At 41.4% G+C, this 288358-nt stretch overlaps 1 protein-coding gene across 1 annotated transcript; it reads left to right on the forward strand.

Annotated features, from left to right (window-relative positions):
- The first annotated feature begins 76353 nt into the window (after nucleotides 1-76353).
- Nucleotides 76354-223323, forward strand: LOC136875109 (uncharacterized). The gene is made up of 7 exons (XM_068227903.1): nucleotides 76354-76634; nucleotides 95138-95250; nucleotides 133037-133161; nucleotides 170707-170787; nucleotides 189144-192784; nucleotides 192927-194699; nucleotides 223111-223323. The coding sequence occupies exons 5-7, from the start codon at nucleotides 192650-192652 to the stop codon at nucleotides 223321-223323; spliced, it is 2121 nt and encodes a 706-aa protein (XP_068084004.1). The 5' UTR covers nucleotides 76354-76634; nucleotides 95138-95250; nucleotides 133037-133161; nucleotides 170707-170787; nucleotides 189144-192649.
- Nucleotides 223324-288358: the final 65035 nt, after the last annotated feature.

Consider the following 288358-nt stretch of genomic DNA (forward strand, 5'->3'; position numbering starts at 1 on the left):
GTGCAGTTTTGAGACCGCTTACACCACTATAGTTTCGCTCCCAAATGTGCAGCACATCACCGTATCAGTCTACACCATGGCTAACGCCAACTTGCACTAATAACGAAGCTGCTGCCCTCTGTAATTATGGATTCCACTGGAGGATCATATCTCTCCCTAAAGGCTCAACCGCTCGAAGCCGTTGGCCTTTTAGGGTGGTCAGGTTATTTCCTGCCGCCGAACATTCGGCGTTGAGACTCTGGCTATACGGTATACTCCATATATCATATCAGATTCTCTGGTCTAGGAAACACCTGATACGTAGTGTAGTATTCCTATATGAATCGTGGTTTCTATGGCAATCACGTCAAAATCCGACAAGATGGCTGACACTTCCGGAAAGAATCTATAGTCAGATATGATAAATTGCTGTTCTTTCTAGTGTTATCTATGGAATGATTGTAGGAAATCCAATATGGCTCTCACTTAGAGCGTAAAACTTTCATAAATATAACCCTAGCAATAGCAAATAAAGTTCGTAAAACTACTAGACAACATCAACACTAGATCAAAATAAGCCACAAACATCCACCAGAAACCACAACAGACACGTACTACTTGCATATCATTGGCGTGCATTGTTCGAATATGAGACGGGTGATATAGATGATATTCGGGAAATATAATTCAGATTCCCTATGGGAATCAACATCTATATCATGTGATAGCCAAGCAGGCATCAATTTTTGGTAAAGAGACAAAGTCTCTCATAGTACATTGGCACTGCTGGTGGCTCTACGTAGCCTACGCAGTGGCCTCCGCGGTGTGCCCTGGCCAGCGTCTTGGTAGGTGTGCTAAGTACCAACTGATGAGCTCAACATAGCACACGAGGGCGAAACGCTGGCAATCAGGAATGAGTTAGCTGGAAAATTTATAATGTCCAATAACGGACCATTTATATTGATATTATTGAGACGGGTAGCCAGGACAGAATATCATGTGCCTTGCTGCATATGCAACCAGTATCGCGCATGAGCGGAGCGTGTGAGCTAAATGCCCGAGTTTGTTCCAATTCGTTCGACAGAGCATGTTCGAAGCGAAGCTTGCTGACTGGGGAAGATGGCCTTGATTGCTTTACTAACGTTGCAAGCAATGCGGTCCCTCCAGATATAGGGAAGGTCTTGTTCACATAGAGCAAAGCCTGGGGATTCGGAGGTACAAAAGGGTGAAAGAATGGTTGAATTACCCGTTAGTTTTGAGCTGAAGTTCACTATGCCACGTGAATGGACGGACAGTGTTGTGACTAAAATTCAAAGCAGTGAATATAAACTAATCAAGAGAGATGGGCTCAGTTCTGGTATTTGGAAGAAGTTTCTACTTGTTGTCACTGCAGATAGTCAGCAGACAGGGTATGTTTCCTGTGAAGCGTGCAAAACATTGCCCCAATGTAAGTAGTCAGCAGCCGGAGAGCAGGGGTGCTCAGTTCGCAAATAGGACGCACAAGGATGTGGCATGCATAGGGAAATGATCTTAAATTGTGGCATATAATAAAGAAAATACGGAATAAAATTCACATATGGCATGGCTTATTAACAAAATAAATTAATCTCAAATCGTCATCCTTCAGAACTGTGATAGTGGAAATGATCGCTAACGACACGATCGCTACAAACGAATGGGGTGGTACATAATTTCTCGCCCTAACAAATCACAATTACATCTTAATTTCAATAATTTTGTTCATGTTAACAGATTTCTTTCAGTTCACTGAAAGCTCTGGATTCAGGTGATCCACTCTGAAATATTTGAAAGAGAAAAAATTAAACTTTGTACTATAATCACATTAAGTTTACAATTATCTACCCAAAATTTACGTTTTATCATTACATAATTTGATGCTACACTTTCTCTTTAAAACTGAATCGACTCAATGAAATAATAATCTGTTCAATTACCAGTCGCTTACTGGACTAGCGAAATTAAATAAATAACTAAAGTCTAGAAATGTCGTAATATACATTTGAAATGGTCTGCCTAACTCAAAATTTAACTTCTGAAATGCCATATCACAAATCCGGGATGCGAATATTAAAAAAATCAACACTGTCCACATCGTGTAACAACATCTGAGACAAAATATGAAAAAGTAAATTCAACAATACCATAACCATATTATAATACTAAATCACATCAATATTTACACAATATTTTACACTATCTACACATTTGGCTACTCAAAAGATGATCATAACGTCAGGATATCATCGAATAATTCTAGGATAGCTGAGTGTACCTTAAAGTTTCTAATATTCAGTCAGATGAGCTGAATGAAACTCCTCGAACATTCGGGAAAATCTCTAATCCGGGCAAAGTCTCGAATATTGTTCCAGAACCACCGTGAGTTAACGTGAACATTACATTTATAAATTACAGAAGACTCGGGATAAAACTAATTAAGCATAACTCCTCGAAGACGTATTCAAATCCAAACATACGTAGGTTCATCATCCTAAATCACGCAAATATACACCATATTACACTACCACATTATCACTTGCCTCAATAACCACCTTCTATAATCATGGCGTGACTCTATTCTGGAAGAACTATATCAGTTATCCACTACAATTTAATTTCTCTAGAAGACAAAATTATTACATTAATAATAATGAAACCTCTAATAATGACCAATATTATACAACGATACATTTGTGGTCCACCCCGGGATCTCACAAATTCATTCCAATAACATCACGCGTATATAATTCTCGAAGATTCAATCCACCTACCGGTTCTCAAGTCTTGACTTAACTATCTCTGTTCCGCACTTACATACACGTGTTCTGATTCAAAATGACGGAATCATTTTTTTAAGACTTAAGTTCAAATATCACACAATTATATTCCAACGGATACCATATACGAGTATATATTGCTTCTGTGCGACGACTCTACATCCAGTAAAATCTAATCTACGTACACGAATGTTCTAATATCATTCTCCACCTATCGTAGCTATAATAAATTTGTAAGATGAAACCCTGAAAATTATTACTGCCTGATAAACGCAGCATAATTCATAAATCATGTACACCATACAATATCACATTACGCCTACCTGACGGAGATAAATATGTGAGGATCATCTATTGTCACTATAATATGGCAAAGTACTACGACAACACAACTGAAACAGACCGCAAGACCATTTACCAACTACAACTACATAACTATCCACTACTGAACAGATTGTATTATACAATTGCGTCGACTTAGCTTTAGGATGTCTTCCTGATGGTGAACGGCTGGTCGTCCTCAATAATACAATCATAGGTGCGTTTCTCTTAACTCATCGCCGTCAGCTATGGTCACATAGTTTTAGGCCTCCATTTCAGCACCCACACACATAGCGGTATGTGACATCACCATGATGATGTTCATAACTATCCTCTTCTTGAATTTCAGGCTGAAACTGGTACAATACAGATCAATAAATTTGTTACACAACACTTCCTGGAAATATTGTTCGAATACTAAACACTGTAGGCAGCTCAACTTAACTTGACGTCTGTTGTGTTACGTGTGTTGGGATATCCGACTATGTTAAAACACAGTTCAACTTCCTCAAGTATAGCCGTCCGCTATCGAACCAAGTACTTGTTTAAATGGCGCGTCGAAAATGACTCACATACGGCGATTCACACACTGACACAGTAACCTACTTCTCCCTTCTCAGCTGGCAAGCTGGAGTCCTTGAAGCTCAGCGCACGCGCGCTCTGACCGGAAATCTCGTCAAAGTAACAACTGTAATAATTTCCCACTTTGGTTTTAGTCGTAAGATAATGTTCAGAAATGTTGTCATTAATTTCATTATTATAATTGTTATTATTGGAGCACACATTGCCTTTCTAGCACGGTGTTTGATAGTATCACGTCGTTCACATGGTTGGTTACAACCGGTGTTGGTCTACAGGCTTATTGTACGCTAGCGAGGCGCACTCTCTTTCTTTCTTTCTTTCTTTCTTTCTTTCTTTCTTTCTTTCTTTCTTTCTTTCTTCTTTCTTTCTTCTTTCTTCCTTCTTAGACGGCTTCAGTCCTAATCGCCGACACCCGGATAAAGTCTTATGGCTTAAACAATTAATTCGAAGAGTATTACATCCACAGGTGAAGTCAATGTGAATCCAAAGAGTGCGAATCCAACATATACCACTCAGTTCATATATTCGAGCCATCGGGCCTATCGAAACTGTCACAACGTATAAAACCGGTACAACTCATTAAAACAAGTTTGCAAATTTAATGCTGCCTTTTCTCTCCAAGTATTGCCCGGCATTAGAAAGCAAACCATAACTAGCGCGTGTGTTTTCATGTGTGCCAAATATTTCTTCTTCTTTATCTGTCGATCTTCCAGGTTCGGTTTATCCCTCGAACTCAGCGAAGGATCCCACCTCTACTGGAGCTTCAGATTCCGGGTCGGGGATACAATTGGAGAGGGCAAGCAGTGCTTCGCCCAGGCGGCCTCACCTGCTATGCTGAACAAAAGCCTTGCGGAGCGACGGGAAGATTGGAATGGATAGACGAGGAAGAGGGAAGGACGCGGCCATGGCCTTAAGTTATGTACCATCCCGTCATTTGCCTGGAGGAAAAGTGGGAATCACATAAAACCACTTGCAGAATTGCTGAAGTGGGAATCGAACCCACCTCTACTCATTTGACTTTCCGAGGCTGAGTGGACCCCGTTCCAGCCCTCGTACCACTTTTCAAAATTCGTTGCAGAGCCGGGAATCGAACCCGGGCCTTCGTGTGTGGCAGCTAATCCCACTAAAGACTACATCACAGAGGCGGACATGCCAAAGATTTCCGACCGTTCAGCACTGTTGCCGGAGAAAGCTTTAAAGAATTAGGGCAAACCTGATTAATATCGGTACTAATTTTGGAAAAATAGATATTGATGATGTGTTACGGCATCCTTCCGCCGTCAGCAGAAACGTCCAAGCAAAGGCGAAGCGAAATAACGCCACCGATTATTTGTGTTATGCTCGGCTACCGTTGCCATGTGGAGTGACCAATACAGCGTATAGACAGAGAGTGGAAGTTGGTCGGTAATGTGCTTTCTGCTACAAACTTTCCAAATGCAAAGAAAACAAGTTCACATTCCTCAGTGTAATAAGAAAGACAGGATTTTTTTTTGTAACAGATCAGGGTTCAAACGTAAAGAAAGCTTTCGAAAGTCATAGACTTCTGCCTTGTGCTGCTCACTGCATAAACACACCACTTGTGCACGTATTTCGTGTGTTCCGGGTTCTCTGTAGAACGCAGAGGTGGAACACTGTGCTGGGTCAAAGACGACTTTCAAATAAACAAACAAGAAGATCTCAGGTACAGAGCTAGAATAGGTAAGTTACGATTACAAAGGTTCCAACATCTCAAATGTTGCGTTTAGGTACATAGTCAAGGAGACGAATCTCCCAATTTCTTTCACAAAAAGTTCTAAATCACAATTTACAAGAGCACTTTGCTCTGAAGGTTACAAGTTATTGTCTTCCAAAGGCGCCACACAAATATGTGCTCTATAATTGAACGAAGGAGACTGCGTCTTACACTTTGTGGGCCGCCCCTACAATTTACAAGACCGTATTGGTAGTCTTTTAAATTTACGTGCAAGAAATATTACTAGGGTGTTGAGTACCCATTCTACCGGGTCTTTGTGAAAAAAACTGGTTAAAGTTAATGGCCCAAAAATCAAAATATATGGAGGCTGAAACTTGCGCTCCTTGATATCAAAGATTAAAACCCTACTTGGGCTAGTGGCCCGACGATGCAGAGGCTAATCCCACACTACTTAGGTGACTAGATGGATAAGTTAAGTTGCAATTTACAAGCGAAAACTGTTACAAAGTCATAGTCACCTCAAGATTAATTGAAGCGGAACAGTTCAAGTACTTGAAATTTTACATGGGAAGAAACCGATTTTTACATGTTAGGAAATTGACTGTTACATAGTCAAAGATAGGAACCTTCCCCTCGAGGCGGCTTGCGGAGATAACTACTGAGTTAGAAACTGGTGGCCATTACCTTATCTGATGTTCTGCCTGCCGTGGAATGAGGCTCGCACACTCAGTAACACGACGATCAATAAGAGAATTTAGCTTGAAAAGGTGTCAGCTTTTATACTCGAGAGGAAGGTTCGAGAAGGCTCTGGACTAAAACCAGACACACCTTCTCATTATCTTGGGCAGTCGAAACGTTACAGGAAGCCGATGATTGGCAGGAAAATACACAAAATTTTCTATTGGTTGAGATCCCAAGTTGGCGGAATAAGTAAGAAGTGTTGCAAACATTGAAGTATCAAAACATGGAAGGTCAATTCAGTTCAGAAAATCTATGAACACAAAATTTCTTTAAATTTCTAGTTATTCCACTTTGCGTGACATAAGTTCTTTAATAGAGACATCTATGGAGAAAAGTCCAAACTTCTTGAAATAGCTGTTTTAAACTTTAATACACTAAAAACAATAACAAAAGGAATCCCTTCAGTTTAGGAAACCTTAAAGTAACACATTACTCTATCACTTTATTAGCGACATCTTTTGGTCAACATCCCAACTTCTTCTTATGTGATGAATAGCGTTCTTGAAGGCAAAGTGCACGGGGTTGACGTGTACCTCGCGGTACACGATGAAACGAGATGCTCCATTATCTGCTCAGCTTCAAACAACGGTACGATGTTACAGTCTGCTTTTAAGCAGTATGATCAAATTGTTGCGCTGTTGCCAAAATCATAATGCCTTCCAAAAGTTAGATGTATTCAGTTATGAGGTTGCAGAAGAGATGGTAGCTTTCCTTAAAGCAGTAGCGTAGCCAGGATTCCAGTTTTGGAGGGAGGGGCATTCATCGATAATTTTATTTTGATGGGTGTCCAAACTTCCAGAATTTAGGTGGTGTAGAATACCTAACAAGGAAATGAGTGGCAGTAAGAGTGGTGGATCCCGGAAGCTAATAGTAATCTTCTTCTTCTTCTTCTTCTTCCCCGGCATTCCCACATCTGTGGGGTCGCTGTGCGAACTGTGTCGCACTTGTGGATTTGGCCCTGTTTTACTCCCGGATGTCCTTCCCGACGCCAGCCCTATATGGAGGGATGTAATCACTGTTGTGTGTGTGTCTGGTGGTTGGTAGTGTAGTATGTCTGAATATGAAGAGGAAATTGTTGGGACAAACACCCAGTCCCCGAGCCATAAGAATTAATCAAACGCGATTGAAATCCCCGACCCGGTGGTGAATCGAACCCGGGACCCTCTGAACTGAATGCCTCCACACTGATCATTCAGCCAATGAGTCGGACTCCGGAAGCTAATATGAATATTCATTATATATAAAATGCTTAATAAATGTAAACTCGTTAAAACTCATGGGGTGTCTGGACTCCTTGGACGACAATCCACTCCCCCCGCGCTACCTCTGTTACTCCCATCCCAACATAATTGCAGCATTTCATATATTCCGAGTACAAGTGAAATGAATGCAAGAATAAACAGTTTGAGTAAAGTAGCAATATTCTGGTTTGGAATAAATACGGTAATTTTATTATAATAATGGTCATGTGATAAGCAATAAAAAGTGACATTTTAAACAAATAATGCGGCAAAGAGCACACACACAACACGTCAAATAAAGGTTTCTCGCCCTTCTTCTCCATGGCTAGATGATGAAACCAAGAGAATGATGGCCCACCGTGACTCGTTATTTCGACATTATAAACAAACCCTAGATGACACAGACTTCGAATCTTACCACATCTTAAGAAATCGCACAAAGCAGTTAATCGGAAATAACAATTGTATATATTTCTGAAATTTAGCTGACAACTAATCGCGCATGGGACCAACTTAGAGCTCTGGGAAACAACAGAGACATATTCAACCTACCCCAATTAACTGCACCGACTCACCGCCCTCCCGTCCAGCCAATCCACCATTCACATTTCAGTGTCACAGAAAATCAGATTAAAATAGCTTTGTACTCGATTAAATCAAAGATTACAGGTGTAGATGATATTCCTATTACTTTTATACATAACATTATGGGTGCTGTCCTGCTTATGCTGACGCACATACTGAACTACTGCTTACTACACGGAACTTTCCCTACTGTCTGAAAAACAGCTAATATTATACCGGCACCTAAGAGTTTAGGCCCATAAGCACCCTGTATCGTCCTATGTCCATACTCCCTGCACTTTCTAAAGCCTTTGAACGTTTAGTATACGAGAAAGTTCTGGAGTACCGAAACAAAAATGCTCTTTTGGACCCTTTGAAATCTGTATTTTAGAAGGATCACAGTACAGCGACAGCACTTTTGAAGGTTACTGAAGAAAATTGAAACGCTATGGACAAACGGCTGCTCACTATACTTATCCTTCTTGACTTCAGTAGCGCCTTTGACACTATAGTAATTCCGGCTATGATGAAAAATGGAACTGCTAAATTTCGATCTGGCTGCGCATAAAGATTTTAGTTCTTATTTCAGTAACCATCAACAGCGTGTAACCGTAAATGACAAGGCCTCTAAATGGAAAATGAAACCAAGTGTTGCCTCACAGGGAGTATTCCAGGGCCCCTAATTTTCCGTATTGATATCAATGACATACCATTTGTGGAAGGAAATAACACACACCACCTCCATGTTGACGATCTTCAAATATATCGACACTGCAAGACAAGATATTAACAATGACCTCCGACGACTCAATATATATGCACAACGAAAATCTCTTATACTAAACTGCACAAAATCTCAGGCAATCATAATTGGATCACCAAAATTACTGAGCTGCTCAAACAATTTCGCAATCCCGCCTATCCGACTGAATGGTAACATTATTCCCAACAGTAAAACTGTTAAAAATCTGGACGTAATGATTATTATTATTTAGCGCATGGCATACAATTACATTATTACAAATGAACAACAATAACCAATGAACAAAACTACAAACAAATATCTAGACCTTGTATGTACTCAATACATTTTGGTGTAGCCATCAAGAAGTCTTCATATGGCCCTCCATATGCTCTGATGCTGCATTCCTCCCTGATGTGTTTAATAGTTTGTCGCGGTGCACCACAGTCGCATAGCGGTGAGGAGAGCATTCGCCATTTAAAAAGTGAATCCCCACATCTTCCGTGTCCCGTCCTGAGTCCGTTGAGCATTGACCATACCTTGCGAGGTTGATCAAACCCTGGAACTGTCTTATCGATGCCATGGCATTTTCAGGCATGTAGCTGGAGCATTTTGCATCCATTCTTCCCTCCAGGAATCGGTGATGTTGAACCCGATGTGATTGATCTCGGCTGCAAGAGGTGGATGTCTTGAACGAAGCTGTTTGATTTTGAGGTCTGAGATATCAGAGTGTACCGGTAGTCCAGGGTTTGCTAGGATCTTGTTGTATTCTCTGATCAAAGCTACTTTCCTTCGCAGGTTAGGAGGTGGTATGTTACTTAGGACAGGCAGCCAGATGGTGGGAGTAGACCTGATTGCTCCTGTAATAATGCGCATAGTACTATTAAGTTGGACATCAACTTTGTTAGTATGGGCGCTGTTCAACCATACTGGTGCGCAGTACTCCGCCGCAGAATATACCAAACTCAACGCAGACGTCCGCAGAGTTGTGGCGGATGATTTTGTATGATGTTGTTTCTTGTTCTCAGTTTCGCAGCAGTTTTTGTGAGATGTGATTTAAACGACAAGGTCCTGTCTAGCGTGACTCCCAAATATGTTGGTTCCTTATAGTGGGTAAGTTGTGTACCATCAAAGTAGACGTCCAGAGTCCTATTGCATTGTCTGTTGTTGAGATGGAAGCAAGTCACCTCTGTTTGGATGCATTAGGTCGAAGCCTCCATTTACGAATATACTCTGCAAGTACAGTCATATCAGATGTTAGAGTTTCATCCATGGGTTCGAAGTGAGTGGGCCTAGTTGCAATGGCCCAATCATCAGCATATCCATATATTTTGCTGACAGTTTCTGGCATATCAGCAATGTACAGTCTAAAGAGCAGTGGGGCTAGAACAGAACCTTGAGGGAGACCATTTTGGAGGAATTTCTGTCTACTGGTTTTGTTTCCCATAATAACTTGAAATCTTCTGTTTCCAATCATGTTATCAATAAGCTTCGTAATTTGTTGGCATGGAATGATCTTCATCAGCTTGTAGAGTAGGCCTTGCCGCCAGACGGTATCATAGGCTCCTGATAAATCAATGAAAGCCACAGATGTTTTCATCTTCTTCTGAAAGCCTGCTTCAATATGTGACGTGAGTGCCAAAACTTGATCTGCGCAATTTCGGTTGGGACGAAAGCTAGCTTGTTCTACAGAGATCGCCGAAAGTATTGTTTGGCCAATCCTATTAATCAGTACTCGTTCCAAGAGTTTATGTATAACACTAAGTAATGCAATTTGACGGTAGCTTTGCACAAGATCTGCACGTTTTCCTGGTTTAAGGAGAGCAATTATCTTGGCACGTTTAAGCTCTTGAGGTATATATCCTGTTTTTAGCATTGAGGTGAAGAATTTTGCTAGCCATGTCCTCATATATTTTCCAGATTTGATTAGAAACTCGGGGAGTATGCCACCAAAGCCAGGAGCTTTACCGGGTTTTACATCCTTTATTGCAGCTGCAACCTCTTCGGGGGTGATGTCATGTGAGTATTCTGTCGTAGAGCCAGCTCTAGCTTTTAGTTTTTTTAGTTCCTGTTTAATATTGGTTGTGGTCGCATGATGAGCGAAACAGTTGGTGTGATCACATGAAAGAAATACGTAAAAAGATTTCCGGAGTTCTTCACACTATTAAACAGCAGAGGGATGTATTTCCATTTGAGCTACTGTAAATGACAAACTAACACAGACACTCATTCTCCCTACTCTTGATTATTGTGACGTTGTTTTAGTTGACATGACGAGAGAAGAAACACTTAAACTTCAACGAGCGCTGAATTCCTGCCTGCGATTTATTTACAATATCGGGTATGATGTTCATATCACCCCATACTATCAGGCTGTCTCATGGCTGATGTCTGATAAACGTCGGCAGCTACACACTTTAACGATGGTGTTTAGACTATTATCTGAACGTTAGCCACTGTATATTTCTTCTAAATTCATCTTCTTATCATCATTTCACAACTTAAATACACGTTCTAGATTCATTCTTTCTATTTCACTGCACCGCACAAATAAAATTAATAGACAATTTGTGGTGACTGTCGCCAGATTATGGAATTCCCTGCCAGCTCAGGTCAGAGAAACCAGCTTTTTTTTAAATCACCATTTAAGGTCACCTGCCGAGACTACCAGCTGAGGACAGCTGACTGAATAGTTGAAGTATGAATGTGTGCGTGCCTGGGGATTAGTCATTTTTAAGAGTTTTTAATATGAATTAGTTTTAATATTAATTTAGTAATTTATTTAAATTTGTTTTCAATTTTATTAATTTATGTAGTTTTAAACTATTTTAAGTTTCCCTGTATTTTATTTAAGATTCTGATTAGTATGTGGATAAGTGTACGAGAGAGCCTGGAGCCCTAACTTCGCCACTGTACAGAAGCCACTAATAAATAAATAAATAAATAAATATATAAATAAATAAATAAATAAATAAATAAAGAATATAAAGCGTTTTGTGGCGCTAATATTCGTATGTATAATTTTTATTAACATGCCAGAAACCAAAGACACGGAGCTGTTGCCATTTCAACACCGTTTTAAGGGCCACCGACCCAAGCCGGGATTTGAACCTGCGAACTCGGACTCAAAAGGACAGCGACTCAACCAACTGAGGCACATGAAAAGGAGGCGCTTGTGGTTATTGTTATAAATAGATGCAGTTAGGATTTTTACAAAAGTTTTATGAGGAGCATTTATTATGGCGTATGTTTTCCAACTGTCCTAGGTGCACGAGGCCGGGCAGAAGAACTAGCTAGAAGCTAAGGAGCCTTGCAGGGGTGTCGCTTCCTTCTCTGTTCACTTTTCCAATCCAAATTCCATGGCGTAACCGCCCCGAAGGGCAATCGCCTACCAGGCGACGGCTGTTCAGCCCGGAGGCCTGCAGATTATGAGGTGTCGTGTGGTCAGAACGACGAATACTCTCCGCAGTTATTCTCGGCTTTCTAGACCGGGGCCGCCATCTCACCGTCAGATAGCTCCTCAATTATGAACACGTGGGCTGAGTGTACCTCGAACCAGCCCTCAGATCCAGGTAAGAATCCCTGACCTGGCCGGGAATCGAAACCGAGTGCCTCCGATAAGAGGCAGGCACGCTACCCCTACACCACGGGGCTGGCGGTTTACTTTTAGGTCTCCTTATTTTAGAATTTGATTGAATTCATCTTGCATTCAATTCCCAGCTCTGCCAGAGTTAAGAAAGGCTTGGGATGGGGAAGATACAGCCTTGCTTTTGGGTGCAGTGGAGTTGGCCTTGAGTCTCCCGTGATCGAAATATCTACGACCTGGGAGGTAGTCACCTTCACGGGGTGTAGTACCAAAGTGGTTCCTTTTTTTAAGAAGACAAATGAAGATTCTACTTCCTCTCAAACGAAGAACGATGTTATCAATTATGCGAACAGTTTCAATAATGCTGCCGTTTTATGTTAAGAGTACAGAAGGTTTGATTGTACATGGTAACAATCAATATCAACTGAACATGAAGACCGTCACCGCACTCGGTAAGACCGGCTTTTTTCATATCCCGCGGGTGAGTTGGCCGTGCAGTTAGGGGCGCACAGCTGTGTGCTTGCATGCGGGAGATAGTGGGTTAAAACCCTACTGTCGGCAGCCCTAAAGATGGTTTTTCGTGGTTCCAATTTTCATATCAGGCTGTACCTTAATAAAGGCCAGGCCACTTCCTTCCCACTCTTAGCCCTTTCCTTTCTCATCGTCGACATAAGACCTACGGTGCCGTGTAAAGCAAATTCTAAATTTAAAAAAGTAAAATATTTTCACAACCCCTTCCAAGGAAAGTTGTATACACACTACTGGCCTAGACGTACTGCATCCAATCTCCATTTAAGGTACAAGGTAAGCCCGAAGAATTGTTGGATACTCAAAATACACCACAATAAATGACGCGGTTATGGCTCAATATATCAAGAAAGGTAAGGGACGAGATCTAGTGTTCTAAGCAGAATCCGTATCAATAGAACGTGAATTCCCATTTTAAAAATGTTTCATGCATCGACTGCGATTGAAGCCTGTTCCGTCATGATGAGAAGATAGAGCCATTGGAACTGAGTTATCACACCCGCTAATTACAAAATACCCGCACTTTTGATGGTGTCATTTGAGTTTCCAGTCAGTCCCCGGGCATTTGACAAAATATACAGTCCTACCTATCGAACTTAGACACGTATCCGCGATTGTCTTGCTACTGTTAGAATTTAAAGATCTGTTCCATAACTTACCGAGGATGCACATAGTTTTGGCTTCTCAGTGACAAAACCGTCCCTCTTCAAAGAAAGTTACTTATATGACACGAAATGAGGAACTAACCTGCAGCACACAATCCTGTCAGTCTTCCCAACGCTGCAACATAAACACTGCACATCTCCCAACCACGGTACAACCCGAGGATCCCTAGGACATTGTTGTTTCCGGGAACCGATGTGGAAAAGCTGACACTATGCTGTAAGCTTGAAACTGTTTCTGGTCGAGGACCCCGTTATCTCGATGGTCACGTTCCGGCCCCCTACTGAGTAATCCCTTGCTAATTGCCCCTTTCCTCATGTCCTGACATTTGTCAACACACGGTTATATTCCCAATACTGAGGACTCTACAGGGAAATACCCCGCGCACCACAATCCTAAGTGTTTTCCTTTCATTCAAGGAGTACAAATATGGAGAATTATGTATGGTCCTATTGAGGCTTGCTAGTCGATACCTTGTCGCTACGTTAATTTAAAATTTCGGCGTAAGTTTGAAATTGTTCGTACCGTACGTAAAACAACGGCTGATTCTCGCTTTAGTTTCAGGAAATATTTTTGGGGGTCCCGGCCCCCTTGGGCCACCCCCTTGGCTACGCCAGTGCCTTAAAGCATTCAAGGAAGCAACCGATGATCTGGAACATGGCACAGCATCAACCGAGTCACCACTTCACTGTCAGACAGTGAGGTATTTGTTAATGATTGACTTCTTCATTTTCTGTCACTTAAGTAGTATACATATACAGTAGTCATTACATTAATATTATGTTGAACCTTGTTTTTACTGTTAGGAAATCCGTAAAATAAATATCAGTGCTCACAAGCTCAACTGGTTTCAATTGTACACAAAATCGCCACATTTCCATGGCCTCCGTTTCGCCACCTGAAAATGTTAGAAGAAGATGAAAGGAAGGACGTCATGGACGAAATCAGACGTATCTGTATAATATCTGTCGTATCAGGTTCGTAACGTAATTTGCTGTGCGTAGTTACTTAAGTGATTATATTACGACTTCCATCAAATATATTGTTAAGTTTCTTTATTTTTAATTTTGTTTTTCTCTCTGTAGATCCTTCACGTCGCACTGTGCAAGCATCGGGCAGTCTAGAACAGCCTCCGAAGAAAAAGAAAAAAATTCAGTGAGTGGATAAACGACAGCTCAACTGCTGGCGACGAAGTAGGGATGTTTTGCAATATGAATGCTGGTGAAGATTATGACGACCTATTGCGATGGTCGAAGGGACACGAAATCCGTGTGCCTACTTTTTTAGTAATTGCCAGACGTAGGTTGTGCACCAAGCAAACAGTGTAAGTGGCGGAAGGAATTTTAGTAAAGCTGGAATGCTTTTAACAAGTCGGATGAGTCAAGTAAACCCAGACCAAGTCAATGACTTGTTATTAATTTATAGCAATCAGAACAAGAAATAATTAATGTGCAATTAAATCCCAGTTCGGAGCTAGAGTTTGGACAATAGCCTTATAAAACCTTGAACAAAAAGGAATTTTTAAATTACTTTAGAGTTTTATGTTTCACTTTGTGTTATAATGACTTAACTTGAACAGTTTGTATAAATTAGTAGTGAAATATATAGCTTATACGTTAATAAGGTGTATTTAGTTTCCGTATAAAAGCAGTAAGGTATGGTAGCTAGGAGGAATACACGAGGGAGCACGTGAAATTCATTCACCATTACTTCGACAGGAGTGATATTTACTACATTATTTTCAGTATTGCCGCCCGAGCTCAGTATATTGTAGAATCACAGTCTAAAAATACGAGTTTAACTATTGACAGTTGCGTGCCCAGTCGTAAGTCCACCATTGAGGCAAAAGCGAATGTTTCGATAGATAAAGGTGCGCGAGACAAGAACAAGAACGAGAGGAGGCGAGGACTTCTACCTGTGCCTGAGACAGCCCGTGAGAAACGAGGTTCGGTCGTAGCCATACTCGCCAAATATGAACCGAGCATACAGCGCGTTGTGCACGGCACTAATTGATATCGATATATTAAACAGCCCTAATCACAGAGTCCGTATATATGATGTGTTTGGTAAACTGAAAAGGCTCTCGGTTGAAGACGATTCCGAAAGGTGAAAGCAGCTGTGTCCGCTCGAGGTGAACTCACATTGTATGTTGTCATGGCCGATGTGTAGGTGCTTACTTTTTGATTCGCCCTCGTACAATTCAAGACAAAGTAGTGAAATAAAACGAGGCGTGAAAGTCAGGAGGTCGTCGTGATGTACCAATGTAACTTGAAATTATGCTCGCCATCTGATATGAGCCCTGTACGACTAGGAGTGCCGAACTGTGGCCCCTCAAAATGCCACACCACCTTGCTACACGTCTTGGGCAATGTGTCCGAGGCGTGAAGCCTGACGAGATTGCCTCCAGACACGTTACTAACGATCGTCAGAAACAAGGCTTGTGCGACAGTCATCGCTGAAGCGGACTTTATGCCAGATCTGAAGAGACCATTCAGCCTGTCTGTTCTGCGACCACGAGAGTGTACCTGTGCAACTTGCTGAGTTGAAACGCGGTGAAGATCACTATCGTCAGTGTTCAGGGCTCCTCTGAGCTGACATTCGACAGTAACTGTGATCGACACCTGTGCGAGGCAAATCATCAACAGTAGAAGCTTGCCCTCAAAGACCGCTGTATATCAATATTTGGATAAGTTGAGATTTTCATGGAATAAAGTTGTGTGTCATCCAAATGTGGCCATACAGGAGTGGTGTTTCCCCAAGTGTCGGCTTGAAAACACTCCAACGTGTGTGGCGGCTCTTTGAGGTCGCGGTGTGGAAGACCACAAAATCCCGAATGAAAATCAGTATCCGTCTTCCGCTTTCAGGCCAGATTTTTTAACTCTCTTTCTGCGGGTTATGAAACCAATATTCACAGTGTTCTATTGAATCTTTCGTGTGGGGAACGGCTCATAACGGTCCCTTCTGTGGCGATAAACCAGATGACCAGTGCTTATGTGTCGCGGTCCCGTTCAGTAATTAGATATATGAAGGAACACTCCTTGCACAGAACTGGTGTGTTAACATGGAGTTGAACCTGGAAAAATCATCAACTCCTTTTCCTTGAGGAAAATCCTCTCCTTGTGTCGGCAAGGGTTGGTAGAGGAAATCCCGAGGGAAATTCCAGAAGCTTTTCCTTTGATGTTTTCCTGTACGTGCATGGCACTAGAAGATTACTCTATATTCAAAATATGGGAGAGAATTTCTTGGTAAAACATTTGCTTCCTTGCAAGAATGTTGTACATCAAGAAGCATGGCCGACGTCATTAGGGTGAGCGTGTCAACTCGATCGGTGATAACACTGAATATGAGCAGGAGGAGAAGGATTAAACAACTAAACTGGGAGCGGAAGGTGCTACACATGAAGATCAGAGCGTGTACTGGAAGAAAAGCAACGTCCAGCGCAGGTACGTAGCCTGTTGTTTAAGTACTATATTCGCTTTTCAGTACAACATGTCAGATAATACTATTTAACAAACTAGTTTATTAACGAACTGTTTGTTTCTTTTAGGCCAGGGTGTTCAATCCCAAAAGTTGTTTTAAAAGAGTATTACGAATGTACAATCTCTGACACTGAAGTTCGGTGAAAGAGGTCAGCACCGTCGATCCGGCAACACTGGCGAAATAGAACGCTGCACTTGCGTAACAGCAGGTTTTGACCACCTGCTCCCAACGTTGTTCAGTTGAGCAGCGTGTGCGGGCCGAATAAGACCTGTGTGACATAGTGCGTGTTCAGTGCGTTGGTTCTGAACTGCGAACTGAACATGAACGACCAAGAGATCAATGTACAGATTTGTTTCAATCTTGGCAAGAAACCGAAAGAAACGCATGCGGTGCTGGTGCGTGTTTATGAAGACCAAGCACTGTCCCTGAAGTGGGAGTACGAGTTCGCCCGATTTCGTGGAGGCCGGGAAAGTGTTTCTGAAAACCCCCGTAATGGAAGACTGGCGACAGTCGTCAGTGACGAAAACATTGAGAAGGTGAGGACACTAATCACGAACGATCGGCGATTAACTGTGCGCATGTTAGCGGATGAACTGCAGATTAACCGTGAATCCGTGCGACAAATCGTTACCCAGAAGTTAGGGAACAGGAAAACGTGTTCTCGTCACTTGAGTGACGATCAGAAGCTGACATGTTTAGAGGCTTCACAGGATTTTGCCGAAAATGCGTATGCGACACCCAATTCCTTGAACTGTGTTGTCACTGAGGATGAAACCTGGTGTCTCAGGTACGACCCTGAAACGAAACGGCAAAGCATGGAATGGCGTTCTCCGGGATCCCCTTGTCGGAAAAAGGTCAGAGCAGAAAGTCATGCATTAAAACGATTCAAACTCGCTTTCAAAGGAAAGAGATTTGACGATACTCCTGACATCCAACGAAACGTGACGAGGCTTTTGAACACCATCGCAAAGGAAGCCTTCCTGCAAATTTTCCAGGACATGTATCGCCGATCTCAGCAGTGCATAGTTATGGGAGGGGTAAGGTCACTGTCGTGCATCACAGGTTGTATTTCAATCACAACAGTACACACGTTCCTTTCTTGATACTGTATTGTTTCACAGTACAATGTATATTTCGAGCCATCGTGTATTTAAAACATAAAAGTACTACAGAAATTATAATGTGATCTACAACGTCTTACCAATCTGGTAATATAGAATTTTCTTCCAAGGAGTTTGCCGTTTCCTCGCTGTAGTCCTTTTCTAATACCATTCACATGCAAATATATTATTTAAGTTAGAAGGAGAAAGTGTTAGTTTTGTTTATAGAAAGAATTAAACCCAGATCTCCATTACATTACGGGCGGTCAAACAACAACTGAACACCCGCCATGTTACTGCCATCGCTGTGGTAGCAGAACTCACCGCACTTGTTGGTGCGCGGACTGGCCAACAACGAAGAGCAGAGAAGTTGCCTGAGGGTGCTGGGGCTCGCTGTCTGCTGTGTATGAGTTCCGCATCAGCTCACGGAGGGACAAAAGACTCACAGAATGGCGTCATGTCTCATTCATCTGTAGCGGTACTACGAGGAAGAGTATGCGTTTCTATCCCGTATCGTAACAGGGGACGAGACGTCATGCCAGCATCCCGAGCCCGAGAGCAAACGGCAAAGCCAAAATTGGGAACATCGCAATTCCCCCTTGAGAAAAATCCAGAGCTGTTCACACAATTTCCGGTAAAGTCACGATGACTAGGGGCCATCTGCTTGTCGCTTTCCTCGAGAGTGGAACCACAATCACTGCGCAGCGCTACCAAGACACTTTGCAGAAGCTGCGACGTGCCGTAAAGGCACCTCTGTAGCAGGCGATTGTTTGAGAATCACTTCAACCTCCTCCGTACATCCCTGATCTATCGCCTAGTGATTTAATATTTTTGGCAACACATATTCGTATACGCTGGCTTCATTGTGTATTCCTGAACCATATACGTGTTTCCACAAAACTGGAATTGATTGGCTCGTCCCTTATTGGGATAAACGTATTAAACCATTCCCTGGTCACGTTGTAGCAGGTGTTCGGTTTCCATTTGACTGAATCGTACATGAAGAACTATATAATTTTTCATTCCTGTGAAGTTGCCATATGCGATATACAACCTTTCTGAGGGCAGGCTGTAGTCCCTGTGTCCCCGTACCCCGTCCATCCGTGTTTGAACTATATCACTTTGATCACGGTTCACAAATCGAGCAGGTGTCATAATGGCGTCCAGATGTTGCCCACTACACTGCTTTGAACACACCTCTAATTCTTCCACTCTAGTACTACAACTTCAACTCCCATTTGAGCGTGCTGTTCTGCCTGTATGTTCACTATGACCACATGCTCCTCTGCCACAGATCGAAAGTAAGAAACAAGACATTATTGCTAATTGACGTTTGAAAATCCTGACCCCCAAACCAAACCACATACTGATACACGTATAAGTTAACACAATGGAATTTTCTTCTCAGTAATGTAACTGCATAACACGTAGTTTTGAAGCAATGAATAATTTATTGTTAACATTAAAACACAAAGAATCACAAAACCACAAACTTAAATATTGATTCTACAAGTCACTGGAGAGATAGCATGGGAGGACATCAGGAGACGAATAAGTCTGAGTGGTGTCTTTGAAAGTAGGAAAGATCACAATATGAAGATAAAGTTGGAAATCAAGAGGACAAATTGGGGCAAATATTCGTTTATAGGAAGGGGAGTTAAGGGTTGGAATGACTTACCAAGGGAGATGTTCAATAATATCCCAGTTTCTTTGCGATCATTTAAGAAATGGGTAGGAAAACAACAGATAGGGAATCTGCCACCTGGGCGACTGCCCTAAATGCAGATCAGTAGTGAGTGATTGATTGATTGAATGAAGTACCAATAGCTGTACTGAGTTGTAATAGCTGAAAATTAGCATTTAGCAAAATAATATCATATAAAGTCTTCATTTTTTGTTAGACAAAGTGAATCTAAAGTGTAACTTATCTTTTTTCACAGATTTCATAAATACCTTGAAGACATTTGGCTGCCCTTACTGCACACTGATTTGATCTCTGAATTTCCAGTCCTGAAGGTTCTTGAAAACGAAACCTTTCCTCACCATTTAATGCCTTTTCATGAATGCAAAGTGCTGCATAACTTCTAAGAATAATCTGAATTGTACATTTAGTCAGCAAACCAGTGGTCTGCACAACTGTAAAAGTTATACCTACCAATTTTGGGTAGTGAGGTCCTTCTTTCTGGTAAAAGAATAAATGACAAAATGCTAGTATCGCTCGGGAATTCCATCTTGAATTACGCAAATTAGGTAATAAAATGACTTCTTCAGTTTGTCAAGTGTCTTGCTACATTACTAATTCACTCAGAAAACCACAAGCTTACATAGTTGTGTACTTTTGAAATTAGTTATTGTTCTAGGCGTTTGTGGAGAATTCTAATAAACTATAGAAAGTTCAATACTAAAATAAATAAAAAGTATGAAAACTGAATTAAAGCCACTTATATTTATTTAACAAACCCGAGCTTTACGCCAAATTACATTGGCCTTCATCAGAACATGTGAAGATCTGCCTCTACAAAGGAACGTGGAAGTCTCGGCCCTCCCACTGTTAACTGAACTCAGGGAACGTCGCGCTGTGCCCCTGTGTCTCCAGGAATTTGATAACAGAGAACTAAGTCCTGCTCTTAAGAAAACTTTTCTGAGATATGCCCAAAGATACGGTATGTAGATCCTTAAAAATCAACTAGAAACTAAAAATTGATACCGGTAAGTAGGTACTTTCTTTAAAAAATGCAACATACAAGAGTGAATCTGGTTTTATGACAAGTGCAGCTTTAAGTCTGTCAAACACACAAGTATAAATATTACACTACAACATACTTGTACAGTAAAATCACACACTATTAAACACGTTCCTTAAAATGAGCTTAAAATAGCAGGGTGGTCAGCGTGGTAATAATAGCGTAGGAAAACGACAATAGATTATTTTCGAAGGTACAACTGAACTGATCACGCTTCTCCACTGTGAAGGTCCTTCGTTTTTTTCTATGGCAATGAACACTTTCATTGCAAAATTTGACTATGTGTTATAATCTTTAACAGTGATGGCAAAGTACTTTCACAGAATTAATGTGGGTATTAACAGTGATGTGAGCATCTCGTTCAACGTACAGGAAACTCTTCTCTCAATGCTTCTTGACATGTGTTGATTAACTTCAACTCTGAAATAATCTGGGGAGGTTTGTTTAAAATGGAAAGAAAAAAGGACAGAAGTGAGACGAAAGAAAGCTGTGAAGTAATGAAGACAGCAAGAAAGTACTCAATAATGCACGGAAATGATAGCAGTTGGCCACTTTACGCGTCTTACGTTTGCCAAAGCCCAGAAGAAATATATAGGTGGGATATAATTCAATACATCTGCAGTGGAACGGCGTGCATGACTCCCGACAAGGCCTTGTAAAATGTAGTAGGTACACTATAACGTACTTCCTCCCTCATCTACCAAGGAGCGGCGAGGGGGGGGGGGGGGGGACATTACATTTTTATTCCATTTTAGCCGGCTGAAACAAGGAATTATAATGGTTATTTTTAAAAAATTGAACGAGCTCCGTTATCTTATCAGCTAGCTCATTAGTTCATTTTCTTTAATTATTAGCGGAAATACGTACAAAATGTCGTTCTTCGCGGCCAACCGATTTGCATAGCGCCTCAATAAGTCGTGGAGACGTTGTATGTGTATTTTGCCGAGATCAAGGACACTGAGGTATGAATCACCGATTGTCGCGCCCATTCAGTCTCTTCATTGTCTGTTAGCGTGTTGTCAAATACTAAATGATTTTAATTGTATAATCACGCTGTACTTCTATTTAATTGTAATATATATATGTATATTATTCCTTTGGTGAAAATTTTATTCTGTAGTCTATCAATATCTTAAAAACTGTTATTACCGCACTCAGATTGGTAAAACCTTCACTTCTCTTTGGAAATTCGCCCAGAGAGCATAACAAATGTACAACTTTGTAGCTTTTCTTCCAGTTTACATGCATATACCCTACTTGCACCCTCCCCCCTGCCAGCTATATCCCACTAACCCGGGTAGTTTTTGCTGTCCGTAATTTTGTTTCGCCCCCCCCCCTAATTTTTGTTCCCAATCGCCGCTACTGGCCTCTCGGTGTCTGAGTGTGTGGTTGGTGGGGGTACGAAGCAATCGTTTACACTTTGCTAAGGTAAGCGTAGCTCCACTTTTAATATATGGCGAGTGATAGCGGGGGCCTCTAGAGTTGGCAATCAAACACAGCAGAATTCTGATGAATCAGAACAATCGAGTTCTAACACTCGTACCATGAACATGTTATATAAGACCGTATGTAGTATGTGTAGGGGTGGTGGATGCGAGCTCTGACGCACGCTCTTCGTATCTCTCCAGAACACTTCACTGCCCCGAAGCAACGTATCTTTTTTTTCCGGCAGGGTGACTGCTCATCTTTAATTTAGCACCCCGCCGAGACAATAAAGCTAATAGCCTGGCACCAAGTTGGAGGTCGGCCTTCCCATCATGCTGTTCACCTGTGTTCTTCGCGACGTTCCCCTTGTACTTTCTGAAGATGACCTCCTTACACCGGCGCCTATTCTGTCTCCAGGCTCTACGAAGGGACTCAACCAGCACCAGATATACTTGTGTATTTTCACTCTCCAGCAGACCTCTCCACCATCTACAAGACTGGAGCCCGTATTCGTGGTCATCTTTATTCAGCAGAACCCACTCCAGAGGATATTCAAGTCCAGCTCCAGCTACAGGACGACGAACCCTCTCAGCCTGCAACAGCCGCTCTGATCGCCGTAACCACGCTATCTTCCTCCACCTCATCACCACAACCTTCGTCTTCCATTTACACCACCCCTGCCACTATCACCACCATTACCACTTCAGCCCACCTGCCTATTACTACTACTGTCATGTCTCATTCCTTCCCTCTTATGACGTCTACTCTTCCCTTCCCTCCCAACCCTGATCTAACACATCCGCAGAGCGCATCTCTTCAGTCACCTGCCGAGGGAAATTCTACTACAGATGCTCCTGGAAACATGGTACAACCTCCACCGACACCACCGCCTTCTGCCTATTCTAACACCTATAGCTGCGTGGTTTGCGGTGTAGAGCCTAGCATACCATCTGCAATCATCGCTCAGGAACTCCGCCAGGCAGGACTACCCGTGCGAAGAGCTTTCCGCATTTACAACGCCGATGGTCAGACTTCTCCTTCCAACTTCTGACGACGCCGCACGACTCATCGCCACCGGGATACACCTCAACGGCCGCCACCATCGGATCGAACCCTCTCGTTCACCTCCCCAAACTTCTCCTCGTCCCACGACACCTCGTAGCCGTCCCCGGCCTGCCCCACCTCCTCAACCACCTAGTCCATATCTTTGCTCTTATCCACCCCCACCTCCACCCGGTTATTTTTCACCACCACCACCTTCCTTTGACATCATTCGACTTCTCCTCACTTCTCTTGTTAACTTCTCCTCCTTCTATCATAGCTTTGCACTTCACCTATTTCCCTCCCACCTTGTCTAATCCTTCGCTACATAGCATCGCTGTCCTGTCTATTCATGTCTTGTATCCAATCTCAATCAAACACAGTATAATTACCTCCACTTCGCCACCTCCAGTCTTTAATTACATCACCTATTACCCATCTCCTTCTTCTAATACCTCTCCTCAACCCCGTCAACTCTCCTGGCCAGAGAGAGGGCGACACCCTCTAGGTGGCCCGCCCCACCCCTTCAGGGTGGGGAATGAAAACTTTGATAGCATAGCATAGTGGTGGATGCAGAGTGGGTTTCGGCCCTTAAGAGGCCATGGCTTGTCCGTGGCCCAAGAGCTCTGCACTCTGACCGACCAACCGAGCAGAGGAAAGTTGGTCACGGCTGTACCGTGGCTCTACGCCTCTGCATTCGGGAGACGGGTCTGGGGCACAGTGCCGGACTTCACGCCTGGCCCCACCTGTCGGCTGTCCTGAGAATGGTTCTCCGTGGGTTTCCATTCTCCTGCACTAAGGCGAATGCCGGGACATTTCGTAGTTTAGGCCCTCTCACCTTCTCCGCACATCTCCTTCACTGTAACAAATCTCCCGGCCTAGAGACGGCGTCACCGTCTTAGAGGCCCGCGTCCCCTTCAGGGAAGTAATGAAAACGTTTAGTAGTAGTAGTATGCGTAGAACTTTACTTCGCGATTCCCCTTCGCCCCCCTCTCCCACTAACCTTCTCTCTCTAGCTGCTAAAATCGAACATTCCTCGCCACTCTTATACCCCATTCAAACCCCCTATCCCACCCAAAGCACTACAATTTCTTCGACTCGCCCATGACTTATACCGTGAATATGTTCGTACCCGTGGCCTAGACACAGACGCACACTTCTATAAAAAAGCTATCCACCGTAAACAATGGACTATCGCCTGTACTCATCTTTTTGACACCCCTGACCCGTGTAAATTCTGGAAAACACTTAAACGCCTCACTCAGGCCCGTAAACCCCTTCCTACGTACTCACTCCGCCACCATAACTGTGTCCCCGCCACTGACAAAGAGAAAGCTGACACCTTTGCCCAACATTTCCCCACTGTGTACTCCCAGTTTTCACCATCCCGCAGAACCACTCATTAACGAATTCGCCCATCCTTCTCGTACTACACTCATCCTCTTAACACTCCCATTACTCCTGCCGATATTCCTTCTTTCCTTCAAAATCGTCGCAACACCACTCCTGGCTCCGATCAAATCACGTATCGCCATTTCCATTCTCTTTGACTTGCTCAGTAAACTCTGTACTACCATGCTTCTGCTTCTTAAACCTGGTAAGCTCACTTCCTATCGCCCCATCAGTCTATTAAGTGTTCTTTCCAATATCTTAGAAGGGATACTTGCGCGCAACTACACAGTAATATTCTATTGAGCATTTGGGAAATTACATAATGTAAATATTACTTTGTAGTTGCCCCGTCAATCAACGGCAGTAATTATTGTTATGAGCATTGGTGCCAGACACTTTATAACCTTTATATCTCTGTGGATCAGTGGTAGAGTGTTGGCCTCCGGATCCCAAGAAAGCGGGTTCAAACCCGGCAGAGGTAGTCGGATTTTCGAAGGGCGGAAAAAAGTCCATTCGACACTCCATGTCGCACAATGCGGCATGTAAAAGATCTATGGTGACACATTTGGTGTTTACCCGACAAAATTCATTAAATCTCAGCCATAGACGCCCAAGAGAGATCCGGTTTACTCCCTCTGCCATCTAGTAGGCCTAGAGTAAAACGGAACGTCGAAATTGACGAGCAGACAGCCAGATGGCGTCAAATTGAAATGTCTGCACAAGGTAGCTTAGGCCATACGATTATTATTATTATTTATCCCCAAACTGCTTCCATATATACATAAACTTTATAATTTCCTAAGATTATCTAATTAAGTAGCGTCAATTATTCTTCGGACCAGCACTGCTGGACACTGCTAAAATACCCTGTGCTGACTACAGTTAATATAACCCATTTGAACTCCATTTATTGAAGAACATTGTTTTCTCGTGTTTGGTGACAGTTACTTGGACTACTGCTGCTGTGCCCTAGCAATCTGACGCTCTTGTCCCTCACAACTGATAGTTTGCAGCCAACGGCTGATATATCATCACTGAACATTGTTTTTCTCTTGACTTTCCCACTGTAATATGTCAATTTTGTATCTTAGTATTTGCAATTTAATTACAAATCAGGTACCTGATCTATGCCTTGAGGTGGTACTATGACTAATGATGCCCTCAAGGAAGAGCGAAACAAGTCTCATATGGAAGTAATAATAAATTCCTAAATGTTTGAAATTTCTAATGTATTGAATAGGTGACGTAATAAACTTTTTAGCATCCTACATATAGTATCTTCAATACGGATCAATAATGATATTTATCACTTGATAGTGTGTTGTAGGAATTAAAAAATCGTACAATTAAGTAGTATTGTAGTGTAGTAGTAGCCTATATTAATTAATTTATTGTCGTGTGATATTTTTTAACTAACCTAGACAAAGTTTCTTTCCTTTCATTTTTATTTTGCACAGAATAACTTATCTTATTTTTCTCTTCTTTTGATTATTTCGTAAAGAATGGCTAGGGAGAGCGAGTGTAGGAACTGTGTGTGTGGCTACGCATTAAGGAGTATGAGGGAGGAGTTGGAGAGCTTGAGGCAGATAATTAGGATTCTCTCAGAGGACAGGAAGGAAAGTATGCCTCCCTAAAACAATGTACAGGATACAGTAGGTGTAATGGAGGGATGGGCAGGAAACGGGGAATTGTAGAAGACAGGTGGTCTAATGTTTTAAGGGGAAGGAGATTGCAGGCTAATGGCTCCATTCAGGACAGGGGTCGGTGAGAAATCGGTATGAGTCATTGCAGGTAGTACAATCGAGGAAAGATGAGGAACAGGGAACTGTTGTAGAGAAGTGTGGAAGTAGGAGAAAGGGATGAGGTAGGAAAGGGAAATGTGGAGTAGTAGATAGAAAAAGACAGGTGGAACAGGGTCATGCGATGGAGAAAAGAGAGGAGGAAGTAGTTTCTGAAGCTGTCAGAGAAGACAGGACTGACCAGGAGGGGAGGGGATCAAATGAGGTGGGTAGGATTGATGCTCTGGTCAGGGGGGATTCCATCGTTAGACATGTCGGGAAAGGGTATGGAGAAAAGGGTACCATGGTGGAATGTTATCCAGGAATTAGGTTAAGGCAGATGTTGAGGAAAGTAGAAGAGAAGGATGAGGGAAAGGAGAAGTTGGTAGTGTTTCACGTTGGTACTAACAACGTAAAGCAAGCAGGTATAAGTACCAACATTGTTGGGGATGTGTGGGGCCTGGTAAATGAAGCACGGGTGAAGTTTAAGGAAAAGGAGATTGTTATCAGCGGAATATTGTCTAGGAGGGATACTGACTGGAAGGTGATTGGGGATTTAAATAAGACTGTGGAGTGGGTATGTGAGAAACTGGGAGTGATATATCCAGATTCTAATGGGTGGGTAGGAGATAGGGATCTGCACTCAGATGGCCTTCACTTAAACCGTAGTGGTACATATAAGTTAGGAAATTTGTTTAGAAGGGCTATAGGGAGATACATTCAGGGAAACAGGGTGGCCTAGGGAGCGGTGTTAAGGGAACAGGGAACTGGAAATCAAGTAGGGATGACATAAAACTGTTAGGGCTCAACTGTAGAAGTATTGTAAAGAAAGGAATAGAATAAAGTAATTTAATAGATATATACTTACCAGATATTGTAAGAGGAGATGAATCATGAATGAGAAAAGATATAATGGACGCAGAAATTTTCTTACGGAACTGGAGAGTGTATCGTAGAGATAGGATAGGAATGGTAGGATGGGGAGTATTCATTCTGGTAAAGAAGAATTTGTAAGCTACGACAAAGTTAAAGATGACAAACACGAAATTCTAGGGGTAAGGCTCATCCATAAGGATAATAGGCAACTTGATGTCTTTGGAGTTAACAGACCAGGAAAGGGTAGCGCAGATGCTGATTCAGAATTATTTGATAAGATAATCAGCTATGTGGGAAACGATAAGGAAAGGAACGTGATCGTAGCGGGTGATCTCAATTTACCAAATGTCAATCGAGAAGGTAATGCGAATGACAGGAAGCATGACCAACAAATGGCAAATAAGTTAATATGGTAAGGGCACCTGATTCAGATAGTGATGGAACCAACCAGAGGGAAGAATATTCTGGATGTGGTGCAGGTTAAACCAGATGAGCTCTACATAGAAACCTCAGTAATAGATGGTATTAGTGATCACGAAGCTGTTTTCGTGGTAATTAAAAATAAATGTGAAAGAAAGAAAGGAATATATCAAAATTAGATCTATTAGACAGTACCATATGGCTGATACAACAGGCATGAGGGAGTTTTTATATGTAACTATGATCGCTGGAAAATGGTAAATAAAATGTAAACAGACTCTGGGATGGGTTTAAAGCAATTGTTGAGGAATGTGAAAATGGGTTTGTACCGTCAAAGGTGGTTAGGAAAGGTAAAGACCCACTATCTGATAACAGAGAAGTAAAGAGTCTAAGAAGGAGGTGGAGGTTGGAAAGAAAAAGAGTTAGAAATGGCTGTGGAAGTAAGGAAAAATTGAAGCAATTACTAGGAAATTGAATCTAGCAAGGAAGTCAGCTAAGGATAACATGGTGGCAAACATAATTGGCGACCATGCACATTTTAGTGAAAAATGGAAGAGTATGTACAGGTACTTTAAGGCAGAAACAGTTTCCAAGAAGGACATTCTATGAATCATTGATGAACAAGCGGAGTGTGTATGCGAGGATCTTCAAAAAGCGGAAATATTCAGTCAGCAGTATGTAAAGATTGTTGGTTATAAGGATAATATACAGATAGAGGAGGTGACTAATACTAAAGAAGTATTAAAATTTATCTACGACAGCAATGACATTTACAGTATGATACAAAAGTTGAGAACTAGAAAAGCATCTGGAATTTATTAGGTTTTGTGGGATATAATAAAGACAATGGGTTGGGATATAGTACCATATCTGAAGTACTGGTTTCATTGTTGTTTTCATGAAGGAACTTTACCAGATTAATTGAGAATTGCTATAGTAGCCCCTGCATATAAAGGAAAGGGTTATAGACATAAAGAGGAATATTACAGGCCAGTAAGTTTGACATGCATTCTTTCTGATTATATAAGACATATTTGCGACATTAATAACTGGTTTGAGAGAAGGCAGTTTGGGTTTAGGAAAGGTTATTCCACTGAAGCCCAACTTGGAGGATTCCAGCAAGATATAGCAGATATCCTAAATTCGGGAGGTCAATTGGACTGTATCGCGATTGACCTGTGTAAGGCACATGATAGGGTAGATCATGGGAGACTATTGGAAAAAATGAGTGCAATTGGACTTGACAAAAGAGTGACTGAATGGGTGGCTATATTTCTAGAAAATAGAACTCAGAGAATTAGAGTAGGTAAAGCTTTATCTGTCCCTGTAATAATTAAGGGGGGAATTTCTCAAGGCAGTATTATCGGACCTTTATGTTATCTTATATATATATATATATATATATATATATAAATGATATGAGTAAAGGAGTGGAATCAGAGATAAGGCTTTTTGCAGATGATGTTATTCCGTACAGAGTAATAAATAAGTTACAAGATTGTTAGCAACTGTATAATGACCTTGATAATGTTGTGAGATGGACAGTAGGCAATGGTATCATGATAATCGGGGATAAAAGTCAGGTTGTGAGTGTCACAAATAGGAAAAGTGCTCTCAGTTTTAATTACTGCCTTGATGGGGTGAAAGTTCCTTTTGGGGATAATTGTAAGTAACTATGTGTTAATATAAGGAAGGATCTTCATTTGGGTAATACATAAATATGATTGTTAAATAAAGAGTGCAGATCTCTGCACATGGTTATGAGGGTATTTAGGGGTTGTAGTAAGGATGTAGAGGAGAGAGCATATTTGTCTCTGGTGAGACCCCAAATTGCTGCATCGTGGTAGGGGCAGCGTGTCTGCCTCTCGCCCGGAGGCCCTGGGTTCGATTTACGGCCAGGTCAGGAAATTTTTCTCGACCTGAGGGCTGGTTCGAGGTCCACTCAGCTTACGTGATTAGAATTGAGGAACTATCTGACGGTGAGTTTGCGGCCCCGGTCTAGAAAGCCAAGAATAACGACCGAGAGGATGCGTCGTGCTGACCACACGCTCCCTCGTATTCTGCAGGCCTCCAGGCTGATCAGCGATCACTGGGCAGGCCAAAGCCCTTTCAAGGGCGTAAGTGCCGTGTGGTTTTGTTTGGTTTGCAGACCCCAATTAGACTATGGTTCCAGTGTGTGGGACCCTTACCAGGATTACCTGATTCAGAAACTGGAAAAATCCAAAGAAAAGCAGCTCGATTTGTTCTGGACGATTTCCGACAAAAGAGTAGCGTTACAAAAATGTTGCAAAGTTTGGGCTGGGAAGACTTGGGTGAAAGGAGACGAGCTGCTCGACTAAGTGGTATGTTCCGAGCTATCGGTGGAGAGATGGCGTGGGAGGACATCTGTAGACGGATAAGTTTGGATGGTGTCTTTAAAAGTAGGAAAGATCACAATATGAAGATAAAGTTGGAATTCAAGGGGACAAATTGGGGAAAATATTCGTTTATAGGAAGGGGAGTTAGGGATTGGAATAACTTACCAAGGGAGATGTTCAATAAATTTCCAGTTTCTTTTAAATCATTTAAGAAAAGGGTAGGAAAACAACAGATAGGGAATCTGCCACCTGGGCGACTGCCCTAAATTCAGGTCAGTAGTGATTGATTGATTGATTGATTGATTGATTGATTGATTGATTGATTGATTGATTGATTGATTGATTGATTGATTGATTGATTGATTGATTGATTGATTGATTGATTGATTGATTGATTGATTGATTGATTGATTGATTGATTGATTGATTGATTGATTGATTGATTGTCTGTACCCACAATCACACAGTGACCTATAATATGACACTGGAGCATCATCAATTTAAGGCTTCCTGAACACGAAATGATTCATTAATTCCAAATTTGAAATATTTATATTTGTCTTATGGTCCGAAACAAGATCCTGAAACTCGTGTCATGCAGGGAGATGAAATTCATTCGTACTGGATGGAGCCCCAGGCACTGCTGTCACACCAATGTCGTGCTTATGTACGCCTGTAACCTGCAAAGAAAAGAAAAATACGGTACCGTATTGGGAGTGTTTTCAAAATGCGATTTGTTCTTAAAGAATTCAATCTTAACTAAAACACTAAAAGAAGGATTTGCTGCATTTAGTCCTCACCTTTCAATCAACTCTCGCTTTTTCCCGGATATTTTTCCGCCTCTTTCCTTCAATTCTGATTTCAAATCCGCAATCGTCATTGCACCTCTACCATTTCCCGTCTTGTTAAAAAATTAACAGAATATGGTAACTCCATGTTCATGCGTTTAAAGCAAAAGTTTCGTTTCAATGATCACAAATGTAAAACAATCGAGCAGCGGATAGCGCCAAATACAGCAGAGACGCATAACGGGTGCCGGTACTGCTACCTAGCGGATAAGTTTTGCGTGATACACCCCTATTGCCCTTGAATTTCTCTTGCCTATTATATAGCCCTCTATTTCAACTGGCAGAATCACTAGTCCATTTCCTTGAGGAAAGCAAACTCACAGTATAATATTACTAATGTGACTAACACCCTCCTATATATGTGATTCGGTCTTGCCTACTTGGTAGTTCTTGTCTTGTCTTGACTTGATAATTTGATGGGCTTCGCGTGATAGCGGTGTACCCAGTCACAGACTCTATAAGAAACCTCAAAGTATGGAGGAGGCTAAAATTCAAGAGATAAAGTTAAAAGGGAGGTTATGAATTCTACAACACACAGGAGTAGCACACGCTCCACGCCGGAGTGACCTATCTCGGCGACTTTCTACCTCACGAACATGACCGGGACAAAGGGACAGAAATTACAGGAAAGTGTTGGTGTCGTAGTGGGCGTGGGATTGAGTATCCAACATGACAATGGAGTGGGTAACGCGAATTGTTTCTGAAAAAAGGCTGTAACGATTTTTGTCTACTAACTTCGAGACACTGAAACAAGAAATGGTTAATTGTTCCAACCGAAGTATGACATTTAAAGAGGTCAGACTCAACCAACTTCATACGAAATAACTGATCAGGCGTGCACATCTGATGTAGCCGCAAAGCGATAATATTAGTAATGTGACGTCTAGTATGTTTAGTAAACCACGGAGAGGGCGGAATGTTCGGAAGGATCGTAAACAAACTCCGTGCTGTGACTCCACTCATCCTGCCATAATTGTCTTATCTCGACAACCGCTCCAATAGTCAGTGAAGGGTAACGCCAAATGGTACCCACCTCCCTGACCTTGAGCTGCCGCCTGAGCCAAGGCATCAGCCTGTTCATTACGTCTGATATTTGAATGGCCCGGAATCCAAAGTATGGTAATCCTTTTACCTAATTGGTGTAAATCGAAACAGATTTTACGAACAATTTGAATATACCAATTTGACCTTAAACTGGGAATCAGATGCAATGTAGGAACTATCTAGAGGCTTGAGCCTCCGCCGTCTCCGACGGGAGTGAACATTGTTTTGAAATGTGTAAATGGGGTGAAAAAAGGCAGCCCCTACTCCTGGAGGGGTGTGGACATCCTGGGACAAAGCTAGACGAACATACTTCTTAGCACCGTGTATCCGGACCGGGCTAAAGGGTTGAGAACCACCGACTGACTGTAAAATAAGGGAAGTGACTTAATAGTTTGCTTAAAAGGGAAGAATGTAATTAGCTGTGGACGGGGTACGAATAATAGAAGTGCGAAGGGAACTAAATTAATTATATGCCCAGGCAAGAGCTGGGTAACGGCGTAAGGGGGTACTCTTTCTTGATAGTGACGTACTAGTAATGATAATTTAGGGAGGATTAGGTGTGAGGTAAGAGAGAGAGAGAGAGAGAGAGAGAGAGAGAGAGAGAGAGAGTCCTGAGAATAAAGTTGAAGGCAAGCAATTTTGTCCTCAGATTTAATGGGAATTCCGCAGCGTCGACCAAAGTTGCATTATTGGGGGAAGATTGCAAAGCCCCAATACACGTTGTACAAACTGTATCTGAAGTGAGTCCAATTTAGTAAGCTTTTGATTGGCCGCTGTGTCTATGAAACCCGAGCCATGATCCAAGGTCGAACGAGTGTTGTTTCGATATAACAGGAGCATAGTACTGGGATCCGACCCCTACATCTCTGTCGTTAGGCAAAACATAAATTTTTCTTGCAAGAGACCTCCCCACAAGGTATTGAACGTGAGTGTGCCATAATATTAACCTGTCGAGGTAAATACCTAGATATTTAGTCGACTGGACAATCGGGATCGAAAAACTTGAACGAGTACAGGCAGGTGATTAGTACGCTGGGACCAGGAGAAAATAACCGCTCTACATTTATCGTAGGCCACTTCTAATTGATGATCGTGAAGCCAAGTATCAAAATCCAAAAAGAGTCGTATGGAAGGACTTGTAAATAGCTTCTAGTGACGGGAGACTAAGATATATCATTAGATCATCAGCAAATTGTATCATATGAGCACTGCGTGTTATAATTTTCTCTAGGGACATCGAATATAGTGTAAATAAAATAGGACTGAAAATGTCCCCTTGAGGAAGGCCCGTAGACGTCATACGTGTATGGATATGAGGAAAATGTTTTAATTGAAGCGTTCTGTGCGAAAGCATGTTCAAGAGAAGATTAACGAAGAGGGGCGAGAGCAATTTTTGGAGTAACACTTGGAGGTCAACATGATCATAACCTCCACGTAAGTCAAAAAAAGATAGCCAGCAAGGGTTCTTTCAGACAGCGTGCTGGATTGATATAAGTTACCAAAAGGTCGATGGCATCAGGTGTAGAACGACCCGGTAGAAAGGCAAATTGATATTAGGGCAGTAAATTGTAAAAGTCAAGAAGATTTATTTGGAGAATTTTTCGAAGGCATTGTCCAAGGTACATGGCCCTATAACTGTCGGGAAGTACAGAGTTTTCCCCTGGTTTCAACAGGGGACCGAATAAAATTCGTTCCACGCGGAAGGAATCTGAGCAGACTCGAGGCAACGATTCTTCAAGGGGGGAAGTTGCTTTAATGCTGAATGCGAGATATCATGCCGCCCAGGAGTCGAAGTATGGGATGTATTGATGGCCAGATTTAATTCGTTGATATTAACTGGGGTAATGAACGAAGAAAATTTATTGGAGATATGAGGAATATGAAACTATGATGTGGGGCTACAAATTCCGGGGTAAGTTGCTGACAGAAGCTTAAAAGAGCCGCCATTTTGAAGAGTACAGTATTAATCGCACTCCTTTTAGTGATAGATTTTTGTACGGGTTTGAGGCGTAAGGAGGGAGAACTGCCGGTTCCGGTAATACTGCCAACTGAATGGAAATGAAATCTGAATTGAATCGATAATATGATCGATCGATATGAATTTTCTAAACCTTTATTATCTTACGCAACAACTGTTATATAACATTTCTCGATGCGAAACTTGTCCCTAGCATGAATTCTATAGTTTGGCTTTGCTGTGTAAACAACAACAGTACGAGTACGTAAAGTGTACGCCAGATGTCGCTCAGCGATCATAAGCGACTCTTAGCTTGTGTTTCAAAGGTTGCCAATACAAATCTCGAAGATAACCGAGGTCGACCGATTCAGCACTAGGTTGTAAATCTATCACTAAAAAGTGCGCGTAGAGTAGATGGAGTACTAATTAGACGCTTGAACAGGCCGGCAATTGCTCGCCATGTATGTTTGGACGACGACTGGCTATTAAGAGATGAAGTGAAGGCTTTCCAAGCCAGGCGGCGTTTGTCGTTAAATATTTTTTTGTTTGAGTGACCAGTACTTTATAATGTAAGTAAGCTTGGAACGTCCCAAAACGTCGAAAGGAGCGGAGTGCTGCCTTCCGTTGTGATATAAAAGCCGCACACTCAGCATCCCACCAGCGTGGGTTGGAAATATGGCTGTTTCGGATGGTACAGATCTAAATATTCAGTGAATATTGATGTGAAGGTATCATAGGGCATCTGTTGACCGTCCAAATCAGATAACTTTTGAACCAAAAACTGTTGAAACAGGGGTGTATTGAAGGGAAACATGCGCCTACTCACTTTAAGCGGGGGTATAGTGGCAGGGTGATTGTCAGCAAACACAATAATGATGGCGAAATGACCACTCGCATTCGATTCTGTGTGCCAGATCGCTAGTACATATGGTTAAATCGACAGCACTCTTCTTTACAAGAGGTGACGTCACTCGAGTAGGTGAGCCGTCATTAAGTGATATAAGGCCGCTATTTTAGCTCTTTTATTCCCTCTACGACTAGAGACCTCGCATCCCCAGCTCTGATGCTACCCCCGAGGATAAAGGGGTGTGGAAGTTGCGAGAAAAATTCGTCCAATTAGAATATGTGCCTTGGATTTTCGGTGGACAACAGACAGAAATACAATGTATGTTTGCGACCGCAATGGCGACCACCTGTGTACGAGGTATTCTATAATGGAAAGGTGTCGAAGAGAATTGTAGTTTGTTAGATACCAAAATGCAAGCCTCATCATAACCACAGTCGTCATGGCGAATGGTATTTGAAATTGTTTGGCTGGAGCCAGCGAAGTTTCATGTGAGGGTGGTGTGAATCAATCAGTCTCTTATGTACGACATTACATGCATTCCACTGTAGAATTATCATGAGAGGAGACAGATAGTGCTAATGAATTGAGAACTGCCAGGACTTCTTCCTGCATGGTTAGGAGCATCTTTGACCATTTAGAATCTTTTCCGGTGCCCGAGCATAAGCAGATATGTTATCTGGAATAGCTGTAATTATGGCAGTTACCGGGGTCGAGTCCCGGAATCGTTCTTGGGACGAGGTATCATAAGAATCAACCCGCCTGGGAGGAACCACTATGCTCTTCCCAGATACAGAAGGCATGCGAGAGAGTGCAATCGTGGAGGAGGAAGGCATTTGTAGAATTGCACGATGTTCCTGTATAACGTAACCTGGGGAACGAGGCGATGTAACAACCGACGTGACATTTCTTTTCCTGGACGGCCGAGGTTGAAGAACTTGAGAAGTTCGCGGGAGAGGAGGAAACTCTTGGAGGGACACGAGTGAGCCGAATCTATTTTCTACAGAAGGGAAAAGAGACTCAGAATTTAAAGTAGTAACTTCCATAGCCTGCATTTTCTTCAATTCCTGTAGGTGTTCATGCTCGGAGCAGTGAAGTGATCCCACTGAATGATCCCCAGAGCAGTTGATGCATTGTCTACGAAAATACATACACTGTTGTGTCTCGTGATTTTGGGCGCAATTGGCACACCTAGGGCTTTGAGCTCTACAATTTTTCTAGTATGTCCGTAGCGTTGACACTTACGACAAATAATAGGTTGAAACATAAAAGGTTCAACCGGGGTTCGAAGCCTATAAAATGAAATGAAGGAAGGTACTGTCTGGCTACGAAAATTATCTTACTGGTTCCTGTGGGAATATATGTGACCTTGCCGTCCTGCATGGAATGTCTGTTCATCCGCTGAGCTCCGGCTATACGTACGGACGTTTCAGCGAATTTGCAAATTTCCTCTTCGGTCAAATCCCTATCTACCCCTCTGATCACTCCAACCTTATAAAGAGAAGCTGAAGGATAAAAGCTTTAAGATGCTTTTCCTTTAACATAGGATTTGTTACGACAAGATTGGCATTGGTTCGGGTTTGAAATTCATTTCGAATCCGATGTCTGCCTCTACGAGAGATTTGCGTAACACCCTCAAAGTTTTGGTCATACAATTTTTTCCAAGAGCCGTTCGATGTATACTATCCATTTCTCTACTTTCGTCAAAGGCTTCCACCAAATCTATATATGGGCCAGTATGACGGGCATCGTATGTCTCAGCTTCAGGTTTTAGAACAGAAGGACCGGTATTAGTAGGGAGAGCAAAATTACGTTCAGATAGGATTTTATCATTAAGCCCAATAGTTTTCTCCATAGGTATTTCTCGACTGTCAACTATAACAGACTCCTCCTCCATACTATTTCTCCCACTTGACTTCGCCATGAGGCCAGGAGTGAGGTAGAAAATCAACACATATAACAATTACTCGACTCTCTCACCACTCTCAATTAAGAGAGAGAAGGAATTAAACACAACACCAAATCCGAAAACGACTTGCATAACAGGCATAGTAAACCGCTAGCGCCACCGGTAACCAGCGCGAACTGTACGTGGTAGTTAGCTGTTGTCACATCGACCAGATGTTACTTGTTCGTTCCCTACTAATTGAATAATTTATTGCGTAAATCCTTTAATTTAAGCATTGTATTCAAGCACGAGGGTCACTGGCTGGATGGAGTCCAATAATGAACAAGAAGTGCAGAACGTGATCGAGTACTTAAACAGAACTTGAGATACTGACCTAGAAGTGTCTCTTCACTCTTGTCGAAAGGTAGGCTAAAATTAAATATAATCGGTTATTATATGGAACGCCAGGAGCACCCTCAGATTGTAGCTTTACAAGAAACGTGGTTTTTGCCGAGTCATTTTCTTCCTGTCGCAGGTTATAATATTGAACGTTATGATGGGCGGGATTTGGTAGCGTGGCACCCCCCGTTCAAAATAATATGTCATATCAACCATTACACATTACTACTCAACTTCCTTCCACCTTAAGTACCGGCATACTTTATCGTGATATATACATTATCAATATCTATTGCCCCCCGGATATTTATCTTTCAGAAGAACAATGGTCGAACTATTTCGCTCAATTTTATCATGCCTGAAAGATCCTCATCCCGGAGATATGAATTGTCACCATACAGTATGGGGTAGTGACTTTGACTCGTCAAATCAAAATCAAAATCTCTTTATTTGCAAATGAGGTGTCTACCTCGGTGGCAAATGGTACACTAAAATACATTATTGTCAAGCACTAAATTTTAGATTAACAAGAGAAGAAAATTTTCCTAGAATACAATATTATACAATTTACGATAATATTTTTTTATATTAAACACAGCTCATCCTTAATAAATTTATATTGTTTACAAAATTCTACTTATAATATATAATGTACTTACAAACATAGTCAACTTATATACAGTATGTGGAATTACTTCAAATAATACTACACAACTGGTATAAGATTAAAATTTACATTGCATTTATTTATTTATTTATTTATTTTTTACCCATTCTGGAACCTAAGTAACATAATGACCTGCTGCGTCTTAGCCAGAGCCCCCTCTTGCCACCACTTTTCAGAGTTCCTGAAGGGCCTTAACAGCTACCGTAGCGGTCTCAGGGCCCTCGAAGTCCGCACTGTACTTCACCCCTACAGGCAGTCCCCTACTTGGGCTGTTCAAACTCCTTAGACCAGGGGATGGAATTAATTTATTCACACAAAATTTTTATTTACAATAACCTGCACTGGTCGAATGCCCTCTAACATTTCATTTATTTTCTCTGTTGCTGTTGCATCTTTTAGATGCGTCATATCAACATAATCTCATAATACTTAACGATGGCTCTCCTACAAGATTGCCTCCTCCAGGCTCCCCACCCAGCGCGGTAGATCTTACTCTATGTCGTAGTTCTATGGCACCACTCACAACCTGGCATACATTGGTGGATACCATACAAGCGATCACTTTCGCATCATTATTACGTACGGCCTCAGTAGACCGAACCCGTCTTTGCTTGACAACAGGCAGATTCCTACGGTACGATCGCCTAAGAACACTTCCGACACTTTATTATCGCGATTCAACTTTCTCTTATGCTAACATATGACCTACTCCTGCATATCGTTTATCGCTACATCAGTATCTATCGCCCTCATTCACGGCAACCTTGTCGTTTGCGTGGTGGGATGATGAGTGCCACAATTTTGTACAAAAACGTAAAAGATTATTTCGCTTTTATCGAAAAAGCTTATCGCCTCACAACTATTTCCCTTTAAAACATCTTATTGCTTACTCCCGCCGAGGTTTTAATGCCAAGCGCCGGGAAGTGTGGAAGAGCTTACAAGATCCACACATGTTACGCAACTCTGGAATGCTGTTCGAACCCCGACTCGTGTTCGTCAACATGCCGCAGGTGCGATAATCCCCACTGATGTGCTTGAACAGTTTCTTCATTCTCTCACTCCGGACTATGTCGTCCCTGCTAGTACCATTACACAAGCCGATTCCAATCGTTATTCTTCCGTTTTACTACAACCTATTGTGTTGTTTGAGTCATCACTCCATAGACTGGTTTGATGCAGCTCTCCATGCCACTCTATCCTGCGCTAACCTTTTCATTTCTACGTAACTATTGCATCCTACATCTGCTCTAATCTGCTTGTCATATTCATACCTTGGTCTACCGCTACCGTTCTTACCACCTACACTTCCTTCAAAAACTAACTGAACAAGTCCTGGGTGTCTTAAGATGTGTCCTATCATTCTATCTCTTCTTCTCGTCAAATTTAGCCAAATCGATCTCCTCTCACCAATTCGATTCAGTATCTCTTCATTCGTGATTCGATCTATCCATCTCACCTTCAGCATTCTTCTGTAACACCACATTTCAAAAGCTTCTATTCTCTTTCTTTCTGAGCTAGTTATCGTCCATGTTTCACTTCCATACAATGCCACGCTCCACACGAAAGTCTTCAAAAACATCTTTCTAATTCCGATATCAATGTTTGAAGTGAGCAAATTTCTTTTCTTAAGAAAGCTTTTCCTTGCTTGTCCTAGTCTGCATTTTATGTCCTCCTTACTTCTGCCATCGTTAGTTATTTTACTACCCAAGTAACAATATTCATCTACTTCCTTTAAGACTTAATTTCCTAATCTAATATTTCCTACATCATCTGCCTTCGTTCGACTGCACTCCATTACTTTTGTTTTCGACTTATTTATTTTCATCTTGTACTCCTTACCCAAAACTTCATCCATACCATTCAGCAACTTCTCGAGATCTTCTGCAGTCTCAGATAAAATAACAATATCATCGGCAAATCTCAAGGTTTTGATTTCCTCTCCTTGGACTGTGATTCCATTTCCAAATTTCTCTTTGATTTCCTTTACTGCCTGTTCTATGTCAACATTGAAAAGGAGAGGGGACAAACTGCAGCTTTGCCTCACTCCTTTCTGGATTGCTGCTTCCTTTTCAAAGCCCTAGATTCTTATCGCTGCAGACTGATTTTTATACAGATTGTAGATAATTCTTCGTTCTCGGTATCTGATCCCTATCATCTTGAGAATCATAAATAGCTAGGTCCAATCAACATTATCGAATGCTTTTTCTAGATCTACGAATGCCATGTACGTGGGCTTGTCCTTCTTGATTCGATTCTCTAAGATCAGACGTAAAGTCAGGATTGCTTCACCTGTGTCTACATTTCTTCTGAAGCCAAATTGATCTTCTCCCAACTCAGCTTCTACTTGTTTTTCCATTCTTCTGTAAATAATACGTGTTAAAATTTTGCAGGCATGAGATACTAAACTAATGGTGCGGTAGTTTTCACACCTGTCAGCACCGGCTTTCTTGGGAATAGGTATAACAACATTCTTCCGAAAATCGGATGGGACTTCTCCTGTCTCATACATCTTGCACACGAAATGAAATAACCATGACATGCTGGTTTCTCCTAAGGCAGTCAGTAATTCAGAGGGAATGTCATCAATTCCAGGTGCCTTGTTTCTATTGAGGTCACTCACAGCTCTGTAAAACTCTGACCTCAAAATTCGGTCTCCCATTTCATCAGCATCAACAGCCTCTTCATGTTCCAGAACCAAATTATTTACATCTTTAGCTTGATACAACTGTTGGATATGCTCCTGCCATCTTTCTGCTTTGTCTTCTTTCCCTGGAAGTGGCTTTCCATCTGAGCTCTTAATATTCATACACCTAGATTTCCTTTCTCCAAATTTTTCCTTGATTTTCCTGTATGCAGCATCTACCTTACCCAGGAACATACAGCCTTCGACATCCTTGCACTTCTCTTTCAGCCATTCCTCCTTACCTACCTTGCACTTTCTATCCACTTGATTCTTTAATCGCCTGTATTCTTTCTTGCCCTCTTCATTTCTAGCATTCTTGTATTTTCGTCGTTCATCAATCAGGTCTAGTATCTCCTGAGTTATCCACTGATACTTAGTTGATCTTTTCTTCCTTCCTTACATTTCTTCAGCAACCCTACTGACTTCATTTTTCATGACTATCCACTCTTCCTCTATTGTGTTTCCTTCGGCCTTTTCATTTAGTCCTTGTGCAACATGTTCCTTGAAACAATCCCTCACACTTTTTTCTTTCAACTTGTCTAGATCCCATCTTTTTGCATTCTTCCCTTTCTTCAATTTCTTCAACTTCAGATGGTATTTCATGACCAACAAGTTATGGTCAGAGTCCACGTCTGCTCCTGGGAAAGTTTTATAATCCAACACCTGGTTTCTGAATCTCTGCCTAATCATAATGAAGTCTATTTGATACCTTCCGGTGTCTCCAGGTCTCGTCCACGTATACAGCCGTCGTTTGTGGTGTTTGAACCAAGTATTGGCAAAGACTAAATTATGATCAGTGCAGAATTCAACCAGCCGACTTCCTCTTTCGTTCCTTTGTCCCAATCCAAATTCTCCTACTGTATTACCTTCTCTTCCTTGGCCTACCACTGCATTCCAGTCTCCCATCACAATTAGATTCTCGTCACCTTTTACATATTGTATTAAATCTTCTATCTCCTCATATATTCTTTCGATTTCCTCATCATCTGCTGAACTAGTAGGCATATAGACCTGCACTATTGTGGTGGGCATTGGTTTGGTGTCTATCTTGACGACAATAATTCTTTCACTATGCTGGTTGTAGTAGCTTACCGGCTGCCCTATTTTCTTATTCATTATTAAACTAACTCCTGCATTTCCCCTGTTTGATTTTGTGTTGATAATTCGGTAGTTGCCTGACCAAAAATCTTGTTCTTCCTGCCAACGTACTTCACTTATACCAACTACATCTAACTTTAGCCTATCCATCTCCCTTTTCAGGTTCTCTAACCTACCACAACGATTCAAACTTCTAACATTCCACGCTCCGACTCGCAGAATGTCAGTATCCATCTTCCTGATGATCGCCCCCTCTCGTGTAGTCCCCACCCGGAGATCCGAATGGGGGACTAGTTTACCTCCGGAATATTTTACCCGGGAGGAAGCCATCATCAGTACATCATTCATACAGAGAGAGGTGCATGTCCTCGGGAGTTAGTTACGGCTGTAGTTTTCCGTTGCTTTCAGCCGTGTAGCAGTATCAACACAGCTAAGCCATGTTGAGTATTGTTACAAGGCCGTATCAGTCAATCATCTAGACTGCCGCCCTTGCAACTATCGAAAGGCTGCTACCCCCCTTTCGATGAACCATTTGTTTGTCTGGTCTCTCAACAAATACTCATCCGATATGGTTGCACCTGCGGCTCGGCTATCTGCATCATTGGGACACACAAGCCTCCCCACCGCGGCAAGGTCACATGGTTCGCAGGTACAACCTATTACACTATATGAATTCGAAGCAGTTCTCCCTACAACCTCTCAGCCAGCGCCTGGCCCTGACTACATTACCTACAGTATGCTGCACTTGTTGCCTCCCACAGCTAAGCAAGTCATTCTTAAATACTATAACACTATATTATCTACACTTAAAGCGCCATCTCAATGGAATGACTTCTTTCTTGTGCCAATCCTTAAACCGAATAAGATCGCCTCTGATTTTCACAGCTATCGTGGAACTGTTCTCAGTTCGTGTATGAGGAAAATATTTCTTAAAATACTACTCCAGAGATGTCTTTGGTTCATGAATATTATAACCTAGTCCCAAAAAACCAATATGCGTTTCTTAAGGGTCGTAACACTCAAGGTGCTATAAACACCTTTGTACTCGACCTAATATTGGCCAAGGCATGTCGTCACAGTACCATAGCTCCGTTTCTTGATATTCAAGGCACATATGATTCTATTCCGTTACATATGTTATGGGATTGTCTTTCAGCTAAGAATTTTCCACCTGGTTTTATTTCCCTTTGACAGCAATTATTTACATACCGTAATCTTGCCTAAAATCGTCTCAAAATCCTATTTCTAGCCCGCAGATGTCCAATGGCTTACCGCACGGGGATATTTTCAGCGGGATACGTTTTGCTCTTTGTATGAGCGATTTTGACCGGCTAATAACGCACTTCGCCCGCATAATAGCGTACGCCGACGATATAGTTCTTTACTTGTCTCACATCAACATAGATACATACATACATGAGTGAGGCTACCTCGTGGTTGGATTCCCATGGCTTTCAGCCAGCAATATCCAAATGCTCAACAATGATCTTCACCCATCGCCGTAAATATGACCGGAACCCTCTTCTATTCGGCACGTATTCAATCCTTCAATCCCTCTCTGTACCTATTACAAATACCTTGGACTACATCTAGACCATAAGCTAACCTCATATTAAACATTACGTACTAAAGCTACTTCTAATTTAAATGTCCGAACTGTTACACACAGAAACTGGGGAGCAGACCCGGTTACCGCTCTTTCTTTATAAGGCCACCCTCCGTTCCTATACGGACTATGGAGCCCATGTCCTAGACATGGCTTCTAACACTACTTTAGCACATGTAAATACGATACAATTCAGCGCTCTCCGCATTTTTCTCGGTGCTCTTCACACAACGCCTACTAATGCATTACTTGTGGAAGCTACCGATCCCCCTCTAAAAATACAGCGTCCTATGTTAACAACAAAATACTTCTTCAAGAAATTTGCCATCATTGCTACTCCCCTCATTCCAAAATTACAACTATTGTTCGAACTTTTTCGAAATTTCTGCCCCTCCCCGTCACCGTCTTCCAAAAATGCCGGCACTATATCATGCATATAATTATTTACATGGATACCGCTATACACTTTTGCGCATGCCTACACTGCCGCATTACTCTTTTTCTTATGAATGTTTCATTCATCGCTCTTATATTATTCTCCCTACTGCTTCTAACTATTGCCGCGATGCCAATCAGCACTGTACAAGGCACAGCTTCACAGAATATTACGTGTCTCCTCCTTTCCAAGTACTGTCGATATATACACAGATGGCTCTAAGTCATCGACTGGCGTTGGAGCGGCTTTTTTTTGGCTGTTCAACCTCAGTTTGTCCAACAATTTGGATTACCTAATCACTTCTCCATTTATTCTGCTGAACGTTTTGCCGTACGCCAAGCTCTCCTTTATGTTACAAAACGTAATTATGCAAAAGCAAGTAGTATAATGGGAGAGTTCGGCGGCCTCCTCCTCCGCCCGCGGCGCGGGAAATTTGTGGAGGTTGTGGAGGGATGGAGGAAGTGAGGAGTGAAGAGGTCGTTAGCGATGGTGGGTGGCATGTGACAACTGTTGTGACAGCGATCTGTGAAGTAGTGAGGGTAGATGTCGGAGTGGTCGATGTGACGGTGGTGGTAATGGGAGTGGTGTAGAAATTTGACGAAGTCCGTAGTTGTGGTGATCCCTGTGATGGCGTAGTTGTATGCTAGGCTTTGGTATAGGCAATTGGCTGGGCTGATGTAGTTGTTACCGGAACTTCTTCGACTCGATGGAGCCTGCCATTATCAACACCGTTCCAGAAGTCATCGGCAGATGGAGTATAGGGTAGTATATCAGCTGATTGTCCTGGGCCGGCCGAAGATCATATGGCATGGTGGATGCCAATCGTACGGAGTTCTGCTTCAATTTCTTCTTCGGTGATAGTTGGATTGATAGTCCGGCGAGACGGACATATAGAGTGGGGAGGCCGTCTTCCATCTTGGTGTCAGTCTGATATGCTTTTATGGGTTCGGCGAGGCAGCAAAATTAGAGTTGGTGAGCCACCAGGCCGAATAAAAATTAATTGGAGATGCGCAGAGAATAGAACAGTCGAGTTTCGAGTTGCAGTGTTGTGATGTGTGTATAAATAACACGTTTTACGTTATAAAGGTACCAATTGTATGAGAAGGGGATGGAGGAGTGTGATTGTAATACACTCATAGAATCAGTGTAGATGGTTGCTTTAGTAGTATAATGGGAGAGTTCGGCGGCCTCCTCCTCCGCCCGCGGCGCGGGAAATTTGAATTCTGGCGGGAAATTTGAATTTTGGCGGGAGATTTGAATTTTGGCGGGAGATTTGAATTTGTAAACAAAGCCACGTGCTTTTTGACAGCTGTCATCGACAACAACGCATCGCTAACCTCACTGCTGCCATCTTGACGGGCCTAAACCTCAGTGGTACCAACTTAACCTAACTAGCATGAGGTAAATAAAGCCACGTGTTTTTGGACAGCCACGTGCTTTTTGACAGACAACAACGCATCGCTAACCTCAGTACTGCCATCTTGACGGGCCTAAACCTCAGTAGTGCCAACTTAACCTAACTAGCGCGTGGTAAACAAAGCCACGTGCTTTTTGACAGCCACGTGCTTTTTTGCCAGCTGTCATCCGCCATCTTTAAACCACAAAGCACTGTGCTGCCCTCTATATCGCAGTAGCTGCAAAATTCGTCACCTGTCATCGGCAGTGCTGCCATCTTGACGGGTCTAAACCTTAGTGCTACCAACTTAACCTAACTAGCGCGAGGTAAACAAAGCCACGTGTTTTTTGACAGCTGGCATCCGCCATCTTTAATCTATAGAGCACAGTGTTGCCCTCTTTAGCTACTTACCTTTGAAATGTGGTGGCGGATAATTTGAAAAATGCTTTTTGACAGCAGCCATCTTTGTGCACCGTGCTGCCCTCTTTAGCTAGATACCTGTGGTGGCAGGCAATTCCACATGACAGCAGCCATCTTTAATCAAGAGAGCACTGTGCTGCCATTTTAGCTAGATACCTTTGAAATGTGGTGGCGGCAAATTGAAAAATTTCACGTGCTCTTGTTTGGGAAACAAACTCACGTGCTTTTTTTCTGACAGCTACCATCCGCCATCTTTAATCAACAGAGCATAGTGCTGCCCTCTTTAGTTTGAAATATGGTGGCGGCAAATTCCACGTCCTCTTGTTTGGAAACAAAGCCATGTGCTTTTTTGACAGCTGTCATCCGCCATCTTTAATCAACAGAGCACCGTGCTGCTATCATGCGGGCAATTTCGTCAGCTGTCATCCGCCATCTTTAATCCACAGAACACCGTGCTGCCCTCTTTATGGCTACTACCTTAAGCACGTAGTAGCGGGCAATTTGAAAAGTTCTGTTAGCTATCATCCGCCATCTTTAGTCAAGAGAGCACCGTGCTGCCATCTTTAGCTAGATACCTTTGAAATGTAGTGGCGGCAAATTGAAAATTTTCACGTGCTCTTGTTTGGAAACAAACCCACGTGCTTTTTTGACAGCTACCATCCGCCATCTTAAATCAACAGAGCATAGTGCTGCCCTCTTTAGTTTGAAATGTGATGGCGGTAAATTCCACGTGCTTTACAAACCCATGTGCTTTTCTGACAGCTGTCATCCACCATCTTTAATCCAGAGAGAACAGTGCTGCACTCTTTAGTTGAAATGTGGTGGTGGCAAATTCCACGTGCTCTTGTTTGGAAACAAACCCATGTGCTTTTTTGTCATCCACCATCTTTAATCCAGAGAGAACAGTGCCGCACTCTTTAGTTGAAATGTGGTGGCGGTAAATTCCACGTGCTCTTGTTTGGAAACAAACCCATGTGCTTTTCTGACAGCTGTCATCCACCATCTTTAATCCAGAGAGAACAGTGCTGCACTCTATGTGGTGGTGGCAAATTCCACGTGCTCTTGTTTGGAAACAAACCTATGCGCTTTTCTGTCATCCACCATCTTTAATCCAGAGAGAACAGTGCCGCACTCTATGTGGTGGTGGCAAATTCTACGTGCTCTTGTTTGGAAACAAATTCTACGCGCTCTTCAGCTGTCATCCACCATCCTTAATCAAGAGAGCACCGTGCTGCCCTCTTTGTGGTGGCGGATAATTTGAAAAATTATTTTCGACAAGCAGCCATCTTTAATCCAGAGAGAACAGTGGTGCCCTCTTTAGCTAGTTACCTTTGAGGCGGCTAATTTGAAAAATTCTTTTCGACAAGCAGCCATCTTTAATCCAGAGAGAACAGTGCTGCCCTCTTTAGCTACTTACCTTCGAGGCGGTTAATTTGAAAAATTCTATTTAACAAGCTGCCATCTCTAATGAAGAGAGCATCGTGGTGCTATCTTGCGAGTAATATTTTACGTCACAGCTGTCATCCACCATCTTGCAAAGCTAACCTTAGTGCTGCCCTCTTTAGCTACTTACCTTTGAAAAAAAATCTATTTGACAAGCTGTCACCCGCCATCCTGCATCGCAAACCTCAGTGCTGCACTCTATGTAGTGGCGGATAATTTGAAAAAATCTTTTTGACAGGCAGCCATCTTTAATCCAGAGAGAACAGTGCTGCCATCTTTAGCTACTGCCATTTAACATCGCTTACCTCGCTGCTGTACTCTATGTGGTGGCGGTTAATTCGAACAAGTTTAATCACGCATCGGGCAAGCTAGAGTAAGCACGTGCTGTTGTGATGACGTCATTGTGCATGTTTAAACCCGTTCGTTGAATAAATCTTTAGTCTTCGAGGAACAGTGATAGAGTGTGGAGTGCAAACATGACGAAAACATTAATAGTTGATGTGCAAGGCTTTAAAGTAAACGGAAACAAATTTGTGTTTAAAGAGGTGGCTGTGTTAGATTGCAGTGTGTTGTGGGCTCCAAAACTTGTTAGTTTAGTATTTAGTCCACCGTTCCCTTACTGTTTGCAAACAGATGAAGATAAAAAGCAGACTCAGTGGATTGAAAACAATTTAGGTTTGAAGTGGGAAGAAAAAGGAATACCTTATCGTTTTATACCTTTAATGATGAATGCACATTTGTCAAGAGCAGATCTGGTTCTTTTAAAGGGTTGTGAAAAGAAAGAATGGTTGCATGATTTTCTACCATCATCATGTGAAGTTATCGACATGCATGAATTGGGGTGCCCATCATTTAAAACTCTTCCGAAAGAGCATAGTAGAGAAACAAGTAAACAGTCTTTACAACATGTAGGTATGCTCTTTGATTGGTTGTGTCGCAGTGCATGCCGGGAAGTGAACAACATATGCAAACTGCAGTGTCGAAATAACCTTAGTGTAAAAGAAACATTTCTAGAGTAAAGACATCATGTCATTTCTAACAGATACTAAGTGTAACGCAGTTGAAAAGGCGATCGTAAAGTTTTATGCATGCAAAAAGAAACTAAACACTTTTACAGAAGAAGAGTTAAATGCATTACCAAAGGCATTTTTGGTTAATGTAACTGCGAATGCTGTAAAGAAGATTTGGGATAAGGTGCCTCGTGAGTGGACTCAAGATCCTGTTTTGTCAGAGCTTCAAACGTGTAGTTTACATCATGAACACGTGAGTTTAGGTAGACGACCTTCTGTGAGACAGTGCCGTACATGTCAACTAATTAAACTGTATCACGGACCTAAAACTAACGAGTTGTCTTCGCTTATAAACACTTATCATGGCTGTGGAGAGAGTAAACAAGGAAAGGGTGAAGAAACGTGCTGGGAGAAAGATGAGGAAGCATGTTGGGCGTGGACTCATCAATAGAGTGAATGATCTTCTTTTCTTCGTGCTTCATCTCCCCTGCAGCCCTAGAACACGTTCGCCTGACACGTAGTTACATGCTGCCTGCATAGAGTATGTCGTGTAGCTGTTAAAATCTGCTTCGTAGAGTTATGCTGTGTGTGTGTGTGTTATTACCTAGTGCTTTAGCTGCTCAGAAGAATATAGCAGCACTTGTCGTTGTTGGTGTAATAAAACGAAAACTGAGTGACAAAGACCGCAAAATAAACAAACGATAAAAATGTATATATATTCTAAAATAAATATGAATTGTTAAAATATACTACAGGTGTTGTTTAATCTTACAGCATGTCCTAGTGACTTAGAAGAAAGGAAACGTAGAGGATTAAAAGAAAACACACATAAGATTTAAAGTACATCCTCTTTATTAATCCATGAATTAAAGCTGTTATTAAAACCAAGCCATTTAACATACAGTTTATTGCCACGACGTCGAATAACACGTTCAACTGAATAGTGATCAGGATATTTTGTTTTCTGCAGTTCTTCGATGTAGAATCCTCCTTCAATAGGCTGTCCTCTGAGATCGCGAAGTAAATACGTAACTGGATTAGTAAGCTTAAAACTTCTGATTTGAAAAATTTCAGTGCTCCAGTTAGGTGTGTATCCTTTTGCAAAGATAGACTTGTGTTTGCTGATGCGAACAAAATCACCTTCTTTAAAGCGATGACGAAATGGATCAGCTGTTTTAATTACAACATGAATAGCATTTATACGAGGTGTATTCTTTGTAACAAGACGTGGCTTTGTTCCGATAGTGCGATGAGGTGTATCGTTGTAGGTAGATAAAAGTCTAGGTAGCAGATCAATCCAACGATATGAACCTTGCGCTGTAAATTCTCGCCACATCATTGTTTTGAGTGTACGATTAAAGCGTTCTACAACACTTGCCTTAAAATTGCTGAACGTAGAGTAGTGTTGAATGCCAAGTAACTTGAGGTAAGAAGAAAAATCCTTGTTGTAAAACTCTTTACCTTGATCAGTTTGAAGAAGCCTTGGGCAGCGTTTCGATTCTTCAACAATATGTTTAAATGCTTCTTTAACTTGAGCTGCTGTTTTAGAACGCACGGGTTGTGCAAAAGCAAACTTCGAGTACACATCGATAACAGTAAGTAGATACTTATACCCCTTATTACTAGAAGCATATGGAATCATTTCTACTAAGTCTGCTTGTCAGAGATCATCTTTTCCTCGTGTAATAACGCGTCTGCGGCAGTAGGTGCGGCGTGCTGGTTTATGTAACTCATGTGCGATATTTACCTTTACAGGTGAGATTTTCTCTTGACGAGCCATTACAAAATAATACCGGCATAACGTAGTTCTCTTTCTATTCCTAGAATTTCTGATCCGTGACCAGAGTGACCAGCCTCTTGCGATGCTCTTAAAAGTTGTAATCGTTCAACGAGTAAGTTTGGGTCATTCCAGTATCTTACATCCACATACGGCAACAAAGGCTTGTAGATAACATCTAGACTACGTGCAGTCGGAAACAGCTTAGAAATAAACTCACGATACTTGTAACTCTTATTCGCATTTACAGCTTCTGTTCTCTTGTAATTACGTCGTGTTGCATCAGTAGCAAAAAGTATTGCTTTATATTTTTTAAGATCATTTGTAAAATTATATCCTTGTCAGGTATTCGTGAGAAAAGAAGTTCTAAGAGTCCTTTCGTAGGTTTATAGGTAACACCTTTTACAATGAGTTTATTTCTATTAATCTTAACATTTGAATTTCCTATCCGGAAACAGTCATCTTCGTAGCGAATACCGTAGGTAGTGTCAGTTTGTCCTGTAAAAAGTTTTTCTATATAAGGTGCAAAGAGAGATCCATAGGTATCTTGAATAAAAGTTCTAAACTGATTGCGATACTCTGGTGTAATCATAACCTCAGACAAAGATGGTAGATTTTGCGTCGATGTAGTAGGTGTTTCAGCAATAACATCTGTAGTTAAAAACTCAACACGCTTAGATGGTGATGTATCATTAAGTTCTTCTTCTTCTTCCTTATCTTCCTCTTCTTGATCTACATCCTGCTTCTTCTCTTCCGTATCTTCTTCATGCTTCTCTTTATGATATGATGTTTGCATAGAAGCAAAACTTGAAGTAGACTGCGGTAATGAAGTAAAATTAAAAATTTCTTTGAGTGGTGTACTTAGTTGTGTTTTTAAAAATAAATCCGTGTCTGCTTGAATACGTTTAAGCTCTTTAAATTTCCGTCGAATATTGTTTCGAGCTTGGATGATATGTTTTGTGATCTCCTTGCTAGATGTTAACATGATGGTGGTTTTTAATCAAGTAGTTACTCTAATTCTGTGTTAATGCATATAAAATGATCGAAACCCATGCGATATCGTCCATGCTGTACATCACTTTCTTTATCAATAACTAAAAAGCTGTAACGTTGTAATGACCAACATTTAGCACACATACGTTTAAAGTCATCGAATGTCATATCAGTGTTAACATGATCGTTATACACATGTCGCATGTTGCGCTCATCTTGCCGAAAAAGCACAATAACATTTGCGTTGTCGCGTATCAACTGCTTAGGCACACGAGAATAGGTTTGGCACAAATAGATGCAATCAACATATTTATGCCGACCCATACTAAAGAATGCACGAATAACGTTTTGCTGTTCTGTTGCGACATCATCAAAGATCATAAGAGAATTAGGAAGCACATCGTCTGGTGATGGTACTTGCTCATGTGAATTAAATTTAAAATATCTTATTCCATCTTTAACTAGATCGTGCATTACAGTTTGTAGAATAGTATATAGCGGCTGATAGAGTGACTTTGCGAAAACGTAAATATTCTCGAAGCGTACACCATTTACAGAAGTAATAAGTGTAAGTGTAAGATTTGTTTTCCCGCATCCTGATGGACCTGATATTATACATCGAACAGTAAAAGGAAACAACGTTCCATGACGTTTTCTTGTAGTTGTACTAGAACTAGGTAAGAGATGTGGTACAATGTCGGTAACAGGTAGCGTGTCTTGCTGCTTTATAATCTTCATGATAACTGAATCATAAAGTACGTAATAGTAATATATATATTAAACGAAACAAGAGGCAACGGTTAGTTTATGATTTGCTCTTGACTAGTAAAGTCGTGTCCAGCATGGTGAAACAACGATATCCAAACGACATGAAGAAGAAGAAGAAAGTAAAAACTGTTGGATGGAAAGATGTTATAAAGGCTGCGCAAAAAGCTATTCGAGGGGAATACAATCCTCGTGTAGCTATTACTACGGCGTTACGCGCAGCAAGAGCGAGAATTTCTCCAAAGTGCAGAGCAATATTTAGTAAACGTGCGCGAATTATTCCTGTACCAAAACGAGGAGGATTTCTTCCTGCGCTGTTTGCTGGCTTAGAAGTTTTAGGGTCATTGCTAGGTGGTGCTAGTGCTGTAGCGAGAACTGTTAAAGCTGTAGAAGAAGCGAAACAACAGTTGAAAGATAGTGAACGTCATAACAAGATGATGAAGGCAATTGCGTTACGAGGCAAAGGTGTGAACATGAAGCTAGCGCCATACAAGAAAGGGCTTGGTATCTACATTTCTCCAAAAAAAGTCTACTGAATGCACTGCCATATCGAGCTCTAACGCATGGTGAAGTTTTTACGTTTGCTAAACAACTAGGAATTCATTATTTTCGAGGAGTGTATATGCGCGATCAACTACCAGTACGCCCACGTGAACGTGAAAGTCCCGTAATTAACTTGGACGACAGTCGTGGACCAGGAACTCATTACGTTGCTTATGTAAAACGTAAATCTAAAGTATGGTATTTTGATAGCTATGGAGATTTACCTCCTCCTTTTGAGCTCATGCGTTATTTCGGAAGCAGTGCAGACATTGTTTACAATAAAAACCGTGTGCAAAACTTTAATACACGCATGTGCGGACGATTATGTCTTATGTTCTTATATCAAACCCAGACAGTAGAGAAAGTGCATTAGTGTCTACGTGATGACGAACAGTGAAAGAACGTTTGCTGTACGTGGAGAAGGACCTGAAACAACCGTCTATTTTAATCCACCAATCGAACTTGGTTATCAGCCGCATAGTCTTGGACTAGTATCGTTTGAAAGCTACAATAAAATCTACAATGTGCGTGATGGTTTAAACAAGTTCTATTACGATGAGTATGTGCTAAGACTACCCTCAGGTAGTTATACAGTAGATGATATTCACGACTATATTGAAAGTACGTTAATTGATCAGTTTGGGGAAGATAGTTTTAGTAATCATAATTACAAGTTCTCAATCACTATAAGGAACATTACACATAAATGTGTTATTGAATCATCATTTAAGATTGACTTCAAATCACAACCTGATTCGATTGGACCACTGCTTGGATTTTCATCGAGGGAGCTCCTACCGAACGTACGTTACGAGTCTGATCAACCTATAAAACTCTTCGATGATTGTTTGGTGACGAATTGAATGCTGTAGCACACATGTTGTATTACTAAACAGCGATGATTATTCTGGTAGTGGACTGTAGTTTGGTTAAGCACGTGATAAGACCATAGGGCCAAGTCATTCACCAATATTACACGTAATGAAACTTTTATTACAATTGTACATGATTAACAAAATACATAGAAACTATTTACACGTTAAACAATAAACTGAAATGCCTGGATGGCTATTGATTAAGTTGGAGGCCATGTGGCCGTGAATGCATGTCTCGCCGACATGTTGTCTAGTTCTAGCCTGTCTCTTTTTCTTTCCGGAAACCAGATGCATTCTGGACACTCAATAGAGACGCGGACAAGAGCGCGCTCTGTATAAATTTTCTAAGAGGACGGAACATTCTCCCCTCTGTTGATTGCATTCAATCAAGACAAAATACAGTTTCAATGAAAATAACACTAACATAAAACAAAATGTCATCAGAATACAAATACATAATAATAAATGTTGCACTTAAATGAACATCAATCACTAATTAACATAGATAAAATGAAACAGAACTGTACACTGGTGTGCAGGCTGATGCATTGTTTGTTTTGTTCACAGCTGCACAATGAGAGTTTTTGAATTGTTCATTTTGTTAAGTTAAATGACTGTACAATATAACTACAAATACAACTTTATACACCAATCAACTAACTGACACTGTAAGGAATCATATTGTCATTTAAAAGAAAACACTACTCGATGGGAAGGGGACACAACTTCACTATTGGTCTCTTGAAAATTCCATGAGCAGTTTTTATGGTGACTGCTCGCACAAGTCCATCGAGACCTGGGTGAAGTTCCTCAACCACACCTAGTCTCCACTGAAGCGGGGGTAAATTGTCCTCCTTGATAACCACCACTGCTCCAAGTTGTATACAAGGTTGCTGGGAGGCCCACTTTGGCCTGTTTTGTAGTTGGGTTAAGTATTCCTTATGCCATCTGGTCCAAAAGTGTTGCACCATTTGCTGCAACAGTTTCCATGCTGAAAGTTTATTGCTGGGTACAAGTGTCAGATTGGATTCAGGAATGGAATTCAAACTGCTTCCAGTAAGAAAATGACCTGGAGTCAACGGTTGAGGGTCAGTCGGATCTGAGGATAGGACTGTAAGTGGACGTGAATTTAAACAGGCTTCAATTTGTGTGAGCACAGTACTAAGCTCTTCAAATGTTAATGATGAGTTTCCAACAACTCGATGCAAATGATATTTAACTGACTTGATGCCAGCTTCCCATAATCCTCCAAAATGGGGTGAACGAGGTGGAATGTAATGCCAGTTGATACCCTTGTTTGCCAGATTGCTTACAACTTCCTCTTGATGCTGCGGTGATGCTATGAATTGGTGAAGATCTTTTAATTCTCTATCGGCTCCAATAAACGTAGTAGCATTGTCACTGTAGATATCTGCGGGCTTTCCTCTTCTGGCTATGAAACGGCGAAGTGCGGCTAAGAAGGCATCTGTAGTAAGACTGCTGACTACTTCCAAATGTACAGCCTTTGTCGTGAAGCAAACAAATAGTGCGATGTATGCCTGGATACGGACATTGCTCCTCTTGTTAATTGGGCGAAGTAGAATAGGACCTCCATAATCAATGCCACAAACACTGAATGGACGTGCTGGTTGAACTCTATGCTCAGGATAGTCAGCCATGAGTTGATGAGTAGTTACGCCTTTCAATTTGTAACATGTTACGCATTTGTGCACTTGCTGTCTGGCTACATTTCTGCCATTCAGAATCCAATAACGTTGACGAAGGGTTGCTAACAACAATTCTGGTCCTGCATGAGCTTGTTGTAAGTGTTCATGTTTGACAATTAGAGTTGTCAGGTGATGTTTTGATGGTAACAGTATTGGATGTTTGGATGAAAACGGAATCGATGCATTCTTCAACCTGCCTCCGACCCTTAGAATATTGTTGTGTAAGAAGGGACATAGGTTCCTTATCTGGCTCTTCTTAGAGACTACGCCTCCGTTTTTCAGGTCTCCAATCTCTTCTGAGAAGGCTGCATTTTGTGCAATACGAATGCAGACTTCTAATGAATGTTCCAATTCTTCAACATTTAAAGGCCCAATTTTCTTGTCCCTGGCATGCTTAGTGTTATGCTAAAATCTGTAACAATAAGCTATTACTCGTTGCAGTCTTATTAATGATGAGAATTTCTCAATAATAGTTTCAGCTTGTGTCACTACTAATAGTGTGGATGATTGTCGCTGCTCTGCTATGGCGAGCGAATCCTCAACATTGTTGTTCTGCGGCCAATTTAACTCAGAAGTGGACAACCAGGCGGGTCCTGACCACCAAATGGTTGAGTTTTGCAGATCTGCTGGTCTGACGCCTCGAGAAATCAAGTCCGCTGGATTATCTTGTGATGGTACATGATGCCAGTCACTAGTGTTCGTTGACTGTTGAATGTGAGCTACCCTATTTGCTACAAAGGTCTTCCAACGTGATGCTGGTGATGCTAACCATGACAGTACGATAGTGGAGTCTGTCCATAAATGTGTTTCATTAATGGCCAAGTTTAAGACTGGCATGGTTTTGTGTACCAACTGAGCTAATAATGCTGCACCGAGAAGTTCTAGACGAGGAAGAGTGACTCGTTTAACCGGAGCTACGCGCGATTTAGAGCATAGCAGTTTGACTGATACTTCACCCTCCTGATTCACTGACCGAAGATAGATGCATGCGCCATAAGCTCGCTCGGAAGCGTCTGAAAATCCATGAACTTGAATATTTGCCAAGTCACCCTCAATTAATACGTGGCGTTCTACTTGTATATTGTCAATGTGTGCTAGCTGCATTTGTAATTTTGCCCAGTCTGATGCTAATGGATCTGGCAGTGGGTCGTCCCAGTGAAGTTGATGTAACCATAAGTCCTGCAAAAATATCTTGTATAGTATCACTAATGGACTGATCAATCCTAATGGGTCAAATATAGATGCTACAACTGACGTAGTGGTGCGTTTAGTAATGTTACTGTTCCCTGGAATGTGTTTGATTCTGTTTGCCACTAAGAATTTGTCTGACGTAGGATGCCATGATAATCCTAAAGCTTGTATGGTGTCATCATTATCAAACTGGAAAGGTAAGTTAATTTCTCTGTCTTCAGGTGGAACAGCGGCAAGTATAGCTTGATGATTTGAGCACCATTTCCTGATGGGAAAACCACCTTTATTGAGTAAGGCTATGAGTTCACTTTGCAATTTTAATGCTTCAGCGATGTTGGACGCACCACACAGGGCATCGTCAACATAAAAATCCCTTTGTAAAACCGTTGATGCCAGTGGAAATGAGGTTGCTTCATCTTCTGCCAATTGTTTGAGGCACTGTGTTGCCAAATATGGAGCGGAAGCTGTACCATACGTGACAGTCAATAGTTCGTAAGTCTTGATAGCTGTTTGTGGCGATTCCCTCCAAATAATTCTTTGCAACTGCGTGTCATTTTCATGAACCCGAACTTGTCTGTACATTTTCGTGATGTCTCCCGTAAATGCAATGTTGTGTGTCCTGAATCTCAACACAATGGAATAAAGGTCTTGTTGTATAGTAGGCCCTACTAACAATGTATCATTAAGCGACACTCCAGTAGTAGTTTTGGCTGATGCGTCAAAAACTACTCTGACTGATGTAGTTGTGCTTTGTTTAAATACTGCGTGGTGTGGCAAGTAATAATGTTCAGAATCATTTGTTGCATGTAGGCCTACCTCCCTCATGTGAGATAACTGTTCATACTCGGACATGAAGTTTGCATACTGTTCATGCAATACTGGATTTTTCTTGAATTTTGCTTCCAGTTGTTGAAATCGCTGTGTTGCCATATCACGAGAATTGCCCAAGGGTGATCGAGTTTCCTTACGAGGTAACCTGACAACGAATCTTCCTTCAGGAGTGCGTGTGGTGTTTTCCTTGAAGTGCTGTAAACACTGTTGTTCATCCTGAGTTTTAGGTTTAGTGTGCAATTCTTCTATTTCCCAAAATTTACGAAGTTGCGTGTCGAGTTGATCTTCCTTTTTGACAAAGAGAGAAGTGACTGTGTTGCATGCAGGATGGCTGTTTGACTGAGGGCATTTACCAGAAATTATCCAACCCAGATGAGTGTCCTGCAATACCGGGTAATCACCTGCACGTTTTTTCCCATCTGTCTTTAAAATGTTAAAGAACATCTCTGCACCAATGATTAAATCTACCTTGCCTGGACTGTAGAATTTAGGATCTGCTAGTGTGATGTCATTAGGTAGGTTCCACGATTTGTAGTCTAACTCCATGGAAGGCATTTCTCCTGTGATGGCAGGAACCACTAAACAATTTATGTTAGTGTTAAAATCTGATGTTGTGGACTGGAGGTGAATGTCCACACTGTGTTTCAGAGTTGATGAAGAATTGTTAATGCCTACAATAGAAGTGGTGTCTTCTTTACATTTTAAATTTAGTCTGCTGACAGTGTCTGTAGTAATGAGATGAGTCTGACTGCCGCTGTCCAAGAGTCCTCGAACCTTGCGAAATTTACCACTGTGAGCCTTGATTTTGACAATAACTGTGGATAACAACACATATGGTTTGTTTCGAGTACATGGATGTTCATTTTTGGTGGTTGTGTGAACGCTGGCAAATACCACCTTGTTGTTCGAAGTAGTTTCGTTAGTTGTACTAGACTTGGGATTTTCAAGATGGAGTAATGTGTTGTGGGCCTTGTTGCATTTGCGACAGTGACTGGATGTACACTCTGATGTTTTATGTGATGCTCTAAGACAATTTAAACAGAGTTTGTTGTCACGAGCATATTGAATGCGATTTGACACTGTTAACTTGAGAAATGCTTCACATGCAAAAAGTCCTGGTGTATGACCTTGTTTACAATAAGAGCACTGATTGTTAATGCATGCAACATGTGTATAGGACGACGGTTTTTTCTTGTGTGAGCTTTCTTTACTACCGCGCACCTTGCCTTGACTGACAGATGTTTGCATGCTTTCAAGGACTTGGCAGCGATGTTCAATGTAAGATGTTAATTGTTTGAGGGAGGAATTTTTGTTGGCGTTTGCTTCTAGTTCCCAGCCCCTCCTGGTTTCATAATCAAGATGATCAACAATATGTTGTGATAATATTACTTCTTCGAGAGGAGTATCTAATTTCAATGCTTTAAGTGCTTGTAAGTTGCTTGAGAATGTGCCGATGAACTGCCTGAGGTCTTCAGCGGTTTCATTCTCCACTGTTGCAATGTTTAAGATTTCTCTAACATGCCTTGCTGCTATTAGTCTCTTGTTTTGAAACCGATCACATAATAGGTTCCAAGCTACCGTATAGTTTGTTTCAGTAGTTGGAAGGTTCTGAATTAATGCTTTAGCTGAACCTTGAACTGCTCCTAGTAAGTAGTGAAATTTCTGAATGGTTGCTAGACTGGAATTTTCATGCACCAATAGTTTGAAATTATCTTCAAACGACATCCAATCTTCATAGTTACCACTAAACGTGGGTAGTTTAATCGCGGGTAATTTGATGTTGATATTTTCATGCGACGAATTGGAAGTGTTACTTCTGGTACTACCGGCATTTTCGTGTTGGTCTGGCGACAATAATACCTGCATTTTTGCCTTCAAACTGTACACAATGTCATCTACTTCATCTCTATCTACCCCATGATCTCGTTTACTATCCTCCACCTCAAGCTGCGATTGAACTAAATCGTATTTGCTTTCTAAATCAACAAGTGCATCATATCTAACCCTAATGTCTGCTAGGTTTTGAGTAGTGTCGTACTTTTCGACGAAAGTTTTGATTTTTGTGATTCTACCTTTCAGATAACCCCGTTGCTTGATCAGCTTTGCGATTTCGTTCTCGTCCATCGTAAAGCACTGGCTCACACAAATGTAAATAATGCAAGGAAAAGGTAATTAAAGGGAATCTGACCTTGTAAACTGAAGAGTCCCACGTTGCATTGTATGTTTCCAATCCTGCGGATATTTCACACGCGTTTCACTTTTACCGTGTAATATCGGGCCCGGAAATGGACCAAAATGTTTGGTGACGAATTGAATGCTGTAGCACACATGTTGTATTACTAAACAGCGATGATTATTCTGGTAGTGGACTGTAGTTTGGTTAAGCACGTGATAAGACCATAGGGCCAAGTCATTTATCAATATTACACGTAAATAAAACATTTATTACAATTGTACATGATTAACAAAATACATAGAAACTATTTACACGTTAAACAATAAACTGAAATGCCTGGATGGCTATTGATTAAGTTGGAGGCCATGTGGCCGTGAATGCATGTCTCGCCGACATGTTGTCTAGTTCTAGCCTGTCTCTTTTTCTTTCCGGAAACCAGATGCATTCTGGACACTCAATAGAGACGCGGACAAGAGCGCGCTCTGTATAAATTTTCTAAGAGGACGGAACAATGATTATAATGTGAACATTACTTGTAATATTATTACAGACTTGAATAGTAATCTACAACCTTCGCACGTCCTGCACGACTTTATTGTTACAGAGGAACGTGGATATACTATTTGTGAGAAACCAGCAGTAGTTCTTTATCATCCTGTGTCTGTAAAACACATTAGCAACATTACTCTTAGACTTGTAAATAAACATAATCAGCTTATTTATTTAGATCAGCGCGCGTACGTAGCATACAAACTACATCTTAAACCAGTATGAAAACCATCTATAAAACACGGTGTACATTCCGAAACCATACTACATGTGTGCCGAGACTCATCGAGTTAACAGATACCCATAAGCAGATACTCCAAGATTTAGGATATACACTACTACAACAGAATGGAAGAAATGCTAGACATTACGAATACAGTAGAAAGTCGTGAAGGTGTAGTACGAAGTGAGCTTCATTCCTATCAACCTTTTACGTTTGGATTAAATAACAATGATGAAATTCATTTTATTATTAATCAACAAGATGTTTACACCTTACCACACGAAAGCTACCTCTATATTGAAGGACGATTAGAAAAGTCTGATGGAAGTGGACCAAGCACTTCACAACTAAACAACCATGCTCTAGCTTTTCTCTTTTCTGAAGCGCGATATGAAGTAAATAATGTTGAAATAGATCGAACGAAGAATGTTGGTATTACAAGCGCAATGAAACTCTACCCTTCTTTCTGTGATGAAGAAAGTAATCTTTTGCGGATGGCTGGATGGTGTCCAAAAGCTACTAACAACTGGATGATTAATGAGGATGGAACTTTTACGGGTATGTTATCACTGAAACATATTTTTGGATTCGCAGAAGACTTTACACGTATTATAATCAACGCAAAACAAGAGCTTATTCTAATCCGTGATCGAAGTGATTACAATTCTCTTAAAGCAGTAGAAACACCTGTAGAATCGGAAATAACACTGCATCGTATACTGTGGCGGATTCCACATGTAACCTTATCTGATCGTGAAAAACTTCGATTGCTCAAGATTGTAGAAAATGATACACCATTACCTATACGTTTTAGAAGTTGGGAGCTGCATGAATATCCTGTGTTACCACCTACAAACAAGCATAGCTGTTAAAACATCACGTTTTACTGAGAAGCCCTTGTACATTATTTTTGGATTTCAAACTAATCGTAAATTCAATTCAATTCAATCACGAAAAAGATAGCTCACTGTTTGATCACTGCAAATTAAGACACGTTAGACTATATCTCAACGGAATTACGTATCCCTACGAAAACATCGACATTAACTTTGAGAAAAATAAGTTTGGGATGCTCTATGACATGTTTTGTAAATTTCAATCATCGTATTATCAGAAAGAAGATCGTCCGCTATTAACACCTCAAGAATTTAAAAATAAAGCACCGATTGTAGTTATAGACTGCTCTTATCATGAAGAATCTATAAAAGAATCTCCAGTTGATATTCGTTTAGAATTTGAAACATCTGAAAACATTCCTGCTAACACAGCAGCCTATTGTCTTATTATTCATATGAGTGATGTTACTTACCATCCGCTAACGAATATTGTTACGAGACTATAAATAAGAATAGATCTTTATAATTTTCATTAGTGTGTGCTTCGACATCGTACGCTATGGAACAAAACTGTAAATGTGCATGCTGTTTGCATGCTCATACGCAACATCTTATTTATGTTTCACGAGTGAGTGAGGCTATTAAGATGTTCTATAAACGTAGATCGTCGATGCCGAAATATCTTATTCAATACTTACCACCAGGATTTTAATATACGTACGCTGCCTCTTACGTACATAATTTTTGGGACATCCTTCCTCTACACAGTAAGATGTCAATCGAAGTAGCTTTATGCAGAACTTGTGAACGACATTACAAGCATCGAGGAGAAAATGGTGATGATGATTGGGATGGACCAAATCCGAGGATTGAACACTGTACACAATGTATGAATGAACTTTCTCTACTACCTCATGATGATGATGATGATTCCGAAAAGGAATAACAGCAAGGTAAGTAGTATATGATCTTCTCTGTAAAGCATAACATACTTAGTATAATATATTTCTAAATGCTTTGTTTAATTTGAATGTTGCAGGAGGCATTTCAGAAGCATACGTTGTTAAGAAGCACACCAACCTTGTCAGCAGCAAAAAACGAACACTGTTGTAGTACATTTGTAAATAAATATTTGATCGCATTCAAAAATGTTGTACTTATTGCATTGCTTTACTCCGACTTACTCTTAAGAAAAATGATCAGGTCTAAACATGCACAATGACGTCATCACAACAGCACGTGCTTACTCTAGCTTTCCCGATGCATGTTTAAACTTGTTCGAATTTACCGCTACCACATTCCTTTACATCGACTTACTCTTAAGAAAACGGATAAGTCTAAACATGCATGATGACGTCATCACTGCAGCACGTCCTTACTCTAGCTTGCCCGATGCGTGATTAAACTTGTTCGAATTAACCGCCACCACATAGAGTACAGCAGCGAGGTAAGCGATGTAAGATGGCAGTAGCTAAAGATGGCAGCACTGTTCTCTCTGGATTAAAGATGGCTGCCTGTCAAAAAGATTTTTTCAAATTATCCGCCACTACATAGAGTGCAGCACTGAGGTTTGCGATGCAAGATGGCGGGTGACAGCTTGTCAAATAGATTTTTTTTCAAAGGTAAGTAGCTAAAGAGGGCAGCACTAAGGTTAGCATTGCAAGATGGTGGATGACAGCTGTGACGTAAAATATTACTCGCAAGATAGCACCACGATGCTCTTTTCATTAAAGATGGCAGCTTGTTAAATAGAATTTTTCAAATTAACCGCCTCGAAGGTAAGTAGCTAAAGAGGGCAGCACTGTTCTCTCTGGATTAAAGATGGCTGCTTGTCGAAAAGAATTTTTCAAATTAGCCGCCTCAAAGGTAACTAGCTAAAGAGGGCACCACTGTTCTCTCTGGATTAAAGATGGCTGCTTGTCGAAAATAATTTTTCAAATTATCCGCCACCACAAAGAGGGCAGCACGGTGCTCTCTTGATTAAGGATGGTGGATGACAGCTGAAGAGCGCGTAGAATTTGTTTCCAAACAAGAGCACGTAGAATTTGCCACCACCACATAGAGTGCGGCACTGTTCTCTCTGGATTAAAGATGGTGGATGACAGAAAAGCGCATAGGTTTGTTTCCAAACAAGAGCACGTGGAATTTGCCACCACTACATAGAGTGCAGCACTGTTCTCTCTGGATTAAAGATGGTGGATGACAGCTGTCAGAAAAGCACATGGGTTTGTTTCCAAACAAGAGCACGTGGAATTTACCGCCACCACATTTCAACTAAAGAGTGCGGCACTGTTCTCTCTGGATTAAAGATGGTGGATGACAGAAAAGCACATGGGTTTGTTTCCAAACAAGAGCACGTGGAATTTGCCACCACCACATTTCAACTAAAGAGTGCAGCACTGTTCTCTCTGGATTAAAGATGGTGGATGACAGCTGTCAGAAAAGCACATGGGTTTGTAAAGCACGTGGAATTTACCGCCATCACATTTCAAACTAAAGAGGGCAGCACTATGCTCTGTTGATTAAAGATGGCGGATGGTAGCTGTCAAAAAAGCACATGAGTTTGTTTCCAAACAAGAGCACGTGAAATTTTTCAATTTGCCGCCACTACATTTCAAAGGTATCTAGCTAAAGATGGCAGCACGGTGCTCTCTTGATTAAAGATGGCGGATGATGGCTAACAGAACTTTTCAAATTGCCCGCTACTACGTGCTTAAGGTAGTAGCCATAAAGAGGGCAGCACGGTGTTCTGTGGATTAAAGATGGCGGATGACAGCTGACGAAATTGCCCGCATGATAGGAGCACGGTGCTCTGTTGATTAAAGATGGCGGATGACAGCTGTCAAAAAAGCACATGGCTTTGTTTCCAAACAAGAGAACGTGGAATTTGCCGCCACCATATTTCAAACTAAAGAGGGCAGCACTATGCTCTGTTGATTAAAGATGGCGGATGGTAGCTGTCAGAAAAAAAGCACGTGAGTTTGTTTCCCAAACAAGAGCACGTGAAATTTTTCAATTTGCCGCCACCACATTTCAAAGGTATCTGGCTAAAGATGGCAGCACAGTGCTCTCTTGATTAAAGATGGCTGCTGTCATGTGGAATTGCCTGCCACCACAGGTATCTAGCTAAAGAGGGCAGCACGGTGCACAAAGATGGCTGCTGTCAAAAAGCATTTTTCAAATTATCCGCCACCTCATTTCACAGGTAAGTAGCTAAAGAGGGCAGCACTGTGCTCTATAGATTAAAGATGGCGGATGCCAGCTGTCAAAAAACACGTGGCTTTGTTTACCTCGCGCTAGTTAGGTTAAGTTGGTAGCACTAAGGTTTAGACCCGTCAAGATGGCAGCACTGCCGATGACAGGTGACGAATTTTGCAGCTACTGCGATATAGAGGGCAGCACAGTGCTTTGTGGTTTAGAGATTTCGGATGACAGCTGTCAAAAAAGCACGTGGCTGTCAAAAAGCACGTTGCTTTGTTCACCACGCGCTAGTTAGGTTAAGTTGGCACTACTGAGGTTTAGGCCCGTCAAGATGGCAGTACTGAGGTTAGCGATGCGTTGTTGTCCGTCAAAAAGCACGTGGCTGTCAAAAAACACGTGGCTTTGTTTACCTCATGCTAATTAGGTTAAGTTGGTACCACTGAGGTTTAGGCCCGTCAAGATGGCAGCAGTGAGGTTAGCGATGCGTTGTTGTCGATGACAGCTGTCAAAAAGCACGTGGCTTTGTTTACAAATTCAAATCTCCCGCCAAAATTCAAATCTCCCGCCAGAATTCAAATTTCCCGCCAGAATTCAAATTTCCCGCGCCGCGGGTGGAGGAGGAGGCCGCCGAACTCTCCCATTATACTACTAAAGCAACCATCTACACTGATTCTATGAGTGTATTACAATCACACTCCTCCATCCCCTTCTCATACAATTGGTACCTTTATAACGTAAAACGTGTTATTTATACACACATCACAACACTGCAACTCGAAACTCGACTGTTCTATTCTCTGCTCATCTCCAATTAATTTTTATTCGGCCTGGTGGCTCACCAACTCTAATTTTGCTGCCTCGCCGAACCCAAAAAAGCATATCAGACTGACACCAAGATGGAAGTCGGCCTCCCCACTCTATATGTCCGTCTCGCCGGACTATCAATCCAACTATCACCGAAGAAGAAATTGAAGCAGAACTCCGTACGATTGGCATCCACCATGCCATATGATCTTCGGCCGGCCCAGGACAATCAGCTGATATGCTACCCTATACTCCATCTGCCGATGACTTCTGGAACGGTGTTGATAATGGCAGGCTCCATCGAGTCGAAGAAGTTCCGGTAACAACTACATCAGCCCAGCCAATTGCCTATACCAAAGCCTAGCATACAACTACGCCATCACAGGGATCACCACAACTACGGACTTCGTCAAATTTCTACACCACTCCCATTACCACCACCGTCACATCGACCACTCCGACATCTACCCTCACTACTTCACAGATCGCTGTCACAACAGTTGTCACATGCCACCCACCATCGCTAACGACCTCTTCACTCCTCACTTCCTCCATCCCTCCACAACCTCTACATCACTATGTATTTCCTGGAACAACGAAGACCACAGTGGACGCACCGTATTCGCCAGCTTCACCCAGAACAGCAGCCTCCGCAATATCATCGACCTCGCAGCCGTCACCAACTTCTCACAGTCCCGAGCACCACAGATGTTCAACACCTCGTCGAGCACGGAGCTTACATATATGGCCAACGTCATGGAGTAGAACTGTCCATCTCCCCCCCCCCCCAGATTCTATAAGACATCCCACCAACAATCCTCACCGCCGCCCACAGGCAGCCAACTTCTCACCTCGTCCACCTCCTCACCCATATAGTTTCTTTCCTTACCCAGCTCCGCCACTCTATATCATCCAGTACCCAATATCTTCCCTTCATAATCTCACTACGTCCTTGCATCTCCTCACCTAGTACTCCACCCTAAACTTCAATCCTAGCGAAAATTCGAATCTCCGTATTCCATTTGTCACATCGCCCTTCCCATCTCACTCACTCATTGTTTCACACAGTTCTATGTGCTTCCCTTGTGTTACGCTCTAAGGGGCCCGCCTCGCCCTCCGTGCGGGGAATGTCGTCGTCGTTATGTGTACCCTCGAACACTCTAACGTATACCTCACTTTCATTTGGGTGCCAGCGCATGTTGGAATTTATGGAAATGGACGAGCCGATACCTATGCAAAGCAAGCAGCACGTCTTCCGCTTCCCGCCTTTACTATGGCCACCCCCCCCCCACTGATTATTTTATACATGTCAAAAACAAGGCTCACTCTGAATGGCATGATACTGCCAACTGCAACCTCTTATTCCCCTACAACCGTGGTTCACAACATGCCATTACTATAGACGACATATTACTAGTATCATCCGTCTAAGGTTCAATCATGTCCTTACTCCGCTCTATAAATATCGATTTCGTCTGACAACTCACACACCCCCTTTGTGAATGTGGTTACCCCGACGGAGATGCTAACCATATATTTTTCCAATCTCCTTCATATCGTTCAGCCCGTCGACGTATTTTACACCGCCTTGTCCAGCACAAATTTTCATTGCCTACCAGTATTTCTTGTTTACTCTGTAATCTGACACCCACTGCAATTTCACTAATTACCACTTTCCTTGATGACACCAACCTCACGTTATAACTTGATATCATATTACTCTATCGTTTGTTTTTTGTATGCTCCTGGCTTCCTTTGTGTATATAACCTGGTCGTTTGTTTTCGTGGGGACTATTTCTTCATTCTCAGTTTTCTCTTCTACACTGTTACTGAAGCTGCTTACTACCATCTCTATGAAGCTTACCTGTTGCATGCGATACCGTTACCGCTCTATGAGTTAATCAAGACTATAATAATAATAAGAAGAAGAAGGTGCGCTCAGTTGAGCATCTTAGTTCTTACTGTAGTTTGTGATCGATTTCGTTCTTTTCGTGCACTTTAGTATGTGGTAGGGGCTGCCTGGCCGAGGCGGTAAAGGCGTGCTCTATTCGTCCAGAAGGACGTGGGTTCGAATCCTCGTCAGGATGTCGTAAAATTTAAGACACCAGATTTCCACTTCCGGAGGTGCATATGGCCCTGAGGTTTACTCAGCCTACACCAAAAATGAGTACCAGGTTAATTCCGGGGGGCAAAGGAGGCCTTGTGTAGAGCTAACCACTCCACCCCATCACGTGTCGAGGTTAACAATCGTGGAAGCCTTTACTTTCCACTCCTCCATGGGCCTTCATGGCCTGTACGGAGGTGACTTTGCTTTGCTTTAGTATGTGGTATGTGTGACAATTTTTGCCGCACAGCACACACACGCAATCTACGTCTGGTTTGTGAAATCGCTTGTTTTTAAACAGCTTGTACTGAAAGTCTGGCTATCACATGTCTTTGCTTCTGGTCCAGGACTTCTCCACCATAGCAGGCGAGCTGTAGAATTCCAGCTGTATTTCTTCTCTCTTCTTATTTCTGTTCTTTAGTAGCTCTTGATAAGGCCCTGTTGATGGTAGGTGGTGTTGAATCCTGATGTCTTCTGTGAAGTAGGTTTCTCCCATCATCTCGTATGGAAGTCGTGAGGGGGCTGTCTTCCCTACTCCCTTTGCTCTTTCCATGTACATCGCCTTCACCTTTTCAATTTTGGTTAATTCAGCTATTTTTAACTCTTCGCAGATGAACTGTATGCCGTAGGCGATGATCGGAGCTATTGCACTTCTAAATAGTGACATCGTCGTGCTGAGATACAGGTTCCTGATTGCTACCGCTGTCCTTTCTTCTACATGAAGATTGTTGTTTGCAGTGTAACTCCCTCTAAAAGAATATAATTAGCGGTCCAAGCAACACCGACGTGAAATATTCATAGGGAATAATTTTTGAGGCCTGGATCTCGTCGACTAGGCAAGGCATAGATACGGCCCCAAGCTGGAAATACTCCATATAATTAGTTAACAAGGGCAAGACTATAGCTACAAGCAATAAAAGAAATGGCTTAAAACAGGGGATTTATAAAATAAACACGAGCGAAACATTTAAACCAAAAGAAGAGAAAATAACACACGAAATTAACAGGCACAGATAATCATAATGAACATGGACATACCTTATTCATATTCACATCGTTGTAACATGGCGTGAGCTCAAGGCTAATTCTGATCAAATGCAATAACACGCACTTTAAAATGCTCACTGCCTCTCATACACACCACCATTACATCGTCGGCAGCATCATTACATTATTAAAAATTCAATCAGGTCGCCCGTTTTACCAAAACTCACGTATCTGAGACACTGCTTTACATATTTCATGAGGCAACTAACAATGTGAAACGTTAGCACAACAATCTCCCGTGCCGGAAAACAAAAGGGCAGATAAGAAGAGTGGGAGATGAGGTTGAGCACAGGCCCCATGGACCAATCAAAGCCAAGACAGGTCCAAAGAATACAACAGGTACGCCCATGCACAAATACACAACCAACATGGCGGCTACTCAAACTGAGCACCAGCCACGGATAAGAATAAAATATACAGTTTCATGCTGAGAACATAACAGTGCACAGAATTTAAAAGACAATTAAAACAGGTCGATCGACATACCATCTTTTTCTCCCTCACACATCCCAACTCACATGCATTCAACATTCACACGCACACATTGAGGGTATCGGGAAATAAACACGAACGGCCGTTCGGATTTCGTAGTCAAATACAAACCATAAATTTATGACCCCACGGTCATCACCAGCAGGTCTCACATGCTCCAAGTATCTGCGTGCGGCGTGCAATTACATATAAGGTCAGAATCGAACACAACTTTATTTACATCAATAACATTTTGCGCCTCGTACGACCTGGATGTACCTCCTATGGCCGAGACGAGGGGCACATCGTAGAGATCACGTAGTATTTAAGCACGCAGTGTACCAAGTCATAGCCTCAGAGACCCCTCTTTTTATCACCACAAGATTACAAACACATTCATTCGAAACACATCATACGACGGAGCGGAAAGATGTATGCCAATCCACCGCAACAGTTGGGAATGAATCGTCACCAAAACTAAATAATGAACAGAACTACAACGTACCTGTGATTATCAATGGCAAAATTAAAAGGCAATTACCGTGAAAGGTCCAACCTTGAAAACGTTAAATGAATATCTAAGGCATAAAAATGCCACACCAAACGTAGCAGCAGCCATTGTTAATATCCGCCACACATATACACAGAAGATGAGCTTCAAAGAGTAAAAGTTATCGCTCTAGCAAAACGAACGACCATAGTGTGTGCTGCTCCCTATTGGACGTCCTTAGACATACACAGGTAAACACTGAAAGACGAGGCTGAAGGAAGCCACTTGCATAATGAAGTGTCAATTAACGAAACATGCGACAAGCATGGTTCAAACTCTCTCTAGTGGATTGCCTGAAAGCACAGTTTTGTCAGTCGCTGCTGCTTTTTCACCCTTCCTAAAAGTCAACTGCACAGTTTTCTCTTGGTTTATAGTGACATTGTTTTCCCTTTCCCAATTCTCCAGCTTGCTAATTGCGTCTTGTATTTCTGTCCTTATAGGAGACCCGATCACCATGTCATCTGCATATAGAATTAGAGTTGTATTCGACTTCTCCTTAACGATTTTCGTTATGTCTGCTGTATAGATGTTAAATAGTTTAGGACTGATAGGGTCCCCCTGTAATACTCCATTTGTTTGAATAATCCGTTTCGATGTTTCCACGTTGTTATTTATACATATGTAGTTATACTTTAAGAGATCTTCTGTTATCCTTGCAATTGCAATTCCCTTAAGTTTCTCGATAAGCTTCTTCCTGTTTACTAGGTCGAACGGTTTCCTGTAGTTTACAAATACAGCATAATACTTCCCCCGGGGTGTCTGAGGGAGTCTTCCATTTGCTCTAATAGGTAGGAAATCGCTTGTAATGTACTCCTGCCTTTCCTGAATCCAAATTGACATTCAGGTATTTGATTGTCGATAATTTCCAGTAGTCTTTCATTTAGAACTTTCGTAAACATCTTGAACGTAGCACTTTCCAATACTACTCCCCTGTATGAGTCCTTTCCCTTTATAGAGAATCTTCATTGTTGCTGTTCTCCAGCTTTCGGGTATCTGTCCTAATTCATTGCATTTGTTCATTAGATCTACCCAGAGATCTTGCATAATATCCATAGATTCCTTCAGGTGTTCGATGTAGATATCGTCTGGTCCCGCTGCCTGTTTACTTTTTCCCTCCTTTATCGCCCGCCTTACTTCCTCCTTCGTTATTGGATCATATGTCTGACCTTTCAGTTGCTGGTTTAGAATTTTGCTGAAGTGGTTTTTCGATGCATCTATTGGTACTTCTCCTGTAGTGGGTGGGTTCCTCTTCCTTAGAGCTATGAAAGGGTTAGCCCTCGGATCCTCTGCCTGTTTCCTTCCTTCTCTCTCCATATGGTCAGCTCTTTCCTGTTTTAGTATTCTCTTCTTCTCTCAGCGTAGAATGTTAGGTCCGCTAGCTGTTTAGATGTTTTGGCTCTGAATAGTGTTCTTAGTGTTTCCTTGCTCTTTCTGTAGCAGTCCTGGTCGAACCATCTTTGTGCTCGCCTTGTCCTCCTTTCCACGGTGGCTGTTTGCGTTGTTTTTGTGGATATTTCTAAAGCCTCATCTAATTTAAGGTCCCTTGCATTCTCTATTTCTCCCGTACTATTCTTCAGGATTTCGAGATCCAGTTGATTCCCTTCAACACACTTGTCTTTGTTTAGTTTCCATTTGAAACAGCGTTATAATTGGGATATGCTTCCTTATGGGTGCTTCTGAGGAGGTCCACAGTCCTTCCTGCTTCTTGTTCCCTCTGTAGGAGACAAGGTCGATTGTGCTAGTTCCATTTGGGGCTATGTATGTAGGTACATGTTTGTTGTTTGCGATTTTAATACTTTGCTCTTATAAAGCTTCCATAAGCAAGTCCGTCTTAGTGCAGGGTTTGTCAGTTCGGCAGTTGAAATCCCCGGCGATAATTACATTTTCCTCGTTTCTTGTTTCTTCTTTTACCTTGGATACCGTTTCTATGATGTTTTCCATTGGTTCGCTCGGTGGGATGTATAAACCTATGAGAGTGGCCATTGTAGTCCTAATTTTTATCATATTATCTTCTTTACAAGTACCCGCGAGGTTTCCCAAATTGCCTTTATAGTAGTTGCCAATGCGTGCACTGCGTACAATGACTGCAGATTCAGTGGTTCTGTAAGAAATGTCACTCCGTCAATGCCCTTTAATGTAGTTTCCTGTGTGTATGGCAATGCATTTCTTAATTCTTCGATGTTCCATAGAAGTATTTTTATGGGTTTATTCAAGTGATCCTCCCTCTTCCTCATCTCCTCGTGGGTGTCCCCTCCGAAACAGCAATCTCCTCACAAATACTCCCTTCGGCCAGAAACCCTGATTCTCCACGTCACCATGATTCTTGAATGGTATTCTACTGCTTGTAGGTCTTCGTCATCTTTCGTCCCTACTATTATTGGTGGTCGCGGCGAGATCTGTTCTTTTCCCTTCCTTTTCATATTTGCGTCGATTGGCTGGTGTTTCCTTCTCCCTCTGAATCTTCTGCCTGCATCCGGTTGTCTGCTACTCGTTCTTCTGTGCTGTTCTCGTATGGATTCGGTTTAGTCATCCTATTACCTTCTGTTCCTCCTCCGTTGTTGTCCTTTGTTTCTACTGATTTAGCTTTTGAGATTCCTTGCGTCACTTGCGGTCTCTGCTTATTCAGTGATTTTCCTATTTCTTCTATCGATGTTTCTAGCTAGTTTTGCAGGAAATCCATAATTGAGTTCACTTTCTGAGACAGCTTATCCATCTTCTTTTCTTCTTTGTCCCTTTTCTTGATTAGCTGGTGCTTGCATGTCTCGCATATCCACAACAGTTTGCTGTTTTTTCGTCTCAATATGTCAGACTCCCCTAAAGTCTTGCCTGTGCACTCCTTGTGGTGCCATTTATCACATATACTGTCACATTGTACCGATATATCGTCATCTCTGACCTTCTTATCGCATGTTCCACATAGAGCCTGCTTCTCTTTTACGCCTGTCATTTCTTTTTTGCAGTCCTGTTCAGTCAATTGAAGTTCTAACTTCTTTGTAGTTTCGTAATGGCGGTTTGTTATCTAGAAAGCCGTGATTTCAAATTTTCAAATTTTGACAGTCACTATCGACTGTTCACCCTGTTCGCATCAACAGTGGCTCGCAACGGCTCATGGACCGCGCAACGCTACTGAGATGCTGTTTGGCTGGACACTGAACATTAAACTAATCTCTGAATAACTGATCGAAAACTTTCATTGAGATAAAACTCACTAGCGCAGTAATGCTAACACTCTCTAGGCACATTGACCAGTTACGTTCAGCAAGTACTTCTGAATTAACGACAGAGAAAGTATGAACGTTCGAAAATAATTTATAACACTTTACCGAATACGACAATAACCAGACTATTTGTCTATTGCTACCGGCAACAGATCGTTTCCATGTCCATTAGTAATATCTCGTGAAATTTTCAAACTCAACGTCGAGTGGGGAGGAATTTTTTATTCGACTGAATTTCATTACTCATGTGCACAAATTATCCTTCAAACACATTCACATATAACCAATAAAACCAAGTCGATGCATTACATATATAGCTCCATTTACCTATCAGTACATTTCAATCTTGGTAAAACAAGTAACACAACGAATCAAAGAATCAATTTCCATGACATAAAATGATAGGTATTTAGTTCATGAAACAAAATGCGCACCTTTTCTGTCGTGTGTATAATACAGTGCTCGCATTTGTTTCCTTAGGTCTATTTATATTTATACACATATCTATACGATGTTTTATAACACTCATAAGAATATTGACTTGGCGAAAATCACAAGAAGCCCAACCAACGACATGTCATTGAGCCCAACACAACCATTTTGAACTAAGTGCAAGATTTTTTTTTCGTTTGTGAACCTAGACTGATTTCAAGGACATCAGTTTTAAAACCCTCCATTAATATGTGAAAATTCTATTTATTTATCTTATGCTTTCTAGACTCTATCTTGCGTGTGATTTATTTTATTATTAGCATAGTGGCAGGGCAACAATAAAAGAGCCCAAAAAACATCAAGAAATAAAAAGAAAGAAAGTAGAGACGGCTAAAAGTAGTTCACCAGAAGGACTAGTGTCAGAACTGCTCAGTCCCTGAAGTGACCAGTTCTTTGGGAGCAGTTCTTTTAGTTCCTACTCTTCTCCCTCAGTAACTTCGCTCGCTAGAGGTCCAGGCGGCTGGGCGGCCAACAAATGGTCCGTGACCAGCACGTGGGTATGTTACGGTATATCTGTTCGCACTTCGCACCACAGCAACCGAATGTACCTTTAAAAATTAACGATCATGATTGTTTTAAAGGGCATAGCAATTAGGTTACTGAGAATAAAATTATTAATGATCGGATTTTCAGTGCATTCTTTAAATATCTACAGGAACAATGTTACAATACCTCTGAAATGTGTCCATCAGTCACAATATACGATCCCGAACCGTGGTATTAATTTCACGTGCAAGTGGGGGTTTGGAAGGAATCAGCCATGGTTTTTGAAGAAGGTACTGTTCTAGCATGTTCCTCGAGGGAAAACACTTAGAGAACAGCTGATGGAGAGATTCAAACCCACAGCAAGCAGTGTTTACAGTCATGGTACACCGGTCGGCGATTTGGTGATTCCACATTATTAATATTTTGATTATGAAACTTGGGCTACGATTTCAAACTCTCTAAATATCATATTACGTGCGTTTGATTTAGGCCTATTTTAGCTCTGAGTACTTCACATCACGAACACAAAAATGTAAAAAATTATGTCGATACTTACATAAATTTAGGCCAAGTTTTATGGTTTCCCTACTGGTGTTTCGTATTGCAATCAATCTACACAAGTAAATTTTCGTTTCATTAGAAAGTTTCCTCAGCGCACTCCTATAGAAGAGTCTCAGGCCAACCTTCTGGTTAGTCTTACTCCAACTCCTACTCCTAGTCCCATCACGTCCCGCTCAAATCGCATACAAGCCTCTCATTGGTCGTTTGCGACTAAAGGAACTACAGCTCTGTAGTTAATCTTTTATATTTTCGTGTCGGAAGACTATGTCGACACTTACAAAAATATAAGCCAAGTTTTATGTTTTCGCCACTGGTATCACATAATACAATCAATCTACACAAGTAAATTTACATTTCATTAGAAAGTTATCTCCGTGCACTCCTATAGAAGAGTCCCGGGCCAAACTTCTGGTTAGTCTTAGTCCAACTCCTATTCCTAGTCCCATCACGTCCCGCTCAAAATGCATACAAGCCTCTCATTGGTCGGTTGGGACTAAAAGAACTACAACTCCGTAGCTAGTCCTTCCTTGAATAATTACTCATCGCGCCTCTCATTGGTCGGTTGGGACTAAAAGAACTACAGCTCTGTAGCTGGCCTCCCGACACGAAAATGTAAAATATTATGCCGACACTAACATAAATAAACGCCAAGTTTTATTCTTTCGTAACTGGTATCACATAATACAATCAATCTACACAAATAAAATTTACATTTCACTCTTCATTGGCCAACCTTCTGTTCTGATTAGTCTTACTCCTCACGGCCGACTGGATCCCTCGCTGCGCTGAGCTAGCTAGAGCGACGCATCAAGTCGGCCGCGTACTCCTACTCTTAGTTCCATCATGTCCCGCTCATATCTCATGCAAGCGTCTCATTGGTCGGTTGGGACTTAAAGAACTACAACTCCGTTGCTAGTCCTTCCTTGAAGACTTACTCATCTCGAGGAGCAGTTCTTTAGGAGCAGTTCAGTCAGGAACGACACATCTCTAAAAGAAAGAAGCCCAACACAACTTTTCAAGAAGATAGAAAGATACTGCTATAAATGTTCGAAATCTGTTAGCAGTGCTATGGCATTCGGTGTTCGGCTGTTGTGCAGTGCACACGTCTCGCTCCGGTCACTGGTGCAGCGGCTTTTTCCCGACTGTAGATAAGTAGAGTGTTTTATGTTTGTGTTTGTTTCCTAGTAATTTTTCTTTTGTGTTTGTACCGGTGCTAGTATAGTGTAATCCCCTTTTGGAATACTATGTCTGTAGATAGTGGCGGTGGCCCTTTAGGACGACCTCCTGATACTGGTAAAGATGCCGTGCGTGAGGACTTACACATGGACGCTAGTAATACCGATACCCAACGAGACAGTTCTCAAGATACAATACGTGACATGGATCAGCGTCCGCCCGTTCCTGTACCTACCTATTCTAACACTCATCTTGGCCCATACATAGTATTTGTCGAATCGACTGCATCTCAAAATAAAATAGGACATATTCACCCTATGACTCTGGGTCGGATTTTCTATGAGAGGCAAATTGGTGACGTCAAGGCCATCCATAGGAAGGGTAGAAATAGAATTCAAGTTACTTTCATGTCTAGCAAGGCTGCCAATGCCTTTCTTTCTCATCCCATTCTTACAGAAAAGAAATTGACAGCTTTTATTCCGTCTTCGAATATTCAGCGAGTAGGGGGTAATACGGGGAGTAGACACTACTATTTCCGAATCCGACATTCTCACCTATTTAGACTCACCATATCCTGTAGTGAAAGTACAACGTCTAAACAGACGTTCCTCCAAAGACGGACAAACTGAATATATCCCTACAGGTACTGTGAAGGTTGTATTCGAAAGTCAACAACTTCCGAAAAGTGTGTCCATTTTTAGAGTCATTTTAGAGGTTCAGGCCTTTATATTCTCTCCTTTATTATGCAAACGATGTCAGCGGTATGGACATACCGCTACTAATTGTCGTTCCAGGGAGCCGAGATGTGGAAAATGCTCCCTTACTCATTCTACTGAAGATTGCACTCACCAAGTCGTTAAATGCGCTAACTGTGGCGGAAATCATCCTGCGGGAGCAGAACATTGTGAAATCCACAAACAACAAAAAGAAATTAAACGCATTATGAGTGTTGAAAACAAATCATATTTAGAAGTGAAAAACTATTTTGCCCCATTACAGTCCCTATCCAACCCCCTTCTGATGCCCCAACATTTTCCTCCTTTACCCAATAGACCTTCTCAATCGGACGAAACTCTCCCTCGAAAGCGTAAATTTACTATGGTGGTTAGTAACCCTTCCCGCCCACCCGTTAAACCAGGTTATGACAGGGCATCATATCTCAATTTGATAAGTAATCCGAAGACGGTTCCAGCACATTCTGGTACTCCAGTCGTGCGTTTGATACCTGCTACTTCTAACGAGCCTGCATCTACATCACGGCAGTCAAGTCCCCACGGGCAACCTTCGGATTCCCACGCACCACTTTCAGCATCTCCCTCTGTCCCGGCTGTACACGGTACTTCCAATGTTCATTTTATCGACCAATGTCGCACCTTATCTAAGGCAATTGACGATTTAATAGCCCACACGGGACAAAATGTCCGCTTGAAGCAGTTGTTAAAGTCATTACAGGAAGATGTTCTTTCATATGTACCCTCTCCTCCTTCCAAGTAAAACATACGGCTATTGTAATAGAATTGTAGGAGCACTTTCCACACATCCGCCTCCGCCTCAATCGTGTCTGTAAGCTTACACATCTCTCTTGCCTTACTTTTTTTTGACAGTACCTTCTGTCCATGTGGCCGAGTAGTCAGTACTGTAACTCTCTTTTTTTTTTTTTTTTTTTTTCACTGTCCGACGTATGAACATCACCGTCGCGAATGCCTAGGTAAGCTTTTTCATGAGGGTTACCAACTGTCGTTAAATGTTTCGTGTTTCGTGTCCTAACCGACTTTTCACGTTGTGGACTTAATCATCAATGTTTTTTGTTGTATGTAACATCCCTTTGTAACCTTTTCCTTTCATCTGGGTACGGACTTGCACATACTCACCCTTATATGTGGTCCGGTTTTTGTTTGTTTGTAGTAAGACGTCGTGGCAGACCACACAGACGTGAAGAATTAGAACCTTGTGTCCCAGTGTTTTTGTGTTCTTCCCTGATCGTTTAGCCTATATATCATTGGTATTTTCCTAAGTTTCATCATTAACCGTTGCAATTCGCTTTTTTTACATAGCTCTCCCTCCTCTTTCGTAGTGTACTACTTTCTTTTACTGTTGGCATCTCTCCCCGACATTCATTAACCCGCAAACCAGTGACTGGACGTAGCGTCTTACGACGATGTCCAACAACTAACCAAGAAGAAGAAGCAGTGCTATGATTAAGAGGCTTCATTGGTGTTACAAATTCAAGACTTTTCCGGACAAATTCACGCTACAGTTCTTCATATATCAAGTAAAATAGTGCATGCATTACTCTCAGTCTTTTTCTCATTGTGTAGAATATTTATCTCCATTAGTTAACTGGTCGTTACACATTGTTTTTTCTGTGATTTATACTCCAGTGATGTTTTTACTTTTGGTACTCAGATGTCTGTTTTCTTTAGCGTAACCCAACCTCATACTGGGTATTAATATGTTAAGCGATCAGTACCGAGGGTATATATTATATGGCCAAAGCATAGCGTAATAGTCATAAATTTCCAAATAAAACAATTACAGTACCCACTAAATAACGGGTTCGGTTTCGAAGTGGTAGGTTTGTTGTTTAAAGGTTGTTGGTTACAAGGATAATGTCCAGGTAGAGGAGGAGACTATTGCTAAAGAAGTATTAAAATTTACATATGATAACAATTACATTTCAGATAAGATACAAAAGTTGAAAACTAAAAAAAGCGGCTGGAATTGATAGCTTGATAGATACTAAAGAAAATGGGTTGGGATATAGTATCATATCTGAAATACTTATTTGATTATTGTGTGGTTGAAGGACCCATGCCTCTGTGGTGTAGTGGTTAGCGTGATTAGCTGCCACCCCCGGAGGCCCGGGTTCGATTCCCGGCTCTGCCACAAAATTTGAAAAGTGGTATGAGGGCTGGAACGGGGTCCACTCAGCCTCGGGAGGTCAACTGAGTAGAGGTGAGTTCGATTCCCACCTCAGCCATCCTGGAAGTGGTTTTCCGTGGTTTCCCACTTCTCCTCCAGGCGAATGCCGGGATGGTACCTAACTTAAGGCCACGGCCGCTTCCTTCCCTCTTCCTTGCCTATCCCTTCCACTCTTCCCATCCCTCCACTAGGCCCTGTTCAGCGAAGTACTGGTCATACTCCCCAGTTGTATCCCCCGACCAAGAGTCTGAAGCTCCAGGACACTGCCCTTGAGGCGGTAGAGGTGGGATCCCTCGCTAAGTCCGAGGGAAAAACCGAACCTGGAGGGTAAACAGATGATGATGATGATGATGAAGGACCCATATAAACTGAATGGCGAGTTGCTATAGTAGCCCCTGTGTATAAAGGAAAGGATGATAGATGTAAAGCTGAAAATTAAAGTCCAGTAAGTTTGACATGTGTAAGCTTTGGGAAAGCATTCTTGACATATTTGTGAAATTAATAAGTGGTTCGATAGAAGACACTTCCGTTTTAGGAAAGGTTATTCCACAGAAGCTCAACTTGTAGGATTCCCGCAAGATATAGCAGATATCTTGGATTCAGGTGGTCAAATGGACTGTATCACGATTGACCTGTCTAAGGCATTTGATAGGGTGGATCATAGGAGACTACTGGCAAAAATGAGTGCAATTGGACTAGACAAAAGAGTGACTGAAAATGGATCTCAGAGAATTAGAGTAAGCGAAGCTTTATCTGACCCTGTAATAATTAAGATGGGAATTCCTCAGGGCAGTATTCTTGGACCTTTATGTTTTCTTATATATATATATATATATATATATATATAAATGATATGAGTAAAGAAGTAGAATCAGAGGTAAGGCTTTTTGCAGGTGATGTTATTCTGTGTAGAGTAATAAATAAGTCACAAGATTGTGAGCAACTGCAACGTGACCTCAATAATGTTGTGAGATGTTGATAAATGGGATTAAAAGTCAGGTTGTGAGTTTCACAAATAAGAGTCCTCTCTGTTTTAATTACTGCCTTGATGGGGAGAAAGTTCCTTTTTGGATGATTGTAAGTTTCCAGGTGTTAATATAAGGAAAGATCTTAATTGGGGTAATCACATAAATGGGATTGTAAATAAAGGGTACAGATCTCTGCACATGGTTGTGAGGGTGTTTGGGGGTTGTAGTAAGGATGTAAAGGAGAGGGCATATAAGTCTCTGGTAAGACCCCAACTAGAGTATGGTTCCAGTGTATGGGACCCTCACGAGGATTACCTGATTCAAGAACTGTTTAAAAATCCAAAGAAAAGCAGCTCGATTTTTTCTGGGTGATTTCCGACAAAAGAGTAGCGTTACAAAAATGTTGCAAAGTTTGGGCTGGGAAGAATTGGGAGAAAGAAGACGAGCTGCTCGACTATGTAGTATGTAAACTGTATATAGGATAATATCTTTTGTTTATTTCCACCTATTCAATACATTACAAGAAGTTGGCATTTACTTTAAAACATTATTCAGATGAGACATGTTTCGCCTCTCACTGTGAGGCATCTTCAGTCATTATCAAAAACCTTATTATTTTACCAGGCATCTGGTTAAAGATATTCAAAAATGTGTTTGATGATTATAAGAGAGGTAAGATTTACATTAGTTATAAACATGTTCATGAAGTAACTAAAAATCTAATATATTGATAAAAACATAAGTAGTTCTTTGTTGAATAGGACTTGTTTGATTGTACTATATAGTAAGAGAAGGTGGTTTGAAGCCGTAGTCATTAATAGATGTCTAATACATAGTGGAAGGCACAAAATATCAGTTCTATGAGAATATATATTACATTCAAATGATACTAAAAACTAGTGGATTCAAAGGTAGTACATATAAAATGTTCAATGAAATAACTATAGATCTAATAAAATGATAAACACATATGTAGTTCTTTGTTAATTAGGACGTCGTAAGATTGTACGGCTTAAAGCCGTAGTCATTAATAGATGTCTAATACATAGTGGAAGGCATATGAAATCAGTTCAATGAGAATATATAATACAAACAATTGGTACATAAAAACTGGTAGATTCATAAGAGGTACATTTAAAAATGAAGGCGTCATGTGACTATAAAAGACAGTTGATGGCTTAAAGCCGTAGTCAAAGTTTGAAATGTAGGTCAGATAACTGCTAAATATATGGTAAAAAGATATAATTCAAAATATACAGCTTAGTATAAAAAATATATGAAGGAAAATCATTCCAATTGCTTGACAAAAGTTACTTGACGTTGGCATGCGTTTGTCCGTGATATTTATTGGTCAACATTTCGTAGGTTATTTTAGATTTATTCGGCAAGATTGCGTAGACAAGAAGTTCACCAGATGTTTATAGTTGGCCTAATTTGTAAAAAGAAAGTTGCAGAGATGATGATGGGTGGAAATTCTCAACGTTGATATGGTTTTCTGACGTGAAGGTTGGAGAGCTGTTGTGTTCTTCTTCGATGACAGACAATATATTTATAAAACGTTGATTGTAAATAATTTATACTATTGAAGAGTATTATGGAAGTTTGATGAAGCTGTTGAATTATTGTTGTTATAGAATGGTTCTGAAATGAAGAAAAAACTGTAGTTAATTTTGACGAGAATGAAAGAAAACATGGGAAGGTTTTGTTTAAGTGTTGTTAGTGAGAAAATGTTGGTGCTTACCTATGGCGTTGTAGGCCCATTTAACAAGCTGTGTGAGGCGCTATTAGGATACTAATGGTCACTAACGGTTTTTACTCCTTGTGTTGTACGTATGTCGTCTGGCTAGTGGGGGGTGGGTAGGAGGGGACGGAGTTGTAGGCTTGTGATTCGTGAACGGGAGGGAGTTGTGAATGGTAGGGGAAGCGGAGGGGCATGTATCTTTTATTGGTTTCAGAATGGCGCGTGGAGGGGAATTACGTAAGATGGGAGGGGAAGGGGGGTATGAGGTATTTGTTGACGTAGGGGTGTTTGTTGATACTGTTTTGAAAATATTAAAAAACTTTTTGTCCTGAAGGTTTACATTATTGAATAATGAACAACTCCGCCCCCTTCTACCCACCCCCCTCTAGCCAGACGACATACGTACAACACAAGTAGTAAAAACCGTTAGTAACCATTAGTATCCTAATAGCGCCTCACACAGCTTGTTAAATGGGCCTACAACGCCATAGGTAAGCACCAACATTTTCTCACTAACAACACTTAAACAAAACCTTCCCATGTTTTCTTTCATTCTCGTCAAAATTAACTACAGTTTTTTCTTCATTTCAGAACCATTCTATAACAACAATAATTCAACAGCTTCATCAAACTTCCATTATACTCTTCAATAGTATAAATTATTTACAATCAACGTTTTATAAATATATTGTCATCGAAGAAGAACACAACAGCTCTCCAACCTTCACGTCAGAAAACCATATCAACGTTGAGAATTTCCACCCATCATCATCTCTGCAACTTTCTTTTTACAAATTAGGCCAACTATAAACATCTGGTGAACTTCTTGTCTACGCAATCTTGCCGAATAAATCTAAAATAACCTACGAAATGTTGACCAATAAATATCACGGACAAACGCATGCCAACGTCAAGTAACTTTTGTCAAGCAATTGGAATGTTTTTCCTTCATATATTTTTTATACTAAGCTGTATATTTTGAATTATATCTTTTTACCATATATTTAGCAGTTATTTGACCTACATTTCAAACTTTGACTACGGCTTTAAGCCATCAACTGTCTTTTATAGTCACATGACGCCTTCATTTTTAAATGTACCTCTTATGAATCTACCAGTTTTTTATGTACCAATTGTTTGTATTATATATTCTCATTGAACTGATTTCATATGCCTTCCACTATGTATTAGACATCTATTAATGACTACGGCTTTAAGCCGTACAATCTTACGACGTCCTAATTAACAAAGAACTACATATGTGTTTATCATTTTATTAGATCTATAGTTATTTCATTGAACATTTTATATGTACTACTTTTGAATCCACTAGTTTTTAGTATCATTTGAATGTAATATATATTCTCATAGAACTGATATTTTGTGCCTTCCACTATGTATTAGACATCTATTAATGACTACGGCTTCAAACCACCTTCTCTTACTATATAGTACAATCAAACAAGTCCTATTCAACAAAGAACTACTTACGTTTTTATCAATATATTAGATTTTTAGTTACTTCATGAACATGTTTATAACTAATGTAAATCTTACCTCTCTTATAATCATCAAACACATTTTTGAATATCTTTAACCAGATGCCTGGTAAAATAATAAGGTTTTTGATAATGACTGAAGATGCCTCACAGTGAGAGGCGAAACATGTCTCATCTGAATAATGTTTTAAAGTAAATGCCAACTTCTTGTAATGTATTGAATAGGTGGAAATAAACAAAAGATATTATCCTATATACAGTTTATGAAACTTTTAATACGGACGAAAAATGATTTTCATCACTTGTAATATGTAGTATGTTCCAAGCAGTCAGCGGAGAGATGGCGTCGAATGACATTAGTAGATGAATAAGTTTGAGTGGTGTCTTTAAAGGTAGGAAGGATCACAATATGAAGATAAAGTTGGAATTCAAGAGGACAAATTGGGGCAAATATTCATTTATAGGAAGGGGAGTTAGGGATTGGAATAACTTACCAAGGGAGATGTTCAATAAATTTCCAGTTTCTTTGAAATCATTTAAGAAAAGGGTAGGAAAACAACAGATAGGGAATCTGCCACCTGGGCGACTGCCCTATATGCAGATCAGTATTGATTGATTGATTGATTGATTGATTGATTGATTGATTGATTGATTGATTGATTGATTGATTGTTTACTATTAAGTTTTAGGCATGTATCACCTACTTTGTGCAGTTTTACATCCTTCATTATATTATTGATATATGTATCGTTTCATTTAGTAAGTGTTGTGCATTTGTTGTGCAACATTTTATTGAGAACATAACCTCTATAGTGCCAAATCACCTCGGCTACCATGTGCAGGAATTTCAATTTAACTTTATTTTGAACGTCTGAATGCCAGCTTCTAAATGTCAACGTTGTGTTACATGAGGTAGTGCGTTACTTCCCCACGGTTGTGTAGTTGACTTTACTTTACTGCAATTTATATAGCCTAAGCTAGATGTCCTCAGTGCAACCTAATAACCTGAATGTCTATTTCAGATGTATTAAATATTATTTAGAAAATCATTTGTTAGGGTGTAACACTTATTGATGGTGTTTAAATTATTGTTTTCTTGGAGGTATTCATTTTTTTTAATTTATTTGTGTCATCAGTCCATGTACTAGTTTACCATGCCTCCGTATCCACTGTAACTCATTCATTTCTGTATAAGTACAAAATTTAACATCTATACTAATTAATTTTTACACTCATGTTTTGGTCTACCCCTACCAGTACCATTCTTACCACCTACACTTCACTCTACCATTCTACCCCTTCTTTTCATTGAATTTGTTTTCCTCTCACCAGTTTGGTTCATAACCTCATCATTTGGATGATATATACCAAATCTCTAATTCAGCATTCTTCTGCAAGACCGCAAAATGTGATTGTATAACTTAGATAGTTAATATTCTTTTTTGTGGGTGCCCATTTTTTATTCTTGTGTATACACATATGAAATCTGAATATTTATTTCTTCCTTTAGTCATGTACATTCCTCTGTATGTGGTAGATAAACTATGTATTGTGCTCGGTTTTGCCATAGTCAAGGAAGTCTTAACAGTTTTCTCAGCAAATGTGCACTAACTGAACCAGTAATCCACTACATAATTCACCACCAAGGTCCCAGTTCAATCCATTGGGTGATGTGAGCAAAAATCAGATTTATCTCTTGAAGCATAGGCTATCTCAAAGAAGGATTGAAGTCACTTGTGAGACAGATCTCACTACATGGATGAATAAATTTGTCCACTAACAAGATGTGTCTCTTTCAGCTTTACAGGTATCTCACACACTGTCATCTGACTCCACAGTTGTGTAAACATCTCATAATCCTCCTTGGTCTTTTATAATTCTTCTAATTCAGAACATTGGCAATGGAGGAGAAATTGTGGTGGTTCCAGTTCATTTTGTGAAGATTATACAAATGTGTTATCTGAACTTTCTGAAATGTACTTCACGGAAATACACTGCACTGGGTCGTATGTGCCACAAATATTGTAATCATTTTAAATACTGAGGTGGCAGTGGGATGAATCTAAAAACTTAATAAATACAAAATTTGTGTGAATACAACAGTAATTTTGTTCTTTGAGAAATATCGTTGCATCCTGTGACAATTGAATCAAACTGTTTTGTGCTGTGGCCCTGTTGGGTTTGGCCTATCAAGTGACTGCAGCCCAGCCCAAAACCTTCAGGTTACGAGGAGATGCATGTACCTGTCATTATTGCTTAGACCAGGGCATTGTCTTACCTTTAGATAGCTCTTCAGTTCTCATGTAGGCTGAGTGGACCTGGAACCAGCCCCTATATTGAGTTAAAAATCCCTGACTTAACTGGTAATTGAACCCAAGTCGCCAGTTAAGTGGCAGACTCACTACACCTAATACGCACTTGAAACGATCATAAAGGTTAGTTGCATTTGTAAGTTGGAAACTGATGGGGTAAAGTAGAGTTTCAGAATTGATGTAGAGGCAGCCTACATGGCACTCAATTAATATATCTTCAAACGGTAGCCGAATTATTATCATCATTATTAACTTCTGCTGATGTAACAGGTAGTTAAATGGTGGGGGGTTGCTACCATGAAGTCCTTAGCTGAGTCTGGTATTACTTCTACGTAGATGTGCCAGACTTTTCATGTTCTACTTTGCTAGCTGACCTCCTTTGGTTAACTCTTGTTCTTTTCTGACCCCAATAGTACTAGTTTTCCTAGTCCTCCATTTTCACATTCTTACTGTTCTGTCACGTCATTCTTCTAAGGATGGACCTCGTCCTTCCTTTCTTTCTTTCTTTCTTTCTTTCTTTCTTTCTTTCTTTCTTTCTTTCTCTTCTCTCTCTTCTAAATAGAGTCCAGAGAGGATGGTTGCCAAGTTGCATTTCTTCTCCCAACAATAATTGCCACCACCACCACCAGAATGAAGGCATCAGCAAAAGAAAAGTAAGGAACAAGAAGGTTGTGAAAATACTCCCCAGTTCTGAAACGGAACAAGAATTGGTTGAATGAGATTGGATAGGATAGATGAAAGTGTGGAGCCTGGGTAACATTTGAGAATGGATTGTAGACAATGAAGTATATCTGGAAAATGATAGCTAAACTTAGAAAATGAACAAAAAATATAAGATAGTTACATACCCCTAAACGCTCTTCTGCCTTACTCCATCCCCCTCTATGCCCCTCCTCATCATCCCATGGTCCAGCTCTACCCTGGATTTCCAGTGTGTGTTTTACAGCAGCACATTTCAACTAGAGGTGATGATCATAATCATTGTTTTCATTCCATTCTGAACTGCAAATTTTATCATAGACATATCCGGCATATAGGAGTAGTCTGATTTAAGCTTCATGTGTGTAACATTTATGCTCCAGCCATCAAGTTGCTGCTTCTATTTTCCTTTAACCACATGAAGCTCCATTTCTAACAGAGGAACCTTACAAGGACTATACTTAAAATGAAATGTATCTTATTTCCAAGACATTTGGTTGATCCATTTGAGAATACATATAACCTCATACAACTTTAGCATGTTGTTATATGGAAAATATTTTTGGGCAAGTTCTTGAACTCGCACAAGAAACATTTCAGTTTAAGTTTTAATATACTTCAATTATAATACTGCTACATGAATTTGGATCATGTACCATCGCATTGTTTGTACATTATTATCACTGTCGATATGATGCACTTTTACAATGTCAGTCTGTGCCTATGCACTTATTTGAGTGGTTGTAATATGTGTTTTCTAATTATTGTCTCCCGGCTGATGATGTACATGTGACCAAAACTAGTACCACCAAGACAAATGTAATGCAATATTTACACAATAAAAATGTATTGAATAGGTGGATCATTATATTAATGCTTTTCTTTTAGTTGCAATTCAATACAGAACAACATGAAGATGATAGCTTACAATTACAGCCCTGTAAGTACCTTCAGCAAAGAACTCATTTGACCATCAAATATCACTGCAGGTCAACTGTCAACATAAAGGCCTTTGATTGCTTTTAATAATAATGTACTGTTAATCACGTAGTTCCCAGTACAGCAAACAGCTTTTCCCTTGGTAGTCTCTCATCTGGCTTCTCTAGATCTACAAAACATAAACATTACTGTGTATTATTCTTGTAGCTTTTTTCAAAATTGTGCACACTTAAAATCTGATCCTCATAGGCCCTCTGTGGTCTGAAACATACTGATTTTCATCCAGCTTACTCTCAACCACTGAACGCACCATTCGTTCCAAAATGCTAGTGAAGACCATGCCTGGTATACTGATTATTGAGGTCCCTCGATAGTTGTTGCTAGTCTTCCTATTCCCTTATAGATGGGCACATTTACTGATTTTTTATGCAATCAGAAGATACCTTAGTAACATACTATGCTAATCTTATTATACTATGGAGCCATTTAATCCCTGTCTTACCGGGCGAGTTGGCCGTGCGCGTAGAGGCGCGCGGCTGTGAGCTTGCATCCGGGAGATAGTAGGTTCGAATCCCACTATCGGCAGCCCTGAAGATGGTTTTCCGTGGTTTCCCATTTTCACACCAGGCAAATGCTGGGGCTGTACCTTAAGTAAGGCCACGGCCGCTTCCTTCCAACTCCTAGCCCTTTCCCATCCCATCGTCGCCATAAGACCTATCTGTGTCGGTGCGACGTAAAGCCCCTAGCAAAAAAAAAAAAAAATCCCTGTCTTCCCTCTATATTTCACCATTTCACACTGATTTCATCTACTCCTGCAGCATTATGACAATGGAGTTTATTTACCATCCTTTCCACTTCCTGAAGTGTAATTTTAACACCATTTTCCTCTCCTCAGAAGCTTGGTTGTTTACGAAGTCACAAGGAAGATTTCCTGCTACATTGAGAGGATTTAAAAATATATATACCTTCCACCTCTCCAGTGATTCCTCGGGTTCTCTTATGAGTTCTTCTGATTTACTCAAAACACCACTCATTTCCTTTTGCCCTCACTTTCTAAGTTTCTTTATTACTGTCCAAATAGGTTTTCCTGCTGCTTGACCATGCCTTTCCAGTTTATTGCCAAATTCTTCACGGAGCCAGCAACTATTTGTATCATTTAGTTTCGTTAATCAGTCCTCAATGTGAACCATTTCTGATACTCCTTCTTTTTAAGTTTACAAGCTGCCCTCACTTCATCACTCCTCCACCATGTTTCTGATACTCCTTCTTTTTAAGTTTACAAGCTGCCCTCACTTCATCACTCCCTTCATTACATTCAGTTGTTCCTAGGCATTCCCTTCCTACTTGTACTACAGCATTCCTATATGCTACCCATCCTCTTTCTATATCCTTAACTTGCTTACTGTCCGCTGTTTGGAACTTTTTGCTAAACATATCCATGTACAGTACTTCTGTGTAATTTCCTCATCATGGAGATTTTCTACACTTACTCATCTGTAGACAGGTTTTGCTATCTACACCCAAGGCCTGGAGATACTTAGATCACTACAAATCAGACAGTGGTCCGTATTATTGAAAAATCCCCAGTAAACCCGCACATTCCGAATGGATTTCCTGAATTCATAGTTGGTTATAATATGTTATATTATGGATGTGGTCCTCTACCCTCCTGTGTGCACCGATGAATAGCATTATCATTAAGAAAAATATCTGTAACTGCTAATCCCAACTCGCACAGATATCCAGCGGATGCTTCCCATTCCTATTAGCTTTAACATCTTCACCAAATTGAAGAGTTTTAGTGTAATAATTGTAGATAACCAGTGCTCATCCTATGAAAACACACAAGTTATCAAGGTGAATAATGATGACTGGAAACTGCTGATTGTGATGTTACCCAAGATGGATAGTTCAGGTCACAAATAACAAGATTGTGAACAGGGTTGATAAGAGAAGAAAAGTTTGGCAAAAGTTGCCCTAAGGTTTAGATTCATGGGATGAATGTTGAGAAATCCAGAACTTACTAATTTCAAAGGTAAGTATATATGGTAAAAATTTGGAAATCAGTAAGGAAATGGAACAGATCTGAATAGATGGAGAATGTAATAGTTCAGCAGAAAACCGGGCGAGTTGGCTGTGGGCGTAGAGGTGCGTGGCTGTAAGCTTGCATCTGGGAGATCGTGGGTTTGAATCCCACTGTCGGCAGCCCTGAAGATGGATTTCCGTGGTTTCCCATTTTCACACCAGGCAAATGCCTAATTAAGGCCATGGCCGATTTCTTCTTATTCCTAGGCCTTTCGTATCCCATTGTCGCCATAAGACCTACCTGAGTCAGTGCAACGTAAAGCCCGTAGCAAAAAAGCATAGTTCTGTAGAAAAGGGTAGGTAGGCACAGGATAATGCATAGTAGATATCTGTATCAAACTAGTCTACAGACCTGCAGGATATGGAGACTTGGATATCTGAATCAAACTAGTCTACAGACCTGCAGGGTAGTGCAGGATATGGAGACTTGGATATCTGTATCAAACTAGTCTACAGACCTACAGGGTAGTGCAGGATATGGTGACATGGAGATCTGTATTAAACTAATCCACAGACCTTCAGGATATGGTGACTTGGATATCTGTATCAAACTAGTCTACAGACCTACAGGGTAGCAGAGGATGTGGAGGCATGGAGATCTGTGTCAAACTAGTCTACAGACCTTCAGGATATGGTGACTTGGATATCTTTATCAAAGTAGTCTACAGACCTGCAGGGTAGTGCATTATATGGTGACATGGAGATCTGTATTAAACTAGACTGCAGACTTGCAGGGTAGCAGGGATATGGTGACATGGGGATCTGTAACAAACTAGTCTACAGACCTGCAGGATATGGTGACAAGGAGATCTGTATTAAACTAGTCTACAGAACTACAGTGCAGGATATGGTGACAAGGAGATCTGTATTAAACTAGTATACAGACCTACAGGGTAGTGAGGAAATGGTGACTTGGATATCTGTATCAAACTTGTCTACATACCTGCAGGGTAGTGCAGGATATGGTGACTTGGATATCTGTATCAAACTTGTCAACAGATGTTTACGCTACGTAAACAATACTGTACATATATAAGTTTATTTTAAGTGATTTGATAGAATCTGAGGATGTTCTTGTAGAACAAAACATGTCATTCTTTGTATGTTAGTGTGTGTTTTACAGATATGCTTTTAGTGTTTTAATTTACATTGTATTTGCTATGTGTTTGACAGACTGAAAAGCCTTTGCTACATTTAACTAAGTCAACACTGGAAAACATGGCTTCATTTTTAACAAAATAACAAACAGAGGATGTGGAGGCATAGAGATCTGTGTCAAACTAGTCTACAGACCTGCAGGGTAGTGCAGGATATGGAGATCTGTATTAAACTAATCCACAGAACTTCAGGATATGGTGACATGGATATCTGTATCAAATTAGTCTACAGACCTACAGGCTAGCTGAGGATGTGGAGGCATGGAGATCTGTGTCAAAGTAGTCTACAGACCTGCAGGGTAGTGCAGGATATGGTGACATGGAGATCTGTATTAAACTAATCCACAGACCTCCAGGATATGGCGACTTGGATATCTGTATCAAACTAGTCTGCAGACCTGCAGGGTAGCAGAGGATGTGAAGGGATGGAGATCTGTGTCAAACTAGTCTACAGACTAGCAGGGTAGTGCAGGATATGGAGACATGGAGATCTGTATTAAACTAATCCACAGACCTTCAGGATATGGTGAATGGAGATCTGTTTTAAACTAGTCGACAGACCTACAGGGTAGTGCAGGATATGGTGACATGGAGATCTGTATTAAACTAGATTGCAGACTTGCAGGGTAGCGAGGATATGGTGACATGGAGATCTGTATCAAACTAGTCTACAGATCTGCAGGATATGGTGACAAGGAGATCTGTATTAAACTAGTCTACAGAACTACAGTGCAGGATATGGTGAGATGGAGATCTGTATTAAACTAGTCTACAGACCTACAGGGTAGTGAGGATATGGTGACATGGAGATCTGTATTAAACTAGTCTACAGACTTGCAGGGTAGCGAGGGTATGGTGACATGGAGATCTGTATGAAAGTAGTCTACAGACCTACAGGATAGTGCAGGATATGGTGACATGGATATCTGTATCAAACTAGTCTGCAGACCTGCAGGGTAGTGCAGGATGTGGTGACATGGAGATCTGTACCAAACTAGTCTGCAGGGTAGTGCAGGATATGGTGACATGGAGATCTGTATCAGACAAGTCTACAGACCTGCAGGGTAGTGCAGGATATGGTGACACGGAGATCTGTATTAAACTAATCTACAAACGTGCAGGGTAGCAAGGATATGGTGACATGGAGATCTGTATCTAACTAGTCTACAGACTTGTAGGGTAGCGAGTATACGGTGTCATGGAGATCTGTATCAAACTAGTCTACATACTTGCACGGTAGTGCAGGATATGGTGACATTGAGATCTATAACAAACTAGTCTACAGACTTGCAGGGTAGTGAGGATATGGTGACATGGAGATCTGTATCAAACTAGTCTACAGACCTACAGGGTAGCGAGGATATGGTGACATGGAGATCTGTATGAAACTAGTCTACAGACTTGCAGGGTAGCGAGGATATGGTGACATGGAGATCTGTATCAAACTAGTCTACAGACCTACAGGGTAGTGAGGATATGGTGACTTGGATATCTGTATTAAACTAGTTTACAGACCTGCAGGGTATGGTGACTTGGATATCAGCATCAAACTAGTCTACAGGCCTGCAGGGTAGTGCAGGATATGGGGACATGGAGATCTGTATTAAACTAATCCACAGACCTCCAGGATATGGTGACTTGGATATCTGTATCAAACTAGTCTACAGACCTGCAGGGTAGCAGAGGATGTGGAGGCATGGAGATCTGTGTCAAACTAGTCTACAGACCTGCAGGGTAGTACAGGATATGGAGATCTGTATTAAACTAGACTACAGACTTGCAGGGTAGCGAGGATATGGTGACATGGAGATCTGTATCAAACTAGTCTAGAGACCTGCAGGATATGGTGACAAGGAGATCCGTACTAAACTAGTCTACAGACCTACAGTGCAGGATATGGTGACATGGAGATCTGTATTAAACTAGTCTACAGACCTACAGGGTAGTGAGGATATGCTGACATGGAGATCTGTATTAAACTAGTCTACAGACTTGCAGGGTAGCGAGGGTATGGTGACATGGAGATCTGTATGAAACTAGTCTACAGACCTACAGGATAGTGCAGGATATGGTAACATGGAGATCTGTATCAAACTAGTCTGCAGACCTGCAGGGTAGTGCAGGATGTGGTGACATGGAGATCTGTACCAAACTAGTCTGCAGGGTAGTGCAGGATATGCTGACATGGAGATCTGTATCAGACAAGTCTACAGACCTGCAGGGTAGTGCAGGATATGGTGACATGGAGATCTGTATTAAACTAGTCTACAAACGTGCAGGGTAGCAAGGATATGGTGACATGGAGATCTGTATCTAAGCAGTCTACAGACTTGCAGGGTAGCGAGTATATGGTGACATGGAGGTCTGTATCAAACTAGTCTACATACTTGCAGGGTAGTGCAGGATATGGTGACATTGAGATCTATAACAAAGTAGTCTACAGACCTACAGGGTAGCGAGGATATGGTGACATGGAGATCTGTATCAAACTAGTCTATAGACTTGCAGGGTATCGAGGATATGGTGACATGGAGATCTGTATCAAACTAGTCTAGAGACCTACAGGGTAGCGAGGATACGGTGACATGGAGATCTGTATCAAACTAATCTACGGACCTACAGTGTAGCGAGGATATGGTGACATGGAGATCTGTATCAAACTACTCTACAGACCTGCAGGGTAGCAAGTATATGGTGACATGGAGATCTGTATCAAACTAGTCTACATACTTGCAGGGTAGTGCAGGATATGGTGACGTTCAGATCTATAACAAACTAGTCTACAGACTTGCAGGGTAGTGAGGATATTGTGACATGGAGATCTGTATCAAACTAGTCTACAGACCTACAGGGTAGCGAGGATATGGTGACATGGAGATCTGTGTCAAACTAGTCTACAGACTTGCAGGGTAGCGAGGATATGGTGACATGGAGATCTGTATCAAACTAGTCTACATACTTGCAGGGTAGTGCAGGATATGGTGACATTCAGATCTATAACAAACTAGTCTACAGACTTGCAGGGTAGCAAGAATATGGTGACATGGAGATCTATAACAAACTAGTCTACAGACTTGCAGGATGGTGAGGATATGGTGACATGGAGATCTGTATCAAACTACTCTACAGACTTGCAGGGTAGCAAGTATATGGTGACATGGAGATCTGTATCAAACTAGTCTACATACTTGCAGGGTAGTGCAGGATATGGTGACATTCAGATCTATAACAAACTAGTCTGCAGACTTGCAGGGTAGTGAGGATATTGTGACATGGAGATCTGTATCAAACTAGTCTACAGACCTACAGGGTAGTGAGGATATGGTGACATGGAGATCTGTATTAAACTAGTCTACAGACTTGCAGGGTAGCGAGGATATGGTGACATGGAGATCTGTATCAAACTAGTCTACAGACCTACAGGGTAGCGTGGATATGGTGACATGGAGATCTGTATCAATCTAGTCTACAGACCTACAGTGTAGCGAGGATATGGTGACACGGAGATCTGTATTAAACTAGTCTACAGACCTGCAGGGTAGTGCAGGATATGATGACATGGAGATCTGTATCAAACTAGTCTACAGACCTACAGGGTAGTACAGGATATGGTTACATGGAGATCTGTACTAAACTAGTCTACAGACCTGCAGGGTAGTGCAGGATATGGTGACACGGAGATCTGTATTAAACTAGTCTACAGACTTGTAGGGTAGCGAGGATATGGTGACATGGAGATCTGTATCAAACTAGTCTACAGACCTACAGGGTAGCGTGGATATGGTGACATGGAGATCTGTATCAATCTAGTCTACAGACCTACAGGGTAGTGCAGGATATGGTTACATGGAGATCTGTACTAAACTAGTCTACAGACCTGCAGGGTAGTGCAGGATATGGTGACACGGAGATCTGTATTAAACTAGTCTACAGACTTGCAGGGTAGCGAGGATATGGTGACATGGAGATCTGTATCAAACTAGTCTACAGACCTACAGGGTGGCATGGATATGGTGACATGGAGATCTGTATCAATCTAGTCTACAGACCTACGGTGTAGCGAGGATATGGTGACACGGAGATCTGTATTAAACTAGTCTACAGACCTGCAGGGTAGTGCAGGATATGATGACATGGAGATCTGTATCAAACTAGTCTACAGACCTACAGGGTAGTGCAGGATATGGTGACACGGAGATCTGTATCAAACTAGTCTACAGACCTACAGGGTAGTGAGGATATGGTGATATGGATATCTGTATTAAACTAGTCTACAGACTTGCAGGGTAGCGAGGATATGGTGACATGGAGATCTGTATCAAACTAGTCTACAGACCTACAGGGTAGCGTGGATATGGTGACATGGAGATCTGTATCAATCTAGTCTACAGACCTACAGTGTAGCGAGGATATGGTGACACGGAGATCTGTATTAAACTAGTCTACAGACCTGCAGGGTAGTGCAGGATATGATGACATGGAGATCTGTATCAAACTAGTCTACAGACCTACAGGGTAGTGCAGGATATGGTGACACGGAGATCTGTATTAAACTAGTCTACAGACCTGCAGGGTAGTGCAGGATATGATGACATGGAGATCTGTATTAAACTAGTCTACAGACCTACAGGGTAATGCAGGATATGGTGACATGGAGATCTGTATTAAACTAGTCTACAGACCTACAGAGTAGTGCAGGATATGGTTACATGGAGATCTGTACTAAACTAGTCTACAAACTTTGCAGGGTAGCGAGGATATTGTGACATGGAGGTGTGTATTAAACTAGTCTACAGATCTACAGAGTAGTGCAGGATATGGTTACATGGAGATCTGTACTAAACTAGTCTACAGACCTACAGAGTAGTGCAGGATATGGTGACATGGAGATCTGTATTAAACTAGTCTCCAGACCTGCAGGGTAGTGCAGGATATGGTGACATTGAGATCTATATCAAACTAGTCTACAGACTTGCAGGTTAGTGAGGATATGGTGACATGGAAATCTGTATCAAACTAGGCTACAGACCTACAGGGTAGTGAGGATATGGTGACATGGACATGTGTATTAAACTAGTCCACACACCTGCAGGGTAGTGCAGGATATGATGACATGGAGATCTGTATCAAACTAGTCTACAGACCTACAGGATATGGTGACATGGGGATCTGTATTAAACTAGTCTACAAACTTGCAGGGTAGCAAGGATATTGTGACATGGAGGTGTGTATTAAACTAGTCTACAGACCTATAGGGTAGCGTGGATATGGTGACATGGAGATTTGTACCAAACTAGTCTACAGACTTGCAGGGTAGTGCAGGATATGGTGACATGGAGATCTGTATCAAGCTAGTCTAAAGACCTACAGAGTAGTGCAGGATATGGTTACATGGAGATCTGTACTAAACTAGTCTACAAACTTTGCAGGGTAGCGAGGATATTGTGACATGGAGGTGTGTATTAAACTAGTCTACAGACCTACAGAGTAGTGCAGGATATGGTTACATGGAGATCGGTATTAAACTAGTCTACAGACCTACAGGGTAGTGCAGGATATGGTGACATGGAGATCTGTATTAAACTAGTCTACAGACCTACAGAGTAGTGCAGGATATGGTTACATGGAGATCTGTATTAAACTAGTCTACAGACCTACAGGGTAGTGCAGGATATGGTGACATGGAGATCTGTATTAAACTAGTCTACAGACCTACAGGGTAGTGCAGGATATGGTGACATGGAGATCTGTATTAAACTAGTCTACAGACCTACAGAGTAGTGCAGGATATGGTTACATGGAGATCTGTACTAAACTAGTCTACAGACCTACAGAGTAGTGCAGGATATGGTTACATGGAGATCTGTATTAAACTAGTCTACAGACCTACAGGGTAGTGCAGGATATGGTGACATGGATATCTGTACTAAACTAGTCTACAGACCTACAGAGTAGTGCAGGATATGGTTACATGGAGATCTGTATTAAACTAGTCTACAGACCTACAGGGTAGTGCAGGATATGGTGACATGGAGATCTGTACTAAACTAGTCTACAGACCTACAGAGTAGTGCAGGATATGGTTACATGGAGGTCTGTATTAAACTAGTCTACAGACTTGCAGGGTAGCGAGGATATGGTGACATGGAGATCTGTACTAAACTAGTCTACAAACTTTGCAGGGTAGTGAGGATATTGTGACATGGAGGTGTGTATTAAACTAGTCTACAGATCTAGGTGGGCCACTGTTAGTGTAGTGGCCTTGTCACTGTCTTTTCCCAGTGTGCCAATGTTTCAGTCCAGGTCAGTGCATGTGGCATGTTGTCTCTGTGGCTGTATTGACAATAACGGAGAACTACAGACTTCTTGATTGGTCTCTAAATTATGGCCCTTATAATAATAATAATAATAATATTAATAATTACAACATATTTTCTCTACCTTTCTTTTCAGTAAAAAGTCAGTAGAAGTAATTTTTGGCTCATTCTGTTGCCGTGTGAATTGGACCAGAAATTAGAGATCAAGCAGGAACGTGTCTGGCAGAAGGTACCTCAAGTGCATTGTTCGTAAGTATCATTGCTGATTACAATAGCGATTGGAATTTAATTGATATTCATAAGATTTTCAGATCCAAGAGTCTCTCCTTCAAAACTAAAATCAGGGATTACAAGATGATAATAAAGCAGAGTGTGCATTCCTCCATGAAAATAGCATAAGTAGAAGAACTGGAGAAAAAGGTAAGAAAGATTCTTTAAAAAATGTTGGGCCCATTGGAGACTGAAATATGGGGGTTGAGACACAGGAAGAATGAAGCAGCTCTAGAAAAATAAAGGAACTGAAGGAATGTCTGATAGGATCCAGAAGAGGAGAGATAACACATAATGAGGACAGATATGCCAAGCTGAAGAAACAAATTCTTGATCATGTTTTTAAGAGTAAGGATGGCAATTAGTGGATGTAAAGTGAAAACAGACCAGTTATAACAGAGGCAGTAACCGGGCTGAAATACAGTTACCTGAGATTGTTGTACTCAGTTACAATTGCTTTACAGGATGCACCTGATACAATGCCAAAGTTTGCACAGAGAATATATTATTCTTAGCATAGAGATCATCACCTTGTGAGACGAAACGTGATTGACTGCAACATTCGAAATTGTCTTTAGCTACCATAATTTTCAATGTCCGGTTGGCTGAATGGTCCGGCGGTTTGGACATTTTAAACTTTGAACGGTTAATTTCCTTGTCTCAGGGACAATGTGACTCACGCCGTTTCCCGTACATTACATTATTATTTGTAACCTTTTGGCCAGTTACTTTACAGACAAAATAACTGCTTCATAAAATTCTCATCATCATTTATTTTCCCCACGTTTCTCTTTCCATGCGATGTATAATGAATTACTAGGAAGTATCGATTCATCGCCAGACGGCAGTAAGGGCGTGACGAATAGAAATATTATCAGCACACTTTTTCTGGATATATTTGTGTACGGGGGTTAGGAGTAAGGAGGGAGCTCTCCCGGTTCCGGTAGTGCTGCCAGCTAAATGGAAATAAAATCCGAATTGAATCGATAATATGATCGATCGATATGAAGTTTCTAAACCATTATTATCTTAAGCCAACAACTGCGTCACACACACATTATATAACATTTCTTGATGTGAATCTTGTTCCTAGCATGAATTCTATAGTTTGGCTTTGCTATGTAAACAACAACAGTACTAGTACGTAAAGTGTACGTCAGATGTCGCACAGCAATGCATAAGCGATTCATAGTTTGTGTTTCAAATGTTGCCAGTACGAATCTCGAAGATTGCAGAGGTTGACCGATTCAGCATTAGGGTGTAAATCTATCCAGAAGTGTGCCGATAATACCTAGTGTGACGATTCTTTAACAGGCATGGCGTGATGTCCACCGCCACCTGCAGCACTGCTGTGTAAACATTTTCCGATCTATTTCGGTAGTCGTTACTGCGCGGAGTATCTGGAATTAACATTTCGTGAACTGAAATTGAAAATATTAAGTGTTCGAGGAGTAGGACGTATACCTCGCCTTATTCGCATGTGGATATGCCTACAACTTACCATAAACATTCAAATGAAATATGACCCTTCTTTTCAGTCCCATAAATCGCAGTCATTTGTACAAAATCACTGGTACTGGTACAACCCAGAAAAATATTCACAGCAAGCCAACCTTTGATCATCCACCATTATCCAGTTGGAAAGATAAACCAATAGCTTCTTTGTGCAATTCGGAAATGACTGTAATTCATCACTTTGGTGGATATATTATCATACATGCAAGCAAAGTTACCGACTGTGCAGCATGAGACAGTGATTTTACTGTATACCTTCTAAGTTGGCCAAAGTACAGAAAATAATTTTATTATTATTATTATTATTATTATTATTATTATTAATATTATTAATTTTATATTCATTCGGCCTAAGCAAGTAGTCACCCTGTTGATTATGAAACTGTATATATATATATATATATATATATATATATATATATATATATACTTACATAGGGTACAATAAATGTGCACACATGATGATCCTAAACAACTTTTCATTTATCTCCCCATTTTGGGGAACTGCGGCCTGGATCTTCATGCTGTTTAGTGTTACTCAGAGGAAATATCTTTCCCAGAAACTTTCTGACAATGTGGCAGATGCTCAGGAGGGTGGCTTTTTGTAGTTTTGTTCAGAATGGTTATAGAGTGGTACAACCAGGGAAACGGGGAGGTCTAGGGAGCGGTGATAAGTGTGCAGGGATCTGGAAGTCAAATAGGGATGACATATTTGTGTTGAACTGTAGAAGAAATGTAAAGAAAGAAATAGAATTAATTTAATATATACCTTCGTATATACTTACCAGATATTTTAATATGAGTTAAATCATGGCTGAGAAGTAATATAAAGAATGCAGAATATTCTCGCAGAACTGGAGTGTTTATAGTAGAGATAAGATATGAATGGTAGGAGGGTGAGTATTCATTCTGGTTAAAGAAGAATTTGTAAACTACAAAAAAATTAAAGCTGACAAACATGAAATTCTAGGTGTACGACTCATCTCTAAAGAGAATAGCCAACTTGATGTCTTTGGAGTGTACAGACCAGAAAAGGGTAGCACTGACCCTGAGTTAGAATTATTTGATAAGATAATCAGCTATCTGGGAAATGATATGGAAAATAACGTGATACTAGTGGTTCATCTCAATTTACCACATGTCAGTTGGGAAGCTAAAGCGAGCAACAGGAAGCATGGCAAACAAATGGCTAATAACTTAATATAGGAAGGGCATCTGATTCAGAAAGTGATGGAACCAACTTGAGAGAAGAATATTCTGGATGTGGTGCTGGTAAAACCATATGAGCTCTATAGAGAAATGGAAATAAAAATGGTATTAGTGATCACGAATCTGTTTTTGTCATAGTTAAAAGTGAATGTGATATAAAGGGAGGTATTAAAACTAGGACTATTAGGCAGTACCATACGGCTGACAAGAGACGCATGAGGAAGTTTTTAAAAAGTACCTGTAAGTATGATTGGTGGAAAACGGTAAATAAGAATGTAAACAGACTTTGGGATGGGTTTAAAGCAATTGTTGAGGAATGTGAAAACAGGTGTGTGTACTTTTAAAGGTGGTAAGGAATGGTAAAGACCCACTATATTGTAATAGAGAAATAAAGAGGCTAAGAAGGAGGTGCAGGTTGGAAAGAAATAGAGTTTCAAAGGGCTGTGGAAGTAAGGAGAAATTGAAGGAAGTTAATAGGAAATGGAATCTATCAAAGAAGCCAGGTAAGGATAACATCCTATCTGTGTCGGTGCGACGTAAATCCCTAGCAAAAAAAAAGGATAACATGACCAGCCGAGTTGGTCATGTGGTTACAGGCGCGCGGCTGTGATTTTGCATTCGGCATATTGTGGCTTCGAGCTCACTGTTGGCAGCCCTGAAGATGGTTTTCCGTGGTTTCCTATTTTCTCACCAGGCAAATGCTGGGACTGTATCTTAATTAAGGCCTCAGCCGCTTCCTTCCAACTCCTAGCTATTTCCTCTCAAATCGTAGCCATAAGACATATCTGTCGGTGCAACGTAAAATCAATAGCAAAAAAGGATGACATGAGTGCAAGCTTAATTGGGACTCATACAAAATTGAATGAAAAATGGTAGGGTGTATATAAATACTTTAACGCAGAAACAGATTCCCAGAGGGACATTCCAGGAATCATTAATGAACAAGGGGAGTGTGCATGCAAGGATCTTCAAAAGAAAGAATTATTCAGTCGGCATTATATAAAGATTGTTGGTTACAAGGGTAATGTCCAGATAGGGGAGGTGACTAACACTAAATTAGTATTAAAATTCTTCTATGATAACAGTGACATTTACAGTAAGATAGAAAACTGAAAACTATAAGAGCAGCTGGAATAGATAATGTTTTGGGGGATATACTGCGCCCTGGTGGGGGTGTGATAAGTGTCATGCAATTGTAATTATTTATGGAGGAATATACATTTCATTTTCAGAAGCGAGAAGATCGTACTTTATATATTATAAATACAGACCAGGTCGAGAGGATGTTGTGAAACCTACCCCAGACTGTTGCCTCCACTGAGATTAACAAACACAATGAACAGCAGAATTAGAATTCTCAGAAATTGTGACGGAGGGGAATGGGCGAGGCTAAAAGTGTTGACAAAGTTTCGTAGCCCCGGGCAGAATTGGTAGCGGCAACAACGCATCGGGTCCTGCGGAAAATTCTGAGAAATGACGTAGGGGTATCTCCATGTACTAGCGGGAGTTGACCGCGAGGTTGGCACTTGAAGAAAACAAATATGAGCCTTCCCGGTCTCGTGGTTTATGTGGACCAATAGAAAAATTCATCGACCAGTCGCAGGTACGCCAACTTCGTATTGTAAGAAGCACGAGAAACCTGAACTCCACCGATTAAATTTTTAAACGGAAGTGAGTTATAAATTCGGAATAAGGTGGAATTTAGAAGCCTAACCAAGTAATAAAAGTTATTAAGTCACTAACTGAGGGAGATTGATTGGCGTAATTCTAAGAATTCATGGACGCTATTCGTTGATTGGCTACAGGCAAGGGACGCCACAATATAGCGCGAAATCCCAGGCCGGGATACGGCAGCTAAATTCGCAAATATATCAATTACCAGCGAACGATATTAGTTGAGAATTGGCATGGAGCCTTTGAGAACATAATTACATCATTGAATCCCATATTTAAGCCACGGGCCGAACCGCAAATTGTCGTATGAAGATATCGGGGCTGCGCGTCCTAAGATGACCTCCCGTGAACTCGGAAGGGAGGGGATACAAGTATAAATATGAGGTCGTGGACAAGGACTGACTACTACTTTTGACAAAGTGTTCGGGCTGATACCACTCCTGGGGTGCGAGACAACTTCTGATATTTTGTTCGAGCCGTGATTACGCCAGGTGTGCGTGTGTGTACTTACTCGTGGAGTAGGGCTTGATGTATTATATTGTTACATAGTACAGTGATTCATGACGTGATGTAGCTCATATTACAGTCTTGAGCAGTATACTAGTATGTAGTGTTTCAAACAGTTACAGGACTCAGTAAAGCATAACTTACGGAGTTTGAGAATCTACCAACAGATTAGGAAGTACGTTACGTGAGAACGGTCACGAGTGTTCGATGTATTTCACCTAGTAATAGTCGATTATAAACTGATACCTGGTCAGCTACGCGAATGTGAGACGGGAAAATAAAGTGCGCGCCGGGCCGTTTGAATGTGATATCGAGGTGTCACAAGTTCCTTAGTGCCGGGGAAGGAATGAAGAATATGTGTATGAATTAGGCGGGCCAGATAAAGGCCAGAAGTGTAAAGTTTCAGTTCAATATTAGTGTGTGTAAATTTATTAAAATGTTAAAATTTTAAAACTTGAAAATTAATATGTGTAAATCTGAAAAGTGCATTGGATTACTTCTTCAAGCTGGCATGAGAACCAGTAGGATGCAGGGCTAAGACTGGACGGGGCCTGTGCTCCTCGTCCGGTTTAGCAGACTACAAAAAGAGATGAGTAACCTTTTCAGATATTTGTAGATTGCTATCGTTAGGGGGATGAAATCACATTAATTTATCATGTAACTTAATTGTGAAACGAGCCGTTTCCGGCTCGTATAAATTCAAAGATAGATAGACAAAGGGATAAATTAATATGTACATAATTAGATCAAGCACTCATCATAATTTTGATTATTAAATAGAGTAGAGTATGGTTATTTGTTCATTCAAGTGCTTGAGTTGTTTGATATGATATGGAGCACGTTTCACTTAAAGATAATGTTAATATTCATTTAGAAGTGCTTCCAAAGTGTTTTTACGTTATCGGAAATTTTATAGATATTAAGGCATGTTGTTAAGATAATCCAGAGGTAGGGTTGCCAAGTGATTTAAATTGTTGTGGGACGGACTGAAGTCCATTGATTTGCTTGTAAATATCGTGAAGTTCGCCAGTGGACATAATAATAATCTGTACAAGTGTCGAAGTATTACATTAATATTGGATAATGTGTAAAGGCGTGTTTAATAATAATCTTTGAGAATAAAGGCACGGGCCTAGTTAGATAGAATGATTGCAAATTAAAGTAATTTAAATGTGGAGATAATATGTGGCATGAATATTTTATTTGGGCAGTGAATCCGATTTTAACACTAATTGTTGATTTAACGTTTTTGGACTCCATAATAATCATAAATAATGTTGGTAGAAACGAGATAGGCATTTTGATAATATGGTCACGCTATGTTTGAGGCCCAGAGTGATTTGAGCCAAAAGTTGAGATTTGGAGTTTTGTGTGACAGAAATCCGGCCCGAAATGAAAGCGAATTGTACTGATGTTGATGAAGAAATAGATGGATCTTAAGGCCTACATAGAGGTTGTATTTCTATACCGGTGATATGAGTGGCAGAAGAGAGTCCACGCACCGAGGGTTAATTAATGAAAATGTTTTGAAGAGTTCCGATGAATAAATGGACTTCAAAATGGAAAAGGAAGGAATAATTTAACACTTGCAGAGATTGGAGGTATTTGCTCAACTGCGAGGTGTTACGGGATTTGAGAATCGTCTTAGGAGCATATGGTCTCCATGAATTAACGACAGTACGAAAATAAGGTTGCGGGTTCGAACACTATTATGTCCCGACCGATGTGAATTCAGATCTTGGCGATTTCTGTTTGGGAGAGAACGTATGTGACTAAATAATAAAGATGGGGAATAAAAATAAAAATTCTCGAAAGAATAATAATATTAATAATAATAATATTCTAAGTAAATCATGTCTGGATTGATTAGTGCCAAAATAAATCGGAATTGTAAAAGGGGTTATGCGGTAAACATATATAGAGTGGACTACCGTGTAACAAGCGAAATTAATTTTTAAAATTAAAAAAAATAATAATAATAATAATAATAATAATAATAATAATAATAATAATAAATATTTGAAGAAGAAGAAGAATTTACTGTTTATATTTTGGACATAATAATGATGGTGGGAATTAATTGAAAATATTGAAATTTTCAAACCACTTTAATAATAATAATATTTGAAGTATAGAAAAAGGAAGCTACTTTTTCATTTCAGATGAGAATAATAAGAGCAAGAAGTTGAAGTATTATAGCGAGGATGATTACGGGTTGCGATAATCACGATCTCCACTATTAATAATAATGTTGATAATAATAATAATATTTTTATTTTATTTTATTATTTTGGATGCTGATGATGAATGATACTAGGGAAGTCAGCTGGCGAATTAACGTAATAATGTCAAGTTGTTGTGAATAGTAAGTTAAGTTAATAGTTGTAAAATGAAGGCAAATCCCTACATCTGGACCATTAGGTTAGAGTCGCTTTGTCGTTTCCTTCAACTAACGATTAGCATATCTTAGTTAGGAACCCGGGGAGAGTTTGTAGTTTCTCGGGTTGGTCTCATCTCAATCAAAGTGGGGGCGATAACATGGTCCATGTGATCGCGCCCACTTAGCCAACAGGTAATTGGTCCATGACCAAATATGGTGTTAACGAAGGTAAATCTGATACCTTCAGATATCAACGGTTCCACCACCCAAATTGCAGGGTGGTCAAAAGTGATAAATATTATGTAATCATTTTCAGGAATAATTTGCCAAATTACCGGCAAATCAAGGGTCAACAGATTTTGTTGTGTGTAAAAATTATTTTGTTTACTTAAATAAAATGCTCCTTTAGCATTTGCAAGGAAACAGTTCCAGGTTCTTGTTCTTGTAGAATAGTAAACCCTTGGTGACCGTTTAAATATCCGTCCCCATTCTTAGGACGGAGCCTTCATAAATTTCCTTTGATATGAATATACATAATTTGTATGTTTGATGATAAGCCCTAAAGTTTTTGAGATCTTATATCTCAAAATATTTCTTTATTGTGTATTAGTTGCGATAGATTCGGACCGTAACACTCCATGAGATAAATGCTGGTTGGGACTCAGGCTTTGAGCGGGTACAATACTAAAGACAATGGGTTGGGATATATTACCATATCTGAAGTACGGTACTGGTATTTATTTAATTATTGTTTGCATGTAAGAGCTAAACCAGACGAATGAAGAATTGTTATAGTAGTCCCTATGTATAAAAGAAAGAGTGATAGACATAAAGCTGAAAATTACAGGCCAGTCAGTTTGACACGCATTATATGTAAGCTTTAGGAAAGCATTCTATCTGATTTCATAGATACATTTGCAAAATTAATAACTGGTATGATAGAAGGCAGTCCAGGTTTAGGAAAGTTATTCTACTGAAGCTCAGCATGTAGGATTCCAGCAAGGTATAGTAGATATCCTGGATTCAGGAGGTCAGATTGACGGTATCGAGGTAAACCTACCTGAGGCATTTGATAGGGTAGATCATGGGAGACTACTGGCAGAAATAAGTGCAGTTGGACTAGACAAAAGTGTGACTGAATGAGTGGCTGTATTTCTAGAAAATAGAACTCAGAGAATGAGAGTAGGCAAAGCTTTATCTGACCCTGTAATTTATAAGAGGGGAATTCCTCAAGGCAGTATTATTAAATATGTTTTCTTATATATATAAATGATATGAGTAAAGAAGTGTAATACAAGATAAGGATTTTTGCAGATGGTGTTATTCTGTATAGGGTAATATAATTTGTTACAAGATTCTGAGTAACTGCAAAATGACCCCGATAATGTTGTGAGATGGATAGTACACATTGGTATGATGATAGACGGGATTATAATTCATATTGCGAGTTTCACCAATAGGAAAAGTCCTCTCAGTTTTAATTACTGCGTTGATGGGGTGAAAGTTCCTTTTGGGGATCATTGAAAGTACCTAGGAGTTCATATAAGGAAAGATCTTCATTGGGGTAATGATATAAATATTACTGTAAATAAAGGGTGCAGATCTCTGCACATGGTTATGAGGGTATTTAGGGGTTGTAGTAAGGATATAAAGGATAGGGCATATAAGCCTCTGGTAAAACCCCAGCTAGAGTATGGTTCCAGTGTATGGGACCCTCACCAGGGTTACTTGATTCACGAACTGGAGAAAATCCAAAGAAAAGCAGCTCGATTTGTTTCAGGTGATTTCCAACAAAAGAGTAGCGTTACAAAAATGATGCAAGGGCGGGGTTGGGAAGAATTGGGTGAAAGAAGATAAGCTGCTCGACTAAGTGGTATGTTCCATGCTGTCAAGCAGAGAAATGGCATGGAATGACGTCAGTAGACAAATAACTTTGAGTGGTGTCCTTAAAAAGGAAAGATGACAATATGAAGATAAAGCTGAAATTCAAAGAGGACAAAGTGGGCAAATATTAATTTATAGGAAGGGGAGTTACAGATTGCAATAACTTACCAAGATTGATGTTCAATAATTTTCTTCTTCCTTTGCAATCATTTAAGAAAAGGCTAGGAAAACAACACATAGGGAACCTGTCCTAAATGCAGATCAGTAGTGATTGATTGATTGATTGATTGATTGTGCAGGTTTAATGCTATCCAAGAGTTGTGATTATTATTATTATTATTATTATTATTATTATTATTATTATTATTATTATTATTATTATTATTATTATTATTATTATTATTATTATGGGGATTTCCTGGTTTGGCAGAGGTGAAAGAAGGTGAGGGCATGAATGGGCCTATCTACTGCGACAAAAAGATTAATTAAAAGCTTTAAAATGAAATTTTTGTCTTCCTTTTATTCAAAAGCAAAACATAAACAACCAAGTCGCTCATCCCCCTGTGGGTGGGGGTGGTAGAATAACACCCACGGTATCTTCTGCCTGTCGTAAAAGGCAACTAAAAGAAGCCGCAGGGGCTTTGAAGTTTGGAGCGTGGGTTGGCGACCACGGGGCCCTTAGCTGAGTCCTGGCATTGCTTCCACTTACTTGTGCTAGGCTCCTCACTTTCATCTATCCTATCCGACCTCCCTTGGTCAACTCTTGTTCTTTTCAGACCCCGACGGTATTACGTATGGAGGCCTAGGGAGTCTTTCATTTTCATGCCCTTCGTGGCCCTTGTCTTCCTTTGGCCGATATCTTCATTTTTTGAAGTGTCGGACCCCTTCCATATTTTCCCTCTGATTAGTGTTATATAGAGTATGGTTGCCTAGTTGTACTTCCTCTTAAAACAATAATCACCACCACCACCACCACCAAGTCGCTCAGCGACGGAGCAAGATTTCAGGTGCAGTAGTTTAAGTACAAGATAGGAGAAATCAGAAAACCAACAAAATTTATTGATTGAACCTCTGAGCTTGATGCTCCCATGGTTGTGTACACTGAGTGAGGTCTCTGTTACAGAATTTAAGTAACACTTGTACAATATCTAGGAGGCTCATACTGTACCTTTACTACCAGAGCTACACTTTCAGGGCTCTTGGGGCATAACCTACATTTTAATAGTACAAAAAGACAGTTTAACCACTTAACAGAGAAGTTTTTACAGGTGTATATAATACTCATTTTGGCAGGCCATGGTGGGAAGAGAGAGAGAAAAAAAAGGGGTTAAAGTTACTGGCCCAAAAATCAAAATCATGCGGAGGCAGACACTTGCACTCCCAAGTAGGGCTCACTGCTGGAGAAACAATCTACAGATAGAAAGCAGTCATTTCCAATACAAGTTGAGAGGTGTCACTCTCTCTATTCCCGAATTTCAGCTAAGTGCTTTTAGGCTGGTTTCGAAATTTACATGGGAAGATGAAGTTTACATTATTGAAGCTTATTGCGCTGGACTGCTCGATGAAGTGCGAAACGCCCCTGCCTCCACTATTAACACACACTCAGTACACTCGACGGTCAAGAAGACAAGGTAGCTCGAAAAATTGCCAGCTTTTATACCGAAGAGAAAGGTTCGAGAGAGATCTGGACTATTACCGGACACACCCCCAGTTTTTTATTGGCTAATTAAATATATGCAAGAAAACACTGATTGGTTAAACGTTAAATAACTTACCCAAAATTTCTAATTGGTTACTTTTAAAGTTGGCGGAAAGAAATCGAAGTGTTAACAACTGTGATACACAAAAAACAAAAGAAATCCAGTCAGTTTAGGAAACCTTAAAATAACACATTACTTTATCTTTTTAGTAGTGACATCTGTTGACAAACTTCTTGCACTAGTTGTTTCAAGTTTAGGAGTAAGATGTCAGATCATAAGGCATTTGATTTGAATGCACGGGGCAGGTGTACCTTCGCAGTACAATTATTATTATTATTATTATTATTATTATTATTATTATTATTATTATTATTATTATTATTATTATTGTACCGGGCGGTACACCTCCACGCCGCTAATTCAAACTTTGCGCCTGTTGAAACTCCTCTGCTGGAGGAAGTCTGAACTGTATCTACTGTATTAATTTTCAAGTTTCTCAGAAGATGTCACTACTTGGAAATTTTGAAGTTTCTGAACTGGGTCGTTTTCGACGTATTTTTGTTTTACCTGTAGTAAGAAGTGTGAACTTTCTCTTCTAGAGGACACTACTGAAGAACTACAAAAGTGCACCCTAGTGCGAAGTGAAAGAACTGTTTTTTGGAGAAATTTTTATTTCAAAAGTTTGTTTCTTGTTAAATATCTTTCGGTTATTGTTTAAGTTGGCTGTATAACCCTTTCTTTCCCCTTGTTTTGAATTTAGCCAATCCCGAATTTCTTTAATTAATTTATGACCAATCAGATGTATCTTCCTCAACGGGGATATGCTCCTTAACCCTAGCCAATAAAGTTTTTGTGGGAGGGTGTTCTCATTCCTCAAACGCCTCGAACTTTCCGCGAGAGTATATAAACTGCTGATTTTAGGGGCTCCGGGCCACTTCTGTACTATCTTTCAGTGTGTAAAGTACATAGCAGGGGGCGGGAAGCGCCTCTTTCTTCGGGCAGCAGTTCAACAACAAGGTAATGGCCGTTTAAGAACTTCTTTTCTTGCTAGCTCAGCAGTTTAACTCTCGGGGCGGGTCCGAAACCTTTCACCATGTAACTTTCCTCTAAAATGTAAAGACACTTAGTTTCAATTCTATCTTTTTAAACTAAAAATTTGGGATAGAGAGTGCTTAACCCTCTTGAACTCCCACGCATATTGTTTTGAGGTGAACTTATTTTTCACAACCGATTCTTCCTTAACGTAATGTAAATTGTTTCTTTCTAAAGTCACCTCATTAGTATGGGATTAGCCCTTGCATTAGTGGCCTAGAGCCAGTTTAGGTTTTAAACAAATATATTATGAGTGCTGATTGCCTCCTCTCAAATTGGTATTTTTGAGGCCATGTAATTAACCTTTTCTCTCTTAATAGGCCTCAGTAGGTTGGGTATTTTACCCCTGTTTTCGTGTCCGTGGAGGACAACTTGAAAGTGGAGTTTGGTGTGGCCTTTGATAGGCTTAAGGTTTGAGAGCGAGTGGCTCTTTCTTGAAAATTGAGGGTTGTATGCCTCGAGGAGGCTTTACTGTGTAATTTTGGAGCAAGTGCTCCTGGGCATGAATGGGGTTTTCTGCCCCTCTGTGAAAACTTATTTTGGAGTAAAGTTGGGCTAATTGCCCAAGAATTGTGAGTTCGGGGCTCGAAGCCCAAATCCTGTAAATACTGTAATTGCACTTTTGTTGCCTTGCTACTCTGTACCTGCCATGTTTGTTATTTCTTAATTTTGAAAAGAAAATATAACCTTGTTAAATTTTATCTTAACTTTAATTTCGTATTTTGAGGCCCGTTCACCCCCGCACCTTCTTTCACCTCTGCTAATCCACCAAACCACGGTAACAAGTGGTAGCAGAGCGTGGTTGAATGGGTCTCAATTTAGCCCATTTTGACGGCTAAACATTGCTTTGATTACAACTCTAACTATTTTCTCACTTGCTGGAATTTTTACTTTTTCCTTTTTCAAAATTGTTCTGTCATCATGCCCGGCCCTCGCGATGTTCTCCATCTTAACTATTTGCGTAAGGAGGAGTTGATCTATGAATTGACTATTAGAAATGTGCAATCTGGAGGCACGGTTGCGGTAGACACAAACAAGCTTAGAGAGTCCCTTGATTTGCCAATTTCCATCCCCACCTTGGGAGAGAAAGAAATTGACGACTCTCTTTCCACGATCACTGATAATACTACTGAGCTAGCATCTGTAGTTAGTTTTTTTGAAGAAAATGATCCTTCGCCTAATCAAATTAAACGTGTGCAAGCCAGGCTATTTCATTTTTCAAATAGAGTTAACGATCTGTTGTCTCTAAAGTTGAATGACGTTCAGAGGAAGGAAGCTAGTATGGTTCGTGAAAATCTTTCTGAATTATCTAGTAAGGTGACCCAATTGTTAACTGGGGAAGTTCCTCCCAAAATCGATCAACCCACCACGGTGAATGTAGGTAGCGAGGAAGAGCTTCCTAAGGGAGATGTCAGTGGGAAAACCGTTGCAGCTCAAACAACCGCTGCCCCATTGGACAACGAGTCTGAACGCCGTAACTCTTTGAATAATGTACGTTCTGAATTAACGTCTTTGCCACTTAAACCTTTACCTACTATGTCACCTGGGTTCAGCAGCTTGCCTCATCCATTGGCAATGTTGCTCAGAGGTATCTCGAAGTTTTCTGTTAATACTACCAGTGAAGTTATTTCTTTTTTAAGGTTTTTAGTTGAATTTCAGGATCATGCCCTTGTTTTTTCTCTTTCTCCATGTCAGATTTTGCAAATCATCTATCCCTATGCAATTGGTATTCTCTCAGACAAAATAGTAAGAGCCATTGCCGAGCAATCATCGATTGAGGACTTCCACGCCCACTTGCTAGCTAACTTCATCCCGGCTAGGGCAAGGTCCTCCCTTATTCAGAAGTACTATTATCGTGTACAGCGCTTGGATGAAAACTTGGCAGACTTCATCCAAGATATTAAGTTCTATACTCGGGTGTTTGCTCTTCACTTTCCTGAGGATCAGATTGTACAAGCTATTGTGGAAGGTATTTCACCATCGTATAGCTCGTACTTGTGTTTCGCGGCGTGCCCGCAAACCTTCTCCGAACTTGAAGCATTGGCTGTCTCAGCGGAAGGAGTTAGATACGCCGATTCCTTGCGGGTCGCGAAAGAACCCCCTCCTTCTTTTAGTAATCCTCGGCCTCCACCTCGCCGACCAGTCACGCCCCGTAAATGTTATGCTTGCGGGTCGCCTGACCACCTTCGCAATAAGTGTCCATCAATCAAGTCTGGTGGGACAAGGAATGGAGCTGGTTCATCACAAGGCTGTTTTAAATGTGGGGCTTTCTCACCTATAGCCAAGAATTGCCCAAATTCAAATAGCACCCCCTCCTGCTCAACTTCTGGTGCAAATTCCACCAATGCCAATAATAAAATGTGACTAGTGGCTTCGGCTGAGTCGACTAATACCTCTTCCCGAGGCTCAGCCCCTGGTAAACAGGTCGAAAATTCAGGGAACGTTCAGTCTTCAAATTCTTCTTTTGAATGCCCCAAAGAGTGTCTTAGGATTGCGGCGGATACCCCCGCACCTGTTCCTTTTAAGATTGAGTTAAATAATGAACATGTAACAGCTCTATTAGATTCAGGCAGTGTGTGTTCGATTATTTCGGCTGAATGGTATTCAAAATTGAAATCTGTTTGTAAGCTTCCTGACTATTGTTTGTCTGCGATCCAATATGTTTCGGCTAATTCATCTCCATTAGAAATTCTAGGTTCTTTACATGTCAAAATTCGTATTTTTAAATTTACATGGAAAATTAAATTGTTTGTGGCCAAGCACTTGTCTTGCCCCATTATATTGGGTGCTGACTTCATTTCTCACACTGGTCTTGTGCTCGATCTTCAGAGTAGGTCGTGCACTTTCAAATTTGCGTCTAATTGTAAAATCCCATTATTGAAATGTAATTCTGCATCATGTTCATCTATTTCGCCTAGCCAGGATGAGATGTTGTTAGACCTTAGACATCTACCTGAGGAGCAGGCTGATAGTATTCGTAAGCTGTGTCAGTCGTTTCCAGAGGTGTTCTCGGATACTCTTGGTGTTACTGACCTTATTGAATACAAAATTGAGGTCACGGATTCGATTCCTGTCCGTTTTCTGCCATATAGGCTATCTCCACCTAAAATGAAGGCTCTGAAAGAAATCATCGATCAGATGTTGAAGGATGGTATTATTAAGCCCTCTAAGTCGGCGTATTCTTCACCTATTTTTCTAGTCCCGAAACCCCAAGGGGGCTTCAGGCCTGTCATTGATTATAGGGCTCTCAATCGGAAGGTGGTGTTACAATCTGTGCCCCTTCCTGACCTTCATTCTTGTTTTTCATGGTTTCGTAAGGCCAAGTTCTTTACTATCTTGGACTTGAATCAGGCCTATAATCAAATTCCCCTTGCCGAAGAGTCTAAACATCTTACAGCGTTTGCCACGGATTGGAATTTGTATGAATACAACCGCGTGCCTTTCGGGCTCCCTACGGAAGCAGCTGTACTCACTAGATTGCTAGATAGGGTCTTCTCCGACATCAAATTTGAGTACTTGTATCACTACCTGGATGATGTCGTCGTATTTTCGGAAACCTTTGAAGAACATCTAGATCATCTGCGAGAAGTTCTCAATCGCCTTCGTAAGGCTGGGTTAACGGTGAAGTTGTCCAAGGTTGCCTTTGCTAAGCCCTCCATGTCATTCCTAGGGCATATTGTCTCACCTGATGGTGTTGCAGTCGATCATTCTAGAACACAGGCCATCCGTGATTTTAAACCTCCCAAGGACATCAAAGGTATCGCCAGGTTCATTGGTATGGTGAATTTCTTCAGGAAGTTTATTCCTAACTTCGCTAATAGAGCGGCGCCCTTGAACCTTCTTCGTAGGAAAGGCATCAAATTCGAGTGGGGACCTTCTCAACAAGCCGCTTTTGAAGATCTTAAATTAGCTCTCTGTAATGCCCCTGTCCTTGCTATGCCTGATTTCTCAAAGAAATTCATCGTCCAAACCGACGCGTCGTCGTCGGCGGTAGCTGCAGTCCTTCTTCAAGAGAGTGAACTAGGGAGGCGACCCATCGCCTATGCATCTAGGACTTTGTCGGCTCAAGAAGCAAAGTATTCCATATATGAGCTCGAAGGTTTGGCAGTTTTATTTGCCTTAGAAAAGTTCCGTCTCTATCTGGAACATGTCAAATTCGACCTGGAGACAGATAATCAAGCCTTAAGCTGGGTCTTAGGTAGGCCGCGTCGTACTGGTCGTATAGCCCGTTGGGCCATCCGTATTTCTGCCTTCCAATTCGATGTCAGGCATATCTGAGGTACCGAAAATGTTGTTGCTGATGGACTCAGCCGTATGTTTTCCAACGATGTTGAGACCCATGAACCGGTTGACAGTTCATAACCTCCCGAGTCCATACTATTTGATGTTAATGCCATCTTAACAGATGCTCCCATGCTCTTTAGGGATATCGAGAAATACCAACGTGAAGATCCGACGCTGGCTCCGATAATGGAAACCCTTTCTTCTGGGAAACATGTCGTCCCTGATGTTCTGAGGAATGGTGTTTTATGTTGCCCATCGAGGCATGATAAGATGATGAAGGTTGTCGTTCCAGCTGTTCTTGTACCTATGATCTTCAAGTACTATCATGAGAGCCCATTGGGGGGGGGGGGGCATCTTGGAATCTTTAAAACGCGTGAAAAGATTCGTGAAAGGTTCATCTGGAAAGGTATGGACGGCGAAATCCGTGAACTAGTAAAGGCTTGTAAATCCTGTTTGCTTAGTAAACCAACCATGTCCACCAAGGTAGGCCTGTTGTCTTCTCATCAAGCGTCGCGCCCCATGGAACGCCTGTATATTGATTATGTAGGACCCTTCCCCCAGTCAAAGGGAAACGCCAACAAGTTCATCTTTGTATGCGTAGACGGTTTTACAAGATTTTCCTGGTTATTTCCGACTAAGCTGGCTACCGCTCAGTCCACCATCACTTGTCTAAATTCTATCTTTGCTTCTTTTGGCCCGTGTCAATATATTGTGTCTGATAATGCCAAGGCTTTCACATCAAATCTTTTTCGTAAATTCTGTTTTGACCTGTCCATCTCTCATGTGACGACTTCTGCTTATTACCCTCAACCATCTTTGGCTGAACGGGTTAATCGTAATCTCAGGTCCGCGCTTATTGCCTATCATCATGAAGATCATTCCAGGTGGGACACGTCCCTGCATTGGTTAGCTTTTGCTTTGAATTCGGCGGTTCATGAATCTCACAAGTTTACTCTAGCTTCTTTGATGTTCAAGTTCGTTCCCAACACGCCGCTCTCTAACCTCTGGTCTCTGAGTGACATTCTACCTGAGACAATAGACCCGGACAACATTAAAGATCTTTGGAAGAAGGCTAAAGCCAATCTTAAGGTGTCTCATGAAAAGGTTAGGGAAAGATATGATCGTGGACGGAGACCCACCAATTTGAAGGTAGGCGACCAGGTGATGGTCAAGAATTTTGTTCCCGCGAGCAAGCTTGCCCCCAGATTTCATGGGCCGTGTGTCATTCTCGATTTCCTTACTCCCGTTACCTTATTGTTAAGCAATCCAGCCACCGAGAGGATATTTAGGGTTCACCTGTCACAGGTGAAACCTGTATAATTTCTGTGTTAACTTGCTTCATATAATTTTAAAAGAAATAGGAAGGTTATATTTTTTTGAGGGGTTTCACTTTTAAGGCCTTCTGCCTTTGGGAGCTGTTTCCTTTATGTGTAATTATTTTTTTGTAATCCTCCCCCGATTAGTTAAACTGCCACCCTGTCCTTGCCACGGCCATTACCACGCTCCCGTCTCCTGCTCCACAACACACAGTGGCTTATAAATGCCATGAATATCTTCACGCCGCTGGCCCCTCAACCTCTCCACAAAGCCTGTGCCCTCAAAAGATGATGGTCCAACAAAATTCTGCCGTCGAGCTTTAATGTTTCAGTGCCCCCGCAGCCGCGCGGCGCCGTGCCGCGACTGGGATAGAGGAAGGGCCCGTCTACTCCAGCGAGGTCGACCTGTGCACGGCGAGCCGGAGCCCTCCTCTCGGCCAAGGCTGATGTGCGGCGCACAACCTGCTACTGGCCCGCAGCCTGTATATGTTCGCCTGGGCGTGGCGTGCTTCAACACCTCTACTCCTCTCATAGTGCGGGCGAGCGGTATCTCAGGGTACTTGAGGGGTCCGAGCGGCCTCCCCTGAACTCAAGCAGCGGCGGCTGGTCTGGCCGTCAAATTCATCAACGTTTAAAGTACATATTCATCTACATGGACATTCCAGTTCAACATTACTACCTTTTCTTGGATTTTACTGCAATACCTGGTGGACTTAGAAAATTTTTCCTCAACTTTAAAAACTAATTTTCCTTCTGAATTCAACTTCTACAAACATAAAGACATTACTTCAACAGTTACTACAAGAATTTTGAAACTGGATCAAACCAACTTTAGTAAATTTTTATAAATGCTTCTGCAATTAATCTCCATATCAACATCATAACTTGGACCTTGTTTTCAAACAAATTTCATGGGTCACCCCTGGAGGGACTTTTTTTTGGGGGGGGGGGGAGGTCTGTACCGGGCGGTACACCTCCACGCCGCTAATTCAAACTTTGCGCCTGTTGAAACTCCTCTGCTGGAGGAAGTCTGAACTGTATCTACTGTATTAATTTTCAAGTTTCTCAGAAGATGTCACTACTTGGAAATTTTGAAGTTTCTGAACTGGGTCGTTTTCGACGTATTTTTGTTTTACCTGTAGTAAGAAGTGTGAACTTTCTCTTCTAGAGGACACTACTGAAGAACTACAAAAGTGCACCCTAGTGCGAAGTGAAAGAACTGTTTTTTGGAGAAATTTTTATTTCAGAAGTTTGTTTCTTGTTAAATTTCTTTCGGTTATTGTTTAAGTTGGCTGTATAACCCTTTCTTTCCCCTTGTTTTGAATTTAGCCAATCCCGAATTTCTTTAATTAATTTATGACCAATCAGATGTATCTTCCTCAACGGGGATATGCTCCTTAACCCTAGCCAATAAAGTTTTTGTGGGAGGGTGTTCTCATTCCTCAAACGCCTCGAACTTTCCGCGAGAGTATATAAACTGCTGATTTTAGGGGCTCCGGGCCACTTCTGTACTATCTTTCAGTGTGTAAAGTACATAGCAGGGGGCGGGAAGCGCCTCTTTCTTCGGGCAGCAGTTCAACAACAAGGTAATGGCCGTTTAAGAACTTCTTTTCTTGCTAGCTCAGCAGTTTAACTCTCGGGGCGGGTCCGAAACATTTCACCATGTAACTTTCCTCTAAAATGTAAAGACACTTAGTTTCAATTCTATCTTTTTAAACTAAAAATTTGGGATAGAGAGTGCTTAACCCTCTTGAACTCCCACGCATATTGTTTTGAGGTGAACTTATTTTTCACAACCGATTCTTCCTTAACGTAACGTAAATTGTTTCTTTCTAAAGTCACCTCTTTAGTATGGGATTAGCCCTTGCATTAGTGGCCTAGAGCCAGTTTAGGTTTTAAACCAATGTATTATGAGTGCTGATTGCCTCCTCTCAAATTGGTATTTTTGAGGCCATGTAATTAACCTTTTCTCTCTTAATAGGCCTCAGTAGGTTGGGTATTTTACCCCTGTTTTCGTGTCCGTGGAGGACAACTTGAAAGTGGAGTTTGGTGTGGCCTTTGATAGGCTTAAGGTTTGATAGCGAGTGGCTCTTTCTTGAAAATTGAGGGTTGTATGCCTCGAGGAGGCTTTACTGTGTAATTTTGGAGCAAGTGCTCCTGGGCATGAATGGGGTTTTCTGCCCCTCTGTGAAAACTTATTTTGGAGTAAAGTTGGGCTAATTGCCCAAGAATTGTGAGTTCGGGGCTCGAAGCCCAAATCCTGTAAATACTGTAATTGCTCTTTTGTTGCCTTGCTACTCTGTACCTGCCATGCTTGTTATTTCTTAATTTTGAAAAGAAAATATAACCTTGTTAAATTTTATCTTAACTTTAATTTCGTATTTTGAGGCCCGTTCACCCCCGCACCTTCTTTCACCTCTGCTAATCCACCAAACCACGGTAACAATTATTATTATTATTATTATTATTATTTGTGATGTCCGTAAATCTTGACCAAGTGGGAAATAATTCAGTACATCTGCAGTGAAACGGCATTAATGACAGAACACGACTGCGATTTCAGCGACGAGTGTGGGGTTGTTTCTATCTGGCCCTTGTAATGCCTTTATGTAGTGTAGTACGTTCATCCGTGAACCTAGGACTTAGCGAAGGCGACCATCATAAACAGTTGTTAATTAGAACTTCAGGTACCGTATCCTAGAACACATTGGTAGTATTTTTTTCACACTTGTCAATCGGTGAACGGAAAATAAATGCACTTCTGGTAATTATAGTGCAATAAATAATCAAACACTGTTAGCAGGGCGATGTTTTAGAGGCTTCATTTGTGTAAAAAATTCAACGCACCCCTCCCCTCCCAAACTAACAGCACAGATCTTGTATCTCAAGTGAAATGGTACATGTACCTTCAGCCTGTTCCCATTTTGTAGAATATTTATTTCCATTAGTTTACTGGTTGTTACACATGGTTTGTGCTCCAGTGATGCTTTATTATGGTACTGTACTGAAATGTTTTCTTTAGCATTGCCCAACTTCATACTGGGTATTATTACTACTTTAAGCGACTGGTACCGAGGGTGTACATATTGTATGGCTCAAGCGTTTAAATTTCCAAATAAGGCAATTACCTATTTCCGGTTCGGTTTTGAAATGGTAGCTTTGTTGTTTAATATTGAGCTTTTGGAACGTATCGCACTACCTCATGCAGTTTTACTCCCATCATACTGTTTTTATATATGGTTCGTTTCATTACGGAATTGTGTCTTTTAAAATTTTTCTGCAACCTTTCATCGTGAACCTCAAACCTTCTCCGATACCATTTGTAGGAATTTTGATTTAACTCTATTTTGGCTTACATAAAATCAGCTTCATGGTCCGTATCGCACTTCAGTAGATTCACTACTAAGTATTTATTTATTTTCCACTTAGTCGATACAATGATTGCTTAAGGCAATTTAGTTAAAAGTGGTACATGTTTCGTATATTATCAACATCTTCAGCCACATAACACTGTTTAGATGAAAAATGCATAAATTGACAAAGTAATGCTTTAGAGGAAGTGTCCTTAAAATTAACATAAGATTGACAACATTAAAACAAACAAAAAAACTCAAGAGAAAATATATAAATTATTTCTGCAATTGAAAGCAGTCAGCAAGAAAACACTTGTACAATATTCCATAGAGAATATGTCCTAATGAATATTCTTTTTTTAATAATTCATGAAAAAAGCTCTATTTATAAATTAAAAATTATACAGTTTATAAGTGAAATCCAGATATCACAATGTGGCTCTTATTATTAATACAGATGAACAAATTACTAATTCCTAGTTGTCAATACTTGTTAAGCCTGCTTTCCTTTGGAACAGTAACTCCTGTCATTCATTCACAGTCTTGAGTCTGGTGTAATATTGATGATGCGTTCTTCCTTGCTCTTGCAACTGAGGAGGTGGAGGAGCAGGGGATATAGGTGTGTCAAGAACACCTATAGCTTCAACTGAGGAGGAATATGTTGTAGGGCTATCTGTAGGTTGAGAAATTCCAATTCTTTTTTTGTGATCCTTCTCAAGCATTTTCATATATACAAGAATTTGATAATATAATGGATTCTTATATTACACAGCCACATTAATGTTATCATTTTTCTTTACAAGTTGCTCTAGATGAATGTATAGATCTTCATATGTGTTCATTAAGCTGCCCGTTTTTAATTTTTTTATGATGGTTAGGGCTTGTTCTATGTTGGTAAATTTATGACCTGTGGCAGTCATGTGTGATCCCATAGCTGAGAATCTTCTGTGTTTTTCAGCATTCACATGTTCTAAATATCTTACTTTAAAATTGCAGTCAGATTGTCCTATGTATGTATTCTTGCACTCAAAGCATGTGAGTTTATATATTCCCAAAACAAAAAATTATCTTTTTGGGAGAGATTTAGTGTATCATGGTTGAAAATACTATGTTTCATGTTGTTCTTGTTGGAAAATGCGATTTTCAAATTTATTCTCTTAAATAAATTTGTAATTACGAATATGTATGAATTATTATATGTGAACTTGATGTATTTCTCAGTTTTACTAGGTTCGATTACTAATTTAGATTGTTGCTTCTCTGAAAATTTATTAATTATTTTATTAATCATGTTATTGTTGAAACCATTAAAGAGGGCTTGTTGTCGGATAAACAACAGTTCTTTATTCCTTTCAGATTTGGATAAAGGAATACTAAACGCTCTGTTAACGTAACTATAATATGCTGATCTCTTCTGTGCCTCAGGGTGTAACGAGTTGTTTTTGATAGTGGTCAGTGTGAAAGTAGATTTTCTGTGTATTTTGAAAGAAAATCCTTTTTCTTCTCTCATTGTGACCATGTTCAGAAAATTCAGTGATCTTTCTACTTCTGCTTCTAAAGTGAATTTTATATTGGAATCCAAATTATTCAATATATGTAAAACGTTTTTGCTACTGGTGAGTCTGTTATCTATTATAGCGTAAACATCGTCCACATATCGTGTCCAAAAATCCAAACCCTCTATTTGATTAATAATTTTCGTGTGTTCCAGATAGTCTACGTATATATTAGCCAATATTCCTGATGCTGGGGCTCCCATCGAACCTAGTAAAACTGAGAAATACATCAAGTTCATGTATAATAATTCATACATATACATAATTACAAATTTATTTAAGAGAATAAATTTGAAAATCGCATTTTCCAACAAGAACAACATGAAACATAGTATTTTCAACCATGATACACTAAATCTCTCCCAAAAAGATAATTTTTTGTTTTGGGAATATATAAACTCACATGCTTTGAGTGCAAGAATACATACATAGGACAATCTGACTGCAATTTTAAAGTAAAATATTTAGAACATGTGAATGCTGAAAAACACAGAAGATTCTCAGCTATGGGATCACACATGACTGCCACAGGTCATAAATTTACCAACATAGAACAAGCCCTAACCATCATAAAAAAATTAAAAACGGGCAGCTTAATGAACACATATGAAGATCTATACATTCATCTAGACCAACTTGTAAAGAAAAATGATAACATTAATGTGGCTGTGTAATATAAGAATCCATTATATTATCAAATTCTTGTATATATGAAAATGCTTGAGAAGGATCACAAAAAAAGAATTGGAATTTCTCAACCTACAGATAGCCCTACAACATATTCCTCCTCAGTTGAAGCTATAGGTGTTCTTGACACACCTATATCCCCTGCTCCTCCACCTCCTCAGTTGCAAGAGCAAGGAAGAACGCATCATCAATATTACACCAGACTCAAGACTGTGAATGAATGACAGGAGTTACTGTTCCAAAGGAAAGCAGGCTTAACAAGTATTGACAACTAGGAATTAGTAATTTGTTCATCTGTATTAATAATAAGAGCCACATTGTGATATCTTAATTTCTTCATTTCGACAATTACTTATAAACTGTATAATTTTACATTTATAAATCGAGCTTTTTTCATGAATTATTAAGAAAAGAATATTCATTAGGACATATTCTGTATGGAATATTGTACAAGTGTTTTCTTGCTGACTGCTTTCAATTGTAGAAATAATTTATATATTTTCTCTTGAGTTTTTTTGTTTGTTTTAATGTTGTCAATCTTATGTTAATTTTAAGGACACTTCCTCTAAAGCATTACTTTGTCAATTTATGCATTTTTCATCTAAACAGTGTTATGTGGCTGAAGATGTTGATAATATACGAAACATGTACCACTTTTAACCATTAAATTGCCTTAAGCAATCATTGTATCGACTAGGTGGAAAATAAATAAATACATAGTTGTGAATCTATTTTGGCTGCCTGAATGCCAGTTTCTTGCAGATGCCGACATCGTACTACATGAGGTAGTGCATTACATTGTCACTTTGTATATTATCAGCACACTTTTTCTGGATATATTAGTGTACGGGGGTGAGGAGTAAGAAGGGAGCTCTCCCGGTTCCGGTAGTGCTGTCAACTGAATGAAAATTAAATCTGAATTGAATCGAGAATATGATCTATCGGTATGAAGTTTCTAAACCACTATTATCTTACACCAATAACTGTGTCACACACACATTATATAACATTTCTTCATGCGAACCTTGTTCCTAGCATGAATTCTATAGTTTGGCTTTGCTGTGTAAACAACAACAGTACTAGTACGTAAAATGTACGCCAGATGTCGCTAGCAATACATAGTTTGTGTTTCAAATGTTGCCAGTATGAATCTCGAAGATTGCCGAGGTCGACCAATTCAGCACTAGGGTGTAAATATGTCCAGAAAATGTGTGCCGATAATAGTTGACTGTGTATCGCAGTGTATAGCGACCGTGCGTATAGCGAGTCCTGCCATCTGGTGGCTTAATCTGAAGTAATTGGTAAGAGCGGTAGTAACATCTTTCATAATCTATCATAATCTATAGAGCGGTAGTAACATCTTTCATAATCTATCATCTATCATTTATATTGTAGGTAGATCTTTCACCATCAAGTTAGTAAATAGTGTTTTTTATTTTACTATTCTTTGACTGTTCACATTACTTACTGAAGTAGCCTACATTTTGATTATGTTTTTCAGCATATTCTCGAAGCATGAACGAAACTCATAGAAGAAGTAAAACCAGTAGATGTCACATGAACTGTTCTGTGTACGGTTGTAATTACACCTATGAAAACAGCCCACCACGAACAAAATTTTTTCGCTTTCCAGCCACAGCTGTCCATAAGATCAGAAGAGACGCATGGATAACATCTTTAAAACGTTCAACACCTGATGGAAAACCGTGGGATCCTGCCAGTAATTCCAGAATCTGCAGCCGACACTTCATTGATGGAACACCTACCAGAGACCCTGATAGCTCTGGATATAAACCTAGTTTGCATATGTTACCAGGAAGATCTAATGAGGATGAAATACAGAGGAAACTGACGGTCAGGTACAAGAGGAGGAAAGGAAGACAAAGCGAAATGCAAGAAATCATGAATTCTGTTCCTGAATCACAATCTCCCCAAACTGTTTGTAGTATAGGTATTCAGACGGATAATGTACCATTTTCATATGACCAGGGAAATGTAAATGTACTATTTTGTAATTTATATTTGCCCAGTGATAATTCAAAATATGATTCAGAAACTCTGACAATTTTAACAGTACCGGTATCTAACATTAATAAGAATGTAATGACTGATACTTGCTTCAAGAGAGACTGTGGTGTTGGAGTGGACCTCATACAAGTGAAAAATTCATTTTGTGGATACAAGTCTGTAGAGGGCAATGAAGATAATTTGCTTGACATAGCTGGTGTAAAAATAACAGTCTTCCAGCTTTTGTTGTCCCTGTTACCTACAATAAGTCACAAATGCACGGAACATGTTACTACTCTTTCTAATGAAAATGAAACTTGGTTTGATTTTCTCTGCTATTGCAGTTATTTTTAGGTGTCACAGAACCACAGCTTCAGGTAATTTTAAGTTTGTTTTGCACTGCACCTATCATAAAACAATAGGTTGGAATTTTTACTACAAAGGTTCAGTATCAGAAAGACTATGCCTAATTCTTTCAAGGCCCATTGTGAGGATTGTACTTGCATTGCACTGAAATACATTGTGAGAGGTCAATGAGTGTTCGACAGAGAATTCTAATGTTTTCACACTGCAAAAATGGTTTAACTGTGAAATTTCTTGTGGCAGTTACACCTCGTTTTATTTCTTTTCTTTCTAGATGCTATGGAGGTAGAGCCACTGATAGCTATATTACAGTTAATTCTGGTCTGCTTGATCATATAGAGCCTGGTGATGTTATGTCTCATAAAGGTTTCTGTCAGATAAAGATATGTGTAGAAAGCATAAATACAATAATGGTGATGCCACCATTTGCGTTTAACCCTCAGTTTTTTCCTGAAGAAATAGACACAACTTATAACATAGCATCAGTGCATATTCATGTGGAGTGAGCTATTGAGGGACTGATAATATACAAAATACTTTGTAATAAATTTACTATAGATTTATTGCCCCATGTGGACAAAATTGTTCATGTTGCTGGAATATTAGCAAATTTAAACTCTCCCATAATAAAATTACAAACATAGACTCAAAGAAAACTACACAAAACATTATGTTACATTATTGGTAGCCTTTTCTGTACATGCAGCCCATACAGTAGTGTTATATAGTGTTCCAATGTTGGAATGAGTTCTGCAAGAAAATGTTCATTTCTCTCTTCCTAGGGGACTATACACAAAGAAGTCACTTCAAAACATATAATGACACTTGAATCTGTGATATCTCCCAATGGAGACAACAAACATTGCATATAATTTCTGCACATGAAAATGGGCACTTAGTTAGTCCATCAGGTCCCTCCACAATGCCATCAGGACTACAGCAGAGCATGTTTTACACTGCACTTATACTCATCAGGTCCCTCCACAATGCCATCAGGACTACAGCAGAGCATGTTTTACACTGCACTTATACTCATCAGGTCCCTCCACAATGCCATCAGGACTACAGCAGAGCATGTTTTACACTGCTCTTATACACATCACAATATTCTGCAATAGCAGTTTCTTCCTTAGGTCTTTAATCATCACAAATGATTTTGCAAGCTGTTCATACATTCTGGTTTATAGTGTCATGATTTTGCGTGGTTTTATACTAGCAGATATTCTCAGGTTTCTCTACTCGTGCCAATGTTTACATTGTGATTGAGATTTTGTAAACATTGCATTATGAATTTTCTGTGTTCTGATTACTTTAATGTTCATCTCATAGAACTGTTGCACTCCCTTTGGTAAATTATGCACTTAATTAACTGGAAATAGTTTTTCTTTTAAATCTGATAGTCTTTGAATAAAATAACAATTGTGTATATTTTGATATTTCTGGGTTTGTGATCATTAATAATAACCTTTAATCCTTCATTTTCACTGAAATAAACTGCATTATTTACAATAATATTTACCACTGACTCACATATTGCAATATTTTCTCCTTCACACTCAGACTTTAATGTAGCTGAGAAGGCACAGTCAATATTTTTAATTTTATTATGATGTTCTGTTTTATTCCTTTCAGTGTTGGGCCTACTTTTATTTTGATCAGAATGGGTAAGATCTTGTGCTGTATGGAATATTTCTGCAATGCATTCTCCCTTTGAATATAATTCCTTTTGTATGCTGGTTTTGGGTGCATCACTGTTAATATAAGCACATAATGCAGCTATGTGTTTACATCTTCCAGACATGTATCATGTCCATCTCGATCCATTAGGGGCCGATGACCTTCGATGTTAAGCCCCTTAAAACAACAAGCATCATCATCGTCATCATCATCAGCAGCATCCTCCTGCCTTGCAAGTGCAGACAGCTTCCACTAGGTTTCTGTTGCAGTCAATCTATAACAGTAAATAAATAAATGAATGAATCAATGAATGAATAAATAAATAAATAAATAAATAAATAAATAAATAAATAAATAAATAAATAAGCTAGCTATTGAACAGGAAAAATTAACGTGAATGTGAAGGTTATATGTTCAGGCTAATAATGTTAAAACTAAGATTATTACAAATTTATAAAATATTAAAAGTATCTAAATTATGAAAATTCTTTATTCATACGTTGATGTTAATATTATATGGGGTTTGACTACCATTTGTCTCTCTCAAACATAAACCAGATACTTCTTCTTCCACCTGATATATGTGATGGCTATCATTAAGCTCTCTTTCATTTCTCAAAGTAGAATTCCTAAAATACTGTGAACTACACGTAATTTTCTGAAAACCCACAAGAATAACAGCATTCGACATAGTTGATAGTGGACAGCTTGCAATAGTTGATTAATTCAAATTATATGTATTCACAAGACATTTCAATAAGAAAATGACGACAGCTGTTCTGGTGTTTCTCCTACCGATGTATAATCGTCTCTTCCACTAGGAGCGCTGCGGTTGAAAATCTGTCATTATGCACGGTCCTTATACAGCCTAAACAAGAGGTTCTTGACACAACCTAATAACCAGAATGTCTCTTTCAGATATTTTAAATATTATTTAGAAAAAATTGTAGGAATGTAATACTTATTGAATGTATTTAAAGGATTGTTTTCTTGAAGGTATTAATTGTTGTTGTCTGTGTCTTCAGTCCGTGGACTGGTTTGATGCAGCCTTCCATGCCATCCTATCCTCTGATAACATTTCCATGTATGTACTACATACTAAATCTACTCCAATCTATTTTTGATATTCATGTTTCGGTCTACACCTACCATTCTTACCATCTACACTTCCCTTGAAAACTAACTGAAGAAATTCCAGGTGTCGTAATGTGTGTCCCTTCTTCTCATCAAATTGTTTTCCTCTCACCACTTCTATTCATGATCTCATCATTTGTGATAATATCTACCCTTCAGCATTCTTCTGTAACACTGCAGTAGGCAGTTAATATCCATTATGTGAATTGTCCATTTTTCTTATCGTGTGTGAAACACATATAAAATTTGCATAATTATTTCCTTTAGCCGTGTGCAGTCATCTGTATGTAGTAGATAAACGAAGTATTGTGCATGGTTTTGCCAGAGTGAAGGAATTCTTTTCATCATTTTACTCAGCAAATGCACAATAACTGAATTAGTAATCTGTCAGGTAACACACCACCACCGTTCCAGTTCGATCTATTGGGTTTTATGAATACAACTGAGATGCATCTCATGAGACACAGGCTAGAGACTGAGATAGATCTCGCTGTGTTGATATATATCTCACACACGACACCACATCTCGCGATCTTTTACAGCACTTCTTTTTCACTACTGTGGAAGTTCCGTTTCGTTTAAGTATAATACAAATGTAAGTTCTGAACTTCCCAAAATGTACTCTAAAAATGGTAATAAATATCAAAATCATGTGAATAGAGCAGTAATTGTGTGTTTTGAAAAATACTCTTGCATCCTTAACAAAGTGTGACTATTGAAATAAACTCTATGGTGCTAAGGCCCTGTTGGGTCTTGGTCTATCAAGTGACTGCTGCTCATCCTTAAACCTTCAGGTTACAAGGAGATGCGTGTTCAGTGCAACAAATTCCTCGGTCAATCAATCAATACTGACCTGCATTTAGGGCAGTCGCCCAGGTGGCAGATTCCCTATCTGTTGCTTTCCTAGCCTTTTCCGAAATGATTTCAAAGAAATTGGAAATTTATTGAACATCTCCCTTGGTAAGTTATTCCAATCCCTAACTCCCCTTCCTATAAATGAATATTTGCCCCAGTTTGTCCTCTTGAATTCCAACTTTATCTTCATATTGTGATCTTTCCTACTTTTATAAACGCCATTCAAACCTATTCGTCTACTAATGTCATTCCACTCCATCTCTCCGCTGACAGCTCGGAACATACCACTTAATAATACCAATATAAATGGTCCGTTATTGGACATTATAAATTTTCCAGCTAGCTCATTCTTGGTTGCCAGCGTTTCGCCCTCGTGTGCTAGGGTGGGCTCATCAGTTGGTACCTAGCACACCTACCAATACGCTGGCTAGTGCATACCGTGGAGGCCACTGCGTAGGCTAACTGGAGCCACCGGCAGTGCCAATGCACTAAGAGACTTTGTCTCATCACTAAAAATTGATGCCTGCTTGGTCATCAGATGATATAGATGTTGATTCCCATAGGGAATCTGAAATATTTGTCCTGAATGAGCAAATTTATAATACCAATATAAATGGTCCGTTATTGGACATTATAAATTTTCCAGCTAGCTCATTCTTGGTTGCCAGCGTTTCGCCCTCGTGTGCTAGGGTGGGCTCATCAGTTGGTACCTAGCACACCTACCAATATGCTGGCTAGTGCATACCGTGGAGGCCACTGCGTAGGCTAACTGGAGCCACCGGCAGTGCCAATGCACTAAGAGACTTTGTCTCATCACTAAAAATTGATGCCTGCTTGGTCATCAGATGATATAGATGTTGATTCCCATAGGGAATCTGAAATATTTGTCCTGAATGAGCAAATTTATAATACCAATATAAATGGTCCGTTATTGGACATTATAAATTTTCCAGCTAGCTCATTCTTGGTTGCCAGCGTTTTGCCCTCGTGTGCTGAGGTGGGCTCATCAGTTGGTACCTAGCACACCTACCAATACGCTGGCTAGTGCATACCGTGGAGGCCACTGAGTAGGCTAACTGGAGCCACCGGCAGTGCCAATGCACTAAGAGACTTTGTCTCATCACTAAAAATTGATGCCTGCTTGGTCATCAGATGATATAGATGTTGATTCCCATAGGGAATCTGAAATATTTGTCCTGAATGAGCAAATTTATAATACCAATATAAATGGTCCGTTATTGGACATTATAAATTTTCCAGCTAGCTCATTCTTGGTTGCCAGCGTTTCGCCCTCGTGTGCTAGGGTGGGCTCATCAGTTGGTACCTAGCTCATTCAGGACAAATATTTCAGATTCCCTATGGGAATCAACATCTATATCATCTGATGACCAAGCAGGCATCAATTTTTAGTGATGAGACAAAGTCTCTTAGTGCATTGGCACTGCCGGTGGCTCAAGTTAGCCTACGCAGTGGCCTCCACGGTATGCACTAGCCAGCGTATTGGTAGGTGTGCTAGGTACCAACTGATGAGCCCACCCTAGCACACGAGGGCGAAACGCTGGCAACCAAGAATGAGCTAGCTGGAAAATTTATAATGTCCAATAACGGACCATTTATATTGGTATTATAAATTTGCTCATTCAGGACAAATATTTCAGATTCCCTATGGGAATCAACATCTATATCATCAACATACCACTTAGTCGAGCAGCTCTTCTTCTTTCTCTCAATTCTTCCCAACTCAAACATTGCAACATTTTTGTAATGCTACTCTTTTGTCGGAAATCACCCAGAACAAATCGAGCTGCTTTTCTTTGGATTTTTTCCAGTTCTTGAATCAGGTAATCCTGGTGAGGGTCCCATACACTGGAACCATACTCTAGTTGGGGTCTTACCAGAGACTTATATGCACTCTCCTTTACATCCTTACTACAACCCCTAAACACCCTCATAACCATGTGCAGAGATCGGTACCCTTTATTTACAATCCCATTTATGTGATTACCCCAGTGAAGATCTTTCCTTATATTAACACCTAGATGCTTACAATGATCCCCTAAAGGAACTTTCACCCCATCAACGCAGTAATTAAAACTGAGAGGACTTTTCCTATTTGTGAAACTCACAACCTGACTTTTAGCCCCGTTTATCAACATACCATTGCCTACTGTCCATCTCACAATATTTTCGAGGTCACGTTGCAGTTGCTCACAATCTTGTAACTTATTTATCACTCTATAGAGAATAACATCATCCGCAAAAAGCCTTACCTCCGATTCCACTCCTTTACTCATATCATTTATATTTATAAGAAAACATAAAGGTCCGATAACACTGCCCTGAGGAACTTCCCTCTCAACTATTACAGGGTCAGACAAAGCTTCACCTACTCTAACTCTCTGAGATCTATTTTCTAGAAATATAGCAACCCATTCAGTCACTCTTTTGTCTAGTCCAATTGCACTCATTTTTGCCAGTAGTCTCCCAAGATCCACCCTATCAAATGCTTTAGACAGGTCAATCGCAATACAGTCCATTTGACCTCCAGAATCCAAGATATCTGCTATATCTTGCTGGAATCCTACAAGTTGAGCTTCAGTGGAATAACCTTTCCTAAAACCGAATTGCCTTCTATCGAACCAGTTATTAATTTCACAAACATGTCTAATATAATCAGAAAGAATGCCTTCCCAAAGCTTACATACAATGCATGTCAAACTTACTGGCCTGTAATTTTCAGCTTTATGTCTATCACCCTTTCCTTTATACACAGGGGCTACTATAGCAACTCTCCATTCATCTGGTATAGCTCCTCTGACCAAACAATAATCAAATAAGTACTTCAAATATGGTACTATATCCCAACCCATTGTCTTTAGTATATCCCCAGAAATCTGATCAATTCCAGCCGCTTTTCTATTTTTCAACTTTTGTATCTTATTGTAAATGTCATTGTTATCATACGTAAATTTTATTACTTCTTTGGCCTTAGTCTCTTCCTCTATCTCGACATTATCCTTGTAACCAACAATCTTTACATACTGCTGACTGAATACTTCTGCCTTTTGAAGATCCTCACATACACACTCCCCTTGTTCATTAATTATTCCTGGAATGTCCTTCTTGGAACCTGTTTCTGCCTTAAAATACCTATACATACCCTTCCATTTTTCACTAAAATTTGTATGACTGCCAATTATGCTTGCCATCATGTTATCCTTAGCTGCCTTCTTTGCTAGATTCAATTTTCTAGTAAGTTCCTTCAATTTCTCCTTACTTCCACAGCCGTTTCTAACTCTATTTCTTTCCAGTCTGCACCTCCTTCTTAGTCTCTTTATTTCTCTATTATAATAAGGTGGGTCTTTACCATTCCTTACAAACCTTAAAGGTACAAACCTGTTTTCGCATTCCTCAACAATTTCTTTAAACCCATCCCAGAGTCTGTTTACATTTTTATTTACCGTTTTCCACCGATCATAGTTACCTTTTAGAAACTGCCTCATACCTGCTTTATCAGCCATATGGTACTGACTAACAGTCCTACTTTTAAGACCTTCCTTTCTATCACATTTATTTTTAACTACCACAAAAATAGCTTCATGATCACTAATACCATCTATTACTTCAGTTTCCCTATAGAGCTCATCTGGTTTTATCAGCAGCACATCCAAAATATTTTTCCCTCTGGTTGGTTCCATCACTTTCTGAATCAGCTGTCCTTCCCATATTAACTTATTTGCCATTTGTTGGTCATGCTTCCTGTGGTTCGCATTTCCTTCCCAATTGACATCTGGCAAATTCAGATCTACCGCTACAATCACATTTCTTTTCATGTCGTTTCCCACATAGCTGAGTATCCTATCAAATAATTCCGAATCCACATCAGTGCTACCCTTTCCCGATCTGTACACTCTGTACACTCCAAATATATTCCTCCAAATATTATTCCTTGGACCGTGGTAATATCTCACCTTTAGGTAGCTCTTCAGTTGTTCTCCTGTAGGCCGAGTGGACTTCGAGCCAGCCGTTATATTCATATCCCTGACCTGAGCCGTAATCAAAGCCAAGTTTCCAGTTAAGTGGCAGACTCGCTACCGCTAGACTTGAAACCATGAAGAAGGATAGCAGCATTTTGTAAGCAGGAAACTGGTGGAGTAGGCAGCCTACATCGGTAGCTGAATTATCTCATGCCTGATGTAACAGGTAGTTAAAGCGGAACCCAGGGTCTCTCATGGTGCGGTTGATACCATGAGGTCCATAGCTGAGTCTGGGAGTCCTTTTACCTAGTTGTGCCGTGCTGTTCATTTTCATCTTTGCTAACAGATGTCCTTGTTTCACTCTTGTTCTTTTCCGACCCGAACAGTATTAGTTTTCCTAGTCCTTCATTTTCACTTTCCTACTGTCCCATCTCTTCATTCTTCCAAGGGTTGGACCTCTTAATTTCATTCTTTCTTTTCTCTTTCTTCTGAATAGAGTTAAGAGAGGACGGTTGCCCAGTTGCATTTCCTCTTCGAACAAGAACTGCTACCACCACCAGAATGAAGGCATCGGCAAAAGAAAAAAAGTAAGAGCCAAGAAAGGCGTGAAAATACTCCCCAGGTCTCAACGGGACAAGAATTGGCTTAGGGATCGGATAGGATAAATGAAAGTGTGGAGCCTGGAAACATTTTAAAATGGATTGTAGACTATGAAGTATATCTGGAAATTGATAGCCAAAATTAGAAAATTAATGGAAACAAAATAAGACAGAGAGACCCTCTTTCCCCTCTCCTTCCTTACTCTATCCCAATCCCCCATCCCCTCCTCGGGTCCCCGTCATCCGGCTCTACTCTGTCTTGCCAGTGTGAGTTTTAGAGTAGCACTTTTCAACTGGAGGTGAGCCTCATAATTATTGTCTTCATTCCGTTTTGACTGCAGTATTTATCATAGACACGTCCGGCATATAGGGATGGCATCATGTGTGTGACGTTTATGCTGCAGGCATCAAGATATATCATTCGTGTGCTGCTTCTATTTTACTTTCACCACATGAAGCTCCATTTCTAGCAGAGGAACCTTACAAGGACTATACATACAATCTGATGTATCTAATTTCCAAGACATTTAGTTGATCCATTTGAGCGCCATATAACCTCATGCTTGGAAACTATAAGATAAGATGTCTTTAGCATGGTGTTATATGGAAAATATTTTTAGACAATTTCTTGAACTCACACAAGAAACATTGTAAATTTTAATAGTCTTCAATTTTTGTACTGCTACATGAATTTGTATCATGTACTATTGGAGTGTTTGTACAGCATTATCATCATCAAAACAATATTGTGTGGAAGCTAACTGGAACATCTTGAGGAGCACAACCAGACACAGTGAGGACATCTGCCCTTTCACTCTACTATTCCGCAGTTGAATACACATCCCCGTTGTGGTACAATTCTTGCCATGCCATGCCAAAGTTGATGTAGCACTCAATGAGACCTGCCGCATTATTACTGAATGTTTGAGAACTACACCTTTGGAAAAAGTGTATTTCCTTGCAGGGATAGCACCTCCCCATATCTGCCATGAAGTGGCAGCCAAGAAAGAAAAGAGAAATACTTTGACATCTGAAGCTGACCGTTTGTTTGGATATGAGCAACCATGCCAGTGCCTTAAGTCTAGGAAAAGCTTCTCGAAAGTAACCGAAACACTTGCAGGAACACCGCAGCAAGCAAGAATTCAAGAATGGCACACCATGAGTCAACATACGAGTATCAGTCAATGGCTGACCCCATAAGAGGAACTCCCTCCTGGCAATGTTAGAGATTGGGCTAATTGGAGAGCACTGAATAGACTGCGCTCTGTTGTTACATGGTGCAGGGTCAAACTGAAGAAATGGGGTTTTGAAGTGGACAGTACCTTGTGTGCACGTGGAGAATAGCAGACCACAGCCCGTTCAGTTGCACAACCGAAGACCTGGTTAAAGTGAAGCCAAATGCAGTTGATATTGCAAGGTTTTGGGCTCACTTAGTTTAATGTGGCACTTCATCACTGAAGAATTCGTATTATGTTTTATGTTCTTTCCTCATACTTAATTTAAAACTTATTCTGACATTATATAAATACCATTGATCTGGTAATGCACTTTAAAATATCAAACTGTGCCTATATATCTAGTGTCTGTACACTCATTTTACTAGTTCATATATGTCTTGTCTCTCGACCGAAACTAGTATCACCAAGACAGATGTAATGTATTCAAAAGGTAGACCATTATAATTCATTCTTTTCTTGTAATTGCAATTCAGTACAGAACAACATGAAGTTTATAGCTTATGATTACAGCCTTGTCTTACTCCTGTAAGAACTTTCAACCAGGAATTCATTTGACGATCACTTCTCACTGCAGCCTAACTCTTAACATAAATACCATTGATTGCTTTTAATAATCTACCTTGATCACAGTCTTCCAGTATGCTGAACATCTTTTCCGATGGTACTCTGTTACTTGCCTTCTTATGAATCAAACATTTTACTGTCTGGTCTTCTCATGGCATTTTTCATACTGACACATACTATAACAACACTGGTTTTCATCCAACTTACTCTCAACTACTGATTCATTCTAAAATGACAGTGAAGACCTTGCCTGGTGTACTGATTAGCTAGATACCTCAATAGATCTTACAAGGCTTCCTGTTCCTTTACTTATAGATAGGCACAATTACTGTTTTTGTCCAATCAGAACGTAATTTATTTACACTCCGTGCTAATCTTACTACTCTATGAAGACATTTTATCTCTGGCTTCTCACAATATTCACCATTGCAGGTCTGATTTCATATATTCCTGGAGCTTTATGACAAGGTGTTTATTTTCTATCCTTTCCACATCCTCAAGTTTAGTGTCACCAATAGGAATGTCCTCTTCCTAGAAGCTTGGTTGTTTGCGAAGTCACCAGGATGATATTCTTTTACACTGAGGGAATTTTTAAAATTTTTCTTCCACCTCTCCTGTGATTCCCTGGGATCTATTATTATTTCAGCTGATTTACTCAAAACACCATTCATTTCCTTTTCCCCTCATCTTATAATGTTCTTTGTTACTGCCAAGATAGGTTTTCCTGCTGTTTGACCTATCTTTCCACAACATCTTCTTTGACCCAGCAACTGTTTGTATCACTTAGTTTCATTCATCTATGTACAGAACCCTGTCTGCTCTAGTCCTTGTTTGGATCCATTTCTGATTTAAACCTAAGAATTTCATTTTTGTCCGTATTGAACTGAGAATGGAAGATAGGAAAACTTAAAAGGGTCCACCTTTTCAATACAAAAATGTTATAGTTTATTTATAACATGTATTTGCACTTGGAACTAGTTTCAACGCTGATACAGTTTACAAGCTGCTCTCACTTCATCACTCCACCACCATGTTCACTTTTTCACATCTTTACATTCACTTTTTCCTAGGCACTCTCTTCCTATTTCTACTACAACATCCTTGTATGCCACACATCATTTTTCTATATCCTTAACCTGCTTACCATCCATTGTTTGGAACTTTTTGCTAATCATATCCACGTACTTCTGTCTAATTTCCTAATCATGGAGATTCTCTACCCTTATTCATCTGCACACAGATTTCAATTTCTTCATCCTAGGCATAGAGATAGTTCACTGCAAATCAGATAATGGTCTGTATCATCAAAAATTTCTGGTAAACCTGCACATTCCAAATGGATTTCCTGAATTTTAAGTGTGTTATGATATATTCTGTTAAGGATCTGGTGCCTCTACCCACCAATGTGCACCAGTGAAAGACATTATCATTGAAGAATATATTTGTAACTGCTAATCCCAACTAGCACAGATTTCCAGCAGATGCTTCCCATTCCTGTTAGCTTCAATAAGAGCTGACACAAAAAGAAAGAATAAAAACCTCGGAATTGTCATGTTTCCCAAATATGTTAAAAGTCTGATGGATAGTTCAAGCAACAAATGAGGAGATTGTGAGAAGAAGGGTTTGGCAAAAGTTGACCTTAGGTTTAGATTCATGTTGAGAAACCCAGAACTCGTTTGGCTAATTTCAAAGGTAAGTGTATATGGGAGGAATTTTGTATCAGTTAGGAAATAGTACAGATGTGAATTGATGGAGGATGTAATAATACTGTGGAAATGGGTCGGTAAACACAGGATAGCGTATAGTGGAGATGTGTATTAAACTGTTCTACAGACCTGCAGGCTAGTGCAGGATATGGTGACATGGAGATCTGTATCAAACTAGTCTACAGACCTAGCTGGGCCACTGATAGTGTAGTGGCATTGTTGCTGTTTTCTCACCACGTTGCCCATAGTTCAGTCCCGGCCAGTGCATGCGGTATGTTGGGAATAAAATCCTTGTCCCTGTGATTTGATTTCTGTTGAAAACTGAACCATGTGGCTGTGATAAAAACATTGACAATAATGGAGAACTACAGGCCTGCTTGGTTACTTGGTTGGTCTACAAATTATGGCCCTAATAATAATAATAATAATAATAATAATAATAATAATAATAATAATAATAATAATAAATTTTCTGTACCTTTTTTCAGTAAAGGTCAGTGGAAGTAATTTTGGGCTCATTGTGATATAAAGACATCTGGTGCTGTGTGAAATGGAAGTGGACCAGAAAATAAAGATCAAGGAGGAACCTGTCTGGATTGAAGGCACATCGTTTGTAAGTATCATTCCTGATTACATTATAGTGATCGGAATATAATAGGTATTCCAAAAGATTTTCAGATGTATAAGTTATGAAATATTTCATATGGAATAATGTTTATTGCATAACAACAGGCATAGACTCTCCAAATTTTAAAAGCTCCTTTGTCAGATGTTTCATTGCATGACACATCTAGGTGGTAGTCTGGTAGGTATGCAGTATGTTGCAGATGTAAATGGTCATGAGATATGTGATGATGGCATGCTGGATGTCATTCATTGTTTTTGGAAATGGTGGGTAGTTTTTGGCATTAGAACCTTGGATTTATGATTTTTCCCCATGGATAGTTTAAAGATTAATTACTTAACACTAATTGTTTTCAGTGTAAATTTTCTAAGCAGGCCCTATGCTTTAGAGAATGTGTGCCCTCATCTTACCTACAGGGCTCCAGTAAGATTCCCAGCGACTTTGAGATATCATCACCTGAAACTAAGTGCTGATTCTGGATCCATTCATTGCCATGGCGTTTTCTTCATTTGGTAAAACTACTGACAGCAACATTGCAAAGTATTTGATGGTAACTGGTCACACCCTTTTCACCTAAAATTATGAGACAGGAGGAATGAATCCACTATTGTGTTTTGATCATTCTATATTATCTTCTTTGGTACCAACAGATGTATCGCTACTTTTCTCGCCGGCTGCTGGTTATATTGCTGTGTATATGGGGAGTTTTCTAATTATTGATTTTTGCTCACCTTTAAGTCTTGATTGACTAAATTTTTTGACATTGACAGTCAACTTGAATAATTGGTTTTTCCAATTAGTTATATAATGGGCCTGGTTCAACATGGAGGGAAAGTTTGTTGTGATGTTTTCAAGTTTTTAGTTGTTTTTGGATGATGTGACGTGATGTATTCCCTCTACTACTTCCACTTAATTTCTTTTCTCCTGTTTTTGATATCTATATTTTCTTTATGAATTTGTTTACTTCATGATTCGAAAGTTTGTACTGGCAGGTGGAAGATGTACAGCCATCTCCAAGGTCAGTGCCACATTAACCTAACTTTGAACAATTCTGTTGAGTTTTAATGATTTATTCTAATAAAAAACAACCAGAACGTCCAGCAGTTTTGGAAACAAGTGAAATACAAAGTTAAGGGAGACCTATGTGAGGGGTATGATGATTATTTATACTCTTCTTGTTGATCGAATTATGGCTTGCTCACGAAGATCATAGCTTGTTGGCAACACTGACGGCACCCTTGGATGGAGCAGTTGGAGCAATTTTTTAAAGTAGTGCCTTTACAGTTGTAAGTACCCAATCGTGTTTCTTTAAAAAATGCTTTAAATATGGCCCCACAATACAAAAAGTTATGCAACCTAGAAGGATAAGCAAGCACCACCAGGTTGTCCTCAGTACTCAGTCCAATACAGCGTCCTGAGGGTTACTCATCCAGGTAGCAATACAACTTCTGTCACTGGCAAGATGGAGTCCCAACTTGTTGGAACTTTGAAATTATGAGCATGCTCCTTGGAAAACTCTTGACGGAGTACAGGAAGAGGAATGTTGTCCCAAACCTCCTTGCACACTTTTCAAAGACCCTCAACAGTAGCGGATCATTTAGAAGTAAGCCCTCTTTGCAGAAGACCAAAGGCACAGAAATTCATCGGTGAGGCATCCAGAGATTTGACAGGGATGTCACTAAATGGTATGACATGGGACACCCATCTCTGCTTCTTTTCTCTCATAGGTGACTGATGGTCTGACAGTATTATGCTTTATCGTTGTGGCATTTGAAGCATCGTCATTGTACAGCTGAGGGATATCTTCGTTGAAATAGGGGTCCATGACATGCTTCTGGAGGAAGGTATCATTAAACTTCATGTTTTTTGGCACTCTGAGGAATCTGACTTTACCCTGGGCACAATATTCTTCCATTACCATGAACTGCTAGCAATCTTTTCTTTGTTTTCCTTCACGAAGAGCGTGGCCCGTTTTGGCCTTTTTGGTGATAGTAAATTGCCCAGGGCTTGTTGGTGTCATACAAATAAACCAAAGCTTCATCCAGGGTAACAACTGACTGCCACTTACCCCTGCTAGGTTGTTTTTGTATAATTTTCTGGCATTAGGGAGCTGCTCTTAAACATGCCTTGCTTTCAAAGCATGTCCATATGCCGTATGCCACTTACCAGGTTCAGATCTTCTTGAATTGTATGGTAGATGTGTTTGTGTGGTAGGCAAGGTGTTGTTAAGTTGATGGATTTTCCTTCAAGATAGCAGCCTTTACCTTGTTAATGATGTCCAGAGCCCTGGAGGGTTGAACTCTTGTCCACAAGAGTTTTTTCGATGTTGTTTCTGGCGGGAGATAATTCTGGTGCAATTTTATCACATTACCTGCAGAGGACTTACTATTGTTGAGACCTTCCATTTTAAAACATACAGTCCTCGATAATGAGAAATTGGTATCAGAAAAGCCAACAATGTACCCTTGCCCTCCATCTACAATTCAGGAGGCTACGAGGAAACATTGGTATGATATGACTGTACGCAGGATTTCTCTAAATCACACTCACCAGACATGTGGTGTGGTTAACTGGGGCAGTGAGGCTTGTGGTAGAACTGCCTGAGTCAGGGGAGAAAACGAGGAAGGGGTAGAAGATTACAAAGTATACTCGACAGGTTTCGCCACTCTCATTCTGTCGGTTGCACTCCACCGGTAAGGTTGTTTTACATTGTGCGCAAGGTTCCTACTTGAATTGGGAGTTTTCCTTATAGCACAGCAAGATTTTATTATATTACAAGAATGTCAAACAGTTCTATCAACATTTAACCTCTGTTGTGGATTTTTGGACATCATGCAAGAAAGATCCCCTCTGCGCCAATGTTGAACTTTATATCTTCTAGAACTCAATTCATTTTAAAACCGGCATATTACGATTTTAAGTGAGCAATTTTAGAATTTTCTTCAACAGAGCTCATTTTGTTCAATTTTACAATACTTGTATGAAATATTCATACAGTTTAATTATACGTAGCGTAATTCCCAAGATTTTATTCGTCACTGATAAACATAACATTGTTACATCTATAACAGTTCATAGATTCACCATTTTATGTGCATCATTCCATAACATATTCAATTCATTCTTTTATATTTCATTCTACCATGTAATTCTGTTTTTTGACTTTCACATATACATAAGTATTTTGGCTAGGCTGATGATGACCCATACAGGGTCGAAACTAGTACCTCGTAACTTATTGTAATGTTTTTGCAAACATCATAATTTATGTAAAGTATTGAGTAGGTGGATTAAACTTTGTATTAATTTTATATACTTGACGGATGTTAAAAAGGGAAAGGCAGAGTGTGGGGTGGGACTGCCTATCAGAAATACTATTTCACACAAAATAGTTTCTTTTGGGCACGTAAATGAGCGAATGATGGGGGCAGATTTGGCGATTGCAGGAATTAGAATAAGAATTGTCTCGGTGTACTCAGCATGTGAGAATGAAGTTGACAAGTTATTTGAAGCATTGAGCAACATTGTAGTCAGGGTCAACAGCAAGGATGGGATAGTTCTAATGGGTGATTTCAATGTGAAAGTTGGAAATTGAACTGAAGGATATGATAGGCTGATTGGTAAGTGTGGGGAAGATATGGAAGTTAATAGGAATGCAAGCATCATAAGGCAATTTTCTGCTCAAAATGAAAATGTAGGGGCCCTGGATCCATAATAGACTAAATCATAACCAACCTTGAATTCAGGAAATCCATTTGGAATGTGCAGATTTACCGGGGAACTTTTTATGATCCATACCACTATCTGATTCGCAGTGAACTAAGTATCTCTAGGTGGATTGATAAAGTGAGACGGTTTGTATGCATAAAAGAATGCATAAGAAATGGCTCCAAATACGGAATGATAGAGACAGGGAATTGTACATTGGTGAAAGAAATGGAACAAAACAAATAATTGTTGAATCCAAAAGAATTTGTGGGAAGACTTTGGAAAAAATATGGAATGGCTAGGTAAAAGCAGCAGGGAAGTATTTCTGAACAGTAATAAAGAATCATAGAAAGGGAGGGAGAAAGGAAATGAGCAGTGTGAACTCATAACAGATCCCCGGGAATCACTGGACTGGTAGAAGGAATATTTTGAGGGGTCTTCCTGTTGATGTCGCGAGCAACTGAGCACACAGGGTGGAGAATAATGATGCTGGTGAAATTATGCTTAAGGAAGCGGAAAGGATGGTAAATAAAGTCCATTTTCATAGAACAGCAGGAATATATGAAATTAGATCCGAAATGGTGAAGTATAGTGAGATGGTACGGATGAAATGGCTTCATATTGTAATAAGATTATCATAGAATTGTTAGTGAGGTTCCTTCAGATTGGACAAAAGCTGTAATTGCACATATCTACAGTATATGCAAGGGACAGGAAGAATTGCAACAAGTTTTGAGGTGTTCCCTGGCATTTTGAAAGCGAGGGTGAGATCAGTGGTTGAGAGGAAGTTGGATGAAACTCAGTGTGGTTTCAGACCACAAAGGGGCTGTTAGGGTCAGATTTTCAGTATTCTCCAGGTAATTAAATAAAGCTACAGGGAAATAGACAGTTACGCTTATGCTCCGTAGATCTAGAGAAGCCATATGGCATACTACCAAGCAAAAAGATGTTCCCCATACTGGGGCACTATTTGATAAGTTTCCACTTATGCAGTGGTTCACGTGTAAGATTATTTGTACAATCGCATGGCCTCAGCTACCATATGCAGACATTTCAATCTGACGATATCTATCTTTCTGCTTATCAGTTTCAACGTTCTGTTTTACTCTAGGCCTACTACATGGCAGACTGAGTAAACCGAAACTCTAATGGGTGTCTATGGCTGAGATTAATTGAATTTCGTCAGGTAAACACCAAATGTGTCACCAGAGATCCTTTACATGCCAACATAATACGACATGGAGTGCTGAATTGACTTTTTTCCACTTTTCAAAAATCCCACTACCTCTACCGGGTTTGAACCCGATATCTTGAGATCCGGAGGCCGACACTCAACCACTGATCCACAGAGGCAGCTAAGTGTAAGATTAAGGGTAGATTATTAAAAGCAAACAAAGACCTTTATGTAGGTAATAGGCCTGCAGTAAGAATTGATCATTGAAAGATTTCTTGTTTCATTGTATTTATTAGTTTTAGACAAATCTGTAATCCTTCACCTTTGTTGTTCATAGTTTACATGGTTCATCTGCTGAAAGGTATAAAGTGCCAGAGAGGGATTTAGTTGGGTGGAAATGTAGAAAGTTTTCTGGCCTATGCTGACAACTTTGCCTTAATGGCAGATTATGCCAAAGGCCTGCAGTCTGTTGTCTTGGAACTTGAAAGTAGGTGCAGTGAGTATGCTATATAAATTACCCTTTCTAAGACTAAATTGATGTCAGTAGGTAAAAAAATCTAAGTGAATTCAATGTTAGATTGGTGATGCAAAGTTAGAACAGGTAAATAATTTCAAATATTTAGGATGTGTGTTTTTCCAGGCTGGTAGTGAACTTGAATCAATCTGCAGTAAAGCTAATGCAATGAGCTTGCGGTTACAATCAACAGTGTTTTGTAGGAAGGAAGCCTACTCGCGTACAAAGCTATCTTCACATGGGTCTGTGTTCAGACCAACTTTGCTTTACGGAGTGAAAGTTGGGTGGACACAATACATCTTATTCATAAGTTAGAAGTAACAGACATGAAACAAGTGAAAATAATTTCTGGTACAGACAGGTGGAAACAGTGGCAGGAGGATATATTGAATGAGAAAATAAAAGCTATATTAGGTTTGAACTTGACACATGGTGCTGTAAGAAAGAAGCAGCTTTGTTGATTGGGTCATGTGAGTCGAATGGATGTGGATAGGGTACCTGGTAGTATAATGGACTCTGTTGTGGAGGGTAAGAGGAGTGTAGACAGACCAAGGCGTCGATGGTTAGACTCAGTTTCTAGTAATTCATAGATAAGAGATATAGAACTAAAAATGGCCACAGAACTGCTGGTGATTACTAAATATGGAGAGGCTTGCAGACTGAGCACCGAAAGGAATATCAGCCTATAATGTCAATGTATGTATGTATTTCTTAACGTGCTCATAGATAACAACTGCATAAACACAGTGTCCATGTGTGCCACTACACAGTGAGATACTTTGCATTTATTGCATGATATATATCTTGTTTGTTGGTTCACTACTAGATCACTTCCCTGATGGTGATTTTTGATCAAGCAAAGCCCATTAAGAACGTGTCTTGCTATTAGGTAATGTTCCTTCTCATATAAATTGAACAGTTTAGGATCTGATGACCCGAGAAAAGATGACAGGCTGAAGTTTTATCGACACCTCACAAGAATGAACGAGAGTAAACTAAAAACTACAACATCAGATCAATGCAGTTGAAAGACATATCATATGCATGAGGTTTGTGCTCGCTGAAGTCTCAAAGCTTGTTCAGCATTTAGACTGACTAGTACCGTATCACAGTGCTTGGGTTAATTTTAGTTTTTGAGGAAAATGATTCTTGTGACGTTTCAGGGGATATAGTGCTGCATGGACCTTTCTACTTACATTTGTAACGTGTTCATTCAAGATCAGATTCTCATTGATGGAAATTCCGAGATTAGTTACATTTTTAAGGTACGGTACAGCAATGTCATTGATTATGATTGGATGAGGATTAATATTACTTATTACATGTAATAATTTAGAGTTTCCTATGATAATACTTTGTGTTTCACGAGGATTTAGGAGTAAGTAGTTGTTTTAGCATAGGCGGTGAGCCTTTCAGTATCCGAATTAATGTGCTGAACTGTTTCATGTAAATTGTTTGTAGTGGTGTGTTTGTATATCTGCAGATCATCAGCATATAAGTGGTAGTTGCAATACTGAAGTGTGGAAGATATGTCATTAATATGCAAGACGAACAGTAAGGGTCCTAGAACAGACCCTTGAGGGACACCGGATGATTTTACAGCCCATTGGGATCTTTGATTGTTTACCACAACGCACTGGCGACGATTTGTAAGGTACGACTCTTAAAAATAGGGCTATCGCGCCCGTATGCAGATAGCGTAGCTTGGATAATAGTATGTCTGTATTTACCATGTTGAACGCACTACTAAAATCAAGGAGTGTCAGTATCGTCACCTGCCGCTTGTCCATTGCTAGTCTTATGTCATCTGTTACCCGAAGAAGTGCTGTCGTAGTACTGTGTCCCTTTCTGAAGCCAGATTGCAATGGGTCAAATAGTGAATGTCTGGTTAATAATTCTACTAGCTGCTTGTGTACAACTCATTCAATAACTTTCGAGAGAGGAGGAAGAATGGAAATATGCCAGTAGTCAGATGGCGCATTTGCTGTGGTACCGGTATGCTTTAATGTTGGGGTTACTAGAGCATCCTTCCATGCAGGTGAAAACATCCCTGTGGTGAGACAGTGGTTTACAATGTGGGTAATAATTGGTAGGAGCACCCCAATAATGTTTGGGATGTTATCTGCTCTTTTAGTTTGTGACTTAACTAAATTCAAAATACGCTTTACATTATTTATACGGACAGGGTGAAGAGAGAAATTATGTTCGTTTTCTGTAGGGTCACTGGTTCTTTTATTTAGATTGATATGATATGATAAGGTGGGATGAGACGTCACATGTTCCACGTCGCACTCTGCCTGCTGCTGCAGCCAGCTGTGAGCTAGCGCATGGCGCACAGTAGTCTGAACACAGATTCTAGATGATAAAAATAGATAAAATCGAAGTCAAGCAATCGCTGAAAAAAGTTTCGGAACTCGTTCTAGACACCCCAGATACCTCATATCTGTGTTAAGTGGTGGGGAATGATGCACAAACATGACAATTTTAAAACTTGGGAAAAATTAAACATTTAGGCCTATATCTTATTGGAACCAACTAGGATATTGAGGAACCTCTTCTTGGAGGGTATTTGTTGAGTAAATTCACAAGGATAAGTCCTTCTGCACACGCTAAAATGACCGTATCAACCAGTTAAGTTCTCCATATTGTAGACTTCACTGTACTCTGATTTTACGGCGCTTTCAGGGCCAGAAACCGGTTATATGTAGTTATGTGTAACTGATTGATTTAATCGATATTATACTAAAGATTTTCCACCAAAAATCAACTACCACTTAATGCAACTTTTTATTGCTGGCGGTATTTGCTTATAAGCAACCCGAAAAAAAATCACCACACTACTTTTCCTTATCTTTGTCACCTCCCTCCCATCTTTTACCCACAACGCAACACCCACTGTCTGTGACTCATGGTCTACCACTCTCCGAGCCTTTCTATACCATTTAATGACTATTCCTTTACATTGGAATGTGTTGTTTAAGGGAACCAGATACTGTGGAATGAGCGAAAATATATTTTTAATGTTAAAAAATTCTCCATTATTTCCTGCTTGTACCAGTATGTAACACATAGGTATAGAAAACATTTTTGAGGTCTTTTTTGATAATTGAATGTAACCATGCATACGTCAATTACATGAAACGACACGCCGCGTTTTGTATTCCGGCAATATTTCTTGTTCTGCTTCTTGTAACTGAAAGCGGGAAAGTTTGTTATCTTGGGAGATTCTTCTGTTTGTCATGTTGGCTAGCCTGTGTATGCATTTATGACTTTCATTTGTTTCCCGCCTCTCAGTGTTTTTCATTTATAGTGAAGTTGTCGACGATTAGGCAACAGGTTGCGAAAGTTGAAGAGGGACAGAAGCTTACTGATGTTAAGGCATTAGGAGGTCCTGGCCGACTGACAGACTGTGAAATAGACTTACTGTAGGCTTACTTTGGTTTAGCCATAAGAAGAAACACCATGCATGAGGCTGTGTGGGCGTCATTTCTACACAAGTGCTCCACTGATGAAAGGCCACAGCAAGCTCTCTGTCCTTAAGGTCCAGACTCCTGGTGTAAGTACCAGCGATCCCAAATTACTGGGGAACTGTACAGTCATAAACACTCTCCCCTATGCAATAACGGAAGTCATGAAACATATTTACAGGGACCTAAGCAAACCTGAACTCCTGAAGAAACACTTGCACAGAAAGATTCAAAACCCCAATGAAAGTCTCAATAACTGCATCTGGGAGAGAGTTCCAAAATCTGCTTTTGTGGATCAGCAGGTACTGAATACCGGAGTAAAGGAAGCTGTGACGGAGCTTGGGCTAGGACACTGGTGTTATGGGAAATGGGGAAGAAACTGCCAGGCGAGTCTTCAACGCACTGACAAGGAGCAAATAAAGCAGCTGAAGAAATGAGGATCAGACGAGGACAATAAAATGTGGAAAAGAAGTGGAGGATGACGAATATGGCCCTGGAAAGTTATAGAGTGCTAGGTAAACATTTATAAATTTTGGCTGAATCTTTAACCTTAAATTTGTCGAGATTTAACATTTTTGATATTTTGGACCTTTTTGCTCAGAATCCACATGCCTGATCAAGTTAAAATTGTCCGATGTTATACTGTAGATGCTTACAACCGAAAGCTGCAAAGCAAAATAGAAAAAAAGAGTTCAAATAAATTTTAAAAGTTATTGACGAAATCAAAAATTCATAAAATCAAAACCAAATGCCTGACAACAATAACTTTGCTTCACATGCTGTATCAATAACATTACATTTAGAATTATATATTCCACACAATTATCTATTTTAACACCGGAGAAAAGGTACCAAAATACAAGTACTCTTCTAAAATTTTCAGAATTTTCAAATGCTAATTTTTTCAAATATGTTTTCAATTTCTGTAATTCTCTGTTAAAATACTGCCATGGATGTTGTTGATAACTTGTAAAAATCTCAAGTTTCTAGTTGTCATGGTTATCTAATAACAAAGCTTTCATTAAACAGTTGCCTTGTTGGCTAATCTACACTAGCCGGTTCCCTTAAAGATAGTTTACGAAATATCATGGATGAACAAAAGCAAGTTGTCAAAGATCGGAAATCCACTATTCAGGAGGCTTTGTGGAAAGAGCTGGGCCTGAAAGTTGACAGGGTTGTTCAAGGTACTGAGACCTCAGAACGCCGGCAACATCTCAAGAATATTCTATTGCAATCCGAAAATGGCAGCGGTAGGAACCGGAATCAGCGAAGAATTAATCATGAGATTTGCTGTTATATTGCAAGTATAACAACGAAACCCAATTCAACTACATCAGGGTTTAGTTTGTTCGCTTCACGATATCTATAGTCTTCTCTGAACGATGAGCCTTCAGCGCGTACGCTCTAGACTCTGCCAAGTTGTACGTGTCCTTATATTATTCGTATCCTATGCCTCCGACCGTCCACGAAGTCTTAATTCATGGTGCTCTGGCTATCACGTACGCCCTACTTCCAAACGGAAAGTGTCCGAGGAGGCCCAAGAACCCTGAAACAGCGATACAGGTTCTTCCGGGAGCACCAAACCCGGAAGACCTCCAGAAAAGACACAACAACTGATTTGAATACACAGTCTCCGGTTTTCGTCGGACCCAGTAGGTACAAGGCACTTATCAAAGCAGAAATTCACTGGAATGAACTGCCCCCTGAAGTACACGCTTTGCTCGTGTTCGATGAGGATACAGATGAAGAGGAGGCTTCGGATGAAGAGACTTCCAAAGCAGAAGACGTTGAAATGTCAAATACAGATAGTGAACGTAGTGTTACTAATAAGTAACATGGCGCTAAAAATGGAAGCATTTCAAATATAACGTAATATATTCTTATTCCTTTTCAGTTCACCTTCTCGCCAAACTGGCCTAATTTTTACAATCGCTGATATGTTTTACGTCATGGATTTAGATGACCAATTGTTATGAAAATAAAATCACGACATTTGTCAAGGATTCCATATGTTTTTCTTTCCAAAACCTGCTCATAATTTCATTTAAGAGTTAACGGGAGCGTAGCGTGCCATTTACCATGAATCCATTCGCGGAATACTATTTTTTCCGGCTACCATAAATTTTGCGAGTTAGCGGACCAGTAGTGGATCCGCTCCTCCGTTAATCAAAAATCCGTTAAGGAGTTCATGATTAGCGACCTCGACAACCCCCGAGTATGAATTTTCGTCGGCTTTTGTGAACCCGGAAGATGAGACGATTTATTGCCGGCTGGAATCGGTGTTTAGACCACTGTGCGTTGTGGGGACTCTGACTGGACCAGCGTTCCCCCTTCCCTAGGGGAAAGATCTTTAGGTTCAATGTTCTCTCCTGAATTAACTTTTTAAGTTAGCCGCACTGTAGATACATTCGACGTTACTATCGAGATTATTTACTTCGCATGCTACATTATTGAGAACCTCCGCGATCTTTATGGTCCTATGCAAAGAGGAGAGAACTTAGCGTAGGTGCGGAGTTCTGTATGCGAGACTGCTAAGACTAGGTCGTCTGTTCGAAGTGGTTGTCCAGCATTGTGAAGGTTTTCCCTCGTCTGGTATGTGACTGCAGTGTCTCGAGGTGATGGTGACACCTGATCCCATGGTCTATCAGTTGTGATATCCTTGTGAATCTTCATAGGGATGTCTTGAATTGATGTGTGGCCTTGAATTTACTATTCGCTGCATTATGGGTAAAACCTCGACCCACTTCCAGTTCTGTGTTCCACAGTACAACCGACAAAATCTTGCAATTTCTCGCATGATTCTTTCAACGGGGTTAGCCTCAGGGTGTCGAATTGAGCTCATAATATGTCTAATATCAAGATCCTATAACGCCGTTTGGAATGTGAATTGGGTACCGCGATCAGTGAGTAAGAACTCGGGTTTACCCATTTCTGGAATGACGTTCCCACCATTGGGCTTCTGAATAGGTTGCAACATCGTGTAATATTTCCACAGTGACGATGATGTACTGGTGGTCCGTACAAATCCAGAGCCTGTTACTGGTTTGGTCCGCTGGCGAATATCGCAAGTGCGGATCACGCCGCATGTGTTCCCATACAAATTTTCTTTAGTGAGCATTGTCACCTTGTCTGTACCGGCACGTCCAGATATGGAATGACAATGTCATATGATGTCGTAATTTACCCTGGGAGAAGCGTAAATTCTACGCTTAGTCTTAGCAGGATATAGATATTTGTACACGAGTCCATCATGGTAACAAAAAGATTGTGTTACCCGTGAGATGCGAATGTAGTCATCGCCATCAACGGGAACTGAACCCTTGAAAAATCGGAGAAATTCGCGCGTCTTCCTATCTCGCGCTTGCGCCTAAGGTAGATATCGGATTTCCTTGAGAAACTCATATTCCTCATTCATGACCTCAATTGGATTAATCGTGACAATATCCACTGGATTACGGCTCAAAGCGTCGGCTTGGCTGTTCCGCTTTCCAGGCCTATGGACGGCCGTTATTTGATGTCATTATAAATGTAGGGACTCTGTGATCACTGTAAATAATCACAGGATAGCCATAAATAATTTTCTTCCAGTTGAGTAAAGACTGTACAACGGCAAGTGCTTCAAGTTCGGTGATGGTATACGTTTTTCGTGTGGCCTCAGTTTCCTACTCATGAATGAGATAAATATCCTATTATCGGGCTCTTGGTGATTGAGAGCCGTACTGATGCCAATGATAGGCTAACTGCACGCTATCTTGGAGTATTTGCTTGGTTTCAATGAATGCCTTGCAACATTCTTCCGACCACTTCCAGCGGTTGTCCTTTCGGAGTAGCATCTGCAAAGGTGCCACTCTTTCCGTATAGTTAGGGCAGTGCTGCAAAAAGAATTGACGTAACCCTACGAACTACCGTACATGCTTGATCCTTGTGGGTTTTGGGAAGTCTAATATGTTGTGAATTTTAGCCGGATTAGCCTTAATCCCGTCTCCAGTAATGAGGTGGTTGGTCGTATTCCAACACTAAACTCTCATTTAATACTCGCTCGTCGAGACATAAGCGCAAATTGCCATTCGCTTTTCTGATAATAGGTAGAGGATTTAAATATGGAGTGACACACTTAGAAATAATACCGTCACTTTCTATTTGACTGATCACAGTCCTGGCCTCTTCTTGGTACCTTTCAGGAACTGGATAGGGTCGCTTCTCATAAGGTGAGATGTCCTTGACATTCAAGTGATATTGGAAATTCTTGAAAACGCCTGGCTTATCATTGAACACATCGGAAAATTCCTTAAATAATGTTCGGGTTGCCTCTGCCACATTGGTGTCAAACTCTGAGCTTTCAGTCACACTGGTGGAAAACATGAAGTTATCGAGATCCATGTCGAATTCATGTCTGAGGATGGGCGCTTCCTGGCCTTGAACTGATCCCTCTTGATCGGGTCTACCCTCTTCAGAGCACATTGCATCGATAGGCGGAGCATCGCTCATCTTGCTTTCAGCTTTAATTATAGAGGCATTAAAACCCTGACACTTCATGTCCTCAGTATTTATCACCTGTAACTCTACAGAGTTGACATTAGAACATTTCATAACGTTGGCTGAATAATCCGTAATACATCCATATTTGAGTAGAAAATCAGACCCTATGATTACATTAAATTTCATTTGTGCAATCACCAGGAATTCGTATTCAAACTGGTCAACTTCAGTCTCCGACATCAAGAAAGCTTGGACTTTACATTTGATAAATCTATCCGATACAGTTCCTTTGACTTTGATTAGTGCAGCCCGTAATAAAAGTACATCCCCTTTCCTCTTTAAGCTATCGATCCATCTTTCGGAAACTAACGAAGCTTGGGCGCCGGAATCAGTCAAGGCATTTCTGGCCTATCCTGATATTAATGACCGGGAGACTCCGTTCAGTCTTAGATGTTGTAGGTCCTGCAGTAATTCTGTGTCGTCTATGTGCCAATAGTTTATGTCAGTGACAAAACATTCCTCCACAACTCCGGTTGTCAGGCAATCTTACTGTGGTGAAATCGAAATTTTTTATCGCGCCCTCTGATTCAGGCTTTGGTTCGGACGTCTCATTTTGTCTTCTAACATTTTACTGATATTCTAATGACGCAGCGCCAGGTAGCGCTCCTGTAGGATATATTCGCGGGTATCTCTCCATCTTTCGATTTCGGCTCTTTGTGAATTTGGGTCTTGATTATGTAATTCAGTGGGTTTGTTCCATGTTTGGTGATGCTCATAGGGTGTTCTACCCTCATATGGGCGTCTTCTGAACCTTCGAAAACAAGACGGTGGATCTCATCTTCGGTCCCTTTCTTCATGAGGTTTAGGATTTGATCTCGGTTGAGATTTGACTTCCACATGATTTTTCGCAACCTCCTTCGGTTGACCGGCCTTGACAGATTGTGTGTGGGCAGTGTCAAGTTTCCTTAGAATATCGTCTAGGTGCTCTAAGTCTTGAACGTTGGCTGCCACAAGAATCTCCTGGACATGTGCTGGGAATTGGAGTGTCACTGCATGTATCAGCTGTTGTTCAGGTAGAGGAGGGTCGAAAATTTGCATCTTTCTTAATTGCGAGATTAGGAAGTCTGAGTAGCATGGAGAATTAATTGCAGTATTATATTTTGTTGAGTATAATTGAAACTTGATTAGAAACTGAATTTCGGAATTCCAAAATCTTTTCATCAAGGCTTCCTTAAATTCCTCGTAAGTCTTGATATTAAATTTAAATACAGAGTACCAAGTGAGCATTCTCCCATTCAATAATCTGGAGGCTATCCGTAATTGACTGCCAGGTTTCACGCGATTTTCGTAGAAGTATTCTTCAACATTGAAGAGGAACCAGTTCGCTGTGCACTCTTCCAGGCTTGTTATCTGGCAGTCTTAAGATGTTAGAATTTTCTCCGCTTGTCCGTAGAGGATACCTTATCACTCAGTGTCTCGAACTTTACCCGCAGTTCGACTTTAATGGTTTTAACCTGTTTCTACGTCCTGAGTTCGTGTTTGACTTGGGCAACATCGCGGCATATGCGCACTATCTAGTTGGCTTGTCAGCCTCTTCATGTCGAGTTGCGAGTAAGTTAACTTTGCTACTCAGCTTATGAAAGTTACTCTTAAAAGATTCACGGATATTATCCTGTATATAGGTAATTTTAGCTTGTTTCTACGGTAATTTACCTTGTGATTCCTTGAAATCTGCCTTCAAACTCCCGACTTCCCCAGTTAACTATTTTGAAGTAGGAAAAGCAGTTTATAACTCTTCAACTGCTTGAAGTTTCATATCATCCTTCACGGCTTCTAAATTCCGTGAGGCGTTCGTTTAATTCTGTAAATGTGGAATTTATTTTTGCATTAGTTTAGGAAAATCTCTTCTCGATTTCCGAAACGGCTGTAGCAGGTCTACGCTCTAAGTTACTCTTTACTTCAGTACACTTGGTGTCAATATTTTCTGTCATCGGAGTAAAACGAACTTCGAGATTATTATTGGATTCATTAATGCAAGCCTCCAACTTAGCGTTAGACTCCTGAATACTTCGTCCTAAGTTAGTGTTAGACTCGGTGATCAATCAATCAGTCAATCAATCAATCAATCAATCAATCAATCAATCAATCAATCAATCAATCACTACTGATCTGCATTTAGGGCAGTCGCTCAGGTGGCAGATTCCCTGTCTGTTGTTTTCCTACCCTTTTCTTAAATTATTTCAAAGAAATTGGAAATTTGTTGAACATCTCCCTTGATAAGTTATTCCAATCCCTAACTCCCCTTCCTATAAAGGAATATTTGCCCCAATTTGTCCTCTTGAATTCCAACTTTATCTTCACATTGTGTTCTTTCCTACTTTTAAAGACGCCATTCAAACTTATTCGTCTACTAATGTCATTCCACGCCATCTCTCCGCTGACAGTTCGGAACATATCACTCCAATAATAAAGTTTTATTATGAATCCACCTGTTCAATACATTATAATGTTGTTACATTAAAATAACTTCATTAGTTAAAAAGTTACATATGGGACATGTTTCGCTCTCTTATAGAGCATCATCAGCCAAATCCGAATCTCAAACAATTATTATTTACGTAACAAAGACTTAAGAACCATTAGAACACTTTTGACAAACTTAAAACTTATTCTATTCAAAATTCATAAAATATAAAATCCTTGTATACATGGCTCAATTACATGTGCTTAATAGGAACATACATTAAAATTATGGAAAAGAGAGTACTAAAATATAAAATAAATAATATATATATCATGTCCAATCTTAGAAGGATGTGAAGATCAATCTTAGGAGCCAATTTGTGGATCTTCTTAGTAATGAGATCTGGTAAAAAAGTTATTTATCCCTTGTGGATAAGAGTCTATAAAGATTCAAAATTTATCGTCAAATTTGATGATTGAACTTATAACAGGATAAATGTTGGTCTTCAAGAAATTTAAATGCTTGTCATGTGACCTCGGCGAATGCTGTTGGAAAGATATGTTCTTATAGTTGTCAATGACCGTTCGTTGAACTAATGGATTTTATACAGATGATTGAAAGGGACGTAAATCAACGTTTGTATTGAAAGCTGCTGCTTGGTTTATCTTGTTGAATGTCTGTAACAAGAAAAGGAATCTTGTAAGTAATCGGAATTTGTGTTGCTAGTTAAGAGTGTGTTTCTAGAAACTTCACTTACCCCTCCAATTGCTGTTTGTCGGTTTGGTGTTGTCCGAGGTTATGTGGTGACTGTCTGTTCTGTGTCTACTCCTTGTGTTGTAAGAGTGAGGTGGTGGGGGTTGAGGGGAGGGAGTAGGGGTAGGAGGAGAAATGTTTGTGGGTGTGGTTTTGGAAGGGGAATGTCTAGTAGGAGCGCAGGGAGGGGTTGAGTTTTTTAATGTTGGATGATTATTAGTTATTTTGGGAATGAAAACTTTGGCAAAATTACTTTTTTCTAGATTAAGCGTCTTTAAGAGTTTCGGTAATTGTTCGTGCAACGGATTTCTTATTTCAATTTCGTCATTTAAATTTTTTTCCTTATTGAAATACTGGTCTAAGTGGATATAAATATTTTCTAATTCTGTCATTAGTTTACCTTTTTCTATCTTCTTTATGATTTTTAGGTCTTTCTCTATGGTTGTAAATTGGTGGCCTGACTCTCTCATGTGAGCACTCATCGCAGAATGTTTGTTGTGCTTTGTAGCATTAACGTGTTCTAAGTATCTTGTGAGAAAGTTACGGCCAGTTTGGCCAACATATGAACATTTACATTTTACACATGTTAATCTATAGATGCCAGAGCTTAGATAAGGGTTCTTGTTGGAATTTATACTATTGTGGTTGAAAAAAATGTTTCTGTTTGTATTTTGTGTTTTGAATGCTACATTTACATCTCGTTTTTTGATAGGATTAGTTATTTGAAAAATGGCTGGATTGGTGAATGTAAATGTTGCGAATTTGGACTGCTTAGTTTTTTCGGGAGTAAGATTAGTTACTAACTTTTGTTTTACTTTATTGATGATCCGATTGACTGTATTTATTTTATATCCATTAATTGAGGCCAGATCTTTTATAAAATTGAGTTCCTTTTTTAAGTTACTCTCTGAAAGGGGGATTTTGAAAGCTCTATAAACTAAACTGTAAAAAGCCGCCTGTTTATGTGATTTTGGGTGAAGAGAATCATTTTTTATCGTTAGAGGGGCATATGATGGTTTTCTAAATATTTGAAATTCAAAACTATCTCTTATTCGTGTTACATTAATATCCAGGAAGTTTATTGAGTTGTTAGTTTCATCTTCTTTCGTGAATTTTATATTTGGGTCAATATTATTTAAGAAACTTAGGATTTTTTCACTATCATTTTTTTGGCTATCTATTATGACAAAGGTGTCGTCTACATACCTGATCCAAAGGCAAAGTCCATTTATTTTTGTGTTTATTTTGTTTTGCTCCAAATGATCCATATATATGTCTGCCAGTATGCCCGACGTGGGGTCTCCCATTGCTAGGCATGTTTGGTGGTAAATCTTTTTATTAAATGTGAAGTAATTATTGTTTAATACAAATTTCAGTAGGTTTACGAATTCGTCTATTTCACTTCTACTTAATTTGCTGTATGTAAGAAGATTGTGTTTGATGATATTGATGGTTTCTTTAACCGGTATATTTGGATACATGTTGGTTACGTCGAATGAAACCATTTTATGTTGTGGTTGTAAATTGAATTTTCTTAGTTTATTACAAAATTCTATTGAATTTTTGATTGTTGATTCGTTGTTAAATTTGTAATGTCTTTTGAGGAAATAGTGTATAAATTTGGATGTTTTATACGTGGGACTATTTCTACTGTTTATTATAGGACGTATGGGTACGTTGGGTTTATGTAATTTGGGCAATGCCCTAGCTGTTGGTAACTTTGGATTCATATTTATCATTTTTTGGTGTTCTTGTTCATTAAACAAAAAAGTAGAATTCTTGAGGATAATTTTTAGATTCCGTTGAATCTTATTTATGGGATCCTGGTTTACGAGAGTGTAGGTTTTGTCTGAAAAGAATTCTTCTGTTTTTTCAATGTAGTCATTTTTATTTAAGAGGACTGTGGTTTCACCTTTGTCTGCTTTGGTAACAATTACATTATTTTTGTTTAGTTTTGTTTTTAGTGTCATTATTTCTGTTATGAGAGTGGAATTAGAACTTTTGTTTATTTCCCTTACGAAAGCCGGTAGCTTCTTTTTAACTTCAAATCTGATGTCGTTTTGTATATCTGGTGTTAATTTATTCAAGTTTGATTCAACTTCTGCTACTACATTGATTACGTCTTCTACTTTTTGAGAGTTAGGCCAAGCAGTCCAAATTCGCAACATTTACATTCACCAATCCAGCCATTTTTCAAATAACTAATCCTATCAAAAAACGAGATGTAAATGTAGCATTCAAAACACAAAATACAAACAGAAACATTTTTTTCAACCACAATAGTATAAATTCCAACAAGAACCCTTATCTAAGCTCTGGCATCTATAGATTAACATGTGTAAAATGTAAATGTTCATATGTTGGCCAAACTGGCCGTAACTTTCTCACAAGATACTTAGAACACGTTAATGCTACAAAGCACAACAAACATTCTGCGATGAGTGCTCACATGAGAGAGTCAGGCCACCAATTTACAACCATAGAGAAAGACCTAAAAATCATAAAGAAGATAGAAAAAGGTAAACTAATGACAGAATTAGAAAATATTTATATCCACTTAGACCAGTATTTCAATAAGGAAAAAAATTTAAATGACGAAATTGAAATAAGAAATCCGTTGCACGAACAATTACCGAAACTCTTAAAGACGCTTAATCTAGAAAAAAGTAATTTTGCCAAAGTTTTCATTCCCAAAATAACTAATAATCATCCAACATTAAAAAACTCAACCCATCCCTGCGCTCCTACTAGACATTCCCCTTCCAAAACCACACCCACAAACATTTCTCCTCCTACCCCTACTCCCTCCCCTCAACCCCCACCACCTCACTCTTACAACACAAGGAGTAGACACAGAACAGACAGTCACCACATAACCTCGGACAACACCAAACCGACAAACAGCAATTGGAGGGGTAAGTGAAGTTTCTAGAAACACACTCTTAACTAGCAACACAAATTCCGATTACTTACAAGATTCCTTTTCTTGTTACAGACATTCAACAAGATAAACCAAGCAGCAGCTTTCAATACAAACGTTGATTTACGTCCCTTTCAATCATCTGTATAAAATCCATTAGTTCAACGAACGGTCATTGACAACTATAAGAACATATCTTTCCAACAGCATTCGCCGAGGTCACATGACAAGCATTTAAATTTCTTGAAGACCAACATTTATCCTGTTATAAGTTCAATCATCAAATTTGACGATAAATTTTGAATCTTTATAGACTCTTATCCACAAGGGATAAATAACTTTTTTACCAGATCTCATTACTAAGAAGATCCACAAATTGGCTCCTAAGATTGATCTTCACATCTTTCTAAGATTGGACATGATATATATATTATTTATTTTATATTTTAGTACTCTCTTTTCCATAATTTTAATGTATGTTCCTATTAAGCACATGTAATTGAGCCATGTATACAAGGATTTTATATTTTATGAATTTTGAATAGAATAAGTTTTAAGTTTGTCAAAAGTGTTCTAATGGTTCTTAAGTCTTTGTTACGTAAATAACAATTGTTTGAGATTCGGATTTGGCTGATGATGCTCTATAAGAGAGCGAAACATGTCCCATATGTAACTTTTTAACTAATGAAGTTATTTTAATGTAACAACATTATAATGTATTGAACAGGTGGATTCATAATAAAACTTTATTATTGTATACTAACAGATTTCAATACGGATTAAAACATGAGATTAGTCACTTGCAACATATCACTCCGTCGAGCAGCTCGTCTTCTTTCTCCCAGTTCTTCCCAGCCCAAACTTTGCAACATTTTTGTAATGCTACTCTTTTATCGGAAATTATCCAGAACAAATCGAGCTGCTTTTCTTTGGATTTTTTTCCAGTTCTTGAATCAGGTAATCCTGGTGAGGGAACCATACTCTAGTTGGGGTCTTACCACAGACTTATATGCCCTCTCCTTTACATCCTTACTACAACCCCTAAACACCCTCATAATCATCTGTAGTGATCTGTACACTTTATTTACAATCCCATTTATGTGATTACCCCAATGAAGGTCTTTCCTTATATTAACACCTAGATAATTTCTATGATCCCCAATAGGAACTTTCACCCCATCAATGCAGTAATTAAAACTGAGAGGGCTTTTCCTATTTGTCAAACTCACAACCTGACTTTTAACCCCGTTCATCATCATACCATTGCCCGCTGTCCATCACACAACATTATCGAGGTCACATTGCAGTTGCTCACAATCTTGTAACTTATTTATTACTTTATACAGAATAACATCATCTGCAAAAAGCCTTACCTCTGATTCCACTCCTTTGCTCATATCATTTTTATACACTGACTGACAGAGCAAATGCAACACCAAGAAGGAGTGGTCAGAACTTTATGCCAATTGCAGGGTAGACTGACGTCACTGAGGTATGCTCATGATGTGAAATGCGCCGCTGTGCTGCGCACGTAGCGAACGATAAATGGGACACGGCGTTGGCGAATGGCCCACTTCGTACCGTGATTTTTCAGCCGACAGTCATTGTAGAACGTGTTGTCGTGTGCCACAGGACACGTGTATAGCTAAGAATGCCGGGCCGCCGTCAACGGAGGCATTTCCAGCAGACAGACGACTTTACGAGGGGTATGGTGATCGGGCTGAGAAGGGCAGGTTGGTCGCTTCGTCAAATCGCAGCCGATACCCATAGGGATGTGTCCACGGTGCAGCGCCTGTGGCGAAGATGGTTGGCGCAGGGACATGTGGCACGTGCGAGGGGTCCAGGCGCAGCCCGAGTGACGTCAGCACGCGAGGATCGGTGCATCCGCCGCCAAGCGGTGGCAGCCCCGCACGGCACGTCAACCGCCATTCTTCAGCATGTGCAAGACACCCTGGCTGTTCCAATATCGACCAGAACAATTTCCCGTCGATTGGTTGAAGGAGGCTTGCACTCCCGGCGTCTGCTCAGAAGACTACCATTGACTCCACAGCATAGACGTGCACGCCTGGCATGGTGCCGGGCTAGAGCGACTTGGATGAGGGAATGGCGGAACGTCGTGTTCTCCGATGAGTCACGCTTCTGTTCTGTCAGTGATAGTCACCGCAGACGAGTGTGGCGTCGGCGTGGAGAAAGGTCAAATCCGGCAGTAATTGTGGAGCGCCCTACCGCTAGACAACGCGACATTATGGTTTGGGGCGCTATTGCGTATGATTCCACGTCACCTCTAGTGCGTATTCAAGGCACGTTAAATGCCCACCGCTACGTGCAGCATGTGCTGCGGCCGGTGGCACTCCCGTACCTTCAGGGGCTGCCCAATGCTCTGTTTCAGCGGGATAATGCCCGCCCACACACTGCTCGCATCTCCCAACAGGCTCTACGACGTGTACATATGCTTCCGAGGCCAGCGTACTCTCCGGATCTCTCACCAATCGAACACGTGTGGGATCTCATTGGACGCCGTTTGCAAACTCTGCCCCAGCCTCGTACGGACGACCAACTGTAGAAAATGGTTGACAGAGAATGGAGAACCATCCCTCAGGACACCATCCGCACTCTTATTGACTCTGTACCTCGACGTGTTTCTCTGCGTGCATCGCCGCTCGCAGTGGTCCTACATCCTACTGAGTCGATGCCGTGCGCATTGTGTAACCTGCATATCGGTTTGAAATAAACATCAATTATTCGTCCGTGCCGTCTCTGTTTTTCCCCCAACTTTCATCCCTTTCGAACCACTCCTTCTTGGTGTTGCATTTGCTCTGTCAGTCAGTGTATATAAGAAAACATAAAGGTCCGATAATACTGCCTTGAAGAGTTCCCCTCTTAATTATTACAGGGTCAGATAAAGCTTTGCCTACTCTAATTCTCTGAGATCTATTTTCTAGAAATATAGTAACCCATTCAGTCACTCTTTTGTCTAGTCCAATTGCACTCATTTGTGGCAGTAGTCTCGCATGATCCACCCTGTCAATTGTTTCGTTGAAGCTGATTTTCAATGCTTCTATAGTGGCTAAGGTATTTACCATTTTAAAGGAATTGTATGTGACCAATAATACAATAAGAAAAGTATCAATGACTTTAGAGAATCTGTGAATATCACCATTAGGGTTCAAATGGTATAATGTTTGTCTGGAATACCACTTGAATATCTTCATACAAAATATCAGAGTTCAAAATTGTTTCACATCCTAGAAAAGTGTTTCTTAGATCAGATGTTCATTAGAATGTTAATTACTCTTTAATTATGCCAAGTAAATCAAGATTTTAAATGTATTTGACTGAGTTCAAAATATGTCAGTGGCTTTATTTTGAAAATGAATTTAATTGACTGACACACGGTTTGTGGTGTTACCTTGATTACTGAACTCCAGTCAAGTCAACATGCGTTGGGGTAATTCGAAGCCTAGCATGTCACTACTCCAGATCGAGCCCATGACGTATACTTATTTCCTCTCTTCTCTGCAACCTTACATTTTGCACTTTGTGGCTGGACGCGCGTAAGACCAACGTGGGGCGTGTGCGTATCTGGTTTGCCTGAAATAAGTATAATGGAGTTCAAAGAGTTTATTAACAACAAAAAGTCCAAATTTCATATCACCTCTGAACTGAAGGTTATTATTATTATTATTATTATTATTATTATTATTATTATTATTATTATTATTATTATAACGTTTTGGCGGGGTAGATAAGTAAATAAATGAGTACAGAGCCTCGTGGCGTCCTATTTCTAAGATTTATTAACTAAGCACTATAATTACAGATTTACACACATACAGACGATAGCCGAGCTTACAACTTACACAAGCACACGGTTCGTGCTCTCTCTCTTAGTTTCTCATGTCCCATCTACAGTAAAACACACACACACACACAGTACACTCTCTCATCACAGCCTACACGTCAGTCTCGCAGGTCGGGACAGTATCCGCTGTTCTCTCAATCCGTCGAACCCCGTTCGCGGTCTGCACACGTCGGCTGCCAGTGCTACCTTCTTCGCCGCTCCAGAACACCCAAGGTTCTTCTCCAGCAGCCGGCCCCAAGGGATTCACACACACGACATCAGTGAAACAGGAACGAGTCCTCGGCTCCAACAGGCAGATACTCGATCAGGCTGCACTCTCCCAGGCCATCACTGACTGCGCTCCACTCTCACTCACTCTTACTCACTAACTCCGTCCCTCACTGACTGACACTCGAAGTTACTCCTCTCCTTATATACCTGCCCTGGGCCTTCCAGAACAGTCCAGATGTTCGATGGATCCAGGAACATTATGAGATGGAACACTCCAGGTTAATCGTCAAGTAATTTCCATTGTCCCATGCGGCGCGACCACGGATAGAAGAGAGAAGGGCTGGCCCAGCACTTAAATGTTGCTCGCGATTGGTGCGATCGAGCGTAAGTGGGGTGGGGCGATTGGTGACCAGCTCGGCCCACTGCCAGTTAGCATGGCGGACGCTATTACCATTACATTATTATTATTGTTATTGTTGTTATTATTATTATTATTATTATTATTATTATTATTATTATTATTATTATTATTGAATATCCAAGGCAGTTTGGAAGCCTTTTCACATCGTATACTAGGGTTGTAGTTAAAATACATATTCACTTTTACAGTGAAAATGAATTCATGTATCTAATCGACAGAAAATGAAGTGGATGAAGTTAATAAAATATTTGTAACAGCACGGCTTCTTAAACAAATGATACAGGGGTGTTGATAATGCAATGTTGCAATAATTAAAATGAGAGTTCAAGTCATGCCTTCTTCTTTCAAATGCAGCACATTCAAACAGCAGGTGTTCCACTGTTTGTGAGGATCCACAGACATACATATAGCCATCAGGACGATTGATTCTGAATCGATGAAAATAATGACCAGATTTGCCATGACCAGTCAAAAATTGAGTAATTTCTAAGCTTGGCACCAACACGTTACTTTTCAGGCGGTTGAAAACCTCAGGGATGAATATTTCTCTGGTGACTTGGCCTCTAGTGGAAGAAGTCCAAATGTTGTTCCATTGATGGATTACGTACTTCTTTATGATTTTTTACAGCGTAGCTAGGTGAGGTTTTGTCATAAGAAATTAGATGTAGCCGCTGCTTTCGCCAGAAGATCAGCTTTCTCGTTTCCATATATTCCACAATGACCATGAATCCAGTCAAAACAGATGTGCTGGATATGCCTTCTCTTTGCCCAGGGCTGGCAAAGTTTGTTGTGGTCCAGCTGCTGTTCTCATTCGACCCTGGGACACCTTTCGGTTGAGGTCTAGACATTCTAGAAATTCTGGATGGTCTGGAAGTTCACGTGGCGTAAGTGTTTGTCGAGCACTCGCGCCCCGTACCGGTTTGAATTAATACAAACAGCTTCTGCACAGATGAAAATGATTATAGGAATGTTCTCAGAATGATTTGCAACACTTATAAATCATGCACCCAAAGAATTAATTACTACATTTCACTCATGTTCTGATATTAACCACTGAAAGGAATTGAATGTCACTAAAATTGAACACGCAGCTCGACATTGCTTCTGGAAGTGTTAGTAGACTGAGTCGAATGTTAAATAGAATCAAACTCGTAACATAGAATAGCCGCTCAGAAAATCGTATAATTGTATAACTTTGCACTGTCGAATGTCACTGGAATTGAATTGGGAAATAATACAAATAATGCAATACTTGACAAAATAAAGTTTCATCACACGGTGATTGTTCATAAGTTCACACGATATCGTATAAATTTGAAGATAATCACTTCTATTAATTAGCAATGAAAATATTCACCCTGTGAAATTAGTCTCGTTCACTTTAGTTAATCACAAATAATATCGTAACACAAATGGAGTTGAGTCTGTGCTTGGTTCGACTGCATGAAAATTGGATACTATTTACAGAAGCACAAGTTCAAATATACTGTTCGTAGTCAAGAACCTACAGAATGTTTAGGAAGTATGTGAGACATAATCTCCTCTTCACAAAAATACAAGTTCAGTGAAGCATTCAAAGTACTATCTCTATCGCCTATCACTCAAGGAATCCTAAGTTCAACTATGATGTTATACTTGGTCAAAATGTTTCAATCAATCGATGAAAAGTTAGGTTTTAATGCACTGTTCGAAGTCTATCTGTCGAAGAAATATTATGATCAATTTGAAAAGTAAGCATTTGGTATAGATTAATACAAGTCACAGAAAATTGAATTAAAGAAATGATTAGTCACTGCGAAATGAGCCAAAGTTAACTTACACATTGAAAAGTTTTATCACTCACGAATGGAAAACACCGAAAATGTATAAGTCCGGTTTATATTACTGTGGAGTTAAAAGTACGATGAACTGGTACTTGACTGACTTTGACCTGTTAACTGGCCCTCCTTTTATACAAGATCATGGGAATTTAAGTTATTGCATTCTGTTGAATATCTCCCTCAATTCTGGTCGGATCCTCTTCAAACTTGGTGAAAATGGGGACATAAAATTTTTTAATACGGTGATGTTATGCTCTTAATTTTATCAACCAAAATAGTTATTATCAATAGAACGTTTCGAATGTTCTACTGGCTGACGTAATCCAGCTTCGACAATATAAGGTGGGATGTGACGTCACACGTTCCACGTCGCACTCTGCCTGCTGTGAACTAGCGCGGCGGGGACCCTGTTTTGGACCAGCGTTCCTGGTGCAGTATGAAGTACTGATTGAACATTACCAGCTTTAACCTTGTTGGAACTTTGGGATCCCATAGGAGTGTTCGTAGTCGCTGGATAAAGTGAATGCTCTTCTGCACTCCATTTGCCACCTCATTCGTGGCTAGTGCATCTCAAGGTATTACACAGTTCCTAGTAGGAATGTGACAAACGGACTTTCCTGTATCATGTTCCACTGTATCCGTTACAGTGTAGTATTAGGATATAAATGTAACCTAATACAAGGTACAGGGCATCTTTTGGGAGGGACAGTCGTTAATCCCCTGCTGCCTCTTCAGTCCCTAACCAGTACTTAAATAGAGGTACTCCACTACCTACATCCCTTTCACCTGTTCGTCATTTACTCTTCCTAGAACTACTGCTACATAGTCCAGTGACTTATACGGCATAGTGATGGACTAGCAAGGAATACCTGAGTAATTTATATTTATTCATAATTATTATTTCCTTTATTATACAAATTAAAACCCAACATGAGTGACAAAACCTTAGGAGAATATTAATCTATACTCTACACAATAGGTAGGAACTCTTGTTTAAAAACGAAATCCTGTCCAAGTTTTATGAGCGATCATTCATCACTTGTCCGGCTTTAGAGAATAATCTTTCGCAGGTCACAGAGGTAACAAAAATGTTGAAGTTCAGCCGGACCAAGTTCCACCATTGTAGTGGGTCCCGACTTCTGTGCAGGAAATCGTCATCCACGTAGCGGTTGTCTTCAACGGCAGTAGCAGACAATGCTGTACCTAATAAAGAAAAGAACGATTATAATAATGTCTCATAGGTGTTCATTATTATTATTATTATTATTTATCACTATCGTATAAACCTACCTGTGGGTTTTCTCGAAGATGTCATGTTATCAGAATCAGTCCAAATACCTGCCTCTGTCGATCAGTGGTAGATATCGGCCTGCGGATTCCAAGATAGCGGGTTCAAACCCGGCAGGGGTAGTTGGATTTTTGAAGGGCGGAAAAAAATCCATTCGACACTCCATGTCGTACGATGTCGGCATGCAAAAGATCTCTGGTGACAATTTTGGTGTTTACCCGACAAAATTCATTAAATCTCAGACGTAGACGCCCAAGAGAGTTTCGGTTTACTCAGTCTGCCATTTAGTAGGCCTAGAGTAAAACGGAACGTCGAAATTGACGAGCAGACAGCCAGATGGCGTCGAATTGAAATGTCTGCACAGGGTAGCTGAGGCCATACGATTGTTGTTATTATTATTATTATTATTATTATTATTATTATTATTATTATTATTATTATTATTATTAGTCCAAATAGAGAATTCACTCCTGTTGCCATCTGTTTCCAGAACTTGTTCACCATCATCTGCGTCAGCTATAACCTGCTCTTGTTTGTTTAATTTTGATAGCAGATCGATTCTATGCTTCTTTGCTAGTTTTCCTGCAGTCATGTCTGTGAATGCCAGTAACTTGAACCTTGGATCCAGAAACGTACATAAGGCAATCACCTCGTTGTACTCCAGATTTTTTTATCTAGTAGTGAGTCCCTGATATTTGTTTACATCGTTGATTACTGTTTCACTGAAGGGCTCAATTAACAGTTTTCAGCAAACATTTGCGAGACCATTTGCCAAAATAAGTACTTGGCTGCCTGTTACATGCTTATGGCCACTAATTGTGAGTGTAACCTCTTCAACTCCCTTGAGAACAGTACAAAGTTCCTTACAAAATGTCCATTCCTCTTGCCAAAAGACCGGGATGCCTCTATTTATGAGACCTACTGAAGTTTTCACTGCGTCATCCAATTCACAAAACCTTTGTAACATATGCTAGGTGGAATTTCACCTCGTTGGGGACTTCCTGAATAAAAACCCATGTTCTTTTGTGCTGTCAGTAGCTTCTCCATGCCCGTCGTGCTTATCTTAAAATAGGCCACTACATGTTTTACTCTCTCCAGTAATAATTGTATCTGTCTCAATGCATCCTGGACGATGAAATTTAAAGTGTGCACATAACGGGGAAAGTGCTTCCATTGAAGTTCATTTACAAAAGCATTTTTCATATTAGATGCATTATCCGTTACAAAAGCTACAATTATTTTTTGGACAAATGAATTACACCTAATTTCAGCAGCTATATTAACACTTATGTGGCTATGAGGCAAAATTGTACATTCCAACAAAACTGACTCCAGTTCAAAATCTTCATTTATGAAGTGTGCAGCGACAGCTAGGTCCAGGAGTCTGTGGTTAATCAGACGCTGGAAGCCGACATAAAATGTTGACGAACAACTGTCATACAGTATTCATATGCTGCTGGACCAAGTGACGATGAAATACTCTTCCTGTCAAGCAAAACGTAGACAGGGTTTAAACCTTCATCTTCCACAATGGAAAAGGGATAAAGATCCATGGTAAACTTCTGTAATAGTAGCTTGTCCAGCTTCTTTTCCTGTACATCACTCATTTTTCTTTGCACTCGTAAAAATGATGACAGCGACTGTTGATTCACTGCCTCACGGGATGATGAAGATTCGGGAGGACTGATAGGTACACGAGGCGGCACTTGCGATGGCTGTCCAGGACCTCCTATTTGGGTACTATGAACATTATCAGACCCACATGCACTGGTAGAATTTTGAGAGTTTAACATGGAAATATTTATTGTTGGGTGCCTTCTTTCAATATCTTTCTTCAAGTTAGAAACCGTTCCCCTTGTTACTAAATTTTTGCCAACATAAATCACATTGGGCAGATTTATTTATATCGTCTGTGGCAATGAAATAGAAGCACAGAGGACTTGTCTCGCACAGCACAGTGTAAAACACGAAATATGAACTGTTTCGAGAAACTACACAACTGTATTACCGCTTGTAAACCTAATACAGCTCTTGAGAAAACTAATGAATATCTTTAACCGGCTGACAAGTAGGAGTGTCACTACTGCCTTTAAGCTGCCGTGGTTGCTTGCAGTCTAACGTCCATTAACCAATCAGGAGCTCCCTTGGTTTCACTGAGACTGTTCATGGAACTTAATACTTCTGGAACAGCTTACTGCCATGGAACAGGATACAGTATCATGATACGATATGTAACTCCCATCTTTACTTCCTAGCCTGATATTTGCTGGTCGTCCCTCTCCGTTTATTGTCATCACTACTGTATTGGTATCGCTTATCTCGAGCTTGAACTCCTGGAACTTAACTGTCCATTCATTGAGTCTCAACTGTACTTGTTCGTCAGTTTTCTTCCCAGATCATGACATCATCAGCTAAAGCCATCACATTTATTTCACCAGATGCTTTCTTGATGTTCTTCATTATGTAATCCATGAAGGTAATAAACAATAATGGGGATAGTGCACTGCCTTGCTGGACTTCTCCTTTGGTCTCGAATTTGGATGAATGTCCGTCGCGCAATCAGGCACAGCTGGTACAGTTCTTATACAGCATCTGGACTTTCCTCACCAGTACCTCTGGCATATTCCTTTTTCTGAGGCATTCACAGATCTTCTCTCTCATAATGCTGTCATATGCCATCTCAGTATCAACGAAATCCATAAACTGATCTTTGCCTTTTTCCCAACATTTGTCCATTAACATATGAAGATTAGGTCGTTTGTGGACCTGTTAGGCCTGAAGCCAAATTGTTCCTCTTGAAACTATGGCTTTAACCCTCCGTTAAATGCGTGCTCTGTTGTAACACCACTACACGCGCGCGGACTGACAGTCCGCGATTGTTTGTGAGCTTCCATTCCTTTCGTTTCAATCATTTTCCAAGAATTCCTTATTTCTCTATTTTTTCAATCTGTCTTACATCGTAATTACTTTATTTCGATTTTATTTGTATTGATAAATGTATATATAATCTAAATTTACAAGAACATTTCAGTGCTTTCGGATAAATTAGAAGTTATCAATTGCAAATCACAGGACTTGGCAAAACTAAGTATAAACTAACAATAATTTGTTATTAATTTACTTCTTGGAATGAAATTGTAATCGTTACATTTTATTAATTGATGTATATCGCACGGAAAAGTCACGACTTTGTGATGTTCTTTCCATGGAGTAAGTGCATTTCATTTCATCCACCTTATCAACGCTCGACTTCGTGTCATTATAGAAAGTACTCATTGAGGGTTTTGATCCATCTGAATCGTCATCAATAGAATGGTCCTCATGGAAAGTAGATGGAACCAATACAACTTTGTCTTTTCTTGACTTGTATGACACAAGGGTATATATAGCGATTCGTGCATCTTACGATTTCTTGTAGCATTTCGTCGCTAAGGAACAATTCCAGAGCTTTAACTGGCGTCTCAGTATTCATGGCAGCTCCTACTACTCCAGGCAAGTGTTTTATAATATTATGTTCAGGTTGCCTGACCCTTATATTGCAGGGCGATGATTCCACTCGGTCCCGTCCATTCCAATGTACATTTCATGCTGCTCACATTCAGTCACGTCCTCTTCGCACGTGGACTGTTTGCTCTCAGAATTATGATCACTAAAGTTTAAGATGTCCCGATCACTACTATCATCACTTGCACCAACTTCGTCGTCCAACCACTGCTCGATTGGATCCATAACTCTCGGAATAAATCGCACCAACTCCCCAGAAAGAGTACGCAAAATAATTATTCATAGCTCATTTTGTAATATCGGGTTTATCCCACTGTAAATAATCACAAGTAGAAAATATATGAAAATGAGGCTACTACTACACTTGTAAGTAATAAAAGTATATAATTTTATAATAAATAGCAACGGAAGAATGGATGACTTACCAAAAGAGTGAGTAAGATTAACAACTCACCAATACGTGCCTGCGGACTCAGACTCCGCAAGTCTGCAGTTGACAATATAAACTTCTGTAATCAACAGCTTGGCGATTACTCAGACATTCTCACGCCGTCACGGCCTTTGTATTGTTGCAGAAGGAAGCTACAAGAAGGCAGCCTGTTCTGCCTTGCATTTTCGGCCTATGATACCAAAGAATAATAAAGTGCGGACTCTCACTCCACGGCGCGTGTAACGGAGGGTTAAAATGACTTGAAAAATGCTCTCTAAAATTTTCTCAAGAATCATAATCCCATGACAAAAGAGCGTTATTCCGCGGTAGTTGGAGCATTTTCGTCGATTTCCTTTCTTAAACAGAGGAATACTGACACCCTTCCTCCAATCAGTAGGTATCTTATTATCTTTCCAAACTGTATTGAGGACTCTGTGTAGCCACTGTAAACCCTGGACTCCTGCTGCATTAATAATGCCCATGATGACTTCATTGATTCCTGGGGATTTCCCTTGCTTCATCTTAAGGGCTCCTTCTGTTTCTGCCCATGTAATGGGAGGTTTCTCTGTACAAGTTTAAAAATCTTGTTCTTTTGTTCTCTGATGTGCTTCTGTCCTTTTCAATAGGTGATCAGTATACTTCATCAGAACTTCTCTGACATCCTCTTATTTCCTGGCCAGGTCTCCACGAGGATCCTCAATTGCTTGGATGGTTTCAACTGAATACCTTCTGTTCATGATCACTCTGAACAATCATTTGATATTGTCTCTGCTGTCTTCTCCCAGGACTTTACCATCTCCTCTTCTACTACTCTCTTTACTCTCAAACTTGCTCTCAAGGTCTCTTACCTTTTCTGTCTTGGATATCATTCTCTCTCGTTTTTTTGTGCTATGCTGCTTTCCTTTATTGAAGATCTTACTCTTTCGATCCAACAGGGCGACTCTCGCTCTTGTCTTTCCTGCAAACCTCTACCGTCTTGCTCTTTCCATCCCAGCTATAACGGGTAATCTTGTGACTGATTCTTTTGTTGAACCAACGTTTTTTTTACCACCAAACAGTTTCTTATGCAGAAATCTAGATGATGTTGCTCTTTTGAACTCCTTCTCCCATAGCCATGTGGTCCCATCACCTTCTCATAGCCTTTCCTGTCTGTCCCGAGCTGTTCGATGAGGTCCTTATGGTCTCTTCTAGGTCTTTGACAATTTGTTCCTATCATCTTGACTGCAACCCGGCTGAGGGACATACTTGTGCACCAGTATCAGCTTCTCTTTCCCAAGATGAACTGTTGCCTTTATAGGCCTAATCCTACTCCATTTCTCATCTCTCTGTTAATATTCCAGTAGAGGGTAAAGTTTTTCTCAACTCTTTCTTCCCTTTACCTTTCCATTTAGTTTCACTCAGTCCAGGGTTTGCTAATTTCCTTCTCTCCATGATGTCCACTAAATCTCCTAATTTCCCAGTCAAACTCAGTACATCGATAGTTCTTGTTTGAGTGTGTTGTCTTGCTGGGGTCGTTGCACAGTCACGAAGCCTGGCCTATCCTCAGGCTGTAAGCCATCATACCTGGTGTGGGTCTGCGGCCGCTGTTGTCTACTCTGAGTTCTCTGGTTCCATTTGGGGCTCATATAAGTGTGGAGAATGATTGCAGTTACTCTCCAATTAACTTGCTATGCCTGACATTAGAGAATACTTTCTGTCAGAGTTATCTCCCTTACCCTTTAGCAGTCCCCTGCCACATCTGCAAGGCAGCAGCTTTCAGTTGAATAGACATGTTATTTCCTACACAGTGGTTTCAACAAGCCCTCTAAAGGTGAACTCCTCTGCCCATAGCCATTGGTTCTCCCTTAGTTTGTCAGGTTTGGTAATGACCACACATTCCTCTACTGTTGCATATGGTAGCAGGATGTATCTGACCTGACCTCAAATAAAACTTAAAATGTGCTTCATTGGAAACAGGAATTAAAAAAGCAATGTCAGTTATAATTCAGTAATATTTACTTAAAACAGAATGTATCCATGGTCTAGTTTCACTGATTAGTGCAGCCTTATGCTGAACATTGGGTTGGCATTCTTGAAGGCAACAATCAAACTTTTCACTTGTTAAAGAAATGAAGTCCAGTCACCATGCACAGTCTCCCTGTCAGCTGATCATAATTATGTTCTCATGCCTCCATGAGGAGCGCTGTCAGGCACACAGCCCCTCTGTGTTATTGTACCTCGGTGTGATTCAGATAACCTATAGGAATAATTGTTTGTTTGGTTTGTGTGGTTTAGGGCTTATGTCCTTGATGACTTCAATCAATCAATCAATCAATCAATCAATCAATCAATCAGTACTGATCTGCATTTAGGGCAGTCGCCCAGGTGGCAGATTCCCTATTTGTTGTTTTCCTAGCCTTTTCCTAAATGATTTCAAAGAAATTGGAAATTTATTGAACATCCCTCTTGGTTATTCCAATCCCTAACTCCCCTTCCTATAAATGAATATTTGCCCCAGTTTGTCCTCTTGAATTCCAACTTTATCTTCATATTGTGATCTTTCCTACTTTTATAAACGCCATTCAAACTTATTCGTCTACTAATGTCATTCCACGCCATCTCTCCGTGACAGCCTGGAACATACCACTTAGTCGAGCAGCTCTTCTTCTTTCTCTCAATTCTTCCCAACCCAAACATTGCAACATTTTTGTAACGCTACTCTTTTGTCGGTAATCGCCCAGAACAAATCGAGCTGCTTTTCTTTGGATTTTTTCCAGTTCTTGAATCAGGTAATCCTGGTGAGGGTCCCATACACTGGAACCATACTCTAGTTGGGGTCTTACCAGAGACTTATATGCCCTCTCCTTTACATCCTTACTACAACCCCTAAACACCCTCATAACCATGTGCAGAGATCTGTACCCTTTATTTACAATCCCATTTATGTGATTACCCCAATGAAGATCTTTCCTTATATTAACACCTAGATACTTACAATGATCCCAAAAGGAACTTTCACCCCATCAACGCAGTAATTAAAACTGAGAGGACTTTTCCTACTTGTAAAACTCACAACCTGACTTTTAACCCCGTTTATCAACATACCATTGCCTGCTGTCCATCTCACAACATTTTCGAGGTCATGTTGCAGTTGCTCACAATCTTGTAACTTATTTATCACCCTATAGAGAATAACATCATCCGCAAAAAGCCTTACCTCCGATTCCACTCCTTTACTCATATCATTTATATATATAAGAAAACATAAAGGTCCGATAATACTGCCTTGAGGAATTCCCCTCTTAATTATTACAGGGTCAGATAAAGCTTCACCTACTCTAATTCTCTGAGATCTATTTTCTAGAAATAAAGCAACCCATTCAGTCACCCTTTTGTCTAGTCCAATTGCACTCATTTTTGCCAGTAGTCTCCCATGATCCACCCTATCAAATGCTTTAGACAGGTCAATTGCGATACAGTCCATTTGACCTCCTGAATCCAAGATATCTGCTATATCTTGCTGGAATCCTACAAGTTGAGCTTCAGTGGAATAACCGTTCCTAAAACCGAATTGCCTTCTATCGAACCAGTTATTAATTTCACAAACATGTCTAATATAATCAGAAAGAATGCCTTCCCAAAGCTTACATACAATGCATGTCAAACTTACTGGCCTGTAATTTTCAGCTTTATGTCTATCACCCTTTTCTTTATACACAGGAGCTACTATAGCAACTCTCCATTCATCCGGTATAGCTCCTCCGACCAAACAATAATCAAATAAGTACTTCAGATATGGTACTATATCGCAACCCATTGTCTTTAGTATATCCCCAGAAATCTGATCAATTCCAGTCGCTTTTCTAGTTTTTAACTTTTGTATCTTATTGTAAATGTCATTGTTATCATATGTAAATTTTATTTCTTCTTTGGCCTTAGTCTCCTCCTCTATCTCAACATTATCCTTGTAACCAACAATCTTTACATACTGCTGACTGAATACTTCTGCCTTTTGAAGATCCTCACATACACACTCCCCTTGTTCATTAATTATTCCTGGAATGTCCTTCTTGGAACCTGTTTCTGCCTTAAAATACCTATACATACCCTTCCATTTTTCACTAAAATTCGTATGACTGCCAATTATGCTTGCCATCATATTATCCTTAGCTGCCTTCTTTGCTTGATTCAATTTTCTAGTAAGTTCCTTCAATTTCTCCTTACTTCCACAGCCATTTCTAACTCTATTTCTTTCCAGTCTGCACCTCCTTCTTAGTCTCTTTACTTCTCTATTATAATAAGGTGGGTCTTTACGATTCCTTACCACCCTTAATGGTACAAACCTGTTTTCGCATTCCTCAACAATTTCTTTAAACCCATCCCAGAGTCTGTTTACATTTATATTTACCGTTTTCCACCGATCATAGCTACTTTTTAGAAACTGCCTCATGCCTGCTTTATCAGCCATGTGGTACTGCCTAACAGTCCTACTTTTAAGACCTTCCTTTCTATCACATTTATTTTTAACTACCACAAAAACAGCTTCATGATCACTAATACCATCTATTACTTCAGTTTCCCTATAGAGCTCATCTGGTTTTATCAGCACGACATCCAGGATATTTTTCCCTCTGGTTGGTTCCATCACTTTCTGAATCAGCTGTCCTTCCCATATTAACTTATTTGCCATTTGTTGGTCATGCTTTCTGTCGTTCGCATTTCCTTCCCAATTGACATCTGGCAAATTCAGATCTCCCGCTACAATCACATTTCTTTCCATGTCGTTTCCCACATAGCTGACTATCCTATCAAATAATTCTGAATCCGCGTCAGTGCTACCCTTTCCCGATCTGTACACTCCAAATATATCAAGTTGCCTATTATCTTTAGAAATGAGCCTTACACCTAGAATTTCATGTGTCTCATCTTTAACTTTTTCGTAGCTTACAAATTCTTCTTTCACCAGAATGAACACTCCGCCTCCCACCCTTCCTATCCTATCTCTACGATACACACTCCAGTGCCGTGGGAAAATTTCTGCATCCATTATATCATTTCTCAGCCATGATTCAACACCTATTACAATATCTGGTGAATATATATCTATTAAATTACTTAATTCTATTCCTTTCCTTACAATACTTCTACAGTTCAACACTAACAATTTTATGTCATCCCTACTTGATTTCCAGTTCCCTGTTCCCTTATCACCGCTCCCTAGGCCATCCCGTTTCCCTGAATGTACCTCCCTATTACCCTTCCAAACAAATTTCCTAACTTATACGTACCACTGCGGTTTAAATGAAGGCCATCTGAGCGCAGATCCCTATCTCCTACCCACCCATTTGGATCTAGAAATTTCACTCCCACTTTCCCACATACCCACTCCATAGTCTCATTTAAATCCCCAATCACCCTCCAGTCAGTATCCCTTCTACACAGTATTCCACTAATAATAATCTCCACTTTCTTAAACTTCACCCGTGCTGCATTTACCAGATCCCACACATCTCCAACTATGTTGGTACTTATATCAGCTTGCCTTACGTTGTTGGTACCAACGTGAAACACTACCACCTTCTCCTTCCCCTCCTCCCTCTCTTCTACTTTCCTCAACATCTGCCTCAACCTAATTCCTGGATAACACTCTACCCTGGTACCCTTTCCTCCACACACTTTCCCCACGTGACTTCCATATGATGTGACCTGCCCTAATCCATCTCTGGTGAGATACTGAGTGCTTAATGCCTAATGTCTTCTGGATTGGCCCAGAACAAGTTTGCCTCTCTTATTTTGTGTCTCAGTCTTATCCTTGACTCTGACAATATAAAAATGACTGAGATATGAGCTGTGCTGGTAAGACCATTCCTAATACAGCCACATCCTGTAGGAAAGAGAGTGAAATTGATGTTCATATGGTTGGTCTGTGTGTATATTTCAGTGAACATGAGAGACTGGTATGTAACAGCACTGTCTGGCTAGGAGAGGAAAGCAATGGAAAACAACCTCACTCTTCATTTTCTTAGTTTGCACCCTCTGTCACACCTATCTCTCTATGGCAGAGCTGTTGAGGATCCTCCCTACCTTCAGGCTGAGCACTTTGCAGACAACAGGAGATATGTACAATGCATATTTCATGCTGAGCTGTATTTGCTGGAACAACCGGTGAAAGGTGACAGTGATAAACTTCGAAGTTCTGAATATATCAGATTAGTTTCTTTATGATGAGCAGAATAGTTTTCAGTATATCTGTACATTTCCAGATTTTTCACTATTGTTCTAGACGTTCTTATATAATTGCTCCACACTTCAAAAATATCTCTGAGTGTTCAAACAGACATTTTTCCATTTCTGGAGGTCTTTTTGTAGTCATGTTTTTAAGGATCCTCAACATGGAAATTTTCTGAAAAACGATAGTGAAGAATTGAAACTGAAACTGACTCACTTACTAGGAAATGTTCAATTGTTAAGCCCACTCATATCTAAAGAAATTTCCCAATATATATGAAGAATGTGCCTAATATATTAACTCTTCCACAGGACAACTGTGTACTTACATCAGATGAGATGTATTTGAAAGAAGAAACCAAGTCGGAGCTGCCAGACCCAGGACAGACACAGGTGAACACATTTAAAATAATCTAATATTTTGATGAACTTTTTTCTGATTATGCAAATTGTGAGCAATCTACTGAATAGACTTCAATAAACGACTCCTCATTTTAAGGGGGAAGTATGATATTTATAGCGAGATTGCCTATTTTTGAAATAATATTTACATATCTTCATATAGTTCAAAATGTTATGTTACTGCCTGTGGGTGTGGGGCGCAGGAGAAGAATACACCCCACGGTATCTCCTGACTGTCGTAAAATGTGACTAAAATTGGTCCCAGGAGCTTTCAACTTGTGAACATGGGTTGATGACCGTGGGGCTCTTACCTGAATCCTTGCGTTGCTTCCACGTACTTGTGTCAGCCCCTCCCTTCACCTATCCTGTCCAACCTCCCTTGGTCAACCCATGTTGTTTTCCCAACCACGACGGTAATAGAGGATTTGATGCCTAGGAGTCTTTTATGTTCACACTCTTTATGGCCCTTGTCCTTCTTTGTCCAGTACTTAATTTTTCTTACCATCGGAACCATTCTTTTTTCTTTCTTCTCTCTCTTCTACCCTCTGTGGTTGGGGGACATCGAAGAAGACTATACCCACATTACTTGCCTGTCCTAGGAGGTGATTAAAAGGGGTGATGAGGGGATGATAAAATTAGAACCGTGAGATTACTTGTTATTAGTACCATTACCATGTCAGCATTCCTTGTGACTAGTATAAATTTTATAGGAAAACAATGGATCTGCATTATTATTATTATTATTATTATTATTATTATTATTATTATTATTATTATTATTACAATTATGTGAGGAACATAACGATTCTGGGCATTGTTTGTAGTAAGTGTAATTGTGTAGATTCAACTGGTTGGTTCCACGGTGTTACCTGTGAGTGGACCACTGTGTGACAAACACCATGGGTCTACATTTTCTGTTGTTAGTAGCACTATGTGAGAATCACCACAGCTTTGGCTGCCGCCTCTGATTTGTACCATTATGTTATGAAAACCGTGAATCTGCATTACATGAGAGTAATATCATTATGTGAGGAACACCATGAATTTGTGTTGCATGTGGGCACTAGCGTAATGTGTGGTGAACCACTGTTGTGATTAGTACCACAATGTCAGAAACACCACAAGTTTTGCTGGCACCCTTGTTTAATCCCACGAGGTGAGGAACACACGTGTTGGGTTTGTGTTGCCCATGAGTGGTGTGACATACCATGAGTCTACGATTATGAAGAGCCAGTGATTGTTTTTGTTTCACCATCATTTGTTTTAGATTCCAGTCAGTGGATACATTTTGAAATTATAATTTCCATGTCATTCACCCTTTACTATTAGTGGCTGATCACCTAGCTGTTAGGCCCCCTTAAACAATAGAGATCTTCAAATTTAATGCTAGGTAATATATAGCAGCTATTTTTGTTCAAAACCCTTCCACTGCATGGCAGCTGGTTTCATCACTGCGTTTGCTACCTTATCCTAGCCACATTTAGGCTACGAGCATAGCTGTCTTCTCTTGTCATGTGCCAAAGGGCTCCATACTATTTCTTTGAAATGTCAAGCCTTCATGTTCATCTTCTGCCAGGTCTTCTTTTGCCTAACCTTTTTTCCTTGAAATATTGCTTGTAGCAGACCATTCTTTTTCTTAGTCCTCATAATGTGACCCACATATTCCAGCCACCTCATGTTAGTTGTCTTGATGAGTTCAGGTCAACAGTTCTTTGTGCTGAGTACTTTGCTATATTTAATATGCTCCATCCAGAAAATTAGTGGGATTTTACCCCATTGTCAGCTGCCCTAAGGAAAGTTTTTCATGGTTTTCCTTTTACACCTCACAGTTGTACCTTAATTGAGGCCAAGGCTGCTTCTTTTCCGCTCCTAGCCCTTTTCTATCCTGTCATCGCCATAAGAACTATCAGTGTAAAACAACTTGTAAAAGGGATGTTCTCGGATCTATACTGGGTTTGGAATTTTATGAATTTAATCTATTTCATTGCAACTCATACAAAGGAGATACATGTTATACCAAAATTTTCTGTCCGTCAGGCTATCACAAGCATTGTGTACTCCCTGTTGTCCATGATGTGGGAGTTGTTGGGTACCTATAGCAGCCTTTTATGTTCATATTTATCTACTGCTGTGGAATCTCTGGAACAGTCCTGAAGCGAAGACCTCAAAGTGGTTCCTTCATCTTATCATAGGAATCATGTGAGTGTCACAGGGGCTTAAGTCAGTGGATTATGGTGGATGGTACAGCTATTCACAGCTCCATTCACAAATCAAATGAGCCACAGTTTGCGCTGCGAGCCTCTGCAAAATGATGCATGGATCCTGCAGAATGTGTTGCTGCTACTTTCTGAAACTGGGTTGCAGGATGTGTTCCTAAAATGAAGAGTAATGCTGTGGAGGAGCACACAATCGTACCCAAGAATAAAAAGATGTGTAAACATTTGCCACTATGGGTGATACGAATAAAAATGAGATGTAACTCGGAGACAAGTCTCGAAGGAGGAAGTCACTTGCGAGACAGAACCCGTCATGTATATGAATAAAGTTTGTTTCTCGCTAACGAGACTTGTCTCCTTCCGTTTGAGATGAGTCTCGCACACTGGCTCTGGTATCTGTCAGCTGACGAGTGAATTAACAATCAGAGGGCTACGAAGAGAGGTTTTGTTGGAACAGATGAAAGTGTTAGATTTAAAAGTGAAAAAGATTGAAAAGCGACATTGTGTTCTCGAAAAAAACAGAAGAACTCATTTCAGATTTTGCAACTGCAAATGGAAAATATTTTACATGAAAGGGAGAAAAGAGCAGAACAAACAAGTACAACCAAAATGGAACACCCACCGATATTTTTTTCATTTAGAATAGTTCTTGACAGACTTCTTCAGTTATGTTTCACTTGGGAGCCTATTCTACCTATCAATATTCAGTAATCACTAGTTCTTATTTCAATTCTTTCTAGGCTTACATAAACGTAGTGGCTTGTAAACTTAGTATACTTGAACCCCAGCTTGGGAACGACTGTTCTTTTTTATTCTTTTTTTTTTTTTGCTATTTGCTTTACGTCGCACCGACACAAATATGTCTTACGGCGACGATGGAATAAGAAAGGCCTAGGAATTGGAGGGAAGCGGCCGTGGCCTTAATTAAGGTACAGCCCCGGCATTTGCCTGGTGTGAAAATGGGAAACCACGGAAAACCATTTTCAGGGCTGCCGACAGTGGGGCTCGAACCCACTATCTCCCGATTACTGGATACTGGCCGCACTTAAGCGACTACAGCTATCGAGCTCGGTATTGGGAACGACTGATTTAAGGTTTCTTTTCTTGTAAGTTTCCTTCAAGATATTGTGTAAGAAGTTACATTGTATTTATCATCACATTTAGGATCCACATACAAATGCATAATTTTCTGCGGTCATTGAAAGTCATTCAAACACTTTTTTAAACACGCTTTGTACTTCATTCTTCACGAACAGGAGGAGTTTATTGATCACACCTGTGCATAGCTAGGGGTGTTTCTGCATATAATGTACTTTTTCTACAATTTGTTTTACCTACATAGATAGGTCTTATGGCGACGATGGGACAGGTTTAGGGGTGGGATGGAAGTCCCAGCATTTGCCTGGTGTGAAAATGGGAAACCACGGAAAACGATATTCAGGGGCTTGACCCACTACCTACAGGATGTAAGCTCACAGCGCCCCTAACTACACGCCCAACTCACCTGGTATGTAATATACAACCAGTACCTATATACTGTTGCATAAACTGTATAAATTTCAAAGTTTTAAAACATAGAAATAATACAAAATGCTATCCATATTCATTAACGAATAAAACTAACAAGGGAGTTGTTTGATTTGGACCGACAAATTGCAATGAAACTTAGTAACATTATGAGCTATAGACATCCAGAACTCAATGGTGATAACCGTGAAATAACATTTTCGTACCGGTATTTATTGACAGTAAATTTTTGCTCCAGTTGTACATGGAACGTGGTGTGTAGATGGCAGCAATTTCAATGAAACATGCTAGGATGATCAATTAAGACATCAGAACATCGCTGCATGATTGACGTTGTTATATAGGTTACCCGCAGTGTGACAAAATGAATCACTCTCAACAAGAATCCGAAAGTTTAAGGCTATTTATAGCATGCAAGTTTATATACAAATGACGAGGATTTCATATTACATATTTTAGCTTCAATTGTAAACGACAAAGAAGTATTAAAAGTCTAATATTTTGAAATATTCATATCCTGTGCATGTTAGTAAAATGGGTTTGACGAGCAAGACATTCTGTTCATGTTGTCAAAATCTAATTTTCACTCTATAGCGCACTGTTTAATGTAACTTTAAAATAGAACTATCAGTGCATTTCTACAGTGCATACGCGAGGTCAATACAGCTGCAAACCACCCAGCTTTTCTTTAGCAATTAATTATAACAATGTCGTTGATTTTATGACAAAGTGAATATCAGCAATAAATTTAAGACAGGTAGATTGACAATTCATCGAAGTTTCGTCGAAATCTGTCTGATTAAAACCAAATGCTTCCCTCATAATATTTGGCGTGAGTGAGATTTTGGTGCGATGGTTGAGAAACAGCAGCACTCATAGAGGCAGCAAATCGCTGGCCGAATAACGTCATTATGCGAATCTGTTAAATGTTGTGAAACCAGTTACAGCACATTTTTTCAAGGGCACGAGCCGCTGGTTGAAACTTTTAAATAAACTTAGAAACAGTGCAATCGAAGAAGGCATGGGCAGGGAATTTTACGGCACTTAAACATAAATGGGATAGCTTACACCAGGACCAAAGATACTCGCACATTCGTTCAATACCATTTGGCCAAGATGTGATAGAGAGCAATAATTTTCAGACTTGAAAAAAATATCCTTCCAGATATCAAAATATGAATAATAATAATTATAATAATAATAATAATAATAATAATAATAATAATAATAATAATAATAATTTCGTGTGGCTATTTCTAGCCTGGTACTGCCCTCGTAAGGCAGACCCTCCGACGAGGATGGGTGTCATCTGCCGTGTTATTGTAGTGGAGGATAGTGTTGTGTGTGAGTTGCAGGAATGTTGAGGATTTAAGGTTAAAATCTCTGACCCGACAGCGAATCGAACCCGCGGGCCCCCTGAACCGAAAAGTACCACGCTGACCATTCAGCTAAGGAGCAGGACAAAGTGAATAATGAAAGCCTTGAATAATTGTAGATCATATCTTAAACATAGCTATGTTTTGTTTCGGCCTTTTCCGTGATTGTGAATTAATTTCATTTATAAAATGTTAGTCGTATTTTTTGAATAGAATAAATGTTAACGTACAGAAAAAATCACAAATGCAGAATAGATTAAGAATAATTAAATTAATTTAATAATTACTAAGAAAATTATCAGAATTGTATGTTGCACGGTTTTGCATATTTCTGGTTTGATTTTGAACATCTTAGACTTTATGATGCATGTAAATCCTATCGCAAATGGCTATCATTGTCATCATCTTTATCATTATTCTTATATGAATGTCTCGTGTATTGGTTCCACAAAATGTGTTAACCATTCCACATATTCTTTCCGGTAACGGTAGAGATCTTTATAATCATGTTCGAGAGAATTTCTTTGTGGTTTATAAATTTTTCTTCTCCATTGTAAAACCATCATAAACTCCGCCATCACGTTTTCAGCCTGATTCTATCAGCTTGAGTCACCTTCTGGGCTGTCTCAAGAAATTCTGAGACCAGTCTCCATTCAGAGAGACTAAACTCCAGTTTATTCATATACATTTGGAGATGTGTCTCCGGGAGAATCCGCTAACGAGCTGTGTCTCAAGGAGCAAAGGTTACTGCTGAGACATCGCTTTTTTATTCATATACATTTGAGACATGTCTTAATATTTATGAGACAAGAGATACGTCTCCGGTTTATTCATATCACCCTATAATTGGGATTAGAAATCCTGTAGTGCGCAGTAAATAAATAAATAAATAAATAGAAATATATGTCAAATCATACTGAACCCAGCATGATGCAATATTTCTCATGCCCAGGTGTTCCTTCAGATATGAAGTACAGTCGCATTTCCTAACCCGGTGTCTTGGGCTACCTCACAAAGTAGTGGGATTTTACCCCACTGTCAGCTGCTCTTCTTCACTGGCACTAATATGACCTGGCTGACAAATTTTGGCATTACACGTTGACGGCTTTTACTACTATCCTGCTGTCATGTAAGGCAATGTAGAATCTCTGCAAGCTTCTTGAAGACCTTGAAGACTTTGTCATGGTGTATGACATCATTCACATTCGATCTTTGTCCAACTCCATTGTTCCTGTTTCCACAACATCATGACAACACTACCTCAGATCTTGAACTAACACGAGGCTCTGTTCCTTTTGCCAGTTCACAAGTGCATGTTGTTGCAAGGGAGAGTGTATTTGAGATTCCATTTGCCTATTTTCATCCTCAAAACATATTGTTGATTTAATTCCTTGTTGTTTAAAGGAAATCAGAAACATAATCAAATAATTACCATGACTCCCAGTACTTTCTCAGTGTAAACATTAAAATGGGTTTAATTACAAAAACAAACCTCCATTGTAATTCAGTAATACTAATTTAAAAAGAATGTACCCTTGCTTTAGTTAAACTGATGAGTACAGTTATATGCTGAACAAAGCACTGGCAATCTTGAAGGTGGCAAGTTAACTTTTCATTTCTTAAAACAAATGAAGTCCAGTCACCTTGCACAATTTCCCTCTCAGTTGATCGTATGTTCATGTCAACTCGAAACATGACTGCCTTCACAAGGAGCGTTGATGTCAGGCTTACAGCCCCTCTATTTTATTCTAGCTCATTTTGGTCCCGATAACCTGTAGGAATAGTAATTAGTATGGTTCATGAGGTTTAGGGCTTATGTCCTTGATGACTTCCTTTTAAAATTTCATATGAGACAGCCTGCCCTAATCCATCTCTGGTGAGATACTGCGTGCTTAATGCCTGATGTCTTCTGGATTAGCCCAGAACAAGTTTGTCACTTGTATTTTGTGTCTCAGTGTCATCCTTGACTCTGACGATATGAAAGTGACTGAGAAATGAGCGGTGTAACACCATTCCTTTGTACAGCCACATCCTGTAAGAAACGGTGTGGAATTGATGTTCATATGGTTGGTCTGTGTGTACATTTCAGTGAACATGAGAGACTGATATGTAACAGCACTGTCTGGCTAGGAGAGGAAAGCAATGGAAAACAACCTCAATCTTCATTTCCTTAGTTTGCCTGCCCAGTGACACCTAGCTCTCTATGCCACCTGATGGTAAAGCTGTTGAGGATCCTCCCTGCCTTCAGGCTGAGCACTTAACAGGCAACAGGTGATATGGAGGATACATATTTCAAGCTGAGCTGTATTTTCCAGTACAGCATATGAAAGATTTTAAGTTCTGAATATTTAAGAATGGGATTGTTTGCGATAAGCAGAATAGTTTTCAGTATATCTACATTTTTCTGACCATTCAGTGTTATTTTATATGGTTTTATGTTATATAATTGCTCCTAACATCAGAAATATCCCTGAGCATTTGAACAGGACACTTTCCACTGCTGAAGTTCTCTTTGTTTTCATGATTTTAACGATCCTTGACCTGGATATTTTCTGAAAAACAATTATTAACATTTGAAGCTAACTCATTTACTAGGAAATATTTAATTGTTAAGCCCATTCTTATCAAAGTAAATTGCCAGATGAGTCTGAAGAATGTGGCTAACATATTAACTTTTCCACAGGACAATTATGAACTTACATTAGACATTTGGAACAAAAAACCAAATCAGAGTTGGCATTGTCAGGACAATCACAAGTGAACAAGTTTTAAGTAATCTAATATTTTGATGACCATCTTTCATTTTCTTCGTGTAGTTCAAAATTTAATGCTAGGTAATGTATAGCAGATAGTATTGTTCAAAGCCCCTCCACTCCATTGTAGCTGGCAGCTGGTTTAATCACTGCTACTGCTTCTTTATCCTAACTGGATTTAGGCTACAAGCATGGTTATCTTCCTTTTGTCATGTGTCGAAGAGCTCTAACCCATTTCTTTAAAATGTTAATTCGAGAAGTACATCATCTGCCACGTCCTTTTGCCTAAACTTCTTCCTTGAAATATTACTTGTCGCAGTCTGTTCTTTTCAGGATTCCTCATAATGTGACCCATATATTCCGGCCTTATCACTTTGTGCTAATGAGCTTTTCTCTTTAAAAATTATGCTGCCACCACAAGATCAGCAGGTTTGAGCCCCACTGGCAACAGCTCTGAATATGGTTTTCTGTGGTTTTCCATTCTTAATTAAGGTCACCCCTGTTTCCTTCTACTCGTAGTCCCTTCCTATCCCATTGACATAAGGCATCTTAAAAAAATAACAAAATTATTTTTACTTTTGTATCCACATCTTGAAAGTTTAGATTCTCTTTTCTCTGGGTAATGAAATATAGGGCTTAACAGTATTTAGTCCAACAAGTGACAATTTGTTAACGAAATTTGGACATGGTAGGCAAGAGGTTGATGTCTCTTTGACAGTCAGTCATCTGTGGGAACAGAAGGCATAAACAAGTGACAAATCATTTAAGAGACTAAATAGGATGCCCCTCTGTTACAAGATGGCGACTACTGTGTGTGAATTTGTGATATCCGTAGTGGATAATGGTGTAAGATGCAGTCAAAAATGTGGCAAATGCAGAAGAGTAGTTAAAAATGAGATTCTGTGTCATAAATGTGATGAATGGTACCATTTTCGTTGTGCAAATATTGTAAATAGGTCTGATATTGAAGAAAGTGTGAGGCTGTGTCCCGAGTGTAAACAAACTAGGCAGAACAACCAGAAAGAGATACTTACGAAACTATAATTAAGATTTTAGGAGTGCTACAAGAAGATTTATGTGCTCTGAAACTTGAAAATAAAAGCTTAAAGGATAGAATAAAGAAACTGGAAGATAAAAAAGACATTGGAAAAGAAAGATCGCCATGGACGGAAGTGACCATAGCCATTTTAGGCCTAATGTTAAACATATGGGAGAAACTATGTACAACTTAAAACCGGGAAAAAACTCTTTGCAGTGCCAAGATAGATTTCAGTCATTGCATCAAGTTCCAGAAGAAGACACATCAAGTTTTCTGAATAATTTTAAATCCAGTGGAGGTAACCTACAGAAGAAGAAAACCAACCGAAAGTGAAGATTGCCAAAAATTCATCTCTACACGGACAGTCAAGGGCAGGGTATGGAAGTAGGCATCGAGGATGAGCTGCAGAATCCAGAAACTGAGGTTTTATGACTAATAAAACCAGATGCCAAAACTGAAGACGTCCTTTCAAGTTGTGATCCTTTCTTAGAGAAGGACAATTATGTGGTGATTGTGAGTGGTACAAATGACATTGCTGCAAACGAAGGTGAGGAACTAATTATGACCCTCAGAGGTAAGATTTCCAAACTACCTGACTCAAAAGTAATTGTAGTTAATGTGCCACCCAGGTATGACTTTTTAGAGGACTGGTGTGTGAACAAAGCTTTACATGATACAAATATAAAAATCAAGAGATTATGTAAGAGTTTTAGAAATGTCTATGTTGTAGATACTTTAGGTCTTGGCATGCAAATGTTCACTAGGCATGGGTTACATCTGAATGGTAATGGAAAAGCAACTCTCTGTAGACAAATTGCTACAATTATCAACAGAGATTTGCAGACTAATCTGCACTTAAGAAAATCTATACCACTAAACTGGCACATGCAGCAAAACATGCCAGAAAACCCAGATCCTTAAATCAAGATCTATGTACAAGGATCTGGGTTCCAGGGAAGTTCTCAACTCATGAGTCAAATGTTACCCAATTGCAAAAGTCAAGTTATAGGGAGGAACAGGGTCTGAGACTGCTTTTGGTAAACTGTCAGAGTGCAGTAAATAAACAATTAAAATTCAGTACATTGATGGAATCTTATGAGACTGATGTGGTGATAGGACTGGAATTGTGGTTGAGAGAAGGGGTGGCTAATAGAGAAGTATTTCCAGAAGGGTATACAGTCTATCATAGAGACCAAGGAGATAAGATGGGAGGGGGGGGGTGTTTATTCTGGTGAAGGAAACTTATTGTTCACTTGAATGGTTTGCTGATGAAAGGGATGAAATATGAGGGATAAAATTAGCTTGTTATAATAAGAAGGAGGTAGGAGTCATAGGAACATATAGGCCTGGAAGAGAGGAAAGAGACATGGTATTATTTGAAAGAATAATAGATTATACTCATAAAATCAATAATAATGATATGGTAATAATTGGGGGAGATCTAAACTTGCCTGAAGTTGAATGGAATGGAGCTTCAAGTGAAGCCCATGAACACAAACTGGCAAATAAGTTAATTTGGGAGGGAGGATTTACACAAGTAATACAAGAACCGACTCGTCTCAATAACTTGGTAGATGTATTGTTGGTTAAACCATGGGAAATTAATGATAAAGCTGAGGTAATTGAAGGAATAAGTGACCATAAGGCTGTAATAATGGATGTAGGACTCATACCAAAAATGCTTAATAAGAGGGTCACACATGACAAGAAATTATACAGAAAAACTAAAGTTGATGAATTTGGGACTTATCTTAAATGACAAGGAGGGTAGGGAGAATAAAGAAGCTAGAAAACAGCTAATGAGGGAACTGAATAGAGTGAAAAAGGGAGCAAAAGAGAATTACATGAATGGCATACTTCAAGAGGGTAATGACCACAAAGGGAAATGGAAAAAGCTGTATTCATATATTAACAATCAAAAAGGAAACGGAATCCAAATTCCTACAATGGTGGGAGAAGGAGGTGAACACTATTTAACAGATATGGAGAAAGCAAATCTATTTAGTAGGGAATTCAGAGATTCAGTAGAAGATTGTCAGGAGTTGGAAACCGTAACAGAAGACAGAGAGGGAGAGTCACATAGGGAAACAAAAAGCTTCTCATTCACAAATGAAGATATTTTCAGAGAAATCCAACTGCTTCAGCAAGGAAAAGCAGCAGGAAGTGATCAAATTACTGGGGAGGTATTAAAGAGAATGGGGTGGTACATAGTGCCTTATTTAAAATTCCTCTTTGCCTATGTCGTAAATATTAGTGTAATACCAAAGCAATGCAAGGAATCTATAATAATACCAATTTATAAAGGAAAGGGTGATAACAGGAAACCAGAGAACTACAGACCAATCAGCCAGACCAGTATAGTTTGTAAAATACTAGAGAGTTTAGTTGCAAAGTACATCAAAGTGATATGTGATGATAAAAATTGGTTCATGAGGAGCCGGTATGGACTTAGAAAGAAATTTTCTTGAATATGAAGGTTAATGGAGGCAAATCAACTGTTACAACATTCACAAACAGGAGCTTCGAAACTGAATTTGAATATACTTTGGATGAGGTAGTTATCCCAAAAGATGGCAAGTGCAAATACTTAGGTGTGAGATTTGGAAGTAATTTGCACTGGAAGGTTCATGTGGATGACACTGTTGGGAAAGCATACAGATTGTTACATGTCATTATGAGGCTACTTAAAGGATGCAACAATGAATTAAAAGAAAAAAGTTGCTTAAGTATTGTTCATCCATTATTGGAATATGCAAACAGTGTTTGGGATCCTCACCAAGGATACCTAATTAATGAAATAGATAGTGTGCAAAAGAAAGCAGCAAGATATGCAACAGGGGATTTCAGGAGAAAATGTAGTGTATCAGAAATGTTAGAGGAACTTGGGTGGGAAACTTTAAGTAAGAGAAGGGAGAAAACTAGACTAGGATTAGAGCCTATACAGGAGAAGAAGAATGGGGAGAAATCCGTGAGAGGCTTCAGTTGGAAAATAATTGTATCGCCAGAACTGATCACAAGTATAAAATTAGAAGGAATTTTAGCAGAAGCAATTGGGGTAAATTTTCATTCATTGTGAGGGGAGTGAAGGAGTGGAACAGTTTACCAGGGGTAGTGGTTGATCTTTTTCCATAATCTGTACAGATATTCCAGAAGAGAATAAACAGCAACAGAGAAAATAAATGATATGTTAGAGGGCATTCAACCAGTGCAGGATATTGTAAATTAAAAAAATGTCTATGGAGTTTGGACAACCCAAGTAGGACTGCCTGTAGGGGTGAAGTACAGTGGGGACTTCGAGGGCCCTGGGACCGCTACGGTAGCTGTGAAGGCCCTTCAGGAACTCTGAAAAGTGGTGGAAAAAGGGGCTCTGGTTAAGACTCAGCAGGTCGCTATGCTACTTAGGTTGCAAAATTGGTAAAAAATAAATAAGTGAATAAATGCAATGTTAATTTTAATCTTATACCTGTTGTATAGTATTATTAGAAGTAATTTCATACTGTATATGAGTTGACTATGTTTGTAAGTACAGGAGATATTATAAGTAGAATTTTGTATACAATAGAAATTTATTAAGGATGAGGTGTGTGTTTAATAGAAAAATTATTAGCGTAAATTGTATAATATTGTATTCTAGGAAAATTTTTTCCTTCTCTTGTTAATTTAAAATTTAGTGCTTGACAATAATGTATTTTAGTGTACCATTTGCCACCGAGGTAGACATCTCATTTGCAAATAAAGAGATTTTGATTTGATTTCATTTTGATTTGATGGTGACAGGATGTTGTAGGAAGAGAGAAAAAGAGATGTGGGGATTATACTTATCCTCCTAGTTTGTTTTCTTCTATTGCTCCCACTTCCAGAACTGCCCTATTATGAGTTCCTATTTTTGCTCCTGTTCTTCATATAATAATCACATGACACATGTTCATTTCTTTTTTACATCAGGACTCTATATTGATGTTTTTGTTGTGCAACTGTGAAATTTATATTGTCATCTAGGTCATGTTGATTTATAAACTTCTACTCTACATTTCTTACTTGGCATATCATTCTTGTCCCTTACAGCCTTTTACAGATATTAAGGGGGAAATAATCGTAGATGAACCCACAGTTCGTCAGCTGGTTGCCTCTATCAAGGAAGAAGACAAGTAAGTACAGTTTAGGTTAATTTGATTTTACACCCGTAAATCTCGACAGTATGGTATTTGCTGTTTATGTGTTCAGTAGCTGCCTTTGAATATGTGGGTGAGTCAAGACCTCGAAAACACCAAATCAAGCCTTCAAATCCAGCACAGCTCCATCCACATCGTTTTTAAATTCTGTTATGTGTAGTTCATACACAGTCCTAACTTGTTCGTTTAATCATGGTGTGATAGTTAATCCCACAAAATTAAAGTAACTCTACCCACAATATCTAGTGATTTGCAGGCTGTCTAGATATCACCACTTGGTAGCTGACTCATTAAAAATATGATTAATATTACCGTATCAGTTCAGTTCTCCATATTGTAATAAGTGTTCCTGGGTGGGGGTTATATCTGGTTGACCATGACCCTGCTTCTGGCCATTCTTGCAACATGGCCAGTCCAGAGAATCAGTCTGCCATGATTTAGACACATGATTCTGTCCCCTTTCATAACTTTATACATCTCTGCATTATTCTATTGGGGCCGATGAACTTCGGTGTTAGGCCCCTTTAAACAACAAGCATCATCATCATCATCATTCTTCTATCGGACCACTTGTTTTATTAGTGACACTTAACAAATATCTTCTTTCAATGATATCGATTTATTTTGTTAATGGTTCTTGGAAAGCTACTGGATTTTCTCCCAAGAATTATTCCTGCTAATGAATCTTGTTTTATGCATTATGAAATTCGTAGTTTTCTTAACACTGATATCTGGGGTGATGGAAACCTTATCTGGAGTGATGAAAATCCTCCTCATATTGTTCAGTCACATTCAGCATAAGTTCTCATTGAAGGTATAGGTAAAAAGCAGGGACAGAATCATTGGGCATTCATACTCCCACTGTATTTGACAGGCCAACATTACTTGCAGTTCTTAATTGGAACTATGCCAGGGGCTCTCAAAGAGGTATCTTGTTCCGTCATGGTCGTGCAGGAGTAATTCGACACAACTTTTTTCGGCTATTGAATTGGTTTAAATCGTCTGTTTCAGTGGCTGGCATCAAGCCTTGAAATAAATCCCTTTGATTTTTATTTCCTGGGGCCCGCTTAGTGGCTCAGACAGTTAAGGTGTATAGTTCTAACACCCTCTTGGCAACTCGATCCTGGCTGAGTTTGGTGATGTTAGAATGTGCTCAAATACATCAGCCTCATATTGGTAGTTTTACTGGCGTGTAAAAGACATCCTGCAGGACTAAATTCTGGTACCTCTACATCTCAGAAGACTGTAGAAGTACTTAGAGGGATGTAGAGCAAATCACATTTAAGTGTACCAGGTGTTCGCCCTATCCGTTAATTCAAACTGTAGCTTTTCTTGAGTATTCTGTCATCTAATTAAAAATCATTGAACTATGTGTTATACTAAATGTTGAACCTTTCGGGATGAGATGTTCCTAGCATCAATTTTTTTGTGATTCCTGGTGTTCGGACACTCTATCATCAAGAATATTTGTGGTTTGAAGTTGGGTTACTCAATCAACATTCAGTTCTTTACTGATAATTCTGGAGTTTTCAACACTGATGAAATTGACCAGCCAATGATATGGTGTGATATCAAAAGTTTATCAACCTGTCAAATTTAAGTTCAAATTACTGTTTACGTTACTTTTTTGTTGACTGCCCACTTTTGCAGTCAATGAAGGAAAGGCTATGAAAACAACAGATAGGGAATCTGCAACGTGGGTAACTGCTCTAAATGGACGGATGGATGGATGGACGGACGGACGGACGGACGGACGGATGGATGGATGGAATGAAAATTATTTAGAAGAAAATAAATTAGTGAGGCCTTCAATGGATATTTATAATGACAGTCACATCAGAGGACTTGCTGTGAAAATTCAGTGGGACTGTAGTGTCATTGCAATTCAAGGTCGTGTATATCCTGAGGCTAGTACTTCTCTGGTAATGGCGAGTATGTATGGTAAGTATTAAACATCTGAAATCAACTCTGTCCCTCCTATGTTCAACAAATTTCTTAGTTATGACATTATGCCATAGGTGTGATCTTCCAGAATGGTCTTGCATGAGTAAGGAAAAGAGCAAATCTCACAAATTTCTTATTAGTATCTGTAAGCACTTTAATAAGATTAAGGCATGGTATGCACATCTATAACTGGGGTCGATATTTTTGGTGAGGGAATTATGTGCAAGTATTAAAGACTTTATGGTACCACAGAAAGAATTGCACTTCCATACTCTTAAAACTATTTTAACACGTTCCGTGCGGTTCGGGTCACCATGTGCTCCGAAACATGTTACTCTTATCCGTCGGTGCGAACTTCCCAGAATTGCGAAGTAAGTAACTACGTCCTAGTTACGAATTTCCGTTAACTAATGGCAACATAGCGTTCCAATTGAAGCAAAAGATCGAGGCATACTGCTAGTTTTGATCGGCCCACTGGTGACCCGAAGGAAGTTTTTTTCATCTTCCATTCATATCGCTTCGGGTCACCCTGAGTCCCGATTGTTGTCTGACTTATATTTTTACGCGGGAATCGCTTAGCGCGGTTACGGGGAATGAAGCCTAGAGTGTTGCTGCCCGCAGATCGTAGACTGTTGTTTAAGGAGTACCACCCTTCTGATATCTGCTTTCTACATTGCTCTTAGGAAAGCCAATAGAGGTTATTGGAGTTATTGGAATAGTTATTGACATATTTACTATCTTCCGTATATAATATTTACAAGCAATTTCACGTCCTTTTTTAGGTATGGAGCTTTAACATTCTGACACACCGCCGGCACGGAAAAGAAAGAGGGTTAGGACAGCACTGGGGTGGGCCTATATTACGTTCCGTGCGGTTCGGGTCACCATGTGCCCCAAAACATGTTACTCTTATCCATCGGTGCGAACTTCCCAGAATTGCGAAGTAAGTAACTACGTCCTAGTTACGAATTTCTATTAACTAATGGCAACATAGTGTTCCAATTGAAGTAAAGGATCGAGGCATACTGCTAGTTTTGATCGGCCCACCGGTGACCCAATTATTTCCGGGGTCATTTCTGTTTCACGCAGTTGTTGAATCGGAACACTGTCGCACAGGTAAATACGCTGGAATGTCTCCTCAACAATAACGCACACAACAAGTGCACTTGCATTGTTTAGGATTTCATACTAGGGAGTAAAGAAAGTCAAATTCGTCAGGTCACCGGTGACCCGAACCGATAATAACTAAAGGCAGCATCGGGTCACCGGTGACCCGATACGACGTAACATTAAGTCATCAAAATTCACTGCCGCAGGGAACGTGTTAAGGCACAGAAAGAACAGAAGAACAGAGCCATGGAATTCAAGAAACAAAACAGAAAAGTAAGCAATTTAATGGCACCCAAATGCAACAGTCTATTTTTAGAGAGGAAGGGGTTCTGAGTTCGCTTATGGTAAACTGACGAGTAGTAAGTAAGCAAGCAATTAAAATTCGGTATATTGATGGAATCTGATGAGATTGATGTGGTAGGAGTGGAATTGTAGATCATGGTTAAAAGAAGGTGTGGTAATGGGAAGTATTTCCAGAATATTATACTGTCTATCACAGAGACTGAGGATAAGAGATATTGGGGAGCAGATGTTTATTCTGGAGAAGGAAACTTAATGCTGACATGAATGGTTTACTGATGAAAGGGATGACATTTTAAGCATAATATTTGTTTGTGAGAATATGAAGGAGGTGGGAATTATAGGAATATATAGGCCTGGAAGAGAAGAAACAGACATGGAGAAACTGAGAGATTATACTCATTAGAACAAATAAGAGTGATATGGTAATAATTGGAAGAGATCTCAACTTGCTTCATGTTGAATGGAATTGCACTGCAGGCAAAGTTACATATATATGGTTTGTCCATTATTGCAATATGCAAACAGTGATTTGGATTCTCAGCAGGAATGCCTAATAAGAGAAATCGATTGAGTGCAGAGGAAAGCACCAAGATTTGTGACAGGGGATTTCCAGAGGAAAAGTAACGTATCAGAAAGATTAGATAAACGTTGTGGGAAGCCTTAAGTAAGAGAAGAGAGAGAACTAGTCTAAAAGAATTATATAGACCCTATGCATGGGGGGAGTAGGTGATGGGGATATCCCAGAGAGTCTTCATTTGGAAAATAATGATGTAGGCATTGCTGACCACAAGTATAAAACTTTGTAGGGTTTCAGCTCAAGTATTGAGGTAAATTTTCATTGCTTGGGCAAAGTGTGAATGTGTAGAACACTTTAGCAGGACAAGTGTTCAATTGTTTTCCAAAATCTGTTCAGATATTCAAGAAAAGAATAAACTGCACCACAGAAATGAAATGATATAATTGAGGGTATCTGACCTGTGCAAATTTTTTATATCACGAATTTTGTGAATAAATTAATTCCATTTCTTGTCTACGGAGATTAAACTGCTGCAGTAGGAGACGGCCCATAGGAGTGAAGTACAGTGATGTCCTTGAGGGCTCTGGGACCTGTACAATAGCTGTAAATGGCCTTCAGGAAGTCTGCAAGGGGGTGGAGGAACTTGCTCTGGTTATACATGATAGGTATGGAAATGGGAAAAATGTAAGGAAATTTAAATCTTATAGCCATTGTAGAGTATTACTTCTGCAGTAGGTATTATGAGGAGAATGTGCTGTGTGTTTAATAGAAAAATTATTACTGTAAATTGTATACTACTATATATTAAGGTATACACCTCATTTGCAAATGCACTAATGTTGATTTGATCTGTTTGGACCACCCTGCATGCGCATGTAATTCTGTGTTTTGACGTGTGGTCACTGTAAGGTGTGCGGCCACTACCTTGAATAGATTGTAGAGAGGACATATAGAAAGAGGGAGCCCTAGCAATTGTAGCTGTGTAAATTTGCATCCTGTTCTCCGCGTGTGCTCTTGGTAAGCCTGTCTTATTGCGAAGAATTAGCAACTAGATAATAAATCTTCAATAGAAGGTACAAGACGATTATTTATTTACCTACCTCCCTCCCATCTTGTTACTGCATGAAGTATCAGTTTTTCCATTGGGTGTATCCTTCTGTACCATATTTTACTGTGGGTAAATGTTGTAGCTTTTTACCATTTCTGAAGGTATGCTTTCAAGACAACCTCATGTATGTGCATCTGTGTAACAATGATGGTGTCAAGCTGCCTAAATTCTCTGTGACAGAGTTGCCGTTTTGAATCTGTATTGAGTTTGCTCTTGGATTCTTTATTTGATCTTGTTTTCTTACTCATAAAAGGTATTAGTTTTTACTTTTCTTGATTCTAGAGTTCCAATGGATACATGTGGTAGTACCTGCAGGATATTGAAAAAAGGAAGTGATCTGATTTGCGATTTGGGATCTCATTATGTACGTGAAACACTGCTCTTGCCCGGGTCTGGGCAAAGGGCAATTCATCCTATTGCAGAGTTGGTACACTGTTGTAAGGAATGTGGTAGAAAGTTTTCACAGAAATGTAATCTTCGAAGACACATGCTCACTCATACAGATGAGCGTCCACATGCCTGTCGGGAATGTAGTAAGACGTTTTCTACAAAGATGAATTTAAGTAATCACCTATTAAGTCATACTGGGGAGCGCCGGTATGTTTGTGACAAATGTGGTAAAAGGTTTATTCTGAAGTCCACGCTAGCCAACCACCTTGTTACTCATACGGATGATCGTCAGCACGTTTGTAGGCATTGTGGTAAGACGTTTCGTTTAAAGGGCACGCTTAACGATCACGTTCTCATTCATAATGCTGATCGTCCACTCTCTTGTAAGCAATGTGGTAAGGGGTTCACTGGAAGGAAGACCTTGAATAAACACTTCAACACACATACTGCGTTGCGGCCTTTCCAATGTAAGGAATGTCATAAAAATTTTCGTGCCAATGCTACACTTAAGAATCATATCTTAATCCATAGTGGAGAACGTCCGTATGAATGTAAGAAATGTGATAAAAAGTTCCGTGTAAAGTCCACGCTTCAAGATCACATGTATACCCATAGTGTAGGACGTCATTTCGAATGTTAGGAATGTCATAAAACGTTCCGGTCGGACGACAGGTTTAAAATACACATGCTCACACATAGTGGATTATATCCGTACTTGTGTCATGATTGTGGTAAAGGATTTTGTAAAAGGGGCACCCTTATAAGACACATCTCCTCTCATAGTGGTAAAGGACTGCTTGGGGGAAATCATTGAAAGGTTTCGTGTGAAGTATACGCTTATTAAGAATCTGTGTGCACATAGCGAAAAGCGGCCGAACTGGTGTGATGAATATGTTAATACTTTTTCTCTTATGTGTTATCTTGAAGGACAACATATCACACATACTTGGACTGTAGTTACATTATTGTAATCATTTAGGTAAAATGTTTCGCAATTAGATAACGAATAGGAAACAGTTTTGTATACATACTGGACGGGCACTCACACGCTTGTCATGAAAGGTGAGTTGCACTTTCCATTAACTATATAATATTCGAACAATCAGGTTTATCCGTACTCAATAACACCCACACGTGTAAAAGAAATGTGTTAGTAACTTTTAATTAGAAATCTAATCTCACTAATACTGGAAAACGCCCACAGTTGATACGAGCTTTAGTGAATATCCTAGTCTGGTGTGTCATTCCCCGCTACGGCTAAGCTGTTGATATCATTGTAAGGCTAAATTTGCTCAAGCATATTTTCCAGACAGGTACACAGTCTATCGTAGAGACCGAGAAGATAAAATTGGAGGGGGTGTTTTTTCTGGTGAAGGAAACTTATTGTTAACATGAATGGTTTACCGATGAAAGGGATGAAATATTAGGGATAAAATTAGTTGGTGATAATATGAAGGAGGTGGGAATTATAGGAACATACAGGCCTGGAAGGGAGAAAAGAGACAGGAAATATTTGAGAAAATAATAGATCATACACATAAAAACAATAATGATGATATGGTAATAATTGAGGGAGATCTAAACTTGCCTGAAGTTGAATGGAATGGAGCTTCAAGTGAAGCCCATGAACAGAAATTGGCAAATAAGTTAATTTGGGAGGGAAGATTTACCCAAGTACTGTAGTACAAGAACCGACTCATCTCAATAACTTGGTAGATGTATTCTTGGTAAACCATGGGAAATTGTTGATAAAACTGAGGTAATTGAAGGAATAGGTGACCATAAGTCTGTAATAATGGATATAGGACTCGTACCAAAAAGGATTAATAGGAGGGTCACACAAGACAAGAAATTGTACAGAAAAACTAAAGTTGGTGAATTTGGGACTTACCTTAAATCACAATTCAGTTGTTGGATAAGTGAAGGGAGTAATGTGGATACACTTTGGGCTAAATTTAAAGGAATCATTTGGGAAGGAGAGAAGAGATTTGTACCTGTTAAGAAGGGTAAAATGTCCTCAGACCCTGTTTATTATACAAGGGAAATACGAGAATTAAAAAGAAAATGTAGAATAGTAGACAGGAAAATCAAAGAGGGTAGGGAGAGTAGAGAAACTACAAAACAGCTAATGAGGGAACTGAATAGAGTGAAGAAGGAAGCAAAAGAGAATTATATGAATGGCATACTTCAAGAGGGTAATGACCACAAAGGGAAATGGAAAAAGCTGTATTAATATATTGTAACAGTAAATGTGGTACTTCGGTAGACATGAGACGCAGGGCGTGTACCATTCGTTGAAGTGCGTACAGAGGGAGAGGGTTTGTTTAGAAATAAATCTTAAAATTTTTCCTCTGAGTTTATTAATAAATTCAAAGTCATGTCACCTCTGTACAGCCGATACAGTAGTAAATGTTCCTCGTCCTAGGGCTGGCGATGTCCTTGGATTCCGGCAGATCCTCCTTTTCCCATACCAGTGAACCACCATTCCTCCCCCGATGGAAGTTCTAGAAGATCCATTCGACGTCTTGAAGATCCATACGGTGCTGATGAAGGGCGTTGAGGTAGTCCTCGTGAACGATGAACGTGAATGAACATCGTTAAGCCTTGGGGCGAGTTAATGCAAAGACTGATTCTGCACAGATGAGAGGAAAGTTTATCAATGGTTTTAACAAGGTTCAAACACGAAACAAAATATGGACTGTGTTATGCATCACTTGACCAAGCGCCAATTCTCAATTTTCGAGATATCTACACCACCTGGTAGCCGAGGCTTCAAACTACATGGAAAAAAATAATCGTACTCTCGAACATCATTTATATCGAAAATAAATCGATTAGGACCATGCGCCAATCTAAATATCGCCTGAAGATATTTCTGCATCAACTGACCAAAGAAACTCTCATGCAGTTGAATTTTGCATCACCTGACTAAACGACATTTGGCGGTCGCTTGGTCATGTTATGCGTATTGTTCTTTCCCGCCTTTTTATTCCTGTGACAACAGTGAAGTTTCTCCGTGATTGTCTACCGTCTTCATATCAACAAAATTATTTAGTGAGTGCCTATTAACACTATTCACTTCTGTTTTGGCATGGATCACTTTAGGTCTTCCTCAAGAGCCCATCGAATCGTCGAGTTAGCAAGGAAGGAAATCTACTTGCAAACATAATTACAGGTTAGTTGTTCAGTCTATATCTCAGTACCACTAGCATACATGACAAATACATGTTACTTATGGATTGTTTTTCAAACAGTTTCACCATTCTATATTATCTTCTCATTACGCAGGAAGATGAGCCGGATTTACATCCACAGACACCAGCTATTGCGACACCCGTTTACGAATCTCCAAAAGATGTCATTTTCTCCAGCAGTCTGACTGAGCTGAGTCCAATGAAATGCTGTTATGCTACCCAAAGTACTGTACAGCCACGACTAGCAATCTTCAGGATGATTATTCAGATTTAAAACTGAGATGCTCTAGTGATTTAAACTTTGTTGAGGGAAGAATGGATGCAACAACATTGTTGAAGGTAAGTACGATTTAGTTAATGGAAAAGAAACACCATCATATCCTATAGCATTGCCAGGCAGATACTGTAGATTAGAGTCGGGTAAGATTTTTCTAGGAAGAAATACATTCTTACTCCACAATATAGTGTTTCTGTTTTACAGGTAAATACACGGTCTGAAGATCAACAGCAGTCCGTTCCTGTATTACTGGACGAACATCACTTCTCTCATTCCCATACAGACGTTAGTTTAGATGATAGTAATGCTACTAATGAACATGTTGTTTTAGACTCCAGCATCTCTAATTATGCGGCTAGCCAGACCCATTATTCAACTCCTCAGCCGATGAATGAATCATCTCAGATATTGGAAGCTCAAAATATTGATTCTCTGGGAGAAGGGAGACCAAGAAAAGGTCGGAAAAGAAAATATCCATTTCAGAATCGAAGAATTAGGAAGATGAAATGTGTTCAAAATGAAACCTATATCACACAGCGGGGATATCTTAAAGAACCCAAAGAATTTAGAGAATACATTTGTTCGTGTAAATGTCTGAACAAGATAGGAATTGATGCAGTCAAAGAAGAGTTTAAAAACTTCTATAGTACTACATCACACGATGCACAAACAGCTCTTATTTGTGCCATGGTAACAACAAAAGATGTCAAAAGGAAGAGAGTGAAGGACTCCAACAAAAGAACAGCCACAAGAACTTACACCATCCGCGGTGTCAAAGTATGCAAAAGTTTCTTCTTGCAAACATTTAGGATCTCCAGTGGAAAGGTTCATCTGGCAATTAAGAAGATACAGTCACCAAGGGGCGTTGTAGATCGTCGTGGATTGGCTGGTGGAAGAAATAAACTTCCTGAAAATAAACTGAGAGAAGTCATAGACCACATAAAGAAGTTTCCACGTTACAAATCTCACTATAGGAGAAGCGATACACAAGCAGAATTTCTTGCCCCAGAAATAACGGTCAATGTCATGTATGATATGTACAAGGACGAGGTTTCAAATTCTGTATCAAAAGCAAGTTATAAGAAGATATTCCTCACGAAGTTCAACATCAAAAGGAAACCACTGAAAAAGGACACATGCAATGTTTGTGACACATTGGAAGTTCAGATCCAAAACACAACTGGATGCGAAGCCGAGAATTTTAAATCAAAAAAAGAAAATCATCTTGAACAAGCCAGAATTGCGCAGGATATGAGATCATCCGACATGTCGAAGGCAAAACAAGATGGCGCCCTGGAAGTTCTTTGTTTTGACCTAGAGAAAACCTTGCCATTGCCTAGAATTCCTACAAATACAGTCTTTTATAAAAGGCAGTTATGGCTTTATAACTTAGGAATACGCAGCGGTAAGGATGAAAGAGGACACTGCTATGTCTGGTTAGAGGGTGAGGCAGGCGGAGGGTCACAGGAGGAATCCTCATGCCTGATGAAATATTTAATAGAAGAGCTACCAGCTGTTGAAGAAGTAATCTTGTGGTCAGATTCCTGTGGAGGACAGAACCGAAATATAAAAATGGTATTGATGTTAAAAGCTATCTTAGAACAGCATCCCACAGTGAAAAAAATCACTCAACGTTTCCTTGTTCCAGGACACATCTTTCTCCCCAATGACAGTGATTTCGGGGACATAGAATGTGCACTGAAACTTCAGCAAAGGTTGTATACAGCAGAGGACTACATCAATGTGATGAAATTTTGTAGGAAGAGGAATCCCTTAGTAGTTCACAGAATGAAGTCTGAGGATTTTAAAAGTACAGATTTACTTGAGAAACAAATCGTGAACCGGAAGACAAATAATTTGAGAGAGAAGATAAACTGGCTGAAAGTAAAAGAGATAGAGTTACATAAAGACAAACCATTTAGCATTTTTTTCAAGCAGGAATATAAAGTTGAAATAAACATTCAGAAGAAGAAAGCTGTTGGTCGTCCTTCACAAAATGGCGTGACCCACTATTTTAGCAATGTGTTAACACCTCTGTGGCCGAATGGAAAACCCATTTCAGAAGCGAAGCTCAGCGACATACGCTCTTTGATGTCACTTATTCCAAAAGATGCCACTGATTTTTATCGTAAACTCTGCAGTCATCCGGGTATTGAAGACGATATTGATGGATTCGATTGCCAGGAACTTGATTTCATTGTTGAAGAGGAAACTTAGATGAAGCTGATGATACTTCCCATTCCTGTGACAGATTGAACATTCTGAAGTTTATTTCAGTTTCTGTTGTTAGTGATATCAAGTAGATAGACCGGCATAAGTGAAACCCATCTGTAAAATGTCAGTATGTAATAGTGTGGATAATATGTTTCTTTGTATGTATGCTAACGGTATTGTAGAATAATAAACAAAAGTTTTGTTCAACATTACTCATAAAACTATTTATACGTCTGTTTACCTACATTATTACTCTTCCGTAGTAACAATCCCCAATATAAAACATAAGTAAAAGCATAACATTAATATGCATCAAATGACCAACCGACAAAATTGTCACTTGGTCAGTTGATGCGAAACAGAAATAATTAATTACTTCAGAAATTTAAAATTGACTAAGCGACATTTTATGGAAAATCAGACACTTAATGACTTGCTATGCATTTGGTGATTGGTCTGTAAATAGAACTGACCTTAGCCCTTCTTACGGTGAAAGAAATCTGCCAATGCATTCACGACTCGAATTTATATGCTAACAAACGCGTTCACGTCAATATCTCGAAATGACAATTTGGCGCTTAAACTTACATGCTCATTCGAGTTTAGTGGCCTTCTTTTCATTTAACACGGGACAAAATTTAGTGACATTTCACCGTGTGATATACTCTCAAAGTTATATTTTGTTTCGTGTTTGAACCTTGTTAAAACCATTGATAAACTTTCCTCTCATCTGTGCAGAATCAGTCTTTGCATTAACTCGCCCCAAGGCTTAACGATGTTCATTCACGTTCATCGTTCACGAGGACTAACTCAACGCCCTTCATCAGCACCGTATGGATCTTCAAGACGTCGAATGGATCTTCTAGACGTCGAATGGATCTTCTAGACGTCGAATGGATCTTCTAGAACTTCCATCGGGGGAGGAATGGTGGTTCACTGGTATGGGAAAAGGAGGACCTGCCGGAATCCAAGGACATCGCCAGCCCTAGGACGAGGAACATTTACTACTGTATCGGCTGTACAGAGGTGACATGACTTTGAATTTATTAATAAACTCAGAGGAAAAATTTTAAGATTTATTTCTAAACAAACCCTCTCCCTCTGTACGCACTTCAACGAATGGTACACGCCCTGTGTCTCATGTCTACCGAAGTACCACATTTACTGTTACAATATATTAATACAGCTTTTTCCATTTCCCTTTGTGGTCATAACCCTCTTGAAGTATGCCATTCATGTAATTCTCTTTTGCTTCCTTCTTCACTCTATTCAGTTCCGAACATCGTTAAGCCTTGGGGCGAGTTAATGCAAAGACTGATTCTGCAGAGATGAGAGGAAAGTTTATCAATGGTTTTAACAAGGTTCAAACACGAAACAAAATATAACTTTGAGAGTATATCACACGGTGAAATGTCACTAAATTTTGTCCCGTGTTAAATGAAAAGAAGGCCACTAAACTCGAATGAGCATGTAAGTTTAATACTCATAAAATAAAAGTCCACTCGAAACTTATCGTCGAATTTTAACAGTCACTTGAAGTTTGTGGCACTTGGCATAATGTTAAGTAATACCGCACGACTTAGTACTTAGTTTGAAGCACTGTTCAACGTAATTAGAAAATAAAGATGTTTCACTCGTGAATTCGAACTCATTCACGTATTGATAATAACATGAAATTACAAGACGAAATTAATCATGTATTGACAGTCCTCGGTTCGACTGTTCGTAAAATCGAAACGCACAACTGAATGTTCGTAGAATTGAAACGTGCTGTGTAGTATAATTGAAATGCACAGTTCACACATGCACAGTTTACAGTTCGGAGCTTCAAGTGAAGCCCATGAACAGGAATTGGCAAATAAGTTAATTTGGGAGGGAAGATTTACACAAGTACTGTAGTACAAGAACCGACTCATCTCAATAACTTGGTAGATGTATTCTTGGTAAGCCATGGGAAATTGTTGATAAAACTGAGGTAATTGAAGGAATAGGTGACCATAAGTCTGTAATAATGGATGTAGGACTCGTACCAAAAAGGCTTAATAGGAGGGTCACACAAGACAAGAAATTGTACAGAAAAACTAAAGTTGGTGAATTTGGGACTTACCTTAAATCACAATTCAGTTGTTGGATAAGTGAAGGGAGTAATGTGGATACACTTTGGGCTAAATTTAAAGGAATCATTTGGGAAGGAGAGAAGAGATTTGTACCTGTTAAGAAGGGTAAAATGTCCTCAGACCCTGTTTATTATACAAGGGAAATACGAGAATTAAAAAGAAAATGTAGAATAGTAGACAGGAAAATCAAAGAGGGTAGGGAGAGTAGAGAAACTACAAAACAGCTAATGAGGGAACTGAATAGAGTGAAGAAGGAAGCAAAAGAGAATTATATGAATGGCATACTTCAAGAGGGTAATGACCACAAAGGGAAATGGAAAAAGCTGTATTAATATATTGTAACAGTAAATGTGGTACTTCGGTAGACATGAGACGCAGGGCGTGTACCATTCGTTGAAGTGCGTACAGAGGGAGAGGGTTTGTTTAGAAATAAATCTTAAAATTTTTCCTCTGAGTTTATTAATAAATTCAAAGTCATGTCACCTCTGTACAGCCGATACAGTAGTAAATGTTCCTCGTCCTAGGGCTGGCGATGTCCTTGGATTCCGGCAGGTCCTCCTTTTCCCATACCAGTGAACCACCATTCCTCCCCCGATGGAAGTTCTAGAAGATCCATTCGACGTCTAGAAGATCCATTCGACGTCTTGAAGATCCATACGGTGCTGATGAAGGGCGTTGAGTTAGTCCTCGTGAACGATGAACGTGAATGAACATCGTTAAGCCTTATGGCGAGTTAATGCAAAGACTGATTCTGCACAGATGAGAGGAAAGTTTATCAATGGTTTTAACAAGGTTCAAACACGAAACAAAATATAACTTTGAGAGTATATCACACGGTGAAATGTCACTAAATTTTGTCCCGTGTTAAATGAAAAGAAGGCCACTAAACTCGAATGAGCATGTAAGTTTAATACTCATAAAATAAAAGTCCACTCGACACTTATCGTCGAATTTTAACAGTCACTTGAAGTTTGTGGCACTTGGCATAATGTTAAGTAATACCGCACGACTTAGTTCTTAGTTTGAAGCACTGTTCAACGTAATTAGAAAATAAAGATGTTTCACTCGTGAATTCGAACTCATTCACGTATTGAAAATAACATGAAATTACAAGACGAAATTAATCATGTATCGACAGTCCTCGGTTCGACTGTTCGTAAAATCGAAACGCACAACTGAATGTTCGTAGAATTGAAACGTGCTGTGTAGTATAATTGAAATGCACAGTTCACACATGCACAGTTTACAGTTCGGAGCTTCAAGTGAAGCCCATGAACAGGAATTGGCAAATAAGTTAATTTGGGAGGGAAGATTTACACAAGTACTGTAGTACAAGAACCGACTCATCTCAATAACTTGGTAGATGTATTCTTGGTAAACCATGGGAAATTGTTGATAAAACTGAGGTAATTGAAGGAATAGGTGACCATAAGTCTGTAATAATGGATGTAGGACTCGTACCAAAAAGGCTTAATAGGAGGGTCACACAAGACAAGAAATTGTACAGAAAAACTAAAGTTGATGAATTTGGGACTTACCTTAAATCACAATTCAGTTGTTGGATAAGTGAAGGGAGTAATGTGGATACACTTTGGGCTAAATTTAAAGGAATCATTTGGGAAGGAGAGAAGAGATTTGTACCTGTTAAGAAGGGTAAAATGTCCTCAGACCCTGTTTATTATACAAGGGAAATACGAGAATTAAAAAGAAAATGTAGAATAGTAGACAGGAAAATCAAAGAGGGTAGGGAGAGTAGAGAAACTACAAAGCAGCTAATGAGGGAACTGAATAGAGTGAAGAAGGAAGCAAAAGAGAATTATATGAATGGCATACTTCAAGAGGGTAATGACCACAAAGGGAAATGGAAAAAGCTGTATTAATATATTGTAACAGTAAATGTGGTACTTCGGTAGACATGAGACGCAGGGCGTGTACCATTCGTTGAAGTGCGTACAGAGGGAGAGGGTTTGTTTAGAAATAAATCTTAAAATTTTTCCTCTGAGTTTATTAATAAATTCAAAGTCATGTCACCTCTGTACAGCCGATACAGTAGTAAATGTTCCTCGTCCTAGGGCTGGCGATGTCCTTGGATTCCGGCAGGTCCTCCTTTTCCCATACCAGTGAACCACCATTCCTCCCCCGATGGAAGTTCTAGAAGATCCATTCGACGTCTAGAAGATCCATTCGACGTCTTGAAGATCCATACGGTGCTGATGAAGGGCGTTGAGTTAGTCCTCGTGAACGATGAACGTGAATGAACATCGTTAAGCCTTGGGGCGAGTTAATGCAAAGACTGATTCTGCACAGATGAGAGGAAAGTTTATCAATGGTTTTAACAAGGTTCAAACACGAAACAAAATATAACTTTGAGAGTATATCACACGGTGAAATGTCACTAAATTTTGTCCCGTGTTAAATGAAAAGAAGGCCACTAAACTCGAATGAGCATGTAAGTTTAATACTCATAAAATAAAAGTCCACTCGAAACTTATCGTCGAATTTTAACAGTCACTTGAAGTTTGTGGCACTTGGCATAATGTTAAGTAATACCGCACGACTTAGTTCTTAGTTTGAAGCACTGTTCAACGTAATTAGAAAATAAAGATGTTTCACTCGTGAATTCGAACTCATTCACGTATTGAAAATAACATGAAATTACAAGACGAAATTAATCATGTATTGACAGTCCTCGGTTCGACTGTTCGTAAAATCGAAACGCACAACTGAATGTTCGTAGAATTGAAACGTGCTGTGTAGTATAATTGAAATGCACAGTTCACACATGCGCAGTTTACAGTTCATGACCTATAAATATTTACACAGTTCATGAAATGGTAAATTAGTGATGTAGTCATGCTTGCAATCGAGTAAATCTGGATTAAGACACAGTCTCATAAACTTGAAGTATTTAGTACTCTGTAAGGAGCAAACTGTTCTAAGTCCTGTCCATAACATTAAACTTCAAATTACGAGCACTCGAAAACATTCGCAAGTCTTAGACCCTCGTGCAGAATAAACAGTCACTTGATAATGTTCAGACGAAGCACAATTTATATCACGTCCCGTCGGAGTAAAAGTTTATCACTCACAGTATAAAAAATCCGTACAAGTCCATATTCGGCGCGATTGGGTTAAAGTCCACGGACTCGAAGATTGATAGCCGCTTCACGCTAGATCACGGTCCTCGCGAACCGACTGTATGAACTCCACTGCCTAGCGTGCACATACACACTCAGGCCACACACTGCTCTGCTGAGCGAAGCAGTACTGTATTTATATCTGATCCGGGCCTTCACATCTCGTTCCATAACTTCATCGCCTGATGTCAGATTTACGTGAAACTCTGCAGGAACGTAGATAAGGGATCGGGTTACACGATGATGTTAAACATGTCTAATTATTATTGTGGGGAAAGTTATTACCCATAGAAACTCGAAGAACATTCCACATTAGCCTAGGCTCTGTGTCGCGCGAGGCGGGCTGTGACGTCACTCGCACACAGCTGTTGCTCGCCGTCCAGTCAGTCTTTCGCAGCCAGCCTGGAGCGTAACGCGTAAGTGTTTAAAATTTCTATTACGGGGACGTAGTTTTGTACCGCCGTTACCGGTACAATATACTAACAATCAAAAAGGAAAAGGAATCCAAAGGGGGTGAACACTATTTAACAGATACTGAAAAGCAAACCTATTTAGTAGGGAATTCAGAGATTCAGTAGATGATTGTCAGAAGTTGGAAACCAAAACAGAAGATAGAGAGGGAGAGACACAGAGGGAAAAAAGAAGCTTCTCATTCACAAATGAAGATATTTTCAGAGAATTCCAATTGCTTCAGCAAGGAAGAGCAACAGGAAGTGATCAAATTACTGGGGAGGTGTTCAACACAATGGCGTGGTACATAGTGCCTTATTTAAAATTTATCTTTGACTATGTCATAAATAATTGTGTAATACCAAAGGAATGGAGGGAATCTATAATAATACCAATTTATAAAGGAAATGGTGATAAAAGGAAACCAGAGAACTACAGACTAATCAGCCTGACCAGTATAGTTTGTAAAATAATGGAGAGTTTAATATCAAAGTGCATCGAATATGATGATAAAAATTGGTTCATGAGGAGCCAGTATGGATTTAGAAAGAAATTTTCTTGTGAGGCACAACTGGTGGGATTTCAGCAGGACATATCAGATCAATTGGATTCAGGAGGCCAGTTAGATTGCATAGCCATAGATCTTTCCAAAGTCTTTGATAGAGTGGAACATGGAATATTATTAAAGAAATTTAATATAATTAATGCAGCCAAATAGCCATAACAGAATATAGGTTACATTGATGGGTTACATATTTGCATAATCACTTATAGACATTGTTCTTCTTGTACAGAATTCAGTGTGGTACTGTTCAAACGTTTTTCCACATAGTTTGCACTCACAGTCTATACTTGGGTCATGGAAGTGTTTTGATTTGCAGAGTAGGTGATGAAAACCGTGAACTGCTAATCTTGTAATGACATGTCTTAATTTAACATTTGCTTTTGTCCACGAGCAATCTATCATTGCCCCTGTGCCATAGAAGTCTGGTTGGACTTCATCTCTCTTCTCCGTCAGATTTGCTAGCAGTTTCTTTGATGCTCCGGTGTTCGGTAGTGGCATACTTGTCCTGAGATCTATGAGAAATGATTCCCTTGCGAGGAGGTATACCAGTCTAGATCGTGTCTTTTTGATACACCTATCACCTTCCTTATATAGTTCGCTTTCACCTTTTCCAAGGTTGATAAGTTCCTCATGGTTAAATGTGTCTAGATAATTTCAATGCCATAAGTCATTATTGGAAGAATGTTTACTCTGAATAGCAACATTGCTGTCTCCAGACTAAGTGATCTAATGTCTTTTATTTCATGCATTGCCGCTTGAGTTGCCTTTTCTGTGACATGTTTTGTGAAACAATATGCGCTCGATTGCAGGGTGATGCCTAAATATTTGAAGTCTGATACTATCTTTAATTTTTTATCCCGAATGAAGGTCTCTGCTGAGGCGGGTACTCTCCCTCCTTTCCTGAACACCATGGTGTCTGTTTTTGAGATGTTTATGAACAGCTTGCTTTTGGAGGGAATAGGATTGGACATAAGGGTTACACGTTGGATAAAAACATTTCTAAATTCAAGGGTTCAGAAAGTCAAAGTAGGAAGTAATGTATCACAGGAAGAGAAGGTTTGGGAGGGCATTGCACAGGGTTGTATAATCGGTCCGTTACTTTTCTTAATACACGTAAATGATTTAGGCAACAATATAATATCAAAAATAAGATTGTATGCAGATGACAATTGTTTATAGGGAACTAAATAATATTGAGGATTGTTCAGAATTACAAAGATACCTTGAGGGTATCCAGCAATGGGTTGAAGAGAATAATATGAAGGTTAATGGAGGCAAATCAACTGTTACAACATTAACAAACAGGACTTTGAGTATACTTTGGATGAGGTAGTTATCCCAAAAGATGGCAAGTGCAAATACTTAGGTGTGAGATTTGAAAGTAATTTGCACTGGAAGGGTCATGTGGATGACATTGTTGGGAAAGCATACAGATCTTTACATGTCATAATGCGGCTACTTAAAGGATGCAACAAAGAATTAAAAGAGAAAAGTTACTTAAGTATGGTTTGTCCATTATTGGGATATGCAAACAGTGTTTGGGATCCTCACCAAGAATATCTAATAAAAAGGAATAGTGTGCAGAGGAAAGCAGCAGGAGAAAGAGTAGGGTATCAGATATATTAGAGGAACTTGGGTGGGAAACTTTAAGTAAGAGAAGGGAGAAAACTAGACTTACAGGATTATATAGAGCCTATACAGGAGAAGAAGCATGGGGAGATATCTGTGAGAGGCTTCAGTTGGAAAATAATTATATCGGCAGGACTGACCACAAATATAATATTAGAAGGAATTTTAGCTGAAGCGATTCGGGTAAATTTTCATTCATTGGAAAGGGTGTGAAGGAGTGGAACAGTTTAGAGGGGTAGTGTTTGATCCTTTTCCAAAATCTGTACAGATATTCAAGAAGAGAATATACAGCAACAGAGAAAATAAATGAAATGTTAGAGGGCATTGACCAGTGCAGGTTTATGTAAATTAAAAATGTGTGTGATTAAATTAATTCCATCCCCTGGTCTAAGGAGTTTGGACAGCGGAAGTAGGGGACTGCCTGTAGTGGTGAAGTACAGTGGGGACTTTGAGGGCCCTGGGACCGCTACAGTAGCTGTGAAGGCCCTTCAGGAACTCTGAAAAGTGCTGGCAAAAGGGGCTCTTGTTGAGACGCAGCAGGTCGTTATGCTACTTAGGTTCCAGAATGAATAAATAAATAAATAAATAAATAAATAAATAAATAAATGCAATGTAAAATTTAATCTTATACCAGTTGTTTGGTATCATTTGAAGTAATTCCACATACTGTATATATTGACTATATTTGTAAGTAGTACAGGAGATATCATAAGTAGAATTTTGTAAACAATATAAATTTATTAAGGATGAGCTGTGTGTTCAATAGAAAAAATTGTTAGCGTAAATTGTATAATATTTTTTTATAGGAAAATTTTCTTCTCTTGTTAATTTAATATTTAGTGCTTGTCAATAATGTATTTTAGTGTACCATTTGCCACCGAGGTAGACACCTCATTTGCAAATAAAGAGATTTTGATTTTGATTTGAAATTGCATATGCCGACTCGTATTGTAGAACGGGGATATTCTCCTAACGGATTTGGTTAACTTTATAGACTCGGTCGTTTCGAATTTGTAATAGGTTCTCACACACTGTTGTAACAAAAGTGGTAAATATTTCTCACGCATCTTCCCAATTGTAACAAATGTGGTAGAAGGTTTGATGTAAAGGATAATTTTATTTTTATACCTGCTCTCTCACTCTTGTTTTGTAACAAGTTGGGTAGTACGTTTTCCTAGAAGTCTTAGGAAGACCATTGTCCCTAGCACTGCAGAACCAACTCACAATTTTATTACATGAGCTAAAAATGATTTCCCGCAAGTCTCATCTTCCAACTGACCTGGTAGCTCACTCTAGCGAATAGCTACTTTGATATAATGTATCATTGGAACTACACAGGCTTAAACATTACCGATAAATCCCATGGTATGTTTCAACGTTATTTTCAGGAATTCTATAAAGTATTTTGTTAGAATGGCTACACCATTGTATTCAACGTGCAAGTATGTTACTACCCGAAATCTCATCTTGTTTGACGACAGTTAACTCTCTGCTAACGCCGGTCCATAGCGATGTATACAATAGTAAATTTTCTCAGTAGTACAATCGTCGGTGTTACCAGCCTCTAACTCACGTGAAAGGCCGACTTTTCTCATGTATGCAGTGCAGGTCCTTTGTTAAACAACAGCCAGGCTGAGTGGCTCATTTGTAATCTATCAGTTTCATGTTCGTATTGATATTTAGTATCTATAATCACAAAGAATGGGTACTGTCCACCTAATGAATACTTTATTATATCTTGTTACTAAGCAGTACCGGTTTCGACCTTCACAGAGGTCATCTTCAGCTGGTCATAAGATCTAAAGTTAACTTAAAATAATTTTAAAAACATTACTAAATCTAATGAAGAATGTCACATGATGTGAGTGATAAGATTAAAATATACAATATATAAAATATACAATGATATGATGTATCTTCTGCTCCCTAACTGTACACATTCGACCAGTCAACAGGATTATATTACTGAATGTCCAACAACAAAACTACAAAGAGGGAGCATCTGCACCTACTCAATACCTTTTAACGAGATTAGTACCAAGAAAACTAATGACACACCATAATATTTTCATGTTCATTATTCAACATTCTTAATCATATGAACTTAAAAGAAAAACAATATACATAGTTGAATATTCTAGAATGATTGGTACAAACATATCTGTGAATGTACAAAATTAATATAATTCCAAAACGTACCGCAAGAATCATGTGAACATTTTTTCGTATTTTAATGTATTATTTGATAAATTTTATTACATCCATATCATAGAATGTTCCAGAATGTTTAGTAGAAACATACCAATGAATGTATAGAACGATTGACCAACATAAACTGAACTTCAAGAACGCCATAAACATTTTACTTGTTGAAATTGTATTTCACCAAATTATCTACTACTCACGAACAGTACACTAGAAATTTATGTAACACATACATGTCATAGAATTTTGACGCTAGTTTTTAAACCAGAAGATACATCATATCATTGTATATTTTATATATTGTACATTTTAATCTTATCACTTACATCATGTGACATTCTTCATTAGATTTAGTAATGTTTTTAAAATTATTTTAAGTTAACTTTAGATCTTATGACCAGCTGAAGATGACCTCTGTGAAGGTCGAAACCGGTACTGCTTAGTAACAAGATATAATAAAGTATTCATTAGGCGGACAGTACCCATTCTTTGTGAGTGGCTCATTACAGGCTTCCTGTCCCCAACGTCCTGGCTCAGTCAAGTGTTATTTGTACGTACGTGAGCCTTGTGTCGGTAGATTTAAGGCCCTTAAAAGATGTCCTGCGAGATAACATTCCGGCATATCAGAAATCCGTACAACTTGTTAGCCATTAACATTAACCATGCGATTATCACGCCTTCGTTCCCCTCTATAGGTCGACTCTTCCTGTCAGATGGGGTTGTGCAGGAGGCGGCTAAGCAGCAGGACACGGCGATCTCCAGCCTGGCGCGTCACTGAGTGCTTAAATGCTCACGGCGATTTTGTCTGATTGGCAACTGAATTCAGGACTGTAGGGCTGTCGATCGAAAACTTGTTTGATCACTCATTTTAACTTACATGCTGTAGATCTGACGTTATTTTCCTCTGGTGAATGACGAAAGTTGCCTGTTTTTCTTCCATTCATTTTTTATTTTTCATATTATTACTATACTAAGGACATCCGCGTGATACAAGGATGCCAGTTACCACTTGGCTTAAAGCTGACTTGTAATACACAGAACAGTACAGTGAAATCTCACAAGTTATTAATTCATTAAATGCTGAAGATACAGCGGCTATTGCAATCCTATAATCTATGGGTTCAAATAAAGGTGTATCAATAATACATGGAAACATTTACCTATATCTCGTGGAATTATGATGGCGAAAATTTGGGTTGACATGAAAATTCAAAAATATATATTTATTTGTAAGACCATTTCCCAGCATATTCCTCACCCAGCTCAGCCTGCACATACTAGATGAGGCATATAATTTAACGCTGACTTTTATTACGCAGAACATTATAGTGAAATCTTACAAGGCATTTGTTCATTAAATACTGAAGATTCGGCTGCCTTTACAATGGTACAACCCCTTAGTTCGGGCATTTTGTATGACAAAGATAGATAAGGAAAATTCTCCCGTAAGCTATTACGCGACTGGAAACGTCTCATCTTCCAATTAACATAATTGAGAAAGAAGTGGAAAAATTAAACCGACGCCAGAGGTGACTAATTTTCGAAGTGTTGTGCAAAGAAGAGAAAAACGCTTTTCATTGTTCTGACATTCTTAATTTGAAAGGCTTGCATTATGAGTTGTAAATCTCTTCCAGATTATAACAACCATGTAACAATGTTGGACCTTTCGCTTACCTAATGTTAATAATGGTATGAATCTAGTCTTGCAGATAGCACAGGAGTTTTCCCCCGGTAATGTACCTATGTTCGTAGTTGTACATCGTAATTCCACACTATGATGGAGGAGATTACAGTGAGACCGTTATGAGATCGAGGATTTTATGTACGAAATCCGTAAGAACGAAATACAACTTGTACTTTATCGAGCCATTTCCTGTACTTGTAGGGTGGTCCGGAGCTGTCATGTGCTTTCCGTACGTTGCAGTGAAGGTACAAACTTATGTGTTGCCATACGAGTAATATTTAAATTAGAGGACACACGGTGTTGGCTCCTTTCTCATCAATGCTGATGAGTTTGCGTCGTTCATTCTGGTGCCACTTAATCTCGAGTTGAATGTTGGATACTCGATGTAAATAGGAATGTTGCCTGATTTCTTCACATGAGGTACAGCATTATGGTGCTGAATTTGTATATCTATAATTTTTACACGTCAGCCTCGTTTTGGTAGGCAATGGCACACCGTCGTCTCCGAAAACCATAGCAGTACTTTACTTTGTCCATCGTGTTTGCGTAGATGTGAGATGGATATATCGTGGCGGGTTTTTATGACTGGATGCCTTTCCTGACATCAACGTCATCAGAGAAGTTAATAAAATGGAATGAATGACGTGATATATGATAGTAGGAAGGGAGAGGGTGAAACCCGGTGCCGGCACGAACCCTACGCCTGACGAAAAATAAAGGGTTCTACTTTTGGTCTAACGTCTTTATCCGACGGATGAATCACCATCAACAACGTCATATACCCACACTCCGTATGAGCATTGCGAAGAGTATTGGAATTTAATCCAGGCTTATGGCACGCAATCTAGTGATTAGAAATTGTAAAACATCAAACTCCCCCACCCTTCGCGTCGACATTCTGGAGTGATATTTTTTCGACCAGCGGGACTCGAACCGGCCAACCACGGTGTCAGACCAACGCTTTAACGATCGTGGCCACGAGGTGGGCTACGTAAAATCTATAGCATTATTATTAAATATTTCAGCCGGATAAAATTTAGTTGGTGACTCTAATCAGAAATATAAAGTTTTCTCCTACAAACTTGTGCAAGGAGATTTGATTACGTAGGCTTCATAATGTTTCTTATATAGCAGTTGGCGTTAGGTTTTAGTGCTGTGTTTAACAAGCAAGCTGGTAGCTACTAGAAGTGTAGTCTGATGTTGAAGGAAGGAACATGAGAGGTTTCGCGGGAATGAATAAAGTGAACACTCGCTTGTTTCCTCCCGGTTGTTAGAATACAGAGCTGTCATGCCGTGTTTCATGTTCACCTTGCAGTAACAGTGTGACCAGTTCTTACGTAGACAAATAAGTACTGCATGTAATTATTTGCTGTATAGAAGGCATGAGCTTTTCCCTGTGTATGAGTGTTTCAAGTCTTGCTAGTAGAAGCTGTTAAAGTTTTCCTTTTCGACAGTAATTGTTGCAATTTCAGTCATTGTTAAATGGCTGCTTGAAAGGGGAGGGCTGATATTGTCGCTGTCCAAAAGAGCTTGAATCTACTCGTGATGCCTGAATAGAATAAATGTGTTCTTAAACTAGGCTAATAACCCTAGTGTTTAGACATTATTGATTTGCAAATTGTAATTTTGGCCCTGTTCCAGTACGCACCTCTAATGTGAGTAACACTTCTTTTTCAGTTTTTGACTAGCAAATGTAGCCGTGCTTCGCTACGGTATTCTATAATGTATACGGATATCGAAGTAAATTGCTGTAGATGAAGCGAATAAAAAAATTTATTTGCATGTCTCTTGGAGTTATCCGAGAAAAAGCATAGGGAGGTCCGCAGACGTTGTTTCCAATGTGAAGTGCGAGTTGCAGAGTTGTGATGATAACGACAGGTCCACTTGTTTGCAGCAATTCACTATGCGTAACGTCAGTCACATTTTCATGGGTAAATTTTCTTTATAATCGGTGGCACCTATAAAAAAACCTACAACCTGTTTTTCTGTCTTTGACCGGGTCAGGGATGTAATGAATGAATCGGATATAGGCTATTAGTACAATGGGGTCGCCACTCCCAAAGTTATTTATATTAATAAGTGATAGATGCTATGAAATGAGAATGGAGAGTGTTGCTGGAATGAAATATGACAGGGAAATCCGGAGTACCCGGAGAAAAACCTGTCCCGTCTCCGCTTTGTCCAGCACAAATCTCACATGGAGTGACCGGGATTTGAACCACGGTATCCAGCGGTGAGAGGCCGACGCGCTGCCGTCTGAGCCACGGAGGCTCTTCGGTGGCACCTATACCAAATGATAAAGAGAATCAGGTAAAAGAGTTTTAAAAAATGCACGCTCCCTTGCCTTCTGCTAGTCAAATCAAGAAGGGAATTATGCATTATAATGGTACACAGGCGTTGGAGAACTACCCCATTCCTATTGCTAGTCAAAGTCGATGTGGGGAGTACTGATTACAACAGCAGACGCCCTCCTGCTGAGACTCACTATTGATTTGTAAAGTATTAATTACAATGTAAGACACACCCCCTTCTAGATCGCTACAAATCGACTTAATAAATGTAGATCGACATACGGAAGTATATCCATGTTCACCTTCATTTTCAGAATAACTGCTGCTAAACGGTGCATTCATATTGAAAAACGGATTGTATAAAAATACGACTCTGGCCTCATTTAGCGATCTAAATGGCTGGCCTTAAGATATTTCCTCGTATCTCATCTATTTAAAGGCAAGATTATTTTAGAAACGGTGAATAGGGTGAAATTTGTGAATTACGTTTCAGATACGTATGCGACAGCTTCAAACATAGAATTTGGCTGGGTGGGCAAATATTCGTGTAGAATTTGACGATCCCATCTTTCCTATAAGTGACTCAAACCATCTATTATTCGTGTACAAAGTGCAAAATTAAGGTAAATCTAGAAATGGAGCCAAATTTATCATAAGGGATAGAGATACGACAAAAAGTCATAGGACCAAAGTTGTAGATCACTCCAAATTGAACTGAGGTTGTGTCATCCGTTTTGTGATACGACTTACCGTTTAGCCACCAAATACTTCGAAAGGAAGGTTTGCGCCGTCATTAAAATTGCCTCCATATTTCGATATTTTCCTGGAGTAAATAATAAAGTGTTTAAACATCTCGTAAATTTTCCATCGGTTACAGGCACAAAGCTATAATTTTGCCAAATTCTATTTTCTAACTTGTCTGGGAGATTGTGCTGCCATCTTGATACGGGGGAGGGGTTAAAAATTAGGATTTTCAGGAAACTTTTAAGCCCATGAAACCTATAGATTATCGTTCTGGATAAATATCACCCACTGTGTTCTTATGCAGTTTTGAAACTCCCAACGTGTCCCTCTCAGAGAATTTTGAGAATTTTCAATTTTTCTAGGGATCCTGAAGTCATCAGGTTGTCTGGTACGAAGTTTTAAGTTTCTAGGTCGCCTAGAATGGTCTCATTAATTCACGCTTGTTTTCATTTTTATGCCTTAATTTATATAATATATGTATAGTACAGTATATATTGTACCCGTAAAAATGTGTTCATATCTTTAAGGCGCTTGATATTAAATGAACGAGCATGATTCTTAATCTCGGTTGTGGCTTTATCATTGGAGCTGGTACAGAGAGAGGTATAGTTATCAATTTGAGAGATTATTTTGATAAATTGAGTTTATTGATCATCAAGAGCAAGTTCATATCACCTTCATACAGCAGCGTGGAAATGTCATGGCTGGTTGGTACCTCCAAGTCCTGGGATGGTGCTGGACATCGACTGGGCAGGGACCACACCTGCTCGGATGAGGAGTTCTGGAACGTCTGGAGGTTCTGGAAGTGTCTCGACGTTCTGGAAGTCTCGAGGTTCTGGAATGTCTCGAAGATTGGTACGCGTTCCTGGGTTCGATTCGAGACGTAATTCACACCTGAATTTCCTGTACGGCACTCCACACGTTCAGGGCACTGTCTGAACAGATATGACCTTTTAATTATGATTACTGCAAAAACGTTCTAGAATAATCACTCGAAGAACAAGTACTGGTAGAAATGCAAGTTCATAAGGCAAGCTCACTGTAAATCAGAATGTTCTAGGGGATTACTGTTACTGCAGTCCTAAATGCATAGTTCTGAAGGTTTAAAACATATTGGCAATGAACTGAATAAGTAGCACTCGGAAAACTTGTCCTGTTGCATTAATAAGCGAAGTGAATAGCCATTAAAGAAAATAATATTTGAAAGAAAAAGTCTGACTTCATAAATTATGGATCACTCAAAATACTGGAAAGTTCTAGGCTTTAGGGAAATGCGATATGCGTATTCCGAATTGTCACAGTCTTTAAGAATCAAAACATAAGTCCCTGTGCAGCACTTGGAAAGCATTGCATATTTCACAATTAAACGTAATGTTGAATGTCCCCTAAGTTCAATGTTCCAGAAATTGATTCAAAAATATAAGTTCGAATAAGTTCGAAACGTAAGTTCAATGCGATACACAACACGCGTGAAATTCAATCGTCGTCGAATAAGTAAGTCCTTATGTGGCACGTCAAAAAAAAAAAAAGAAAGTTCCAATGTGTAGAAATAACAAAGTTCCAATGTGCCGAAATGTTAAAGTCCCAACACGACACTCGAAGAAAATAAAGTTCCAACGTGTCGAAATGTTAAAGTCCCAACACGACACTCGAAGAAAATAAAGTTCCGATGACAATGTTCCAGTACGTCACCTTAAGAAAATAATAAAGTCTTATCGCGACACTTGGCGAAAATAACTAAGTTCCAATGAGACGCTTCAGAAAAAAAACAAAGTTCTTATATGGCACTTTAACAAAACATCAAAGTCCAATCACGACACACGAAAAAAACAAAGTCCCAATGTGGCAATATGACAAAGTTCCAATACGATGCTCTCAAAAGTAAAGTCCCATTCAGGCACTTCAAGAATATGACAAAGTCTTGATACAAGACTTAGAGAAAATACCGTACTTGGATTTCGCAGACTGTCGACTAGAAGTTCGACACGCACAACACTTCTCTTGTCACCCGTGTCACAGAGACGGCGGAGTGACAGACACTGAATTCGTAGGTCGGGTGGTCTTCCTTTTATACACGTCCGCATGGAAGTGTCTAGAACTCGGGTACTATCTACCCTTATAACTTCTATAATACTCGGTGGATTTTCTTGAAATCTGAAGAGATGATGTCCATTGTAGAGGCTTTTAAGTTGGCAATTTCAAAATAGCGATAAATTAGCTCAAAATGTACTTTTGAGGACGACCTGGATCATTACCATATATGGTAGCGGATAGCTGGCTTACGGCGGCCACGTCACTCGCTGGGCACGTCACCGCGTTCGGCGGGCTGCCTACCTTCCATCTCGCGCGAAGTTCAACAAACATACTTCGAACTTCTCTCGTAGCGGTGTTCCCGGTACAATATAGATTCCTGAAAATGGTTTTCCGTGGTTTCCCATTTTCACACCAGGCAAATGCTGGGGCTGTACCTTAATTAAGGCCACGGCCGCTTCCTTCCAACTCCTAGGCCTTTCCTATCCCATCGTCGCCATAAGACCTATCTGTGTCGGTGCGACGTAAAGCCCATAGCAAAAAAAACAATATAGATTGCGGCAAACTGACTTCTATTTATTAATATGGATTATGTATTTCACCCGCTTCCGAATTGGTTCTAGGGGCGTCTTACTCCCACAGTATGTTCTCCAGGTAGTAAGTCATACTTGAAAGTCATACTGGAACATACACACGTCTATTACTTTGGGCATTCTTGACAATTTATTTTTTCACTCTTCCTCACCTTCTATGCCAAAGGGGGGCATTTTGGACTATTTACTTTTTCACCCTTTCTCAACCTCTGTGCCAAAGGGGGCTGAAGCTGGACTTTAAACATCCGGAATGTTACTATTCATCTCAGCGACCCCGAAAACTATGGCTTCGACACTATTTTCGTTTATTTTTAAATCTGAATCCCCCTCATCCCCAACAAGAAAGGGGGATGAACTTGGAGTTGTAAAATATCCGGGGTCTCACCATTCATCTCAGCGACCCCGACAACTACGGATTCAACATTATTTTCGTTTATTTTTATATATCACTCTCCAATTGCCACCCACCACTTTAAAAAAATTCCGGAGTACCATTATTCATCTCAGCGACCCCGAAAAGTATTGATTCGACACTACCTTCGATGATTTTTACATCTCAGCCCCCTCCCCACCCCGCCCCTAAGCGTTTCTGGGGTGTCCTACCCCCCCCACGTGGTTTGTCTCCTGATACTAAAAATCCGAAGCGTACGATTCACCTCGGCGACCCCGAAAATATATATTCGACACTATTTTCGATTAATTTTATATATCTCTCCCCCCCTCGCCCCGACCCCAAAGGGGGATGAACTTATAAAATATGCGGAGTCTCACTATTCATCTCAGCGACCCCGACAACTATGGATTCGACACTCTTTTCGATTATTTTCATATATCACTCCCCCATCGCCCCCTACCATGAAGGGGGCTGAACTTGGACTTAAAAAAATTCCGGAGTGTGACTATTCTTATCAGCGACCACGAAAAGTATGGATTCAACACTACTTTTGATGATTTTTGTATCTGAGTCCCCTTGCCCCCTGCCCCTAAGGTTTCTTGGGGTGTATTACCCCCACGTGGTTTGTCTCCTGATACTAACAATCCGGAGTGTCACTATTCATCCCAGTGAGCACGAAAAGTATGGATTCGACACTACTTTCGTTAATTTGTATATCTGACCCCCTCACCCCCCGCCCCTAAGGGTTCCTGTGCTATCGTACCGTCACGTGGTTTGTCTCCTGATACTAAAGATCCAGAGTGTACAATTCACCTCGACGACCCCGAAAACTATGTATTCGACACTATTTTCCTTTAATTTTATATATCAGTCCTCCCTCGTCCCCACCCAAATGGGAGCAGAAATTTGACTTTTAAAAAATCGGGAGTGTCACTATTCACCTCCGCGACCCCAAAAACTATGGATCCGACATTAGTTTTTACCTGACCCCCCTAACTCCCACCCCTAATGGGGCTAGTGGTGGCTTACCCCCACATTGCTCGTCTTCAGATAGCAAATAATAAGTGTTCAACATTTGATTGAAATTGCTCCAGTGGTTTATGAGGAGATGTGACATTTACATACATACATCCATTTTTATATATAGTAAGATAAGATAAATAGAAATTTACTTCTTTACATACAGTATCGTCAGTTGGGGTTACCTTACACAGGCTGGGTAACTTTACACACTACATCTTTTGAGCGCTGTACGTGGCCAGCTATGAAGCTTTTGAGTAAGATGTGTATTTATACAACACTTAGCAGTAAGAAAACCGTGTTTGTGTTCACTCCGCTAGATAATAACTGCAGCTAAACGCACGTGAGTATCTTTATGTTGTTCATTTCTATGCCAAGATGTAATTTGTAACAAAGCTACCTCCATAAAGACTAGGGAGGCGGGAATTGGATGTGCAGCATGTATCCTTGTTGAGTCACATCACTGAGAAGCCGAAAATATCTGAACGTGCATGACTCGCCCTTTCGACTGGGTACCTTTACACAGGCTATTTGACACAAAAGGCAGTGTTTGGTATTTCATGTTTGAACCCCAGAGTATTTGGGTGTTGCAAATCAATAACAGCCGAAGCCAGTTTTCTCGTATAATTCCCATATACACGGATAATCATGTCGGTGTGCTTTAATTTCAGGTTCGAACGCTGCAAAATGCCAAGAACATATCTTACGAAGCCCGGTTCTCGCAGGTATGCAGTCTACGCTCAGCATGATATTGACTCTGCAGTAAATGCTGTAAATAAGGGGATGTATTGCCAGGACATAGTGGGACTGCTTGATGAACCTAGAATATTGAGAATAGTTTTGCTGAAATTCAGAAAACATCTGCGGTCATTGATGTAAATATAAACTCTCTATCAAAGTGACATTTATGTTAACAATGCCTTAGACTGCTGCAAAAAATTAGTTTAATAGATTTTTTACTTCAAACACTTCAGCAGCATTGGTTTCTTTCTTATTTCCTACAAACATAAAATTAAACATTTGACACATAATTCATTAATTTTTTAATGTATTCAGATTATTCAATAAAGCATTTTAAGGTATCTTCGTACTTCTAATTGGTGTTATCTTCCCATTGAAAATTTCCAGGCATGTGTAAATTAACCCCTTGTGAAGCTGTATAAGTACTGGTGTCTGTGAAGTAACCCCAAGGGTGGGGTAACTTTACACATCCATTTTTTTAAATGTCTTAGGGATAGTTTGCATTCATCGTGTTATATTGTATTATATTATATTATATTATATTATATTATATTATATTATATTATATTATATTATATTATATTATATTATATTATATTATATTATATTATATTATATTATATTATATTATATTATATTATATTATATTATATTATATTATATTATATTATATTATATTATATTATATTATATTTTTGTGTAAGTACCCTCAAAGCATACATAAACATGTTTCTATAAATTTGACAACATATCACAGCCATGAAAGTGCGGAAAACACTATAAAAGTGTGTAAGTAAACCCACCTGACGGTACGATTATCTTTATACAATAAGTTGCGTAATGCAGGTTATAGTGGGTGTGATTCAAACTGCATACATTGTGAAAGTGCGTTCGGTTATTCAGTTTTCTCGTCTGCTTGTTTATCAACACGGGGCGAACTCGTAGTACCACGTTCTACTAGATATACAGTATGTGGTTTTCGATTACTTTACACTTTGAGAAATGACCGTTATTTTTGTTCCAAGATTAATTAAGTAAAATGGCTCAAGATTTAGAGTTTATAACAGACGACTGGCCAGTCAGCCTCGTTGGAGGCTCCATCACAAGTGGTCACATGGAGTATTACTATGACGCCACCAGACGTATATTTTCTTGTCCCTTACATTTACGATTTTCAGCAAAGATGACCGTTAAACGTTTCGACGTGGTGAAAATTCCTAAAGTAACGGGGAGCTGTAATCTTGAAACGTGGTAGGTTTATCGTGGTTGAAACTCTTGATGTTTTGTCGTATCTGCGTCGAGTTAACCGTAGATCGGTTTAGAACCTTGGATTAGGAGTACAGTGTTTACGTATTACTTCCCTTTTTCCATTGCTACAGGGTGTTAGAATCATGCATTTTGCTCACATATGACCCACGAATGTTCCAATGAGCCGGCCTAATTTCATGTTTCTGTCGGTCTTATAAGTGTGTAAAACAGTAAAACTGATTATGGACAATGTGAAAAATTGGCGTTAAATCTAAAAAATGTAGCTTAATCTTAGGCACAAGGGACTAAAATTCCCGGAACCGAAGTTGTAGATCTCTTCATGATAGGATCGGAACCTCTTGTACATTTGGCGGTACGACTTACAGTTAGCCACCAAATACATTGAAACGATAGTTGGCACCATCATGAAAATTGCTTCCACATTTCGATAAAATCAGGAGGTAAAAAGTTAAACATTTCAACTCTTTCGAATTTCTCCGTCGGTTGCAGGCCAAGAGTTGTAACTGCGCCTAATTTTAATTTTCTGGCGCACTGCAACATATCATCCACAATTTAGTTTAGAGGAAGGGGAGTAAAAATAACAAAAAATCAACATTTGGAACTTTTCCACAGGTAACAGCTTAATAGCTAACATATTGCCAACTTTCAAGTTTATAGCTCGTGCCGAAGTGGGTAAACATTTAAATCATCCAGTGATCCAAACGGTTTAATATATCTAATATAGAGCCAGGCAATGTGCACGCTAAATAGTGGACACTTTCATTTGCAAATCTATTGCGACCAAACGTTACGTCGTATCGAGGTAAGGCAGAAGACCCATTACTGTCTTAGTCATCATCTCGTACCTCGACTATTTATACCATAGAAAGAGGTGAACGTTTCGATTCATATCAAAATTCGTCCTCTTTTCATAAGTAAAAAAATAATTTTTGCCAACATAGCAGATAGCTACAGTCTTGAAACTTGGCAGACAGGTCGATGATGTAACGACCTAGAATTTGTTTATTTGAGGTTTTGCCGCATCTCCACGGGCCTCACCATAAATTGCTTAGAAACATGAATTACCGCTCTGCCGCAAGATATCTCGAAACGAAAGTCTGCACCGTCATTAAATTTGGATCAATATTTCGAATTTTTAGCGGGTAACATATTAAATATTTAAACTTCTTGCAATTCCTACGTCGGATAAAGGCTAGGAGCTAGAACGTTTCCAAATTTTAATTCTGTAGGGCACTGCACCATGGCGTACGCCATTTTGTATGGGGGAGGGGGCAAGAATAAAAATTTCAACTTTTTGTAATGTATAATTGGGTTACAGCCTAGGAAGGGTCTAACACGAAATTTGAGTCCGATATTTTGATTGGGTGGGGGTCTAAATATGGAAAAATTAAACTTTTTGGATTTTTTCCTAGGGTTCCAGCCTAATAGCTATCCCACTGCCGAATTTCAAGTTCCCAGCTCACCTGGAAGTGGGCAAATATTAATGTCAGTCATTTTGTTAGAACCAGGCAATGTGCACGCTAAATAGTGCAGACTTCCATTTGCAAATTTATTGCGGCCAAACGGTACGTCGTATCGAAGTACGGATTGCTACAGCAGACGGCCCTTTTAGTCGCCTACATCACTGTTTTAAGTATTTTCTTGTATCTTGCCTATTTGTACCATGGAAAGAGGTGAACATTTCGATCCATGTCAAATTTTGTAGGGCACTGCATCATGGCGTCCGCCACTTTTTTGGTGGATGGGGCAGAAATAAAAAATTGAATTTTTTGGAATTTTTCCGTAGATTGCAGGCTAATAGCTATAATATTGCCAAACTTCAAGTTCCTAGTTCATCTGGTACGGTGTAATCCGAAATTTGAGTCCGATAATTCGATTCGGTGGGTGGGGGTTAAATATGAAATATGTAAACTTTTTGGAATTTTTCCTGGGGTTACAGACTGATAGCTATCAGACTGCCGAATTACAAGTTCCTAGCTTATCAGGAAGGTTCTAACCCGAAATTTGAGTCCACCCTTTTGTTTTGGGGGCTAAATATGAAAAAATAGAACTTTTCGGAATTTTTCCTTGCGTTGCAGCCTAATAGCTATCAGAGTGCCGAATTTCAAGTTCCGAGCTCATCTGGAAGGGTCTAACCCGAAATTTGAGTCTGATATCTTGATTCGGTGGGAAGGGGGATAAATATAAAAGAATTTCGACTTTTTGAATTTTCCATGGGGTTACAACCTAATAGCTATCATATTGCCGAATTTCAAGTTCCTAGCTCACCTGGAAGAGTCTAACCCGAAATTTTAGTCCGATATTTTGATTGGGTGGAGGGGGCTAAATATGAAAAGTTTCAGCTTTTTTGATTTTTTCTTAGGATTGCAGCCTAATAGCTATCATATTGCCGAATTTCAAGTTCCTAGCTCATCTGGAAGCTTCTAACCCGAAATTTGAGTCCGCCATTGTGAATGGGGGGCTAATATGAAATATTTGAGCGCTTTGTAATTTTTCTTTGGGTTACAGCCTAACAGCTATAATATTGCCGAATTTCAAGTTTCCAGCTCATCTGGAATGGTCTAACCCAAAATTAGAGTCCGATTTTGTGTCTGGGGGCGGTGGAGGGGTAAATAAGAAAAATTGGAACGTTTTAGAATTTTTCCTTGGCTTACATCCCAATATCTATCACACTGACGTATTTCAACTTTCTAGTTCATCTCGAAGGGTCTAACACGAATTTTGAGACCGATCTTTTGATTGGGAGTTGGGGGGCTGGGCGGGGGCTAAATATGAAAAATTTGAACTTTTGGAATTTTTCCTTGGGTTGCAGCCTCATAGCTATCAGATTGCTTAACTTGAAGTTCCTAGTTCATCTGGAAGGGTCTAACACGAAAAGTGAGTCCGATATTTTAATTGGGTGGGGTGGTTAAAATATGGAAAAATTCAACTTTTTGGAATTTTTCCTTGGGTTGCAGTCAAATAGCTATCACACCGCCGAATTTCAAGTTCCTAGCTCACCTGGGAGTGGGCAAACATTAATGTCTGTCAGTCAGTCAGTCAGTCAGCCTTGTGGCTTTATATATATAAAGTAGAGCCAGTGCAGGCTCTCATTTGGAAATTTATTGCGGCCTATCGGTACGTCGTATCGAGGAACGGATTGCGCCATCAAACGACACATTTAGTCGCCTACATGACTGACTTAGACATTTCTCGTATCTCGCCCATTTATACCATAGAAAGGGGTGAAAATTTCGATCCACATAAAAAATCGGCCGCTTTTCACCAGTTGAAAACTAATTTTGCCAACTTAGCAGACAGCAGACAGCTACAGTCTTGAAACTTGGCAGGCAAGTCGATGATAAAACGACCTAGAATTTCAGTTATTTGAGCTTTTGCCGTATCTCCCTGGGATTCACCATAAATTGCTTAGGAAACATAAATTAGGCTGAAATTTGATCAGTGTTTCCACATATTATTTCCGTTTTCCTACATATTGAAGGCAGCTGGAAGTATGACATTCGATCTACATATGGCCAATGATCGTGCCAAGGAACGTACTGAATTTCGAGCATCTATCTGTCTTATGAGTGTGTGAATTAGTAACATAATTTATGGAAATTTAACGAAAATGACCAAAACCGGAAAAATGAAGCTCAATCTGAGGTAGAAGAGGTCGATCTACGACGAAAAGTCATAGGACCTAAGTTGTAGATCTCTTAATTTTAAGACATGAAAGTGCAATCCGTTCATTGATAGCAATTACCGTTCAGCCACAAGATAGCTTGAAACGAAAGTCTGCACCGTCATTAAATTTGGCTTATTATTTCTAATTTTTTCATGGGTAAAATATTAAATATTTGAAGTTCTTGCAATATCTACGTCAGTTACAGGCTAGGAGCTAGAACTTTGTTAAATTTTAATTTTGTAGGGCACTGAAACATGGCGTCCGCCATTTTCTTTGGGGGGAAGGGGGCAAAAATTGAAAATTTGAATTTTCTGGACATTTTTCCTTGGTTGCAGGCTAATAGCTATCACAATGCCAAATTTCAAGTTTCCAGCTCATGGCGAAGTGGGTGAACATTTATGTCAGTGAGTGAGCCAACGGGCTATATATATATACTCGCTTTCGCTCGTTGGCGGCTCCGCCCCCAAACCCCCGGATACTCTACATCACAAATGGACATTTCGAAATAGACTGTGGCGAAATGGTATGTCTCATCGACAAACGGACTTTGCCAACGGACGGACATTTTACTGGTCGGCATGTTTGGTGCTATATGTATATTTTGTTGTATAGCGGCGATTTATTATATGGGTAGGAGTAACCTTTTCCATCTGGGGCAAATTTCACAAGTTGAAAAATTATTTCATACACCTAATAGTCAGCTACAGTCTTAAAACATTTATAGGACCAAATTTATAGATCTCTTCATTCCAGGGACAGAAAATGCCTTCCAGAACTGCTTAGACAGAAATTATTCGAAACGAAGGTCTGCAATGGCATGAGATTTTTCTGAATATTTCGTATTTTTCAGAGATAAAATGTTAAAAGTTACAGTGTAAAGACTATAATTTCGCCAGAGTTTCATATTCTGGTGCACCCGTAAATTGCGTCCGCCGTTTTGTTTGGCGGGGAGGGGTGCGCACGCTGAAGAGTGCCCAATGGTAAGCTGTATCAAGATACGGATTGCGCAGTCAGACGTCCCTTTAAGTCGCCTACGGTAGTGTCTAAGGCATTTTCTCATATCTTGCCTATTTAAACCATAGAAAGGTGTGAACGTTTCGATCTATGTCAAATTTCGTCCGCTTAACACCAGTTGAAAAATAATTCTGCCAACTAGCAGACAGGTAGAGTCTTGAAACTTGGGAGGCAGGTCGACGATGAAACGGCCAAAAATTTTGGTTACTTGAGGTTTTGCCGTATCTCTATGGGCTTCACCGTAAATTGCTTGAGAAACATGCATTATGCTGAAATTTGTTTAGTATTTCCACATATTCCTTCCGTTTTCCCATGCATTCAAGGCAGCTAGAATAATGATGGTCGGTCTACATATGGCCAATGGTCGTACCAAGGAGTGTGCTGAATTTCGTGCATCTATCTCTTTTATGAGTGTGTGAATCAGTAAAATTATTTTGGAAATTTAACAAAATTGACCAAAACCGGGGAAAGGAAGCTCAATGTAAGGTAGAAGGTGTCGAGATACAACAAAAAGTCATAGGACCAAAGTTGTAGATCTCTACATTTTAGGATCCGAAAGTGCAGTCCGTTTATTGATAACAATTACCGTTTAGCCACAAGAGAGCTCGAAACGAAAGCCTGCACCGTCATTAAATTTGGCTTAATATTTAGATTTTTTTAGTGGTTAAAATATTAAATATTTAAGTTATTGCAACTCCTACGACGGTTACAGGCTATGAGCTAGAACGTTGCCAAATTTTAATTTTGTAGGGCACTGCATCACGGTGTTCGCCATTTTGTTTGGGGGATGGGGGCAGAAAAAAAATTAGAATTTTTTTAATTTTTCCGTAGGTTGCAGGCTAATAGATATAATATTGCCAAATTTCAAGTTCCTAGCTCATCTGGAATGGTCTAACCTAAAATTAGAGTTCGATATTTTGATTGGGTGGTGAAGGGGGGTAAATATGAAAAATTGTAACGTTTTGGAATTTCTGCTCGGCTTACAGCGCAATATCTATCAGATTGCCGAATTTCAACTTTCTAGTTCTTCTGGAAAGGCGTAACACGAAATTTGAGACCGATATTTTGATTGGGAGTTGGGGGCCCTGAATAAGAAAAAATTGAATTGGAATTTTTCGTACGGTTGCAGCCTCATTGCTATCAGATTATTCATCTGAAGTTCTTAGTTCATCTGGAAGGGTCTAACAGGAAATTTGAGTCCGATATTTTGATTGGGTGGGGTGGGGGGCTAAATATGGAAAATGTCAACATTTTGGAATTTTTCCCTGGGTTGCAGCCTAATAGCTATCACAGTGCCGAATTTCAAGTTCCTACCTCACCTGAAAGTGGGCAAACATTAATGTCAGTCAGTCAGTCAGTCAGTCAGTCAGTCAGTCAGTCAGTCAGTCAGTCAGTCAGTCAGTCAGTCAGTCAGCCAGCCAGCCAGCCAGCCAGCCAGTCAGTCAGTCAGCCTTGTGGCTTCATATATATAAGATAAATATAAATAAATAAACATAAGTATATATATAAGATAAACGTCATAATATCGAAACCCTTTCAATATCTACCAATTTTACTGGCTCAAAATGTTGTATCCCGATGGTCTTGGTGGTAACCGGGAAACATTAATTTCGAAGGTAGTCATAACACTTTTCCGCTCGCAATGCGAAATCGTCTTATATGTGGCAAGTTCTGTAATATCTGCTGCCAACTTTGACGGAGGAACTACTGCACATAGCATGTTTCGTTTCTCCCTTGATGTGGGTGATGGTTCTGGATATTGGTCTCTCAGTAATGGATTCCAAAGAGCTCACCTTATTCGAGAGGCAGGCTTAATGATTTTTCACAAAGTGTGCTTGGCAAAAGAGATTTTTCTAGGAATACTGAACAGATCTCTCAGAGACCTAATGGGAGTCGACAATGCTTTTAGTAAAAGGTCATAATTTTTTGTAGAGATTTTCGACAATATGTTCCTGTTGTAACAGAAGCCAAATCACCTTCTGATGTAACAAACGTCTCACCCAAATCCTCTAGACTCTGAGAAGAAATGAAAAAATCCAAGTAACGGAACGTCGAAGAATTCAAGGGGAAGAACGTTACTCAAAATTCCTTCTTACAGTTGGCAACAACGAAGTAGAGCATGTCACCGTTAGTAAGGGGAGACAACAAAAGTTCCGTTTGCAAATTCTTTGAAAGAACTGTTAGACCAAGTATACACACAAGGCATCTTTTCCAACCCAGACAGTGCTTCCAAACGTGCCGTACTATATAAAATCAACGCCAATGTATATGAAATAAACTCTGCCCTTCCCCAATTTCTGGAAGGTGGTTTCTCGATTTGTACAGCATCGATTGGGTAGAAGATCAAGTTACGGATTGTGCACATAACCTTGTGGATCAAGATGTACTCCATTCATCTCAGTGCTAGAAGTGCAGCATCACGTTTTGTATCAAAAATTAGGCTTAGTTTTTATTATAAGAAGGAATTTAAATTTTTCTGATCTCGTTGTGAATGGTATAAAAGTTATTGTTTCATCAATATCACCAAGACTTACAGTGGTTCGTTTTGAGGGTTAGATGAACGTCTTTTTATACCACGAATAATATTCAAGTTCTCCTTACATCGCACCATTCATATGTGCAGGAATTTCCCCTTCAAGTCTCTTATGCCACGTCTATCTATAAAAGCCAGGGACAAACTATTGAGTTTACTGGAGTGAACCTTCACGCTGATGTCTTTAGCGATGGCCTACTGCATGTGGTTCTGATCGGAGTTCGATCTGTGGCTCGCATGAGAGTTCTTGTTCCTTGTGACTGTGTTCTGGATGATGTTGGCCACGTGAAGAACGTGGTCTGAAAACGTTTGTTTTAGTAAGACTTTAGTGTTTGGCAGTTCCTCTGGCCTACTGCTGCATCAAGCACAACGGTGTGTTCTGTTGAGCTGATGGTCTAGCTTAGTGGTGGTTCAATCACGACGGGGAGTCTAGGTGAGGAGATCCCTTAGCTCAGCGGTATATCAATCACGACGGGGAATTTTGCAGTGCAGATCCGCTTGCGTAGTGGTGTACCATTAACGAAGTGTAGATTTGTTTTGGTGTGGTGGTGATTATTGTTTTAAGAGGAAGTACAAATAGGCAACCATGCCCTATGTAACACCAATGAGAGACAAACAAATTGGAGGGCATCCGACACTTCGAAACTTAAGGTATGGGCTAAACAACGACAAAGGGCCACGAGGAGTGTGGAAATGAAACCGTGCCTAGCCCTCAAGTGCTTTGATACCGCCGGGCTCGTAAAAAACAAGAGTTGACCAACGGACGTCGGATAGGATAGATGGAAGAGACGAGCAGTGTTGTAGAGGAAGTACAACTGGACAAACCAGGCTAGGGTCCCTTCTCATCACCACGTACGATAACCACCACCCACCCACAAGTGATGCAGATTCACTCATGTACTCCTATATCAATCACTAAGATACTCTTCCTTATTGCTGTATAAATCATCCTGAGGAATTTTGTTAACCAGATCCCCGAGCTATTGCTGTATAAATCAACAGGGAAAGTATTGTTGTGCAGATTCCCTGGCCTACTGCTCTATGAATCATGACGGGAATATTTCTTGAGCAGATCCTGTGGCGTACTACCGAATAAATCTCGACGGGGAGCTTTGCTTAGCAGATCCACTTGCCTACTGCTTTATAAATCACGACGGGGAGTTTTGTTGAGCAGATCCACTGTCCTACTGCATTGTGAATCACGACGGGGAGTTTTGTTGAGCAGATCCCCTGCCCTCATGCTGTATGAATCACGACGGGGAGTTTTTTGAGCAGATCCCCTCGTCTACTGCTTTATGAGACACGACGGGGAGTTTTGTTGAGCAGATCCCGTGGCCTAATGCTGAGTGAATTACCACGGGGAGTTTTGTTGAGCAGATCCCCTCGCCTACTGCTTTATGAGACACGACGGGGAGTTTTGTTGAGCAGATCCCGTGGCCTAACGCTGAGTGAATTACCACGGGGAGTTTTGTTGAGCAGATCCCCTCGTCTACTGCTTTATGAGACACGACGGGGAGTTTTGTTGAGCAGATCCCGTGGCCTAATGCTGAGTGAATTACCACGGGGAGTTTTGTTGAGCAGATCCCCTCGCCTACTGCTTTATGAGACACACGGAGAGTTTCGTTGAGCAGACTGCCTCGCCTACTGCTGTGTAAATAACCACGCGGAGGTTTGTTTAGCAGATCCCCTGACCTACTGCTGTATAAATCACTGCGGGGTGTTTTGTTGAGCAGATCCCCTCGCCTACTGCTTTATGAGACACGACGGGGAGTTTTGTTGAGCAGATCCCGTGGCTTAATGCTGAGTGAATTACCAAGGGGAGTTTTGTTGAGCAGATCCCCTCGTCTACTGCTTTATGAGACACGACGGGGAGTTTTGTTGAGCAGATCCCGTGGCCTAATGCTGAGTGAATTACCACGGGGAGTTTTGTTGAGCAGATCCCCTCGCCTACTGCTGTATGAGACACACGGAGAGTTTCGTTGAGCAGACTGCCTCGCCTACTGCTGTGTAAATAACCACGCGGAGGTTTGTTTAGCAGATCCCCTGAAGTACTGCTGTATCAATCACTGCGGGGTGTTTTGTTCAGCAGATCAGCTCGCCTACTGCTGTATGAGACAGGACAGGAAGTTGTGTAGCGGATCCCCTGATCCACTGCAGTATGAATCACCATGGTGAGTTTTGTTGAGCAAATCGCCTGCACTAATGCTGTATAAATCAATACGGAGAGCTTTGTTAAGCAGATCCCCTACACTAATGCTGTGTGAATCAATACGGAGAGCTTTGTTAAGCAGATCCCCTGCACTAATGCTGCATGAATCAATACGGAGAGCTTTGTTAAGCAGATCCCCTACACCAATGCTGTATGAATCAATACGGAGAGCTTTGTTAAGCAGATCCCCTACACTAATGCTGTGTGAATCAATACGGAGAGTTTTCTTGAGCAGATCCCCTACACTAATGCTGTGTGAATCAACACGGAGAGCTTTGTTAAGCAGATCCCCTGCACTAATGCTGTGTGAATCAATACGGAGAGTTTTCTTGAGCAGATCGCCTGCACTAATGCTGTGTGAATCAATACGGAGAGCTTTGTTAAGCAGATCCCCTGCACTAATGCTGCATGAATCAATACGGAAAGCTTTGTTAAGCAGATCCCCTGCACTAATGCTGCATGAATCAATACGGAGAGCTTTGTTAAGCAGATCCCCTGCACTAATGCTGTATGAATCAATACGGAGAGTTTTCTTGAGCAGATCCCCTACACTAATGCTGTATGAATCAATACGGAGAGCTTTGTTAAGCAGATCCCCTACACTAATGCTGTGTGAATCAATACGGAGAGTTTTCTTGAGCAGATCCCCTACACTAATGCTGTATGAATCAATACGGAGAGCTTTGTTAAGCAGATCCCCTGCACTAATGCTGTATGAATCAATACGGAGAGCTTTGTTAAGCAGATCCCCTACACTAATGCTGTGTGAATCAATACGGAGAGTTTTCTTGAGCAGATCCCCTACACTAATGCTGTATGAATCAATACGGAGAGCTTTGTTAAGCAGATCCCCTACACTAATGCTGTATGAATCAATACGGAGAGCTTTGTTAAGCAGATCCCCTACACCAATGCTGTATGAATCAATACGGAGAGTTTTCTTGAGCAGATCCCCTACACCAATGCTGTATGAATCAATACGGAGAGCTTTGTTAAGCAGATCCCCTGCACTAATGCTGCATGAATCAATACGGAGAGCTTTGTTAAGCAGATCCCCTACACCAATGCTGTATGAATCAATACGGAGAGTTTTGTTGAGCAGATCCCCTACACCAATGCTGTGTGAATCAATACGGAGAGCTTTGTTAAGCAGATCCCCTGCACTAATGCTGTGTGAATCAATACGGAGAGCTTTGTTAAGCAGATCCCCTGCACTAATGCTGTGTGAATCAATACGGAGAGCTTTGTTAAGCAGATCCCCTACACTAATGCTGCATGGATCAATACGGAGAGCTTTGTTAAGCAGATCCCCTGCACTAATGCTGCATGAATCAATACGGAGAGCTTTGTTAAGCAGATCCCCTGCACTAATGCTGTGTGAATCAATACGGAGAGCTTTGTTAAGCAGATCCCCTACACTAATGCTGTGTGAATCAATACGGAGAGCTTTGTTAAGCAGATCCCCTACACTAATGCTGTGTGAATCAATACGGAGAGCTTTGTTAAGCAGATCCCCTACACTAATGCTGCATGGATCAATACGGAGAGCTTTGTTAAGCAGATCCCCTACACTAATGCTGTGTGAATCAATACGGAGAGTTTTCTTGAGCAGATCCCCTGCACTAATGCTGTGTGAATCAATACGGAGAGCTTTGTTGAGCAGATCCCCTGCACTAATGCTGTATGAATCAACACGGAGAGCTTTGTTGAGCAGATCCCCTGCACTAATGCTGTATGAATCAATACGGAGAGCTTTGTTAAGCAGATCTCCTACACTAATGCTGCATGGATCAATACGGAGAGCTTTGTTAAGCAGATCCCCTGCACTAATGCTGTGTGAATCAATACGGAGAGCTTTGTTAAGCAGATCCCCTGCACTAATGCTGTGTGAATCAATACGGAGAGCTTTGTTAAGCAGATCCCCTACACCAATGCTGTGTGAATCAATACGGAGAGCTTTGTTAAGCAGATCCCCTGCCCTAATGCTGTGTGAATCAATACGGAGAGCTTTGTTAAGCAGATCCCCTACACTAATGCTGCATGGATCAATACGGAGAGCTTTGTTAAGCAGATCCCCTACACTAATGCTGTGTGAATCAATACGGAGAGCTTTGTTAAGCAGATCCCCTACACTAATGCTGCATGGATCAATACGGAGAGCTTTGTTAAGCAGATCCCCTGCCCTAATGCTGTGTGAATCAATACGGAGAGCTTTGTTAAGCAGATCCCCTACACTAATGCTGCATGGATCAATACGGAGAGCTTTGTTAAGCAGATCCCCTACACCAATGCTGTATGAATCAATACGGAGAGTTTTCTTGAGCAGATCCCCTGCACTAATGCTGTGTGAATCAATACGGAGAGCTTTGTTGAGCAGATCCCCTGCACTAATGCTGCATGAATCAATACGGAGAGCTTTGTTAAGCAGATCCCCTACACTAATGCTGTGTGAATCAATACGGAGAGCTTTGTTGAGCAGATCCCCTGCACTAATGCTGCATGAATCAATACGGAGAGCTTTGTTAAGCAGATCCCCTACACCAATGCTGTGTGAATCAATACGGAGAGCTTTGTTAAGCAGATCCCCTGCACTAATGCTGTGTGAATCAATACGGAGAGCTTTGTTAAGCAGATCCCCTACACTAATGCTGCATGGATCAATACGGAGAGCTTTGTTAAGCAGATCCCCTACACTAATGCTGTGTGAATCAATACGGACAGTTTTCTTGAGCAGATCCCCTGCACTAATGCTGCATGAATCAATACGGAGAGCTTAGTTAAGCAGATCCCCTGCACTAATGCTGTGTGAATCAATACGGAGAGCTTTGTTAAGCAGATCCCCTGCACTAATGCTGTGTGAATCAATACGGAGAGCTTTGTTAAGCAGATCCCCTGCACTAATGCTGCATGAATCAATACGGAGAGCTTAGTTAAGCAGATCCCCTGCACTAATGCTGTGTGAATCAATACGGAGAGCTTTGTTAAGCAGATCCCCTGCACTAATGCTGTGTGAATCAATACGGAGAGTTTTCTTGAGCAGATCCCCTACACCAATGCTGTGTGAATCAATACGGAGAGCTTTGTTAAGCAGATCCCCTGCACTAATGCTGTGTGAATCAATACGGAGAGCTTTGTTAAGCAGATCCCCTACACTAATGCTGCATGAATCAATACGGAGAGCTTTGTTAAGCAGATCCCCTACAATAATGCTGTATGAATCAATACGGAGAGTTTTCTTGAGCAGATCCCCTACACTAATGCTGCATGAACCACGATGGGGAATTTTGTTGAGCACATCCTGTTGCCTACTACTGTATGAGACACGAGTTTTGTTGAGCACATCCTGTTGCCTACTACTGCATGAGACAGGACGGGGAGTTTAGTTGAGCACATCCTGTTGCCTACTACAGTATGAGACACGAGTTTTGTTGAGCACATCCTGTTGCCTACTACTGTATGAGACACGAGTTTTGTTGAGCACATCCTGTTGCCTACTACTGTATGAGATAGGACGGAGAGTTTTGTTGAGCACATCCTGTTGCCTACTACTGCATGCGACACGACGGGGAGTTTTGTTGAGCACATCCTGTTGCCTACTGCTGTATGAGACGCGAGTTTTGTTGAGCACATCCTGTTGCCTACTACTGTATGAGACACGACGGGGAGTTTTGTTGAGCACATCCCGTTGCCTACTGCTGTATGAGACACGAGTTTTGTTGAGCACATGCTGTTGCCTACTTCTGTATCATCACGAAGTGGAGTTTTGATGAGCACATCCTGTTGCCTATTACTGTATGAGACACGACGGGGAGTTTTGTTGAGCACATCCTGTTGCCTACTAATGCATGAGACACGACGGGGAGTTTTGTTGAGGACATCCTGTTGCCTACTGCTGTATGAGACACGAGTTTTGTTGAGCACATCCTGTTGCCTACTCCTGTATGATACACGACGGGGAGTTTTGTTGAGCACATCCTGTTCCCTACCACAGCATGAGACACGACGGGGAGTTTTGTTGAACACATCCTGTTGCCTACTACTGCATGAGACACGACGGGGAGTTTTGTTGAGCACATCCTGTTGCCCACTACTGCATGAGACACGACGGGGAGTTTTGTTGAGCACATCCTGTTGCCTACTACTGCATGAGACACGACGGGGAGTTTTGTTGAGCACATCATATTGCCTACTACTGTATGAAACACAAGTTTTCTTGAGCACATCCTGCTGCCTACTACTGCATGAGACACGACGGGGAGTTTTTTGAGCACATCCTGTTGCCTACTACTGCATGAGACACGAGTTTTGTTGAGCACATCCTGTTGCCTACTGCTGTATGAGACACGACGGGGAGTTTTGTTGAGCACATCCTGTTGCCTACTACTGCATGAGACACGAGTTTTGTTGAGCACATCCTGTTGCCTACCACTGCATGAGACACGACGGGGAGTTTTGTTGAGAAAAACCGTGTTCCTACTACTGTATGAGACAGCAGTTTTGTTGAGCACATCCTGTTGCCTACTACTGCATGAGACACGACGGGGAGTTTTTTGAGCACATCCTGTTGCCTACTACTGTATGAGACAGGAGTTTTGTTGAGCACATCCTGTTGCCTACTGCTGTATGAGACACGACGGGGAGTTTTGTTGAGCACATCCTGTTGCCTACTACTGCATGAGACACGAGTTTTGTTGAGCACATCCTGTTGCCTACTACTGCATGAGACACGACGGGGAGTTTTTTGAGCACATCCTGTTGCCTACTACTGTATGAGATAGGAGTTTTGTTGAGCACATCCTGTTGCCTACTGCTGTATGAGACACGACGGGGAGTTTTGTTGAGCACATCCTGTTGCCTACTACTGCATGAGACACGAGTTTTCTTGAGCACATCCTGCTGCCTACTACTGCATGAGACACGACGGGGAGTTTTTTGAGCACATCCTGTTGCCTACTACTGTATGAGACAGGAGTTTTGTTGAGCACATCCTGTTGCCTACTGCTGTATATGACACGACGGGGACTTTTGTTGAGCACATCCTGTTGCCTACTACTGCATGAGACACGAGTTTTGTTGAGCACATCCTGTTGCCTACCACTGCATGAGACACGACGGGGAGTTTTGTTGAGCACATCCTGTTGCCTACTACTGTATGCAACAGGACGGGGAGTTTTGTTGAGCACATCCTGTTGCCTACTACTGCATGAGACACGACGGGGAATTTTGTTGAGCACATCCTGTTGCCTACTACTGCATGAGACACGAGTTTTGTTGAGCACATCCTGTTGCCTACTACTGCATGAGACACGAGTTTTGTTGAGCACATCCTGTTGCCTACTGCTGTATGAGACAGGAGTTTTGTTGAGCACATCCTGTTGCCTACTGCTGTATGAGACACGACGGGGAGTTTTGTTGAGCACATCCTGTTGCCTACTACTGCATGAGACACGAGTTTTGTAGAGCACATCCTGTTGCCTACCACTGCATGAGACACGACGGGGAGTTTTGTTGAGCACATCCTGTTGCCTACCACTGCATGAGACACGACGGGGAGTTTTGTTGAGCACATCCTGTTGCCTACTACTGCATGAGACACGACGGGGAGTTTTGTTGAGCACATCCTGTTGCCTACTACTGTATAAGTCACGACGTGGAGTTTTGTTGAGCACATCCTGTTGCCTACAACCGTATGAGACACGACGGGGAGTTTTGTTGAGCACATCCTGTTGCCTACTACTGCATGAGACACGAGTTCTGTTGAGCACATCGTGTTGCCTACTACTGCATGAGACACGACGGGGAGTTTGGTTGAGCACATCCTGTTGCCTACTACTGCATGAGACACGACGGGGAGTTTTGTGGAGCACATCCTGTTGCCTAGTACTGTATGAGACACGACGGAGAGTTTTGTTGAGCACATCCTGTTGCCTACTACTGTATGAGACACGAGTTTTGTTGAGAAAATCCTGTTGCCTACTGCTGTATGAGGTACGACGGGGAGTTTTGTTGAGCACTTACTGTTGCCTACTACTGTATGAGACACGTGTTTTGTTGAGAAAATCCTGTTGCCTACTGCTGTATGAGGTACGACGGGGAGTTTTGTTGAGCACATCCTGTTGCGTACTACAGTATGAGACACGAGTTTTGTTGAGCATATCCTGTTGCCTACTACTGTATGAGACACGACGATGAGTTTTGTTGAGCACATCCTGTTGCCTACTACTGTATGAGACACGAGTTTTGTTGAGCACATCCTGTTGCCTACTACTGCATGAGACACGAGTTTTGTTGAGCATATCCTGTTGCCTACTACTGCATGAGACACGACGGGGAGTTTTGTTGAGCACATCCTGTTGCCTACTACTGCATGAGACACGAGTTTTGTTGAGCACATCCTGTTGCCTACTACTGCATGAGACACGACGGGGAGTTTTGTTGAGCACATCCTGTTGCCTACTTCTGTATGAGACACGAGTTTTGCTGAGCACATCCTATTGCATACAACTGTATGAGACACGACGGGGAGTTTTGTTGAGCACATCTTGTTGCATACTACTGCATGAGACACGACGGGGAGTTTTGTTGAGCACATCCCGTTGCCTACTACTGTATGAGACACGAGTTTTGTTGAGCACATCCTGTTGCCTACTACTGCATGAGACACGACGGGGAGTTATGTGGAGCACATCCTGTTGCCTAGTACTGTATGAGACACGACGGGGAGTTTTGTTGAGCACATCCTGTTGCCTACTACTGTATGAGACACGAGTTTTGTTGAGCACATCCTATTGCCTACTGCTGTATGAGACACGAGTTTTGTTGAACACATCATGTTGCCTACTACTGTATGCGACACGACGGGGAGTTTTGATGAGTACATCCTGTTGCCTACTACTGCATGAGACACGAGTTTATTTGAGCACATCCTGTTGCATACTACTGCATGAGACACGAGTTTTGTTGAGCACATCCTGTTGCCTACTGCTGTATGAGACACGAGTTTTGTTGAGTACATCCTGTTGCCTACTACTGCATGAGACACGAGTTTATTTGAGCACATCCTGTTGCCTACTACTGTATGAGACACGAGTTTTGTTGAGCACATCCTGTTGCCTACTGCTGTATGAGACACGACGGGGAGTTTTGTTGAGCACATCCTGTTGCATACTACTGTATGAGACACGAGTTTTGTTGAGCGCATCCTGTTGCCTACTCCTGTATGAGACACGACTTTTGTTGAGCACATCCTGTTGCTTACTGCTGTATGAGACACGACGGGGAGTTTTGATGAGTACATCCTGTTGCATACTACTGTATGAGACACGAGTTTTGTTGCGCACATCCTGTTGCCTACTACTGTATGAGACACGACTTTTGTTGAGCACATCCTGTTGCCTACTGCTGTATGAGACACGACGGGGAGTTTTGATGAGTACATCCTGTTGCCTACTACTGTATGAGACACGAGTTCTGTTGAGCACATCCTGTTGCCTACTACTGCATGAGACAAGACGGGGAGATTTGTTGAGCACATCCTGTTGCCTACTGCTGTATGAGACACGAGTTTTGTTGAGCACATCCTGTTGCCTACTGCTGTATGAGACACGACGGGGAGTTATGTTGAGCACATCCTGTTGCTTACTGCTCTATGAGACAGGAAGGGGAGTTTTGATGAGTACATCCTGTTGCATACTACTGTATGAGACACGAGTTTTGTTGAGCACATCCTGTTGCCTACTACTGTATGAGACACGACTTTTGTTGAGCACATCCTGTTGCCTACTGCTGTATGAGACACGACGGGGAGTTTTGATGAGTACATCCTGTTGCCTACTACTGCATGAGTCACGACTTTTGTTGAGCACATCCTGTTGCTTACTGCTGTATGAGACGCGACTGGGAGTTTTGTTGAGCACATCCTGTTGCCTACTGCTGTATGAGACACGAAGGGGAGTTTTGATGAGTACATCCTGTTGCATACTACTGTATGAGACACGAGTTCTGTTGAGCACATCCTGTAGCCTACTACTGCATGAGACACGACGGGGAGTTTTGTTGAGCACATCCTGTTGCCTACTGCTGTATGAGACACGACGGGGAGTTTTGATGAGTACATCCTGTGGCCTACTACTGCATGAGTCACGACGTGGAGTTTTGTTGAGCACATCCTGTTGCCTACTGCTGTATGAGACACGACTGGGAGTTTTGATGAGTACATCCTGTTGCCTACTGCTGTATGAGACACGAGTTTTGTTGAGCACATCCTGTTGCCTACTACTGTATGAGACACGACTTTTGTTGAGCACATCCTGTTGCTTACTGCTGTATGAGACACGACGGGGAGTTTTGATGAGTACATCTTTTTGCATACTACTGTATGAGACACGAGTTTTGTTGCGCACATCCGGTTGCCTACTACTGTATGAGACACGACTTTTCCTGAGCACATCCTGTTGCCTACTGCTGTATGAGACACGACGGGGAGTTTTGATGAGTACATCCTGTTGCCTACTACTTTATGAGACACGAGTTCTGTTGAGCACATCCTGTTGCCTACTACTGCATGAGACACGACGGGGAGTTTTGTTGAGCACATCCTGTTGCCTACTGCTGTATTAGACACGACGGGGAGTTTTGATGAGTACATCCTGTTGCCTACTACTGTATGAGACACGAGTTTTGTTGAGAACATCCTCTTGCCTACTGCTGTATGAGACACGAGTTTTGTTGAGCACATCCTGTTGCTTACTACTGTATGAGACACGACGGGGTGTTTTGTTGAGCATATCCTGTTGCCTATTACTGTATGAGACACGACGGGGAGTTTCGTTGAGCACATCCTGTTGCCTACTACTGTATGAGCCACGGGTTTTGTTGAGCACATCCTGTTGCCTAATACTCTATAGGACACGACGGGGACTTTTGTTGAGCACATCCTGTTGCCTACTGCTGTATGAGACACGACTTTTGTTGAGCACATCCTGTTGCCTAATACTGTATATGACACGACGGGGACTTTTGTTGAGCACATCCTATTGCCTACTACTGTATGAGACACGAGTTTTGTTGAGCACATCCTGTTGCCTACTCCTGCATGAGACACGAGTTTTGTTGCGCACATCCGGTTGCCTACTACTGTATGAGACACGACTTTTCTTGAGCACATCCTGTTGCCTACTACTGTATGAGCTACGGGTTTTGTTGAGCACATCCTGTTGCCCTCTACTGCATGCGACACGACGGGGAGTTTTGTTGAGCACATCCTGTTGCCTACTACTGTATGAGCTACGGGTTTTGTTGAGCACATCCTGTTGCATACTACTGTATGAGACACGACGGGGAGTTTTGTTGAGCACATCCTGTTGCTTACTGCTGTATGAGACGCGAATTTGTTGAGCACATACTGTTGCCTACTACTGTATGAGACACGAGTTTTGTTGAGCATATCCTGTTGCCTACTACTGTATGAGACACGACGGGGAGTTTTGTTGAGCATATCCTGTTGCCTACTGCTGTATGAGGTACGACGGGGAGTTTTGTTGAGCACATAGTGTTGCCTACTACTGTATGAGACACGAGTTTTGTTCAGAAAATCCTGTTGCCTACTGCTGTATGAGGTACGACGGGGAGTTTTGTTGAGCACATCCTGTTGCCTACTACAGTATGAGACACGAGTTTTGTTGAGCATATCCTGTTGCCTACTACTGTATGAGACACGACGGGGAGTTTTGTTGAGCACATCCTGTTGCCTACTACAGTATGAGACACGACGGGGAGTTTTGTTCAGCATATCCTGTTGCCTACTACTGTATGAGACACGAGTTTTGTTGAGCATATCCTGTTGCCTACTACTGTATCAGACACGACGGGGAGTTTTGTTGAGCACATCCTGTTGCCTACTGCTGTATGAGACGCGAGTTTTGTTGAGCACATCCTGTTGCCTGCTACTGTATGAGACAGGACGGGGAGTTTTGTTGAGCACATCCCGTTGCCTACTGCTGTATGAGACACGATGTTTGTTGAGCACATGCTGTTGCCTACTTCTGTATCATCACGAAGTGAAGTTTTGTTGAGCACATCCTGTTGCCTATTACTGTATGAGACACGACGGGGAGTTTTGTTGAGCACATCCTGTTGCCTACTACTGCATGAGACACGACGGGGAGTTTTGTTGAGGACATCCTGTTGCCTACTGCTGTATGAGACACGAGTTTTGTTGAGCACATCCTCTTGCCTATTCCTGTATGATACACGACGGGGAGTTTTGTTGAGCACATCCTGTTCCCTACCACAGCATGAGACACGACGGGGAGTTTTGTTGAGCACATCCTGTTGCCTACTACTGCATGAGACACGACGGGGAGTTTTGTTGAGCACATCCTGTTGCCTACTACTGCAGGAGACACGACGGGGAGTTTTGTTGAGCACATCATATTGCCTACTACTGTATGAGACACGAGTTTTCTTGAGCACATCCTGTTGCCTACTACTGCATGAGACACGACGGGGAGTTTTGTTGAGCACATCCTGTTGCCTACTACTGCATGAGACACGACGGGGAGTTTTGTTGAGCACATCCTGTTGCCTACTACTGCATGAGACACGAGTTTTGTTGAGCACATCCTGTTGCCTACTACTGCATGAGACACGAGTTTTGTTGAGCACATCCTGTTGCCTACTGCTGTATGAGACACGACGGGGAGTTTTGTTGAGCACATCCTGTTGCCTACTACTGCATGAGACACGAGTTTTGGTGAGCACATCCTGTTGCCTACTACTGCATGAGACACGACGGGGAGTTTTGTTGAGCACATCCTGTTGCCTACTACTGTATGAGACAGGACGGGGAGTTTTGTTGAGCACATCCTGTTGCCTACTACTGGATGAGACACGAGTTTTGTTGAGTACATCCTGTTGCCTACTACTGTATGAGACAGGACGGGGAGTTTGGTTGAGCACATCCTGTTGCCTACTACTGCATGAGACACGAGTTTTGTTGAGCACATCCTGTTGGCTACTACTGCATGAGACACGAGTTTTGTTGAGCACATCCTGTTGCCTACTACTGTATGAGACAAGACGGGGAGTTTTGTTGAGCACATCCTGTTGCCTACTACTGCATGAGTCACGACGTGGAGTTTTGTTGAGCACATCCTGTTGCCTACAACCGTATGAGACATGACGGGGAGTTTTGTTGAGCACATCCTGTTGCCTACTACTGCATGAGACACGAGTTTTGTTGAGCACATCCTGTTGCCTACTACTGCATGAGACACGACGGGGAGTTTCGTTGAGCACATCCTGTTGCCTACTACTGCATGAGACACGACGGGCAGTTTTGTTGAGCACATCCTGTTGCCTACTACTGCATGAGACACGACGGGGAGTTTCGTTGAGCACATCCTGTTGCCTACTACTGTATGAGACACGACGGGGAGTTTTGTTGAGCACATCCTGTTGCCTACTACTGCATGAGACACGACGGGGAGTTTTGTGGAGCACATCCTGGTGCCTACTACTGTATGAGACACGACGGGGAGTTTTGTTGAGCCCACCTGTTGCCTACTACTGCATGAGACACGACGGGAGTTTCGTTGAGCACATCCTGTTGCCTACTACTGTATGAGACACGAGTTTTGTTGAGCACATCCTGTTGCCTACTACTGCATGAGACACGACGGGAGTTTCGTTGAGCACATCCTGTTGCCTGCTACTGCATGAGGCACGAGTTTTGTTGAGCACATCCTGTTGCCCACTACTGCATGAGGCACGAGTTTTGTTGAGCATATCCTGTTGCCTACTACTGCATGAGACACGACGGGGAGTTTTGTTGAGCACATCCTATTGGCTACTGCTGTATGAGACACGAGTTTTGTTGAGCACATCCTGTTGCCTACTACTTCATGAGACACGACGGGGAGTTTTGTTGAGCACATCCTGTTGCCTACTACTGCATTAGACACGAGTTTATTTGAGCACATCCTGTTGCATACTACTGCATGAGACACGAGTTTTGTTGAGCATATCCTGTTGCCTACTACTGTATGAGACACGACGGGGAGTTTTGTCGAGCACATCCTCTTGCCTACTGCTGTATGAGACACGAGTTTTGTTGAGCACATCCTGTTGCTTACTACTGTATGAGACACGACGGGGAGTTTTGTTGAGCATATCCTGTTGCCTATTACTGTATGAGACACGACGGGGAGTTTTGTTGAGCACATCCTGTTGCCTACTACTGTATGACACCCGACGGGGAGTTCTGTTGAACACATCCTGTTGCCTACTACTGTATGAGACACGAGTTTTGTTGAGCACATCCTGTTGCCTACTACTGCATGAGACACGAGTTTTGTTGAGCACATCCTGTTGCCTACTACTGCATGAGACACGAGTTTTGTTGAGCACATCCTGTTCCCTACTACTGTATGAGACACGACGGGGAGTTTTTTGAGCACATCCTGCTGCATACTACTGTATGAGACACGAGTTTTGTTGAGCACATCCTGCTGCCTACTACTTTATGAGACACGAGTTTTGTTGAGCACATCCTGTTGCCTACTACTGTATGAGACACGAGTTTTGTTGAGCACATCCTGTTGCCTACTACTGTATGAGACACGAGTTTTGTTGAACACATCTGTTGCCTACTACTGTATGAGACACGAGTTTTGTTGAGCACATCCTGTTGCCTATTACTGTATGAGACACGAGTTTTGTTGAGCACATCCTGTTGCCTACTACTGTATGAGACACGAGTTTTGTTGAGCACATCCTGTTGAGTACTACTGTATGAGACACGAATTTTGTTGAGCACATCCTGTTGCCTACTACTGTATGAGACACGAGTTTTGTTGAACACATCCTGTTGCCTACTACTGTATGAGACACGAGTTTTGTGAGCACATCCTGTTGCCTACTACTGCATGAGACACGAGTTTGGTTGAGCACATCCTGTTGCATACTGCTGTATGAGACACGAGTTTTGTTGAGCACATCCTGTTGCCTACTACTGCATGAGACACGACGGGGAGTTTTGTTGAGCACATCCTGTTGCCTACTACTGCATGAGACACGAGTTTTCTTGAGCACATCCTGTTGCATAATACAGCATGAGACACGACGGGGAGTTTTTTGAGCACATCCTGTTGCATACTACTGAAAGAGACAGGACGGGGAGTTTTGTTGAGCACATCCTGTTGCCTACTACTGTATGAGACACGAGTTTTGTTGAGCACATCCTGTTGCCTACTACTGTATGAGACACGAGTTTTGTTGAGCACATCCTGTTGCCTACTACTGTATGAGACACGAGTTTTGTTGAACACATCCTGTTGCCTACTACTGTATGAGACACGAGTTTTGTTGAGCACATCCTGTTGCCTACTACTGTATGAGACACGAGTTTTGTTGAGCACATCCTGTTGCCTACTACTGCATGAGACACGAGTTTTGTTGAGCACATCCTGTTGCATACTGCTGTATGAGACACGACGGGGAGTTTTGTTGAGCACTTCCTGTTGCCTACTACTGTATGAGACACGAGTTTTGTTGAACACATCCTGTTGCCTACTACTGTATGAGACACGAGTTTTGTTGAGCACATCCTATTGCCTACTACTGTATGAGACACGAGTTTTGTTGAGCACATCCTGTTGCCTACTACTGCATGAGACACGACGGAGAGTTTTGTTGAGCACATCCTGTTGCCTACTACTGTATGAGCTACGGGTTTTGTTGAGCACATCCTGTTGCATACTACTGTATGAGACACGACGGGGAGTTTTGTTGAGCACATCCTGTTGGCTACTACTGTATGGGACACGACGGGAAGTTTTGTTGAGCACATCCTGTTGCCTACTACTGTATGAGACACGACTTTTTTTGAGCTCATCCTGTTGCCTACTACTGTATGAGACACGACTTTTGTTGAGCACATCCTGTTGCCTAATACTGTATATGACACGACGGGGACTTTTGTTGGGCACATCCTGTTGCCTACTGCTGTATGAGACACGACTTTTGTTGAGCACATCCTGTTGCCTAATACTGTATATGACACGACGGGGACTTTTTTTGAGCACATCCTATTGCCTACTACTGTATGAGACACGAGTTTTGTTGAGCACATCCTGTTGGCTACTACTGCATGAGACACGACGGGGAGTTTTGTTGAGCACATCCTGTTGCCTACTACTGTATGAGCTACGGGTTTTGTTGAGCACATCCTGTTGCATACTACTGTATGAGACACGACGGGGAGTTTTGTTGAGCACATCCTGTTGCCTACTACTGTATGAGACACGGCGGGAAGTTTTGTTGAGCACATCCTGTTGCCTACTACTGTATGAGACACGACTTTTGTTGAGCACATCCTGTTGCCTACTACTGTATGAGACACGACTTTTGTTGAGCACATCCTGCTGCCTAATACTGTATATGACACGACGGGGACTTTTGTTGAGCACATCCTGTTGCCTACTACTGTATGAGCTACGGGTTTTGTTGAGCACATCCTGTTGCCTACTATTGCATGAGACACGACGGGGAGTTTTGTTGAGCACATCCTGTTGCCTACTACTGTATGAGCTACGGGTTTTGTTGAGCACATCCTGTTGCATACTACTGTATGAGACACGACGGGGAGTTTTGTTGAGCACATCCTGTTGCCTACTGCTGTATGAGACGCGAATTTGTTGAGCACATACTGTTGCCTACTACTGTATGAGACACGAGTTTTGTTGAGAAAATCCTGTTGCCTACTGCTGTATGAGGTACGACGGGGAGTTTTGTTGAGCACATACTGTTGCCTACTACAGTATGAGACACGAGTTTTGTTGAGAAAATCCTGTTGCCTACTGCTGTATGAGGTACGACGGGGAGTTTTGTTGAGCACATCCTGTTGCCTACTACAGTATGAGACACGACGGGGAGTTTTGTTCAGCATATCCTGTTGCCTACTACTGTATGAGACACGAGTTTTGTTGAGCACATCCTCTTTCCTACTACTGTATCAGACACGACGGGGAGTTTTGTTGAGCACATCCTGTTGCCTACTGCTGTATGAGACGCGAGTTTTGTTGAGCACATCTTGTTGCCTACTACTGTATGAGACACGACGGGGAGTTTTGTTGAGCACATCCCGTTGCCTACTGCTGTATGAGACACGAGGTTTGTTGAGCACATGCTGTTGCCTACTTCTGTATCATCACGAAGTGGAGATTTGTTGAGCACATCCTGTTGCCTATTACTGTATGAGACACGACGGGGAGTTTTGTTGAGCACATCCTGTTGCCTACTACTGCATGAGACACGACGGGGAGTTTTGTTGAGGACATCCTGTTGCCTACTGCTGTATGAGACACGAGTTTTGTTGAGCACATCCTGTTGCCTACTCCTGTATGATACACGACGGGGAGTTTTGTTGAGCACATCCTGTTGCCTGCTACTGCATGAGACACGACGGGGAGTTTTGTTGAGCACATCCTGTTGCATACTACTGCATGAGACACGACGGGGAGTTTTGTTGAGCACATCCTGTTGCCTACTACTGCATGAGACACGACGGGGAGTTTTGTTGAGCACATCCTGTTCCCTACCACAGCATGAGACACGCCGGGGAGATTTTTTGAGCACAACCTGTTGCCTACTACTGCATGAGACACGACGGGGAGTTTTGTTGAGCACATCCTGTTGCATACTACTGCATGAGACACGACGGGGAGTTTTGTTGAGCACATCATGTTGCCTACTACTGCATGAGACACGACGGGGAGTTTTGTTGAGCACATCCTGTTGCCTACTACTGCAGGAGACACGACGGGGAGTTTTGTTGAGCACATCATGTTGCCTACTGCTGTATGAGACACGAGTTTTCTTGAGCACATCCTGTTGCCTACTGCTGTATGAGACACGACGGGGAGTTATGTTGAGCACATCCTGTTGCTTACTGCTGTATGAGACACGACTGGGAGTTTTGATGAGTACATCCTGTTGCTTACTGCTGTATGAGACAGGAAGGGGAGTTTTGATGAGTACATCCTGTTGCATACTACGGTATGAGACACGAGTTTTGTTGAGCACATCCTGTTGCCTACTACTGTATGAGACACGACTTTTGTTGAGCACATCCTGTTGCCTACTGCTGTATGAGACACGACGGGTAGTTTTGATGAGTACATCCTGTTGCCTACTACTGCATGAGTCACGACTTTTGTTGAGCACATCCTGTTGCTTACTGCTGTATGAGACACGACTGGGAGTTTTGTTGAGCACATCCTGTTGCCTACTGCTGTATGAGACACGAAGGGGAGTTTTGATGAGTACATCCTGTTGCATACTACTGTATGAGACACGAGTTCTGTTGAGCACATCCTGTAGCCTACTACTGCATGAGACACGACGGGGAGTTTTGTTGAGCACATCCTGTTGCCTACTGCTGTATGAGACACGACGGGGAGTTTTGATGAGTACATCCTGTGGCCTACTACTGCATGAGTCACGACGTGGAGTTTTGTTGAGCACATCCTGTTGCCTACTGCTGTATGAGACACGACTGGGAGTTTTGATGAGTACATCCTGTTGCCTACTGCTGTATGAGACACGAGTTTTGTTGAGCACATCCTGTTGCCTACTACTGTATGAGACACGACTTTTGTTGAGCACATCCTGTTGCTTACTGCTGTACGAGACACGACGGGGAGTTTTGATGACTACATCTTGTTGCATACTACTGTATGAGACACGAGTTTTGTTGCGCACATCCGGTTGCCTACTACTGTATGAGACACGACTTTTCTTGAGCACATCCTGTTGCCTACTGCTGTATGAGACACGACGGGGAGTTTTGATGACTACATCCTGTTGCCTACTACTTTATGAGACACGAGTTCTGTTGAGCACATCCTGTTGCCTACTACTGCATGAGATACGACGGGGAGTTTTGTTGAGCACATCCTGTTGCCTTCTGCTGTATTAGACACGACGGGGAGTTTTGATGAGTACATCCTGTTGCCTACTACTGTATGAGACACGAGTTTTGTTGAGAACATCCTCTTGCCTACTGCTGTATGAGACACGAGTTTTGTTGAGCACATCCTGTTGCTTACTACTGTATGAGACACGACGGGGTGTTTTGTTGAGCATATCCTGTTGCCTATTACTGTATGAGACACGACGGGGAGATTCGTTGAGCACATCCTGTTGCCTACTACTGTATGAGCCACGGGTTTTGTTGAGCACATCCTGTTGCCTAATACTCTATAGGACACGACGGGGACTTTTGTTGAGCACATCCTGTTGCCTACTGCTGTATGAGACACGACTTTGGTTGAGCACATCCTGTTGCCTAATACTGTATATGACACGACGGGGACTTTTGTTGAGCACATCCTATTGCCTACTACTGTATGAGACACGAGTTTTGTTGAGCACATCCTGTTGCCTACTACTGCATGAGACACGAGTTTTGTTGCGCACATCCGGTTGCCTACTACTGTATGAGACACGACTTTTCTTGAGCACATCCTGTTGCCTACTACTGTATTAGCTACGGGTTTTGTTGAGCACATCCTGTTGCCCACTACTGCATGAGACACGACGGGGAGTTTTGTTGAGCACATCCTGTTGCCTACTACTGTATGAGCTACGGGTTTTGTTGAGCACATCCTGTTGCATACTACTGTATGAGACACGACGGGGAGTTTTGTTGAGCACATCCTGTTGCTTACTGCTGTATGAGACGCTAATTTGTTGAGCAAATACTGTTGCCTACTACTGTATGAGACACGAGTTTTGTTGAGCATATCCTGTTGCCTACTACTGTATGAGACACGACGGGGAGTTTTGTTGAGCATATCCTGTTGCCTACTGCTGTATGAGGTACGACGGGGAGTTATGTTGAGCACATAGTGTTGCCTACTACTGTATGAGACACGAGTTTTGTTGAGCACATCCTGTTGCCTATTACTGTATGAGACACGACGGGGAGTTTTGTTGAGCACATCCTGTTGCCTACTACTGCATGAGACACGACGGGGATTTTTGTTGAGGACATCCTGTTGCCTACTGCTGTATGAGGCACGAGTTTTGTTGAGCACATCCTGTTGCCTATTCCTGTATGATACACGACGGGGAGTTTTGTTGAGCACATCCTGTTCCCTACCACAGCATGAGACACGACGGGGAGTTTTGTTGAGCACATCCTGTTGCCTACTACTGCATGAGACACGACGGGGAGTTTTGTTGAGCACATCCTGTTGCCTACTACTGCATGAGACAAGACGGGGAGTTTTGTTGAGCACATCCTGTTGCCTACTACTGTATGAGACACGAGTTTTGTTGAGCACGTCCTGTTGCCTACTACTGCAGGAGACACGACGGGGAGTTTTGTTGAGCACATCCTGTTGCCTTCTACTGCATGAGACACGACGGGGAGTTTTGTTGAGCACATCCTGTTGCCTACTACTGCATGAGACACGAGTTTTGTTGAGCACATCCTGTTGCCTACTACTGCATGAGACACGAGTTTTGTTGAGCACATCCTGTTGCCTACTGCTGTATGAGACAGGAGTTTTGTTGAGCACATCCTGTTGCCTACTGCTGTATGAGACACGACGGGGAGTTTTGTTGAGCACATCCTGTTGCCTACTACTGCATGAGACACGAGTTTTGGTGAGCACATCCTGTTGCCTACTACTGCATGAGACACGACGGGGAGTTTTGTTGAGCACATCCTGTTGCCTACTACTGTATGAGACAGGACGGGGAGTTTTGTTGAGCACATCCTGTTGCCTACTACTGGATGAGACACGAGTTTTGTTGATTACATCCTGTTGCCTACTACTGTATGAGACAGGACGGGGAGTTTGGTTGAGCACATCCTGTTGCCTACTACTGCATGAGACACGAGTTTTGTTGAGCACATCCTGTTGCCTACTACTGCATGAGACACGACGGGAGTTTCGTTGAGCACATCCTGTTGCCTACTACTGCATGAGGCACGAGTTTTGTTGAGCACATCCTGTTGCCCACTACTGCATGAGGCACGAGTTTTGTTGAGCATATCCTGTTGCCTACTACTGCATGAGACACGACGGGGAGTTTTGTTGAGCACATCTTATTGCCTACTGCTGTATGAGACACGAGTTTTGTTGAGCACATCCTGTTGCCTACTACTTCATGAGACACGACGGGGAGTTTTGTTGAGCACATCCTGTTGCCTACTACTGCATGAGACACGAGTTTATTTGAGCACATCCTGTTGCATAGTACTGCATGAGACACGAGTTTTGTTGAGCATATCCTGTTGCCTACTACTGTATGAGACACGACGGGGAGTTTTGTTGAGCACATCCTCTTGCCTACTGCTGTATGAGACACGAGTTTTGTTGAGCACATCCTGTTGCTTACTACTGTATGAGACACGACGGGGAGTTTTGTTGAGCATATCCTGTTGCCTATTACTGTATGAGACACGACGGGGAGTTTTGTTGAGCACATCCTGTTGCCTACTACTGTATGACACACGACGGGGAGTTCTGTTGAACACATCCTGTTGCCTACTACTGTATGAGACACGAGTTTTGTTGAGCACATCCTGTTGCCTACTACTGCATGAGACACGAGTTTTGTTGAGCACATCCTGTTGCCTACTACTGCATGAGACACGAGTTTCGTTGAGCACATCCTGTTCCCTACTACTGTATGAGACACGACGGGGAGTTTTTTGAGCACATCCTGTTGCATACTACTGTATGAGACACGAGTTTTGTTGAGCACATCCTGTTGCCTACTACTTTATCAGACACGAGTTTTGTTGAGCACATCCTGTTGCCTACTACTGTATGAGACACGAGTTTTGTTGAGCACATCCTGTTGCCTACTGCTATATGAGACACGAGTTTTGTTGAGCACATCCTGTTGCATACTACAGCATGAGACACGACGGGGAGTTTTGTTGAGCACATCCTGTTGCCTACTACTGTATGAGACACGAGTTTTGTTGAACACATCTGTTGCCTACTACTGTATGAGACACGAGTTTTGTTGAGCACATCCTGTTGCCTATTACTGTACGAGACACGAGTTTTGTTGAGCACATCCTGTTGCCTACTACTGTATGAGACACGAGTTTTGTTGAGCACATCCTGTTGCCTACTACTGTATGAGACACGAATTTTGTTGAGCACATCCTGTTGCCTACTACTGTATGAGACACGAGTTTTGTTGAACACATCCTGTTGCCTACTACTGTATGAGACACGAGTTTTGTTGAGCACATCCTGTTGCCTACTACTGCATGAGACACGAGTTTGGTTGAGCACATCCTGTTGCATACTGCTGTATGAGACACGAGTTTTGTTGAGCACATCCTGTTGCCTACTACTGCATGAGACACGACGGGGAGTTTTGTTGAGCACATCCTGTTGCCTACTACTGCATGAGACACGAGTTTTCTTGAGCACATGCTGTTGCATAATACAGCATGAGACACGACGGGGAGTTTTTTGAGCACATCCTGTTGCATACTACTGAAAGAGACAGGACGGGGAGTTTTGTTGAGCACATCCTGTTGCCTACTACTGTATGAGACACGAGTTTTGTTGAGCACATCCTGTTGCCTACTACTGTATGAGACACGAGTTTGTTGAGCACATCCTGTTGCCTACTACTGTATGAGACACGAGTTTTGTTGAACACATCCTGTTGCCTACTACTGTATGAGACACGAGTTTTGTTGAGCACATCCTGTTGCCTACTACTGTATGAGACACGAGGTTTGTTGAGCACATCCTGTTGCCTACTACTGCATGAGACACGAGTTTTGTTGAGCACATCCTGTTGCATACTGCTGTATGAGACACGACGGGGAGTTTTGTTGAGCACATCCTGTTGCCTACTACTGTATGAGACACGAGTTTTGTTGAACACATCCTGTTGCCTACTACTGTATGAGACACGAGTTTTGTTGAGCACATCCTGTTGCCTACTACAGTATGAGACACGAGTTTTGTTGAGCACATCCTTTTGCCTACTACTGTATGAGACACGAGTTTTGTTGAGCACATCCTGTTCCCTACTACTGTATATGACACGACGGGGACTTTTGTTGAGCACATCCTATTGCCTACTACTGTATGAGACACGAGTTTTGTTGAGCACATCCTGTTGCCTACTACTGCATGAGACACGACGGGGAGTTTTGTTGAGCACATCCTGTTGCCTACTACTGTATGAGCTACGGGTTTTGTTGAGCACATCCTGTTGCATACTACTGTATGAGACACGACGGGGAGTTTTGTTGAGCACATCCTGTTGCCTACTACTGTATGAGACACGACGGGAAGTTTTGTTGTGCACATCCTGTTGCCTACTACTGTATGTGACACGACTTTTTTTGAGCACATCCTGTTGCCTACTACTGTATGAGACACGACTTTTGTTGAGCACATCCTGTTGCCTAATACTGTATATGACACGACGGGGACTTTTGTTGAGCACATCCTGTTGCCTAATACTCTATAGGACACGACGGGGACTTTTGTTGAGCACATCCTGTTGCCTACTGCTGTATGAGACACGACTTTTGTTGAGCACATCCTGTTGCCTAATACTGTATATGACACGACGGGGACTTTTGTTGAGCACATCCTATTGCCTACTACTGTATGAGACACGAGTTTTGTTGAGCACATCCTGTTGCCTACTACTGCATGAGACACGAGTTTTGTTGCGCACATCCGGTTGCCTACTACTGTATGAGACACGACTTTCCTTGAGCACATCCTGTTGCCTACTACTGTATGAGCTACGGGTTTTGTTGAGCACATCCTGTTGCATACTACTGTATGAGACACAACGGGGAGTTTTGTTGAGCACATCCTGTTGCTTACTGCTGTATGAGACGCTAATTTGTTGAGCACGTACTGTTGCCTACTACTGTATGAGACACGAGTTTTGTTGAGCATATCCTGTTGCCTACTACTGTATGAGACACGACGGGGAGTTTTGTTGAGCACATCATGTTGCCTACTACAGTATGAGACACGACGGGGAGTTTTGTTCAGCATATCCTGTTGCCTACTACTGTATGAGACACGAGTTTTGTTGAGCACATCCTGTTGCCTACTACTGTATCAGACACGACGGGGAGTTTTGTTGAGCACATCCTGTTCCCTACTGCTGTATGAGACGCGAGTTTTGTTGAGCACATCCTGTTGCCTACTACTGTATGAGACACGACGGGGAGTTTTGTTGAGCACATCCCGTTGCCTACTGCTGTATGAGACACGAGGTTTGTTGAGCACATGCTGTTGCCTACTTCTGTATCATCACGAAGTGAAATTTTGTTGAGCACATCCTGTTGCCTATTACTGTATGAGACACGACGGGGAGTTTTGTTGAGCACATCCTGTTGCCTACTACTGCATGAGACACGACGGGGAGTTTTGTTGAGGACATCCTGTTGCCTACTGCTGTATGAGACACGAGTTTTGTTGAGCACATCCTGTTGCCTATTCCTGTATGATACACGACGGGGAGTTTTGTTGAGCACATCCTGTTCCCTACCACAGCATGAGACACGACGGGGAGTTTTGTTGAGCACATCCTGTTGCCTACTACTGCAGGAGACACGACGGGGAGTTTTGTTGAGCACATCCTGTTGCCTACTACTGCAGGAGACACGACGGGGAGTTTTTTGAGCACATCATATTGCCTACTACTGTATGAGACACGAGTTTTCTTGAGCAAATCCTGTTGCCTACTACTGCATGAGACACGACGGGGAGTTTTGTTGAGCACATCCTGTTGCCTACTACTGCATGAGACACGACGGGGAGTTTTGTTGAGCACATCCTGTTGCCTACTACTGCATGAGGCACGAGTTTTGTTGAGCACATCCTGTTGCCTACTACTGCATGAGACACGAGTTTTGTTGAGCACATCCTGTTGCCTACTGCTGTATGAGACAGGAGTTTTGTTGAGCACATCCTGTTGCCTACTGCTGTATGAGACACGACGGGGAGTTTTGTTGAGCACATCCTGTTGCCTACTACTGCATGAGACACGAGTTTTGGTGAGCACATCCTGTTGCCTACTACTGCATGAGACACGACGGGGAGTTTTGTTGAGCACATCCTGTTGCCTACTACTGTATGAGACAGGACGGGGAGTTTTGTTGAGCACATCCTGTTGCCTACTACTGGATGAGACACGAGTTTTGTTGATTACATCCTGTTGCCTACTACTGTATGAGACAGGACGGGGAGTTTGGTTGAGCACATCCTGTTGCCTACTACTGCATGAGACACGAGTTTTGTTGAGCACATCCTGTTGCCTACTACTGCATGAGACACGACGGGAGTTTCGTTGAGCACATCCTGTTGCCTACTACTGCATGAGGCACGAGTTTTGTTGAGCACATCCTGTTGCCCACTACTGCATGAGGCACGAGTTTTGTTGAGCATATCCTGTTGCCTACTACTGCATGAGACACGACGGGGAGTTTTGTTGAGCACATCCTATTGCCTACTGCTGTATGAGACACGAGTTTTGTTGAGCACATCCTGTTGCCTACTACTTCATGAGACACGACGGGGAGTTTTGTTGAGCACATCCTGTTGCCTACTACTGCATGAGACACGAGTTTATTTGAGCACATCCTGTTGCATACTACTGCATGAGACACGAGTTTTGTTGAGCATATCCTGTTGCCTACTACTGTATGAGACACGACGGGGAGTTTTGTTGAGCACATCCTCTTGCCTACTGCTGTATGAGACACGAGTTTTGTTGAGCACATCCTGTTGCTTACTACTGTATGAGACACGACGGGGAGTTTTGTTGAGCATATCCTGTTGCCTATTACTGTATGAGACACGACGGGGAGGTTTGCTGAGCACATCCTGTTGCCTACTACTGTATGACACACGACGGGGAGTTCTGTTGAACACATCCTGTTGCCTACTACTGTATGAGACACGAGTTTTGTTGAGCACATCCTGTTGCCTACTACTGCATGAGACACGACTTTTGTTGAGCACATCCTGTTGCCTACTACTGCATGAGACACGAGTTTTGTTGAGCACATCCTGTTCCCTACTACTGTATGAGACACGACGGGGAGTTTTTTGAGCACATCCTGTTGCATACTACTGTATGAGACACGAGTTTTGTTGAGCACATCCTGTTGCCTACTACTTTATGAGACACGAGTTTTGTTGAGCACATCCTGTTGCCTACTACTGTATGAGACACGAGTTTTGTTGAGCACATCCTGTTGCCTACTGCTATATGAGACACGAGTTTTGTTGAGCACATCCTGTTGCATACTACAGCATGAGACACGACGGGGAGTTTTGTTGAGCACATCCTGTTGCCTACTACTGTATGAGACACGAGTTTTGTTGAACACATCTGTTGCCTACTACTGTATGAGACACGAGTTTTGTTGAGCACATCCTGTTGCCTATTACTGTATGAGACACGAGTTTTGTTGAGCACATCCTGTTGCCTACTACTGTATGAGACACGAGTTTTGTTGAGCACATCCTGTTGCCTACTACTGTATGATACACGAATTTTGTTGAGCACATCCTGTTGCCTACTACTGTATGAGACACGAGTTTTGTTGAACACATCCTGTTGCCTACTACTGTATGAGACACGAGTTTTGTTGAGCACATCCTGTTGCCTACTACTGCATGAGACACGAGTTTGGTTGAGCACATCCTGTTGCATACTGCTGTATGAGACACGAGTTTTGTTGAGCACATCCTGTAGCCTACTACTGCATGAGACACGACGGGGAGTTTTGTTGAGCACATCCTGTTGCCTACTACTGTATGAGCTACGGGTTTTGTTGAGCACATCCTGTTGCATACTACTGTATGAGACACGACGGGGAGTTTTGTTGAGCACATCCTGTTGCCTACTACTGTATGAGACACGACGGGAAGTTTTGTTGTGCACATCCTGTTGCCTACTACTGTATGTGACACGACTTTTTTTGAGCACATCCTGTTGCCTACTACTGTATGAGACACGACTTTTGTTGAGCACATCCTGTTGCCTAATACTGTATATGACACGACGGGGACTTTTGTTGAGCACATCCTGTTGCCTAATACTCTATAGGACACGACGGGGACTTTTGTTGAGCACATCCTGTTGCCTACTGCTGTATGAGACACGACTTTTGTTGAGCACATCCTGTTGCCTAATACTGTATATGACACGACGGGGACTTTTGTTGAGCACATCCTATTGCCTACTACTGTATGAGACACGAGTTTTGTTGAGCACATCCTGTTGCCTACTACTGCATGAGACACGAGTTTTGTTGCGCACATCCGGTTGCCTACTACTGTATGAGACACGACTTTCCTTGAGCACATCCTGTTGCCTACTACTGTATGAGCTACGGGTTTTGTTGAGCACATCCTGTTGCCCACTACTGCATGAGACACGACGGGGAGTTTTGTTGAGCACATCCTGTTGCCTACTACTGTATGAGCTACGGGTTTTGTTGAGCACATCCTGTTGCATACTACTGTATGAGACACAACGGGGAGTTTTGTTGAGCACATCCTGTTGCTTACTGCTGTATGAGACGCTAATTTGTTGAGCACGTACTGTTGCCTACTACTGTATGAGACACGAGTTTTGTTGAGCATATCCTGTTGCCTACTACTGTATGAGACACGACGGGGAGTTTTGTTGAGCACATCATGTTGCCTACTACAGTATGAGACACGACGGGGAGTTTTGTTCAGCATATCCTGTTGCCTACTACTGTATGAGACACGAGTTTTGTTGAGCACATCCTGTTGCCTACTACTGTATCAGACACGACGGGGAGTTTTGTTGAGCACATCCTGTTCCCTACTGCTGTATGAGACGCGAGTTTTGTTGAGCACATCCTGTTGCCTACTACTGTATGAGACACGACGGGGAGTTTTGTTGAGCACATCCCGTTGCCTACTGCTGTATGAGACACGAGGTTTGTTGAGCACATGCTGTTGCCTACTTCTGTATCATCACGAAGTGAAATTTTGTTGAGCACATCCTGTTGCCTATTACTGTATGAGACACGACGGGGAGTTTTGTTGAGCACATCCTGTTGCCTACTACTGCATGAGACACGACGGGGAGTTTTGTTGAGGACATCCTGTTGCCTACTGCTGTATGAGACACGAGTTTTGTTGAGCACATCCTGTTGCCTATTCCTGTATGATACACGACGGGGAGTTTTGTTGAGCACATCCTGTTCCCTACCACAGCATGAGACACGACGGGGAGTTTTGTTGAGCACATCCTGTTGCCTACTACTGCAGGAGACACGACGGGGAGTTTTGTTGAGCACATCCTGTTGCCTACTACTGCAGGAGACACGACGGGGAGTTTTTTGAGCACATCATATTGCCTACTACTGTATGAGACACGAGTTTTCTTGAGCAAATCCTGTTGCCTACTACTGCATGAGACACGACGGGGAGTTTTGTTGAGCACATCCTGTTGCCTACTACTGCATGAGACACGACGGGGAGTTTTGTTGAGCACATCCTGTTGCCTACTACTGCATGAGGCACGAGTTTTGTTGAGCACATCCTGTTGCCTACTACTGCATGAGACACGAGTTTTGTTGAGCACATCCTGTTGCCTACTGCTGTATGAGACAGGAGTTTTGTTGAGCACATCCTGTTGCCTACTGCTGTATGAGACACGACGGGGAGTTTTGTTGAGCACATCCTGTTGCCTACTACTGCATGAGACACGAGTTTTGGTGAGCACATCCTGTTGCCTACTACTGCATGAGACACGACGGGGAGTTTTGTTGAGCACATCCTGTTGCCTACTACTGTATGAGACAGGACGGGGAGTTTTGTTGAGCACATCCTGTTGCCTACTACTGGATGAGACACGAGTTTTGTTGATTACATCCTGTTGCCTACTACTGTATGAGACAGGACGGGGAGTTTGGTTGAGCACATCCTGTTGCCTACTACTGCATGAGACACGAGTTTTGTTGAGCACATCCTGTTGCCTACTACTGCATGAGACACGACGGGAGTTTCGTTGAGCACATCCTGTTGCCTACTACTGCATGAGGCACGAGTTTTGTTGAGCACATCCTGTTGCCCACTACTGCATGAGGCACGAGTTTTGTTGAGCATATCCTGTTGCCTACTACTGCATGAGACACGACGGGGAGTTTTGTTGAGCACATCCTATTGCCTACTGCTGTATGAGACACGAGTTTTGTTGAGCACATCCTGTTGCCTACTACTTCATGAGACACGACGGGGAGTTTTGTTGAGCACATCCTGTTGCCTACTACTGCATGAGACACGAGTTTATTTGAGCACATCCTGTTGCATACTACTGCATGAGACACGAGTTTTGTTGAGCATATCCTGTTGCCTACTACTGTATGAGACACGACGGGGAGTTTTGTTGAGCACATCCTCTTGCCTACTGCTGTATGAGACACGAGTTTTGTTGAGCACATCCTGTTGCTTACTACTGTATGAGACACGACGGGGAGTTTTGTTGAGCATATCCTGTTGCCTATTACTGTATGAGACACGACGGGGAGTTTTGCTGAGCACATCCTGTTGCCTACTACTGTATGACACACGACGGGGAGTTCTGTTGAACACATCCTGTTGCCTACTACTGTATGAGACACGAGTTTTGTTGAGCACATCCTGTTGCCTACTACTGCATGAGACACGACTTTTGTTGAGCACATCCTGTTGCCTACTACTGCATGAGACACGAGTTTTGTTGAGCACATCCTGTTCCCTACTACTGTATGAGACACGACGGGGAGTTTTTTGAGCACATCCTGTTGCATACTACTGTATGAGACACGAGTTTTGTTGAGCACATCCTGTTGCCTACTACTTTATGAGACACGAGTTTTGTTGAGCACATCCTGTTGCCTACTACTGTATGAGACACGAGTTTTGTTGAGCACATCCTGTTGCCTACTGCTATATGAGACACGAGTTTTGTTGAGCACATCCTGTTGCATACTACAGCATGAGACACGACGGGGAGTTTTGTTGAGCACATCCTGTTGCCTACTACTGTATGAGACACGAGTTTTGTTGAACACATCTGTTGCCTACTACTGTATGAGACACGAGTTTTGTTGAGCACATCCTGTTGCCTATTACTGTATGAGACACGAGTTTTGTTGAGCACATCCTGTTGCCTACTACTGTATGAGACACGAGTTTTGTTGAGCACATCCTGTTGCCTACTACTGTATGATACACGAATTTTGTTGAGCACATCCTGTTGCCTACTACTGTATGAGACACGAGTTTTGTTGAACACATCCTGTTGCCTACTACTGTATGAGACACGAGTTTTGTTGAGCACATCCTGTTGCCTACTACTGCATGAGACACGAGTTTGGTTGAGCACATCCTGTTGCATACTGCTGTATGAGACACGAGTTTTGTTGAGCACATCCTGTAGCCTACTACTGCATGAGACACGACGGGGAGTTTTGTTGAGCACATCCTGTTGCCTACTGCTGTATGAGACACGACGGGGAGTTTTGATGCGTACATCCTGTGGCCTACTACTGCATGAGTCACGACGTGGAGTTTTGTTGAGCACATCCTGTTGCCTACTGCTGTATGAGACACGACTGGGAGTTTTGATGAGTACATCCTGTTGCCTACTGCTGTATGAGACACGAGTTTTGTTGAGCACATCCTGTTGCCTACTACTGTATGAGACACGACTTTTGTTGAGCACATCCTGTTGCTTACTGCTGTATGAGACACGACGGGGAGTTTTGATGACTACATCTTGTTGCATACTACTGTATGAGACACGAGTTTTGTTGCGCACATCCGGTTGCCTACTACTGTATGAGACACGAGTTTTGTTGAGAACATCCTCTTGCCTACTGCTGTATGAGACACGAGTTTTGTTGAGCACATCCTGTTGCTTACTACTGTATGAGACACGACGGGGTGTTTTGTTGAGCATATCCTGTTGCCTATTACTGTATGAGACACGACGGGGAGTTTCGTTGAGCACATCCTGTTGCCTACTACTGTATGAGCCACGGGTTTTGTTGAGCACATCCTGTTGCCTAATACTCTATAGGACACGACGGGGACTTTTGTTGAGCACATCCTGTTGCCTACTGCTGTATGAGACACGACTTTTGTTGAGCACATCCTGTTGCCTAATACTGTATATGACACGACGGGTACTTTTGTTGAGCACATCCTATTGCCTACTACTGTATGAGACACGAGTTTTGTTGAGCACATCCTGTTGCCTACTACTGCATGAGACACGAGTTTTGTTGCGCACATCCGGTTGCCTACTACTGTATGAGACACGACTTTTCTTGAGCACATCCTGTTGCCTACTACTGTATTAGCTACGGGTTTTGTTGAGCACATCCTGTTGCCCACTACTGCATGAGACACGACGGGGAGTTTTGTTGAGCACATCCTGTTGCCTACTACTGTATGAGCTACGGGTTTTGTTGAGCACATCCTGTTGCATACTACTGTATGAGACACGACGGGGAGTTTTGTTGAGCACATCCTGTTGCTTACTGCTGTATGAGACGCTAATTTGTTGAGCACATACTGTTGCCTACTACTGTATGAGACACGAGTTTTGTTGAGCATATCCTGTTGCCTACTACTGTATGAGACACGACGGGGAGTTTTGTTGAGCATATCCTGTTGCCTACTGCTGTATGAGGTACGACGGGGAGTTATGTTGAGCACATAGTGTTGCCTACTACTGTATGAGACACGAGTTTTGTTGAGCACATCCTGTTGCCTATTACTGTATGAGACACGACGGGGAGTTTTGTTGAGCACATCCTGTTGCCTACTACTGCATGAGACACGACGGGGAGTTTTGTTGAGGACATCCTGTTGCCTACTGCTGTATGAGACACGAGTTTTGTTGAGCACATCCTGTTGCCTATTCCTGTATGATACACGACGGGGAGTTTTGTTGAGCACATCCTGTTCCCTACCACAGCATGAGACACGACGGGGAGTTTTGTTGAGCACATCCTGTTGCCTACTACTGCATGAGACACGACGGGGAGTTTTGTTGAGCACATCCTGTTGCCTACTACTGCAGGAGACACGACGGGGAGTTTTGTTGAGCACATCATATTGCCTACTACTGTATGAGACACGAGTTTTCTTGAGCACATCCTGTTGCCTACTACTGCATGAGACACGACGGGGAGTTTTGTTGAGCACATCCTGTTGCCTACTACTGCATGAGACACGACGGGGAGTTTTGTTGAGCACATCCTGTTGCCTACTACTGCATGAGACACGAGTTTTGTTGAGCACATCCTGTTGCTTACTACTGCATGAGACACGAGTTTTGTTGAGCACATCCTGTTGCCTACTGCTGTATGAGACAGGAGTTTTGTTGAGCACATCCTGTTGCCTACTGCTGTATGAGACACGACGGGGAGTTTTGTTGAGCACATCCTGTTGCCTACTACTGCATGAGACACGAGTTTTGGTGAGCACATCCTGTTGCCTACTACTGCATGAGACACGACGGGGAGTTTTGTTGAGCACATCCTGTTGCCTACTACTGTATGAGACAGGACGGGGAGTTTTGTTGAGCACATCCTGTTGCCTACTACTGGATGAGACACGAGTTTTGTTGATTACATCCTGTTGCCTACGACTGTATGAGACAGGACGGGGAGTTTGGTTGAGCACATCCTGTTGCCTACTACTGCATGAGACACGAGTTTTGTTGAGCACATCCTGTTGCCTACTACTGCATGAGACACGACGGGAGTTTCGTTGAGCACATCCTGTTGCCTACTACTGCATGAGGCACGAGTTTTGTTGAGCACATCCTCTTGCCCACTACTGCATGAGGCACGAGTTTTGTTGAGCATATCCTGTTGCCTACTACTGCATGAGACACGACGGGGAGTTTTGTTGAGCACATCCTATTGCCTACTGCTGTATGAGACACGAGTTTTGTTGAGCACATCCTGTTGCCTACTACTTCATGAGACACGACGGGGAGTTTTGTTGAGCACATCCTGTTGCCTACTACTGCATGAGACACGAGTTTATTTGAGCACATCCTGTTGCATACTACTGCATGAGACACGAGTTTTGTTGAGCATATCCTGTTGCCTACTACTGTATGAGACACGACGGGGAGTTTTGTTGAGCACATCCTCTTGCCTACTGCTGTATGAGACACGAGTTTTGTTGAGCACATCCTGTTGCTTACTACTGTATGAGACACGACGGGGAGTTTTGTTGAGCATATCCTGTTGCCTATTACTGTATGAGACACGACGGGGAGTTTTGTTGAGCACATCCTGTTGCCTACTACTGTATGACACACGACGGGGAGTTCTGTTGAACACATCCTGTTGCCTACTACTGTATGAGACACGAGTTTTGTTGAGCACATCCTGTTGCCTACTACTGCATGAGACACGAGTTTTGTTGAGCACATCCTGTTGCCTACTACTGCATGAGACACGAGTTTTGTTGAGCACATCCTGTTCCCTACTACTGTATGAGACACGACGGGGAGTTTTTTGAGCACATCCTGTTGCAGACTACTGTATGAGACACGAGTTTTGTTGAGCACATCCTGTTGCCTGCTACTTTATGAGACACGAGTTTTGTTGAGCACATCCTGTTGCCTACTACTGTATGAGACACGAGTTTTGTTGAGCACATCCTGTTGCCTACTGCTATATGAGACACGAGTTTTGTTGAGCACATCCTGTTGCATACTACAGCATGAGACACGACGGGGAGTTTTGTTGAGCACATCCTGTTGCCTACTACTGTATGAGACACGAGTTTTGTTGAACACATCTGTTGCCTACTACTGTATGAGACACGAGTTTTGTTGAGCACATCCTGTTGCCTATTACTGTATGAGACACGAGTTTTGTTGAGCACATCCTGTTGCCTACTACTGTATGAGACACGAGTTTTGTTGAGCACGTCCTGTTGCCTACTACTGTATGAGACACGAATTTTGTTGAGCACATCCTGTTGCCTACTACTGTATGAGACACGAGTTTTGTTGAACACATCCTGTTGCCTACTACTGTATGAGACACGAGTTTTGTTGAGCACATCCTGTTGCCTACTACTGCATGAGACACGAGTTTGGTTGAGCACATCCTGTTGCATACTGCTGTATGAGACACGAGTTTTGTTGAGCACATCCTGTTGCCTACTACTGCATGAGACACGACGGGGAGTTTTGTTGAGCACATCCTGTTGCCTACTACTGCATGAGACACGAGTTTTCTTGAGCACATGCTGTTGCATAATACAGCATGAGACACGACGGGGAGTTTTTTGAGCACATCCTGTTGCATACTACTGAAAGAGACAGGACGGGGAGTTTTGTTGAGCACATCCTGTTGCCTACTACTGTATGAGACACGAGTTTTGTTGAGCACATCCTGTTGCCTACTACTGTATGAGACACGAGTTTGTTGAGCACATCCTGTTGCCTACTACTGTATGAGACACGAGTTTTGTTGAACACATCCTGTTGCCTACTACTGTATGAGACACGAGTTTTGTTGAGCACATCCTGTTGCCTACTACTGCATGAGACACGACGGGGAGTTTTGTTGAGCACATCCTGTTGCCTACTACTGCATGAGACACGACGGGGAGTTTTGTTGAGCACATCCTGTTGCCTACTACTGTATGAGCTACGGGTTTTGTTGAGCACATCCTGTTGCCTACTACTGTATGAGACACGACGGGAAGTTTTGTTGTGCACATCCTGTTGCCTACTACTGTATGAGACACGACTTTTTTTGAGCACATCCTGTTGCCTACTACTGTATGAGACACGACTTTTGTTGAGCACATCCTGTTGCCTAATACTGTATATGACACGACGGGGCTTTTGTTGAGCACATCCTGTTGCCTAATACTCTATAGGACACGACGGGGACTTTTGTTGAGCACATCCTGTTGCCTACTGCTGTATGAGACACGACTTTTGTTGAGCACATCCTGTTGCCTAATACTGTATATCACACGACGGGGACTTTTGTTGAGCACATCCTATTGCCTACTACTGTATGAGACACGAGTTTTGTTGAGCACATCCTGTTGCCTACTACTGCATGAGACACGAGTTTTGTTGCGCACATCCGGTTGCCTACTACTGTATGAGACACGACTTTCCTTGAGCACATCCTGTTGCCTACTACTGTATGAGCTACGGGTTTTGTTGAGCACATCCTGTTGCCGACTACTGCATGAGACACGACGGGGAGTTTTGTTGAGCACATCCTGTTGCCTACTACTGTATGAGCTACGGGTTTTGTTGAGCACATCCTGTTGCATACTACTGTATGAGACACGACGGGGAGTTTTGTTGAGCACATCCTGTTGCTTACTGCTGTATGAGACGCTAATTTGTTGAGCACATACTGTTGCCTACTACTGTATGAGACACGAGTTTTGTTGAGCATATCCTGTTGCCTACTACTGTATGAGACACGACGGGGAGTTTTGTTGAGCATATCCTGTTGCCTACTGCTGTATGAGGTACGACGGGGAGTTATGTTGAGCACATAGTGTTGCCTACTACTGTATGAGACACGAGTTTTGTTGAGAAAATCCTGTTGCCTACTGCTGTATGAGGTACGACGGGGAGTTCTGTTGAGCACATCCTGTTGCCTACTACAGTATGAGACACGAGTTTTGTTGAGCATATCCTGTTGCCTACTACTGTATGAGACACGACGGGGAGTTTTGTTGAGCACATCATGTTGCCTACTACAGTATGAGACACGACGGGGAGTTTTGTTCAGCATATCCTGTTGCCTACTACTGTATGAGACACGAGTTTTGTTGAGCACATCCTGTTGCCTACTACTGTATCAGACACGACGGGGAGTTTTGTTGAGCACATCCTGTTCCCTACTGCTGTATGAGACGCGAGTTTTGTTGAGCACATCCTGTTGCCTACTACTGTATGAGACACGACGGGGAGTTTTGTTGAGCACATCCCGTTGCCTACTGCTGTATGAGACACGAGGTTTGTTGAGCACATGCTGTTGCCTACTTCTGTATCATCACGAAGTGAAGTTTTGTTGAGCACATCCTGTTGCCTATTACTGTATGAGACACGACGGGGAGTTTTGTTGAGCACATCCTGTTGCCTACTACTGCATGAGACACGACGGGGAGTTTTGTTGAGGACATCCTGTTGCCTACTGCTGTATGAGACCCGAGTTTTGTTGAGCACATCCTGTTGCCTATTCCTGTATGATACACGACGGGGAGTTTTGTTGAGCACATCCTGTTCCCTACCACAGCATGAGACACGACGGGGAGTTTTGTTGAGCACATCCTGTTGCCTACTACTGCATGAGACACGACGGGGAGTTTTGTTGAGCACATCCTGTTGCCTACTACTGCAGGAGACACGACGGGGAGTTTTGTTGAGCACATCATATTGCCTACTACTGTATGAGACACGAGTTTTCTTGAGCACATCCTGTTGCCTACTACTGCATGAGACACGACGGGGAGTTTTCTTGAGCACATCCTGTTGCCTACTACTGCATGAGACACGACGGGGAGTTTTGTTGAGCACATCCTGTTGCCTACTACTGCATGAGACACGAGTTTTGTTGAGCACATCCTGTTGCCTACTACTGCATGAGACACGAGTTTTGTTGAGCACATCCTGTTGCCTACTGCTGTATGAGACAGGAGTTTTGTTGTGCACATCCTGTTGCCTACTGCTGTATGAGACACGACGGGGAGTTTTGTTGAGCACATCCTGTTGCCTACTACTGCATGAGACACGGGTTTTGGTGAGCACATCCTGTTGCCTACTACTGCATGAGACACGACGGGGAGTTTTGTTGAGCACATCCTGTTGCCTACTACTGTATGAGACAGGACGGGGAGTTTTGTTGAGCACATCCTGTTGCCTACTACTGGATGAGACACGAGTTTTGTTGATTACATCCTGTTGCCTACTACTGTATGAGACAGGACGGGGAGTTTGGTTGAGCACATCCTGTTGCCTACTACTGCATGAGACACGAGTTTTGTTGAGCACATCCTGTTGCCTACTACTGCATGAGACACGACGGGAGTTTCGTTGAGCACATCCTGTTGCCTACTACTGCATGAGGCACGAGTTTTGTTGAGCACATCCTGTTGCCCACTACTGCATGAGGCACGAGTTTTGTTGAGCATATCCTGTTGCCTACTACTGCATGAGACACGACGGGGAGTTTTGTTGAGCACATCCTATTGCCTACTGCTGTATGAGACACGAGTTTTGTTGAGCACATCCTGTTGCCTACTACTTCATGAGACACGACGGGGAGTTTTGTTGAGCACATCCTGTTGCCTACTACTGCATGAGACACGAGTTTATTTGAGCACATCCTGTTGCATACTACTGCATGAGACACGAGTTTTGTTGAGCATATCCTGTTGCCTACTACTGTATGAGACACGACGGGGAGTTTTGTTGAGCACATCCTCTTGCCTACTGCTGTATGAGACACGAGTTTTGTTGAGCACATCCTGTTGCTTACTACTGTATGAGACACGACGGGGAGTTTTGTTGAGCATATCCTGTTGCCTATTACTGTATGAGACACGACGGGGAGTTTTGTTGAGCACATCCTGTTGCCTACTACTGTATGACACACGACGGGGAGTTCTGTTGAACACATCCTGTTGCCTACTACTGTATGAGACACGAGTTTTGTTGAGCACATCCTGTTGCCTACTACTGCATGAGACACGAGTTTTGTTGAGCACATCCTGTTGCCTACTACTGCATGAGACACGAGTTTTGTTGAGCACATCCTGTTCCCTACTACTGTATGAGACACGACGGGGAGTTTTTTGAGCACATCCTGTTGCATACTACTGTATGAGACACGAGTTTTGTTGAGCACATCCTGTTGCCTACTACTTTATGAGACACGAGTTTTGTTGAGCACATCCTGTTGCCTACTACTGTATGAGACACGAGTTTTGTTGAGTACATCCTGTTGCCTACTGCTATATGAGACACGAGTTTTGTTGAGCACATCCTGTTGCATACTACAGCATGAGACACGACGGGGAGTTTTGTTGAGCACATCCTGTTGCCTACTACTGTATGAGACACGAGTTTTGTTGAACACATCTGTTGCCTACTACTGTATGAGACACGAGTTTTGTTGAGCACATCCTGTTGCCTATTACTGTATGAGACACGAGTTTTGTTGAGCACATCCTGTTGCCTACTACTGTATGAGACACGAGTTTTGTTGAGCACATCCTGTTGCCTACTACTGTATGAGGCACGAATTTTGTTGAGCACATCCTGTTGCCTACTACTGTATGAGACACGAGTTTTGTTGAACACATCCTGTTGCCTGCTACTGTATGAGACACGAGTTTTGTTGAGCACATCCTGTTGCCTACTACTGCATGAGACACGAGTTTGGTTGAGCACATCCTGTTGCATACTGCTGTATGAGACACGAGTTTTGTTGAGCACATCCTGTTGCCTGCTACTGCATGAGACACGACGGGGAGTTTTGTTGAGCACATCCTGTTGCCTACTACTGCATGAGACACGAGTTTTCTTGAGCACATGCTGTTGCATAATACAGCATGAGACACGACGGGGAGTTTTTTGAGCACATCCTGTTGCATACTACTGAAAGAGACAGGACGGGGAGTTTTGTTGAGCACATCCTGTTGCCTACTACTGTATGAGACACGAGTTTTGTTGAGCACATCCTGTTGCCTACTACTGTATGAGACACGAGTTTGTTGAGCACATCCTGTTGCCTACTACTGTATGAGACACGAGTTTTGTTGAACACATCCTGTTGCCTACTACTGTATGAGACACGAGTTTTGTTGAGCACATCCTGTTGCCTACTACTGTATGAGACACGAGGTTTGTTGAGCACATCCTGTTGCCTACTACTGCATGAGACACGAGTTTTGTTGAGCACATCCTGTTGCATACTGCTGTATGAGACACGACGGGGAGTTTTGTTGAGCACATCCTGTTGCCTACTACTGTATGAGACACGAGTTTTGTTGAGCACATCCTGTTCCCTACTACTGTATATGACACGACGGGGACTTTTGTTGAGCACATCCTATTGCCTACTACTGTATGAGACACGAGTTTTGTTGAGCACATCCTGTTGCCTACTACTGCATGAGACACGACGGGGAGTTTTGTTGAGCACATCCTGTTGCCTACTACTGTATGAGCTACGGGTTTTGTTGAGCACATCCTGTTGCATACTACTGTATGAGACACGACGGGGAGTTTTGTTGAGCACATCCTGTTGCCTACTACTGTATGAGACACGACGGGAAGTTTTGTTGTGCACATCCTGTTGCCTACTACTGTATGAGACACGACTTTTTTTGAGCACATCCTGTTGCCTACTACTGTATGAGACACGACTTTTGTTGAGCACATCCTGTTGCCTAATACTGTATATGACACGACGGGGACTTTTGTTGAGCACATCCTGTTGCCTAATACTCTATAGGACACGACGGGGACTTTTGTTGAGCACATCCTGTTGCCTACTGCTGTATGAGACACGACTTTTGTTGAGCACATCCTGTTGCCTAATACTGTATATGACACGACGGGGACTTTTGTTGAGCACATCCTATTGCCTACTACTGTATGAGACACGAGTTTTGTTGAGCACATCCTGTTGCCTACTACTGCATGAGACACGAGTTTTGTTGCGCACATCCGGTTGCCTACTACTGTATGAGACACGACTTTCCTTGAGCACATCCTGTTGCCTACTACTGTATGAGCTACGGGTTTTGTTGAGCACATCCTGTTGCCCACTACTGCATGAGACACGACGGGGAGTTTTGTTGAGCACATCCTGTTGCCTACTACTGTATGAGCTACGGGTTTTGTTGAGCACATCCTGTTGCATACTACTGTATGAGACACGACGGGGAGTTTTGTTGAGCACATCCTGTTGCTTACTGCTGTATGAGACGCTAATTTGTTGAGCACATACTGTTGCCTACTACTGTATGAGACACGAGTTTTGTTGAGCATATCCTGTTGCCTACTACTGTATGAGACACGACGGGGAGTTTCGTTGAGCATATCCTGTTGCCTACTGCTGTATGAGGTACGACGTGGAGTTATGTTGAGCACATAGTGTTGCCTACTACTGTATGAGACACGAGTTTTGTTGAGAAAATCCTGTTGCCTACTGCTGTATGAGGTACGACGGGGAGTTTTGTTGAGCACATCCTGTTGCCTACTACAGTATGAGACACGAGTTTTGTTGAGCATATCCTGTTGCCTACTACTGTATGAGACACGACGGGGAGTTTTGTTGAGCACATCATGTTGCCTACTACAGTATGAGACACGACGGGGAGTTTTGTTCAGCATATCCTGTTGCCTACTACTGTATGAGACACGAGTTTTGTTGAGCACATCCTGTTGCCTACTACTGTATCAGACACGACGGGGAGTTTTGTTGAGCACATCCTGTTCCCTACTGCTGTATGAGACGCGAGTTTTGTTGAGCACATCCTGTTGCCTACTACTGTATGAGACACGACGGGGAGTTTTGTTGAGCACATCCCGTTGCCTACTGCTGTATGAGACACGAGTTTTGTTGAGCACATCCTGTTGCCTATTCCTGTATGATACACGACGGGGAGTTTTGTTGAGCACATCCTGTTCCCTACCACAGCATGAGACACGACGGGGAGTTTTGTTGAGCACATCCTGTTGCCTACTACTGCATGAGACACGACGGGGAGTTTTGTTGAGCACATCCTGTTGCCTACTACTGCAGGAGACACGACGGGGAGTTTTGTTGAGCACATCATATTGCCTACTACTGTATGAGACACGAGTTTTCTTGAGCACATCCTGTTGCCTACTACTGCATGAGACACGACGGGGAGTTTTGTTGAGCACATCCTGTTGCCTACTACTGCATGAGAGACGACGGGGAGTTTTGTTGAGCACATCCTGTTGCCTACTACTGCATGAGACACGAGTTTTGTTGAGCACATCCTGTTGCCTACTACTGCATGAGACACGAGTTTTGTTGAGCACATCCTGTTGCCTACTGCTGTATGAGACAGGAGTTTTGTTGAGCACATCCTGTTGCCTACTGCTGTATGAGACACGACGGGGAGTTTTGTTGAGCACATCCTGTTGCCTACTACTGCATGAGACACGAGTTTTGGTGAGCACATCCTGTTGCCTACTACTGCATGAGACACGACGGGGAGTTTTGTTGAGCACATCCTGTTGCCTACTACTGTATGAGACAGGACGGGGAGTTTTGTTGAGCACATCCTGTTGCCTACTACTGGATGAGACACGACGGGGAGTTTTGTTGAGCACATCCTGTTGCCTACTACTGTATGAGACAGGACGGGGAGTTTTGTTGAGCACATCCTGTTGCCTACTACTGGATGAGACACGAGTTTTGTTGAGTACATCCTGTTGCCTACTACTGTATGAGACAGGACGGGGAGTTTGGTTGAGCACATCGTGTTGCCTACTACTGCATGAGACACGAGTTTTGTTGAGCACATCCTGTTGCCTACTACTGCATGAGACACGACGGGAGTTTCGTTGAGCACATCCTGTTGCCTACTACTGCATGAGGCACGAGTTTTGTTGAGCACATCTTGTTGCCCACTACTGCATGAGGCACGAGTTTTGTTGAGCATATCCTGTTGCCTACTACTGCATGAGACACGACGGGGAGTTTTGTTGAGCACATCCTATTGCCTACTGCTGTATGAGACACGAGTTTTGTTGAGCACATCCTGTTGCCTACTACTTCATGAGACACGACGGGGAGTTTTGTTGAGCACATCCTGTTGCCTACTACTGCATGAGACACGAGTTTATTTGAGCACATCCTGTTGCATACTACTGCATGAGACACGAGTTTTGTTGAGCATATCCTGTTGCCTACTACTGTATGAGACACGACGGGGAGTTTTGTTGAGCACATCCTCTTGCCTACTGCTGTATGAGACACGAGTTTTGTTGAGCACATCCTGTTGCTTACTACTGTATGAGACACGACGGGGAGTTTTGTTGAGCATATCCTGTTGCCTATTACTGTATGAGACACGACGGGGAGTTTTGTTGAGCACATCCTGTTGCCTACTACTGTATGACACACGACGGGGAGTTCTGTTGAACACATCCTGTTGCCTACTACTGTATGAGACACGAGTTTTGTTGAGCACATCCTGTTGCCTACTACTGCATGAGACACGAGTTTTGTTGAGCACATCCTGTTGCCTACTACTGCATGAGACACGAGTTTTGTTGAGCACATCCTGTTCCCTACTACTGTATGAGACACGACGGGGAGTTTTTGGAGCACATCCTGTTGCATACTACTGTATGAGACACGAGTTTTGTTGAGCACATCCTGTTGCCTACTACTTTATGAGACACGAGTTTTGTTGAGCACATCCTGTTGCCTCCTACTGTATGAGACACGAGTTTTGTTGAGCACATCCTGTTGCCTACTGCTATATGAGACACGAGTTTTGTTGAGCACATCCTGTTGCATACTACAGCATGAGACACGACGGGGAGTTTTGTTGAGCATATCCTGTTGCCTACTACTGTATGAGACACGAGTTTTGTTGAACACATCTGTTGCCTACTACTGTATGAGACACGAGTTTTGTTGAGCACATCCTGTTGCCTATTACTGTATGAGACACGAGTTTTGTTGAGCACATCCTGTTGCCTACTACTGTATGAGACACGAGTTTTGTTGAGCACATCCTGTTGCCTACTACTGTATGAGACACGAATTTTGTTGAGCACATCCTGTTGCCTACTACTGTATGAGACACGAGTTTTGTTGAACACATCCTGTTGCCTACTACTGTATGAGACACGAGTTTTGTTGAGCACATCCTGTTGCCTACTACTGCATGAGACACGAGTTTGGTTGAGCACATCCTGTTGCATACTGCTGTATGAGACACGAGTTTTGTTGAGCACATCCTGTTGCCTACTACTGCATGAGACACGACGGGGAGTTTTGTTGAGCACATCCTGTTGCCTACTACTGCATGAGACACGAGTTTTCTTGAGCACATACTGTTGCATAATACAGCATGAGACACGACGGGGAGTTTTTTGAGCACATCCTGTTGCATACTACTGAAAGAGACAGGACGGGGAGTTTTGTTGAGCACATCCTGTTGCCTACTACTGTATGAGACACGAGTTTTGTTGAGCACATCCTGTTGCCTACTACTGTATGAGACACGAGTTTGTTGAGCACATCCTGTTGCCTACTACTGTATGAGACACGAGTTTTGTTGAACACATCCTGTTGCCTACTACTGTATGAGACACGAGTTTTGTTGAGCACATCCTGTTGCCTACTACTGTATGAGACACGAGTTTTGTTGAGCACATCCTGTTGCCTACTACTGCATGAGACACGAGTTTTGTTGAGCACATCCTGTTGTATACTGCTGTATCAGACACGACGGGGAGTTTTGTTGAGCACATCCTGTTGCCTACTACTGTATGAGACACGAGTTTTGTTGAACACATCCTGTTGCCTACTACTGTATGAGACACGAGTTTTGTTGAGCACATCCTGTTGCCTACTACTGTATGAGACACGAGTTTTGTTGAGCACATCCTTTTGCCTACTACTGTATGAGACACGAGTTTTGTTGAGCACATCCTGTTCCCTACTACTGTATATGACACGACGGGGACTTTTGTTGAGCACATCCTATTGCCTACTACTGTATGAGACACGAGTTTTGTTGAGCACATCCTGTTGCCTACTACTGCATGAGACACGACGGGGAGTTTTGTTGAGCACATCCTGTTGCCTACTACTGTATGAGCTACGGGTTTTGTTGAGCACATCCTGTTGCATACTACTGTATGAGACACGACGGGGAGTTTTGTTGAGCACATCCTGTTGCCTACTACTGTATGAGACACGACGGGAAGTTTTGTTGTGCACATCCTGTTGCCTACTACTGTATGAGACACGACGGGGAGTTTTGTTGAGCACATCCTGTTGCCTACTACTGTATGAGACACGGCGGGAAGTTTTGTTGAGCACATCCTGTTGCCTACTACTGTATGAGACACGACTTTTGTTGAGCACATCCTGTTGCCTACTACTGTATGAGACACGACTTTTGTTGAGCACATCCTGTTGCCTAATACTGTATATGACACGACGGGGACTTTTGTTGAGCACATCCTGTTGCCTACTACTGTATGAGCTACGGGTTTTGTTGAGCACATCCTGTTGCCTACTATTGCATGAGACACGACGGGGAGTTTTGTTGAGCACATCCTGTTGCCTACTACTGAATGAGCTACGGGTTTTGTTGAGCACATCCTGTTGCATACTACTGTATGAGACACGATGGGGAGTTTTGTTGAGCACATCCTGTTGCCTACTGCTGTATGAGACACGAGTTTTGTTGAGCACATACTGTTGCCTACTACTGTATGAGACACGAGTTTTATTGAGAAAATCCTGTTGCCTACTGCTGTATGAGACGCGAATTTGTTTAGCACATACTGTTGCCTACTACTGTATGAGACACGAGTTTTGTTGAGAAAATCCTGTTGCCTACTGCTGTATGAGGTACGACGGGGAGTTTTGTTGAGCACATACTGTTGCCTACTACAGTATGAGACACGAGTTTTGTTGAGAAAATCCTGTTGCCTACTGCTGTATGAGGTACGACGGGGAGTTTTGTTGAGCACATCCTGTTGCCTACTACAGTATGAGACACGACGGGGAGTTTTGTTCAGCATATCCTGTTGCCTACTACTGTATGAGACACGAGTTTTGTTGAGCACATCCTCTTTCCTACTACTGTATCAGACACGACGGGGAGTTTTGTTGAGCACATCCTGTTGCCTACTGCTGTATGAGACGCGAGTTTTGTTGAGCACATCCTGTTGCCTACTTCTGTATCATCACGAAGTGGAGATTTGTTGAGCACATCCTGTTGCCTATTACTGTATGAGACACGACGGGGAGTTTTGTTGAGCACATCCTGTTGCCTACTACTGCATGAGACACGACGGGGAGTTTTGTTGAGGACATCCTGTTGCCTACTGCTGTATGAGATACGAGTTTTGTTGAGCACATCCTGTTGCCTACTCCTGTATGATACACGACGGGGAGTTTTGTTGAGCACATCCTGTTCCCTACCACAGCATGAGACACGCCCGGGAGTTTTTTTGAGCACATCCTGTTGCCTACTACTGCATGAGACACGACGGGGAGTTTTGTTGAGCACATCCTGTTGCATACTACTGCATGAGACACGACGGGGAGTTTTGTTGAGCACATCATGTTGCCTACTACTGCATGAGACACGACGGGGAGTTTTGTTGAGCACATCCTGTTGCCTACTACTGCAGGAGACACGACGGGGAATTTTGTTGAGCACATCATGTTGCCTACTGCTGTATGAGACACGAGTTTTCTTGAGCACATCCTGTTGCCTACTACTGCATGAGACACGACGGGGAGTTTTGTTGAGCACATCCTGTTGCCTACTACTGTATGAGACACGACGGGGAGTTTTGTTGAGCACATCATGTTGCCTACTGCTGTATGAGACACGAGTTTTCTTGAGCACATCCTGTTGCATACTACTGCATGAGACACGACGGGGAGTTTTGTTGAGCACATCCTGTTGCCTACTACTGCAGGAGACACGACGGGGAGTTTTGTTGAGCACATCATGTTGCCTACTGCTGTATGAGACACGAGTTTTCTTGAGCACATCCTGTTGCCTACTACTGTATGAGACACGACGGGGAGTTTTGTTGAGCACATCATGTTGCCTACTGCTGTATGAGACACGAGTTTTCTTGAGCACATCCTGTTGCCTACTACTGTATGAGACACGACGGGGAGTTTTGTTGAGCACATCCCGTTGCCTACTGCTGTATGAGACACGAGGTTTGTTGAGCACATGCTGTTGCCTACTTCTGTATCATCACGAAGTGGAGATTTGTTGAGCACATCCTGTTGCCTATTACTGTATGAGACACGACGGGGAGTTTTGTTGAGCACATCCTGTTGCCTACTACTGCATGAGACACGACGGGGAGTTTTGTTGAGGACATCCTGTTGCCTACTGCTGTATGAGACACGAGTTTTGTTGAGCACATCTGTTGCCTACTCCTGTATGATACACGACGGGGAGTTTTGTTGAGCACATCCTGTTCCCTACCACAGCATGAGACACGCCGGGGAGTTTTTTTGAGCACATCCTGTTGCCTACTACTGCATGAGACACGACGGGGAGTTTTGTTGAGCACATCCTGTTGCATACTACTGCATGAGACACGACGGGGAGTTTTGTTGAGCACATCATGTTGCCTACTACTGCATGAGACACGACGGGGAGTTTTGTTGAGCACATCCTGTTGCCTACTACTGCAGGAGACACGACGGGGAGTTTTGTTGAGCACATTATTTTGCATACTGCTGTATGAGACACGAGTTTTCTTGAGCACATCCTGTTGCCTACTACTGCATGAGACACGACGGGGAGTTTTGTTGAGCACATCCTGTTGCCTACTACTGTATGAGACACGACGGGGAGTTTTGTTGAGCACATCCTGTTGCCTACTACTGCATGAGACACGAGTTTTGTTGAGCATATCCTGTTGCCTACTACTGCATGAGACACGAGTTTTGTTGAGCACATCCTGTTGCCTACTGCTGTATGAGACAGGAGTTTTGTTGAGCACATCCTGTTGCCTACTGCTGTATGAGACACGACGGGGAGTTTTGTTGAGCACATCCTGTTGCCTACTACTGCATGAGACACGAGTTTTGTTGAGCACATCCTGTTGCCTACTACTGCATGAGACACGACGGGGAGTTTTGTTGAGCACATCCTGTTGCCTACTACTGTATGAGACAAGACGGGGAGTTTTGTTGAGCACATCCTGTTGCCTACTACTGGATGAGACACGAGTTTTTTTGAGTACATCCTGTTGCCTACTACTGTGTGAGACAGGACGGGGAGTTTTGTTGAGCACATCCTGTTGCCTACTACTGCATGAGACACGAGTTTTGTTGAGCACATCCTGTTGCCTACTACTGTATGAGACACGACGGGGAGTTTTTTGAGCACATCCTGTTGCCTACTACCGCATGAGACAAGACGGGGAGTTTTGTTGAGCACATCCTGTTGCCTACTACTGTATGAGACGAGACGGGGAGTTTTGTTGAGCACATCCTGTTGCCTACTACTGCATAAGACACGACGGGGAGTTTTTTTGAGCACATCCTGTTGCCTGCTACTGCATGAGTCACGACGTGGAGTTTTGTTGAGCACATCCTGTTGCCTACAACCGTATGAGACACGACTTGGAGTTTTGTTGAGCACATCCTGTTGCCTACTACTGCATGAGACACGAGTTTTGTTGAGCACATCCTGTGGCCTACTACTGCATGAGACACGACGGGGAGTTTTGTTGAGCACATCCTGTTGCCTACTACTGCATGAGACACGACGGGGAGTTTTGTGGAGCACATCCTGTTGCCTAGTACTGTATGAGACACGACGGGGAGTTTTGTTGAGCACATCATATTGCCTACTACTGTATGAGCCACGAGTTTTCTTGAGCACATCCTGTTGCCTACTACTGCATGAGACACGGCGGGGAGTTTTGTTGAGCACATCCTGTTGCCTACTACTGCATGAGACACGACGGGGTGTTTTGTTGAGCACATCCTGTTGCCTACTACTGCATGAGACACGAGTTTTTTTGAGCACATCCTGTTGCCTACTACTGCATGAGACACGAGTTTTGTTGAGCACATCCTGTTGCCTACTGCTGTATGAGACAGGAGTTTTGTTGAGCACATCCTGTTGCCTACTGCTGTATGAGACACGACGGGGAGTTTTGTTGAGCACATCCTGTTTCCTACTACTGCATGAGACACGAGTTTTGGTGAGCACATCCTGTGGCCTACTACTGCATGAGACACGACGGGGAGTTTTGTTGAGCACATCCTGTTGCCTACTACTGCATGAGACACGACGGGGAGTTTTGTGGAGCACATCCTGTTGCCTAGTACTGTATGAGACACGACGGGGAGTTTTGTTGAGCACATCATATTGCCTACTACTGTATGAGCCACGAGTTTTCTTGAGCACATCCTGTTGCCTACTACTGCATGAGACACGGCGGGGAGTTTTGTTGAGCACATCCTGTTGCCTACTACTGCATGAGACACGACGGGGTGTTTTGTTGAGCACATCCTGTTGCCTACTACTGCATGAGACACGAGTTTTTTTGAGCACATCCTGTTGCCTACTACTGCATGAGACACGAGTTTTGTTGAGCACATCCTGTTGCCTACTGCTGTATGAGACAGGAGTTTTGTTGAGCACATCCTGTTGCCTACTGCTGTATGAGACACGACGGGGAGTTTTGTTGAGCACATCCTGTTTCCTACTACTGCATGAGACACGAGTTTTGGTGAGCACATCCTGTTGCCTACTACTGCATGAGACACGACGGGGAGTTTTGTTGAGCACATCCTGTTGCCTACTACTGTATGAGACAGGACGGAGAGTTTTGTTGAGCACATCCTGTTGCCTACTACTGGATGAGACACGAGTTTTGTTGAGTACATCCTGTTGCCTACTACTGTATGTGACAGGACGGGGAGTTTGGTTGAGCACATCCTGTTGCATACTACTGCATGAGACACGAGTTTTGTTGAGCACATCCTGTTGCCTACTACTGCATGAGACACGAGTTTTGTTGAGCACATCCTGTTGCCTACTACTGTATGAGACAAGACGGGGAGTTTTGTTGAGCACATCCTGTTGCCTACTACTGCATGAGTCACGACGTGGAGTTTTGTTGAGCACATCCTGTTGCCTACAACCGTATGAGACATGACGGGGAGTTTTGTTGAGCACATCCTGTTGCCTACTACTGCATGAGACACGAGTTCTGTTGAGCACATCCTGTTGCCTACTACTGCATGAGACACGACGGGGAGTTTCGTTGAGCACATCCTGTTGCCTTCTACTGCATGAGACACGACGGGGAGTTTTGTGGAGCACATCCTGTTGCCTACTACTGCATGAGGCACGACGGGGAGTTTTGTTGAGCACATCCTGTTGCCTACTACTGTATGAGACACGAGTTTTGTTGAGCACATCCTGTTGCCTACTACTGCATGAGACACGACGGGAGTTTCGTTGAGCACATCTTGTTGCCTACTACTGCATGAGGCACGAGTTTTGTTGAGCACATCCTATTGCCTACTGCTGTATGAGACACGAGTTTTGTTGAGCACATCCTGTTGCCTACTACTTCATGAGACACGACGGGGAGTTTTGTTGAGCACATCCTGTTGCATACTACTGCATGAGACACGAGTTTTGTTGAGCATATCCTGTTGCCTACTACTGTATGAGACACGACGGGGAGTTTTGTTGAGCACATCCTCTTGCCTACTGCTGTATGAGACACGACTTTTGTTGAGCACATCCTGTTGCTTACTACTGTATGAGACACGACGGGGAGTTTTGTTGAGCATATCCTGTTGCCTATTACTGTATGAGACACGACGGGGAGTTTTGTTGAGCACATCCTGTTGCCTACTACTGTATGAGACACGACGGGGAGTTCTGTTGAACACATCCTGTTGCCTACTACTGTATGAGACACGAGTTTTGTTGAGCACATCCTGTTGCCTATTACTGTATGAGACACGACGGGGAGTTTTGTTGAGCATATCCTGTTGCCTATTACTGTATGAGACACGACGGGGAGTTTTGTTGAGCACATCCTGTTGCCTACTACTGTATGAGACACGAGTTTTGTTGAGCATATCCTGTTGCCTACTACTGTATGAGACACGACGGGGGGTTTTGTTGAGCACATCCTCTTGCCTACTGCTGTATGAGACACGAGTTTTGTTGAGCACATCCTGTTGCTTACTACTGTATGAGACACGACGGGGAGTTTTGTTGAGCATATCCTGTTGCCTATTACTGTATGAGACACGACGGGGAGTTTTGTTGAGCACATCCTGTTGCCTACTACTGCATGAGACACGAGTTTTGGTGAGCACATCCTGTTGCCTACTACTGCATGAGACACGACGGGGAGTTTTGTTGAGCACATCCTGTTGCCTACTACTGTATGAGACACGAGTTTTGTTGAGCACATCCTGTTGCCTACTACTGCATGAGACACGAGTTTTGTTGAGCACATCCTGTTGCCTACTACTGCATGAGACACGAGTTTTGATGAGCACATCCTGTTCCCTACTACTGTATGAGACACGACGGGGAGTTTTTTGAGCACATCCTGTTGCATACTACTGTATGAGACACGAGTTTTGTTGAGCACATCCTGTTGCCTACTACTTTATGAGACACGAGTTTTGTTGAGCACATCCTGTTGCCTACTACTGTATGAGACACGAGTTTTGTTGAGCACATCCTGTTGCCTACTGCTGTATGAGACACGAGTTTTGTTGAGCACATCCTGTTGCATACTACAGCATGAGACACGACGGGGAGTTTTGTTGAGCACATCCTGTTGCCTACTACTGTATGAGACACGAGTTTTGTTGAGCACATCTGTTGCCTACTACTGTATGAGACACGAGTTTTGTTGAGCACATCCTGTTGCCTATTACTGTATGAGACACGAGTTTTATTGAGCACATCCTGTTGCCTACTACTGTATGAGACACGAGTTTTGTTGAGCACATCCTGTTGCCTACTACTGTATGAGACACGAGTTTTGTTGAGCACATCCTGTTGCCTACTACTGTATGAAACACGAGTTTTGTTGAACACATCCTGTTGCCTACTACTGTATGAGACACGAGTTTTGTTGAGCACATCCTGTTGCCTACTACTGTATGAGACACGACGGGGAGTTTTGCTGAGCACATCCTGTTGCCTACTACTGTGTGAGGCACGAGTTTTGTTGAGCGCATCCTGTTGCCTAATACCGTATGAGACACGACGGGGAGTTTTTTTGAGCACATCCTGTTGCCTACTACTGTATGAGACACGAGTTTTGTTGAGCACATCCTGTTGCCTACTACTGTATGAGACACGAGTTTTGTTGAGCACATCCTGTTGCCCACTACTGTATGAGACACGAGTTTTGTTGAACACATCCTGTTGCCTACTACTGTACGAGACACGAGTTTTGTTGAGCACATCCTGTTGCCTACTACTGTATGAGACACGACGGCGAGTTTTGTTGAGCACATCCTGTTGCCTACTGCTGTATGAGACACGACGGGGAGTTCTGTTGAGCACATCCTGTTGCCTACTACTGTATGAGACACGACGGGGAGTTCTGTTGAGCACATCCTGTTGCCTACTACTGCATGAGACACCACAGGGAGTTTTGTTGAGCACATCATGTTGCCTACTACTGTATGAGTCACGAGTTTTGTTGAGCACATCCTGTTGCCTACTGCTGTATGAGACAGGAGTTTTTTTGAGCATATCCTGTTGCCTACTACTGTATGAGACACGACGGGGAGTTCTGTTGAGCACATCCTGTTGCCTACTACTGCATGAGACACCACAGGGAGTTTTGTTGAGCACATCCTGTTGTCTACTACTGTATGAGACACGAGTTTTGTTGAGCACATCCTGTTGCCTACTACTGCATGAGACACGAGTTTTGTTGAGCACTTCCTGTTGCCTACTACTGCATGAGACACGAGTTTTGTTGAGCACATCCTACTGCCTACTGCTCTATGAGTCACGAGTTTTGTTGAGCACATCCTGTTGCCTACTACTGCATGAGACACGAGTTTTGTTGAGCACATCCTGCTTCCTACTACTGTATGAGACACGACGGGGAGTTTTGTTGTGCACATCCTGTTGCCTACTACTGTATGAGACACGACGGGGAGTTCTGTTGAACACATCCTGTTGCCTACTACAGCATGAGACACGAGTTTTGTTGAGCACATCCTGTTGCCTACTACTGCATGAGACACGAGTTTTGTTGAGCACATCCTGTTGCCTACTACTTCATGAGACACGAGTTTTGTTGAGTACATCCTGTTGCCTAGTACTGTATGAGGCACGAGTTTTGTTGAACACATCCTGTTGCCTACTGCTGTATGAGACACGAGTTTTGTTGAGCACATCCTGTTGCCTACTACAGCATGAGACACGAGTTTGGTTGAGCACATCCTGTTGCCTACTACTGTATGAGAAACGACGGGGAGTTTTGTTGAGCACATCCTGTTGCCTACTACTGCATGAGACACGAGTTTTGTTGAGCACATCCTGTTGCCTACTACTGCATGAGACACGAGTTTGGTTGAGCACATCCTGTTGCATACTGCTGTATGAGACACGAGTTTTTTTGAGCACATCCTGTTGCCTACTGCTGCATGAGACACGACGGGGAGTTTTGTTGAGCACATCCTGTTGCCTACTACTGCATGAGACACGAGTTTTCTTGAGCACATCCTGTTGCATAATACAGCATGAGACACGACGGGGAGTTTTTTGAGCACATCCTGTTGCATACTACTGAAAGAGACAGGACGGGGAGTTTTGTTGAGCACATCCTGTTGCCTACTACTGCATGAGACACGAGTTTTGTTGAGCACATCCTGTTGCCTACAACCGTATGAGACACGACGGGGAGTTTTGTTGAGCACATCCTGTTGCCTACTACTGCATGAGACACGAGTTTTGTTGAGCACATCCTGTTGCCTACTACTGCATGAGACACGACGGGGAGTTTTGTTGAGCACATCCTGTTGCCTACTACTGCATGAGACACGACGGGGAGTTTTGTGGAGCACATCCTGTTGCCTAGTACTGTATGAGACACGACGGGGAGTTTTGTTGAGCACATCATATTGCCTACTACTGTATGAGCCACGAGTTTTCTTGAGCACATCCTGTTGCCTACTACTGCATGAGACACGGCGGGGAGTTTTGTTGAGCACATCCTGTTGCCTACTACTGCATGAGACACGACGGGGTGTTTTGTTGAGCACATCCTGTTGCCTACTACTGCATGAGACACGAGTTTTGTTGAGCACATCCTGTTGCCTACTACTGCATGAGACACGAGTTTTGTTGAGCACATCCTGTTGCCTACTGCTGTATGAGACAGGAGTTTTGTTGAGCACATCCTGTTGCCTACTGCTGTATGAGACACGACGGGGAGTTTTGTTGAGCACATCCTGTTGCCTACTACTGCATGAGACACGAGTTTTGGTGAGCACATCCTGTTGCCTACTACTGCATGAGACACGACGGGGAGTTTTGTTGAGCACATCCTGTTGCCTACTACTGTATGGGCCAGGACGGGGAGTTTTGTTGAGCACATCCTGTTGCCTACTACTGGATGAGACACGAGTTTTGTTGAGTACATCCTGTTGCCTACTACTGTATGTGACAGGACGGGGAGTTTGGTTGAGCACATCCTGTTGCATACTACTGCATGAGACACGAGTTTTGTTGAGCACATCCTGTTGCCTACTACTGCATGAGACACGAGTTTTGTTGAGCACATCCTGTTGCCTACTACTGTATGAGACAAGACGGGGAGTTTTGTTGAGCACATCCTGTTGCCTACCACTGCATGAGTCACGACGTGGAGTTTTGTTGAGCACATCCTGTTGCCTACAACCGTATGAGACATGACGGGGAGTTTTGTTGAGCACATCCTGTTGCCTACTACTGCATGAGACACGAGTTTTGTTGAGCACATCCTGTTGCCTACTACTGCATGAGACACGACGGGGAGTTTCGTTGAGCACATCCTGTTGCCTTCTACTGCATGAGACACGACGGGGAGTTTTGTGGAGCACATCCTGTTGCCTACTACTGCATGAGGCACGACGGGGAGTTTTGTTGAGCACATCCTGTTGCCTACTACTGTATGAGACACGAGTTTTGTTGAGCACATCCTGTTGCCTACTACTGCATGAGACACGACGGGAGTTTCGTTGAGCACATCTTGTTGCCTACTACTGCATGAGGCACGAGTTTTGTTGAGCACATCCTATTGCCTACTGCTGTATGAGACACGAGTTTTGTTGAGCACATCCTGTTGCCTACTACTTCATGAGACACGACGGGGAGTTTTGTTGAGCACATCCTGTTGCATACTACTGCATGAGACACGAGTTTTGTTGAGCATATCCTGTTGCCTACTACTGTATGAGACACGACGGGGAGTTTTGTTGAGCACATCCTCTTGCCTACTGCTGTATGAGACACGAATTTTGTTGAGCACATCCTGTTGCTTACTACTGTATGAGACACGACGGGGAGTTTTGTTGATCATATCCTGTTGCCTATTACTGTATGAGACACGACGGGGAGTTTTGTTGAGCACATCCTGTTGCCTACTACTGTATGAGACACGACGGGGAGTTCTGTTGAACACATCCTGTTGCCTACTACTGTATGAGACACGAGTTTTGTTGAGCACATCCTGTTGCCTATTACTGTATGAGACACGACGGGGAGTTTTGTTGAGCATATCCTGTTGCCTATTACTGTATGAGACACGACGGGGAGTTTTGTTGAGCACATCCTGTTGCCTACTACTCTATGAGACACGAGTTTTGTTGAGCATATCCTGTTGCCTACTACTGTATGAGACACGACGGGGAGTTTTGTTGAGCACATCCTCTTGCCTACTGCTGTATGAGACACGAGTTTTGTTGAGCACATCCTGTTGCTTACTACTGTATGAGACACGACGGGGAGTTTTGTTGAGCATATCCTGTTGCCTATTACTGTATGAGACACGACGGGGAGTTTTGTTGAGCACATCCTGTTGCCTACTACTGTATGAGACACGACGGGGAGTTCTGTTGAACACATCCTGTTTCTTACTACTGTATGAGACACGACGGGGAGTTTTGTTGAGCACATCCTGTTGCCTACTACTGTATGAGACACGAGTTTTGTTGAGCACATCCTGTTGCCTACTACTGCATGAGACACGAGTTTTGTTGAGCACATCCTGTTGCCTACTACTGCATGAGACACGAGTTTTGTTGAGCACATCCTGTTCCCTACTACTGTATGAGACACGACGGGGAGTTTTTTGAGCACATCCTGTTGCATACTACTGTATGAGACACGAGTTTTGTTGAGCACATCCTGTTGCCTACTACTTTATGAGACACGAGTTTTGTTGAGCACATCCTGTTGCCTACTACTGTATGAGACACGAGTTTTGTTGAGCACATCCTGTTGCCTACTGCTGTATGAGACACGAGTTTTGTTGAGCACATCCTGTTGCATACTACAGCATGAGACACGACGGGGAGTTTTGTTGAGCACATCCTGTTGCCTACTACTGTATGAGACACGAGTTTTGTTGAGCACATCTGTTGCCTACTACTGTATGAGACACGAGTTTTGTTGAGCACATCCTGTTGCCTATTACTGTATGAGACACGAGTTTTATTGAGCACATCCTGTTGCCTACTACTGTATGAGACACGAGTTTTGTTGAGCACATCCTGTTGCCTACTACTGTATGAGACACGAGTTTTGTTGAGCACATCCTGTTGCCTACTACTGTACGAAACACGAGTTTTGTTGAACACATCCTGTTGCCTACTACTGTATGAGACACGAGTTTTGTTGAGCACATCCTGTTGCCTACTACTGTATGAGACACGAGTTTTGTTGAACACATCCTGTTGCCTACTACTGTATGAGACACGAGTTTTGTTGAGCACATCCTGTTGCCTACTACTGTATGAGACACGAGTTTTGTTGAGCACATCCTGTTGCCTACTACTGCATGAGACACGAGTTTTGTTGAGCACATCCTGTTGCATACTGCTGTATCAGACACGACGGGGAGTTTTGTTGAGCACATCCTGTTGCCTACTACTGTATGAGACACGAGTTTTGTTGAACACATCCTGTTGCCTACTACTGTATGAGACACGAGTTTTGTTGAGCACATCCTGTTGCCTACTACTGCATGAGACACGACGGGAGTTTCGTTGAGCACATCTTGTTGCCTACTACTGCATGAGGCACGAGTTTTGTTGAGCACATCCTATTGCCTACTGCTGTATGAGACACGAGTTTTGTTGAGCACATCCTGTTGCCTACTACTTCATGAGACACGACGGGGAGTTTTGTTGAGCACATCCTGTTGCATACTACTGCATGAGACACGAGTTTTGTTGAGCATATCCTGTTGCCTACTACTGTATGAGACACGACGGGGAGTTTTGTTGAGCACATCCTCTTGCCTACTGCTGTATGAGACACGACTTTTGTTGAGCACATCCTGTTGCTTACTACTGTATGAGATACGACGGGGAGTTTTGTTGAGCATATCCTGTTGCCTATTACTGTATGAGACACGACGGGGAGTTTTGTTGAGCACATCCTGTTGCCTACTACTGTATGAGACACGACGGGGAGTTCTGTTGAACACATCCTGTTGCCTACTACTGTATGAGACACGAGTTTTGTTGAGCACATCCTGTTGCCTATTACTGTATGAGACACGACGGGGAGTTTTGTTGAGCATATCCTGTTGCCTATTACTGTATGAGACACGACGGGGAGTTTTGTTGAGCACATCCTGTTGCCTACTACTGTATGAGACACGAGTTTTGTTGAGCATATCCTGTTGCCTACTACTGTATGAGACACGACGGGGGGTTTTGTTGAGCACATCCTCTTGCCTACTGCTGTATGAGACACGAGTTTTGTTGAGCACATCCTGTTGCTTACTACTGTATGAGACACGACGGGGAGTTTTGTTGAGCATATCCTGTTGCCTATTACTGTATGAGACACGACGGGGAGTTTTGTTGAGCACATCCTGTTGCCTACTACTGCATGAGACACGAGTTTTGGTGAGCACATCCTGTTGCCTACTACTGCATGAGACACGACGGGGAGTTTTGTTGAGCACATCCTGTTGCCTACTACTGTATGAGACACGAGTTTTGTTGAGCACATCCTGTTGCCTACTACTGCATGAGACACGAGTTTTGTTGAGCACATCCTGTTGCCTACTACTGCATGAGACACGAGTTTTGTTGAGCACATCCTGTTCCCTACTACTGTATGAGACACGACGGGGAGTTTTTTGAGCACATCCTGTTGCATACTACTGTATGAGACACGAGTTTTGTTGAGCACATCCTGTTGCCTACTACTTTATGAGACACGAGTTTTGTTGAGCACATCCTGTTGCCTACTACTGTATGAGACACGAGTTTTGTTGAGCACATCCTGTTGCCTACTGCTGTATGAGACACGAGTTTTGTTGAGCACATCCTGTTGCATACTACAGCATGAGACACGACGGGGAGTTTTGTTGAGCACATCCTGTTGCCTACTACTGTATGAGACACGAGTTTTGTTGAGCACATCTGTTGCCTACTACTGTATGAGACACGAGTTTTGTTGAGCACATCCTGTTGCCTATTACTGTATGAGACACGAGTTTTATTGAGCACATCCTGTTGCCTACTACTGTATGAGACACGAGTTTTGTTGAGCACATCCTGTTGCCTACTACTGTATGAGACACGAGTTTTGTTGAGCACATCCTGTTGCCTACTACTGTATGAAACACGAGTTTTGTTGAACACATCCTGTTGCCTACTACTGTATGAGACACGAGTTTTGTTGAGCACATCCTGTTGCCTACTACTGTATGAGACACGACGGGGAGTTTTGCTGAGCACATCCTGTTGCCTACTACTGTGTGAGGCACGAGTTTTGTTGAGCGCATCCTGTTGCCTAATACCGTATGAGACACGACGGGGAGTTTTTTTGAGCACATCCTGTTGCCTACTACTGTATGAGACACGAGTTTTGTTGAGCACATCCTGTTGCCTACTACTGTATGAGACACGAGTTTTGTTGAGCACATCCTGTTGCCCACTACTGTATGAGACACGAGTTTTGTTGAACACATCCTGTTGCCTACTACTGTACGAGACACGAGTTTTGTTGAGCACATCCTGTTGCCTACTACTGTATGAGACACGACGGCGAGTTTTGTTGAGCACATCCTGTTGCCTACTGCTGTATGAGACACGACGGGGAGTTCTGTTGAGCACATCCTGTTGCCTACTACTGCATGAGACACGACGGGGAGTTTTGCTGAGCACATCCTGTTGCCTACTACTGTGTGAGGCACGAGTTTTGTTGAGCGCATCCTGTTGCCTAATACCGTATGAGACACGACGGGGAGTTTTTTTGAGCACATCCTGTTGCCTACTACTGTATGAGACACGAGTTTTGTTGAGCACATCCTGTTGCCTACTACTGTATGAGACACGAGTTTTGTTGAGCACATCCTGTTGCCTACTACTGTATGAGACACGAGTTTTGTTGAGCACATCCTGTTGCCTACTACTGCATGAGACACGAGTTTTGTTGAGCACATCCTGTTGCATACTGCTGTATCAGACACGACGGGGAGTTTTGTTGAGCACATCCTGTTGCCTACTACTGTATGAGACACGAGTTTTGTTGAACACATCCTGTTGCCTACTACTGTATGAGACACGAGTTTTGTTGAGCACATCCTGTTGCCTACTACTGCATGAGACACGACGGGAGTTTCGTTGAGCACATCTTGTTGCCTACTACTGCATGAGGCACGAGTTTTGTTGAGCACATCCTATTGCCTACTGCTGTATGAGACACGAGTTTTGTTGAGCACATCCTGTTGCCTACTACTGCATGAGACACCACAGGGAGTTTTGTTGAGCACATCATGTTGCCTACTACTGTATGAGTCACGAGTTTTGTTGAGCACATCCTGTTGCCTACTGCTGTATGAGACAGGAGTTTTTTTGAGCATATCCTGTTGCCTACTACTGTATGAGACACGACGGGGAGTTCTGTTGAGCACATCCTGTTGCCTACTACTGCATGAGACACCACAGGGAGTTTTGTTGAGCACATCCTGTTGTCTACTACTGTATGAGACACGAGTTTTGTTGAGCACATCCTGTTGCCTACTACTGCATGAGACACGAGTTTTGTTGAGCACTTCCTGTTGCCTACTACTGCATGAGACACGAGTTTTGTTGAGCACATCCTACTGCCTACTGCTCTATGAGTCACGAGTTTTGTTGAGCACATCCTGTTGCCTACTACTGCATGAGACACGAGTTTTGTTGAGCACATCCTGCTTCCTACTACTGTATGAGACACGACGGGGAGTTTTGTTGAGCACATCCTGTTGCCTACTACTGTATGAGACACGACGGGGAGTTCTGTTGAACACATCCTGTTGCCTACTACAGCATGAGACACGAGTTTTGTTGAGCACATCCTGTTGCCTACTACTGCATGAGACACGAGTTTTGTTGAGCACATCCTGTTGCCTACTACTTCATGAGACACGAGTTTTGTTGAGTACATCCTGTTGCCTAGTACTGTATGAGGCACGAGTTTTGTTGAACACATCCTGTTGCCTACTGCTGTATGAGACACGAGTTTTGTTGAGCACATCCTGTTGCCTACTACAGCATGAGACACGAGTTTGGTTGAGCACATCCTGTTGCCTACTACTGTATGAGAAACGACGGGGAGTTTTGTTGAGCACATCCTGTTGCCTACTACTGCATGAGACACGAGTTTTGTTGAGCACATCCTGTTGCCTACTACTGCATGAGACACGAGTTTGGTTGAGCACATCCTGTTGCATACTGCTGTATGAGACACGAGTTTTTTTGAGCACATCCTGTTGCCTACTGCTGCATGAGACACGACGGGGAGTTTTGTTGAGCACATCCTGTTGCCTACTACTGCATGAGACACGAGTTTTCTTGAGCACATCCTGTTGCATAATACAGCATGAGACACGACGGGGAGTTTTTTGAGCACATCCTGTTGCATACTACTGAAAGAGACAGGACGGGGAGTTTTGTTGAGCACATCCTGTTGCCTACTACTGCATGAGACACGAGTTTTGTTGAGCACATCCTGTTGCCTACAACCGTATGAGACACGACGGGGAGTTTTGTTGAGCACATCCTGTTGCCTACTACTGCATGAGACACGAGTTTTGTTGAGCACATCCTGTTGCCTACTACTGCATGAGACACGACGGGGAGTTTTGTTGAGCACATCCTGTTGCCTACTACTGCATGAGACACGACGGGGAGTTTTGTGGAGCACATCCTGTTGCCTAGTACTGTATGAGACACGACGGGGAGTTTTGTTGAGCACATCATATTGCCTACTACTGTATGAGCCACGAGTTTTCTTGAGCACATCCTGTTGCCTACTACTGCATGAGACACGGCGGGGAGTTTTGTTGAGCACATCCTGTTGCCTACTACTGCATGAGACACGACGGGGTGTTTTGTTGAGCACATCCTGTTGCCTACTACTGCATGAGACACGAGTTTTGTTGAGCACATCCTGTTGCCTACTACTGCATGAGACACGAGTTTTGTTGAGCACATCCTGTTGCCTACTGCTGTATGAGACAGGAGTTTTGTTGAGCACATCCTGTTGCCTACTGCTGTATGAGACACGACGGGGAGTTTTGTTGAGCACATCCTGTTGCCTACTACTGCATGAGACACGAGTTTTGGTGAGCACATCCTGTTGCCTACTACTGCATGAGACACGACGGGGAGTTTTGTTGAGCACATCCTGTTGCCTACTACTGTATGGGCCAGGACGGGGAGTTTTGTTGAGCACATCCTGTTGCCTACTACTGGATGAGACACGAGTTTTGTTGAGTACATCCTGTTGCCTACTACTGTATGTGACAGGACGGGGAGTTTGGTTGAGCACATCCTGTTGCATACTACTGCATGAGACACGAGTTTTGTTGAGCACATCCTGTTGCCTACTACTGCATGAGACACGAGTTTTGTTGAGCACATCCTGTTGCCTACTACTGTATGAGACAAGACGGGGAGTTTTGTTGAGCACATCCTGTTGCCTACCACTGCATGAGTCACGACGTGGAGTTTTGTTGAGCACATCCTGTTGCCTACAACCGTATGAGACATGACGGGGAGTTTTGTTGAGCACATCCTGTTGCCTACTACTGCATGAGACACGAGTTTTGTTGAGCACATCCTGTTGCCTACTACTGCATGAGACACGACGGGGAGTTTCGTTGAGCACATCCTGTTGCCTTCTACTGCATGAGACACGACGGGGAGTTTTGTGGAGCACATCCTGTTGCCTACTACTGCATGAGGCACGACGGGGAGTTTTGTTGAGCACATCCTGTTGCCTACTACTGTATGAGACACGAGTTTTGTTGAGCACATCCTGTTGCCTACTACTGCATGAGACACGACGGGAGTTTCGTTGAGCACATCTTGTTGCCTACTACTGCATGAGGCACGAGTTTTGTTGAGCACATCCTATTGCCTACTGCTGTATGAGACACGAGTTTTGTTGAGCACATCCTGTTGCCTACTACTTCATGAGACACGACGGGGAGTTTTGTTGAGCACATCCTGTTGCATACTACTGCATGAGACACGAGTTTTGTTGAGCATATCCTGTTGCCTACTACTGTATGAGACACGACGGGGAGTTTTGTTGAGCACATCCTCTTGCCTACTGCTGTATGAGACACGAATTTTGTTGAGCACATCCTGTTGCTTACTACTGTATGAGACACGACGGGGAGTTTTGTTGAGCATATCCTGTTGCCTATTACTGTATGAGACACGACGGGGAGTTTTGTTGAGCACATCCTGTTGCCTACTACTGTATGAGACACGACGGGGAGTTCTGTTGAACACATCCTGTTGCCTACTACTGTATGAGACACGAGTTTTGTTGAGCACATCCTGTTGCCTATTACTGTATGAGACACGACGGGGAGTTTTGTTGAGCATATCCTGTTGCCTATTACTGTATGAGACACGACGGGGAGTTTTGTTGAGCACATCCTGTTGCCTACTACTCTATGAGACACGAGTTTTGTTGAGCATATCCTGTTGCCTACTACTGTATGAGACACGACGGGGAGTTTTGTTGAGCACATCCTCTTGCCTACTGCTGTATGAGACACGAGTTTTGTTGAGCACATCCTGTTGCTTACTACTGTATGAGACACGACGGGGAGTTTTGTTGAGCATATCCTGTTGCCTATTACTGTATGAGACACGACGGGGAGTTTTGTTGAGCACATCCTGTTGCCTACTACTGTATGAGACACGACGGGGAGTTCTGTTGAACACATCCTGTTTCTTACTACTGTATGAGACACGACGGGGAGTTTTGTTGAGCACATCCTGTTGCCTACTACTGTATGAGACACGAGTTTTGTTGAGCACATCCTGTTGCCTACTACTGCATGAGACACGAGTTTTGTTGAGCACATCCTGTTGCCTACTACTGCATGAGACACGAGTTTTGTTGAGCACATCCTGTTCCCTACTACTGTATGAGACACGACGGGGAGTTTTTTGAGCACATCCTGTTGCATACTACTGTATGAGACACGAGTTTTGTTGAGCACATCCTGTTGCCTACTACTTTATGAGACACGAGTTTTGTTGAGCACATCCTGTTGCCTACTACTGTATGAGACACGAGTTTTGTTGAGCACATCCTGTTGCCTACTGCTGTATGAGACACGAGTTTTGTTGAGCACATCCTGTTGCATACTACAGCATGAGACACGACGGGGAGTTTTGTTGAGCACATCCTGTTGCCTACTACTGTATGAGACACGAGTTTTGTTGAGCACATCTGTTGCCTACTACTGTATGAGACACGAGTTTTGTTGAGCACATCCTGTTGCCTATTACTGTATGAGACACGAGTTTTATTGAGCACATCCTGTTGCCTACTACTGTATGAGACACGAGTTTTGTTGAGCACATCCTGTTGCCTACTACTGTATGAGACACGAGTTTTGTTGAGCACATCCTGTTGCCTACTACTGTATGAAACACGAGTTTTGTTGAACACATCCTGTTGCCTACTACTGTATGAGACACGAGTTTTGTTGAGCACATCCTGTTGCCTACTACTGTATGAGACACGACGGGGAGTTTTGCTGAGCACATCCTGTTGCCTACTACTGTGTGAGGCACGAGTTTTGTTGAGCGCATCCTGTTGCCTAATACCGTATGAGACACGACGGGGAGTTTTTTTTTGTGCACATCCTGTTGCCTACTACTGTATGAGACACGAGTTTTGTTGAGCACATCCTGTTGCCTACTACTGTATGAGACACGAGTTTTGTTGAGCACAACCTGTTGCCCACTACTGTATGAGACACGAGTTTTGTTGAACACATCCTGTTGCCTACTACTGTACGAGACACGAGTTTTGTTGAGCACATCCTGTTGCCTACTACTGTATGAGACACGACGGCGAGTTTTGTTGAGCACATCCTGTTGCCTACTGCTGTATGAGACACGACGGGGAGTTCTGTTGAGCACATCCTGTTGCCTACTACTGCATGAGACACGACGGGGAGTTCTGTTGAGCACATCCTGTTGCCTACTACTGTATGAGTCACGAGTTTTGTTGAGCACATCCTGTTGCCTACTACTGTATGAGACACGACGGGGAGTTCTGTTGACATATAAAAACAGTTCATATGATTTAGTGTTTATGTCTGTTGCTCTTTACTTCCAAAATTCTGTGCAAGATGGCTCAAATTCCATCTCTCGTAGGATGAAATATATCTTCTGGTATGCCTAGAAAGCTTTTCTCAGTTTATATTTGGTAATATTCTTGAAAAACAAGACATTGATGCACAATGTAGAAGTAAGAGGTCATTAGAAGAATTTTGTAATATCTATGGGAGAATGCGAATAAATGTAGAGTTTATAACAAAAAAGAGAATGAGGGGTATAATATGGTGGTTAATGGGGATACATAAAAATAAAGCATATAGAAGGAACAGGGATGAAAATAAATGTTTAATATGCTCTGAAGAGATGGGATGGGCACACCTTATAAAATATTGCCCTATGACAAAGGAAATACGACAAAAATTCATAGACGATAAGGATGTAAAGAAAATTGAGAACGAAAATCAGTTGTATACAATTGTAAAGTTATTGAACAGAGAATGGATGCACCCGGATAGAATTGAAAAATTATTTAACATTATTAGGGGAAGGTGGAGCAGGAAATTGAAGGAAGGAAAGGCTGTGATACATGTCAGCCAGGAACCGAATTGTGCCTAAGGTAACCTAGACAATATAACTCCGTTGAAGTCTAGAGTCATTAGGTACATAGGCTTAAGGGATAGCATGGAACTACCTCGTTACAGTAGTTCTACTGGTTTTATGTTTCTGGAGTAATAATTTCCGTTTTCTCTCTTTTCTTAACAGCCTGCAAAGGCAATATTATCTTTGATAATCTGAAAAGATATCACTATAAATAGATGTTTTGGTTTCTCCCATAATACTATATATGAATGGAACTCGAATAATCAGTTATAGTATTCTTTATCTGTTCAATTTCTATGCAGCTGCTTTATATGAACATTCATCGCATGTACCAATTATTAATACTATTCACAATAGTTATTTAAGTTACTCCTTCTAATTTTGTATACGGCATGTATCACAAATTATGAAATTATGAAACGATTACAATAAATAATACCCTCTCCCTTAATCTAAGATTTTCGAGATTAAGGGAGACGGGTATCTTGAATCTTGAATCTATAGCTAAAAATTTAGTAAATAAGGCCGTAACGAAACAATTTTCATTTGCGTAAGATAAAAGAGTAGTTCTTCCTAATTATGATACCGTTCCATATGGTTTTTGAGTTTTAGTTTTATAACTACATATTTTAATTTATTTTATTTTAGTTTTTGTATATATTTTATATGTAGGGTATTGCGGTGTAGAATGTAACTTTTCATGTCATCAATTTTGTGTGTCGTAGTGAATAATATCAGATTCTTGAATGGTTTAGAATTTTTTAAATCGCTCCATAAACAAACGAATTATAAGGAAAGATAGTTTTGTGCTAATGCCGGGATACGAAGTGGAGATGTCCTAGTTTGAGCGCTCTGCAGAGAGCTGTTCC

Source organism: Anabrus simplex, chromosome 5 (assembly GCF_040414725.1).
Source record: "Anabrus simplex isolate iqAnaSimp1 chromosome 5, ASM4041472v1, whole genome shotgun sequence".
Lineage (NCBI taxonomy): Eukaryota > Metazoa > Arthropoda > Insecta > Orthoptera > Tettigoniidae > Anabrus > Anabrus simplex.

Coding starts and splice junctions, on each gene's coding strand:
- LOC136875109 (XM_068227903.1), top strand. CDS start 192,650: ATGCTGTTATGCTACCCAAAGTACTGTACAGCCACGACTAGCAATCTT. Junction 192,785..192,926: donor ATGCAACAACATTGTTGAAG/GTAAGTACGATT, acceptor TCTGTTTTACAG/GTAAATACACGGTCTGAAGA. Junction 194,700..223,110: donor ACATTCAGAAGAAGAAAGCT/GTTGGTCGTCCT, acceptor TCATATGTGCAG/GAATTTCCCCTTCAAGTCTC.